Source organism: Symphalangus syndactylus, chromosome 19 (genome assembly GCF_028878055.3).
Source record: "Symphalangus syndactylus isolate Jambi chromosome 19, NHGRI_mSymSyn1-v2.1_pri, whole genome shotgun sequence".
In the NCBI taxonomy this organism is placed as follows: domain Eukaryota; kingdom Metazoa; phylum Chordata; class Mammalia; order Primates; family Hylobatidae; genus Symphalangus; species Symphalangus syndactylus.
Window position 1 is genome coordinate 7,871,063 of NC_072434.2, and position 288,358 is coordinate 8,159,420.

Sequence of the window (288,358 nt, forward strand, 5' to 3'; positions counted from 1 at the left end):
TCTTAGCGCTCAGAATGTCCAATTGCAGTTTCTACAGAAAGAGTGTTTCAGAACGGCTCAATCAAAAGTAAGGTTCAACTCTGTTAGTTGAATGCACAGAACAGAAAGAAGTTTCATACAATGCTTCTGTGTAGTTTATATTTGAACATATTCTTTTTTCCACTATTACCCACTGAGCGCTACGAATGTCCAGTTGCATTTTCTACAGACAGAGTGTTTCAAAACTGCTCAATCAAAAGTATGGTTTAACTCTGTTAGCTGAATGCTCAGATCAGAAAGAAGTTTCACAGAATGCTTCTGTGTAGTTTATACTTGAATATATTCCTTTTTCCACTACTACGCTCTTAGCGCTCCAAATGTCCAGTTGCATTTTCTACAGAAAGAGTGTTCAGATCTGCTCAATCAAAAGTATGGTTTAACTCTGTTAGCTGAATGCACAGATCAGAAAGAAGTTTCACCGAATGATTCTGTGTAGTTTATATTTGAAGACATTCCTTTTTCCACTATTACCCTCTTAGCGCTCCGAATCTCCACTTGCATTTTCTACAAAAAGAGTGTTTCATAACTGCTCAATCAAAAATATGTTTTATCTCTGTTAACTGAATTTACAGATCAGAAATAAGTTTCACAGAATGCATCTGTGTAGTTTTTATTTGAAGATATTCTTTTTCCCAAAGTAGGCCTCTTAGCGCTTAGCATGTCCAATTGCAGTTTCTACAGAAAGAGTGTTTCAGAACGGCTCAATCAAAAGTAAGGTTCAACTCTGTTAGTTGAATGCACAGAACAGAAAGAATTTTCACAGAATGCTACTGTGTAGTTTATATTTGAATATAGTCCTTTTTCCACTATTACCCTCTTAGCGCTCCGAATGTCCACTTGCATTTTCTACAGAAAGAGGGTTCAGCACTGCGCAATCAAAAGTATGGTTTAACTCTGTTAGCTTAATGAACATATCAGAAATAAGTTTCACACAATGCTTCTGTGTAGTTTTTATTTGAAGATATTATTTTTCCCAATAGAGGCCTCTTAGCGCTCAGAATGTCCAATTGCAGTTTCTACAGAAAGAGTGTTTCAGAAAGGCTCAATCAAAAGTAAGGTTGAACTCTGTTAGTTGAATGCGCAGAACAGAAAGAAGTTTCATACAATGCTTCTGTGTAGTTTATATTTGAACATATTCTTTTTTCCACTATTACCCACTTAGCGCTACGAATGTCCAGTTGCATTTTCTACAGACAGAGTGTTTCAAAACTGCTCAATCAAAAGTATGGTTTAACTCTGTTAGCTGAATGCTCAGATCAGAAAGAAGTTTCACAGAATGCTTCTGTATAGTTTATATTTGAATATATTCCTTTTTCCACTACTACTCTCTTAGCGCTCCAAATGTCCAGTTGCATTTTCTACGGAAAGAGTGTTCAGATCTGCTCAATCAAAAGTATGGTTTAACTCTGTTAGCTGAATGCACAGATCAGAAAGAAGTTTCACAGAATGATTCTGTGTAGTTTATATTTGGAGACATTCCTTTTTCCACTATTACCCTCTTAGCGCTCCGAATCTCCACTTGCATTTTCTACAGAAAGAGTGTTTCAGAACGGCTCAATCAAAACTAAGGTTCAACTCTTTTAGTTGAACAAAGAGAAGAGAAAGAAGTTTCACACAATTCTTCTGTGTAGTTTTTATTTGTAGACATTCTTTTTCCCAATATAGGCCTCTTAGCGCTCAGAATGTCCAATTGCAGTTTCTACAGAAAGAGTGTTTCAGAACGGCTCAATCAAAAGTAAGGTTGAACTCTGTTAGTTGAATGCACAGAACAGAAAGAAGTTTCATACAATGCTTCTGTGTAGTTTATATTTGAACATATTCTTTTTTCCACTATTACCCACTTAGCGCTACGAATGTCCAGTTGCATTTTCTACAGACAGAGTGTTTCAAAACTGCTCAATCAAAAGTATGGTTTCACTCTGTTAGCTGAATGCTCAGATCAGAAAGAAGTTTCACAGAATGCTTCTGTGTAGTTTATACTTGAATATATTCCTTTTTCCACTACTACGCTCTTATCGCTCCAAATGTCCAGTTGCATTTTCTACAGAAAGAGTGTTCAGATCTGCTCAATCAAAAGTATGGTTTAACTCTGTTAGCTGAATGCACAGATCAGAAAGAAGTTTCATCGAATGATTCTGTGTAGTTTATATTTGAAGACATTCCTTTTTCCACTATTACCCTCTTAGCGCTCCGAATCTCCACTTGTATTTTCTACAAAAAGAGTGTTTCATAACTGCTCAATCAAAAATATGTTTTATCTCTGTTAACTGAATTTACAGATCAGAAATAAGTTTCACACAATGCTTCTGTGTAGTTTTTATTTGAAGATATTCTTTTTCCCAAAGTAGGCCTCTTAGCGCTTAGCATGTCCAATTGCAGTTTCTACAGAAAGAGTGTTTCAGAACGGCTCAATCAAAAGTAAGGTTCAACTCTGTTAGTTGAATGCACAGAACAGAAAGTATTTTCACAGAATGCTACTGTGTAGTTTATATTTGAATATAGTCCTTTTTCCACTATTACCCTCTTAGCGCTCCGAATGTCCACTTGCATTTTCTACAGAAAGAGGGTTCAGCACTGCGCAATCAAAAGTATGGTTTAACTCTGTTAGCTTAATGAACATATCAGAAATAAGTTTCACACAATGCTTCCGTGTAGTTTTTATTTGAAGATATTATTTTTCCCAATAGAGGCCTCTTAGCGCTCAGAATGTCCAATTGCAGTTTCTACAGAAAGAGTGTTTCAGAAAGGCTCAATCAAAAGTAAGGTTCAACTCTGTTAGTTGAATGCACAGAACAGAAAGAAGTTTCATACAATGCTTCTGTGTAGTTTATATTTGAACATATTCTTTTTTCCACTATTACCCACTTAGCGCTACGAATGTCCAGTTGCATTTTCTACAGACAGAGTGTTTCAAAACTGCTCAATCAAAAGTATGGTTTAACTCTGTTAGCTGAATGCTCAGATCAGAAAGAAGTTTCACAGAATGCTTCTGTGTAGTTTATATTTGAATATATTCCTTTTTCCACTACTACTCTCTTAGCGCTCCAAATGTGCAGTTGCATTTTCTACAGAAAGAGTGTTCAGATCTGCTCAATCAAAAGTATGGTTTAACTCTGTTAGCTGAATGCACAGATCAGAAAGAAGTTTCACAGAATGATTCTGTGTAGTTTATATTTGAAGACATTCCTTTTTCCACTATTACCCTCTTAGCGCTCCGAATCTCCACTTGCATTTTCTACAGAAAGAGTGTTTCAGAACGGCTCAATCAAAACTAAGGTGCAACTCTTTTAGTTGAACAAACAGAACAGAAAGAAGTTTCACACAATTCTTCTGTGTAGTTTTTATTTGTAGACATTCTTTTTCCCAATATAGGCCTCTTAGCGCTCAGAATGTCCAATTGCAGTTTCTACAGAAAGAGTGTTTCAGAACGGCTCAATCAAAAGTAAGGTTGAACTCTGTTAGTTGAATGCACAGAACAGAAAGAAGTTTCATACAATGCTTCTGTGTAGTTTATATTTGAACATATTCTTTTTTCCACTATTACCCACTGAGCGCTACGAATGTCCAGTTGCATTTTCTACAGACAGAGTGTTTCAAAACTGCTCAATCAAAAGTATGGTTTAACTCTGTTAGCTGAATGCTCAGATCAGAAAGAAGTTTCACAGAATGCTTCTGTGTAGTTTATACTTGAATATATTCCTTTTTCCACTACTACGCTCTTAGAGCTCCAAATGTCCAGTTGCATTTTCTACAGAAAGAGTGTTCAGATCTGCTCAATCAAAAGTATGGTTTAACTCTGTTAGCTGAATGCACAGATCAGAAAGAAGTTTCACCGAATGATTCTGTGTAGTTTATATTTGAAGACATTCCTTTTTCCACTATTACCCTCTTAGCGCTCCGAATCTCCACTTGCATTTTCTACAAAAAGAGTGTTTCATAACTGCTCAATCAAAAATATGTTTTATCTCTGTTAACTGAATTTACAGATCAGAAATAAGTTTCACAGAATGCATCTGTGTAGTTTTTATTTGAAGATATTCTTTTTCCCAAAGTAGGCCTCTTAGCGCTTAGCATGTCCAATTGCAGTTTCTACAGAAAGAGTGTTTCAGAACGGCTCAATCAAAAGTAAGGTTCAACTCTGTTAGTTGAATGCACAGAACAGAAAGAATTTTCACAGAATGCTACTGTGTAGTTTATATTTGAATATAGTCCTTTTTCCACTATTACCCTCTTAGCGCTCCGAATGTCCACTTGCATTTTCTACAGAAAGAGGGTTCAGCACTGCGCAATCAAAAGTATGGTTTAACTCTGTTAGCTTAATGAACATATCAGAAATAAGTTTCACACAATGCTTCTGTGTAGTTTTTATTTGAAGATATTATTTTTCCCAATAGAGGCCTCTTAGCGCTCAGAATGTCCAATTGCAGTTTCTACAGAAAGAGTGTTTCAGAAAGGCTCAATCAAAAGTAAGGTTCAACTCTGTTAGTTGAATGCACAGAACAGAAAGAAGTTTCATACAATGCTTCTGTGTAGTTTATATTTGAACATATTCTTTTTTCCACTATTACCCACTTAGCGCTACGAATGTCCAGTTGCATTTTCTACAGACAGAGTGTTTCAAAACTGCTCAATCAAAAGTATGGTTTAACTCTGTTAGCTGAATGCTCAGATCAGAAAGAAGTTTCACAGAATGCTTCTGTATAGTTTATATTTGAATATATTCCTTTTTCCACTACTACTCTCTTAGCGCTCCAAATGTCCAGTTGCATTTTCTACGGAAAGAGTGTTCAGATCTGCTCAATCAAAAGTATGTTTTAACTCTGTTAGCTGAATGCACAGATCAGAAAGAAGTTTCACAGAATGATTCTGTGTAGTTTATATTTGGAGACATTCCTTTTTCCACTATTACCCTCTTAGCGCTCCGAATCTCCACTTGCATTTTCTACAGAAAGAGTGTTTCAGAACGGCTCAATCAAAACTAAGGTTCAACTCTTTTAGTTGAACAAAGAGAAGAGAAAGAAGTTTCACACAATTCTTCTGTGTAGTTTTTATTTGTAGACATTCTTTTTCCCAATATAGGCCTCTTAGCGCTCAGAATGTCCAATTGCAGTTTCTACAGAAAGAGTGTTTCAGAACGGCTCAATCAAAAGTAAGGTTGAACTCTGTTAGTTGAATGCACAGAACAGAAAGAAGTTTCATACAATGCTTCTGTGTAGTTTATATTTGAACATATTCTTTTTTCCACTATTACCCACTTAGCGCTACGAATGTCCAGTTGCATTTTCTACAGACAGAGTGTTTCAAAACTGCTCAATCAAAAGTATGGTTTCACTCTGTTAGCTGAATGCTCAGATCAGAAAGAAGTTTCACAGAATGCTTCTGTGTAGTTTATACTTGAATATATTCCTTTTTCCACTACTACGCTCTTATCGCTCCAAATGTCCAGTTGCATTTTCTACAGAAAGAGTGTTCAGATCTGCTCAATCAAAAGTATGGTTTAACTCTGTTAGCTGAATGCACAGATCAGAAAGAAGTTTCATCGAATGATTCTGTGTAGTTTATATTTGAAGACATTCCTTTTTCCACTATTACCCTCTTAGCGCTCCGAATCTCCACTTGTATTTTCTACAAAAAGAGTGTTTCATAACTGCTCAATCAAAAATATGTTTTATCTCTGTTAACTGAATTTACAGATCAGAAATAAGTTTCACACAATGCTTCTGTGTAGTTTTTATTTGAAGATATTCTTTTTCCCAAAGTAGGCCTCTTAGCGCTTAGCATGTCCAATTGCAGTTTCTACAGAATGAGTGTTTCAGAACGGCTCAATCAAAAGTAAGGTTCAACTCTGTTAGTTGAATGCACAGAACAGAAAGTATTTTCACAGAATGCTACTGTGTAGTTTATATTTGAATATAGTCCTTTTTCCACTATTACCCTCTTAGCGCTCCGAATGTCCACTTGCATTTTCTACAGAAAGAGGGTTCAGCACTGCGCAATCAAAAGTATGGTTTAACTCTGTTAGCTTAATGAACATATCAGAAATAAGTTTCACACAATGCTTCTGTGTAGTTTTTATTTGAAGATATTATTTTTCCCAATAGAGGCCTCTTAGCGCTCAGAATGTCCAATTGCAGTTTCTACAGAAAGAGTGTTTCAGAAAGGCTCAATCAAAAGTAAGGTTCAACTCTGTTAGTTGAATGCACAGAACAGAAAGAAGTTTCATACAATGCTTCTGTGTAGTTTATATTTGAACATATTCTTTTTTCCACTATTACCCACTTAGCGCTACGAATGTCCAGTTGCATTTTCTACAGACAGAGGGTTTCAAAACTGCTCAATCAAAAGTATGGTTTAACTCTGTTAGCTGAATGCTCAGATCAGAAAGAAGTTTCACAGAATGCTTCTGTGTAGTTTATATTTGAATATATTCCTTTTTCCACTACTACTCTCTTAGCGCTCCAAATGTGCAGTTGCATTTTCTACAGAAAGAGTGTTCAGATCTGCTCAATCAAAAGTATGGTTTAACTCTGTTAGCTGAATGCACAGATCAGAAAGAAGTTTCACAGAATGATTCTGTGTAGTTTATATTTGAAGACATTCCTTTTTCCACTATTACCCTCTTAGCGCTCCGAATCTCCACTTGCATTTTCTACAGAAAGAGTGTTTCAGAACGGCTCAATCAAAACTAAGGTGCAACTCTTTTAGTTGAACAAACAGAACAGAAAGAAGTTTCACACAATTCTTCTGTGTAGTTTTTATTTGTAGACATTCTTTTTCCCAATATAGGCCTCTTAGCGCTCAGAATGTCCAATTGCAGTTTCTACAGAAAGAGTGTTTCAGAACGGCTCAATCAAAAGTAAGGTTGAACTCTGTTAGTTGAATGCACAGAACAGAAAGAAGTTTCATACAATGCTTCTGTGTAGTTTATATTTGAACATATTCTTTTTTCCACTATTACCCACTGAGCGCTACGAATGTCCAGTTGCATTTTCTACAGACAGAGTGTTTCAAAACTGCTCAATCAAAAGTATGGTTTAACTCTGTTAGCTGAATGCTCAGATCAGAAAGAAGTTTCACAGAATGCTTCTGTGTAGTTTATACTTGAATATATTCCTTTTTCCACTACTACGCTCTTAGCGCTCCAAATGTCCAGTTGCATTTTCTACAGAAAGAGTGTTCAGATCTGCTCAATCAAAAGTATGGTTTAACTCTGTTAGCTGAATGCACAGATCAGAAAGAAGTTTCACCGAATGATTCTGTGTAGTTTATATTTGAAGACATTCCTTTTTCCACTATTACCCTCTTAGCGCTCCGAATCTCCACTTGCATTTTCTACAAAAAGAGTGTTTCATAACTGCTCAATCAAAAATATGTTTTATCTCTGTTAACTGAATTTACAGATCAGAAATAAGTTTCACAGAATGCATCTGTGTAGTTTTTATTTGAAGATATTCTTTTTCCCAAAGTAGGCCTCTTAGCGCTTAGCATGTCCAATTGCAGTTTCTACAGAAAGAGTGTTTCAGAACGGCTCAATCAAAAGTAAGGTTCAACTCTGTTAGTTGAATGCACAGAACAGAAAGAATTTTCACAGAATGCTACTGTGTAGTTTATATTTGAATATAGTCCTTTTTCCACTATTACCCTCTTAGCGCTCCGAATGTCCACTTGCATTTTCTACAGAAAGAGGGTTCAGCACTGCGCAATCAAAAGTATGGTTTAACTCTGTTAGCTTAATGAACATATCAGAAATAAGTTTCACACAATGCTTCTGTGTAGTTTTTATTTGAAGATATTATTTTTCCCAATAGAGGCCTCTTAGCGCTCAGAATGTCCAATTGCAGTTTCTACAGAAAGAGTGTTTCAGAAAGGCTCAATCAAAAGTAAGGTTGAACTCTGTTAGTTGAATGCGCAGAACAGAAAGAAGTTTCATACAATGCTTCTGTGTAGTTTATATTTGAACATATTCTTTTTTCCACTATTACCCACTTAGCGCTACGAATGTCCAGTTGCATTTTCTACAGACAGAGTGTTTCAAAACTGCTCAATCAAAAGTATGGTTTAACTCTGTTAGCTGAATGCTCAGATCAGAAAGAAGTTTCACAGAATGCTTCTGTATAGTTTATATTTGAATATATTCCTTTTTCCACTACTACTCTCTTAGCGCTCCAAATGTCCAGTTGCATTTTCTACGGAAAGAGTGTTCAGATCTGCTCAATCAAAAGTATGGTTTAACTCTGTTAGCTGAATGCACAGATCAGAAAGAAGTTTCACAGAATGATTCTGTGTAGTTTATATTTGGAGACATTCCTTTTTCCACTATTACCCTCTTAGCGCTCCGAATCTCCACTTGCATTTTCTACAGAAAGAGTGTTTCAGAACGGCTCAATCAAAACTAAGGTTCAACTCTTTTAGTTGAACAAAGAGAAGAGAAAGAAGTTTCACACAATTCTTCTGTGTAGTTTTTATTTGTAGACATTCTTTTTCCCAATATAGGCCTCTTAGCGCTCAGAATGTCCAATTGCAGTTTCTACAGAAAGAGTGTTTCAGAACGGCTCAATCAAAAGTAAGGTTGAACTCTGTTAGTTGAATGCACAGAACAGAAAGAAGTTTCATACAATGCTTCTGTGTAGTTTATATTTGAACATATTCTTTTTTCCACTATTACCCACTTAGCGCTACGAATGTCCAGTTGCATTTTCTACAGACAGAGTGTTTCAAAACTGCTCAATCAAAAGTATGGTTTCACTCTGTTAGCTGAATGCTCAGATCAGAAAGAAGTTTCACAGAATGCTTCTGTGTAGTTTATACTTGAATATATTCCTTTTTCCACTACTACGCTCTTATCGCTCCAAATGTCCAGTTGCATTTTCTACAGAAAGAGTGTTCAGATCTGCTCAATCAAAAGTATGGTTTAACTCTGTTAGCTGAATGCACAGATCAGAAAGAAGTTTCATCGAATGATTCTGTGTAGTTTATATTTGAAGACATTCCTTTTTCCACTATTACCCTCTTAGCGCTCCGAATCTCCACTTGTATTTTCTACAAAAAGAGTGTTTCATAACTGCTCAATCAAAAATATGTTTTATCTCTGTTAACTGAATTTACAGATCAGAAATAAGTTTCACACAATGCTTCTGTGTAGTTTTTATTTGAAGATATTCTTTTTCCCAAAGTAGGCCTCTTAGCGCTTAGCATGTCCAATTGCAGTTTCTACAGAAAGAGTGTTTCAGAACGGCTCAATCAAAAGTAAGGTTCAACTCTGTTAGTTGAATGCACAGAACAGAAAGTATTTTCACAGAATGCTACTGTGTAGTTTATATTTGAATATAGTCCTTTTTCCACTATTACCCTCTTAGCGCTCCGAATGTCCACTTGCATTTTCTACAGAAAGAGGGTTCAGCACTGCGCAATCAAAAGTATGGTTTAACTCTGTTAGCTTAATGAACATATCAGAAATAAGTTTCACACAATGCTTCCGTGTAGTTTTTATTTGAAGATATTATTTTTCCCAATAGAGGCCTCTTAGCGCTCAGAATGTCCAATTGCAGTTTCTACAGAAAGAGTGTTTCAGAAAGGCTCAATCAAAAGTAAGGTTCAACTCTGTTAGTTGAATGCACAGAACAGAAAGAAGTTTCATACAATGCTTCTGTGTAGTTTATATTTGAACATATTCTTTTTTCCACTATTACCCACTTAGCGCTACGAATGTCCAGTTGCATTTTCTACAGACAGAGTGTTTCAAAACTGCTCAATCAAAAGTATGGTTTAACTCTGTTAGCTGAATGCTCAGATCAGAAAGAAGTTTCACAGAATGCTTCTGTGTAGTTTATATTTGAATATATTCCTTTTTCCACTACTACTCTCTTAGCGCTCCAAATGTGCAGTTGCATTTTCTACAGAAAGAGTGTTCAGATCTGCTCAATCAAAAGTATGGTTTAACTCTGTTAGCTGAATGCACAGATCAGAAAGAAGTTTCACAGAATGATTCTGTGTAGTTTATATTTGAAGACATTCCTTTTTCCACTATTACCCTCTTAGCGCTCCGAATCTCCACTTGCATTTTCTACAGAAAGAGTGTTTCAGAACGGCTCAATCAAAACTAAGGTGCAACTCTTTTAGTTGAACAAACAGAACAGAAAGAAGTTTCACACAATTCTTCTGTGTAGTTTTTATTTGTAGACATTCTTTTTCCCAATATAGGCCTCTTAGCGCTCAGAATGTCCAATTGCAGTTTCTACAGAAAGAGTGTTTCAGAACGGCTCAATCAAAAGTAAGGTTGAACTCTGTTAGTTGAATGCACAGAACAGAAAGAAGTTTCATACAATGCTTCTGTGTAGTTTATATTTGAACATATTCTTTTTTCCACTATTACCCACTGAGCGCTACGAATGTCCAGTTGCATTTTCTACAGACAGAGTGTTTCAAAACTGCTCAATCAAAAGTATGGTTTAACTCTGTTAGCTGAATGCTCAGATCAGAAAGAAGTTTCACAGAATGCTTCTGTGTAGTTTATACTTGAATATATTCCTTTTTCCACTACTACGCTCTTAGCGCTCCAAATGTCCAGTTGCATTTTCTACAGAAAGAGTGTTCAGATCTGCTCAATCAAAAGTATGGTTTAACTCTGTTAGCTGAATGCACAGATCAGAAAGAAGTTTCACCGAATGATTCTGTGTAGTTTATATTTGAAGACATTCCTTTTTCCACTATTACCCTCTTAGCGCTCCGAATCTCCACTTGCATTTTCTACAAAAAGAGTGTTTCATAACTGCTCAATCAAAAATATGTTTTATCTCTGTTAACTGAATTTACAGATCAGAAATAAGTTTCACAGAATGCATCTGTGTAGTTTTTATTTGAAGATATTCTTTTTCCCAAAGTAGGCCTCTTAGCGCTTAGCATGTCCAATTGCAGTTTCTACAGAAAGAGTGTTTCAGAACGGCTCAATCAAAAGTAAGGTTCAACTCTGTTAGTTGAATGCACAGAACAGAAAGAATTTTCACAGAATGCTACTGTGTAGTTTATATTTGAATATAGTCCTTTTTCCACTATTACCCTCTTAGCGCTCCGAATGTCCACTTGCATTTTCTACAGAAAGAGGGTTCAGCACTGCGCAATCAAAAGTATGGTTTAACTCTGTTAGCTTAATGAACATATCAGAAATAAGTTTCACACAATGCTTCTGTGTAGTTTTTATTTGAAGATATTATTTTTCCCAATAGAGGCCTCTTAGCGCTCAGAATGTCCAATTGCAGTTTCTACAGAAAGAGTGTTTCAGAAAGGCTCAATCAAAAGTAAGGTTCAACTCTGTTAGTTGAATGCACAGAACAGAAAGAAGTTTCATACAATGCTTCTGTGTAGTTTATATTTGAACATATTCTTTTTTCCACTATTACCCACTTAGCGCTACGAATGTCCAGTTGCATTTTCTACAGACAGAGTGTTTCAAAACTGCTCAATCAAAAGTATGGTTTAACTCTGTTAGCTGAATGCTCAGATCAGAAAGAAGTTTCACAGAATGCTTCTGTATAGTTTATATTTGAATATATTCCTTTTTCCACTACTACTCTCTTAGCGCTCCAAATGTCCAGTTGCATTTTCTACGGAAAGAGTGTTCAGATCTGCTCAATCAAAAGTATGGTTTAACTCTGTTAGCTGAATGCACAGATCAGAAAGAAGTTTCACAGAATGATTCTGTGTAGTTTATATTTGGAGACATTCCTTTTTCCACTATTACCCTCTTAGCGCTCCGAATCTCCACTTGCATTTTCTACAGAAAGAGTGTTTCAGAACGGCTCAATCAAAACTAAGGTTCAACTCTTTTAGTTGAACAAAGAGAAGAGAAAGAAGTTTCACACAATTCTTCTGTGTAGTTTTTATTTGTAGACATTCTTTTTCCCAATATAGGCCTCTTAGCGCTCAGAATGTCCAATTGCAGTTTCTACAGAAAGAGTGTTTCAGAACGGCTCAATCAAAAGTAAGGTTGAACTCTGTTAGTTGAATGCACAGAACAGAAAGAAGTTTCATACAATGCTTCTGTGTAGTTTATATTTGAACATATTCTTTTTTCCACTATTACCCACTTAGCGCTACGAATGTCCAGTTGCATTTTCTACAGACAGAGTGTTTCAAAACTGCTCAATCAAAAGTATGGTTTCACTCTGTTAGCTGAATGCTCAGATCAGAAAGAAGTTTCACAGAATGCTTCTGTGTAGTTTATACTTGAATATATTCCTTTTTCCACTACTACGCTCTTATCGCTCCAAATGTCCAGTTGCATTTTCTACAGAAAGAGTGTTCAGATCTGCTCAATCAAAAGTATGGTTTAACTCTGTTAGCTGAATGCACAGATCAGAAAGAAGTTTCATCGAATGATTCTGTGTAGTTTATATTTGAAGACATTCCTTTTTCCACTATTACCCTCTTAGCGCTCCGAATCTCCACTTGTATTTTCTACAAAAAGAGTGTTTCATAACTGCTCAATCAAAAATATGTTTTATCTCTGTTAACTGAATTTACAGATCAGAAATAAGTTTCACACAATGCTTCTGTGTAGTTTTTATTTGAAGATATTCTTTTTCCCAAAGTAGGCCTCTTAGCGCTTAGCATGTCCAATTGCAGTTTCTACAGAATGAGTGTTTCAGAACGGCTCAATCAAAAGTAAGGTTCAACTCTGTTAGTTGAATGCACAGAACAGAAAGTATTTTCACAGAATGCTACTGTGTAGTTTATATTTGAATATAGTCCTTTTTCCACTATTACCCTCTTAGCGCTCCGAATGTCCACTTGCATTTTCTACAGAAAGAGGGTTCAGCACTGCGCAATCAAAAGTATGGTTTAACTCTGTTAGCTTAATGAACATATCAGAAATAAGTTTCACACAATGCTTCTGTGTAGTTTTTATTTGAAGATATTATTTTTCCCAATAGAGGCCTCTTAGCGCTCAGAATGTCCAATTGCAGTTTCTACAGAAAGAGTGTTTCAGAAAGGCTCAATCAAAAGTAAGGTTCAACTCTGTTAGTTGAATGCACAGAACAGAAAGAAGTTTCATACAATGCTTCTGTGTAGTTTATATTTGAACATATTCTTTTTTCCACTATTACCCACTTAGCGCTACGAATGTCCAGTTGCATTTTCTACAGACAGAGGGTTTCAAAACTGCTCAATCAAAAGTATGGTTTAACTCTGTTAGCTGAATGCTCAGATCAGAAAGAAGTTTCACAGAATGCTTCTGTGTAGTTTATATTTGAATATATTCCTTTTTCCACTACTACTCTCTTAGCGCTCCAAATGTGCAGTTGCATTTTCTACAGAAAGAGTGTTCAGATCTGCTCAATCAAAAGTATGGTTTAACTCTGTTAGCTGAATGCACAGATCAGAAAGAAGTTTCACAGAATGATTCTGTGTAGTTTATATTTGAAGACATTCCTTTTTCCACTATTACCCTCTTAGCGCTCCGAATCTCCACTTGCATTTTCTACAGAAAGAGTGTTTCAGAACGGCTCAATCAAAACTAAGGTGCAACTCTTTTAGTTGAACAAACAGAACAGAAAGAAGTTTCACACAATTCTTCTGTGTAGTTTTTATTTGTAGACATTCTTTTTCCCAATATAGGCCTCTTAGCGCTCAGAATGTCCAATTGCAGTTTCTACAGAAAGAGTGTTTCAGAACGGCTCAATCAAAAGTAAGGTTGAACTCTGTTAGTTGAATGCACAGAACAGAAAGAAGTTTCATACAATGCTTCTGTGTAGTTTATATTTGAACATATTCTTTTTTCCACTATTACCCACTGAGCGCTACGAATGTCCAGTTGCATTTTCTACAGACAGAGTGTTTCAAAACTGCTCAATCAAAAGTATGGTTTAACTCTGTTAGCTGAATGCTCAGATCAGAAAGAAGTTTCACAGAATGCTTCTGTGTAGTTTATACTTGAATATATTCCTTTTTCCACTACTACGCTCTTAGCGCTCCAAATGTCCAGTTGCATTTTCTACAGAAAGAGTGTTCAGATCTGCTCAATCAAAAGTATGGTTTAACTCTGTTAGCTGAATGCACAGATCAGAAAGAAGTTTCACCGAATGATTCTGTGTAGTTTATATTTGAAGACATTCCTTTTTCCACTATTACCCTCTTAGCGCTCCGAATCTCCACTTGCATTTTCTACAAAAAGAGTGTTTCATAACTGCTCAATCAAAAATATGTTTTATCTCTGTTAACTGAATTTACAGATCAGAAATAAGTTTCACAGAATGCATCTGTGTAGTTTTTATTTGAAGATATTCTTTTTCCCAAAGTAGGCCTCTTAGCGCTTAGCATGTCCAATTGCAGTTTCTACAGAAAGAGTGTTTCAGAACGGCTCAATCAAAAGTAAGGTTCAACTCTGTTAGTTGAATGCACAGAACAGAAAGAATTTTCACAGAATGCTACTGTGTAGTTTATATTTGAATATAGTCCTTTTTCCACTATTACCCTCTTAGCGCTCCGAATGTCCACTTGCATTTTCTACAGAAAGAGGGTTCAGCACTGCGCAATCAAAAGTATGGTTTAACTCTGTTAGCTTAATGAACATATCAGAAATAAGTTTCACACAATGCTTCTGTGTAGTTTTTATTTGAAGATATTATTTTTCCCAATAGAGGCCTCTTAGCGCTCAGAATGTCCAATTGCAGTTTCTACAGAAAGAGTGTTTCAGAAAGGCTCAATCAAAAGTAAGGTTGAACTCTGTTAGTTGAATGCGCAGAACAGAAAGAAGTTTCATACAATGCTTCTGTGTAGTTTATATTTGAACATATTCTTTTTTCCACTATTACCCACTTAGCGCTACGAATGTCCAGTTGCATTTTCTACAGACAGAGTGTTTCAAAACTGCTCAATCAAAAGTATGGTTTAACTCTGTTAGCTGAATGCTCAGATCAGAAAGAAGTTTCACAGAATGCTTCTGTATAGTTTATATTTGAATATATTCCTTTTTCCACTACTACTCTCTTAGCGCTCCAAATGTCCAGTTGCATTTTCTACGGAAAGAGTGTTCAGATCTGCTCAATCAAAAGTATGGTTTAACTCTGTTAGCTGAATGCACAGATCAGAAAGAAGTTTCACAGAATGATTCTGTGTAGTTTATATTTGGAGACATTCCTTTTTCCACTATTACCCTCTTAGCGCTCCGAATCTCCACTTGCATTTTCTACAGAAAGAGTGTTTCAGAACGGCTCAATCAAAACTAAGGTTCAACTCTTTTAGTTGAACAAAGAGAAGAGAAAGAAGTTTCACACAATTCTTCTGTGTAGTTTTTATTTGTAGACATTCTTTTTCCCAATATAGGCCTCTTAGCGCTCAGAATGTCCAATTGCAGTTTCTACAGAAAGAGTGTTTCAGAACGGCTCAATCAAAAGTAACGTTGAACTCTGTTAGTTGAATGCACAGAACAGAAAGAAGTTTCATACAATGCTTCTGTGTAGTTTATATTTGAACATATTCTTTTTTCCACTATTACCCACTTAGCGCTACGAATGTCCAGTTGCATTTTCTACAGACAGAGTGTTTCAAAACTGCTCAATCAAAAGTATGGTTTCACTCTGTTAGCTGAATGCTCAGATCAGAAAGAAGTTTCACAGAATGCTTCTGTGTAGTTTATACTTGAATATATTCCTTTTTCCACTACTACGCTCTTATCGCTCCAAATGTCCAGTTGCATTTTCTACAGAAAGAGTGTTCAGATCTGCTCAATCAAAAGTATGGTTTAACTCTGTTAGCTGAATGCACAGATCAGAAAGAAGTTTCATCGAATGATTCTGTGTAGTTTATATTTGAAGACATTCCTTTTTCCACTATTACCCTCTTAGCGCTCCGAATCTCCACTTGTATTTTCTACAAAAAGAGTGTTTCATAACTGCTCAATCAAAAATATGTTTTATCTCTGTTAACTGAATTTACAGATCAGAAATAAGTTTCACACAATGCTTCTGTGTAGTTTTTATTTGAAGATATTCTTTTTCCCAAAGTAGGCCTCTTAGCGCTTAGCATGTCCAATTGCAGTTTCTACAGAAAGAGTGTTTCAGAACGGCTCAATCAAAAGTAAGGTTCAACTCTGTTAGTTGAATGCACAGAACAGAAAGTATTTTCACAGAATGCTACTGTGTAGTTTATATTTGAATATAGTCCTTTTTCCACTATTACCCTCTTAGCGCTCCGAATGTCCACTTGCATTTTCTACAGAAAGAGGGTTCAGCACTGCGCAATCAAAAGTATGGTTTAACTCTGTTAGCTTAATGAACATATCAGAAATAAGTTTCACACAATGCTTCCGTGTAGTTTTTATTTGAAGATATTATTTTTCCCAATAGAGGCCTCTTAGCGCTCAGAATGTCCAATTGCAGTTTCTACAGAAAGAGTGTTTCAGAAAGGCTCAATCAAAAGTAAGGTTCAACTCTGTTAGTTGAATGCACAGAACAGAAAGAAGTTTCATACAATGCTTCTGTGTAGTTTATATTTGAACATATTCTTTTTTCCACTATTACCCACTTAGCGCTACGAATGTCCAGTTGCATTTTCTACAGACAGAGTGTTTCAAAACTGCTCAATCAAAAGTATGGTTTAACTCTGTTAGCTGAATGCTCAGATCAGAAAGAAGTTTCACAGAATGCTTCTGTGTAGTTTATATTTGAATATATTCCTTTTTCCACTACTACTCTCTTAGCGCTCCAAATGTGCAGTTGCATTTTCTACAGAAAGAGTGTTCAGATCTGCTCAATCAAAAGTATGGTTTAACTCTGTTAGCTGAATGCACAGATCAGAAAGAAGTTTCACAGAATGATTCTGTGTAGTTTATATTTGAAGACATTCCTTTTTCCACTATTACCCTCTTAGCGCTCCGAATCTCCACTTGCATTTTCTACAGAAAGAGTGTTTCAGAACGGCTCAATCAAAACTAAGGTGCAACTCTTTTAGTTGAACAAACAGAACAGAAAGAAGTTTCACACAATTCTTCTGTGTAGTTTTTATTTGTAGACATTCTTTTTCCCAATATAGGCCTCTTAGCGCTCAGAATGTCCAATTGCAGTTTCTACAGAAAGAGTGTTTCAGAACGGCTCAATCAAAAGTAAGGTTGAACTCTGTTAGTTGAATGCACAGAACAGAAAGAAGTTTCATACAATGCTTCTGTGTAGTTTATATTTGAACATATTCTTTTTTCCACTATTACCCACTGAGCGCTACGAATGTCCAGTTGCATTTTCTACAGACAGAGTGTTTCAAAACTGCTCAATCAAAAGTATGGTTTAACTCTGTTAGCTGAATGCTCAGATCAGAAAGAAGTTTCACAGAATGCTTCTGTGTAGTTTATACTTGAATATATTCCTTTTTCCACTACTACGCTCTTAGCGCTCCAAATGTCCAGTTGCATTTTCTACAGAAAGAGTGTTCAGATCTGCTCAATCAAAAGTATGGTTTAACTCTGTTAGCTGAATGCACAGATCAGAAAGAAGTTTCACCGAATGATTCTGTGTAGTTTATATTTGAAGACATTCCTTTTTCCACTATTACCCTCTTAGCGCTCCGAATCTCCACTTGCATTTTCTACAAAAAGAGTGTTTCATAACTGCTCAATCAAAAATATGTTTTATCTCTGTTAACTGAATTTACAGATCAGAAATAAGTTTCACAGAATGCATCTGTGTAGTTTTTATTTGAAGATATTCTTTTTCCCAAAGTAGGCCTCTTAGCGCTTAGCATGTCCAATTGCAGTTTCTACAGAAAGAGTGTTTCAGAACGGCTCAATCAAAAGTAAGGTTCAACTCTGTTAGTTGAATGCACAGAACAGAAAGAATTTTCACAGAATGCTACTGTGTAGTTTATATTTGAATATAGTCCTTTTTCCACTATTACCCTCTTAGCGCTCCGAATGTCCACTTGCATTTTCTACAGAAAGAGGGTTCAGCACTGCGCAATCAAAAGTATGGTTTAACTCTGTTAGCTTAATGAACATATCAGAAATAAGTTTCACACAATGCTTCTGTGTAGTTTTTATTTGAAGATATTATTTTTCCCAATAGAGGCCTCTTAGCGCTCAGAATGTCCAATTGCAGTTTCTACAGAAAGAGTGTTTCAGAAAGGCTCAATCAAAAGTAAGGTTCAACTCTGTTAGTTGAATGCACAGAACAGAAAGAAGTTTCATACAATGCTTCTGTGTAGTTTATATTTGAACATATTCTTTTTTCCACTATTACCCACTTAGCGCTACGAATGTCCAGTTGCATTTTCTACAGACAGAGGGTTTCAAAACTGCTCAATCAAAAGTATGGTTTAACTCTGTTAGCTGAATGCTCAGATCAGAAAGAAGTTTCACAGAATGCTTCTGTGTAGTTTATATTTGAATATATTCCTTTTTCCACTACTACTCTCTTAGCGCTCCAAATGTGCAGTTGCATTTTCTACAGAAAGAGTGTTCAGATCTGCTCAATCAAAAGTATGGTTTAACTCTGTTAGCTGAATGCACAGATCAGAAAGAAGTTTCACAGAATGATTCTGTGTAGTTTATATTTGAAGACATTCCTTTTTCCACTATTACCCTCTTAGCGCTCCGAATCTCCACTTGCATTTTCTACAGAAAGAGTGTTTCAGAACGGCTCAATCAAAACTAAGGTGCAACTCTTTTAGTTGAACAAACAGAACAGAAAGAAGTTTCACACAATTCTTCTGTGTAGTTTTTATTTGTAGACATTCTTTTTCCCAATATAGGCCTCTTAGCGCTCAGAATGTCCAATTGCAGTTTCTACAGAAAGAGTGTTTCAGAACGGCTCAATCAAAAGTAAGGTTGAACTCTGTTAGTTGAATGCACAGAACAGAAAGAAGTTTCATACAATGCTTCTGTGTAGTTTATATTTGAACATATTCTTTTTTCCACTATTACCCACTGAGCGCTACGAATGTCCAGTTGCATTTTCTACAGACAGAGTGTTTCAAAACTGCTCAATCAAAAGTATGGTTTAACTCTGTTAGCTGAATGCTCAGATCAGAAAGAAGTTTCACAGAATGCTTCTGTGTAGTTTATACTTGAATATATTCCTTTTTCCACTACTACGCTCTTAGCGCTCCAAATGTCCAGTTGCATTTTCTACAGAAAGAGTGTTCAGATCTGCTCAATCAAAAGTATGGTTTAACTCTGTTAGCTGAATGCACAGATCAGAAAGAAGTTTCACCGAATGATTCTGTGTAGTTTATATTTGAAGACATTCCTTTTTCCACTATTACCCTCTTAGCGCTCCGAATCTCCACTTGCATTTTCTACAAAAAGAGTGTTTCATAACTGCTCAATCAAAAATATGTTTTATCTCTGTTAACTGAATTTACAGATCAGAAATAAGTTTCACAGAATGCATCTGTGTAGTTTTTATTTGAAGATATTCTTTTTCCCAAAGTAGGCCTCTTAGCGCTTAGCATGTCCAATTGCAGTTTCTACAGAAAGAGTGTTTCAGAACGGCTCAATCAAAAGTAAGGTTCAACTCTGTTAGTTGAATGCACAGAACAGAAAGAATTTTCACAGAATGCTACTGTGTAGTTTATATTTGAATATAGTCCTTTTTCCACTATTACCCTCTTAGCGCTCCGAATGTCCACTTGCATTTTCTACAGAAAGAGGGTTCAGCACTGCGCAATCAAAAGTATGGTTTAACTCTGTTAGCTTAATGAACATATCAGAAATAAGTTTCACACAATGCTTCTGTGTAGTTTTTATTTGAAGATATTATTTTTCCCAATAGAGGCCTCTTAGCGCTCAGAATGTCCAATTGCAGTTTCTACAGAAAGAGTGTTTCAGAAAGGCTCAATCAAAAGTAAGGTTCAACTCTGTTAGTTGAATGCACAGAACAGAAAGAAGTTTCATACAATGCTTCTGTGTAGTTTATATTTGAACATATTCTTTTTTCCACTATTACCCACTTAGCGCTACGAATGTCCAGTTGCATTTTCTACAGACAGAGTGTTTCAAAACTGCTCAATCAAAAGTATGGTTTAACTCTGTTAGCTGAATGCTCAGATCAGAAAGAAGTTTCACAGAATGCTTCTGTATAGTTTATATTTGAATATATTCCTTTTTCCACTACTACTCTCTTAGCGCTCCAAATGTCCAGTTGCATTTTCTACGGAAAGAGTGTTCAGATCTGCTCAATCAAAAGTATGGTTTAACTCTGTTAGCTGAATGCACAGATCAGAAAGAAGTTTCACAGAATGATTCTGTGTAGTTTATATTTGGAGACATTCCTTTTTCCACTATTACCCTCTTAGCGCTCCGAATCTCCACTTGCATTTTCTACAGAAAGAGTGTTTCAGAACGGCTCAATCAAAACTAAGGTTCAACTCTTTTAGTTGAACAAAGAGAAGAGAAAGAAGTTTCACACAATTCTTCTGTGTAGTTTTTATTTGTAGACATTCTTTTTCCCAATATAGGCCTCTTAGCGCTCAGAATGTCCAATTGCAGTTTCTACAGAAAGAGTGTTTCAGAACGGCTCAATCAAAAGTAAGGTTGAACTCTGTTAGTTGAATGCACAGAACAGAAAGAAGTTTCATACAATGCTTCTGTGTAGTTTATATTTGAACATATTCTTTTTTCCACTATTACCCACTTAGCGCTACGAATGTCCAGTTGCATTTTCTACAGACAGAGTGTTTCAAAACTGCTCAATCAAAAGTATGGTTTCACTCTGTTAGCTGAATGCTCAGATCAGAAAGAAGTTTCACAGAATGCTTCTGTGTAGTTTATACTTGAATATATTCCTTTTTCCACTACTACGCTCTTATCGCTCCAAATGTCCAGTTGCATTTTCTACAGAAAGAGTGTTCAGATCTGCTCAATCAAAAGTATGGTTTAACTCTGTTAGCTGAATGCACAGATCAGAAAGAAGTTTCATCGAATGATTCTGTGTAGTTTATATTTGAAGACATTCCTTTTTCCACTATTACCCTCTTAGCGCTCCGAATCTCCACTTGTATTTTCTACAAAAAGAGTGTTTCATAACTGCTCAATCAAAAATATGTTTTATCTCTGTTAACTGAATTTACAGATCAGAAATAAGTTTCACACAATGCTTCTGTGTAGTTTTTATTTGAAGATATTCTTTTTCCCAAAGTAGGCCTCTTAGCGCTTAGCATGTCCAATTGCAGTTTCAACAGAAAGAGTGTTTCAGAACGGCTCAATCAAAAGTAAGGTTCAACTCTGTTAGTTGAATGCACAGAACAGAAAGTATTTTCACAGAATGCTACTGTGTAGTTTATATTTGAATATAGTCCTTTTTCCACTATTACCCTCTTAGCGCTCCGAATGTCCACTTGCATTTTCTACAGAAAGAGGGTTCAGCACTGCGCAATCAAAAGTATGGTTTAACTCTGTTAGCTTAATGAACATATCAGAAATAAGTTTCACACAATGCTTCCGTGTAGTTTTTATTTGAAGATATTATTTTTCCCAATAGAGGCCTCTTAGCGCTCAGAATGTCCAATTGCAGTTTCTACAGAAAGAGTGTTTCAGAAAGGCTCAATCAAAAGTAAGGTTCAACTCTGTTAGTTGAATGCACAGAACAGAAAGAAGTTTCATACAATGCTTCTGTGTAGTTTATATTTGAACATATTCTTTTTTCCACTATTACCCACTTAGCGCTACGAATGTCCAGTTGCATTTTCTACAGACAGAGTGTTTCAAAACTGCTCAATCAAAAGTATGGTTTAACTCTGTTAGCTGAATGCTCAGATCAGAAAGAAGTTTCACAGAATGCTTCTGTGTAGTTTATATTTGAATATATTCCTTTTTCCACTACTACTCTCTTAGCGCTCCAAATGTGCAGTTGCATTTTCTACAGAAAGAGTGTTCAGATCTGCTCAATCAAAAGTATGGTTTAACTCTGTTAGCTGAATGCACAGATCAGAAAGAAGTTTCACAGAATGATTCTGTGTAGTTTATATTTGAAGACATTCCTTTTTCCACTATTACCCTCTTAGCGCTCCGAATCTCCACTTGCATTTTCTACAGAAAGAGTGTTTCAGAACGGCTCAATCAAAACTAAGGTGCAACTCTTTTAGTTGAACAAACAGAACAGAAAGAAGTTTCACACAATTCTTCTGTGTAGTTTTTATTTGTAGACATTCTTTTTCCCAATATAGGCCTCTTAGCGCTCAGAATGTCCAATTGCAGTTTCTACAGAAAGAGTGTTTCAGAACGGCTCAATCAAAAGTAAGGTTGAACTCTGTTAGTTGAATGCACAGAACAGAAAGAAGTTTCATACAATGCTTCTGTGTAGTTTATATTTGAACATATTCTTTTTTCCACTATTACCCACTGAGCGCTACGAATGTCCAGTTGCATTTTCTACAGACAGAGTGTTTCAAAACTGCTCAATCAAAAGTATGGTTTAACTCTGTTAGCTGAATGCTCAGATCAGAAAGAAGTTTCACAGAATGCTTCTGTGTAGTTTATACTTGAATATATTCCTTTTTCCACTACTACGCTCTTAGCGCTCCAAATGTCCAGTTGCATTTTCTACAGAAAGAGTGTTCAGATCTGCTCAATCAAAAGTATGGTTTAACTCTGTTAGCTGAATGCACAGATCAGAAAGAAGTTTCACCGAATGATTCTGTGTAGTTTATATTTGAAGACATTCCTTTTTCCACTATTACCCTCTTAGCGCTCCGAATCTCCACTTGCATTTTCTACAAAAAGAGTGTTTCATAACTGCTCAATCAAAAATATGTTTTATCTCTGTTAACTGAATTTACAGATCAGAAATAAGTTTCACAGAATGCATCTGTGTAGTTTTTATTTGAAGATATTCTTTTTCCCAAAGTAGGCCTCTTAGCGCTTAGCATGTCCAATTGCAGTTTCTACAGAAAGAGTGTTTCAGAACGGCTCAATCAAAAGTAAGGTTCAACTCTGTTAGTTGAATGCACAGAACAGAAAGAATTTTCACAGAATGCTACTGTGTAGTTTATATTTGAATATAGTCCTTTTTCCACTATTACCCTCTTAGCGCTCCGAATGTCCACTTGCATTTTCTACAGAAAGAGGGTTCAGCACTGCGCAATCAAAAGTATGGTTTAACTCTGTTAGCTTAATGAACATATCAGAAATAAGTTTCACACAATGCTTCTGTGTAGTTTTTATTTGAAGATATTATTTTTCCCAATAGAGGCCTCTTAGCGCTCAGAATGTCCAATTGCAGTTTCTACAGAAAGAGTGTTTCAGAAAGGCTCAATCAAAAGTAAGGTTCAACTCTGTTAGTTGAATGCACAGAACAGAAAGAAGTTTCATACAATGCTTCTGTGTAGTTTATATTTGAACATATTCTTTTTTCCACTATTACCAACTTAGCGCTACGAATGTCCAGTTGCATTTTCTACAGACAGAGTGTTTCAAAACTGCTCAATCAAAAGTATGGTTTAACTCTGTTAGCTGAATGCTCAGATCAGAAAGAAGTTTCACAGAATGCTTCTGTATAGTTTATATTTGAATATATTCCTTTTTCCACTACTACTCTCTTAGCGCTCCAAATGTCCAGTTGCATTTTCTACGGAAAGAGTGTTCAGATCTGCTCAATCAAAAGTATGGTTTAACTCTGTTAGCTGAATGCACAGATCAGAAAGAAGTTTCACAGAATGATTCTGTGTAGTTTATATTTGGAGACATTCCTTTTTCCACTATTACCCTCTTAGCGCTCCGAATCTCCACTTGCATTTTCTACAGAAAGAGTGTTTCAGAACGGCTCAATCAAAACTAAGGTTCAACTCTTTTAGTTGAACAAAGAGAAGAGAAAGAAGTTTCACACAATTCTTCTGTGTAGTTTTTATTTGTAGACATTCTTTTTCCCAATATAGGCCTCTTAGCGCTCAGAATGTCCAATTGCAGTTTCTACAGAAAGAGTGTTTCAGAACGGCTCAATCAAAAGTAAGGTTGAACTCTGTTAGTTGAATGCACAGAACAGAAAGAAGTTTCATACAATGCTTCTGTGTAGTTTATATTTGAACATATTCTTTTTTCCACTATTACCCACTTAGCGCTACGAATGTCCAGTTGCATTTTCTACAGACAGAGTGTTTCAAAACTGCTCAATCAAAAGTATGGTTTCACTCTGTTAGCTGAATGCTCAGATCAGAAAGAAGTTTCACAGAATGCTTCTGTGTAGTTTATACTTGAATATATTCCTTTTTCCACTACTACGCTCTTATCGCTCCAAATGTCCAGTTGCATTTTCTACAGAAAGAGTGTTCAGATCTGCTCAATCAAAAGTATGGTTTAACTCTGTTAGCTGAATGCACAGATCAGAAAGAAGTTTCATCGAATGATTCTGTGTAGTTTATATTTGAAGACATTCCTTTTTCCACTATTACCCTCTTAGCGCTCCGAATCTCCACTTGTATTTTCTACAAAAAGAGTGTTTCATAACTGCTCAATCAAAAATATGTTTTATCTCTGTTAACTGAATTTACAGATCAGAAATAAGTTTCACACAATGCTTCTGTGTAGTTTTTATTTGAAGATATTCTTTTTCCCAAAGTAGGCCTCTTAGCGCTTAGCATGTCCAATTGCAGTTTCTACAGAAAGAGTGTTTCAGAACGGCTCAATCAAAAGTAAGGTTCAACTCTGTTAGTTGAATGCACAGAACAGAAAGTATTTTCACAGAATGCTACTGTGTAGTTTATATTTGAATATAGTCCTTTTTCCACTATTACCCTCTTAGCGCTCCGAATGTCCACTTGCATTTTCTACAGAAAGAGGGTTCAGCACTGCGCAATCAAAAGTATGGTTTAACTCTGTTAGCTTAATGAACATATCAGAAATAAGTTTCACACAATGCTTCTGTGTAGTTTTTATTTGAAGATATTATTTTTCCCAATAGAGGCCTCTTAGCGCTCAGAATGTCCAATTGCAGTTTCTACAGAAAGAGTGTTTCAGAAAGGCTCAATCAAAAGTAAGGTTCAACTCTGTTAGTTGAATGCACAGAACAGAAAGAAGTTTCATACAATGCTTCTGTGTAGTTTATATTTGAACATATTCTTTTTTCCACTATTACCCACTTAGCGCTACGAATGTCCAGTTGCATTTTCTACAGACAGAGTGTTTCAAAACTGCTCAATCAAAAGTATGGTTTAACTCTGTTAGCTGAATGCTCAGATCAGAAAGAAGTTTCACAGAATGCTTCTGTGTAGTTTATATTTGAATATATTCCTTTTTCCACTACTACTCTCTTAGCGCTCCAAATGTGCAGTTGCATTTTCTACAGAAAGAGTGTTCAGATCTGCTCAATCAAAAGTATGGTTTAACTCTGTTAGCTGAATGCACAGATCAGAAAGAAGTTTCACAGAATGATTCTGTGTAGTTTATATTTGAAGACATTCCTTTTTCCACTATTACCCTCTTAGCGCTCCGAATCTCCACTTGCATTTTCTACAGAAAGAGTGTTTCAGAACGGCTCAATCAAAACTAAGGTGCAACTCTTTTAGTTGAACAAACAGAACAGAAAGAAGTTTCACACAATTCTTCTGTGTAGTTTTTATTTGTAGACATTCTTTTTCCCAATATAGGCCTCTTAGCGCTCAGAATGTCCAATTGCAGTTTCTACAGAAAGAGTGTTTCAGAACGGCTCAATCAAAAGTAAGGTTGAACTCTGTTAGTTGAATGCACAGAACAGAAAGAAGTTTCATACAATGCTTCTGTGTAGTTTATATTTGAACATATTCTTTTTTCCACTATTACCCACTGAGCGCTACGAATGTCCAGTTGCATTTTCTACAGACAGAGTGTTTCAAAACTGCTCAATCAAAAGTATGGTTTAACTCTGTTAGCTGAATGCTCAGATCAGAAAGAAGTTTCACAGAATGCTTCTGTGTAGTTTATACTTGAATATATTCCTTTTTCCACTACTACGCTCTTAGCGCTCCAAATGTCCAGTTGCATTTTCTACAGAAAGAGTGTTCAGATCTGCTCAATCAAAAGTATGGTTTAACTCTGTTAGCTGAATGCACAGATCAGAAAGAAGTTTCACCGAATGATTCTGTGTAGTTTATATTTGAAGACATTCCTTTTTCCACTATTACCCTCTTAGCGCTCCGAATCTCCACTTGCATTTTCTACAAAAAGAGTGTTTCATAACTGCTCAATCAAAAATATGTTTTATCTCTGTTAACTGAATTTACAGATCAGAAATAAGTTTCACAGAATGCATCTGTGTAGTTTTTATTTGAAGATATTCTTTTTCCCAAAGTAGGCCTCTTAGCGCTTAGCATGTCCAATTGCAGTTTCTACAGAAAGAGTGTTTCAGAACGGCTCAATCAAAAGTAAGGTTCAACTCTGTTAGTTGAATGCACAGAACAGAAAGTATTTTCACAGAATGCTACTGTGTAGTTTATATTTGAATATAGTCCTTTTTCCACTATTACCCTCTTAGCGCTCCGAATGTCCACTTGCATTTTCTACAGAAAGAGGGTTCAGCACTGCGCAATCAAAAGTATGGTTTAACTCTGTTAGCTTAATGAACATATCAGAAATAAGTTTCACACAATGCTTCTGTGTAGTTTTTATTTGAAGATATTATTTTTCCCAATAGAGGCCTCTTAGCGCTCAGAATGTCCAATTGCAGTTTCTACAGAAAGAGTGTTTCAGAAAGGCTCAATCAAAAGTAAGGTTCAACTCTGTTAGTTGAATGCACAGAACAGAAAGAAGTTTCATACAATGCTTCTGTGTAGTTTATATTTGAACATATTCTTTTTTCCACTAATACCCACTTAGCGCTACGAATGTCCAGTTGCATTTTCTACAGACAGAGTGTTTCAAAACTGCTCAATCAAAAGTATGGTTTAACTCTGTTAGCTGAATGCTCAGATCAGAAAGAAGTTTCACAGAATGCTTCTGTGTAGTTTATACTTGAATATATTCCTTTTTCCACTACTACGCTCTTATCGCTCCAAATGTCCAGTTGCATTTTCTACAGAAAGAGTGTTCAGATCTGCTCAATCAAAAGTATGGTTTAACTCTGTTAGCTGAATGCACAGATCAGAAAGAAGTTTCATCGAATGATTCTGTGTAGTTTATATTTGAAGACATTCCTTTTTCCACTATTACCCTCTTAGCGCTCCGAATCTCCACTTGTATTTTCTACAAAAAGAGTGTTTCATAACTGCTCAATCAAAAATATGTTTTATCTCTGTTAACTGAATTTACAGATCAGAAATAAGTTTCACACAATGCTTCTGTGTAGTTTTTATTTGAAGATATTCTTTTTCCCAAAGTAGGCCTCTTAGCGCTTAGCATGTCCAATTGCAGTTTCTACAGAAAGAGTGTTTCAGAACGGCTCAATCAAAAGTAAGGTTCAACTCTGTTAGTTGAATGCACAGAACAGAAAGTATTTTCACAGAATGCTACTGTGTAGTTTATATTTGAATATAGTCCTTTTTCCACTATTACCCTCTTAGCGCTCCGAATGTCCACTTGCATTTTCTACAGAAAGAGGGTTCAGCACTGCGCAATCAAAAGTATGGTTTAACTCTGTTAGCTTAATGAACATATCAGAAATAAGTTTCACACAATGCTTCTGTGTAGTTTTTATTTGAAGATATTATTTTTCCCAATAGAGGCCTCTTAGCGCTCAGAATGTCCAATTGCAGTTTCTACAGAAAGAGTGTTTCAGAAAGGCTCAATCAAAAGTAAGGTTCAACTCTGTTAGTTGAATGCACAGAACAGAAAGAAGTTTCATACAATGCTTCTGTGTAGTTTATATTTGAACATATTCTTTTTTCCACTATTACCCACTTAGCGCTACGAATGTCCAGTTGCATTTTCTACAGACAGAGTGTTTCAAAACTGCTCAATCAAAAGTATGGTTTAACTCTGTTAGCTGAATGCTCAGATCAGAAAGAAGTTTCACAGAATGCTTCTGTGTAGTTTATATTTGAATATATTCCTTTTTCCACTACTACTCTCTTAGCGCTCCAAATGTGCAGTTGCATTTTCTACAGAAAGAGTGTTCAGATCTGCTCAATCAAAAGTATGGTTTAACTCTGTTAGCTGAATGCACAGATCAGAAAGAAGTTTCACAGAATGATTCTGTGTAGTTTATATTTGAAGACATTCCTTTTTCCACTATTACCCTCTTAGCGCTCCGAATCTCCACTTGCATTTTCTACAGAAAGAGTGTTTCAGAACGGCTCAATCAAAACTAAGGTGCAACTCTTTTAGTTGAACAAACAGAACAGAAAGAAGTTTCACACAATTCTTCTGTGTAGTTTTTATTTGTAGACATTCTTTTTCCCAATATAGGCCTCTTAGCGCTCAGAATGTCCAATTGCAGTTTCTACAGAAAGAGTGTTTCAGAACGGCTCAATCAAAAGTAAGGTTGAACTCTGTTAGTTGAATGCACAGAACAGAAAGAAGTTTCATACAATGCTTCTGTGTAGTTTATATTTGAACATATTCTTTTTTCCACTATTACCCACTGAGCGCTACGAATGTCCAGTTGCATTTTCTACAGACAGAGTGTTTCAAAACTGCTCAATCAAAAGTATGGTTTAACTCTGTTAGCTGAATGCTCAGATCAGAAAGAAGTTTCACAGAATGCTTCTGTGTAGTTTATACTTGAATATATTCCTTTTTCCACTACTACGCTCTTAGCGCTCCAAATGTCCAGTTGCATTTTCTACAGAAAGAGTGTTCAGATCTGCTCAATCAAAAGTATGGTTTAACTCTGTTAGCTGAATGCACAGATCAGAAAGAAGTTTCACCGAATGATTCTGTGTAGTTTATATTTGAAGACATTCCTTTTTCCACTATTACCCTCTTAGCGCTCCGAATCTCCACTTGCATTTTCTACAAAAAGAGTGTTTCATAACTGCTCAATCAAAAATATGTTTTATCTCTGTTAACTGAATTTACAGATCAGAAATAAGTTTCACAGAATGCATCTGTGTAGTTTTTATTTGAAGATATTCTTTTTCCCAAAGTAGGCCTCTTAGCGCTTAGCATGTCCAATTGCAGTTTCTACAGAAAGAGTGTTTCAGAACGGCTCAATCAAAAGTAAGGTTCAACTCTGTTAGTTGAATGCACAGAACAGAAAGTATTTTCACAGAATGCTACTGTGTAGTTTATATTTGAATATAGTCCTTTTTCCACTATTACCCTCTTAGCGCTCCGAATGTCCACTTGCATTTTCTACAGAAAGAGGGTTCAGCACTGCGCAATCAAAAGTATGGTTTAACTCTGTTAGCTTAATGAACATATCAGAAATAAGTTTCACACAATGCTTCTGTGTAGTTTTTATTTGAAGATATTATTTTTCCCAATAGAGGCCTCTTAGCGCTCAGAATGTCCAATTGCAGTTTCTACAGAAAGAGTGTTTCAGAAAGGCTCAATCAAAAGTAAGGTTCAACTCTGTTAGTTGAATGCACAGAACAGAAAGAAGTTTCATACAATGCTTCTGTGTAGTTTATATTTGAACATATTCTTTTTTCCACTAATACCCACTTAGCGCTACGAATGTCCAGTTGCATTTTCTACAGACAGAGTGTTTCAAAACTGCTCAATCAAAAGTATGGTTTAACTCTGTTAGCTGAATGCTCAGATCAGAAAGAAGTTTCACAGAATGCTTCTGTATAGTTTATATTTGAATATATTCCTTTTTCCACTACTACTCTCTTAGCGCTCCAAATGTCCAGTTGCATTTTCTACGGAAAGAGTGTTCAGATCTGCTCAATCAAAAGTATGGTTTAACTCTGTTAGCTGAATGCACAGATCAGAAAGAAGTTTCATCGAATGATTCTGTGTAGTTTATATTTGAAGACATTCCTTTTTCCACTATTACCCTCTTAGCGCTCCGAATCTCCACTTGTATTTTCTACAAAAAGAGTGTTTCATAACTGCTCAATCAAAAATATGTTTTATCTCTGTTAACTGAATTTACAGATCAGAAATAAGTTTCACACCATGCTTCTGTGTAGTTTTTATTTGAAGATATTCTTTTTCCCAAAGTAGGCCTCTTAGCGCTTAGCATGTCCAATTGCAGTTTCTACAGAAAGAGTGTTTCAGAACGGCTCAATCAAAAGTAAGGTTCAACTCTGTTAGTTGAATGCACAGAACAGAAAGTATTTTCACAGAATGCTACTGTGTAGTTTATATTTGAATATAGTCCTTTTTCCACTATTACTCTCTTAGCGCTCCGAATGTCCACTTGCATTTTCTACAGAAAGAGGGTTCAGCACTGCGCAATCAAAAGTATGGTTTAACTCTGTTAGCTTAATGAACATATCAGAAATAAGTTTCACACAATGCTTCTGTGTAGTTTTTATTTGAAGATATTATTTTTCCCAATAGAGGCCTCTTAGCGCTCAGAATGTCCAATTGCAGTTTCTACAGAAAGAGTGTTTCAGAAAGGCTCAATCAAAAGTAAGGTTCAACTCTGTTAGTTGAATGCACAGAACAGAAAGAAGTTTCATACAATGCTTCTGTGTAGTTTATATTTGAACATATTCTTTTTTCCACTATTACCCACTTAGCGCTACGAATGTCCAGTTGCATTTTCTACAGACAGAGTGTTTCAAAACTGCTCAATCAAAAGTATGGTTTAACTCTGTTAGCTGAATGCTCAGATCAGAAAGAAGTTTCACAGAATGCTTCTGTGTAGTTTATATTTGAATATATTCCTTTTTCCACTACTACTCTCTTAGCGCTCCAAATGTGCAGTTGCATTTTCTACAGAAAGAGTGTTCAGATCTGCTCAATCAAAAGTATGGTTTAACTCTGTTAGCTGAATGCACAGATCAGAAAGAAGTTTCACAGAATGATTCTGTGTAGTTTATATTTGAAGACATTCCTTTTTCCACTATTACCCTCTTAGCGCTCCGAATCTCCACTTGCATTTTCTACAGAAAGAGTGTTTCAGAACGGCTCAATCAAAACTAAGGTGCAACTCTTTTAGTTGAACAAACAGAACAGAAAGAAGTTTCACACAATTCTTCTGTGTAGTTTTTATTTGTAGACATTCTTTTTCCCAATATAGGCCTCTTAGCGCTCAGAATGTCCAATTGCAGTTTCTACAGAAAGAGTGTTTCAGAACGGCTCAATCAAAAGTAAGGTTGAACTCTGTTAGTTGAATGCACAGAACAGAAAGAAGTTTCATACAATGCTTCTGTGTAGTTTATATTTGAACATATTCTTTTTTCCACTATTACCCACTGAGCGCTACGAATGTCCAGTTGCATTTCCTACAGACAGAGTGTTTCAAAACTGCTCTATCAAAAGTATGGTTTAACTCTGTTAGCTGAATGCTCAGATCAGAAAGAAGTTTCACAGAATGCTTCTGTGTAGTTTATACTTGAATATATTCCTTTTTCCACTACTACGCTCTTAGCGCTCCAAATGTCCAGTTGCATTTTCTACAGAAAGAGTGTTCAGATCTGCTCAATCAAAAGTATGGTTTAACTCTGTTAGCTGAATGCACAGATCAGAAAGAAGTTTCACCGAATGATTCTGTGTAGTTTATATTTGAAGACATTCCTTTTTCCACTATTACCCTCTTAGCGCTCCGAATCTCCACTTGCATTTTCTACAAAAAGAGTGTTTCATAACTGCTCAATCAAAAATATGTTTTATCTCTGTTAACTGAATTTACAGATCAGAAATAAGTTTCACAGAATGCATCTGTGTAGTTTTTATTTGAAGATATTCTTTTTCCCAAAGTAGGCCTCTTAGCGCTTAGCATGTCCAATTGCAGTTTCTACAGAAAGAGTGTTTCAGAACGGCTCAATCAAAAGTAAGGTTCAACTCTGTTAGTTGAATGCACAGAACAGAAAGTATTTTCACAGAATGCTACTGTGTAGTTTATATTTGAATATAGTCCTTTTTCCACTATTACCCTCTTAGCGCTCCGAATGTCCACTTGCATTTTCTACAGAAAGAGGGTTCAGCACTGCGCAATCAAAAGTATGGTTTAACTCTGTTAGCTTAATGAACATATCAGAAATAAGTTTCACACAATGCTTCTGTGTAGTTTTTATTTGAAGATATTATTTTTCCCAATAGAGGCCTCTTAGCGCTCAGAATGTCCAATTGCAGTTTCTACAGAAAGAGTGTTTCAGAAAGGCTCAATCAAAAGTAAGGTTCAACTCTGTTAGTTGAATGCACAGAACAGAAAGAAGTTTCATACAATGCTTCTGTGTAGTTTATATTTGAACATATTCTTTTTTCCACTAATACCCACTTAGCGCTACGAATGTCCAGTTGCATTTTCTACAGACAGAGTGTTTCAAAACTGCTCAATCAAAGTATGGTTTAACTCTGTTAGCTGAATGCTCAGATCAGAAAGAAGTTTCACAGAATGCTTCTGTATAGTTTATATTTGAATATATTCCTTTTTCCACTACTACTCTCTTAGCGCTCCAAATGTCCAGTTGCATTTTCTACGGAAAGAGTGTTCAGATCTGCTCAATCAAAAGTATGGTTTAACTCTGTTAGCTGAATGCACAGATCAGAAAGAAGTTTCATCGAATGATTCTGTGTAGTTTATATTTGAAGACATTCCTTTTTCCACTATTACCCTCTTAGCGCTCCGAATCTCCACTTGTATTTTCTACAAAAAGAGTGTTTCATAACTGCTCAATCAAAAATATGTTTTATCTCTGTTAACTGAATTTACAGATCAGAAATAAGTTTCACACCATGCTTCTGTGTAGTTTTTATTTGAAGATATTCTTTTTCCCAAAGTAGGCCTCTTAGCGCTTAGCATGTCCAATTGCAGTTTCTACAGAAAGAGTGTTTCAGAACGGCTCAATCAAAAGTAAGGTTCAACTCTGTTAGTTGAATGCACAGAACAGAAAGTATTTTCACAGAATGCTACTGTGTAGTTTATATTTGAATATAGTCCTTTTTCCACTATTACTCTCTTAGCGCTCCGAATGTCCACTTGCATTTTCTACAGAAAGAGGGTTCAGCACTGCGCAATCAAAAGTATGGTTTAACTCTGTTAGCTTAATGAACATATCAGAAATAAGTTTCACACAATGCTTCTGTGTAGTTTTTATTTGAAGATATTATTTTTCCCAATAGAGGCCTCTTAGCGCTCAGAATGTCCAATTGCAGTTTCTACAGAAAGAGTGTTTCAGAAAGGCTCAATCAAAAGTAAGGTTCAACTCTGTTAGTTGAATGCACAGAACAGAAAGAAGTTTCATACAATGCTTCTGTGTAGTTTATATTTGAACATATTCTTTTTTCCACTAATACCCACTTAGCGCTACGAATGTCCAGTTGCATTTTCTACAGACAGAGTGTTTCAAAACTGCTCAATCAAAAGTATGGTTTAACTCTGTTAGCTGAATGCTCAGATCAGAAAGAAGTTTCACAGAATGCTTCTGTATAGTTTATATTTGAATATATTCCTTTTTCCACTACTACTCTCTTAGCGCTCCAAATGTCCAGTTGCATTTTCTACGGAAAGAGTGTTCAGATCTGCTCAATCAAAAGTATGGTTTAACTCTGTTAGCTGAATGCACAGATCAGAAAGAAGTTTCATCGAATGATTCTGTGTAGTTTATATTTGAAGACATTCCTTTTTCCACTATTACCCTCTTAGCGCTCCGAATCTCCACTTGTATTTTCTACAAAAAGAGTGTTTCATAACTGCTCAATCAAAAATATGTTTTATCTCTGTTAACTGAATTTACAGATCAGAAATAAGTTTCACACCATGCTTCTGTGTAGTTTTTATTTGAAGATATTCTTTTTCCCAAAGTAGGCCTCTTAGCGCTTAGCATGTCCAATTGCAGTTTCTACAGAAAGAGTGTTTCAGAACGGCTCAATCAAAAGTAAGGTTCAACTCTGTTAGTTGAATGCACAGAACAGAAAGTATTTTCACAGAATGCTACTGTGTAGTTTATATTTGAATATAGTCCTTTTTCCACTATTACTCTCTTAGCGCTCCGAATGTCCACTTGCATTTTCTACAGAAAGAGGGTTCAGCACTGCGCAATCAAAAGTATGGTTTAACTCTGTTAGCTTAATGAACATATCAGAAATAAGTTTCACACAATGCTTCTGTGTAGTTTTTATTTGAAGATATTATTTTTCCCAATAGAGGCCTCTTAGCGCTCAGAATGTCCAATTGCAGTTTCTACAGAAAGAGTGTTTCAGAAAGGCTCAATCAAAAGTAAGGTTCAACTCTGTTAGTTGAATGCACAGAACAGAAAGAAGTTTCATACAATGCTTCTGTGTAGTTTATATTTGAACATATTCTTTTTTCCACTATTACCCACTTAGCGCTACGAATGTCCAGTTGCATTTTCTACAGACAGAGTGTTTCAAAACTGCTCAATCAAAAGTATGGTTTAACTCTGTTAGCTGAATGCTCAGATCAGAAAGAAGTTTCACAGAATGCTTCTGTGTAGTTTATATTTGAATATATTCCTTTTTCCACTACTACTCTCTTAGCGCTCCAAATGTGCAGTTGCATTTTCTACAGAAAGAGTGTTCAGATCTGCTCAATCAAAAGTATGGTTTAACTCTGTTAGCTGAATGCACAGATCAGAAAGAAGTTTCACAGAATGATTCTGTGTAGTTTATATTTGAAGACATTCCTTTTTCCACTATTACCCTCTTAGCGCTCCGAATCTCCACTTGCATTTTCTACAGAAAGAGTGTTTCAGAACGGCTCAATCAAAACTAAGGTGCAACTCTTTTAGTTGAACAAACAGAACAGAAAGAAGTTTCACACAATTCTTCTGTGTAGTTTTTATTTGTAGACATTCTTTTTCCCAATATAGGCCTCTTAGCGCTCAGAATGTCCAATTGCAGTTTCTACAGAAAGAGTGTTTCAGAACGGCTCAATCAAAAGTAAGGTTGAACTCTGTTAGTTGAATGCACAGAACAGAAAGAAGTTTCATACAATGCTTCTGTGTAGTTTATATTTGAACATATTCTTTTTTCCACTATTACCCACTGAGCGCTACGAATGTCCAGTTGCATTTTCTACAGACAGAGTGTTTCAAAACTGCTCAATCAAAAGTATGGTTTAACTCTGTTAGCTGAATGCTCAGATCAGAAAGAAGTTTCACAGAATGCTTCTGTGTAGTTTATACTTGAATATATTCCTTTTTCCACTACTACGCTCTTAGCGCTCCAAATGTCCAGTTGCATTTTCTACAGAAAGAGTGTTCAGATCTGCTCAATCAAAAGTATGGTTTAACTCTGTTAGCTGAATGCAGAGATCAGAAAGAAGTTTCACCGAATGATTCTGTGTAGTTTATATTTGAAGACATTCCTTTTTCCACTATTACCCTCTTAGCGCTCCGAATCTCCACTTGCATTTTCTACAAAAAGAGTGTTTCATAACTGCTCAATCAAAAATATGTTTTATCTCTGTTAACTGAATTTACAGATCAGAAATAAGTTTCACAGAATGCATCTGTGTAGTTTTTATTTGAAGATATTCTTTTTCCCAAAGTAGGCCTCTTAGCGCTTAGCATGTCCAATTGCAGTTTCTACAGAAAGAGTGTTTCAGAACGGCTCAATCAAAAGTAAGGTTCAACTCTGTTAGTTGAATGCACAGAACAGAAAGTATTTTCACAGAATGCTACTGTGTAGTTTATATTTGAATATAGTCCTTTTTCCACTATTACCCTCTTAGCGCTCCGAATGTCCACTTGCATTTTCTACAGAAAGAGGGTTCAGCACTGCGCAATCAAAAGTATGGTTTAACTCTGTTAGCTTAATGAACATATCAGAAATAAGTTTCACACAATGCTTCTGTGTAGTTTTTATTTGAAGATATTATTTTTCCCAATAGAGGCCTCTTAGCGCTCAGAATGTCCAATTGCAGTTTCTACAGAAAGAGTGTTTCAGAAAGGCTCAATCAAAAGTAAGGTTCAACTCTGTTAGTTGAATGCACAGAACAGAAAGAAGTTTCATACAATGCTTCTGTGTAGTTTATATTTGAACATATTCTTTTTTCCACTATTACCCACTTAGCGCTACGAATGTCCAGTTGCATTTTCTACAGACAGAGTGTTTCAAAACTGCTCAATCAAAAGTATGGTTTAACTCTGTTAGCTGAATGCTCAGATCAGAAAGAAGTTTCACAGAATGCTTCTGTGTAGTTTATATTTGAATATATTCCTTTTTCCACTACTACTCTCTTAGCGCTCCAAATGTGCAGTTGCATTTTCTACAGAAAGAGTGTTTAGATCTGCTCAATCAAAAGTATGGTTTAACTCTGTTAGCTGAATGCACAGATCAGAAAGAAGTTTCACAGAATGATTCTGTGTAGTTTATATTTGAAGACATTCCTTTTTCCACTATTACCCTCTTAGCGCTCCGAATCTCCACTTGCATTTTCTACAGAAAGAGTGTTTCAGAACGGCTCAATCAAAACTTAGGTGCAACTCTTTTAGTTGAACAAACAGAACAGAAAGAAGTTTCACACAATTCTTCTGTGTAGTTTTTATTTGTAGACATTCTTTTTCCCAATATAGGCCTCTTAGCGCTCAGAATGTCCAATTGCAGTTTCTACAGAAAGAGTGTTTCAGAACGGCTCAATCAAAAGTAAGGTTGAACTCTGTTAGTTGAATGCACAGAACAGAAAGAAGTTTCATACAATGCTTCTGTGTAGTTTATATTTGAACATATTCTTTTTTCCACTATTACCCACTGAGCGCTACGAATGTCCAGTTGCATTTTCTACAGACAGAGTGTTTCAAAACTGCTCAATCAAAAGTATGGTTTAACTCTGTTAGCTGAATGCTCAGATCAGAAAGAAGTTTCACAGAATGCTTCTGTGTAGTTTATACTTGAATATATTCCTTTTTCCACTACTACGCTCTTAGCGCTCAAATGTCCAGTTGCATTTTCTACAGAAAGAGTGTTCAGATCTGCTCAATCAAAAGTATGGTTTAACTCTGTTAGCTGAATGCACAGATCAGAAAGAAGTTTCACCGAATGATTCTGTGTAGTTTATATTTGAAGACATTCCTTTTTCCACTATTACCCTCTTAGCGCTCCGAATCTCCACTTGCATTTTCTACAAAAAGAGTGTTTCATAACTGCTCAATCAAAAATATGTTTTATCTCTGTTAACTGAATTTACAGATCAGAAATAAGTTTCACAGAATGCATCTGTGTAGTTTTTATTTGAAGATATTCTTTTTCCCAAAGTAGGCCTCTTAGCGCTTAGCATGTCCAATTGCAGTTTCTACAGAAAGAGTGTTTCAGAACGGCTCAATCAAAAGTAAGGTTCAACTCTGTTAGTTGAATGCACAGAACAGAAAGAATTTTCACAGAATGCTACTGTGTAGTTTATATTTGAATATAGTCCTTTTTCCACTATTACCCTCTTAGCGCTCCGAATGTCCACTTGCATTTTCTACAGAAAGAGGGTTCAGCACTGCGCAATCAAAAGTATGGTTTAACTCTGTTAGCTTAATGAACATATCAGAAATAAGTTTCACACAATGCTTCTGTGTAGTTTTTATTTGAAGATATTATTTTTCCCAATAGAGGCCTCTTAGCGCTCAGAATGTCCAATTGCAGTTTCTACAGAAAGAGTGTTTCAGAAAGGCTCAATCAAAAGTAAGGTTCAACTCTGTTAGTTGAATGCACAGAACAGAAAGAAGTTTCATACAATGCTTCTGTGTAGTTTATATTTGAACATATTCTTTTTTCCACTATTACCCACTTAGCGCTACGAATGTCCAGTTGCATTTTCTACAGACAGAGTGTTTCAAAACTGCTCAATCAAAAGTATGGTTTAACTCTGTTAGCTGAATGCTCAGATCAGAAAGAAGTTTCACAGAATGCTTCTGTATAGTTTATATTTGAATATATTCCTTTTTCCACTACTACTCTCTTAGCGCTCCAAATGTCCAGTTGCATTTTCTACGGAAAGAGTGTTCAGATCTGCTCAATCAAAAGTATGGTTTAACTCTGTTAGCTGAATGCACAGATCAGAAAGAAGTTTCATCGAATGATTCTGTGTAGTTTATATTTGAAGACATTCCTTTTTCCACTATTACCCTCTTAGCGCTCCGAATCTCCACTTGTATTTTCTACAAAAAGAGTGTTTCATAACTGCTCAATCAAAAATATGTTTTATCTCTGTTAACTGAATTTACAGATCAGAAATAAGTTTCACACAATGCTTCTGTGTAGTTTTTATTTGAAGATATTCTTTTTCCCAAAGTAGGCCTCTTAGCGCTTAGCATGTCCAATTGCAGTTTCTACAGAAAGAGTGTTTCAGAACGGCTCAATCAAAAGTAAGGTTCAACTCTGTTAGTTGAATGCACAGAACAGAAAGTATTTTCACAGAATGCTACTGTGTAGTTTATATTTGAATATAGTCCTTTTTCCACTATTACTCTCTTAGCGCTCCGAATGTCCACTTGCATTTTCTACAGAAAGAGGGTTCAGCACTGCGCAATCAAAAGTATGGTTTAACTCTGTTAGCTTAATGAACATATCAGAAATAAGTTTCACACAATGCTTCTGTGTAGTTTTTATTTGAAGATATTATTTTTCCCAATAGAGGCCTCTTAGCGCTCAGAATGTCCAATTGCAGTTTCTACAGAAAGAGTGTTTCAGAAAGGCTCAATCAAAAGTAAGGTTCAACTCTGTTAGTTGAATGCACAGAACAGAAAGAAGTTTCATACAATGCTTCTGTGTAGTTTATATTTGAACATATTCTTTTTTCCACTATTACCCACTTAGCGCTACGAATGTCCAGTTGCATTTTCTACAGACAGAGTGTTTCAAAACTGCTCAATCAAAAGTATGGTTTAACTCTGTTAGCTGAATGCTCAGATCAGAAAGAAGTTTCACAGAATGCTTCTGTGTAGTTTATATTTGAATATATTCCTTTTTCCACTACTACTCTCTTAGCGCTCCAAATGTGCAGTTGCATTTTCTACAGAAAGAGTGTTCAGATCTGCTCAATCAAAAGTATGGTTTAACTCTGTTAGCTGAATGCACAGATCAGAAAGAAGTTTCACAGAATGATTCTGTGTAGTTTATATTTGAAGACATTCCTTTTTCCACTATTACCCTCTTAGCGCTCCGAATCTCCACTTGCATTTTCTACAGAAAGAGTGTTTCAGAACGGCTCAATCAAAACTAAGGTGCAACTCTTTTAGTTGAACAAACAGAACAGAAAGAAGTTTCACACAATTCTTCTGTGTAGTTTTTATTTGTAGACATTCTTTTTCCCAATATAGGCCTCTTAGCGCTCAGAATGTCCAATTGCAGTTTCTACAGAAAGAGTGTTTCAGAACGGCTCAATCAAAAGTAAGGTTGAACTCTGTTAGTTGAATGCACAGAACAGAAAGAAGTTTCATACAATGCTTCTGTGTAGTTTATATTTGAACATATTCTTTTTTCCACTATTACCCACTGAGCGCTACGAATGTCCAGTTGCATTTTCTACAGACAGAGTGTTTCAAAACTGCTCAATCAAAAGTATGGTTTAACTCTGTTAGCTGAATGCTCAGATCAGAAAGAAGTTTCACAGAATGCTTCTGTGTAGTTTATACTTGAATATATTCCTTTTTCCACTACTACGCTCTTAGCGCTCCAAATGTCCAGTTGCATTTTCTACAGAAAGAGTGTTCAGATCTGCTCAATCAAAAGTATGGTTTAACTCTGTTAGCTGAATGCACAGATCAGAAAGAAGTTTCACCGAATGATTCTGTGTAGTTTATATTTGAAGACATTCCTTTTTCCACTATTACCCTCTTAGCGCTCCGAATCTCCACTTGCATTTTCTACAAAAAGAGTGTTTCATAACTGCTCAATCAAAAATATGTTTTATCTCTGTTAACTGAATTTACAGATCAGAAATAAGTTTCACAGAATGCATCTGTGTAGTTTTTATTTGAAGATATTCTTTTTCCCAAAGTAGGCCTCTTAGCGCTTAGCATGTCCAATTGCAGTTTCTACAGAAAGAGTGTTTCAGAACGGCTCAATCAAAAGTAAGGTTCAACTCTGTTAGTTGAATGCACAGAACAGAAAGTATTTTCACAGAATGCTACTGTGTAGTTTATATTTGAATATAGTCCTTTTTCCACTATTACCCTCTTAGCGCTCCGAATGTCCACTTGCATTTTCTACAGAAAGAGGGTTCAGCACTGCGCAATCAAAAGTATGGTTTAACTCTGTTAGCTTAATGAACATATCAGAAATAAGTTTCACACAATGCTTCTGTGTAGTTTTTATTTGAAGATATTATTTTTCCCAATAGAGGCCTCTTAGCGCTCAGAATGTCCAATTGCAGTTTCTACAGAAAGAGTGTTTCAGAAAGGCTCAATCAAAAGTAAGGTTCAACTCTGTTAGTTGAATGCACAGAACAGAAAGAAGTTTCATACAATGCTTCTGTGTAGTTTATATTTGAACATATTCTTTTTTCCACTATTACCCACTTAGCGCTACGAATGTCCAGTTGCATTTTCTACAGACAGAGTGTTTCAAAACTGCTCAATCAAAAGTATGGTTTAACTCTGTTAGCTGAATGCTCAGATCAGAAAGAAGTTTCACAGAATGCTTCTGTGTAGTTTATATTTGAATATATTCCTTTTTCCACTACTACTCTCTTAGCGCTCCAAATGTGCAGTTGCATTTTCTACAGAAAGAGTGTTTAGATCTGCTCAATCAAAAGTATGGTTTAACTCTGTTAGCTGAATGCACAGATCAGAAAGAAGTTTCACAGAATGATTCTGTGTAGTTTATATTTGAAGACATTCCTTTTTCCACTATTACCCTCTTAGCGCTCCGAATCTCCACTTGCATTTTCTACAGAAAGAGTGTTTCAGAACGGCTCAATCAAAACTAAGGTGCAACTCTTTTAGTTGAACAAACAGAACAGAAAGAAGTTTCACACAATTCTTCTGTGTAGTTTTTATTTGTAGACATTCTTTTTCCCAATATAGGCCTCTTAGCGCTCAGAATGTCCAATTGCAGTTTCTACAGAAAGAGTGTTTCAGAACGGCTCAATCAAAAGTAAGGTTGAACTCTGTTAGTTGAATGCACAGAACAGAAAGAAGTTTCATACAATGCTTCTGTGTAGTTTATATTTGAACATATTCTTTTTTCCACTATTACCCACTGAGCGCTACGAATGTCCAGTTGCATTTTCTACAGACAGAGTGTTTCAAAACTGCTCAATCAAAAGTATGGTTTAACTCTGTTAGCTGAATGCTCAGATCAGAAAGAAGTTTCACAGAATGCTTCTGTGTAGTTTATACTTGAATATATTCCTTTTTCCACTACTACGCTCTTAGCGCTCCAAATGTCCAGTTGCATTTTCTACAGAAAGAGTGTTCAGATCTGCTCAATCAAAAGTATGGTTTAACTCTGTTAGCTGAATGCACAGATCAGAAAGAAGTTTCACCGAATGATTCTGTGTAGTTTATATTTGAAGACATTCCTTTTTCCACTATTACCCTCTTAGCGCTCCGAATCTCCACTTGCATTTTCTACAAAAAGAGTGTTTCATAACTGCTCAATCAAAAATATGTTTTATCTCTGTTAACTGAATTTACAGATCAGAAATAAGTTTCACAGAATGCATCTGTGTAGTTTTTATTTGAAGATATTCTTTTTCCCAAAGTAGGCCTCTTAGCGCTTAGCATGTCCAATTGCAGTTTCTACAGAAAGAGTGTTTCAGAACGGCTCAATCAAAAGTAAGGTTCAACTCTGTTAGTTGAATGCACAGAACAGAAAGAATTTTCACAGAATGCTACTGTGTAGTTTATATTTGAATATAGTCCTTTTTCCACTATTACCCTCTTAGCGCTCCGAATGTCCACTTGCATTTTCTACAGAAAGAGGGTTCAGCACTGCGCAATCAAAAGTATGGTTTAACTCTGTTAGCTTAATGAACATATCAGAAATAAGTTTCACACAATGCTTCTGTGTAGTTTTTATTTGAAGATATTATTTTTCCCAATAGAGGCCTCTTAGCGCTCAGAATGTCCAATTGCAGTTTCTACAGAAAGAGTGTTTCAGAAAGGCTCAATCAAAAGTAAGGTTCAACTCTGTTAGTTGAATGCACAGAACAGAAAGAAGTTTCATACAATGCTTCTGTGTAGTTTATATTTGAACATATTCTTTTTTCCACTATTACCCACTTAGCGCTACGAATGTCCAGTTGCATTTTCTACAGACAGAGTGTTTCAAAACTGCTCAATCAAAAGTATGGTTTAACTCTGTTAGCTGAATGCTCAGATCAGAAAGAAGTTTCACAGAATGCTTCTGTATAGTTTATATTTGAATATATTCCTTTTTCCACTACTACTCTCTTAGCGCTCCAAATGTCCAGTTGCATTTTCTACGGAAAGAGTGTTCAGATCTGCTCAATCAAAAGTATGGTTTAACTCTGTTAGCTGAATGCACAGATCAGAAAGAAGTTTCACAGAATGATTCTGTGTAGTTTATATTTGGAGACATTCCTTTTTCCACTATTACCCTCTTAGCGCTCCGAATCTCCACTTGCATTTTCTACAGAAAGAGTGTTTCAGAACGGCTCAATCAAAACTAAGGTTCAACTCTTTTAGTTGAACAAAGAGAAGAGAAAGAAGTTTCACAAAATTCTTCTGTGTAGTTTTTATTTGTAGACATTCTTTTTCCCAATATAGGCCTCTTAGCGCTCAGAATGTCCAATTGCAGTTTCTACAGAAAGAGTGTTTCAGAACGGCTCAATCAAAAGTAAGGTTGAACTCTGTTAGTTGAATGCACAGAACAGAAAGAAGTTTCATACAATGCTTCTGTGTAGTTTATATTTGAACATATTCTTTTTTCCACTATTACCCACTTAGCGCTACGAATGTCCAGTTGCATTTTCTACAGACAGAGTGTTTCAAAACTGCTCAATCAAAAGTATGGTTTAACTCTGTTAGCTGAATGCTCAGATCAGAAAGAAGTTTCACAGAATGCTTCTGTGTAGTTTATACTTGAATATATTCCTTTTTCCACTACTACGCTCTTAGCGCTCCAAATGTCCAGTTGCATTTTCTACAGAAAGAGTGTTCAGATCTGCTCAATCAAAAGTATGGTTTAACTCTGTTAGCTGAATGCACAGATCAGAAAGAAGTTTCACCGAATGATTCTGTGTAGTTTATATTTGAAGACATTCCTTTTTCCACTATTACCTTCTTAGCGCTCCGAATCTCCACTTGTATTTTCTACAAAAAGAGTGTTTCATAACTGCTCAATCAAAAATATGTTTTATCTCTGTTAACTGAATTTACAGATCAGAAATAAGTTTCACACAATGCTTCTGTGTAGTTTTTATTTGAAGATATTCTTTTTCCCAAAGTAGGCCTCTTAGCGCTTAGCATGTCCAATTGCAGTTTCTACAGAAAGAGTGTTTCAGAACGGCTCAATCAAAAGTAAGGTTCAACTCTGTTAGTTGAATGCACAGAACAGAAAGAATTTTCACAGAATGCTACTGTGTAGTTTATATTTGAATATAGTCCTTTTTCCACTATTACCCTCTTAGCGCTCCGAATGTCCACTTGCATTTTCTACAGAAAGAGGGTTCAGCACTGCGCAATCAAAAGTATGGTTTAACTCTGTTAGCTTAATGAACATATCAGAAATAAGTTTCACACAATGCTTCTGTGTAGTTTTTATTTGAAGATATTATTTTTCCCAATAGAGGCCTCTTAGCGCTCAGAATGTCCAATTGCAGTTTCTACAGAAAGAGTGTTTCAGAAAGGCTCAATCAAAAGTAAGGTTCAACTCTGTTAGTTGAATGCACAGAACAGAAAGAAGTTTCATACAATGCTTCTGTGTAGTTTATATTTGAACATATTCTTTTTTCCACTATTACCCTCTTAGCGCTACGAATGTCCAGTTGCATTTTCTACAGACAGAGTGTTTCAAAACTGCTCAATCAAAAGTATGGTTTAACTCTGTTAGCTGAATGCTCAGATCAGAAAAAAGTTTCACAGAATGCTTCTGTGTAGTTTATATTTGAATATATTCCTTTTTCCACTACTACTCTCTTAGCGCTCCAAATGTCCAGTTGCATTTTCTACGGAAAGAGTGTTCAGATCTGCTCAATCAAAAGTATGGTTTAACTCTGTTAGCTGAATGCACAGATCAGAAAGAAGTTTCACAGAATGATTCTGTGTAGTTTATATTTGGAGACATTCCTTTTTCCACTATTACCCTCTTAGCGCTCCGAATCTCCACTTGCATTTTCTACAGAAAGAGTGTTTCAGAACGGCTCAATCAAAACTAAGGTTCAACTCTTTTATTTGAACAAACAGAACAGAAAGAAGTTTCACACAATTCTTCTGTGTAGTTTTTATTTGTAGACATTCTTTTTCCCAATATAGGCCTCTTAGCGCTCAGAATGTCCAATTGCAGTTTCTACAGAAAGAGTGTTTCAGAACGGCTCAATCAAAAGTAAGGTTGAACTCTGTTAGTTGAATGCACAGAACAGAAAGAAGTTTCATACAATGCTTCTGTGTAGTTTATATTTGAACATATTCTTTTTTCCACTATTACCCACTTAGCGCTACGAATGTCCAGTTGCATTTTCTACAGACAGAGTGTTTCAAAACTGCTCAATCAAAAGTATGGTTTAACTCTGTTAGCTGAATGCTCAGATCAGAAAGAAGTTTCACAGAATGCTTCTGTGTAGTTTATACTTGAATATATTCCTTTTTCCACTACTACGCTCTTAGCGCTCCAAATGTCCAGTTGCATTTTCTACAGAAAGAGTGTTCAGATCTGCTCAATCAAAAGTATGGTTTAACTCTGTTAGCTGAATGCACAGATCAGAAAGAAGTTTCACCGAATGATTCTGTGTAGTTTATATTTGAAGACATTCCTTTTTCCACTATTACCCTCTTAGCGCTCCGAATCTCCACTTGCATTTTCTACAAAAAGAGTGTTTCATAACTGCTCAATCAAAAATATGTTTTATCTCTGTTAACTGAATTTACAGATCAGAAATAAGTTTCACAGAATGCATCTGTGTAGTTTTTATTTGAAGATATTCTTTTTCCCAAAGTAGGCCTCTTAGCGCTTAGCATGTCCAATTGCAGTTTTTACAGAAAGAGTGTTTCAGAACGGCTCAATCAAAAGTAAGGTTCAACTCTGTTAGTTGAATGCACAGAACAGAAAGAATTTTCACAGAATGCTACTGTGTAGTTTATATTTGAATATAGTCCTTTTTCCACTATTACCCTCTTAGCGCTCCGAATGTCCACTTGCATTTTCTACAGAAAGAGGTTTCAGCACTGCGCAATCAAAGGTATGGTTTAACTCTGTTAGCTTAATGAACATATCAGAAATAAGTTTCACACAATGCTTCTGTGTAGTTTTTATTTGAAGATATTATTTTTCCCAATAGAGGCCTCTTAGCGCTCAGAATGTCCAATTGCAGTTTCTACAGAAAGAGTGTTTCAGAAAGGCTCAATCAAAAGTAAGGTTCAACTCTGTTAGTTGAATGCACAGAACAGAAAGAAGTTTCATACAATGCTTCTGTGTAGTTTATATTTGAACATATTCTTTTTTCCACTATTACCCACTTAGCGCTACGAATGTCCAGTTGCATTTTCTACAGACAGAGTGTTTCAAAACTGCTCAATCAAAAGTATGGTTTAACTCTGTTAGCTGAATGCTCAGATCAGAAAGAAGTTTCACAGACTGCTTCTGTGTAGTTTATATTTGAATATATTCCTTTTTCCACTACTACTCTCTTAGCGCTCCAAATGTCCAGTTGCATTTTCTACAGAAAGAGTGTTCAGATCTGCTCAATCAAAAGTATGGTTTAACTCTGTTAGCTGAATGCACAGATCAGAAAGAAGTTTCACAGAATGATTCTGTGTAGTTTATATTTGGAGACATTCCTTTTTCCACTATTACCATCTTAGCGCTCCGAATCTCCACTTGCATTTTCTACAGAAAGAGTGTTTCAGAACGGCTCAATCAAAACTAAGGTTCAACTCTTTTAGTTGAACAAACAGAACAGAAAGAAGTTTCACACAATTCTTCTGTGTAGTTTTTATTTGTAGACATTCTTTTTCCCAATATAGGCCTCTTAGCGCTCAGAATGTCCAATTGCAGTTTCTACAGAAAGAGTGTTTCAGAACGGCTCAATCAAAAGTAAGGTTGAACTCTGTTAGTTGAATGCACAGAACAGAAAGAAGTTTCATACAATGCTTCTGTGTAGTTTATATTTGAACATATTCTTTTTTCCACTATTACCCACTTAGCGCTACGAATGTCCAGTTGCATTTTCTACAGACAGAGTGTTTCAAAACTGCTCAATCAAAAGTATGGTTTAACTCTGTTAGCTGAATGCTCAGATCAGAAAGAAGTTTCACAGAATGCTTCTGTGTAGTTTATACTTGAATATATTCCTTTTTCCACTACTACGCTCTTAGCGCTCCAAATGTCCAGTTGCATTTTCTACAGAAAGAGTGTTCAGATCTGCTCAATCAAAAGTATGGTTTAACTCTGTTAGCTGAATGCACAGATCAGAAAGAAGTTTCACCGAATGATTCTGTGTAGTTTATATTTGAAGACATTCCTTTTTCCACTATTACCCTCTTAGCGCTCCGAATCTCCACTTGCATTTTCTACAAAAAGAGTGTTTCATAACTGCTCAATCAAAAATATGTTTTATCTCTGTTAACTGAATTTACAGATCAGAAATAAGTTTCACAGAATGCATCTGTGTAGTTTTTATTTGAAGATATTCTTTTTCCCAAAGTAGGCCTCTTAGCGCTTAGCATGTCCAATTGCAGTTTTTACAGAAAGAGTGTTTCAGAACGGCTCAATCAAAAGTAAGGTTCAACTCTGTTAGTTGAATGCACAGAACAGAAAGAATTTTCACAGAATGCTACTGTGTAGTTTATATTTGAATATAGTCCTTTTTCCACTATTACCCTCTTAGCGCTCCGAATGTCCACTTGCATTTTCTACAGAAAGAGGTTTCAGCACTGCGCAATCAAAGGTATGGTTTAACTCTGTTAGCTTAATGAACATATCAGAAATAAGTTTCACACAATGCTTCTGTGTAGTTTTTATTTGAAGATATTATTTTTCCCAATAGAGGCCTCTTAGCGCTCAGAATGTCCAATTGCAGTTTCTACAGAAAGAGTGTTTCAGAAAGGCTCAATCAAAAGTAAGGTTCAACTCTGTTAGTTGAATGCACAGAACAGAAAGAAGTTTCATACAATGCTTCTGTGTAGTTTATATTTGAACATATTCTTTTTTCCACTATTACCCACTTAGCGCTACGAATGTCCAGTTGCATTTTCTACAGACAGAGTGTTTCAAAACTGCTCAATCAAAAGTATGGTTTAACTCTGTTAGCTGAATGCTCAGATCAGAAAGAAGTTTCACAGAATGCTTCTGTGTAGTTTATATTTGAATATATTCCTTTTTCCACTACTACTCTCTTAGCGCTCCAAATGTCCAGTTGCATTTTCTACAGAAAGAGTGTTCAGATCTGCTCAATCAAAAGTATGGTTTAACTCTGTTAGCTGAATGCACAGATCAGAAAGAAGTTTCACAGAATGATTCTGTGTAGTTTATATTTGGAGACATTCCTTTTTCCACTATTACCCTCTTAGCGCTCCGAATCTCCACTTGCATTTTCTACAGAAAGAGTGTTTCAGAACGGCTCAATCAAAACTAAGGTTCAACTCTTTTATTTGAACAAACAGAACAGAAAGAAGTTTCACACAATTCTTCTGTGTAGTTTTTATTTGTAGACATTCTTTTTCCCAATATAGGCCTCTTAGCGCTCAGAATGTCCAATTGCAGTTTCTACAGAAAGAGTGTTTCAGAACGGCTCAATCAAAAGTAAGGTTGAACTCTGTTAGTTGAATGCACAGAACAGAAAGAAGTTTCATACAATGCTTCTGTGTAGTTTATATTTGAACATATTCTTTTTTCCACTATTACCCACTTAGCGCTACGAATGTCCAGTTGCATTTTCTACAGACAGAGTGTTTCAAAACTGGTCAATCAAAAGTATGGTTTCACTCTGTTAGCTGAATGCTCAGATCAGAAAGAAGTTTCACAGAATGATTCTGTGTAGTTTATACTTGAATATATTCCTTTTTCCACTACTACGCTCTTAGCGCTCCAAATGTCCAGTTGCATTTTCTACAGAAAGAGTGTTCAGATCTGCTCAATCAAAAGTATGGTTTAACTCTGTTAGCTGAATGCACAGATCAGAAAGAAGTTTCACCGAATGATTCTGTGTAGTTTATATTTGAAGACATTCCTTTTTCCACTAATACCCTCTTAGCGCTCCGAATCTCCACTTGTATTTTCTACAAAAAGAGTGTTTCATAACTGCTCAATCAAAAATATGTTTTATCTCTGTTAACTGAATTTACAGATCAGAAATAAGTTTCACACAATGCTTCTGTGTAGTTTTTATTTGAAGATATTCTTTTTCCCAAAGTAGGCCTCTTAGCGCTTAGCATGTCCAATTGCAGTTTCTACAGAAAGAGTGTTTCAGAACGGCTCAATCAAAAGTAAGGATCAACTCTGTTAGTTGAATGCACAGAACAGAAAGTATTTTCACAGAATGCTACTGTGTAGTTTATATTTGAATATAGTCCTTTTTCCACTATTACCCTCTTAGCGCTCCGAATGTCCACTTGCATTTTCTACAGAAAGAGGGTTCAGCACTGCGCAATCAAAAGTATGGTTTAACTCTGTTAGCTTAATGAACATATCAGAAATAAGTTTCACACAATGCTTCTGTGTAGTTTTTATTTGAAGATATTATTTTTCCCAATAGAGGCCTCTTAGCGCTCAGAATGTCCAATTGCAGTTTCTACAGAAAGAGTGTTTCAGAAAGGCTCAATCAAAAGTAAGGTTCAACTCTGTTAGTTGAATGCACAGAACAGAAAGAAGTTTCATACAATGCTTCTGTGTAGTTTATATTTGAACATATTCTTTTTTCCACTATTACCCACTTAGCGCTACGAATGTCCAGTTGCATTTTCTACAGACAGAGTGTTTCAAAACTGCTCAATCAAAAGTATGGTTTAACTCTGTTAGCTGAATGCTCAGATCAGAAAGAAGTTTCACAGAATGCTTCTGTGTAGTTTATATTTGAATATATTCCTTTTTCCACTACTACTCTCTTAGCGCTCCAAATGTGCAGTTGCATTTTCTACATAAAGAGTGTTCAGATCTGCTCAATCAAAAGTATGGTTTAACTCTGTTAGCTGAATGCACAGATCAGAAAGAAGTTTCACAGAATGATTCTGTGTAGTTTATATTTGAAGACATTCCTTTTTCCACTATTACCCTCTTAGCGCTCCGAATCTCCACTTGCATTTTCTACAGAAAGAGTGTTTCAGAACGGCTCAATCAAAACTAAGGTGCAACTCTTTTAGTTGAACAAACAGAACAGAAAGAAGTTTCACACAATTCTTCTGTGTAGTTTTTATTTGTAGACATTCTTTTTCCCAATATAGGCCTCTTAGCGCTCAGAATGTCCAATTGCAGTTTCTACAGAAAGAGTGTTTCAGAACGGCTCAATCAAAAGTAAGGTTGAACTCTGTTAGTTGAATGCACAGAACAGAAAGAAGTTTCATACAATGCTTCTGTGTAGTTTATATTTGAACATATTCTTTTTTCCACTATTACCCACTTAGCGCTACGAATGTCCAGTTGCATTTTCTACAGACAGAGTGTTGAAAACTGCTCAATCAAAAGTATGGTTTAACTCTGTTAGCTGAATGCTCAGATCAGAAAGAAGTTTCACAGAATGCTTCTGTGTAGTTTATACTTGAATATATTCCTTTTTCCACTACTACGCTCTTAGCGCTCCAAATGTCCAGTTGCATTTTCTACAGAAAGAGTGTTCAGATCTGCTCAATCAAAAGTATGGTTTAACACTGTTAGCTGAATGCACAGATCAGAAAGAAGTTTCACCGAATGATTCTGTGTAGTTTATATTTGAAGACATTCCTTTTTCCACTATTACCCTCTTAGCGCTCCGAATCTCCACTTGCATTTTCTACAAAAAGAGTGTTTCATAACTGCTCAATCAAAAATATGTTTTATCTCTGTTAACTGAATTTACAGATCAGAAATAAGTTTCACAGAATACATCTGTGTAGTTTTTATTTGAAGATATTCTTTTTCCCAAAGTAGGCCTCTTAGCGCTTAGCATGTCCAATTGCAGTTTCTACAGAGAGAGTGTTTCAGAACGGCTCAATCAAAAGTAAGGTTCAACTCTGTTAGTTGAATGCACAGAACAGAAAGAATTTTCACAGAATGCTACTGTGTAGTTTATATTTGAATATAGTCCTTTTTCCACTATTACCCTCTTAGCGCTCCGAATGTCCACTTGCATTTTCTACAGAAAGAGGGTTCAGCACTGCGCAATCAAAAGTATGGTTTAACTCTGTTAGCTTAATGAACATATCAGAAATAAGTTTCACACAATGCTTCTGTGTAGTTTTTATTTGAAGATATTATTTTTCCCAATAGAGGCCTCTTAGCGCTCAGAATGTCCAATTGCAGTTTCTACAGAAAGAGTGTTTCAGAAAGGCTCAATCAAAAGTAAGGTTCAACTCTGTTAGTTGAATGCACAGAACAGAAAGAAGTTTCATACAATGCTTCTGTGTAGTTTATATTTGAACATATTCTTTTTTCCACTATTACCCACTTAGCGCTACGAATGTCCAGTTGCATTTTCTACAGACAGAGTGTTTCAAAACTGCTCAATCAAAAGTATGGTTTAACTCTGTTAGCTGAATGCTCAGATCAGAAAGAAGTTTCACAGAATGCTTCTGTGTAGTTTATATTTGAATATATTCCTTTTTCCACTACTACTCTCTTAGCGCTCCAAATGTCCAGTTGCATTTTCTACGGAAAGAGTGTTCAGATCTGCTCAATCAAAAGTATGGTTTAACTCTGTTAGCTGAATGCACAGATCAGAAAGAAGTTTCACAGAATGATTCTGTGTAGTTTATATTTGGAGACATTCCTTTTTCCACTATTACCCTCTTAGCGCTCCGAATCTCCACTTGCATTTTCTACAGAAAGAGTGTTTCAGAACGGCTCAATCAAAACTAAGGTTCAACTCTTTTAGTTGAACAAACAGAACAGAAAGAAGTTTCACACAATTCTTCTGTGTAGTTTTTATTTGTAGACATTCTTTTTCCCAATATAGGCCTCTTAGCGCTCAGAATGTCCAATTGCAGTTTCTACAGAAAGAGTGTTTCAGAACGGCTCAATCAAAAGTAAGGTTGAACTCTGTTAGTTGAATGCACAGAACAGAAAGAAGTTTCATACAATGCTTCTGTGTAGTTTATATTTGAACATATTCTTTTTTCCACTATTACCCACTTAGCGCTACGAATGTCCAGTTGCATTTTCTACAGACAGAGTGTTTCAAAACTGCTCAATCAAAAGTATGGTTTAACTCTGTTAGCTGAATGCTCAGATCAGAAAGAAGTTTCACAGAATGCTTCTGTGTAGTTTATACTTGAATATATTCCTTTTTCCACTACTACGCTCTTAGCGCTCCAAATGTCCAGTTGCATTTTCTACAGAAAGAGTGTTCAGATCTGCTCAATCAAAAGTATGGTTTAACTCTGTTAGCTGAATGCACAGATCAGAAAGAAGTTTCACCGAATGATTCTGTGTAGTTTATATTTGAAGACATTCCTTTTTCCACTATTACCCTCTTAGCGCTCCGAATCTCCACGTGTATTTTCTACAAAAAGAGTGTTTCATAACTGCTCAATCAAAAATATGTTTTTTCTCTGTTAACTGAATGTACAGATCAGAAATAATTTTCACAGAATGCATCTGTGTAGTTTTTATTTGAAGATATTCTTTTTCCCAAAGTAGGCCTCTTAGCGCTTAGCATGTCCAATTGCAGTTTCTACAGAAAGAGTGTTTCAGAACGGCTCAATCAAAAGTAAGGTGCAACTCTGTTAGTTGAATGCACAGAAGAGAAAGAATTTTCACAGAATGCTACTGTGTAGTTTATATTTGAATATAGTCCTTTTTCCACAATTACCCTCTTAGCGCTCCGAATGTCCACTTGCATTTTCTACAGAAAGAGGGTTCAGCACTGCGCAATCAAAAGTATGGTTTAACTCTGTTAGCTTAATGAACATATCAGAAATAAGTTTCACACAATGGTTCTGTGTAGTTTTTATTTGAAGATATTATTTTTCCCAATAGAGGCCTCTTAGCGCTCAGAATGTCCAATTGCAGTTTCTACAGAAAGAGTGTTTCAGAAAGGCTCAATCAAAAGTAAGGTTCAACTCTGTTAGTTGAATGCACAGAACAGAAAGAAGTTTCATACAATGCTTCTGTGTAGTTTATATTTGAACATATTCTTTTTTCCACTATTACCCACTTAGCGCTACGAATGTCCAGTTGCATTTTCTACAGACAGAGTGTTTCAAAACTGCTCAATCAAAAGTATGGTTTAACTCTGTTAGCTGAATGCTCAGATCAGAAAGAAGTTTCACAGAATGCTTCTGTGTAGTTTATATTTGAATATATTCCTTTTTCCACTACTACTCTCTTAGCGCTCCAAATGTCCAGTTGCATTTTCTACAGAAAGAGTGTTCAGATCTGCTCAATCAAAAGTATGGTTTAACTCTGTTAGCTGAATGCACAGATCAGAAAGAAGTTTCACAGAATGATTCTGTGTAGTTTATATTTGGAGACATTCCTTTTTCCACTATTAAACTCTTAGCGCTCCGAATCTCCACTTGCATTTTCTACAGAAAGAGTGTTTCAGAACGGCTCAATCAAAACTAAGGTTCAACACTTTTAGTTGAACAAACAGAACAGAAAAAGTTTCACACAATTCTTCTGTGTAGTTTTTATTTGTAGACATTCTTTTTCCCAATATAGGCCTCTTAGCGCTCAGAATGTCCAATTGCAGTTTCTACAGAAAGAGTGTTTCAGAACGGCTCAATCAAAAGTAAGGTTGAACTCTGTTAGTTGAATGCACAGAACAGAAAGAAGTTTCATACAATGCTTCTGTGTAGTTTATATTTGAACATATTCTTTTTTCCACTATTACCCACTTAGCGCTACGAATGTCCAGTTGCATTTTCTACAAACAGAGTGTTTCAAAACTGCTCAATCAAAAGTATGGTTTAACTCTGTTAGCTGAATGCTCAGATCAGAAAGAAGTTTCACAGAATGCTTCTGTGTAGTTTATACTTGAATATATTACTTTTTCCACTACTACGCTCTTAGCGCTCCAAATGTCCAGTTGCATTTTCTACAGAAAGAGTGTTCAGATCTGCTCAATCAAAAGTATGGTTTAACTCTGTTAGCTGAATGCACAGATCAGAAAGAAGTTTCACCGAATGATTCTGTGTAGTTTATATTTGAAGACATTCCTTTTTCCACTATTACCCTCTTAGCGCTCCGAATCTCCACTTGTATTTTCTACAAAAAGAGTGTTTCATAACTGCTCAATCAAAAATATGTTTTTTCTCTGTTAACTGAATTTACAGATCAGAAATAAGTTTCACAGAATGCATCTGTGTAGTTTTTATTTGAAGATATTCTTTTTCCCAAAGTAGGCCTCTTAGCGCTTAGCATGTCCAATTGCAGTTTCTACAGAAAGAGTGTTTCAGAACGGCTCAATCAAAAGTAAGGTTCAACTCTGTTAGTTGAATGCACAGAAGAGAAAGAATTTTCACAGAATGCTACTGTGTAGTTTATATTTGAATATAGTCCTTTTTCCACTATTACCCTCTTAGCGCTCCGAATGTCCACTTGCATTTTCTACAGAAAGAGGGTTCAGCACTGCGCAATCAAAAGTATGGTTTAACTCTGTTAGCTTAATGAACATATCAGAAATAAGTTTCACACAATGCTTCTGTGTAGTTTTTATTTGAAGATATTATTTTTCCCAATAGAGGCTTCTTTGCGCTCAGAATGTCCAATTGCAGTTTCTACAGAAAGAGTGTTTCAGAAAGGCTCAATCAAAAGTAAGGTTCAACTCTGTTAGTTGAATGCACAGAACAGAAAGAAGTTTCATACAATGCTTCTGTGTAGTTTATATTTGAACATATTCTTTTTTCCACTATTACCCACTTAGCGCTACGAATGTCCAGTTGCATTTTCTACAGACAGAGTGTTTCAAAACTGCTCAATCAAAAGTATGGTTTAACTCTGTTAGCTGAATGCTCAGATCAGAAAGAAGTTTCACAGAATGCTTCTGTGTAGTTTATATTTGAATATATTCCTTTTTCCACTACTACTCTCTTAGCGCTCCAAATGTCCAGTTGCATTTTCTACAGAAAGAGTGTTCAGATCTGCTCAATCAAAAGTATGGTTTAACTCTGTTAGCTGAATGCACAGATCAGAAAGAAGTTTCACAGAATGATTCTGTGTAGTTTATATTTGGAGACATTCCTTTTTCCACTATTACCCTCTTAGCGCTCCGAATTTCCACTTGCATTTTCTACAGAAAGAGTGTTTCAGAACGGCTCAATCAAAACTAAGGTTCAACTCTTTTAGTTGAACAAACAGAACAGAAAGAAGTTTCACACAATTCTTCTGTGTAGTTTTTATTTGTAGACATTCTTTTTCCCAATATAGGCCTCTTAGCGCTCAGAATGTCCAATTGCAGTTTCTACAGAAAGAGTGTTTCAGAACGGCTCAATCAAAAGTAAGGTTCAACTCTGTTAGTTGAATGCACAGAACAGAAAGAAGTTTCATACAATGCTTCTGTGTAGTTTATATGTGAACATATTCTTTTTTCCACTATTACCCACTTAGCGCTACGAATGTCCAGTTGCATTTTCTACAGACAGAGTGTTTCAAAACTGCTCAATCAAAAGTATGGTTTAACTCTGTTAGCTGAATGCTCAGATCAGAAAGAAGTTTCACAGAATGCTTCTGTGTAGTTTATATTTGAATATATTCCTTTTTCCACTACTACGCTCTTAGCGCTCCAAATGTCCAGTTGCATTTTCTACAGAAAGAGTGTTCAGATCTGCTCAATCAAAAGTATGGTTTAACTCTGTTAGCTGAATGCACAGATCAGAAAGAAGTTTCACCGAATGATTCTGTGTAGTTTATATTTGAAGACATTCCTTTTTCCACTATTATCCTCTTAGCGCTCGGAATCTCCACTTGCCTTTTCTACAAAAAGAGTGTTTCATAACTGCTCAATCAAAAATATGTTTTATCTCTGTTAACTGAATTTACAGATCAGAGATAAGTTTCACAGAATGCATCTGTGTAGTTTTTATTTGAAGATATTCTTTTTCCCAATGTAGGCCTCTTAGCGCTTAGCATGTCCAATTGCAGTTTCTACAGAAAGAGTGTTTCAGAACGGCTCAATCAAAAGTAAGGTTCAACTCTGTTAGTTGAATGCACAGAACAGAAAGAATTTTCACAGAATGCTACTGTGTAGTTTATATTTGAATATATTCCTTTCTCCACTATTACCCTCTTAGCGCTCCGAATGTCCACTTGCATTTTCTACAGAAAGAGTGTTCAGAACTGCGCAATCAAAAGTATGGTTTAACTCTGTTAGCTTAATGAACATATCAGAAATAAGTTTCACACAATGCTTCTGTGTAGTTTTTATTTGAAGATATTATTTTTCCCAATAGAGGCCTCTTAGCGCTCAGAATGTCCAATTGCAGTTTCTACAGAAAGAGTGTTTCAGAAAGGCTCAATCAAAAGTAAGGTTCAACTCTGTTAGTTGAATGCACAGAACAGAAAGGAGTTTCATACAATGCTTCTGTGTAGTTTATATTTGAACATATTCTTTTTTCCACTATTACCCACTTAGCGCTACGAATGTCCAGTTGCATTTTCTACAGACAGAGTGTTTCAAAACTGCTCAATCAAAAGTATGGTTTAACTCTGTTAGCTGAATGCTCAGATCAGAAAGAAGTTTCACAGAATGCTTCTGTGTAGTTTATATTTGAATATATTCCTTTTTCCACTACTACGCTCTTAGCGCTCCAAATGTCCAGTTGCATTTTCTACAGAAAGAGTGTTCAGATCTGCTCAATCAAAAGTATGGTTTAACTCTGTTAGCTGAATGCACAGATCAGAAAGAAGTTTCACCGAATGATTCTGTGTAGTTTATATTTGAAGACATTCCTTTTTCCACTATTACCCTCTTAGCGTGCGGAATCTCGACTTGCCTTTTCTACAAAAAGAGTGTTTCATAACTGCTCAATCAAAAATATGTTTTATCTCTGTTAACTGAATTTACAGATCAGAGATAAGTTTCACAGAATGCATCTGTGTAGTTTTTATTTGAAGAGATTCTTTTTCCCAATGTAGGCCTCTTAGCGCTTAGCATGTCCAATTGCAGTTTCTACAGAAAGAGTGTTTCAGAACGGCTCAATCAAAAGTAAGGTTCAACTCTGTTAGTTGAATGCACAGAACAGAAAGAATTTTCACAGAATGCTACTGTGTAGTTTATATTTGAATATATTCCTTTTTCCACTATTACCCTCTTAGCGCTCCGAATGTCCACTTGCATTTTCTACAGAAAGAGGGTTCTGCACTGCGCAATCAAAAGTATGGTTTAACTCTGTTAGCTTAATGAACATATCAGAAATAAGTTTCACAAAATGCTTCAGTGTAGTTTTTATTTGAAGATATTATTTTTCCCTATAGAGGCCTCTTAGCGGTCAGAATGTCCAATTGCAGTTTCTACAGAAAGAGTGTTTCAGAAAGGCTCAATCAAAAGTAAGGTTCAACTCTGTTAGTTGAATGCACAGAACAGAAAGAAGTTTCATACAATGCTTCTGTGCAGTTTATATTTGAATATATTCTTTTTTCCACTATTACCCACTTAGCCCTACGAATGTCCAGTTGCATTTTCTACAGACAGAGTGTTTCAAAACTGCTCAATCAAAAGTACGGTTTAACTCTGTTAGCTCAATGCTCAGATCAGAAAGAAGTTTCACAGAATGCTTCTGTGTAGTTTATATTTGAATATATTCCTTTTTCCACTACTACTCTCTTAGCGCTCCAAATGTACAGTTGCATTTTCTACAGAAAGAGTGTTCAGATCTGCTCAATCAAAAGTATGGTTTAACTCTGTTAGCTGAATGCACAGATCAGAAAGAAGTTTCACAGAATGATTCTGTGTAGTTTATATTTGGAAACATTCCTTTTTCCACTATTACCCTCTTAGCGCTCCGAATCTCCACTTGCATTTTCTACAGAAAGAGTGTTTCAGAACGGCTCAATCAAAACTAAGGTTCAACTCTTTTAGTTGAACAAACAGAACAGAAAGAAGTTTCACACAATTCTTCTGTGTAGTTTTTATTTGTAGACATTCTTTTTCCCAATATAGGCCTCTTAGCGCTCAGAATGTCCAATTGCAGTTTCTACAGAAAGAGTGTTTCAGAACGGCTCAATCAAAAGTAAGGTTGAACTCTGTTAGTTGAATGCACAGAACAGAAAGAAGTTTCATACAATGCTTCTGTGTAGTTTATATTTGAACATATTCTTTTTTCCACTATTACCCACTTAGCGCTACGAATGTCCAGTTGCATTTTCTACAGACAGAGTGTTTCAAAACTGGTCAATCAAAAGTATGGTTTCACTCTGTTAGCTGAATGCTCAGATCAGAAAGAAGTTTCACAGAATGATTCTGTGTAGTTTATACTTGAATATATTCCTTTTTCCACTACTACGCTCTTAGCGCTCCAAATGTCCAGTTGCATTTTCTACAGAAAGAGTGTTCAGATCTGCTCAATCAAAAGTATGGTTTAACTCTGTTAGCTGAATGCACAGATCAGAAAGAAGTTTCACCGAATGATTCTGTGTAGTTTATATTTGAAGACATTCCTTTTTCCACTATTATCCTCTTAGCGCTCGGAATCTCCACTTGCCTTTTCTACAAAAAGAGTGTTTCATAACTGCTCAATCAAAAATATGTTTTATCTCTGTTAACTGAATTTACAGATCAGAGATAAGTTTCACAGAATGCATCTGTGTAGTTTTTATTTGAAGATATTCTTTTTCCCAATGTAGGCCTCTTAGCGCTTAGCATGTCCAATTGCAGTTTCTACAGAAAGAGTGTTTCAGAACGGCTCAATCAAAAGTAAGGTTCAACTCTGTTAGTTGAATGCACAGAACAGAAAGAATTTTCACAGAATGCTACTGTGTAGTTTATATTTGAATATATTCCTTTTTCCACTATTACCCTCTTAGCGCTCCGAATGTCCACTTGCATTTTCTACAGAAAGAGTGTTCAGAACTGCGCAATCAAAAGTATGGTTTAACTCTGTTAGCTTAATGAACATATCAGAAATAAGTTTCACACAATGCTTCTGTGTAGTTTTTATTTGAAGATATTATTTTTACCAATAGAGGCCTCTTAGCGCTCAGAATGTCCAATTGCAGTTTCTACAGAAAGAGTGTTTCAGAAAGGCTCAATCAAAAGTAAGGTTCAACTCTGTTAGTTGAATGCACAGAACAGAAAGGAGTTTCATACAATGCTTCTGTGTAGTTTACATTTGAACATATTCTTTTTTCCACTATTACCCACTTAGCGCTACGAATGTCCAGTTGCATTTTCTACAGACAGAGTGTTTCAAAACTGCTCAATCAAAAGTATGGTTTAACTCTGTTAGCTGAATGCTCAGATCAGAAAGAAGTTTCACAGAATGCTTCTGTGTAGTTTATATTTGAATATATTCCTTTTTCCACTACTACTCTCTTAGCGCTCCAAATGTCCAGTTGCATTTTCTACGGAAAGAGTGTTCAGATCTGCTCAATCAAAAGTATGGTTTAACTCTGTTAGCTGAATGCACAGATCAGAAAGAAGTTTCACCGAATGATTCTGTGTAGTTTATATTTGAAGATATTCCTTTTTCCACTATTACCCTCTTAGCGTGCGGAATCTCGACTTGCCTTTTCTACAAAAAGAGTGTTTCATAACTGCTCAATCAAAAATATGTTTTATCTCTGTTAACTGAATTTACAGATCAGAGATAAGTTTCACAGAATGCATCTGTGTAGTTTTTATTTGAAGAGATTCTTTTTCCCAATGTAGGCCTCTTAGCGCTGAGCATGTCCAATTGCAGTTTCTACAGAAAGAGTGTTTCAGAACGGCTCAATCAAAAGTAAGGTTCAACTCTGTTAGTTGAATGCACAGAACAGAAAGAATTTTCACAGAATGCTACTGTGTAGTTTATATTTGAATATATTCCTTTTTCCACTATTACCCTCTTAGCGCTCCGAATGTCCACTTGCATTTTCTACAGAAAGAGGGTTCTGCACTGCGCAATCAAAAGTATGGTTTAACTCTGTTAGCTTAATGAACATATCAGAAATAAGTTTCACACAATGCTTCTGTGTAGTTTTTATTTGAAGATATTATTTTTCCCTATAGAGGCCTCTTAGCGGTCAGAATGTCCAATTGCAGTTTCTACAGAAAGAGTGTTTCAGAAAGGCTCAATCAAAAGTAAGGTTCAACTCTGTTAGTTGAATGCACAGAACAGAAAGAAGTTTCATACAATGCTTCTGTGCAGTTTATATTTGAATATATTCTTTTTTCCACTATTACCCACTTAGCCCTACGAATATCCAGTTGCATTTTCTAGAGACAGAGTGTTTCAAAACTGCTCAATCAAAAGTATGGTTTAACTCTGTTAGCTCAATGCTCAGATCAGAAAGAAGTTTCACAGAATGCTTCTGTGTAGTTTATATTTGAATATATTCCTTTTTCCACTACTACTCTCTTAGCGCTCCAAATGTACAGTTGCATTTTCTACAGAAAGAGTGTTCAGATCTGCTCAATCAAAAGTATGGTTTAACTCTGTTAGCTGAATGCACAGATCAGAAAGAAGTTTCACAGAATGATTCTGTGTAGTTTATATTTGGACACATTCCTTTTTCCACTATTACCCTCTTAGCGCTCCGAATCTCCACTTGCATTTTCTACAGAAAGAGTGTTTCAGAACGGCTCAATCAAAACTAAGGTTCAACTCTTTTAGTTGAACAAACAGCAGAGAAAGAAGTTTCACACAATTCTTCTGTGTAGTTTTTATTTGTAGACATTCTTTTTCCCAATATAGGCCTCTTAGCGCTCAGAGTGTCCAATTGCAGTTTCTACAGAAAGAGTGTTTCAGAACGGCTCAATCAAAAGTAAGGTTCAACTCTGTTAGTTGAATGCACAGAACAGAAAGAAGTTTCATACAATGCTTCTGTGTAGTTTATATTTGAACATATTCTTTTTTCCACTATTACCCACTTAGCGCTACGAATGTCCAGTTGCATTTTCTACAGACAGAGTGTTTCAAAACTGCTCAATCAAAAGTATGGTTTAACTCTGTTAGCTGAATGCTCAGATCAGAAAGAAGTTTCACAGAATGCTTCTGTGTAGTTTATATTTGAATATATTCCTTTTTCAACTACTACTCTCTTAGCGCTCCAAATGTCCAGTTGCATTTTCTACAGAAAGAGTGTTCAGATCTGCTCAATCAAAAGTATAGTTTAACTCTGTTAGCTGAATGCACAGATCAGAAAGAAGTTTCACAGAATGATTCTGTGTAGTTTATATTTGGAGACATTCCTTTTTCCACTATTACCCTCTTAGCGCTCCGAATCTCCACTTGCATTTTCTACAGAAAGAGTGTTTCAGAACGGCTCAATCAAAACTAAGGTTCAACTCTTTTAGTTGAACAAACAGAACAGAAAGAAGTTTCACACAATTCTTCTGTGTAGTTTTTATTTGTAGACATTCTTTTTCCCAATATAGGCCTCTTAGCGCTCAGAATGTCCAATTGCAGTTTCTACAGAAAGAGTGTTTCAGAACGGCTCAATCAAAAGTAAGGTTCAACTCTGTTAGTTGAATGCACAGAACAGAAAGAAGTTTCATACAATGCTTCTGTGTAGTTTATATGTGAACATAATCTTTTTTCCACTATTACCCACTTAGCGCTACGAATGTCCAGTTGCATTTTCTACAGACAGAGTGTTTCAAAACTGCTCAATCAAAAGTATGGTTTAACTCTGTTAGCTGAATGCTCAGATCAGAAAGAAGTTTCACAGAATGCTTCTGTGTAGTTTATATTTGAATATATTCCTTTTTCCACTACTACGCTCTTAGCGCTCCAAATGTCCAGTTGCATTTTCTACAGAAAGAGTGTTCAGATCTGCTCAATCAAAAGTATGGTTTAACTCTGTTAGCTGAATGCACAGATCAGAAAGAAGTTTCACCGAATGATTCTGTGTAGTTTATATTTGAAGACATTCCTTTTTCCACTATTATCCTCTTAGCGCTCGGAATCTCCACTTGCTTTTTCTACAAAAAGAGTGTTTCATAACTGCTCAATCAAAAATATATTTTATCTCTGTTAACTGAATTTACAGATCAGAGATAAGTTTCACAGAATGCATCTGTGTAGTTTTTATTTGAAGATATTCTTTTTCCCAATGTAGGCCTCTTAGCCCTTAGCATGTCCAATTGCAGTTTCTACAGAAAGAGTGTTTCAGAACGGCTCAATCAAAAGTAAGGTTCAACTCTGTTAGTTGAATGCACAGAACAGAAAGAATTTTCACAGAATGCTACTGTGTAGTTTATATTTGAATATATTCCTTTTTCCACTATTACCCTCTTAGCGCTCCGAATGTCCACTTGCATTTTCTACAGAAAGAGAGTTCAGTACTGCGCAATCAAAAGTATGGTTTAACTCTGTTAGCTTAATGAACATATCAGAAATAAGTTTCACACAATGCTTCTGTGTAGTTTTTATTTGAAGATATTATTTTTCCCAATAGAGGCCTCTTAGCGCTCAGAATGTCCAATTGCAGTTTCTACAGAAAGAGTGTTTCAGAAAGGCTCAATCAAAAGTAAGGTTCAACTCTGTTAGTTGAATGCACAGAACAGAAAGGAGTTTCATACAATGCTTCTGTGTAGTTTATATTTGAACATATTCTTTTTTCCACTATTACCCACTTAGCGCTACGAATGTCCAGTTGCATTTTCTACAGACAGAGTGTTTCAAAACTGCTCAATCAAAAGTATGGTTTAACTCTGTTAGCTGAATGCTCAGATCAGAAAGAAGTTTCACAGAATGCTTCTGTGTAGTTTATATTTGAATATATTCCTTTTTCCACTACTACGCTCTTAGCGCTCCAAATGTCCAGTTGCATTTTCTACAGAAAGAGTGTTCAGATCTGCTCAATCAAAAGTATGGTTTAACTCTGTTAGCTGAATGCACAGATCAGAAAGAAGTTTCACCGAATGATTCTGTGTAGTTTATATTTGAAGACATTCCTTTTTCCACTATTACCCTCTTAGCGTGCGGAATCTCGACTTGCCTTTTCTACAAAAAGAGTGTTTCATAACTGCTCAATCAAAAATATGTTTTATCTCTGTTAACTGAATTTACAGATCAGAGATAAGTTTCACAGAATGCATCTGTGTAGTTTTTATTTGAAGAGATTCTTTTTCCCAATGTAGGCCTCTTAGCGCTTAGCATGTCCAATTGCAGTTTCTACAGAAAGAGTGTTTCAGAACGGCTCAATCAAAAGTAAGGTTCAACTCTGTTAGTTGAATGCACAGAACAGAAAGAATTTTCACAGAATGCTACTGTGTAGTTTATATTTGAATATATTCCTTTTTCCACTATTACCCTCTTAGCGCTCCGAATGTCCACTTGCATTTTCTACAGAAAGAGGGTTCTGCACTGCGCAATCAAAAGTATGGTTTAACTCTGTTAGCTTAATGAACATATCAGAAATAAGTTTCACACAATGCTTCTGTGTAGTTTTTATTTGAAGATATTATTTTTCCCTATAGAGGCCTCTTAGCGGTCAGAATGTCCAATTGCAGTTTCTACAGAAAGAGTTTTTCAGAAAGGCTCAATCAAAAGTAAGGTTCAACTCTGTTAGTTGAATGCACAGAACAGAAAGAAGTTTCATACAATGCTTCTGTGCAGTTTATATTTGAATATATTCTTTTTTCCACTATTACCCACTTAGCCCTACGAATGTCCAGTTGCATTTTCTACAGACAGAGTGTTTCAAAACTGCTCAATCAAAAGTATGGTTTAACTCTGTTAGCTCCATGCTCAGATCAGAAAGAAGTTTCACAGAATGCTTCTGTGTAGTTTATATTTGAATATATTCCTTTTTCCACTACTACTCTCTTAGCGCTCCAAATGTCCAGTTGCATTTTCTACAGAAAGAGTGTTCAGATCTGCTCAATCGAAAGTATGGTTTAACTCTGTTAGCTGAATGCACAGATCAGAAAGAAGTTTCACAGAATGATTCTGTGTAGTTTATATTTGGAGACATTACTTTTTCCACTATTACCCTCTTAGCGCTCCGAATCTCCACTTGCATTTTCTACAGAAAGAGTGTTTCAGAACGGCTCAGTCAAAACTAAGGTTCAATTCTTTTAGTTGAACAAACAGAACAGAAAGAAGTTTCACACAATTCTTCTGTGTAGTTTTTATTTGTAGACATTCTTTTTCCCAATATAGGCCTCTTAGCGCTCAGAATGTCCAATTGCAGTTTCTACAGAAAGAGTGTTTCAGAACGGCTCAATCAAAAGTAAGGTTCAACTCTGTTAGTTGAATGCACAGAACAGAAAGAAGTTTCATACAATGCTTCTGTGTAGTTTATATGTGAACATATTCTCTTTTCCACTATTACCCACTTAGCGCTACGAATGTCCAGTTGCATTTTCTACAGACAGAGTGTTTCAAAACTGCTCAATCAAAAGTATGGTTTAACTCTGTTAGCTGAATGCTCAGATCAGAAAGAAGTTTCACAGAATGCTTCTGTGTAGTTTATATTTGAATATATTCCTTTTTCCACTACTACGCTCTTAGCGCTCCAAATGTCCAGTTGCATTTTCTACAGAAAGAGTGTTCAGATCTGCTCAATCAAAAGTATGGTTTAACTCTGTTAGCTGAATGCACAGATCAGAAAGAAGTTTCACCGAATGATTCTGTGTAGTTTATATTTGAAGACATTCCTTTTTCCACTATTATCCTCTTAGCGCTCGGAATCTCCACTTGCCTTTTCTACAAAAAGAGTGTTTCATAACTGCTCAATCAAAAATATGTTTTATCTCTGTTAACTGAATTTACAGATCAGAGATAAGTTTCACAGAATGCATCTGTGTAGTTTTTATTTGAAGATATTCTTTTTCCCAATGTAGGCCTCTTAGCGCTTAGCATGTCCAATTGCAGTTTCTACAGAAAGAGTGTTTCAGAACGGCTCAATCAAAAGTAAGGTTCAACTCTGTTAGTTGAATGCACAGAACAGAAAGAATTTTCACAGAATGCTACTGTGTAGTTTATATTTGAATATATTCCTTTTTCCACTATTACCCTCTTAGCGCTCCGAATGTCCACTTGCATTTTCCACAGAAAGAGGGTTCTGCACTGCGCAATCAAAAGTATGGTTTAACTCTGTTAGCTTAATGAACATATCAGAAATAAGTTTCACACAATGCTTCTGTGTAGTTTTTATTTGAAGATATTATTTTTCCCTATAGAGGCCTCTTAGCGGTCAGAATGTCCAATTGCAGTTTCTACAGAAAGAGTGTTTCAGAAAGGCTCAATCAAAAGTAAGGTTCAACTCTGTTAGTTGAATGCACAGAACAGAAAGAAGTTTCATACAATGCTTCTGTGTAGTTTATATTTGAACATATTCTTTTTTCCACTATTACCCATTTAGCGCTACGAATGTCTAGTTGCATTTTCTACAGACAGAGTGTTTCAAAACTGCTCAATCAAATGTATGGTTTAACTCTGTTAGCTGAATGCTCAGATCAGAAAGAAGTTTCACAGAATGCTTCTGTGTAGTTTATATTTGAATATATTCCCTTTTCCACTACTACGCTCTTAGCGCTCCAAATGTCCAGTTGCATTTTCTACAGAAAGAGTGGTCAGATCTGCTCAATCAAAAGTATGGTTTAACTCTGTTAGCTGAATGCACAGATCAGAAAGAAGTTTCACAGAATGATTCTGTGTAGTTTATATTTGGACACATTCCTTTTTCCACTATTACCCTCTTAGCGCTCCGAATCTCCACTTGCATTTTCTACAGAAAGAGTGTTTCAGAACGGCTCAATCAAAACTAAGGTTCAACTCTTTTAGTTGAACAAACAGAAGAGAAAGAAGTTTCACACAATTCTTCTGTGTAGTTTTTATTTGTAGACATTCTTTTTCCCAATATAGGCCTCTTAGCGCTCAGAATGTCCAATTGCAGTTTCTACAGAAAGAGTGTTTCAGAACGGCTCAATCAAAAGTAAGGTTCAACTCTGTTAGTTGAATGCACAGAACAGAAAGAAGTTTCATACAATGCTTCTGTGTAGTTTATATTTGAACATATTCTTTTTTCCACTATTACCGACTTAGCGCTACGAATGTCCAGTTGCATTTTCTACAGACAGAGTGTTTCAAAACTGCTCAATCAAAAGTATGGTTTAACTCTGTTAGCTGAATGCTCAGATCAGAAAGAAGTTTCACAGAATGCTTCTGTGTAGTTTATATTTGAATATATTCCTTTTTCCACTACTACGCTCTTAGCGCTCCAAATGTCCAGTTGCATTTTCAACAGAAAGAGTGTTCAGATCTCCTGAATCAAAAGTATGGTTTAACTCTGTTAGCTGAATGCACAGATCAGAAAGAAGTTTCACCGAATGATTCTGTGTAGTTTATATTTGAAGACATTCCTTTTTCCACTATTACCCTCTTAGCGCTCCGAATCTCCACTTGCATTTTCTACAAAAAGAGTGTTTCATAACTGCTCAATCAAAAATATGTTTTATCTCTGTTAACTGAATTTACAGATCAGAAATAAGTTTCACAGAGTGCATCTGTGTAGTTTTTATTTGAAGATATTCTTTTTCCCAATGTAGGCCTCTTAGCGCTTAGCATGTCCAATTGCAGTTTCTACAGAAAGAGTGTTTCAGAACGGCTCAATCAAAAGTAAGGTTCAACTCTGTTAGTTGAATGCACAGAACAGAAAGTATTTTCACAGAATGCTACTGTGTAGTTTATATTTGAATATATTCCTTTTTCCACTATTACCCTCTTAGGGCTCCGAATGTCCACTTGCATTTTCTACAGAAAGAGTGTTCAGAACTGCGCAATCAAAAGTATGGTTTAACTCTGTTAGCTTAATGAACATATCAGAAATATGTTTCACACAATGCTTCTGTGTAGTTTTTATTTGAAGATATTATTTTTCCCAATAGAGGCCTCTTAGCGCTCAGAATGTCCAATTGCAGTTTCTACAGAAAGAGTGTTTCAGAACGGCTCAATCAAAAGTAAGGTTCAACTCTGTTAGTTGAATGCACAGAACAGAAAGAAGTTTCATACAATGCTTCTGTGTAGTTTATATTTGAACATATTCTTTTTTCCACTATTACCCACTTAGCGCTACGAATGTCCAGTTGCATTTTCTACAGACAGAGTGTTTCAAAACTGCGCAATCAAAAGTATGGTTTAACTCTGTTAGCTGAATGCTCAGATCAGAAAGAAGTTTCACAGAATGCTTCTGTGTAGTTTATATTTGAATATATTCCTTTTTCCACTACTATGCTCTTAGCGCTCCAAATGTCCAGTTGCATTTTCTACAGAAAGAGTGTTCAGATCTGCTCAATCAAAAGTATGGTTTAAATCTGTTAGCTGAATGCACAGATCAGAAAGAAGTTTCACCGAATGATTCTGTGTAGTTTATATTTGAAGACATTCCTTTTTCCACTATTACCCTCTTAGCGCTCCGAATCTCCACTTGCATTTTCTACAAAAAGAGTATTTCATAACTGCTCAATCAAAAATATGTTTTATCTCTGTTAACTGAATTTACAGATCAGAAATAAGTTTCACAGAATGCATCTGTGTAGTTTTTATTTGAAGATATTCTTTTTCCCAATGTAGGCCTCTTAGCGCTTAGCATGTCCAATTGCAGTTTCTACAGAAAGAGTGTTTCAGAACGGCTCAATCAAAAGTAAGGTTCAACTCTGTTAGTTGAATGCACAGAACAGAAAGAATTTTCACAGAATGCTAATGTGTAGTTTATATTTGAATATATTCCTTTTTCCACTATTACCCTCTTAGCGCTCCGAATGTCCACTTGCATTTTCTACAGAAAGAGTGTTCAGAACTGCGCAATCAAAAGTATGGTTTAACTCTGTTAGCTTAATGAACATATCAGAAATAAGTTTCACAAAATTCTTCTGTGTAGTTTTTATTTGAAGATATTATTTTTCCCAATATAGGCCTCTTAGCGCTCAGAATGTCCAATTGCAGTTTCTACAGAAAGAGTGTTTCAGAAAGGCTCAATCAAAAGTAAGGTTCAACTCTGTTAGTTGAATGCACAGAACAGAAAGAAGTTTCATACCACGCTTCTGTGTAGTTTATATTTGAACATATTCTTTTTTCCACTATTACCCACTTAGCGCTACGAATGTCCAGTTGCATTTTCTACAGACAGAGTGTTTCAAAACTGCTCAATCAAAAGTATGGTTTAACTCTGTTAGCTGAATACTCAGATCAGAAAGAAGTTTCACAGAATGCTTCTGTGTAGTTTATATTTGAATATATTCCTTTTTCCACTACTACGCTCTTAGCGCTCCAAATGTCCAGTTGCATTTTCAACAGAAAGAGTGTTCAGATCTGCTCAATCAAAAGTATGGTTTAACTCTGTTAGCTGAATGCACAGATCAGAAAGAAGTTTCACCGAATGATTCTGTGTAGTTTATATTTGAAGACATTCCTTTTTCCACTATTACCCTCTTAGCGCTCCGAATCTCCACTTGCATTTTCTACAAAAAGAGTGTTTCATAACTGCTCAATCAAAAATAGGTTTTATCTCTGTTAACTGAATTTACAGATCAGAAATAAGTTTCACAGAATGCATCTGTGTAGTTTTTATTTGAAGATATTCTTTTTCCCAATGTAGGCCTCTTAGCGCTTAGCATGTCCAATTGCAGTTTCTACAGAAAGAGTGTTTCAGAACGGCTCAATCAAAAGTAAGGTTCAACTCTGTTAGTTGAATGCACAGAACAGAAAGAATTTTCACAGAATGCTACTGTGTAGTTTATATTTGAATATATTCCTTTTTCCACTATTACCCTCTTAGCGCTCCGAATGTCCACTTGCATTTTCTACAGAAAGAGTGTTCAGAACTGCGCAATCAAAAGTATGGTTTAACTCTGTTAGCTTAATGAACATATCAGAAATAAGTTTCACACAATGCTTCTGTGTAGTTTTTATTTGAAGATATTATTTTTCCCAATAGAGGCTTCTTAGCGCTCAGAATGTCCAATTGCAGTTTCTACAGAAAGAGTGTTTCAGAACGGCTCAATCAAATGTAAGGTTCAACTCTGTTAGTTGAATGCACAGAACAGAAAGTAGTTTCATACAATGCTTCTGTGTAGTTTATATTTGAACATATTCTTTTTTCCACTATTACCCACTTAGCGCTACAAATGTCCAGTTGCATTTTCTACAGACAGAGTGTTTCAAAACTGCTCAATCAAAAGTATGGTTTAACTCTGTTAGCTGAATGCTCAGATCAGAAAGAAGTTTCACAGAATGCTTCTGTGTAGTTTATATTTGAATATATTCCTTTTTCCACTACTACTCTCTTAGCGCTCCAAATGTCCGGTTGCATTTTCTACAGAAAGAGTGTTCAGATCTGCTCAAGCAAAAGTATGGTTTAACTCTGTTAGCTGAATGCACAGATCAGAAAAAAGTTTCACAGAATGATTCTGTGTAGTTTATATTTGGACACATTCCTTTTTCCACTATTACCCTCTTAGCGCTCCGAATCTCCACTTGCATTTCCTACAGAAAGAGTGTTTCAGAACGGCTCAATCAAAACTAAGGTTCAACTCTTTTAGTTGAACAAACAGAAGAGAAAGAAGTTTCACACAATTCTTCTGTGTAGTTTTTATTTGTAGACATTCTTTTTCCCAATATAGGCCTCTTAGCGCTCAGAATGTCCAATTGCAGTTTCTACAGAAAGAGTGTTTCAGAACGGCTCAATCAAAAGTAAGGTTCAACTCTGTTAGTTGAATGCACAGAACAGAAAGAAGTTTCATACAATGCTTCTGTGTAGTTTATATTTGAACATATTCTTTTTTCCACTATTACCCACTTAGCGCTACGAATGTCCAGTTGCATTTTCTACAGACAGAGTGTTTCAAAACTGCTCAATCAAAAGTATGGTTTAACTCTGTTAGCTGAATGCTCAGATCAGAAAGAAGTTTCACAGAATGCTTCTGTGTAGTTTATATTTGAATATATTCCTTTTTCCACTACTACGCTCTTAGCGCTCCAAATGTCCAGTTGCATTTTCAACAGAAAGAGTGTTCAGATCTGCTCAATCAAAAGTATGGTTTAACTCTGTTAGCTGAATGCACAGATCAGAAAGAAGTTTCACCGAATGATTCTGTGTAGTTTATATTTGAAGACATTCCTTTTTCCACTATTACCCTCTTAGCGCTCCGAATCTCCACTTGCATTTTCTACAAAAAGAGTGTTTCATAACTGCTCAATCAAAAATATGTTTTATCTCTGTTAACTGAATTTACAGATCAGAAATAAGTTTCACAGAGTGCATCTGTGTAGTTTTTATTTGAAGATATTCTTTTTCCCAATGTAGGCCTCTTAGCGCTTAGCATGTCCAATTGCAGTTTCTACAGAAAGAGTGTTTCAGAACGGCTCAATCAAAAGTAAGGTTCAACTCTGTTAGTTGAATGCACAGAACAGAAAGAATTTTCACAGAATGCTACTGTGTAGTTTATATTTGAATATATTCCTTTTTCCACTATTACCCTCTTAGGGCTCCGAATGTCCACTTGCATTTTCTACAGAAAGAGTGTTCAGAACTGCGCAATCAAAAGTATGGTTTAACTCTGTTAGCTTAATGAACATATCAGAAATATGTTTCACACAATGCTTCTGTGTAGTTTTTATTTGAAGATATTATTTTTCCCAATAGAGGCCTCTTAGCGCTCAGAATGTCCAATTGCAGTTTCTACAGAAAGAGTGTTTCAGAAAGGCTCAATCAAAAGTAAGGTTCAACTCTGTTAGTTGAATGCACAGAACAGAAAGAAGTTTCATACAATGCTTCTGTGTAGTTTATATTTGAACATATTCTTTTTTCCACTATTACCCACTTAGCGCTACGAATGTCCAGTTGCATTTTCTACAGACAGAGTGTTTCAAAACTGCTCAATCAAAATTATGGTTTAACTCTGTCAGCTGAATGCTCAGATCAGAAAGAAGTTTCACAGAATGCTTCTGTGTAGTTTATATTTGAATATATTCCTTTTTCCACTACTACTCTCTTAGCGCTCCAAATGTCCAGTTGCATTATCTACAGAAAGAGTGTTCAGATCTGCTCAATCAAAAGTATGGTTTAACTCTGTTAGCTGAATGCACAGATCAGAAAGAAGTTTCACAGAATGATTCTGTGTAGTTTATATTTGGAGACATTCCTTTTTCCACTATTACCCTCTTAGCGCTCCGAATCTCCACTTGCATTTTCTACAGAAAGAGTGTTTCAGAACGGCTCAATCAAAACTAAGGTTCAACTCCTTTAGTTGAACAAACAGAACAGAAAGAAGTTTCACACAATTCTTCTGTGTAGTTTTTATTTGTAGACATTCTTTTTCCCAATATAGGCCTCTTAGCGTTCAGAATGTCCAATTGCAGTTTCTACAGAAAGAGTGTTTCAGAACGGCTCAATCAAAAGTAAGGTTCAACTCTGTTAGTTGAATGCACAGAACAGAAAGAAGTTTCATACAATGCTTCTGTGTAGTTTATATTTGAACATATTCTTTTTTCCACTATTACCCACTTAGCGCTACGAATGTCCAGTTGCATTTTCTACAGACAGAGTGTTTCAAAACTGCTCAATCAAAAGTATGGTTTAACTCTGTTAGCTGAATGCTCAGATCAGAAAGAAGTTTCACAGAATGCTTCTGTGTAGTTTATATTTGAATATATTCCTTATTCCACTACTACGCTCTTAGTGCTCCAAATGTCCAGTTGCATTTTCTACAGAAAGAGTGTTCAGATCTGCTCAATCAAAAGTATGGTTTAACTCTGTTAGCTGAATGCACAGATCAGAAAGAAGTTTCACCGAATGATTCTGTGTAGTTTATATTTGAAGACATTCCTTTTTCCACTATTACCCTCTTAGCGCTCCGAATCTCCACTTGCATTTTCTACAAAAAGAGTGTTTCATAACTGCTCAATCAAAAATATGTTTTATCTCTGTTAACTGAATTTACAGATCAGAAATAAGTTTCACAGAGTGCATCTGTGTAGTTTTTAATTGAAGATATTCTTTTTCCCAATGTAGGCCTCTTAGCGCTTAGCATGTCCAATTGCAGTTTCTACACAAAGAGTGTTTCAGAACGGCTCAATCAAAAGTAAGGTTCAACTCTGTTAGTTGAATGCACAGAACAGAAAGAATTTTCACAGAATGCTGCTGTGTAGTTTATATTTGAATATATTCCTTTTTCCACTATTACCCTCTTAGCGCTCCGAATGTCCACTTGCATTTCCTACAGAAAGAGTGTTCAGAACTGCGCAATCAAAAGTATGGTTTAACTCTGTTAGCTTAATGAACATATCAGAAATAAGTTTCACACAATGCTTCTGTGTAGTTTTTATTTGAAGATATTATTTTTCCCAATAGAGGCCTCTTAGCGCTCAGAATGTCCAAATGCAGTTTCTACAGAAAGAGTGTTTCAGAAAGGCTCAATCAAAAGTAAGGTTCAACTCTGTTAGTTGAATGCACAGAACAGAAAGAAGTTTCATACAATGCTTCTGTGTAGTTTATATTTGAACATATTCTTTTTTCCACTATTACCCACTTAGCGCTACGAATGTCCAGTTGCATTTTCTACAGACAGAGTGTTTCAAAACTGCTCAATCAAAAGTATGGTTTAACTCTGTTAGCTGAATGCTCAGATCAGAAAGAAGTTTCACAGAATGCTTCTGTTTAGTTTATATTTGAATATATTCCTTTTTCCACTACTACTCTCTTAGCGCTCCAAATGTCCAGTTGCATTTTCTACAGAAAGAGTGTTCAGATCTGCTCAATCAAAAGTATGGTTTAACTCTGTTAGCTGAATGCACAGATCAGAAAGAAGTTTCACAGAATGATTCTGTGTAGTTTATATTTGGAGACATTCCTTTTTCCACTATTACCCTCTTAGCGCTCCGAATCTCCACTTGCATTTTCTACAGAAAGTGTGTTTCAGAACGGCTCAATCAAAACTAAGGTTCAACTCTTTTAGTTGAACAAACAGAACAGAAAGAAGTTTCACACAATTCTTCTGTGTAGTTTTTATTTGTAGACATTCTTTTTCCCAATATAGGCCTCTTAGCGCTCAGAATGTCCAATTGCAGTTTCTACAGAAAGAGTGTTTCAGAACGGCTCAATCAAAAGTAAGGTTCAACTCTGTTAGTTGAATGCACAGAACAGAAAGAATTTTCACAGAATGCTACTGTGTAGTTTATATTTGAATATATTCCTTTTTCCACTATTACCCTCTTAGCGCTCCGAATCTCCACTTGCATTTTCTACAGAAAGAGTGTTCAGAACTGCGCAATCAAAAGTATGGTTTAACTCTGTTAGCTTAATGAACATATCAGAAATAAGTTTCACACAATGCTTCTGTGTAGTTTTTATTTGAAGATATTATTTTTCCCAATAGAGGCCTCTTAGCGCTCAGAATGTCCAATTGCAGTTTCTACAGAAAGAGTGTTTCAGAAAGGCTCAATCAAAAGTAAGGTTCAACTCTGTTAGTTGAATGCACAGAACAGAAAGAAGTTTCATACAATGCTTCTGTGTAGTTTATATTTGAACATATTCTTTTTTCCACTATTACCCACTTAGCGCTACGAATGTCCAGTTGCATTTTCTACAGACAGAGTGTTTCAAAACTGCTCAATCAAAAGTATGGTTTAACTCTGTTAGCTGAATGCTCAGATCAGAAAGAAGTTTCACAGAATGCTTCTGTGTAGTTTATATTTGAATATATTCCTTTTTCCACTACTACTCTCTTAGCGCTCCAAATGTCCAGTTGCATTATCTACAGAAAGAGTGTTCAGATCTGCTCAATCAAAATTATGGTTTAACTCTGTTAGCTGAATGCACAGATCAGAAAGAAGTTTCACAGAATGATTCTGTGTAGTTTATATTTGGAGACATTCCTTTTTCCACTATTACCCTCTTAGCGCTCCGAATCTCCACTTGCATTTTCTACAGAAAGAGTGTTTCAGAACGGCTCAATCAAAACTAAGGTTCAACTCTTTTAGTTGAACAAACAGAACAGAAAGAAGTTTCACACAATTCTTCTGTGTAGTTTTTATTTGTAGACATTCTTTTTCCCAATATAGGCCTCTTAGCGCTCAGAATGTCCAATTGCAGTTTCTACAGAAAGAGTGTTTCAGAACGGCTCAATCAAAAGTAAGGTTCAACTCTGTTAGTTGAATGCACAGAACAGAAAGAAGTTTCATACAATGCTTCTGTGTAGTTTATATTTCAACATATTCTTTTTTCCACTATTACCCACTTAGCGCTACGAATGTCCAGTTGCATTTTCTACAGACAGAGTGTTTCAAAACTGCTCAATCAAAAGTATGGTTTAACTCTGTTAGCTGAATGCTCAGATCAGAAAGAAGTTTCACAGAATGCTTCTGTGTAGTTTATATTTGAATATATTCCTTTTTCCACTACTACGCTCTTAGCGCTCCAAATGTCCAGTTGCATTTTCTACAGAAAGAGTGTTCAGATCTGCTCAATCAAAAGTATGGTTTAACTCTGTTAGCTGAATGCACAGATCAGAAAGAAGTTTCACCGAATGATTCTGTGTAGTTTATATTTGAAGACATTCCTTTTTCCACTATTACCCTCTTAGCGCTCCGAATCTCCACTTGCCTTTTCTACAAAAAGAGTGTTTCATAACTGCTCAATCAAAAATATGTTTTATCTCTGTTAACTGAATTTACAGATCAGAAATAAGTTTCACAGAGTGCATCTGTGTAGTTTTTAATTGAAGATATTCTTTTTCCCAATGTAGGCCTCTTAGCGCTTAGCATGTCCAATTGCAGTTTCTACAGAAAGAGTGTTTCAGAACGGCTCAATCAAAAGTAAGGTTCAACTCTGTTAGTTGAATGCACAGAACAGAAAGAATTTTCACAGAATGCTACTGTGTAGTTTATATTTGAATATATTCCTTTTTCCACTATTACCCTCTTAGCGCTCCGAATGTCCACTTGCATTTCCTACAGAAAGAGTGTTCAGAACTGCGCAATCAAAAGTATGGTTTAACTCTGTTAGCTTAATGAACATATCAGAAATAAGTTTCACACAATGCTTCTGTGTAGTTTTTATTTGAAGATATTATTTTTCCCAATAGAGTCCTCTTAGCGCTCAGAATGTCCAATTGCAGTTTCTACAGAAAGAGTGTTTCAGAAAGGCTCAATAAAAAGTAAGGTTCAACTCTGTTAGTTGAATGCACAGAACAGAAAGAAGTTTCATACAATGCTTCTGTGTAGTTTATATTTGAACATATTCTTTTTTCCACTATTACCCACTTAGCGCTACGAATGTCCAGTTGCATTTTCTACAGACAGAGTGTTTCAAAACTGCTCAATCAATAGTATGGTTTAACTCTGTTAGCTGAATGCTCAGATCAGAAAGAAGTTTCACAGAATGCTTCTGTTTAGTTTATATTTGAATATATTCCTTTTTCCACTACTACTCTCTTAGCGCTCCAAATGTCCAGTTGCATTTTCTACAGAAAGAGTGTTCAGATCTGCTCAATCAAAAGTATGGTTTAACTCTGTTAGCTGAATGCACAGATCAGAAAGAAGTTTCACAGAATGATTCTGTGTAGTTTATATTTGGAGACATTCCTTTTTCCACTATTACCCTCTTAGCGCTCCGAATCTCCACTTGCATTTTCTACAGAAAGTGTGTTTCAGAACGGCTCAATCAAAACTAAGGTTCAACTCTTTTAGTTGAACAAACAGAACAAAAAGAAGTTTCACACAATTCTTCTGTGTAGTTTTTATTTGTAGACATTCTTTTTCCCAATATAGGCCTCTTAGCGCTCAGAATGTCCAATTGCAGTTTCTACAGAAAGAGTGTTTCAGAACGGCTCAATCAAAAGTAAGGTTCAACTCTGTTAGTTGAATGCACAGAACAGAAAGATGTTTCATACAATGCTTCTGTGTAGTTTATATTTGAACATATATTTTTTCCACTATTACCCACTTAGCGCTACGAATGTCCAGTTCCATTTTCTACAGACAGAGTGTTTCAAAACTGCTCAATCAAAAGTATGGTTTAACTCCGTTAGCTGAATGCTCAGATCAGAAAGAAGTTTCACAGAATGCCTCTGTGTAGTTTATATTTGAATATATTCCTATTTCCACTACTACGCTCTTAGCGCTCCAAATGTCCAGTTGCATTTTCAACAGAAAGAGTGTTCAGATCTGCTCAATCAAAAGTATGGTTTAACTCTGTTAGCTGAATGCTAAGATCAGAAAGAAGTTTCACAGAATGCTTCTGATTAGTTTATATTTGAATATATTCCTTTTTCCACTACTACTCTCTTAGCGCTCCAAATGTCCAGTTGCATTTTCTACAGAAAGAGTGTTCAGATCTGCTCAATCAAAAGTATGGTTTAACTCTGTTAGCTGAATGCACAGATCAGAAAGAAGTTTCACAGAATGATTCTGTGTAGTTTATATTTGGAGACATTCCTTTTTCCACTATTACCCTCTTAGCGCTCCGAATCTCCACTTGCATTTTCTACAGAAAGTGTGTTTCAGAACGGCTCAATCAAAACTAAGGTTCAACTCTTTTAGTTGAACAAACAGAACAGAAAGAAGTTTCACGCAATTCTTCTGTGTAGTTTTTATTTGTAGACATTCGTTTTCCCAATATAGGCCTCTTAGCGCTCAGAATGTCCAATTGCAGTTTCTACAGAAAGAGTGTTTCAGAACGGCTCAATCAAAAGTAAGGTTCAACTCTGTTAGTTGAATGCACAGAACAGAAATAATTTTCACAGAATGCTACTGTGTAGTTTATATTTGAATATATTCCTTTTTCCACTATTACCCTCTTAGCGCTCCGAATGTCCACTTGCATTTTCTACAGAAAGAGTGTTCAGAACTGCGCAATCAAAAGTATGGTTTAACTCTGTTAGCTTAATGAACATATCAGAAATAAGTTTCACACAATGCTTCTGTGTAGTTTTTATTTGAAGATATTATTTTTCCCAATAGAGGCCTCTTAGCGCTCAGAATGTCCAATTGCAGTTTCTACAGAAAGAGTGTTTCAGAAAGGCTCAATCAAAAGTAAGGTTCAACTCTGTTAGTTGAATGCACAGAACAGAAAGAAGTTTCATACAATGCTTCTGTGTAGTTTATATTTGAACATATTCTTTTTTCCACTATTACCCACTTAGCGCTACGAATGTATAGTTGCATTTTCTACAGACAGAGTGTTTCAAAACTGCTCAATCAAAAGTATGGTTTAACTCTGTTAGCTGAATGCTCAGATCAGGAAGAAGTTTCACAGAATGCTTCTGTTTAGTTTATATTTGAATATATTCCTTTTTCCACTACTACGCTCTTAGCGCTCCAAATGTCCAGTTTCATTTTCTACAGAAAGAGTGTTCAGATCTGCTCAATCAAAAGTATGGTTTAACTCTGTTAGCTGAATGCACAGATCAGAAAGAAGTTTCACCGAATGATTCTGTGTAGTTTATATTTGAAGACATTCCTTTTTCCACTATTACCCTCTTAGCGTGCGGAATCTCGACTTGCCTTTTCTACAAAAAGAGTGTTTCATAACTGCTCAATCAAAAATATGTTTTATCTCTGTTAACTGAATTTACAGATCAGAGATAAGTTTCACAGAATGCATCTGTGTAGTTTTTATTTGAAGAGATTCTTTTTCCCAATGTAGGCCTCTTAGCGCTTAGCATGTCCAATTGCAGTTTCTACAGAAAGAGTGTTTCAGAACGGCTCAATCAAAAGTAAGGTTCAACTCTGTTAGTTGAATGCACAGAACAGAAAGAATTTTCACAGAATGCTACTGTGTAGTTTATATTTGAATATAGTCCTTTTTCCACTCTTACCCTCTTAGCGCTCCGAATGTCCACTTGCATTTTCTACAGAAAGAGGGTTCAGCACTGCGCAATCAAAAGTATGGTTTAACTCTGTTAGCTTAATGAACATATCAGAAATAAGTTTCACACAATGCTTCTGTGTAGTTTTTATTTGAAGATATTATTTTTCCCAATAGAGGCCTCTTAGCGCTCAGAATTTCCAATTGCAGTTTCTACAGAAAGAGTGTTTCAGAAAGGCTCAATCAAAAGTAAGGTTCAACTCTGTTAGTTGAATGCACAGAACAGAAAGAAGTTTCATACATTGCTTCTGTGTAGTTTATATTTGAACATATTCTTTTTTCCACTATTACCCACTTAGCGCTACGAATGTCCAGTTGCATTTTCTACTGACAGAGTGTTTCAAAACTGCTCAATCAAAAGTATGGTTTAACTCTGTTAGCTGAATGCTCAGATCAGAAAGAAGTTTCACAGAATGCTTCTGTGTAGTTTATATTTGACTATATTCCTTTTTCCACTACTACTCTCTTAGCGCTCCAAATGTCCAGTTGCATTTTCTACAGAAAGAGTGTTCAGATCTGTTCAATCAAAAGTATGGTTTAACTCTGTTAGCTGAATGCACAGATCAGAAAGAAGTTTCACAGAATGTTTCTGTGTAGTTTATATTTGGAGACATTCCTTTTTCCACTATTACCCTCTTAGCGCTCCGAATCTCCACTTGCATTTTCTACAGAAAGAGTGTTTCAGAACGGCTCAATCAAAACTAAGGTTCAACTCTTTTAGTTGAACAAACAGAACAGAAAGAAGTTTCACACAATTCTTCTGTGTAGTTTTTATTTGTAGACATTCTTTTTCCCAATATAGGCCTCTTAGCGCTCAGAATGTCCAATTGCAGTTTCTACAGAAAGAGTGTTTCAGAACGGCTCAATCAAAAGTAAGGTTCAACTCTGTTAGTTGAATGCACTGAACAGAAAGAAGTTTCATACAATGCTTCTGTGTAGTTTATATTTGAACATATTCTTTTTTCCACTATTACCCACTTAGCGCTACGAATGTCCAGTTGCATTTTCTACAGACAGATTGTTTCAAAACTGCTCAATCAAAAGTATGGTTTAACTCTGTTAGCTGAATGCTCAGATCAGAAAGAAGTTTCACAGAATGCTTCTGTGTAGTTTATATTTGAATATATTCCTTTTTCCACTACTACGCTCTTAGCGCTCCAAATGTCCAGTTGCATTTTCTACAGAAAGAGTGTTCAGATCTGCTCAATCAAAAGTATGGTTTAACTCTGTTAGCTGAATGCACAGATCAGAAAGAAGTTTCACCGAATGATTCTGTGTAGTTTATATTTGAAGACATTCCTTTTTCCACTATTACCCTCTTAGCGCTCCGAATCTCCACTTGTATTTCCTACAAAAAGAGTGTTTCATAACTGCTCAATCAAAAATATGTTTTATCTCTGTTAACTGAATTTACAGATCAGAAATAAGTTTCACAGAATGCATCTGTGTAGTTTTTATTTGAAGATATTCTTTTTCCCAAAGTAGGCCTCTTAGCGCTTAGCATGTCCAATTGCAGTTTCTACAGAAAGAGTGTTTCAGAACGGCTCAATCAAAAGTAAGGTTCAACTCTGTTAGTTGAATGCACAGAACAGAAAGGATTTTCACAGAATGCTACTGTGTAGATTATATTTGAATATAGTCCTTTTTCCACTATTACCCTCTTAGCGCTCCGAATGTCCACTTGCATTTTCTACAGAAAGAGGGTTCAGAACTGCGCAATCAAAAGTATGGTTTAACTCTGTTAGCTTAATGAACATATCAGAAATAAGATTCACACAATGCTTCTGTGTAGTTTTTATTTGAAGATATTATTTTTCCCAATAGAGACCTCTTAGCGCTCAGAATTTCCAATTGCAGTTTCTACAGAAAGAGTGTTTCAGAAAGGCTCAATCAAAAGTAAGGTTCAACTCTGTTAGTTGAATGCACAGAACAGAAAGAAGTTTCATACAATGCTTCTGTGTAGTTTATATTTGAACATATTCTTTTTTCCACTATTACCCACTTAGCGCTACGAATGTCCAGTTGCATTTTCTACAGACAGAGTGTTTCAAAACTGCTCAATCAAAAGTATGGTTTAACTCTGTTAGCTGAATGCTCAAATCAGAAAGAAGTTTCACAGAATGGTTCTGTGTAGTTTATATTTGAATATATTCCTTTTTCCACTACTAATCTCTTAGCGCTCCAAATGTCCAGTTGCATTTTCTACAGAAAGAGTGTTCAGATCTGCTCAATCAAAAGTATGGTTTAACTCTGTTAGCTGAATGCACAGATCGGAAAGAAGTTTCACAGAATGATTCTGTGTAGTTTATATTTGGAGACATTCCTTTTTCCACTATTACCCTCTTAGCGCTCCGAATCTCCACTTGCATTTTGTACAGAAAGAGTGTTTCAGATCGGCTCAATCAAAACTAAGGATCAACTCTTTTAGTTGAACAAACAGAACAGAAAGAAGTTTCACACAATTCTTCTGTGTAGTTTTTATTTGTAGACATTCTTTTTCCCAATATAGGCCTCTTAGCGCTCAGAATGTCCAATTGCAGTTTCTACAGAAAGAGTGTTTCAGAACGGCTCAATCAAAAGTAAGGTTCAACTCTGTTAGTTGAATGCACAGAACAGAAAGAAGTTTCATACAATGCTTCTGTGTAGTTTATATTTGAACATATTCTTTTTTCCACTATTACCCACTTAGCGCTACGAATGTCCAGTTGCATTTTCTACAGACAGAGTGTTTCAAAACTGCTCAATCAAAAGTATGGTTTAACTCTGTTAGCTGAATGCTCAGATCAGAAAGAAGTTTCACAGAATGCTTCAGTGTAGTTTATATTTGAATATATTCCTTTCTCCACTACTACTCTCTTAGCGCTCCAAATGTCCAGTTGCATATTCTACAGAAAGAGTGTTCAGATCTGCTCAATCAAAAGTATGGTTTAACTCTGTTAGCTGAATGCACAGATCAGAAAGAAGTTTCACCGAATGATTCTGTGTAGTATATATTTGAAGACATTCCTTTTTCCACTATTACCCCCTTAGCGCTCGGAATCTCCACTTGCATTTTCTACAAAAAGAGTGTTTTATAACTGCTCAATCAAAAATATGTTTTATCTCTGTTAACTGAATTTACAGATCAGAAATAAGTTTCACAGAATGCATCTGTGTAGTTTTTATTTGAAGAGATTATTTTTCCCAATGTAGGCCTCTTAGCGCTTAGCATGTCCAATTGCAGTTTCTACAGAAAGAGTGTTTCAGAACGGCTCAATCAAAAGTAAGGTTCAACTCTGTTAGTTGAATGCACAGAAAAGAAAGAATTTTCACAGAATGCTACTGTGTAGTTTATATTTGAATATATTCCTTTTTCCACTATTACCCTCTTAGCGCTCCGAATGTCCACTTGCATTTTCTGCAGAAAGAGTGTTCAGAACTGCGCAATCAAAAGTATGGTTTAACTCTGTTAGCTTAATGAACATATCAGAAATAAGTTTCACACAATGCTTCTGTGTAGTTTTTATTTGAAGATATTGTTTTTCCCAATATAGGCCTCTTAGCGCTCAGAATGTCCAATTGCAGTTTCTACAGAAAGAGTGTTTCAGAAAGGCTCAATCAAAAGTAAGGTTCAACTCTGTTAGTTGAATGCACAGAATAGAAAGAAGTTTCATACAATGCTTTGTGTAGTTTATATTTGAACATATTCTTTTTTCCACTATTACCCACTTAGCGCTACGAATGTCCAGTTGCATTTTCTACAGACAGAGTGTTTCAAAACTGCTCAATCAAAAGTATGGTTTAACTCTGTTAGCTGAATGCTCAGATCAGAAAGAAGTTTCACAGCATGCTTCTGTGTAGTTTATATTTGAATATATTCCTTTTTCCACTACTACTCTCTTAGCGCTCCAAATGTCCAGTTGCATTTTCTACAGAAAGAGTGTTCAGATCTGCTCAATCAAAAGTATGTTTTAACTCTGTTAGCTGAATGCACAGATCAGAAAGAAGTTTCACCGAATGATTCTGTGTAGTTTATATTTGGAGACATTCCTTTTTCCACTATTACCCTCTTAGCGCTCCGAATATTCACTTGCATTTTCTACAGAAAGAGTGTTTCAGAACGGCTCAATCAAAACTAAGGTTCAACACTTTTAGTTGAACAAACAGAACAGAAAGAAGTTTCACACAATTCTTCTGTGTAGTTTTTATTTGTAGACATTCTTTTTCCCAATATAGGCCTCTTAGCGCTCAAAATGTCCAATTGCAGTTTCTACAGAAAGTGTGTTTCAGAACGGCTCAATCAAAAGTAAAGTTCAACTCTGTTAGTTGAATGCACAGAACAGAAAGAAGTTTCATACAATGCTTCTGTGTAGTTTATATTTGAACATATTCTTTTTTCCACTATTACCCACTTAGCGCTACGAATGTCCAGTTGCATTTTCTACAGACAGAGTGTTTCAAAACTGCTCAATCAAAAGTATGGTTTAACTCTGTTAGCTGAATGCTCAGATCAGAAAGAAGTTTCACAGAATGCTTCTGTGTAGTTTATATTTGAATATATTCCTTTTTCCACTACTACGCTCTTAGCGCTCCAAATGTCCAGTTGCATTTTCTACAGAAAGAGTGTTCAGATCTGCTCAATCAAAAGTATGGTTTAACTCTGTTAATTGAATGCACAGATCAGAAAGAAGTTTCACCGAATTATTCTGTGTAGTTTATATTTGAAGACATTCCTTTTTCCACTATTACCATCTTAGCGCTCCGAATCTCCACTTGCATTTTCTACAAAAAGAGTGTTTCATAACTGCTCAATCAAAAATATGTTTTATCTCTGTTAACTGAATTTACAGATCAGAAATAAGTTTCACAGAATGCATCTGTGTAATTTTTATTTGAAGATATTCTTTTTCCCAATGTAGGCCTCTTAGCGCTTAGCATGTCCAATTGCAGTTTCTACAGAAAGAGTGTTTCAGAACGGCTCAATCAAAAGTAAGGTTCAACTCTGTTAGTTGAATGCACAGAACAGAAAGAAGTTTCACAGAATGCTACTGTGTAGTTTATATTTGTATATATTTCTTTTTCCACTATTACCCTCTTAGCGCTCCGAATGTCCACTTGCATTTTCTGCAGAAAGAGTGTTCAGAACTGCGCAATCAAAAGTATGGTTTAACTCTGTTAGCTTAATGAACATATCAGAAATAAGTTTCCCACAATGCTTCTGTGTAGTTTTTATTTGAAGATATTGTTTTCCCCAATATAGACCTCTTAGCGCTCAGAATGTCCAATTGCAGTTTCTACAGAAAGAGTGTTTCAGAAAGGCTCAATCAAAAGTAAGGTTCAACTCTGTTAGTTGAATGCACAGAACAGAAAGAAGTTTCATACAATGCTTTTGTGTAGTTTATATTTGAACATATTCTTTTTTCCACTATTACCCAGTAAGCGCTACGAATGTCCAGTTGCATTTTCTACAGACAGAGTGTTTCAAAACTGCTCAATCAAATGTATGGTTTAACTCTGTTAGCTGAATGCTCAGATCAGAAAGAAGTTTCACAGAATGCTTCTGTGTAGTTTATATTTGAATATATTCCTTTTTCCACTACTACTCTCTTAGCGCTCCAAATGTCCAGTTGCATTTTCTACAGAAAGAGTGTTCAGATCTGTTCAATCAAAAGTATGGTTTAACTCTGTTAGCTGAATGCACAGATCAGAAAGAAGTTTCACCGAATGATTCTGTGTAGTTTATATTTGAAGACATTCCTTTTTCCACTATTACCCACTTAGCGCTCCGAATCTCCACTTGCATTTTCTACAAAAAGAGTGTTTCATAACTGCTCAATCAAAAATATGTTTTATCTCTGTTAACTGAATTTACAGATCAGAAATAAGTTTCAGGGAATGCATCTGTGTAGTTTTTATTTGAAGATATTTTTTTCCCAATGTAGGCCTCTTAGCGCTTAGCATGTCCAATTGCAGTTTCTACAGAAAGAGTGTTTCAGAACGGCTCAATCAAAAGTAAGGTTCAAATCTGTTAGTTGAATGCATAGAACAGAAAGAATTTTCACAGAATGCTACTGTGTAGTTTATATTTGAATATATTCCTTTTTCCACTATTACCCTCTTAGCGCTCCGAATGTCCACTTGCATTTTCTACAGAAAGAGTGTTCAGAACTGCGCAATCAAAAGTATGGTTTAACTCTGTTAGCTTAATGAACATATCAGAAATAAGTTTCACACAATGCTTCTGTGTAGTTTTTATTTGAAGATATTATTTTTCCCAATAGAGGCCTCTTAGCGCTCAGAATGTCCAATTGCAGTTTCTACAGAAAGAGTGTTTCAGAAAGGCTCAATCAAAAGTAATGTTCAACTCTGTTAGTTGAATGCACAGAACAGAAAGAAGTTTCATACAATGCTTCTGTGTAGTTTATATTTGAACATATTCTTTTTTCCACTATTACCCACTTAGCACTACGAATGTCCAGTTGCATTTTCTACAGACAGAGTGTTTCAAAACTGCTCAATCAAAAGTATGGTTTAACTCTGTCAGCTGAATGCTCAGATCAGAAAGAAGTTTCACAGAATGCTTCTGTGTAGTTTATATTTGAATATATTCCTTTTTCCACTACTACTCTCTTAGCGCTCCAAAAGTCCAGTTGCATTTTCTACAGAAAGAGTGTTCAGATCTGCTCAATCAAAATTATGGTTTAACTCTGTTAGCTGAATGCACAGATCAGAAAGAAGTTTCACAAAATGATTCTGTGTAGTTTATATTTGGAGACATTCCTTTCTCCACTATTACCCTCTTAGCGCTCCGAATCTCCACTTGCATTTTCTACAGAAAGAGTGTTTCAGAACGGCTCAATCAAAACTAAGGTTCAACTCTTTTAGTTGAACAAACAGAACAGAAAGAAGTTTCACACAATCCTTCTGTGTAGTTTTTATTTGTAGACATTCTTTTTCCCAATATAGGCCTCTTAGCGCTCAGAATATCCAATTGCCGTTTCTACAGAAAGAGTGTTTCAGAACGGCTCAATCAAAAGTAAGGTTCAACTCTGTTAGTTGAATGCACAGAACAGAAAGAAGTCTCATACAATGCTTCTGTGTAGTTTATATTTGAACATATTCTTTTTTCCACTATTACCCACTTAGCGCTACGAATGTCCAGTTGCATTTTCTACAGACAGAGTGTTTCAAAACTGCTCAATCAAAAGTATGGTTTTACTCTGTTAGCTGAATGCTCAGATCAGAAAGAAGTTTCACAGAATGCTTCTGTGTAGTTCATATTTGAATATATTCCTTTTTCCACTACTACGCTCTTAGCGCTCCAAATGTCCAGTTGCATTTTCTACAGAAAGAGTGTTCAGATCTGCTCAATCAAAAGTATGGTTTAACTCTGTTAGCTGAATGCACAGATCAGAAAGAAGTTTCACCGAATGATTCTGTGTAGTTTATATTTGAAGACATTCCTTTTTCCACTATTACCCTCTTAGCGCTCCGAATCTCCACTTGCATTTTCTACAAAAAGAGTGTTCCATAACTGCTCAATCAAAAATATGTTTTATCTCTGTTAACTGAATTTACAGATCAGAAATAACTTTCACAGAATGCATCTGTGTAGTTTTTATTTGAAGATATTCTTTTTCCCAATGTAGGCCTCTTAGCGCTTAGCATGTCCAATTGCAGTTTCTACAGAAAGAGTGTTTCAGAACGGCTCAATCAAAAGTAAGGTTCAACTCTGTTAGTTGAATGCACAGAAGAGAAAGAAGTTTCACAGAATGCTACTGTGTAGTTTATATTTGAATATATTCCTTTTTCCAATATTACCCTCTTAGCGCTCCGAATGTCCACTTGCATTTTCTGCAGAAAGAGTGTTTCAAAACTGCTCAATCAAAAGTATGGTTTAACTCTGTTAGCTGAATGCTCAGATCAGAAAGAAGTTTCACAGAATGCTTCTGTGTAGTTTATATTTGAATATATTCCTTTTTCCACTACTACTCTCTTAGCGCTCCAAATGTCCAGTTGCATTTTCTACAGAAAGAGTGTTCAGATCTGCTCAATCAAAAGTATGGTTTAACTCTGTTAGCTGAATGCACAGATCAGAAAGAAGTTTCACCGAATGATTCTGTGTAGTTTATATTTGAAGACATTCCTTTTTCCACTATTACCCTCTAGCGTTCCGAATCTCCACTTGTATTTTCTACAAAAAGAGTGTTTCATAACTGCTCAATCAAAAATATGTTTTATCTCTGTTAACTGAATTTACAGATCAGAAATAAGTTTCACAGAATGCATCTGTGTAGTTTTTATTTGAAGATATTCTTTTTCCCAATGTAGGCCTCTTAGCGCTTAGCATGTCCAATTGCAGTTTCTAGAGAAAGAGTGTTTCAGAACGGCTCAATCAAAAGTAAGGTTCAAATCTGTTAGTTGAATGCACAGAACAGAAAGAATTTTCACAGAATGCTACTGTGTAGTTTATATTTGAATATATTCCTTTTTCCACTATTACCATCTTAGCGCTCCGAATGTCCACTTGCATTTTCTGCAGAAAGAGTGTTCAGAACTGCGCAATCAAAAGTATGGTTTAACTCTGTTAGCTTAATGAACATATCAGAAATAAGTTTCACACAATGCTTCTGTGTAGTTTTTATTTGAAGATCTTGTTTTTCCCAATATAGGCCTCTTAGCGCTGAGAATGTCCAATTGCAGTTTCTACAGAAAGAGTGTTTCAGAAAGGCTCAATCAAAAGTAAGGTTCAACTCTGTTAGTTGAATGCACAGAACAGAAAGAAGTTTCATACAATGCTTCTGTGTAGTTTATATTTGAACATATTCTTTTTTCCACTATTACCCACTTAGCGCTACGAATGTCCAGTTGCATTTTCTACAGACAGAGTGTTTCAAAACTGCTCAATCAAAAGTATGGTTTAACTCTGTTAGCTGAATGCTCAGATCAGAAAGAAGTTTCACAGCATGCTTCTGTGTAGTTTATATTTGAATATATTCCTTTTTCCACTACTACTCTCTTAGCGCTCCAAATGTCCAGTTGCATTTTCTACAGAAAGAGTGTTCAGATCTGCTCAATCAGAAGTATGGTTTAACTCTGTTAGCTGAATGCACAGATCAGAAAGAAGTTTCACCGAATGATTCTGTGTAGTTTATATTTGAAGACATTCCTTTTTCCACTATTACCCTCTTAGCGCTCCGAATCTCCACTTGCATTTTCTACAAAAAGAGTGTTTCATAACTGCTCAATCAAAAATATGTTTTATCTCTGTTAACTGAATTTACAGATCAGAAATAAGTTTCAGAGAATGCATCTGTGTAGTTTTTATTTGAAGATATTATTTTCCCAATGTAGGCCTCTTAGCGCTTAGCATGTCCAATTGCAGTTTCTACAGAAAGAGTGTTTCAGAACGGCTCAATCAAAAGTAAGGTTCAACTCTGTTAGTTGAATGCACAGAAGAGAAAGAATTTTCACAGAATGCTACTGTGTAGTTTATATTTGAATATATTCCTTTTTCCACTATTACCCTCTTAGCGCTCCGAATGTCCACTTGCATTTTCTACAGAAAGAGTGTTCAGAACTGCGCAATCAAAAGTATTTTTTAACTCTGTTAGCTTAATGAACATATCAGAAATAAGTTTCACACAATGCTTCTGTGTAGTTTTTATTTGAAGATATTATTTTTCCCAATATAGGCCTCTTAGCGCTCAGAATGTCCAATTGCAGTTTCTACAGAAAGAGTGTTTCAGAAAGGCTCAATCAAAGTAAGGTTCAACTCTGTTAGTTGAATGCACAGAACAGAAAGAAGTTTCATACAATGCTTCTGTGTAGTTTATATTTGAACATATTATTTTTTCCACTATTACCCACTTAGCGCTACGAATGTCCAGTTGCATTTTCTACAGACAGAGTGTTTCAAAACTGCTCAATCAAAAGTATGGTTTAACTCTGTTAGCTGAATGCTCAGATCAGAAAGGAGTTTCACAGAATGCTTCTGTGTAGTTTATATTTGAATATATTCCTTTTTCCACTACTACTCTCTTAGCGCTCCAAATGTCCAGTTGCATTTTCTACAGAAAGAGTGTTCAGATCTGCTCAATCAAAAGTATGTTTTAACTCTGTTAGCTGAATGCACAGATCAGAAAGAAGTTTCACAGAATGATTCTGTGTAGTTTATATTTGGAGACATTCCTTTTTCCACTATTACCCTCTTAGCGCTCCGAATCTCCACTTGCATTTTCTACAGAAAGAGTGTTTCAGAACGGCTCAATCAAAGCTAAGGTTCAACTCTTTTAGTTGAACAAACAGAACAGAAAGAAGTTTCACACAATTCTTCTGTGTAGTTTTTATTTGTAGACATTCTTTTTCCCAATATAGGCCTCTTAGTGCTCAGAATGTCCAATTGCAGTTTCTACAGAAAGAGTGTTTCAGAACGGCTCAATCAAAAGTAAGGTTCAACTCTGTTAGTTGAATGCACAGAACAGAAAGAAGTTTCATACAATGCTTCTGTGTAGTTTATATTTGAACATATTATTTTTTCCACTATTACCCACTTAGCGCTACGAATGTCCAGTTGCATTTTCTACAGACAGAGTGTTTCAAAACTGCTCAATCAAAAGTATGGTTTAACTCTGTTAGCTGAATGCTCAGATCAGAAAGAAGTTTCACAGAATGCTTCTGTGTAGTTTATATTTGAATATATTCCTTTTTCCACTACTACTCTCTTAGCGCTCCAAATGTCCAGTTGCATTTTCTACAGAAAGAGTGTTCAGATCTGCTCAATCAAAAGTATGTTTTAACTCTGTTAGCTGAATGCACAGATCAGAAAGAAGTTTCACAGAATGATTCTGTGTAGTTTATATTTGGAGACATTCCTTTTTCCACTATTACCCTCTTAGCTCTCCGAATCTCCACTTGCATTTTCTACAGAAAGAGTGTTTCAGAACGGCTCAATCAAAACTAAGGTTCAACTCTTTTAGTTGAACAAACAGAACAGAAAGAAGTTTCACACAATTCTTCTGTGTAGTTTTTATTTGTAGACATTCTTTTTCCCAATATAGGCCTCTTAGCGCTCAGAATGTCCAATTGCAGTTTCTACAGAAAGAGTGTTTCAGAACGGCTCAATCAAAAGTAAGGTTCAACTCTGTTAGTTGAATGCACAGAACAGAAAGAAGTTTCATACAATGCTTCTGTGAAGTTTATATTTGAACATATTATTTTTCCACTATTACCCACTTAGCGCTACGAATGTCCAGTTGCATTTTCTACAGAGAGAGTGTTTCAAAACTGCTCAATCAAAAGTATGGTTTAACTCTGTTAGCTGAATGCTCAGATCCGAAAGAAGTTTCACAGAATGCTTCTGTGTAGTTTATATTTGAATATATTCCTTTTTCCACTACTACGCTCTTAGCGCTCCAAATGTCCAGTTGCATTTTCTACAGAAAGAGTGTTCAGATCTGCTCAATCAAAAGTATGGTTTAACTCTGTTAGCTGAATGCACAGATCAGAAAGAAGTTTCACCGAATGATTCTGTGTAGTTTATATTTGAAGACATTCCTTTTTCCACTATTACCCTCTTAGCGCTCCGAATCTCCACTTGCATTTTCTACAAAAAGAGTGTTTCGTAACTGCTCAATCAAAAATATGTTTTATCTCTGTTAACTGAATTTACAGATCAGAAATAAGTTTCACAGAATGCATCTGTGTAGTTTTTATTTGAAGATATTCTTTTTCCCAATGTAGGCCTCTTAGCGCTTAGCATGTCCAATTGCAGTTTCTACAGAAAGAGAGTTTCAGAACGGCTCAATCAAAAGTAAGGTTCAACTCTGTTAGTTGAATGCACAGAACAGAAAGAATTTTCACAGAATGCTACTGTGTAGTTTATATTTGAATATATTCCTTTTTCCACTATTACCCTCTCAGCGCTCCGAATGTCCACTTGTATTTTCTACAGAAAGAGTGTTCAGAACTGCGCAATCAAAAGTATGGTTTAACTCTGTTAGCTTAATGAACATATCAGAAATAAGTTTCACACAATGCTTCTGTGTAGTTTTTATTTGAAGATATTATTTTTCCCAATAGAGGCCTCTTAGCGCTCAGAATGTCCAATTGCAGTTTCTACAGAAAGAGTGTTTCAGAACGGCTCAATCAAAAGTAAGGTTCAACTCTGTTAGTTGAATGCACAGAACAGAAAGAAGTTTCATACAATGCTTCTGTGTAGTTTATATTTGAACATATTCTTTTTTCCACTATTACCCACTTAGCGCTACGAATGTCCAGTTGCATTTTCTACAGACAGAGTGTTTCAAAACTGCTCAATCAAAAGTATGGTTTAACTCTGTTAGCTGAATGCTCAGATCAGAAAGAAGTTTCACAGAATGCTTCTGTGTAGTTTATATTTGAATATAGTCCTTTTTCCACTAGTACTCTCTTAGCGCTCCAAATGTCCAGTTGCATTTTCTACAGAAAGAGTGTTCAGATCTGCTCAATCAAAAGTATGGTTTAACTCTGTTAGCTGAATGCACAGATCAGAAAGAAGCTTCACAGAATGATTCTGTGTAGTTTATATTTGGAGACATTCCTTTTTCCACTATTACCCTCTTAGCGCTCCGAATGTCCACTTGCATTTTCTACAGAAAGAGGGTTCAGAACTGCGCAATCAAAAGTATGGTTTAACTCTGTTAGCTTAATGAACATATCAGAAATAAGTTTCACACAATGCTTCTGTGTAGTTTTTATTTGAAGATATTATTTTTCCCAATATAGGCCTCTTAGCGCTCAGAATGTCCAATTGCAGTTTCTACAGAAAGAGTGTTTCAGAAAGGCTCAATCAAAAGTAAGGTTCAACTCTGTTAGTTGAATGCACAGAACTGAAAGAAGTTTCATACAATGCTTCTGTGTAGTTTATATTTGAACATATTCTTTTTTCCACTATTACCCACTTAGCGCTACGAATGTCCAGTTGCATTTTCTACAGACAGAGTGTTTCAAAACTGCTCAATCAAAAGTATGGTTTAACTCTGTTAGCTGAATGCTCAGATCAGAAAGAAGTTTCACAGAATGCTTCTCTGTAGTTTATATTTGAATATATTCCTTTTTCCACTACTACGCTCTTAGCGCTCCAAATGTCCAGTTGCATTTTCTACAGAAAGAATGTTCAGATCTGCTCAATCAAAAGTATGGTTTAACTCTGTTAGCTGAATGCACAGATCAGAAAGAAGTTTCACCGAATGATTCTGTGTAGTTTATATTTGAAGACATTCCTTTTTCCACTATTACCCTATTAGCGCTCCGAATCTCCACTTGCATTTTCTACAAAAAGAGTGTTTCATAACTGCTCAATCAAAAATATGTTTTATCTCTGTTAACTGAATTTACAGATCAGAAATAAGTTTCACAGAATGCATCTGTGTAGTTTTTATTTGAAGATATTCTTTTTCCCAATGTAGGCCTCTTAGCGCTTAGCATGTCCAATTGCAGTTTCTACAGAAAGAGTGTTTCAGAACGGCTCAATCAAAAGTAAGGTTCAACTCTGTTAGTTGAATGCACAGAACAGAAAGAAGTTTCACAGAATGCTACTGTGTAGTTTATATTTGTATATATTTCTTTTTCCACTATTACCCTCTTAGCGCTCCGAATGTCCACTTGCATTTTCTGCAGAAAGAGTGTTCAGAACTGCGCAATCAAAAGTATGGTTTAACTCTGTTAGCTTAATGAACATATCAGAAATAAGTTTCCCACAATGCTTCTGTGTAGTTTTTATTTGAAGATATTGTTTTCCCCAATATAGACCTCTTAGCGCTCAGAATGTCCAATTGCAGTTTCTACAGAAAGAGTGTTTCAGAAAGGCTCAATCAAAAGTAAGGTTCAACTCTGTTAGTTGAATGCACAGAACAGAAAGAAGTTTCATACAATGCTTTTGTGTAGTTTATATTTGAACATATTCTTTTTTCCACTATTACCCAGTAAGCGCTACGAATGTCCAGTTGCATTTTCTACAGACAGAGTGTTTCAAAACTGCTCAATCAAATGTATGGTTTAACTCTGTTAGCTGAATGCTCAGATCAGAAAGAAGTTTCACAGAATGCTTCTGTGTAGTTTATATTTGAATATATTCCTTTTTCCACTACTACTCTCTTAGCGCTCCAAATGTCCAGTTGCATTTTCTACAGAAAGAGTGTTCAGATCTGTTCAATCAAAAGTATGGTTTAACTCTGTTAGCTGAATGCACAGATCAGAAAGAAGTTTCACCGAATGATTCTGTGTAGTTTATATTTGAAGACATTCCTTTTTCCACTATTACCCACTTAGCGCTCCGAATCTCCACTTGCATTTTCTACAAAAAGAGTGTTTCATAACTGCTCAATCAAAAATATGTTTTATCTCTGTTAACTGAATTTACAGATCAGAAATAAGTTTCAGGGAATGCATCTGTGTAGTTTTTATTTGAAGATATTTTTTTCCCAATGTAGGCCTCTTAGCGCTTAGCATGTCCAATTGCAGTTTCTACAGAAAGAGTGTTTCAGAACGGCTCAATCAAAAGTAAGGTTCAAATCTGTTAGTTGAATGCATAGAACAGAAAGAATTTTCACAGAATGCTACTGTGTAGTTTATATTTGAATATATTCCTTTTTCCACTATTACCCTCTTAGCGCTCCGAATGTCCACTTGCATTTTCTACAGAAAGAGTGTTCAGAACTGCGCAATCAAAAGTATGGTTTAACTCTGTTAGCTTAATGAACATATCAGAAATAAGTTTCACACAATGCTTCTGTGTAGTTTTTATTTGAAGATATTATTTTTCCCAATAGAGGCCTCTTAGCGCTCAGAATGTCCAATTGCAGTTTCTACAGAAAGAGTGTTTCAGAAAGGCTCAATCAAAAGTAATGTTCAACTCTGTTAGTTGAATGCACAGAACAGAAAGAAGTTTCATACAATGCTTCTGTGTAGTTTATATTTGAACATATTCTTTTTTCCACTATTACCCACTTAGCACTACGAATGTCCAGTTGCATTTTCTACAGACAGAGTGTTTCAAAACTGCTCAATCAAAAGTATGGTTTAACTCTGTCAGCTGAATGCTCAGATCAGAAAGAAGTTTCACAGAATGCTTCTGTGTAGTTTATATTTGAATATATTCCTTTTTCCACTACTACTCTCTTAGCGCTCCAAAAGTCCAGTTGCATTTTCTACAGAAAGAGTGTTCAGATCTGCTCAATCAAAATTATGGTTTAACTCTGTTAGCTGAATGCACAGATCAGAAAGAAGTTTCACAAAATGATTCTGTGTAGTTTATATTTGGAGACATTCCTTTCTCCACTATTACCCTCTTAGCGCTCCGAATCTCCACTTGCATTTTCTACAGAAAGAGTGTTTCAGAACGGCTCAATCAAAACTAAGGTTCAACTCTTTTAGTTGAACAAACAGAACAGAAAGAAGTTTCACACAATCCTTCTGTGTAGTTTTTATTTGTAGACATTCTTTTTCCCAATATAGGCCTCTTAGCGCTCAGAATATCCAATTGCCGTTTCTACAGAAAGAGTGTTTCAGAACGGCTCAATCAAAAGTAAGGTTCAACTCTGTTAGTTGAATGCACAGAACAGAAAGAAGTCTCATACAATGCTTCTGTGTAGTTTATATTTGAACATATTCTTTTTTCCACTATTACCCACTTAGCGCTACGAATGTCCAGTTGCATTTTCTACAGACAGAGTGTTTCAAAACTGCTCAATCAAAAGTATGGTTTTACTCTGTTAGCTGAATGCTCAGATCAGAAAGAAGTTTCACAGAATGCTTCTGTGTAGTTCATATTTGAATATATTCCTTTTTCCACTACTACGCTCTTAGCGCTCCAAATGTCCAGTTGCATTTTCTACAGAAAGAGTGTTCAGATCTGCTCAATCAAAAGTATGGTTTAACTCTGTTAGCTGAATGCACAGATCAGAAAGAAGTTTCACCGAATGATTCTGTGTAGTTTATATTTGAAGACATTCCTTTTTCCACTATTACCCTCTTAGCGCTCCGAATCTCCACTTGCATTTTCTACAAAAAGAGTGTTCCATAACTGCTCAATCAAAAATATGTTTTATCTCTGTTAACTGAATTTACAGATCAGAAATAACTTTCACAGAATGCATCTGTGTAGTTTTTATTTGAAGATATTCTTTTTCCCAATGTAGGCCTCTTAGCGCTTAGCATGTCCAATTGCAGTTTCTACAGAAAGAGTGTTTCAGAACGGCTCAATCAAAAGTAAGGTTCAACTCTGTTAGTTGAATGCACAGAAGAGAAAGAAGTTTCACAGAATGCTACTGTGTAGTTTATATTTGAATATATTCCTTTTTCCAATATTACCCTCTTAGCGCTCCGAATGTCCACTTGCATTTTCTGCAGAAAGAGTGTTTCAAAACTGCTCAATCAAAAGTATGGTTTAACTCTGTTAGCTGAATGCTCAGATCAGAAAGAAGTTTCACAGAATGCTTCTGTGTAGTTTATATTTGAATATATTCCTTTTTCCACTACTACTCTCTTAGCGCTCCAAATGTCCAGTTGCATTTTCTACAGAAAGAGTGTTCAGATCTGCTCAATCAAAAGTATGGTTTAACTCTGTTAGCTGAATGCACAGATCAGAAAGAAGTTTCACCGAATGATTCTGTGTAGTTTATATTTGAAGACATTCCTTTTTCCACTATTACCCTCTAGCGTTCCGAATCTCCACTTGTATTTTCTACAAAAAGAGTGTTTCATAACTGCTCAATCAAAAATATGTTTTATCTCTGTTAACTGAATTTACAGATCAGAAATAAGTTTCACAGAATGCATCTGTGTAGTTTTTATTTGAAGATATTCTTTTTCCCAATGTAGGCCTCTTAGCGCTTAGCATGTCCAATTGCAGTTTCTACAGAAAGAGTGTTTCAGAACGGCTCAATCAAAAGTAAGGTTCAAATCTGTTAGTTGAATGCACAGAACAGAAAGAATTTTCACAGAATGCTACTGTGTAGTTTATATTTGAATATATTCCTTTTTCCACTATTACCATCTTAGCGCTCCGAATGTCCACTTGCATTTTCTGCAGAAAGAGTGTTCAGAACTGCGCAATCAAAAGTATGGTTTAACTCTGTTAGCTTAATGAACATATCAGAAATAAGTTTCACACAATGCTTCTGTGTAGTTTTTATTTGAAGATCTTGTTTTTCCCAATATAGGCCTCTTAGCGCTGAGAATGTCCAATTGCAGTTTCTACAGAAAGAGTGTTTCAGAAAGGCTCAATCAAAAGTAAGGTTCAACTCTGTTAGTTGAATGCACAGAACAGAAAGAAGTTTCATACAATGCTTCTGTGTAGTTTATATTTGAACATATTCTTTTTTCCACTATTACCCACTTAGCGCTACGAATGTCCAGTTGCATTTTCTACAGACAGAGTGTTTCAAAACTGCTCAATCAAAAGTATGGTTTAACTCTGTTAGCTGAATGCTCAGATCAGAAAGAAGTTTCACAGCATGCTTCTGTGTAGTTTATATTTGAATATATTCCTTTTTCCACTACTACTCTCTTAGCGCTCCAAATGTCCAGTTGCATTTTCTACAGAAAGAGTGTTCAGATCTGCTCAATCAGAAGTATGGTTTAACTCTGTTAGCTGAATGCACAGATCAGAAAGAAGTTTCACCGAATGATTCTGTGTAGTTTATATTTGAAGACATTCCTTTTTCCACTATTACCCTCTTAGCGCTCCGAATCTCCACTTGCATTTTCTACAAAAAGAGTGTTTCATAACTGCTCAATCAAAAATATGTTTTATCTCTGTTAACTGAATTTACAGATCAGAAATAAGTTTCAGAGAATGCATCTGTGTAGTTTTTATTTGAAGATATTATTTTCCCAATGTAGGCCTCTTAGCGCTTAGCATGTCCAATTGCAGTTTCTACAGAAAGAGTGTTTCAGAACGGCTCAATCAAAAGTAAGGTTCAACTCTGTTAGTTGAATGCACAGAAGAGAAAGAATTTTCACAGAATGCTACTGTGTAGTTTATATTTGAATATATTCCTTTTTCCACTATTACCCTCTTAGCGCTCCGAATGTCCACTTGCATTTTCTACAGAAAGAGTGTTCAGAACTGCGCAATCAAAAGTATTTTTTAACTCTGTTAGCTTAATGAACATATCAGAAATAAGTTTCACACAATGCTTCTGTGTAGTTTTTATTTGAAGATATTATTTTTCCCAATATAGGCCTCTTAGCGCTCAGAATGTCCAATTGCAGTTTCTACAGAAAGAGTGTTTCAGAAAGGCTCAATCAAAGTAAGGTTCAACTCTGTTAGTTGAATGCACAGAACAGAAAGAAGTTTCATACAATGCTTCTGTGTAGTTTATATTTGAACATATTATTTTTTCCACTATTACCCACTTAGCGCTACGAATGTCCAGTTGCATTTTCTACAGACAGAGTGTTTCAAAACTGCTCAATCAAAAGTATGGTTTAACTCTGTTAGCTGAATGCTCAGATCAGAAAGGAGTTTCACAGAATGCTTCTGTGTAGTTTATATTTGAATATATTCCTTTTTCCACTACTACTCTCTTAGCGCTCCAAATGTCCAGTTGCATTTTCTACAGAAAGAGTGTTCAGATCTGCTCAATCAAAAGTATGTTTTAACTCTGTTAGCTGAATGCACAGATCAGAAAGAAGTTTCACAGAATGATTCTGTGTAGTTTATATTTGGAGACATTCCTTTTTCCACTATTACCCTCTTAGCGCTCCGAATCTCCACTTGCATTTTCTACAGAAAGAGTGTTTCAGAACGGCTCAATCAAAGCTAAGGTTCAACTCTTTTAGTTGAACAAACAGAACAGAAAGAAGTTTCACACAATTCTTCTGTGTAGTTTTTATTTGTAGACATTCTTTTTCCCAATATAGGCCTCTTAGTGCTCAGAATGTCCAATTGCAGTCTCTACAGAAAGAGTGTTTCAGAACGGCTCAATCAAAAGTAAGGTTCAACTCTGTTAGTTGAATGCACAGAACAGAAAGAAGTTTCATACAATGCTTCTGTGTAGTTTATATTTGAACATATTATTTTTTCCACTATTACCCACTTAGCGCTACGAATGTCCAGTTGCATTTTCTACAGACAGAGTGTTTCAAAACTGCTCAATCAAAAGTATGGTTTAACTCTGTTAGCTGAATGCTCAGATCAGAAAGAAGTTTCACAGAATGCTTCTGTGTAGTTTATATTTGAATATATTCCTTTTTCCACTACTACTCTCTTAGCGCTCCAAATGTCCAGTTGCATTTTCTACAGAAAGAGTGTTCAGATCTGCTCAATCAAAAGTATGTTTTAACTCTGTTAGCTGAATGCACAGATCAGAAAGAAGTTTCACAGAATGATTCTGTGTAGTTTATATTTGGAGACATTCCTTTTTCCACTATTACCCTCTTAGCTCTCCGAATCTCCACTTGCATTTTCTACAGAAAGAGTGTTTCAGAACGGCTCAATCAAAACTAAGGTTCAACTCTTTTAGTTGAACAAACAGAACAGAAAGAAGTTTCACACAATTCTTCTGTGTAGTTTTTATTTGTAGACATTCTTTTTCCCAATATAGGCCTCTTAGCGCTCAGAATGTCCAATTGCAGTTTCTACAGAAAGAGTGTTTCAGAACGGCTCAATCAAAAGTAAGGTTCAACTCTGTTAGTTGAATGCACAGAACAGAAAGAAGTTTCATACAATGCTTCTGTGAAGTTTATATTTGAACATATTATTTTTCCACTATTACCCACTTAGCGCTACGAATGTCCAGTTGCATTTTCTACAGAGAGAGTGTTTCAAAACTGCTCAATCAAAAGTATGGTTTAACTCTGTTAGCTGAATGCTCAGATCCGAAAGAAGTTTCACAGAATGCTTCTGTGTAGTTTATATTTGAATATATTCCTTTTTCCACTACTACGCTCTTAGCGCTCCAAATGTCCAGTTGCATTTTCTACAGAAAGAGTGTTCAGATCTGCTCAATCAAAAGTATGGTTTAACTCTGTTAGCTGAATGCACAGATCAGAAAGAAGTTTCACCGAATGATTCTGTGTAGTTTATATTTGAAGACATTCCTTTTTCCACTATTACCCTCTTAGCGCTCCGAATCTCCACTTGCATTTTCTACAAAAAGAGTGTTTCGTAACTGCTCAATCAAAAATATGTTTTATCTCTGTTAACTGAATTTACAGATCAGAAATAAGTTTCACAGAATGCATCTGTGTAGTTTTTATTTGAAGATATTCTTTTTCCCAATGTAGGCCTCTTAGCGCTTAGCATGTCCAATTGCAGTTTCTACAGAAAGAGAGTTTCAGAACGGCTCAATCAAAAGTAAGGTTCAACTCTGTTAGTTGAATGCACAGAACAGAAAGAATTTTCACAGAATGCTACTGTGTAGTTTATATTTGAATATATTCCTTTTTCCACTATTACCCTCTCAGCGCTCCGAATGTCCACTTGTATTTTCTACAGAAAGAGTGTTCAGAACTGCGCAATCAAAAGTATGGTTTAACTCTGTTAGCTTAATGAACATATCAGAAATAAGTTTCACACAATGCTTCTGTGTAGTTTTTATTTGAAGATATTATTTTTCCCAATAGAGGCCTCTTAGCGCTCAGAATGTCCAATTGCAGTTTCTACAGAAAGAGTGTTTCAGAACGGCTCAATCAAAAGTAAGGTTCAACTCTGTTAGTTGAATGCACAGAACAGAAAGAAGTTTCATACAATGCTTCTGTGTAGTTTATATTTGAACATATTCTTTTTTCCACTATTACCCACTTAGCGCTACGAATGTCCAGTTGCATTTTCTACAGACAGAGTGTTTCAAAACTGCTCAATCAAAAGTATGGTTTAACTCTGTTAGCTGAATGCTCAGATCAGAAAGAAGTTTCACAGAATGCTTCTGTGTAGTTTATATTTGAATATAGTCCTTTTTCCACTAGTACTCTCTTAGCGCTCCAAATGTCCAGTTGCATTTTCTACAGAAAGAGTGTTCAGATCTGCTCAATCAAAAGTATGGTTTAACTCTGTTAGCTGAATGCACAGATCAGAAAGAAGCTTCACAGAATGATTCTGTGTAGTTTATATTTGGAGACATTCCTTTTTCCACTATTACCCTCTTAGCGCTCCGAATGTCCACTTGCATTTTCTACAGAAAGAGGGTTCAGAACTGCGCAATCAAAAGTATGGTTTAACTCTGTTAGCTTAATGAACATATCAGAAATAAGTTTCACACAATGCTTCTGTGTAGTTTTTATTTGAAGATATTATTTTTCCCAATATAGGCCTCTTAGCGCTCAGAATGTCCAATTGCAGTTTCTACAGAAAGAGTGTTTCAGAAAGGCTCAATCAAAAGTAAGGTTCAACTCTGTTAGTTGAATGCACAGAACTGAAAGAAGTTTCATACAATGCTTCTGTGTAGTTTATATTTGAACATATTCTTTTTTCCACTATTACCCACTTAGCGCTACGAATGTCCAGTTGCATTTTCTACAGACAGAGTGTTTCAAAACTGCTCAATCAAAAGTATGGTTTAACTCTGTTAGCTGAATGCTCAGATCAGAAAGAAGTTTCACAGAATGCTTCTCTGTAGTTTATATTTGAATATATTCCTTTTTCCACTACTACGCTCTTAGCGCTCCAAATGTCCAGTTGCATTTTCTACAGAAAGAATGTTCAGATCTGCTCAATCAAAAGTATGGTTTAACTCTGTTAGCTGAATGCACAGATCAGAAAGAAGTTTCACCGAATGATTCTGTGTAGTTTATATTTGAAGACATTCCTTTTTCCACTATTACCCTATTAGCGCTCCGAATCTCCACTTGCATTTTCTACAAAAAGAGTGTTTCATAACTGCTCAATCAAAAATATGTTTTATCTCTGTTAACTGAATTTACAGATCAGAAATAAGTTTCACAGAATGCATCTGTGTAGTTTTTATTTGAAGATATTCTTTTTCCCAATGTAGGCCTCTTAGCGCTTAGCATGTCCAATTGCAGTTTCTACAGAAAGAGTGTTTCAGAACGGCTCAATCAAAAGTAAGGTTCAACTCTGTTAGTTGAATGTACAGAACAGAAAGAATTTTCACAGAATGCTACTGTGTAGTTTATATTTGAATATATTCCTTTTTCCACAATTACCCTCTTAGCGCTCCGAATGTCCACTTGCATTTTCTACAGAAAGTGTGTTCAGAACTGCGCAATCAAAAGTATGGTTTAACTCTGTTAGCTTAATGAACATATCAGAAATAAGTTTCACAAAATGCTTCTGTGTAGTTTTTATTTGAAGATATTATTTTTCCCAATAGAGTCCTCTTAGCGCTCAGAATGTCCAATTGCAGTTTCTACAGAAAGAGTGTTTCAGAAAGGCTCAATCAAAAGTAAGGTTCAACTCTGTTAGTTGAATGCACAGAAAAGAAAGAAGTTTCATACAATGCTTCTGTGTAGTTTATATTTGAACATATTCTTTTTTCCACTATTACCCACTTAGCGCTACGAATGTCCAGTTGCATTTTCTACAGACAGAGTGTTTCAAAACTGCTCAATCATAAGTATGGTTTAACTCTGTTAGCTGAATGCACAGATCAGAAAGAAGTTTCACAGAATGATTCCGTGTAGTTTATATTTGGAGACATTCCTTTTTCCACTATTACCCTCTTAGCGCTCCGAATCTCCACTTGCATTTTCTACAGAAAGAGTGTTTCAGAACGGCTCAATCAAAACTAAGGTTCAACTCTTTTAGTTGAACAAACAGAACAGAAAGAAGTTTCACACAATTCTTCTGTGTAGTTTTTATTTGTAGACATTCTTTTTCCCAATATAGGCCTCCTAGCGCTCAGAATGTCCAATTGCAGTTTCTACAGAAAGAGTGTTTCAGAAAGGCTCAATCAAAAGTAAGGTTCAACTCTGTTATTTGAATGCACAGAACATAAAGTAGTTTCATACACTGCTTCTGTGTAGTTTATATTTGAACCTATTCTTTTTTCCACTATTACCCACTTAGCGCTACGAATGTCCAGTTGCATTTTCTACAGACAGAGTGTTTCAAAACTGCTCAATCAAAAGTATGGTTTAACTCTGTTAGCTGAATGCTCAGATCAGAAAGAAGTTTCACAGAATGCTTCTGTGTTGTTTATATTTGAATATATTCCTTTTTCCACTACTACGCTCTTAGCGCTCCAAATGTCCAGTTGCATTTTCTACAGAAAGAGTGTTCTGATCTGCTCAATCAAAAGTATGGTTTAACTCTGTTAGCTGAATGCACAGATCAGAAAGAAGTTTCACCGAATGATACTGTGTAGTTTATATTTGAAGACATTCCTTTTTCCACTATTACCCTCTTAGAGCTCCGAATCTCCACTTGCATTTTCTACAAAAAGAGTGTTTCATAACTGCTCAATCAAAAATATGTTTTATCTCTGTTAACTGAATTTACAGATCAGAAATAAGTTTCACAGAATGCATCTGTGTAGTTTTTATTTGAAGATATTCTTTTTCCCAATGTAGGCCTCTTAGCGCTTAGCATGTCCAATTGCAGTTTCTACAGAAAGAGTGTTTCAGAACGGCTCAATCAAAACTAAGGTTCAACTCTTTTAGTTGAACAAACAGAACAGAAAGAAGTTTCACACAATTCTTCTGTGTAGTTTTTATTTTTAGACATTCTTTTTCCCAATATAGGCCTCCTAGCGCTCAGAATGTCCAATTGCAGTTTCTACAGAAAGAGTGTTTCAGAAAGGCTCAATCAAAAGTAAGGTTCAACTCTGTTAGTTGAATGCACAGAACAGAAAGAAGTTTCATACAATGCTTCTGTGTAGTTTATATTTGAACATATTCTTTTTTCCACTATTACCCACTTAGCGCTACGAATGTCCAGTTGCATTTTCTACAGACAGAGTGTTTCAAAACTGCTCAATCAAAAGTATGGTTTAACTCTGTTAGCTGAATGCTCAGATCAGAAAGAAGTTTCACACAATGCTTCTGTGTTGTTTATATTTGAATATATTCCTTTTTCCACTACTACGCTCTTAGCGCTCCAAATGTCCAGTTGCATTTTCTAAAGAAAGAGTGTTCTGATCTGCTCAATCAAAAGTATGGTTTAACTCTGTTAGCTGAATGCACAGATCAGAAAGAAGTTTCACCGAATGATTCTGTCTAGTTTATATTTGAAGACATTCCTTTTTCCACTATTACCCTCTTAGCGCTCCGAATCTCCACTTGCATTTTCTACAAAAAGAACCTTTCATAACTGCTCAATCAAAAATATGTTTTATCTCTGTTAACTGAATTTACAGATCAGAAATAAGTTTCACAGAATGCATCTGTGTAGTTTTTATTTGAAGATATTCTTTTTCCCAATGTAGGCCTCTTAGCGCTTAGCATGTCCAATTGCAGTTTCTACAGAAAGAGTGTTTCAGAACGGCTCAATCAAAAGTAAGGTTCAATTCTGTTAGTTGAATGCACAGAACAGAAAGAATTTTCACAGAATGCTACTGTGTAGTTTATATTTTAATATATTCCTTTTTCCACTATTACCCTCTTAGCGCTCCGAATGTCCACTTGCATTTTCTACAGAAAGAGTGTTCAGAACTGGGCAATCAAAAGTATGGTTTAACTCTGTTAGCTTAATGAACATATCAGAAATAAGTTTCACACAATGCTTCTGTGTAGTTTTTATTTGAAGATATTATTTTTCCCAATATAGGCCTCTTAGCGCTCAGAATGTCCAATTGCAGTTTCTACAGAAAGAGTGTTTCAGAAAGGCTCAATCAAAAGTAAGGTTCAACTCTGTTAGTTGAATGTACAGAACAGAAAGAAGTTTCATACAATGCTTCTGTGTAGTTTATATTTGAACGTATTCTTTTTTCCACTATTACCCACTTAGCGCTACGAATGTCCAGTTGCATTTTCGACAGACAGAGTGTTTCAAAACTGCTCAATCAAAAGTATGGTTTAACTCTGTTAGCTGAATGCTCAGATCAGAAAGAAGTTTCACAGAATGCTTCTGTGTAGTTTATATTTGAATATATTCCTTTTTCCACTACTACGCTCTTAGCGCTCCAAATGTCCAGTTGCATTTTCTACAGAAAGAGTGTTCAGATCTGCTCAATCAAAAGTATGGTTTAACTCTGTTAGCTGAATGTACAGATCAGAAAGAAGTTTCACCGAATGATTCTGTGTAGTTTATATTTGAAGACATTCCTTTTTCCACTATTACCCTCTTAGCGCTCCGAATCTCCACTTGCATTTTCTACAAAAAGAGTGTTTCATAACTGCTCAATCAAAAATATGTTTTATCTCTGTTAACTGAATTTACAGATCAGAAATAAGTTTCACAGAATGCATCTGTGTAGTTTTTATTTGAAGATATTCTTTTTCCCAATGTAGGCCTCTTAGCGCTTAGCATGTCCAATTGCAGTTTCTACAGAAAGAGTGTTTCAGAACGGCTCAATCAAAAGTAAGGTTCAACTCTGTTAGTGGAATGCACAGAACAGAAAGAAGCTTCACAGAATGCTACTGTGTAGTTTATATTTGAATATATTCCTTTTTCCACTATTACCCTCTTAGCGCTCCGAATGTCCACTTGCATTTTCTGCAGAAAGAGTGTTCAGAACTGCGCAATCAAAAGTATGGTTTAACTCTGTTAGCTTAATGAACATATCAGAAATAAGTTTCACACAATGCTTCTGTGTAGTTTTTATTTGAAGATATTCTTTTTCCCAATAGAGGCCTCTTAGCGCTCAGAATGTCCAATTGCAGTTTCCACGGAAAGAGTGTTTCAGAACGGCTCAATCAAAAGTAAGGTTCAACTCTGTTAGTTGAATGCACAGAACAGAAAGAAGTTTCATACAATGCTTCTGTGTAGTTTATATTTGAACATATTCTTTTTTCCACTATTACCCACTTAGCGCTACGAATGTCCAGTTGCATTTTCTACAGACAGAGTGTTTCAAAACTGCTCAATCAAAAGTATGGTTTAACTCTGTTAGCTGAATGCTCAGATCAGAAAGAAGTTTCACAGAATGCTTCTGTGTAGTTTATATTTGAATATATTCCTTTTTCCACTAGTACTCTCTTAGCGCTCCAAATGTCCAGTTGCATTTTCTACAGAAAGAGTGTTCAGATCTGCTCAATCAAAAGTATGGTTTAACTCTGTTAGCTGAATGCACAGATCAGAAAGAAGCTTCACAGAATGATTCTGTGTAGTTTATATTTGGAGACATTCCTTTTTCCACTATTACCCTCTTAGCGCTCCGAATGTCCACTTCCATTTTCTACAGAAAGAGTGTTCAGAACTGCGCAATCAAAAGTATGGTTTAACTCTGTTAGCTTAATGAACATATCAGAAATAAGTTTCACACAATGCTTCTGTGTAGTTTTTATTTGAAGATATTATTTTTCCCAATATAGGCCTCTTAGCGCTCAGAATGTCCAATTGCAGTTTCTACAGAAAGAGTGTTTCAGAAAGGCTCAATCAAAAGTAAGGTTCAACTCTGTTAGTTGAATGCACAGAACTGAAAGAAGTTTCATACAATGCTTCTGTGTAGTTTATATTTGAACATATTCTTTTTTCCACTATTACCCACTTAGCACTACGAATGTCCAGTTGCATTTTCTACAGACAGAGTGTTTCAAAACTGCTCAATCAAAAGTATGTTTTAACTCTGTTAGCTGAATGCTCAGATCAGAAAGAAGTTTCACAGAATGCTTCTCTGTAGTTTATATTTGAATATATTCCTTTTTCCACTACTACGCTCTTAGCGCTCCAAATGTCCAGTTGCATTTTCTACAGAAAGAATGTTCAGATCTGCTCAATCAAAAGTATGGTTTAACTCTGTTAGCTGAATGCACAGATCAGAAAGAAGTTTCACCGAATGATTCTGTGTAGTTTATATTTGAAGACATTCCTTTTTCCACTATTACCCTCTTAGCGCTCCGAATCTCCAATTGCATTTTCTACAAAAAGAGTGTTTCATAACTGCTCAATCAAAAATATGTTTTATCTCTGTTAACCGAATTTACAGATCAGAAAGAAGTTTCACAGAATGCATCTGTGTAGTTTTTATTTGAAGATATTCTTTTTCCCAATGTAGGCCTCTTAGCGCTTAGCATGTCCAATTGCAGTTTCTACAGAAAGAGTGTTTCAGAACGGCTCAATCAAAACTAAGGTTCAACTCTGTTAGTTGAATGTACAGAACAGAAAGAATTTTCACAGAATGCTACTGTGTAGTTTATATTTGAATATATTCCTTTTTCCACAATTACCCTCTTAGCGCTCCGAATGTCCACTTGCATTTTCTACAGAAAGTGTGTTCAGAACTGCGCAATCAAAAGTATGGTTTAACTCTGTTAGCTTAATGAACATATCAGAAATAAGTTTCACAAAATGCTTCTGTGTAGTTTTTATTTGAAGATATTATTTTTCCCAATAGAGTCCTCTTAGCGCTCAGAATGTCCAATTGCAGTTTCTACAGAGTGTTTCAGAAAGGCTCAATCAAAAGTAAGGTTCAACTCTGTTAGTTGAATGCACAGAAAAGAAAGAAGTTTCATACAATGCTTCTGTGTAGTTTATATTTGAACATATTCTTTTTTCCACTATTACCCACTTAGCGCTACGAATGTCCAGTTGCATTTTCTACAGACAGAGTGTTTCAAAACTGCTCAATCAAAAGTATGGTTTAACTCTGTTAGCTGAATGCACAGATCAGAAAGAAGTTTCACAGAATGATTCCGTGTAGTTTATATTTGGAGACATTCCTTTTTCCACTATTACCCTCTTAGCGCTCCGAATCTCCACTTGCATTTTCTACAGAAAGAGTGTTTCAGAACGGCTCAATCAAAACTAAGGTTCAACTCTTTTAGTTGAACAAACAGAACAGAAAGACGTTTCACACAATTCTTCTGTGTAGTTTTTATTTGTAGACATTCTTTTTCCCAATATAGGCCTCCTAGCGCTCAGAATGTCCAATTGCAGTTTCTACAGAAAGAGTGTTTCAGAAAGGCTCAATCAAAAGTAAGGTTCAACTCTGTTATTTGAATGCACAGAACAGAAAGTAGTTTCATACAATGCTTCTGTGTAGTTTATATTTGAACATATTCTTTTTTCCACTATTACCCACTTAGCGCTACGAATGTCCAGTTGCATTTTCTACAGACAGAGTGTTTCAAAACTGCTCAATCAAAAGTATGGTTTAACTCTGTTAGCTGAATGCTCAGATCAGAAAGAAGTTTCACACAATGCTTCTGTGTTGTTTATATTTGAATATATTCCTTTTTCCACTACTACGCTCTTAGCGCTCCAAATGTCCAGTTGCATTTTCTACAGAAAGAGTGTTCTGATCTGCTCAATCAAAAGTATGGTTTAACTCTGTTAGCTGAATGCACAGATCAGAAAGAAGTTTCACCGAATGATTCTGTCTAGTTTATATTTGAAGACATTCCTTTTTCCACTATTACCCTCTTAGCGCTCCGAATCTCCACTTGCATTTTCTACAAAAAGAACCTTTCATAACTGCTCAATCAAAAATATGTTTTATCTCTGTTAACTGAATTTACAGATCAGAAATAAGTTTCACAGAATGCATCTGTGTAGTTTTTATTTGAAGATATTCTTTTTCCCAATGTAGGCCTCTTAGCGCTTAGCATGTCCAATTGCAGTTTCTACAGAAAGAGTGTTTCAGAACGGCTCAATCAAAAGTAAGGTTCAACTCTGTTAGTTGAATGCACAGAACAGAAAGAATTTTCACAGAATGCTACTGTGTAGTTTATATTTTAATATATTCCTTTTTCCACTATTACCCTCTTAGCGCTCCGAATGTCCACTTGCATTTTCTACAGAAAGAGTGTTCAGAACTGCGCAATCAAAAGTATGGTTTAACTCTGTTAGCTTAATGAACATATCAGAAATAAGTTTCACACAATGCTTCTGTGTAGTTTTTATTTGAAGATATTATTTTTCCCAATATAGGCCTCTTAGCGCTCAGAATGTCCAATTGCAGTTTCTACAGAAAGAGTGTTTCAGAAAGGCTCAATCAAAAGTAAGGTTCAACTCTGTTAGTTGAATGCACAGAACAGAAAGAAGTTTCATACAATGCTTCTGTGTAGTTTATATTTGAACGTATTCTTTTTTCCACTATTACCCACTTAGCGCTACGAATGTCCAGTTGCATTTTCTACAGACAGAGTGTTTCAAAACTGCTCAATCAAAAGTATGGTTTAACTCTGTTAGCTGAATGCTCAGATCAGAAAGAAGTTTCACACAATGCTTCTGTGTTGTTTATATTTGAATATATTCCTTTTTCCACTACTACGCTCTTAGCGCTCCAAATGTCCAGTTGCATTTTCTACAGAAAGAGTGTTCTGATCTGCTCAATCAAAAGTATGGTTTAACTCTGTTAGCTGAATGCACAGATCAGAAAGAAGTTTCACCGAATGATTCTGTCTAGTTTATATTTGAAGACATTCCTTTTTCCACTATTACCCTCTTAGCGCTCCGAATCTCCACTTGCATTTTCTACAAAAAGAACCTTTCATAACTGCTCAATCAAAAATATGTTTTATCTCTGTTAACTGAATTTACAGATCAGAAATAAGTTTCACAGAATGCATCTGTGTAGTTTTTATTTGAAGATATTCTTTTTCCCAATGTAGGCCTCTTAGCGCTTAGCATGTCCAATTGCAGTTTCTACAGATAGAGTGTTTCAGAACGGCTCAATCAAAAGTAAGGTTCAACTCTGTTAGTTGAATGCACAGAACAGAAAGAATTTTCACAGAATGCTACTGTGTAGTTTATATTTTAATATATTCCTTTTTCCACTATTACCCTCTTAGCGCTCCGAATGTCCACTTGCATTTTCTACAGAAAGAGTGTTCAGAACTGCGCAATCAAAAGTATGGTTTAACTCTGTTAGCTTAATGAACATATCAGAAATAAGTTTCACACAATGCTTCTGTGTAGTTTTTATTTGAAGATATTATTTTTCCCAATATAGGCCTCTTAGCGCTCAGAATGTCCAATTGCAGTTTCTACAGAAAGAGTGTTTCAGAAAGGCTCAATCAAAAGTAAGGTTCAACTCTGTTAGTTGAATGCACAGAACAGAAAGAAGTTTCATACAATGCTTCTGTGTAGTTTATATTTGAACGTATTCTTTTTTCCACTATTACCCACTTAGCGCTACGAATGTCCAGTTGCATTTTCGACAGACAGAGTGTTTCAAAACTGCTCAATCAAAAGTATGGTTTAACTCTGTTAGCTGAATGCTCAGATCAGAAAGAAGTTTCACAGAATGCTTCTGTGTAGTTTATATTTGAATATATTCCTTTTTCCACTAGTACTCTCTTAGCGCTCCAAATGTCCAGTTGCATTTTCTACAGAAAGAGTGTTCAGATCTCCTCAATCAAAAGTATGGTTTAACTCTGTTAGCTGAATGCACAGATCAGAAAGAAGTTTCACAGAATGACTCTGTGTAGTTTATATTTGGAGACATTCCTTTTTCCACTATTACCCTCTTAGCGCTCCGAAACTCCACTTGCATTTTCTACAGAAAGAGTGTTTCAGAACGGCTCAATCAAAACTAAGGTTCAACTCTTTTAGTTGAACAAACAGAACAGAAAGAAGTTTCACACAATTCTTCTGTGTAGTTTTTATTTGTAGACATTCTTTTTCCCAATATAGGCCTCCTAGCGCTCAGAATGTCCAATTGCAGTTTCTACAGAAAGAGTATTTCAGAACGGCTCAATCAAAAGTAAGGTTCAACTCTGTTAGTTGAATGCACAGAACAGAAAGAAGTTTCATACAATGCTTCTGTGTAGTTTATATTTCAACATATTCTTTTTTCCACTATTACCCACTTAGCGCTACGAATGTCCAGTTGCATTTTCTACAGACAGAGTGTTTCAAAAGTGCTCAATCAAAAGTATGGTTTAACTCTGTTAGCTGAATGCTCAGATCAGAAAGAAGTTTCACAGAATGCTTCTGTGTAGTTTATATTTGAATATATTCCTTTTTCCACTACTACGCTCTTAGCGCTCCAAATGTCCAGTTGCATTTTCTACAGAAAGAATGTTCAGATCTGGTCAATCAAAAGTATGGTTTAACTCTGTTAGCTGAATGCACAGATCAGAAAGAAGTTTCACCGAATGATTCTGTGTTGTTTATATTTGAAGACATTCCTTTTTCCACTATTACCCTCTTAGCGCTCCGAATCTCCACTTGCATTTTCTACAAAGGAACCTTTCATAACTGCTCAATCAAAAATATGTTTTATCTCTGTTAACTGAATTTACAGATCAGAAATAAGTTTCACAGAATGCATCTGTGTAGTTTTTATTTGAAGATATTCTTTTTCCCAATGTAGGCCTCTTAGCGCTTAGCATGTCCAATTGCAGTTTCTACAGAAAGAGTGTTTCAGAACGGCTCAATCAAAAGTAAGGTTCAACTCTGTTAGTTGAATGCACAGAACAGAAAGAATTTTCACAGAATGCTACTGTGTAGTTTATATTTTAATATATTCCTTTTTCCACTATTACCCTCTTAGCGCTCCGAATGTCCACTTGCATTTTCTACAGAAAGAGTGTTCAGAACTGCGCAATCAAAAGTATGGTTTAACTCTGTTAGCTTAATGAACATATCAGAAATAAGTTTCACACAATGCTTCTGTGTAGTTTTTATTTGAAGATATTATTTTTCCCAATATAGGCCTCTTAGCGCTCAGAATGTCCAATTGCAGTTTCTACAGAAAGAGTGTTTCAGAAAGGCTCAATCAAAAGTAAGGTTTAACTCTGTTAGTTGAATGCACAGAACAGAAAGAAGTTTCATACAATGCTTCTGTGTAGTTTATATTTGAACGTATTCTTTTTTCCACTATTACCCACTTAGCGCTACGAATGTCCAGTTGCATTTTCGACAGACAGAGTGTTTCAAAACTGCTCAATCAAAAGTATGGTTTAACTCTGTTAGCTGAATGCTCAGATCAGAAAGAAGTTTCACAGAATGCTTCTGTGTAGTTTATATTTGAATATATTCCTTTTTCAACTAGTACTCTCTTAGCGCTCCAAATGTCCAGTTGCATTTTCTACAGAAAGAGTGTTCAGATCTGCTCAATCAAAAGTATGGTTTAACTCTGTTAGCCGAATGCACAGATCAGAAAGAAGTTTCACAGAATGACTCTGTGTAGTTTATATTTGGAGACATTCCTTTTTCCACTATTACCCTCTTAGCGCTCCGAAACTCCACTTGCATTTTCTACAGAAAGAGTGTTTCAGAACGGCTCAATCAAAACTAAGGTTCAACTCTTTTAGTTGAACAAACAGAACAGAAAGAAGTTTCACACAATTCTTCTGTGTAGTTTTTATTTGTAGACATTCTTTTTCCCAATATAGGCCTCCTAGCGCTCAGAATGTCCAATTGCAGTTTCTACAGAAAGAGTATTTCAGAACGGCTCAATCAAAAGTAAGGTTCAACTCTGTTAGTTGAATGCACAGAACAGAAAGAAGTTTCATACAATGCTTCTGTGTAGTTTATATTTCAACATATTCTTTTTTCCACTATTACCCACTTAGCGCTACGAATGTCCAGTTGCATTTTCTACAGACAGAGTGTTTCAAAAGTGCTCAATCAAAAGTATGGTTTAACTCTGTTAGCTGAATGCTCAGATCAGAAAGAAGTTTCACAGAATGCTTCTGTGTAGTTTATATTTGAATATATTCCTTTTTCCACTACTACGCTCTTAGCGCTCCAAATGTCCAGTTGCATTTTCTACAGAAAGAATGTTCAGATCTGCTCAATCAAAAGTATGGTTTAACTCTGTTAGCTGAATGCACAGATCAGAAAGAAGTTTCACCGAATGATTCTGTGTTGTTTATATTTGAAGACATTCCTTTTTCCACTATTACCCTCTTAGCGCTCCGAATCTCCACTTGCATTTTCTACAAAAAGAGTGTTTCATAACTGCTCAATCAAAAATATGTTTTATCTCAGTTAACTGAATTTACAGATCAGAAATAAGTTTCACAGAATGCATCTGTGTAGTTTTTATGTGAAGATATTTTTTTTCCCAATGTAGGCCTCTTAGCGCTTAGCATGTCCAATTGCAGTTTCTACAGAAAGAGTGTTTCAGAACGGCTCAATCAAAAGTAAGGTTCAACTCTGTTAGTTGAATGCACAGAACAGAAAGAATTTTCACAGAATGCTACTGTGTAGTTTATATTTGAATATATTCCTTTTTCCACTATTACCCTCTTAGCGCTCCGAATGTCCACTTGCATTTTCTACAGAAAGAGTGTTCAGAACTGCGCAATCAAAAGTATGGTTTAACTCTGTTAGCTTAATGAAGATATCAGAAATAAGTTTCAGACAATGCTTCTGTGTAGTTTTTATTTGAAGATATTATTTTTCCCAATAGAGGCCTCTTAGCGCTCAGAATGTCCAATTGCAGTTTCTACAGAAAGAGTGTTTCAGAAAGGCTCAATCAAAAGTAAGGTTCAACTCTGTTAGTTGAATGCACAGAACAGAAAGAAGTTTCATACAATGCTTCTGTGTAGTTTATATTTGAACATATTCTTTTTTCCACTATTACCCACTTAGCGCTACGAATGTCCAGTTGCATTTTCTACAGACAGAGTGTTTCAAAACTGCTCAATCAAAAGTATGGTTTAACTGTGTTAGCTGAATGCTCAGATCAGAAAGAAGTTTCACAGAATGCTTCTGTGTAGTTTATATTTGAATATATTACTTTTTCCATTACTACGCTCTTAGCGCTCCAAATGTCCAGTTGCATTTTCTACAGAAAGAGTGTTCAGATCTGCTCAATCAAAAGTATGGTTTAACTCTGTTAGCTGAATGCACAGATCAGAAAGAAGTTTCACCGAATGATTCTGTGTAGTTTATATTTGAAGACATTCCTTTTTCCACTATTACCCTCTTAGCGCTCCGAATCTCCACTTGCATTTTCTACAAAAAGAGTGTTTCATAACTGCTCAATCAAAAATACGCTTTATCTCTGTTAACTGAATTTACAGATCAGAAATAAGTTTCACAGAATGCATCTGTGTAGTTTTTATTTGAAGATATTCTTTTTCAAAATGTAGGCCTCTTAGCGCTTAGCATGTCCAATTGCAGTTTCTACAGAAAGAGTGTTTCAGAATGGCTCAATCAAAAGTAAGTTTCAACTCTGTTAGTTGAATGCACAGAACAGAAAGAATTTTCACAGAATGCTACGGTGTAGTTTATATTTGAATATATTGCTTTTTCCACTATTACCCTCTTAGCGCTCCGAATGTCCACTTGCATTTTCTACAGAAAGAGTGTTCAGAACTGCGCAATCAAAAGTATGGTTTAACTCTGTTAGCTTAATGAACATATCAGAAATAAGTTTCACACAATGCTTCTGTGTAGTTTTTATTTGAAGATATGATTTTTCCCAATAGAGGCCTCTTAGCGCTCAGAATGTCCAATTGCAGTTTCTACGGAAAGAGTGTTTCAGAAAGGCTCAATCAAAAGTAAGGTTCAACTCTGTTAGTTGAATGCACAGAACAGAAAGAAGTTTCATACAATGCTTCTGTGTAGTTTATATTTGAACATATTCTTTTTTCCACTATTACCCACTTAGCGCTACGAATGTCCAGTTGCATTTTCTACAGACAGAGTGTTTCAAAACTGCTCAATCAAAAGTATGGTTTAACTCTGTTAGCTGAATGCTCAGATCAGAAAGAAGTTTCACAGAATGCTTCTGTGTAGTTTATATTTGAATATATTCCTTTTTCCACTATTACCCTCTTAGCGCTCCGAATGTCCACTTGCATTTTCTACAGAAAGAGTGTTCAGAACTGCGCAATCAAAAGTATGGTTTAACTCTGTTAGCTTAATGAACATATCAGAAATAAGATTCACACAATTCTTCTGTGTAGTTTTTATTTGAAGATATTATTTTTCCCAATATAGGCCTCCTAGCGCTCAGAATGTCCAATTGCAGTTTCTACAGAAAGAGTGTTTCAGAAAGGCTCAATCAAAAGTAAGGTTCAACTCTGTTAGTTGAATGCACAGAACAGAAAGAAGTTTCATACAATGCTTCTGTGTAGTTTATATTTGAACATATTATTTTTTCCACTATTACCCACTTAGCGCTACGAATATCCAGTTGCATTTTCTACAGACAGAGTGTTTCAAAACTGCTCAATCAAAAGTATGGTTTAACTCTGTTAGCTGAATGCTCAGATCAGAAAGAAGTTTCACAGAATGCTTCTGTGTTGTTTATATTTGAATATATTCCTTTTTCCACTACTACGCTCTTAGCGCTCCAAATGTCCAGTTGCATTTTCTACAGAAAGAGTGTTCTGATCTGCTCAATCAAAAGTATGGTTTAACTCTGTTAGCTGAATGCACAGATCAGAAAGAAGTTTCACCGAATGATTCTGTGTAGTTTATATTTGAAGACATTCCTTTTTCCACTATTACCCTCTTAGCGCTCCGAATCTCCACTTGCATTTTCTACAAAAAGAATCTTTCATAACTGCTCAATCAAAAATATGTTTTATCTCTGTTAACTGAATTTACAGATCAGAAATAAGTTTCACAGAATGCATCTGTGTAGTTTTTATTTGAAGATATTCTTTTTCCCAATGTAGGCCTCTTACCGCTTAGCATGTCCAATTGCAGTTTCTACAGAAAGAGTGTTTCAGAACGGCTCAATCAAAAGTAAGGTTCAACTCTGTTAGTTGAATGCACAGAACAGAAAGAATTTTCACAGAATGCTACTGTGTAGTTTATATTTGAATATATTCCTTTTTCCACTATTACCCTCTTAGCGCTCCGAATGTCCACTTGCATTTTCTACAGAAAGAGTGTTCAGAACTGCGCAATCAAAAGTATGGTTTAACTCTGTTAGCTTAATGAACATATCAGAAATAAGTTTCACACAATGCTTCTGTGTAGTTTTTATTTGAAGATATTATTTTTCCCAATAGAGGCCTCTTAGCGCTCAGAATGTCCAATTGCAGTTTCTACAGAAAGAGTGTTTCAGAAAGGCTCAATCAAAAGTAATTTTCAACTCTGTTAGTTGAATGCACAGAACAGAAAGAAGTTTCATACAATGCTTCTGTGTAGTTTATATTTGAACGTATTCTTTTTTCCACTATTACCCACTTAGCGCTACGAATGTCCAGTTGCATTTTCTACAGACAGAGTGTTTCAAAACTGCTCAATCAAAAGTATGGTTTAACTCTGTTAGCTGAATGCTCAGATCAGAAAGAAGTTTCACAGAATGCTTCTGTGTAGTTTATATTTGAATATATTCCTTTTTCCACTACTACTCTCTTAGCGCTCCAAATGTCCAGTTGCATTTTCTTCAGAAAGAGTGTTCAGATCTGCTCAATCAAAAGTATGGTTTAACTCTGTTAGCTGAATGCACAGATCAGAAAGAAGTTTCACAGAATGAATCTGTGTAGTTTATACTTGGAGACATTCCTTTTTCCACTATTACCCTCTTAGCGCTCCGAAACTCCACTTGCATTTTCTACAGAAAGAGTGTTTCAGAACGGCTCAATCAAAACTAAGGTTCAACTCTTTTAGTTGAACAAACAGAACAGAAAGAAGTTTCACACAATTCTTCTGTGTAGTTTTTATTTGTAGACATTCTTTTTCCCAATATAGGCCTCCTAGCGCTCAGAATGTCCAATTGCAGTTTCTACAGAAAGAGTATTTCAGAACGGCTCAATCAAAAGTAAGGTTCAACTCTGTTAGTTGAATGCACAGAACAGAAAGAAGTTTCATACAATGCTTCTGTGTAGTTTATATTTGAACATATTCATTTTTCCACTATTACCCACTTAGCGCTACGAATGTCCAGTTGCATTTTCTACAGACAGAGTGTTTCAAAAGTGCTCAATCAAAAGTATGGTTTAACTCTGTTAGCTGAATGCTCAGATCAGAAAGAAGTTTCACAGAATGCTTCTGTGTAGTTTATATTTGAATATATTCCTTTTTCCACTACTACGCTCTTAGCGCTCCAAATGTCCAGTTGCATTTTCTACAGAAAGAATGTTCAGATCTGCTCAATCAAAAGTATGGTTTAACTCTGTTAGCTGAATGCACAGATCAGAAAGAAGTTTCACCGAATGATTCTGTGTTGTTTATATTTGAAGACATTCCTTTTTCCACTATTACCCTCTTAGCGCTCCGAATCTCCACTTGCATTTTCTACAAAAAGAGTGTTTCATAACTGCTCAATCAAAAATATGTTTTATCTCTGTTAACTGAATTTACAGATCAGAAATAAGTTTCACAGAATGCATCTGTGTAGTTTTTATGTGAAGATATTCTTTTTCCCAATGTAGGCCTCTTAGCGCTTAGCATGTCCAATTGCAGTTTCTACAGAAAGAGTGTTTCAGAACGGCTGAATCAAAAGTAAGGTTCAACTCAGTTAGTTGAATGCACAGAACAGAAAGAATTTTCACAGAATGCTACTGTGTAGTTTATATTTGAATATATTCCTTTTTCCACTATTACCCTCTTAGCGCTCCGAATGTCCACTTGCATTTTCTACAGAAAGAGTGTTCAGAACTGCGCAATCAAAAGTATGGTTTAACTCTGTTAGCTTAATGAAGATATCAGAAATAAGTTTCAGACAATGCTTCTGTGTAGTTTTTATTTGAAGATATTATTTTTCCCAATAGAGGCCTCTTAGCGCTCAGAATGTCCAATTGCAGTTTCTACAGAAAGAGTGTTTCAGAAAGGCTCAATCAAAAGTAAGGTTCAACTCTGTTAGTTGAATGCACAGAACAGAAAGAAGTTTCATACAATGTTTCTGTGTAGTTTATATTTGAACATATTCTTTTTTCCACTATTACCCACTTAGCGCTACGAATGTCCAGTTGCATTTTCTACAGACAGAGTGTTTCAAAACTGCTCAATCAAAAGTATGGTTTAACTGTGTTAGCTGAATGCTCAGATCAGAAAGAAGTTTCACAGAATGCTTCTGTGTAGTTTATATTTGAATATATTCCTTTTTCCATTACTACGCTCTTAGCGCTCCAAATGTCCAGTTGCATTTTCTACAGAAAGAGTGTTCAGATCTGCTCAATCAAAAGTATGGTTTAACTCTGTTAGCTGAATGCACAGATCAGAAAGAAGTTTCACCAAATGATTCTGTGTAGTTTATATTTGAAGACATTCCTTTTTCCACTATTACCCTCTTAGCGCTCCGAATCTCCACTTGCATTTTCTACAAAAAGAGTGTTTCATAACTGCTCAATCAAAAATATGCTTTATCTCTGTTAACTGAATTTACAGATCAGAAATAAGTTTCACAGAATGCATCTGTTTAGTTTTTGTTTGAAGATATTCTTTTTCCCAATGTAGGCCTCTTAGCGCTTAGCATGTCCAATTGCAGTTTCTACAGAAAGAGTGTTTCAGAACGGCTCAATCAAAAGTAAGGTTCAAATCTGTTAGTTGAATGCACAGAACAGAAAGAATTTTCACAGAATGCTACTGTGTAGTTTATATTTGAATATATTCCTTTTTCCACTATTACCCTCTTAGCGCTCCGAATGTCCACTTGCATTTTCTACAGAAAGAGTGTTCAGAACTGCGCAATCAAAAGTATGGTTTAACTCTGTTAGCTTAATGAACATATCAGAAATAAGATTCACACAATTCTTCTGTGTAGTTTTTATTTGAAGATATTATTTTTCCCAATATAGGCCTCCTAGCGCTCAGAATGTCCAATTGCAGTTTCTACAGAAAGAGTGTTTCAGAAAGGCTCAATCAAAAGTAAGGTTCAACTCTGTTAGTTGAATGCACAGAACAGAAAGAAGTTTCATACAATGCTTCTGTGTAGTTTATATTTGAACATATTATTTTTTCCACTATTACCCACTTAGCGCTACGAATATCCAGTTGCATTTTCTACAGACAGAGTGTTTCAAAACTGCTCAATCAAAAGTATGGTTTAACTCTGTTAGCTGAATGCTCAGATCAGAAAGAAGTTTCACAGAATGCTTCTGTGTTGTTTATATTTGAATATATTACTTTTTCCACTACTACGCTCTTAGCGCTCCAAATGTCCAGTTGCATTTTCTACAGAAAGAGTGTTCTGATCTGCTCAATCAAAAGTATGGTTTAACTCTGTTAGCTGAATGCACAGATCAGAAAGAAGTTTCACCGAATGATTCTGTGTAGTTTATATTTGAAGACATTCCTTTTTCCACTATTACCCTCTTAGCGCTCCGAATCTCCACTTGCATTTTCTACAAAAAGAATCTTTCATAACTGCTCAATCAAAAATATGTTTTATCTCTGTTAACTGAATTTACAGATCAGAAATAAGTTTCACAGAATGCATCTGTGTAGTTTTTATTTGAAGATATTCTTTTTCCCAATGTAGGCCTCTTACCGCTTAGCATGTCCAATTGCAGTTTCTACAGAAAGAGTGTTTCAGAACGGCTCAATCAAAAGTAAGGTTCAACTCTGTTAGTTGAATGCACAGAACAGAAAGAATTTTCACAGAATGCTACTGTGTAGTTTATATTTGAATATATTCCTTTTTCCACTATTACCCTCTTAGCGCTCCGAATGTCCACTTGCATTTTCTACAGAAAGAGTGTTCAGAACTGCGCAATCAAAAGTATGGTTTAACTCTGTTAGCTTAATGAACATATCAGAAATAAGTTTCACACAATGCTTCTGTGTAGTTTTTATTTGAAGATATTATTTTTCCCAATAGAGGCCTCTTAGCGCTCAGAATGTCCAATTGCAGTTTCTACAGAAAGAGTGTTTCAGAAAGGCTCAATCAAAAGTAAGGTTCAACTCAGTTGAATGCACAGAACAGAAAGAAGTTTCATACAATGCTTCTGTGTAGTTTATATTTGAACGTATTCTTTTTTCCACTATTACCCACTTAGCGCTACGAATGTCCAGTTGCATTTTCTACAGACAGAGTGTTTCAAAACTGCTCAATCAAAAGTATGGTTTAACTCTGTTAGCTGAATGCTCAGATCAGAAAGAAGTTTCACAGAATGCTTCTGTGTAGTTTATATTTGAATATATTCCTTTTTCCACTACTACTCTCTTAGCGCTCCAAATGTCCAGTTGCATTTTCTACAGAAAGAGTGTTCAGATCTGCTCAATCAAAAGTATGGTTTAACTCTGTTAGCTGAATGCACAGATCAGAAAGAAGTTTCACAGAATGAATCTGTGTAGTTTATACTTGGAGACATTCCTTTTTCCACTATTACCCTCTTAGCGCTCCGAAACTCCACTTGCATTTTCTACAGAAAGAGTGTTTCAGAACGGCTCAATCAAAACTAAGGTTCAACTCTTTTAGTTGAACAAACAGAACAGAAAGAAGTTTCACACAATTCTTCTGTGTAGTTTTTATTTGTAGACATTCTTTTTCCCAATATAGGCCTCCTAGCGCTCAGAATGTCCAATTGCAGTTTCTACAGAAAGAGTATTTCAGAACGGCTCAATCAAAAGTAAGGTTCAACTCTGTTAGTTGAATGCACAGAACAGAAAGAAGTTTCATACAATGCTTCTGTGTAGTTTATATTTGAACATATTCATTTTTCCACTATTACCCACTTAGCGCTACGAATGTCCAGTTGCATTTTCTACAGACAGAGTGTTTCAAAAGTGCTCAATCAAAAGTATGGTTTAACTCTGTTAGCTGAATGCTCAGATCAGAAAGAAGTTTCACAGAATGCTTCTGTGTAGTTTATATTTGAATATATTCCTTTTTCCACTACTACGCTCTTAGCGCTCCAAATGTCCAGTTGCATTTTCTACAGAAAGAATGTTCAGATCTGCTCAATCAAAAGTATGGTTTAACTCTGTTAGCTGAATGCACAGATCAGAAAAAGTTTCACCGAATGATTCTGTGTTGTTTATATTTGAAGACATTCCTTTTTCCACTATTACCCTCTTAGCGCTCCGAATCTCCACTTGCATTTTCTACAAAAAGAGTGTTTCATAACTGCTCAATCAAAAATATGTTTTATCTCTGTTAACTGAATTTACAGATCAGAAATAAGTTTCACAGAATGCATCTGTGTAGTTTTTATGTGAAGATATTCTTTTTCCCAATGTAGGCCTCTTAGCGCTTAGCATGTCCAATTGCAGTTTCTACAGAAAGAGTGTTTCAGAACGGCTCAATCAAAAGTAAGGTTCAACTCAGTTAGTTGAATGCACAGAACAGAAAGAATTTTCACAGAATGCTACTGTGTAGTTTATATTTGAATATATTCCTTTTTCCACTATTACCCTCTTAGCGCTCCGAATGTCCACTTGCATTTTCTACAGAAAGAGTGTTCAGAACTGCGCAATCAAAAGTATGGTTTAACTCTGTTAGCTTAATGAAGATATCAGAAATAAGTTTCAGACAATGCTTCTGTGTAGTTTTTATTTGAAGATATTATTTTTCCCAATAGAGGCCTCTTAGCGCTCAGAATGTCCAATTGCAGTTTCTACAGAAAGAGTGTTTCAGAAAGGCTCAATCAAAAGTAAGGTTCAACTCTGTTAGTTGAATGCACAGAACAGAAAGAAGTTTCATACAATGTTTCTGTGTAGTTTATATTTGAACATATTCTTTTTTCCACTATTACCCACTTAGCGCTACGAATGTCCAGTTGCATTTTCTACAGACAGAGTGTTTCAAAACTGCTCAATCAAAAGTATGGTTTAACTGTGTTAGCTGAATGCTCAGATCAGAAAGAAGTTTCACAGAATGCTTCTGTGTAGTTTATATTTGAATATATTCCTTTTTCCATTACTACGCTCTTAGCGCTCCAAATGTCCAGTTGCATTTTCTACAGAAAGAGTGTTCAGATCTGCTCAATCAAAAGTATGGTTTAACTCTGTTAGCTGAATGCACAGATCAGAAAGAAGTTTCACCAAATGATTCTGTGTAGTTTATATTTGAAGACATTCCTTTTTCCACTATTACCCTCTTAGCGCTCCGAATCTCCACTTGCATTTTCTACAAAAAGTGTGTTTCATAACTGCTCAATCAAAAATATGCTTTATCTCTGTTAACTGAATTTACAGATCAGAAATAAGTTTCACAGAATGCATCTGTGTAGTTTTTATTTGAAGATATTCTTTTTCAAAATGTAGGCCTCTTAGCGCTTAGCATGTCCAATTGCAGTTTCTACAGAAAGAGTGTTTCAGAACGGCTCAATCAAAAGTAAGTTTCAACTCTGTTAGTTGAATGCACAGAACAGAAAGAATTTTCACAGAATGCTACTGTGTAGTTTATATTTGAATATATTGCTTTTTCCACTATTACCCTCTTAGCGCTCCGAATGTCCACTTGCATTTTCTACAGAAAGAGTGTTCAGAACTGCGCAATCAAAAGTATGGTTTAACTCTGTTAGCTTAATGAACATATCAGAAATAAGTTTCACACAATGCTTCTGTGTAGTTTTTATTTGAAGATATTATTTTTCCCAATAGAGGCCTCTTAGCGCTCAGAATGTCCAATTGCAGTTTCTACAGAAAGAGTGTTTCAGAAAGGCTCAATCAAAAGTAAGGTTCAACTCTGTTAGTTGAATGCACAGAACAGAAAGAAGTTTCATACAATGCTTCTGTGTAGTTTATATTTGAACATATTCTTTTTTCCACTATTACCCACTTAGCGCTACGAATGTCCAGTTGCATTTTCTACAGACAGAGTGTTTCAAAACTGCTCAATCAAAAGTATGGTTTAACTCTGTTAGCTGAATGCTCAGATCAGAAAGAAGTTTCACAGAATGCTTCTGTGTAGTTTATATTTGAATATATTCCTTTTTCCACTAGTAATCTCTTAGCGCTCCAAATGTCCATTTGCATTTTCTACAGAAAGAGTGTTCAGATCTGCTCAATCAAAAGTATGGTTTAACTCTGTTAGCTGAATGCACAGATCAGAAAGAAGTTTCACAGAATGATTCTGTGTAGTTTATATTTGGAGATATTCCTTTTTCCACTATTACCTCTTAGCGCTCCGAATCTCCACTTGCCTTTTCTACAGAAAGAGTGTTTCAGAACGGCTCAATCAAAACTAAGGTTCAACTCTTTTAGTTGAACAAACAGAACAGAAAGGAGTTTCACACAATTCTTCTGTGTAGTTTTTATTTGTAGACATTCTTTTTCCCAATATAGGCCTCCTAGCGCTCAGAATGTCCAATTGCAGTTTCTACAGAAAGAGTATTTCAGAACGGCTCAATCAAAAGTAAGGTTCAACTCTGTTAGTTGAATGCACAGAACAGAAAAAAGTTTCATACAATGCTTCTGTGTAGTTTATATTTGAATATATTCTTTTTTCCACTATTACCCACTTAGCGCTACGAATGTCCAGTTGCATTTTCTACAGACAGACTGTTTCAAAACTGCTCAATCAAAAGTATGGTTTAACTCTGTTAGCTGAATGCTCAGATCAGAAAGAAGTTTCACACAATGCTTCTGTGTAGTTTATATTTGAATATATTCCTTTTTCCACTACTACGCTCTTAGCGCTCCAAATGTCCAGTTGCATTTTCTACAGAAAGAGTGTTCAGATCTGCTCAATCAAAAGTATGGTTTAACTCTGTTAGCTGAATTTACAGATCAGAAAGAAGTTTCACCGAATGATTCTGTGTAGTTTGTATTTGAAGACATTCCTTTTTCCACTATTACCCTCTTAGCGCTCCGAATCTCCACTTGCATTTCCTACAAAAAGAGTGTTTCATCACTGCTCAATCAAAAATATGCTTTATCTCTGTTAACTGAATTTACAGATCAGAAATAAGTTTCACAGAATGCATCTGTGTAGTTTTTGTTTGAAGATATTCTTTTTCCCAATGTAGGCCTCTTAGCGCTTAGCATGTCCAATTGCAGTTTCTACAGAAAGAGTGTTTCAGAACGGCTCAATCAAAAGTAAGGTTCAAATCTGTTAGTTAAATGCACAGAACAGAAAGAATTTTCACAGAATGCTACTGTGTAGTTTATATTTGAATATATTCCTTTTTCCACTATTACCCTCTTAGCGCTCCGAATGTCCACTTGCATTTTCTACAGAAAGAGTGTTCAGAACTGCGCAATCAAAAGTATGGTTTAACTCTGTTAGCTTAATGAACATATCAGAAATAAGATTCACACAATTCTTCTGTGTAGTTTTTATTTGAAGATATTATTTTTCCCAATATAGGCCTCCTAGCGCTCAGAATGTCCAATTGCAGTTTCTACAGAAAGAGTGTTTCAGAAAGGCTCAATCAAAAGTAAGGTTCAACTCTGTTAGTTGAATGCACAGAACAGAAAGAAGTTTCATACAATGCTTCTGTGTAGTTTATATTTGAACATATTATTTTTTCCACTATTACCCACTTAGCGCTACGAATATCCAGTTGCATTTTCTACAGACAGAGTGTTTCAAAACTGCTCAATCAAAAGTATGGTTTAACTCTGTTAGCTGAATGCTCAGATCAGAAAGAAGTTTCACAGAATGCTTCTGTGTTGTTTATATTTGAATATATTCCTTTTTCCACTACTACGCTCTTAGCGCTCCAAATGTCCAGTTGCATTTTCTACAGAAAGAGTGTTCTGATCTGCTCAATCAAAAGTATGGTTTAACTCTGTTAGCTGAATGCACAGATCAGAAAGAAGTTTCACCGAATGATTCTGTGTAGTTTATATTTGAAGACATTCCTTTTTCCACTATTACCCTCTTAGCGCTCCGAATCTCCACTTGCATTTTCTACAAAAAGAATCTTTCATAACTGCTCAATCAAAAATATGTTTTATCTCTGTTAACTGAATTTACAGATCAGAAATAAGTTTCACAGAATGCATCTGTGTAGTTTTTATGTGAAGATATTCTTTTTCCCAATGTAGGCCTCTTAGCGCTTAGCATGTCCAATTGCAGTTTCTACAGAAAGAGTGTTTCAGAACGGCTGAATCAAAAGTAAGGTTCAACTCAGTTAGTTGAATGCACAGAACAGAAAGAATTTTCACAGAATGCTACTGTGTAGTTTATATTTGAATATATTCCTTTTTCCACTATTACCCTCTTAGCGCTCCGAATGTCCACTTGCATTTTCTACAGAAAGAGTGTTCAGAACTGCGCAATCAAAAGTATGGTTTAACTCTGTTAGCTTAATGAAGATATCAGAAATAAGTTTCAGACAATGCTTCTGTGTAGTTTTTATTTGAAGATATTATTTTTCCCAATAGAGGCCTCTTAGCGCTCAGAATGTCCAATTGCAGTTTCTACAGAAAGAGTGTTTCAGAAAGGCTCAATCAAAAGTAAGGTTCAACTCTGTTAGTTGAATGCACAGAACAGAAAGAAGTTTCATACAATGCTTCTGTGTAGTTTATATTTGAACGTATTCTTTTTTCCACTATTACCCACTTAGCGCTACGAATGTCCAGTTGCATTTTCTACAGACAGAGTGTTTCAAAACTGCTCAATCAAAAGTATGGTTTAACTCTGTTAGCTGAATGCTCAGATCAGAAAGAAGTTTCACAGAATGCTTCTGTGTAGTTTATATTTGAATATATTCCTTTTTCCACTACTACTCTCTTAGCGCTCCAAATGTCCAGTTGCATTTTCTACAGAAAGAGTGTTCAGATCTGCTCAATCAAAAGTATGGTTTAACTCTGTTAGCTGAATGCACAGATCAGAAAGAAGTTTCACAGAATGAATCTGTGTAGTTTATACTTGGAGACATTCCTTTTTCCACTATTACCCTCTTAGCGCTCCGAAACTCCACTTGCATTTTCTACAGAAAGAGTGTTTCAGAACGGCTCAATCAAAACTAAGGTTCAACTCTTTTAGTTGAACAAACAGAACAGAAAGAAGTTTCACACAATTCTTCTGTGTAGTTTTTATTTGTAGACATTCTTTTTCCCAATATAGGCCTCCTAGCGCTCAGAATGTCCAATTGCAGTTTCTACAGAAAGAGTATTTCAGAACGGCTCAATCAAAAGTAAGGTTCAACTCTGTTAGTTGAATGCACAGAACAGAAAGAAGTTTCATACAATGCTTCTGTGTAGTTTATATTTGAACATATTCATTTTTCCACTATTACCCACTTAGCGCTACGAATGTCCAGTTGCATTTTCTACAGACAGAGTGTTTCAAAAGTGCTCAATCAAAAGTATGGTTTAACTCTGTTAGCTGAATGCTCAGATCAGAAAGAAGTTTCACAGAATGCTTCTGTGTAGTTTATATTTGAATATATTCCTTTTTCCACTACTACGCTCTTAGCGCTCCAAATGTCCAGTTGCATTTTCTACAAAAAGAATGTTCAGATCTGCTCAATCAAAAGTATGGTTTAACTCTGTTAGCTGAATGCACAGATCAGAAAGAAGTTTCACCGAATGATTCTGTGTTGTTTATATTTGAAGACATTCCTTTTTCCACTATTACCCTCTTAGCGCTCTGAATCTCCACTTGCATTTTCTACAAAAAGAGTGTTTCATAACTGCTCAATCAAAAATATGTTTTATCTCTGTTAACTGAATTTACAGATCAGAAATAAGTTTCACAGAATGCATCTGTGTAGTTTTTATGTGAAGATATTCTTTTTCCCAATGTAGGCCTCTTAGCGCTTAGCATGTCCAATTGCAGTTTCTACAGAAAGAGTGTTTCAGAACGGCTCAATCAAAAGTAAGGTTCAACTCTGTTAGTTGAATGCACAGAACAGAAAGAATTTTCACAGAATGCTACTGTGTAGTTTATATTTGAATATATTCCTTTTTCCACTATTACACTCTTAGCGCTCCGAATGTCCACTTGCATTTTCTACAGAAAGAGTGTTCAGAACTGCGCAATCAAAAGTATGGTTTAACTCTGTTAGCTTAATGAAGATATCAGAAATAAGTTTCAGACAATGCTTCTGTGTAGTTTTTATTTGAAGATATTATTTTTCCCAATAGAGGCCTCTTAGCGCTCAGAATGTCCAATTGCAGTTTCTACAGAAAGAGTGTTTCAGAAAGGCTCAATCAAAAGTAAGGTTCAACTCTGTTAGTTGAATGCACAGAACAGAAAGAAGTTTCATACAATGCTTCTGTGTAGTTTATATTTGAACGTATTCTTTTTTCCACTATTACCCACTTAGCGCTACGAATGTCCAGTTGCATTTTCTACAGACAGAGTGTTTCAAAACTGCTCAATCAAAAGTATGGTTTAACTCTGTTAGCTGAATGCTCAGATCAGAAAGAAGTTTCACAGAATGCTTCTGTGTAGTTTATATTTGAATATATTCCTTTTTCCACTACTACTCTCTTAGCGCTCCAAATGTCCAGTTGCATTTTCTACAGAAAGAGTGTTCAGATCTGCTCAATCAAAAGTATGGTTTAACTCTGTTAGCTGAATGCACAGATCAGAAAGAAGTTTCACAGAATGAATCTGTGTAGTTTATACTTGGAGACATTCCTTTTTCCACTATTACCCTCTTAGCGCTCCGAAACTCCACTTGCATTTTCTACAGAAAGAGTGTTTCAGAACGGCTCAATCAAAACTAAGGTTCAACTCTTTTAGTTGAACAAACAGAACAGAAAGAAGTTTCACACAATTCTTCTGTGTAGTTTTTATTTGTAGACATTCTTTTTCCCAATATAGGCCTCCTAGCGCTCAGAATGTCCAATTGCAGTTTCTACAGAAAGAGTATTTCAGAACGGCTCAATCAAAAGTAAGGTTCAACTCTGTTAGTTGAATGCACAGAACAGAAAGAAGTTTCATACAATGCTTCTGTGTAGTTTATATTTGAACATATTCATTTTTCCACTATTACCCACTTAGCGCTACGAATGTCCAGTTGCATTTTCTACAGACAGAGTGTTTCAAAAGTGCTCAATCAAAAGTATGGTTTAACTCTGTTAGCTGAATGCTCAGATCAGAAAGAAGTTTCACAGAATGCTTCTGTGTAGTTTATATTTGAATATATTCCTTTTTCCACTACTACGCTCTTAGCGCTCCAAATGTCCAGTTGCATTTTCTACAGAAAGAATGTTCAGATCTGCTCAATCAAAAGTATGGTTTAACTCTGTTAGCTGAATGCACAGATCAGAAAGAAGTTTCACCGAATGATTCTGTGTTGTTTATATTTGAAGACATTCCTTTTTCCACTATTACCCTCTTAGCGCTCTGAATCTCCACTTGCATTTTCTACAAAAAGAGTGTTTCATAACTGCTCAATCAAAAATATGTTTTATCTCTGTTAACTGAATTTACAGATCAGAAATAAGTTTCACAGAATGCATCTGTGTAGTTTTTATGTGAAGATATTCTTTTTCCCAATGTAGGCCTCTTAGCGCTTAGCATGTCCAATTGCAGTTTCTACAGAAAGAGTGTTTCAGAACGGCTCAATCAAAAGTAAGGTTCAACTCTGTTAGTTGAATGCACAGAACAGAAAGAATTTTCACAGAATGCTACTGTGTAGTTTATATTTGAATATATTCCTTTTTCCACTATTACACTCTTAGCGCTCCGAATGTCCACTTGCATTTTCTACAGAAAGAGTGTTCAGAACTGCGCAATCAAAAGTATGGTTTAACTCTGTTAGCTTAATGAAGATATCAGAAATAAGTTTCAGACAATGCTTCTGTGTAGTTTTTATTTGAAGATATTATTTTTCCCAATAGAGGCCTCTTAGCGCTCAGAATGTCCAATTGCAGTTTCTACAGAAAGAGTGTTTCAGAACGGCTCAATCAAAACTAAGGTTCAACTCTTTTAGTTGAACAAACAGAACAGAAAGAAGTTTCACACAATTCTTCTGTGTAGTTTTTATTTGTAGACATTCTTTTTCCCAATATAGGCCTCCTAGCGCTCAGAATGTCCAATTGCAGTTTCTACAGAAAGAGTGTTTCAGAAAGGCTCAATCAAAAGTAAGGTTCAACTCTGTTAGTTGAATGCACAGAACAGAAAGAAGTTTCATACAATGCTTCTGTGTAGTTTATATTTGAACATATTCTTTTTTCCACTATTCCCCACTTAGCGCTACGAATGTCCAGTTGCATTTTCTACAGACAGAGTGTTTCAAAACTGCTCAATCAAAAGTATGGTTTAACTCTGTTAGCTGAATGCTCAGATCAGAAAGAAGTTTCACAGAATGCTTCTGTGTTGTTTATATTTGAATATATTCCTTTTTCCACTACTACGCTCTTAGCGCTCCAAAAGTCCAGTTGCATTTTCTATAGAAAGAGTGTTCTGATCTGCTCAATCAAAAGTATGGTTTAAATCTGTTAGCTGAATGCACAGATCAGAAAGAAGTTTCACCGAATGATTCTGTGTAGTTTATATTTGAAGACAATCCTTTTTCCACTATTACCCTCTTAGCGCTTCGAATCTCCACTTGCATTTTCTACAAAAAGAATCTTTCATAACTGCTCAATCAAAAATATGTTTTATCTCTGTTAACTGAATTTACAGATCAGAAATAAGTTTCACAGAATGCATCTGTGTAGTTTTTATTTGAAGATATTCTTTTTCCCAATGTAGGCCTCTTAGCGCTTAGCATGTCCAATTGCAGTTTCTACAGAAAGAGTGTTTCAGAACGGCTCAATCAAAAGTAAGGTTCAACTCTGTTAGTTGAATGCACAGAACAGAAAGAATTTTCACAGAATGCTACTGTGTAGTTTATATTTGAATATATTCCTTTTTCCACTATTACCCTCTTAGCGCTCCGAATGTCCACTTGCATTTTCTACAGAAATAGTGTTCAGAACTGCGCAATCAAAAGTATGGTTTAACTCTGTTAGCTTAATGAACATATCAGAAATAAGTTTCACACAATTCTTCTGTGTAGTTTTTATTTGTAGACATTCTTTTTCCCAATATAGGCCTCCTAGCGCTCAGAAAGTCCAATTGCAGTTTCTACAGAAAGAGTGTTTCAGAAAGGCTCAATCAAAAGTAAGGTTCAACTCTGTTAGTTGAATGCACAGAACAGAAAGAAGTTTCATACAATGCTTCTGTGTAGTTTATATTTGAACATATTCTTTTTTCCACTATTACCCACTTAGCGCTACGAATGTCCAGTTGCATTTTCTACAGACAGAGTGTTTCAAAACTGCTAAATCAAAAGTATGGTTTAACTCTGTTAGCTGAATGCTCAGATCAGAAAGAAGTTTCACAGAATGCTTCTGTGTAGTTTATATTTGAATATATTCCTTTTTCCACTAGTACTCTCTTAGCGCTCCAAATGTCCAGTTGCATTTTCTACAGAAAGAGTGTTCAGATCTGCTCAATCAAAAGTATGGTTTAAATCTGTTAGCTGAATGCACAGATCAGAAAGAAGCTTCACAGAATGATTCTGTGTAGTTTATATTTGGAGACATTCCTTTTTCCACTATTACCCTCTTAGCGCTCCGAAAGTCCACTTGCATTTTCTACAGAAAGAGTGTTCAGAACTGCGCAATCAAAAGTATGGTTTAACTCTGTTAGCTTAATGAACATATCAGAAATAAGTTTCACACAATGCTTCTGTGTAGTTTTTATTTGAAGATATTATTTTTCCCAATATAGGCCTCTTAGCGCTCAGAATGTCCAATTGCAGTTTCTACAGAAAGAGTGTTTCAGAAAGGCTCAATCAAAAGTAAGGTTCAACTCTGTTAGTTGAATGCACAGAACTGAAAGAAGTTTCATACAATGTTTCTGTGTAGTTTATATTTGAACATATTCTTTTTTCCAATATTACCCACTTAGCGCTACGAATGTCCAGTTGCATTTTCTACAGACAGAGTGTTTCAAAACTGCTCAATCAAAAGTATGGTTTAACTCTGTTAGCTGAATGCTCAGATCAGAAAGAAGTTTCACAGAATGCTTCTCTGTAGTTTATATTTGAATATATTCCTTTTTCCACTACTACGCTCTTAGCGCTCCAAATGTCCAGTTGTATTTTCTACAGAAAGAATGTTCAGATCTGCTCAATCAAAAGTATGGTTTAACTCTGTTAGCTGAATGCACAGATCAGAAAGAAGTTTCACCGAATGATTCTGTGTTGTTTATATTTGAAGACATTCCTTTTTCCACTATTAGCCTCTTAGCGCTCCGAATCTCCACTTGCATTTTCTACAAAAAGAGTGTTTCATAACTGCTCAATCAAAAATATGTTTTATCTCTGTTAACTGAATTTACAGATCAGAAATAAGTTTCACAGAATGCATCTGTGTAGTTTTTATTTGAAGATATTCTTTTTCCCAATGTAGGCCTCTTAGCGCTTAGCATGTCCAATTGCAGTTTCTACAGAAAGAGTGTTTCAGAACGGCTCAATCAAAAGTAAGGTTCAACTCTGTTAGTTGAATGTACAGAACAGAAAGAATTTTCACAGAATGCTACTGTGTAGTTTATATTTGAATATATTCCTTTTTCCACAATTACCCTCTTAGCGCTCCGAATGTCCACTTGCATTTTCTACAGAAAGTGTGTTCAGAACTGCGCAATCAAAAGTATGGTTTAACTCTGTTAGCTTAATGAACATATCAGAAATAAGTTTCACAAAATGCTTCTGTGTAGTTTTTATTTGAAGATATTATTTTTCCCAATAGAGTCCTCTTAGCGCTCAGAATGTCCAATTGCAGTTTCTACAGAAAGAGTGTTTCAGAAAGGCTCAATCAAAAGTAAGGTTCAACTCTGTTAGTTGAATGCACAGAAAAGAAAGAAGTTTCATACAATGATTCTGTGTAGTTTATATTTGAACATATTCTTTTTTCCACTATTACCCACTTAGCGCTACGAATGTCCAGTTGCATTTTCTACAGACAGAGTGTTTCAAAACTGCTCAATCAAAAGTATGGTTTAACTCTGTTAGCTGAATGCACAGATCAGAAAGAAGTTTCACAGAATGATTCCGTGTAGTTTATATTTGGAGACATTCCTTTTTCCACTATTACCCTCTTAGCGCTCCGAATCTCCACTTGCATTTTCTACAGAAAGAGTGTTTCAGAACGGCTCAATCAAAACTAAGGTTCAACTCTTTTAGTTGAACAAATAGAACAGAAAGAAGTTTCACACAATTCTTCTGTGTAGTTTTTATTTGTAGACATTCTTTTTCCCAATATAGGCCTCCTAGCGCTCAGAATGTCCAATTGCAGTTTCTACAGAAAGAGTGTTTCAGAAAGGCTCAATCAAAAGTAAGGTTCAACTCTGTTAGTTGAATGCACAGAACAGAAAGTAGTTTCATACAATGCTTCTGTGTAGTTTATATTTGAACATATTCTTTTTTCCACTATTACCCACTTAGCGCTACGAATGTCCAGTTGCATTTTCTACAGACAGAGTGTTTCAAAACTGCTCAATCAAAAGTATGGTTTAACTCTGTTAGCTGAATGCTCAGATCAGAAAGAAGTTTCTCAGAATGCTTCTGTGTTGTTTATATTTGAATATATTCCTTTTTCCACTACTACGCTCTTAGCGCTCCAAATGTCCAGTTGCATTTTCTACAGAAAGAGTGTTCTGATCTGCTCAATCAAAAGTATGGTTTAACTCTGTTAGCTGAATGCACAGATCAGAAAGAAGTTTCACCGAATGATACTGTGTAGTTTATATTTGAAGACATTCCTTTTTCCACTATTACCCTCTTAGCGCTCCGAATCTCCACTTGCATTTTCTACAAAAAGAATCTTTCATAACTGCTCAATCAAAAATATGTTTTATCTCTGTTAACTGAATTTACAGATCAGAAATAAGTTTCACAGAATGCATCTGTGTAGTTTTTATTTGAAGATATTCTTTTTCCCAATGTAGGCCTCTTAGCGCTTAGCATGTCCAATTGCAGTTTCTACAGAAAGAGTGTTTCAGAACGGCTCAATCAAAAGTAAGGTTCAACTCTGTTAGTTGAATGCACAGAACAGAAAGAATTTTCACAGAATGCTACTGTGTAGTTTATATTTTAATATATTCCTTTTTCCACTATTACCCTCTTAGCGCTCCGAATGTCCACTTGCATTTTCTACAGAAAGAGTGTTCAGAACTGCGCAATCAAAAGTATGGTTTAACTCTGTTAGCTTAATGAACATATCAGAAATAAGTTTCACACAATGCTTCTGTGTAGTTTTTATTTGAAGATATTATTTTTCCCAATATAGGCCTCTTAGCGCTCAGAATGTCCAATTGCAGTTTCTACAGAAAGAGTGTTTCAGAAAGGCTCAATCAAAAGTAAGGTTCAACTCTGTTAGTTGAATGCACAGAACAGAAAGAAGTTTCATACAATGCTTCTGTGTAGTTTATATTTGAACATATTCTTTTTTCCACTATTACCCACTTAGCGCTACGAATGTCCAGTTGCATTTTCTACAGACAGAGTGTTTCAAAACTGCTCAATCAAAAGTATGGTTTAACTCTGTTAGCTGAATGCTCAGATCAGAAAGAAGTTTCACAGAATGCTTCTCTGTAGTTTATATTTGAATATATTCCTTTTTCCACTACTACGCTCTTAGCGCTCCAAATGTCCAGTTGCATTTTCTACAGAAAGAATGTTCAGATCTGCTCAATCAAAAGTATGGTTTAACTCTGTTAGCTGAATGCACAGATCAGAAAGAAGTTTCACCGAATGATTCTGTGTTGTTTATATTTGAAGACATTCCTTTTTCCACTATTACCCTCTTAGAGCTCCGAATCTCCACTTGCATTTTCTACAAAAAGAGTGTTTCATAACTGCTCAATCAAAAATATGTTTTATCTCTGTTAACTGAATTTACAGATCAGAAATAAGTTTCACAGAATGCATCTGTGTAGTTTTTATTTGAAGATATTCTTTTTCCCAATGTAGGCCTCTTAGCGCTTAGCATGTCCAATTGCAGTTTCTACAGAAAGAGTGTTTCAGAACGGCTCAATCAAAAGTAAGGTTCAACTCTGTTAGTTGAATGTACAGAACAGAAAGAATTTTCACAGAATGCTACTGTGTAGTTTATATTTGAATATATTCCTTTTTCCACTATTACCCTCTTAGCGCTCCGAATGTCCACTTGCATTTTCTACCGAAAGTGTGTTCACAACTGCGCAATCAAAAGTATGGTTTAACTCTGTTAGCTTAATGAACATATCAGAAATAAGTTTCACACAATGCTTCTGTGTAGTTTTTATTTGAAGATATTATTTTTCCCAATAGAGTCCTCTTAGCGCTCAGAATGTCCAATTGCAGTTTCTACAGAAAGAGTGTTTCAGAAAGGCTCAATCAAAAGTATGGTTTAACTCTGTTAGCTGAATGCACAGATCAGAAAGAAGTTTCACAGAATGATTCTGTGTAGTTTATATTTGGATACATTCCTTTTTCCACTATTACCCTCTTAGCGCTCCGAATCTCCACTTGCATTTTCTACAGAAAGAGTGTTTCAGAACGGCTCAATCAAAACTAAGGTTCAACTCTTTTAGTTGAACAAACAGAACAGAAAGGAGTTTCACACAATTCTTCTGTGTAGTTTTTATTTGTAGACATTCTTTTTCCCAATATAGGCCTCCTAGCGCTCAGAATGTCCAATTGCAGTTTCTACAGAAAGAGTATTTCAGAACGGCTCAATCAAAAGTAAGGTTCAACTCTGTTAGTTGAATGCACAGAACAGAAAAAAGTTTCATACAATGCTACTGTGTAGTTTATATTTGAACGTATTCTTTTTTCCACTATTACCCACTTAGCGCTACGAATGTCCAGTTGCATTTTCTACAGACAGAGTGTTTCAAAACTGCTCAATCAAAAGTATGGTTTAACTCTGTTAGCTGAATGCTCAGATCAGAAAGAAGTTTCACAGAATGCTTCTGTGTAGTTTATATTTGAATATATTCCTTTTTCCACTACTACTCTCTTAGCGCTCCAAATGTCCAGTTGCATTTTCTACAGAAAGAGTGTTCAGATCTGCTCAATCAAAAGTATGGTTTAACTCTGTTAGCTGAATGCACAGATCAGAAAGAAGTTTCACAGAATGAATCTGTGTAGTTTATACTTGGAGACATTCCTTTTTCCACTATTACCCTCTTAGCGCTCCGAAACTCCACTTGCATTTTCTACAGAAAGAGTGTTTCAGAACGGCTCAATCAAAACTAAGGTTCAACTCTTTTAGTTGAACAAACAGAACAGAAAGAAGTTTCACACAATTCTTCTGTGTAGTTTTTATTTGTAGACATTCTTTTTCCCAATATAGGCCTCCTAGCGCTCAGAATGTCCAATTGCAGTTTCTACAGAAAGAGTATTTCAGAACGGCTCAATCAAAAGTAAGGTTCAACTCTGTTAGTTGAATGCACAGAACAGAAAGAAGTTTCATACAATGCTTCTGTGTAGTTTATATTTGAACATATTCATTTTTCCACTATTACCCACTTAGCGCTACGAATGTCCAGTTGCATTTTCTACAGACAGAGTGTTTCAAAAGTGCTCAATCAAAAGTATGGTTTAACTCTGTTAGCTGAATGCTCAGATCAGAAAGAAGTTTCACAGAATGCTTCTGTGTAGTTTATATTTGAATATATTCCTTTTTCCACTACTACGCTCTTAGCGCTCCAAATGTCCAGTTGCATTTTCTACAGAAAGAATGTTCAGATCTGCTCAATCAAAAGTATGGTTTAACTCTGTTAGCTGAATGCACAGATCAGAAAGAAGTTTCACCGAATGATTCTGTGTTGTTTATATTTGAAGACATTCCTTTTTCCACTATTACCCTCTTAGCGCTCTGAATCTCCACTTGCATTTTCTACAAAAAGAGTGTTTCATAACTGCTCAATCAAAAATATGTTTTATCTCTGTTAACTGAATTTACAGATCAGAAATAAGTTTCACAGAATGCATCTGTGTAGTTTTTATGTGAAGATATTCTTTTTCCCAATGTAGGCCTCTTAGCGCTTAGCATGTCCAATTGCAGTTTCTACAGAAAGAGTGTTTCAGAACGGCTCAATCAAAAGTAAGGTTCAACTCTGTTAGTTGAATGCACAGAACAGAAAGAATTTTCACAGAATGCTACTGTGTAGTTTATATTTGAATATATTCCTTTTTCCACTATTACCCTCTTAGCGCTCCGAATGTCCACTTGCATTTTCTACAGAAAGAGTGTTCAGAACTGCGCAATCAAAAGTATGGTTTAACTCTGTTAGCTTAATGAAGATATCAGAAATAAGTTTCAGACAATGCTTCTGTGTAGTTTTTATTTGAAGATATTATTTTTCCCAATAGAGGCCTCTTAGCGCTCAGAATGTACAATTGCAGTTTCTACAGAAAGAGTGTTTCAGAAAGGCTCAATCAAAAGTAAGGTTCAACTCTGTTAGTTGAATGCACAGAACAGAAAGAAGTTTCATACAATGTTTCTGTGTAGTTTATATTTGAACATATTCTTTTTTCCACTATTACCCACTTAGCGCTACGAATGTCCAGTTGCATTTTCTACAGACAGAGTGTTTCAAAACTGCTCAATCAAAAGTATGGTTTAACTGTGTTAGCTGAATGCTCAGATCAGAAAGAAGTTTCACAGAATGCTTCTGTGTAGTTTATATTTGAATATATTCCTTTTTCCATTACTACGCTCTTAGCGCTCCAAATGTCCAGTTGCATTTTCTACAGAAAGAGTGTTCAGATCTGCTCAATCAAAAGTATGGTTTAACTCTGTTAGCTGAATGCACAGATCAGAAAGAAGTTTCACCAAATGATTCTGTGTAGTTTATATTTGAAGACATTCCTTTTTCCACTATTACCCTCTTAGCGCTCCGAATCTCCACTTGCATTTTCTACAAAAAGTGTGTTTCATAACTGCTCAATCAAAAATATGCTTTATCTCTGTTAACTGAATTTACAGATCAGAAATAAGTTTCACAGAATGCATCTGTGTAGTTTTTATTTGAAGATATTCTTTTTCAAAATGTAGGCCTCTTAGCGCTTAGCATGTCCAATTGCAGTTTCTACAGAAAGAGTGTTTCAGAACGGCTCAATCAAAAGTAAGTTTCAACTCTGTTAGTTGAATGCACAGAACAGAAAGAATTTTCACAGAATGCTACTGTGTAGTTTATATTTGAATATATTGCTTTTTCCACTATTACCCTCTTAGCGCTCCGAATGTCCACTTGCATTTTCTACAGAAAGAGTGTTCAGAACTGCGCAATCAAAAGTATGGTTTAACTCTGTTAGCTTAATGAACATATCAGAAATAAGTTTCACACAATGCTTCTGTGTAGTTTTTATTTGAAGATATTATTTTTCCCAATAGAGGCCTCTTAGCGCTCAGAATGTCCAATTGCAGTTTCTACAGAAAGAGTGTTTCAGAAAGGCTCAATCAAAAGTAAGGTTCAACTCTGTTAGTTGAATGCACAGAACAGAAAGAAGTTTCATACAATGCTTCTGTGTAGTTTATATTTGAACATATTCTTTTTTCCACTATTACCCACTTAGCGCTACGAATGTCCAGTTGCATTTTCTACAGACAGAGTGTTTCAAAACTGCTCAATCAAAAGTATGGTTTAACTCTGTTAGCTGAATGCTCAGATCAGAAAGAAGTTTCACAGAATGCTTCTGTGTAGTTTATATTTGAATATATTCCTTTTTCCACTAGTAATCTCTTAGCGCTCCAAAGGTCCATTTGCATTTTCTACAGAAAGAGTGTTCAGATCTGCTCAATCAAAAGTATGGTTTAACTCTGTTAGCTGAATGCACAGATCAGAAATAAGTTTCACAGAATGATTCTGTGTAGTTTATATTTGGAGATATTCCTTTTTCCACTATTACCCTCTTAGCGCTCCGAATCTCCACTTGCCTTTTCTACAGAAAGAGTGTTTCAGAACGGCTCAATCAAAACTAAGGTTCAACTCTTTTAGTTGAACAAACAGAACAGAAAGGAGTTTCACACAATTCTTCTGTGTAGTTTTTATTTGTAGACATTCTTTTTCCCAATATAGGCTTCCTAGCGCTCAGAATGTCCAATTGCAGTTTCTACAGAAAGAGTATTTCAGAACGGCTCAATCAAAAGTAAGGTTCAACTCTGTTAGTTGAATGCACAGAACAGAAAAAAGTTTCATACAATGCTTCTGTGTAGTTTATATTTGAATATATTCTTTTTTCCACTATTACCCACTTAGCGCTACGAATGTCCAGTTGCGTTTTCTACAGACAGACTGTTTCAAAACTGCTCAATCAAAAGTATGGTTTAACTCTGTTAGCTGAATGCTCAGATCAGAAAGAAGTTTCACACAATGCTTCTGTGTAGTTTATATTTGAATATATTCCTTTTTCCACTACTACGCTCTTAGCGCTCCAAATGTCCAGTTGCATTTTCTACAGAAAGAGTGTTCAGATCTGCTCAATCAAAAGTATGGTTTAACTCTGTTAGCTGAATGCACAGATCAGAAAGAAGTTTCACCGAATGATTCTGTGTAGTTTGTATTTGAAGACATTCCTTTTTCCACTATTACCCTCTTAGCGCTCCGAATCTCCACTTGCATTTCCTACAAAAAGAGTGTTTCATAACTGCTCAATCAAAAATATGCTTTATCTCTGTTAACTGAATTTACAGATCAGAAATAAGTTTCACAGAATGCATCTGTGTAGTTTTTATTTGAAGATATTCTTTTTCCTAATGTAGGCCTCTTAGCGCTTAGCATGTCCAATTGCAGTTTCTACAGAAAGAGTGTTTCAGAACGGCTCAATCAAAAGTAAGGTTCAACTCAGTTAGTTGAATGCACAGAACAGAAAGAATTTTCACAGAATGCTACTGTGTAGTTTATATTTGAATATATTCCTTTTTCCAATATTACCCTCTTAGCGCTCCGAATGTCCACTTGCATTTTCTACAGAAAGAGTGTTCAGAACTGCGCAATCAAAAGTATGGTTTAACTCTGTTAACTTAATGAACATATCAGAAATAAGTTTCACACAATGCTTCTGTGTAGTTTTTATTTGAAGATATTATTTTTCCCAATAGAGGCCTCTTAGCGCTCAGAATGTCCAATTGCAGTTTCTACAGAAAGAGTGTTTCAGAAAGGCTCAATCAAAGTGAGGTTCAACTCTGTTAGTTGAATGCACAGAACAGAAAGAAGTTTCATACAATGCTTCTGTGTAGTTTATATTTGAACATATTATTTTTTCCACTATTACCCACTTAGCGCTACGAATGTCCAGTTGCATTTTCTACAGACAGAGTGTTTCAAAACTGCTCAATCAAAAGTATGGTTTAACTGTGTTAGCTGAATGCTCAGATCAGAAAGAAGTTTCACAGAATGCTTCTGTGTAGTTTATATTTGAATATATTCCTTTTTCCATTACTACGCTCTTAGCGCTCCAAATGTCCAGTTGCATTTTCTACAGAAAGAGTGTTCAGATCTGCTCAATCAAAAGTATGGTTTAACTCTGTTAGCTGAATGCACAGATCAGAAAGAAGTTTCACCGAATGATTCTGTGTAGTTTATATTTGAAGACATTCCTTTTTCCACTATTACCCTCTTAGCGCTCCGAATCTCCACTTGCATTTTCTACAAAAAGTGTGTTTCATAACTGCTCAATCAAAAATATGCTTTATCTCTGTTAACTGAATTTACAGATCAGAAATAAGTTTCACAGAATGCATCTGTGTAGTTTTTATTTGAAGATATTCTTTTTCAAAATGTAGGCCTCTTAGCGCTTAGCATGTCCAATTGCAGTTTCTACAGAAAGAGTGTTTCAGAACGGCTCAATCAAAAGTAAGTTTCAACTCTGTTAGTTGAATGCACAGAACAGAAAGAATTTTCACAGAATGCTACTGTGTAGTTTATATTTGAATATATTGCTTTTTCCACTATTACCCTCTTAGCGCTCCGAATGTCTACTTGCATTTTCTACAGAAAGAGTGTTCAGAACTGCGCAATCAAAAGTATGGTTTAACTCTGTTAGCTTAATGAACATATCAGAAATAAGTTTCACACAATGCTTCTGTGTAGTTTTTATTTGAAGATATTATTTTTCCCAATAGAGGCCTCTTAGCGCTCAGAATGTCCAATTGCAGTTTCTACAGAAAGAGTGTTTCAGAAAGGCTCAATCAAAAGTAAGGTTCAACTCTGTTAGTTGAATGCACAGAACAGAAAGAAGTTTCATACAATGCTTCTGTGTAGTTTATATTTGAACATATTCTTTTTTCCACTATTACCCACTTAGCGCTACGAATGTCCAGTTGCATTTTCTACAGACAGAGTGTTTCAAAACTGCTCAATCAAAAGTATGGTTTAACTCTGTTAGCTGAATGCTCAGATCAGAAAGAAGTTTCACAGAATGCTTCTGTGTAGTTTATATTTGAATATATTCCTTTTTCCACTAGTAATCTCTTAGCGCTCCAAATGTCCGTTTGCATTTTCTACAGAAAGAGTGTTCAGATCTGCTCAATCAAAAGTATGGTTTAACTCTGTTAGCTGAATGCACAGATCAGAAAGAAGTTTCACAGAATGATTCTGTGTAGTTTATATTTGGAGATATTCCTTTTTCCACTATTACCTCTTAGCGCTCCGAATCTCCACTTGCCTTTTCTACAGAAAGAGTGTTTCAGAACGGCTCAATCAAAACTAAGGTTCAACTCTTTTAGTTGAACAAACAGAACAGAAAGGAGTTTCACACAATTCTTCTGTGTAGTTTTTATTTGTAGACATTCTTTTTCCCAATATAGGCCTCCTAGCGCTCAGAATGTCCAATTGCAGTTTCTACAGAAAGAGTATTTCAGAACGGCTCAATCAAAAGTAAGGTTCAACTCTGTTAGTTGAATGCACAGAACAGAAAAAAGTTTCATACAATGCTTCTGTGTAGTTTATATTTGAATATATTCTTTTTTCCACTATTACCCACTTAGCGCTACGAATGTCCAGTTGCATTTTCTACAGACAGACTGTTTCAAAACTGCTCAATCAAAAGTATGGTTTAACTCTGTTAGCTGAATGCTCAGATCAGAAAGAAGTTTCACACAATGCTTCTGTGTAGTTTATATTTGAATATATTCCTTTTTCCACTACTACGCTCTTAGCGCTCCAAATGTCCAGTTGCATTTTCTACAGAAAGAGTGTTCAGATCTGCTCAATCAAAAGTATGGTTTAACTCTGTTAGCTGAATTTACAGATCAGAAAGAAGTTTCACCGAATGATTCTGTGTAGTTTGTATTTGAAGACATTCCTTTTTCCACTATTACCCTCTTAGCGCTCCGAATCTCCACTTGCATTTCCTACAAAAAGAGTGTTTCATCACTGCTCAATCAAAAATATGCTTTATCTCTGTTAACTGAATTTACAGATCAGAAATAAGTTTCACAGAATGCATCTGTGTAGTTTTTATTTGAAGATATTATTTTCCCAATGTAGGCCTCTTAGCGCTTAGCATGTCCAATTGCAGTTTCTACAGAAAGAGTGTTTCAGAACGGCTCAATCAAAAGTAAGGTTCAACTCAGTTAGTTGAATGCACAGAACAGAAAGAATTTTCACAGAATGCTACTGTGTAGTTTATATTTGAATATATTCCTTTTTCCACTATTACCCTCTTAGCGCTCCGAATGTCCACTTGCATTTTCTACAGAAAGAGTGTTCAGAACTGCGCAATCAAAAGTATGGTTTAACTCTGTTAACTTAATGAACATATCAGAAATAAGTTTCACACAATGCTTCTGTGTAGTTTTTATTTGAAGATATTATTTTTCCCAATAGAGGCCTCTTAGCGCTCAGAATGTCCAATTGCAGTTTCTACAGAAAGAGTGTTTCAGAAAGGCTCAATCAAAAGTGAGGTTCAACTCTGTTAGTTGAATGCACAGAACAGAAAGAAGTTTCATACAATGCTTCTGTGTAGTTTATATTTGAACATATTCTTTTTTCCACTATTACCCACTTAGCGCTACGAATGTGCAGTTGCATTTTCTACAGACAGAGTGTTTCAAAACCGCTCAATTAAAAGTATGGTTTAACTCTGTTAGCTGAATGCTCAGATCAGAAAGAAGTTTCACAGAATGCTTCTGTGTAGTTTATATTTGAATATATTCCTTTTTCCACTAGTACTCTCTTAGCGCTCCAAATGTCCAGTTGCATTTTCTACAGAAAGAGTGTTCAGATCTGCTCAATCAAAGGTATGGTTTAACTCTGTTAGCTGAATGCACAGATCAGAAAGAAGTTTCACAGAATGATTCCGTGTAGTTTATATTTGGAGACATTCCTTTTTCCACTATTACCCTCTTAGCGCTCCGAATCTCCACTTGCATTTTCTACAGAAAGAGTGTTTCAGAACGGCTCAATCAAAACTAAGGTTCAACTCTTTTAGTTGAACAAACAGAACAGAAAGAAGTTTCACACAATTCTTCTGTGTAGTTTTTATTTGTAGACATTCTTTTTCCCAATATAGGCCTCCTAGCGCTCAGAATGTCCAATTGCAGTTTCTACAGAAAGAGTGTTTCAGAAAGGCTCAATCAAAAGTAAGGTTCAACTCTGTTAGTTGAATGCACAGAACAGAAAGAAGTTTCATACAATGCTTCTGTGTAGTTTATATTTGAACATATTCTTTTTTCCACTATTCCCCACTTAGCGCTACGAATGTCCAGTTGCATTTTCTACAGACAGAGTGTTTCAAAACTGCTCAATCAAAAGTATGGTTTAACTCTGTTAGCTGAATGCTCAGATCAGAAAGAAGTTTCACAGAATGCTTCTGTGTTGTTTATATTTGAATATATTCCTTTTTCCACTACTACGCTCTTAGCGCTCCAAAAGTCCAGTTGCATTTTCTATAGAAAGAGTGTTCTGATCTGCTCAATCAAAAGTATGGTTTAAATCTGTTAGCTGAATGCACAGATCAGAAAGAAGTTTCACCGAATGATTCTGTGTAGTTTATATTTGAAGACAATCCTTTTTCCACTATTACCCTCTTAGCGCTTCGAATCTCCACTTGCATTTTCTACAAAAAGAATCTTTCATAACTGCTCAATCAAAAATATGTTTTATCTCTGTTAACTGAATTTACAGATCAGAAATAAGTTTCACAGAATGCATCTGTGTAGTTTTTATTTGAAGATATTCTTTTTCCCAATGTAGGCCTCTTAGCGCTTAGCATGTCCAATTGCAGTTTCTACAGAAAGAGTGTTTCAGAACGGCTCAATCAAAAGTAAGGTTCAACTCTGTTAGTTGAATGCACAGAACAGAAAGAATTTTCACAGAATGCTACTGTGTAGTTTATATTTGAATATATTCCTTTTTCCACTATTACCCTCTTAGCGCTCCGAATGTCCACTTGCATTTTCTACAGAAATAGTGTTCAGAACTGCGCAATCAAAAGTATGGTTTAACTCTGTTAGCTTAATGAACATATCAGAAATAAGTTTCACACAATGCTTCTGTGTAGTTTTTATTTGTAGACATTCTTTTTCCCAATATAGGCCTCCTAGCGCTCAGAAAGTCCAATTGCAGTTTCTACAGAAAGAGTGTTTCAGAAAGGCTCAATCAAAAGTAAGGTTCAACTCTGTTAGTTGAATGCACAGAACAGAAAGTAGTTTCATACAATGCTTCTGTGTAGTTTATATTTGAACATATTCTTTTTTCCACTATTACCCACTTAGCGCTACGAATGTCCAGTTGCATTTTCTACAGACAGAGTGTTTCAAAACTGCTAAATCAAAAGTATGGTTTAACTCTGTTAGCTGAATGCTCAGATCAGAAAGAAGTTTCACAGAATGCTTCTGTGTAGTTTATATTTGAATATATTCCTTTTTCCACTAGTACTCTCTTAGCGCTCCAAATGTCCAGTTGCATTTTCTACAGAAAGAGTGTTCAGATCTGCTCAATCAAAAGTATGGTTTAAATCTGTTAGCTGAATGCACAGATCAGAAAGAAGCTTCACAGAATGATTCTGTGTAGTTTATATTTGGAGACATTCCTTTTTCCACTATTACCCTCTTAGCGCTCCGAAAGTCCACTTGCATTTTCTACAGAAAGAGTGTTCAGAACTGCGCAATCAAAAGTATGGTTTAACTCTGTTAGCTTAATGAACATATCAGAAATAAGTTTCACACAATGCTTCTGTGTAGTTTTTATTTGAAGATATTATTTTTCCCAATATAGGCCTCTTAGCGCTCAGAATGTCCAATTGCAGTTTCTACAGAAAGAGTGTTTCAGAAAGGCTCAATCAAAAGTAAGGTTCAACTCTGTTAGTTGAATGCACAGAACTGAAAGAAGTTTCATACAATGCTTCTGTGTAGTTTATATTTGAACATATTCTTTTTTCCAATATTACCCACTTAGCGCTACGAATGTCCAGTTGCATTTTCTACAGACAGAGTGTTTCAAAACTGCTCAATCAAAAGTATGGTTTAACTCTGTTAGCTGAATGCTCAGATCAGAAAGAAGTTTCACAGAATGCTTCTCTGTAGTTTATATTTGAATATATTCCTTTTTCCACTACTACGCTCTTAGCGCTCCAAATGTCCAGTTGCATTTTCTACAGAAAGAATGTTCAGATCTGCTCAATCAAAAGTATGGTTTAACTCTGTTAGCTGAATGCACAGATCAGAAAGAAGTTTCACCGAATGATTCTGTGTTGTTTATATTTGAAGACATTCCTTTTTCCACTATTACCCTCTTAGCGCTCCGAATCTCCACTTGCATTTTCTACAAAAAGAGTGTTTCATAACTGCTCAATCAAAAATATGTTTTATCTCTGTTAACTGAATTTACAGATCAGAAATAAGTTTCACAGAATGCATCTGTGTAGTTTTTATTTGAAGATATTCTTTTTCCCAATGTAGGCCTCTTAGCGCTTAGCATGTCCAATTGCAGTTTCTACAGAAAGAGTGTTTCAGAACGGCTCAATCAAAAGTAAGGTTCAACTCTGTTAGTTGAATGTACAGAACAGAAAGAATTTTCACAGAATGCTACTGTGTAGTTTATATTTGAATATATTCCTTTTTCCACAATTACCCTCTTAGCGCTCCGAATGTCCACTTGCATTTTCTACAGAAAGTGTGTTCAGAACTGCGCAATCAAAAGTATGGTTTAACTCTGTTAGCTTAATGAACATATCAGAAATAAGTTTCACAAAATGCTTCTGTGTAGTTTTTATTTGAAGATATTATTTTTCCCAATAGAGTCCTCTTAGCGCTCAGAATGTCCAATTGCAGTTTCTACAGAAAGAGTGTTTCAGAAAGGCTCAATCAAAAGTAAGGTTCAACTCTGTTAGTTGAATGCACAGAAAAGGAAGAAGTTTCATACAATGATTCTGTGTAGTTTATATTTGAACATATTCTTTTTTCCACTATTACCCACTTAGCGCTACGAATGTCCAGTTGCATTTTCTACAGACAGAGTGTTTCAAAACTGCTCAATCAAAAGTATGGTTTAACTCTGTTAGCTGAATGCACAGATCAGAAAGTAGTTTCACAGAATGATTCCGTGTAGTTTATATTTGGAGACATTCCTTTTTCCACTATTACCCTCTTAGCGCTCCGAATCTCCACTTGCATTTTCTACAGAAAGAGTGTTTCAGAACGGCTCAATCAAAACTAAGGTTCAACTCTTTTAGTTGAACAAATAGAACAGAAAGAAGTTTCACACAATTCTTCTGTGTAGTTTTTATTTGTAGACATTCTTTTTCCCAATATAGGCCTCCTAGCGCTCAGAATGTCCAATTGCAGTTTCTACAGAAAGAGTGTTTCAGAAAGGCTCAATCAAAAGTAAGGTTCAACTCTGTTAGTTGAATGCACAGAACAGAAAGTAGTTTCATACAATGCTTCTGTGTAGTTTATATTTGAACATATTCTTTTTTCCACTATTACCCACTTAGCGCTACGAATGTCCAGTTGCATTTTCTACAGACAGAGTGTTTCAAAACTGCTCAATCAAAAGTATGGTTTAACTCTGTTAGCTGAATGCTCAGATCAGAAAGAAGTTTCTCAGAATGCTTCTGTGTTGTTTATATTTGAATATATTCCTTTTTCCACTACTACGGTCTTAGCGCTCCAAATGTCCAGTTGCATTTTCTACAGAAAGAGTGTTCTGATCTGCTCAATCAAAAGTATGGTTTAACTCTGTTAGCTGAATGCACAGATCAGAAAGAAGTTTCACCGAATGATACTGTGTAGTTTATATTTGAAGACATTCCTTTTTCCACTATTACCCTCTTAGCGCTCCGAATCTCCACTTGCATTTTCTACAAAAAGAATCTTTCATAACTGCTCAATCAAAAATATGTTTTATCTCTGTTAACTGAATTTACAAATCAGAAATAAGTTTCACAGAATGCATCTGTGTAGTTTTTATTTGAAGATATTCTTTTTCCCAATGTAGGCCTCTTAGCGCTTAGCATGTCCAATTGCAGTTTCTACAGAAAGAGTGTTTCAGAACGGCTCAATCAAAAGTAAGGTTCAACTCTGTTAGTTGAATGCACAGAACAGAAAGAATTTTCACAGAATGCTACTGTGTAGTTTATATTTTAATATATTCCTTTTTCCACTATTACCCTCTTAGCGCTCCGAATGTCCACTTGCATTTTCTACAGAAAGAGTGTTCAGAACTGCGCAATCAAAAGTATGGTTTAACTCTGTTAGCTTAATGAACATATCAGAAATAAGTTTCACACAATGCTTCTGTGTAGTTTTTATTTGAAGATATTATTTTTCCCAATATAGGCCTCTTAGCGCTCAGAATGTCCAATTGCAGTTTCTACAGAAAGAGTGTTTCAGAAAGGCTCAATCAAAAGTAAGGTTCAACTCTGTTAGTTGAATGCACAGAACAGAAAGAAGTTTCATACAATGCTTCTGTGTAGTTTATATTTGAACATATTCTTTTTTCCACTATTACCCACTTAGCGCTACGAATGTCCAGTTGCATTTTCTACAGACAGAGTGTTTCAAAACTGCTCAATCAAAAGTATGGTTTAACTCTGTTAGCTGAATGCTCAGATCAGAAAGAAGTTTCACAGAATGCTTCTCTGTAGTTTATATTTGAATATATTCCTTTTTCCACTACTACGCTCTTAGCGCTCCAAATGTCCAGTTGCATTTTCTACAGAAAGAATGTTCAGATCTGCTCAATCAAAAGTATGGTTTAACTCTGTTAGCTGAATGCACAGATCAGAAAGAAGTTTCACCGAATGATTCTGTGTTGTTTATATTTGAAGACATTCCTTTTTCCACTATTACCCTCTTAGAGCTCCGAATCTCCACTTGCATTTTCTACAAAAAGAGTGTTTCATAACTGCTCAATCAAAAATATGTTTTATCTCTGTTAACTGAATTTACAGATCAGAAATAAGTTTCACAGAATGCATCTGTGTAGTTTTTATTTGAAGATATTCTTTTTCCCAATGTAGGCCTCTTAGCGCTTAGCATGTCCAATTGCAGTTTCTACAGAAAGAGTGTTTCAGAACGGCTCAATCAAAAGTAAGGTTCAACTCTGTTAGTTGAATGTACAGAACAGAAAGAATTTTCACAGAATGCTACTGTGTAGTTTATATTTGAATATATTCCTTTTTCCACTATTACCCTCTTAGCGCTCCGAATGTCCACTTGCATTTTCTACCGAAAGTGTGTTCACAACTGCGCAATCAAAAGTATGGTTTAACTCTGTTAGCTTAATGAACATATCAGAAATAAGTTTCACACAATGCTTCTGTGTAGTTTTTATTTGAAGATATTATTTTTCCCAATAGAGTCCTCTTAGCGCTCAGAATGTCCAATTGCAGTTTCTACAGAAAGAGTGTTTCAGAAAGGCTCAATCAAAAGTATGGTTTAACTCTGTTAGCTGAATGCACAGATCAGAAAGAAGTTTCACAGAATGATTCTGTGTAGTTTATATTTGGATACATTACTTTTTCCACTATTACCCTCTTAGCGCTCCGAATCTCCACTTGCATTTTCTACAGAAAGAGTGTTTCAGAACGGCTCAATCAAAACTAAGGTTCAACTCTTTAGTTGAACAAACAGAACAGAAAGTAGTTTCACACAATTCTTCTGTGTAGTTTTTATTTGTAGACATTCTTTTTCCCAATATAGGCCTCCTAGCGCTCAGAATGTCCAATTGCAGTTTCTACAGAAAGAGTGTTTCAGAAAGGCTCAATCAAAAGTAAGGTTCAACTCTGTTAGTTGAATGCACAGAACAGAAAGAAGTTTCATACAATGCTTCTGTGTAGTTTATATTTGAACATATTCTTTTTTCCACTATTACCCACTTAGCGCTACGAATGTCCAGTTGCATTTTCTACAGACAGAGTGTTTCAAAACTGCTCAATCAAAAGTATGGTTTAACTCTGTTAGCTGAATGCTCAGATCAGAAAGAAATTTCACAGAATGCTTCTGTGTAGTTTATATTTGAATATATTCCTTTTTCCACTAGTTCTCTCTTAGCGCTCCAAATGTCCAGTTGCATTTTCTACAGAAAGAGTGTTCAGATCTGCTCAATCAAAAGTATGGTTTAACTCTGTTAGCTGAATGCACAGATCAGAAAGAAGTTTCACAGAATGATTCTGTGTAGTTTATATTTGGAGACATTCCTTTTTCCACTATTACCCTCTTAGCGCTCCGAATCTCCACTTGCATTTTCTACAGAAAGAGTGTTTCAGAACGGCTCAATCAAAACTAAGGTTCAACTCATTTAGTTGAACAAACAGAACAGAAAGAAGTTTCACACAATTCTTCTGTGTAGTTTTTATTTGTAGACATTCTTTTTCCCAATATAGGCCTCCTAGCGCTCAGAATGTCCAATTGCAGTTTCTACAGAAAGAGTATTTCAGAACGGCTCAATCAAAAGTAAGGTTCAACTCTGTTAGTTGAATGCACAGAACAGAAAGAAGTTTCATACAATGCTTCTGTGTAGTTTATATTTGAACATATTCTTTTTTCCACTATTACCCACTTAGCGCTACGAATGTCCAGTTGCATTTTCTACAGACAGACTGTTTCAAAACTGCTCAATCAAAAGTATGGTTTAACTCTGTTAGCTGAATGCTCAGATCAGAAAGAAGTTTCACAGAATGCTTCTGTGTAGTTTATATTTGAATATATTCCTTTTTCCACTACTACGCTCTTAGCGCTCCAAATGTCCAGTTGCATTTTCTACAGAAAGAGTGTTCAGATCTGCTCAATAAAAAGTATGGTTTAACTCTGTTAGCTGAATGCACAGATCAGAAAGAAGTTTCACCGAATGATTCTGTGTTGTTTATATTTGAAGACATTCCTTTTTCCACTATTACCCTCTTAGCGCTCCGAATCTCCACTTGCATATTCTACAAAAAGAGTGTTTCATAACTGCTCAATCAAAAATATGCTTTATCTCTGTTAACTGAATTTACAGATCAGAAATAAGTTTCACAGAATGCATCTGTGTAGTTTTTATTTGAAGATATTCTTTTTCCCAATGTAGGCCTCTTAGCGCTTAGCATGTCCAATTGCAGTTTCTACAGAAAGAGTGTTTCAGAACGGCTCAATCAAAAGTAAGGTTCAACTCTGTTAGTTGAATGCACAGAACAGAAAGTATTTTCACAGAATGCTACTGTGTAGTTTATATTTGAATATATTCCTTTTTCCACTATTACCCTCTTAGCGCTCCGAATGTCCACTTGCATTTTCTACAGAAAGAGTGTTCAGAACTGCGCAATCAAAAGTATGGTTTAACTCTGTTAGCTTAATGAACATATCAGAAATAACTTTCACACAATGCTTCTGTGTAGTTTTTATTTGAAGATATTATTTTTCCCAATAGAGGCCTCTTAGCGCTCAGAATTTCCAATTGCAGTTTCTACAGAAAGAGTGTTTCAGAAAGGCTCAATCAAAAGTAAGGTTCAACTCTGTTAGTTGAATGCACAGAAAAGAAAGAAGTTTCATACAATGATTCTGTGTAGTTTATATTTGAACATATTCTTTTTTCCACTATTACCCACTTAGCGCTACGAATGTCCAGTTGCATTTTCTACAGACAGAGTGTTTCAAAACTGCTCAATCAAAAGTATGGTTTAACTCTGTTAGCTGAATGCACAGATCAGAAAGAAGTTTCACAGAATGATTCCGTGTAGTTTATATTTGGAGACATTCCTTTTTCCACTATTACCCTCTTAGCGCTCCGAATCTCCACTTGCATTTTCTACAGAAAGAGTGTTTCAGAACGGCTCAATCAAAACTAAGGTTCAACTCTTTTAGTTGAACAAATAGAACAGAAAGAAGTTTCACACAATTCTTCTGTGTAGTTTTTATTTGTAGACATTCTTTTTCCCAATATAGGCCTCCTAGCGCTCAGAATGTCCAATTGCAGTTTCTACAGAAAGAGTGTTTCAGAAAGGCTCAATCAAAAGTAAGGTTCAACTCTGTTAGTTGAATGCACAGAACAGAAAGTAGTTTCATACAATGCTTCTGTGTAGTTTATATTTGAACATATTCTTTTTTCCACTATTACCCACTTAGCGCTACGAATGTCCAGTTGCATTTTCTACAGACAGAGTGTTTCAAAACTGCTCAATCAAAAGTATGGTTTAACTCTGTTAGCTGAATGCTCAGATCAGAAAGAAGTTTCTCAGAATGCTTCTGTGTTGTTTATATTTGAATATATTCCTTTTTCCACTACTACGCTCTTAGCGCTCCAAATGTCCAGTTGCATTTTCTACAGAAAGAGTGTTCTGATCTGCTCAATCAAAAGTATGGTTTAACTCTGTTAGCTGAATGCACAGATCAGAAAGAAGTTTCACCGAATGATACTGTGTAGTTTATATTTGAAGACATTCCTTTTTCCACTATTACCCTCTTAGCGCTCCGAATCTCCACTTGCATTTTCTACAAAAAGAATCTTTCATAACTGCTCAATCAAAAATATGTTTTATCTCTGTTAACTGAATTTACAGATCAGAAATAAGTTTCACAGAATGCATCTGTGTAGTTTTTATTTGAAGATATTCTTTTTCCCAATGTAGGCCTCTTAGCGCTTAGCATGTCCAATTGCAGTTTCTACAGAAAGAGTGTTTCAGAACGGCTCAATCAAAAGTAAGGTTCAACTCTGTTAGTTGAATGCACAGAACAGAAAGAATTTTCACAGAATGCTACTGTGTAGTTTATATTTTAATATATTCCTTTTTCCACTATTACCCTCTTAGCGCTCCGAATGTCCACTTGCATTTTCTACAGAAAGAGTGTTCAGAACTGCGCAATCAAAAGTATGGTTTAACTCTGTTAGCTTAATGAACATATCAGAAATAAGTTTCACACAATGCTTCTGTGTAGTTTTTATTTGAAGATATTATTTTTCCCAATATAGGCCTCTTAGCGCTCAGAATGTCCAATTGCAGTTTCTACAGAAAGAGTGTTTCAGAAAGGCTCAATCAAAAGTAAGGTTCAACTCTGTTAGTTGAATGCACAGAACAGAAAGAAGTTTCATACAATGCTTCTGTGTAGTTTATATTTGAACATATTCTTTTTTCCACTATTACCCACTTAGCGCTACGAATGTCCAGTTGCATTTTCTACAGACAGAGTGTTTCAAAACTGCTCAATCAAAAGTATGGTTTAACTCTGTTAGCTGAATGCTCAGATCAGAAAGAAGTTTCACAGAATGCTTCTCTGTAGTTTATATTTGAATATATTCCTTTTTCCACTACTACGCTCTTAGCGCTCCAAATGTCCAGTTGCATTTTCTACAGAAAGAATGTTCAGATCTGCTCAATCAAAAGTATGGTTTAACTCTGTTAGCTGAATGCACAGATCAGAAAGAAGTTTCACCGAATGATTCTGTGTTGTTTATATTTGAAGACATTCCTTTTTCCACTATTACCCTCTTAGAGCTCCGAATCTCCACTTGCATTTTCTACAAAAAGAGTGTTTCATAACTGCTCAATCAAAAATATGTTTTATCTCTGTTAACTGAATTTACAGATCAGAAATAAGTTTCACAGAATGCATCTGTGTAGTTTTTATTTGAAGATATTCTTTTTCCCAATGTAGGCCTCTTAGCGCTTAGCATGTCCAATTGCAGTTTCTACAGAAAGAGTGTTTCAGAACGGCTCAATCAAAAGTAAGGTTCAACTCTGTTAGTTGAATGTACAGAACAGAAAGAATTTTCACAGAATGCTACTGTGTAGTTTATATTTGAATATATTCCTTTTTCCACTATTACCCTCTTAGCGCTCCGAATGTCCACTTGCATTTTCTACCGAAAGTGTGTTCACAACTGCGCAATCAAAAGTATGGTTTAACTCTGTTAGCTTAATGAACATATCAGAAATAAGTTTCACACAATGCTTCTGTGTAGTTTTTATTTGAAGATATTATTTTTCCCAATAGAGTCCTCTTAGCGCTCAGAATGTCCAATTGCAGTTTCTACAGAAAGAGTGTTTCAGAAAGGCTCAATCAAAAGTATGGTTTAACTCTGTTAGCTGAATGCACAGATCAGAAAGAAGTTTCACAGAATGATTCTGTGTAGTTTATATTTGGATACATTACTTTTTCCACTATTACCCTCTTAGCGCTCCGAATCTCCACTTGCATTTTCTACAGAAAGAGTGTTTCAGAACGGCTCAATCAAAACTAAGGTTCAACTCTTTAGTTGAACAAACAGAACAGAAAGTAGTTTCACACAATTCTTCTGTGTAGTTTTTATTTGTAGACATTCTTTTTCCCAATATAGGCCTCCTAGCGCTCAGAATGTCCAATTGCAGTTTCTACAGAAAGAGTGTTTCAGAAAGGCTCAATCAAAAGTAAGGTTCAACTCTGTTAGTTGAATGCACAGAACAGAAGGAAGTTTCATACAATGCTTCTGTGTAGTTTATATTTGAACATATTCTTTTTTCCACTATTACCCACTTAGCGCTACGAATGTCCAGTTGCATTTTCTACAGACAGAGTGTTTCAAAACTGCTCAATCAAAAGTATGGTTTAACTCTGTTAGCTGAATGCTCAGATCAGAAAGAAGTTTCACAGAATGCTTCTGTGTTGTTTATATTTGAATATATTCCTTTTTCCACTACTACGCTCTTAGCGCTCCAAAAGTCCAGTTGCATTTTCTATAGAAAGTGTGTTCTGATCTGCTCAATCAAAAGTATGGTTTAAATCTGTTAGCTGAATGCACAGATCAGAAAGAAGTTTCACCGAATGATTCTGTGTAGTTTATATTTGAAGACAATCCTTTTTCCACTATTACCCTCTTAGCGCTTCGAATCTCCACTTGCATTTTCTACAAAAAGAATCTTTCATAACTGCTCAATCAAAAATATGTTTTATCTCTGTTAACTGAATTTACAGATCAGAAATAAGTTTCACAGAATGCATCTGTGTAGTTTTTATTTGAAGATATTCTTTTTCCCAATGTAGGCCTCTTAGCGCTTAGCATGTCCAATTGCAGTTTCTACAGAAAGAGTGTTTCAGAACGGCTCAATCAAAAGTAAGGTTCAACTCTGTTAGTTGAATGCACAGAACAGAAAGAATTTTCACAGAATGCTACTGTGTAGTTTATATTTGAATATATTCCTTTTTCCACTATTACCCTCTTAGCGCTCCGAATGTCCACTTGCATTTTCTACAGAAATAGTGTTCAGAACTGCGCAATCAAAAGTATGGTTTAACTCTGTTAGCTTAATGAACATATCAGAAATAAGTTTCACACAATGTTTCTGTGTAGTTTTTATTTGTAGACATTCTTTTTCCCAATATAGGCCTCCTAGTGCTCAGAAAGTCCAATTGCAGTTTCTACAGAAAGAGTGTTTCAGAAAGGCTCAATCAAAAGTAAGGTTCAACTCTGTTAGTTGAATGCACAGAACAGAAAGAAGTTTCATACAATGCTTCTGTGTAGTTTATATTTGAACATATTCTTTTTTCCACTATTACCCACTTAGCGCTACGAATGTCCAGTTGCATTTTCTACAGACAGAGTGTTTCAAAACTGCTAAATCAAAAGTATGGTTTAACTCTGTTAGCTGAATGCTCAGATCAGAAAGAAGTTTCACAGAATGCTTCTGTGTAGTTTATATTTGAATATATTCCTTTTTCCACTAGTACTCTCTTAGCGCTCCAAATGTCCAGTTGCATTTTCTACAGAAAGAGTGTTCAGATCTGCTCAATCAAAAGTATAGTTTAAATCTGTTAGCTGAATGCACAGATCAGAAAGAAGCTTCACAGAATGATTCTGTGTAGTTTATACTTGGAGACATTCCTTTTTCCACTATTACCATCTTAGCGCTCCGAAAGTCCACTTGCATTTTCTACAGAAAGAGTGTTCAGAACTGCGCAATCAAAAGTATGGTTTAACTCTGTTAGCTTAATGAACATATCAGAAATAAGTTTCACACAATGCTTCTGTGTAGTTTTTATTTGAAGATATTATTTTTCCCAATATAGGCCTCTTAGCGCTCAGAATGTCCAATTGCAGTTTCTACAGAAAGAGTGTTTCAGAAAGGCTCAATCAAAAGTAAGGTTCAACTCTGTTAGTTGAATGCACAGAACTGAAAGAAGTTTCATACAATGCTTCTGTGTAGTTTATATTTGAACATATTCTTTTTTCCAATATTACCCACTTAGCGCTACGAATGTCCAGTTGCATTTTCTACAGACAGAGTGTTTCAAAACTGCTCAATCAAAAGTATGGTTTAACTCTGTTAGCTGAATGCTCAGATCAGAAAGAAGTTTCACAGAATGCTTCTCTGTAGTTTATATTTGAATATATTCCTTTTTCCACTACTACGCACTTAGCGCTCCAAATGTCCAGTTGCATTTTCTACAGAAAGAATGTTCAGATCTGCTCAATCAAAAGTATGGTTTAACTCTGTTAGCTGAATGCACAGATCAGAAAGAAGTTTCACCGAATGATTCTGTGTTGTTTATATTTGAAGACATTCCTTTTTCCACTATTACCCTCTTAGCGCTCCGAATCTCCACTTGCATTTTCTACAAAAAGAGTGTTTCATAACTGCTCAATCAAAAATATGTTTTATCTCTGTTAACTGAATTTACAGATCAGAAATAAGTTTCACAGAATGCATCTGTGTAGTTTTTATTTGAAGATATTCTTTTTCCCAATGTAGGCCTCTTAGCGCTTAGCATGTCCAATTGCAGTTTCTACAGAAAGAGTGTTTCAGAACGGCTCAATCAAAAGTAAGGTTCAACTCTGTTAGTTGAATGTACAGAACAGAAAGAATTTTCACAGAATGCTACTGTGTAGTTTATATTTGAATATATTCCTTTTTCCACAATTACCCTCTTAGCGCTCCGAATGTCCACTTGCATTTTCTACAGAAAGTGTGTTCAGAACTGCGCAATCAAAAGTATGGTTTAACTCTGTTAGCTTAATGAACATATCAGAAATAAGTTTCACAAAATGCTTCTGTGTAGTTTTTATTTGAAGATATTATTTTTCCCAATAGAGTCCTCTTAGCGCTCAGAATGTCCAATTGCAGTTTCTACAGAAAGAGTGTTTCAGAAAGGCTCAATCAAAAGTAAGGTTCAACTCTGTTAGTTGAATGCACAGAAAAGGAAGAAGTTTCATACAATGATTCTGTGTAGTTTATATTTGAACATATTCTTTTTTCCACTATTACCCACTTAGCGCTACGAATGTCCAGTTGCATTTTCTACAGACAGAGTGTTTCAAAACTGCTCAATCAAAAGTATGGTTTAACTCTGTTAGCTGAATGCACAGATCAGAAAGAAGTTTCACAGAATGATTCCGTGTAGTTTATATTTGGAGACATTCCTTTTTCCACTATTACCCTCTTAGCGCTCCGAATCTCCACTTGCATTTTCTACAGAAAGAGTGTTTCAGAACGGCTCAATCAAAACTAAGGTTCAACTCTTTTAGTTGAACAAATAGAACAGAAAGAAGTTTCACACAATTCTTCTGTGTAGTTTTTATTTGTAGACATTCTTTTTCCCAATATAGGCCTCCTAGCGCTCAGAATGTCCAATTGCAGTTTCTACAGAAAGAGTGTTTCAGAAAGGCTCAATCAAAAGTAAGGTTCAACTCTGTTAGTTGAATGCACAGAACAGAAAGTAGTTTCATACAATGCTTCTGTGTAGTTTATATTTGAACATATTCTTTTTTCCACTATTACCCACTTAGCGCTACGAATGTCCAGTTGCATTTTCTACAGACAGAGTGTTTCAAAACTGCTCAATCAAAAGTATGGTTTAACTCTGTTAGCTGAATGCTCAGATCAGAAAGAAGTTTCTCAGAATGCTTCTGTGTTGTTTATATTTGAATATATTCCTTTTTCCACTACTACGCTCTTAGCGCTCCAAATGTCCAGTTGCATTTTCTACAGAAAGAGTGTTCTGATCTGCTCAATCAAAAGTATGGTTTAACTCTGTTAGCTGAATGCACAGATCAGAAAGAAGTTTCACCGAATGATACTGTGTAGTTTATATTTGAAGACATTCCTTTTTCCACTATTACCCTCTTAGCGCTCCGAATCTCCACTTGCATTTTCTACAAAAAGAATCTTTCATAACTGCTCAATCAAAAATATGTTTTATCTCTGTTAACTGAATTTACAGATCAGAAATAAGTTTCACAGAATGCATCTGTGTAGTTTTTATTTGAAGATATTCTTTTTCCCAATGTAGGCCTCTTAGCGCTTAGCATGTCCAATTGCAGTTTCTACAGAAAGAGTGTTTCAGAACGGCTCAATCAAAAGTAAGGTTCAACTCTGTTAGTTGAATGCACAGAACAGAAAGAATTTTCACAGAATGCTACTGTGTAGTTTATATTTTAATATATTCCTTTTTCCACTATTACCCTCTTAGCGCTCCGAATGTCCACTTGCATTTTCTACAGAAAGAGTGTTCAGAACTGCGCAATCAAAAGTATGGTTTAACTCTGTTAGCTTAATGAACATATCAGAAATAAGTTTCACACAATGCTTCTGTGTAGTTTTTATTTGAAGATATTATTTTTCCCAATATAGGCCTCTTAGCACTCAGAATGTCCAATTGCAGTTTCTACAGAAAGAGTGTTTCAGAAAGGCTCAATCAAAAGTAAGGTTCAACTCTGTTAGTTGAATGCACAGAACAGAAAGAAGTTTCATACAATGCTTCTGTGTAGTTTATATTTGAACATATTCTTTTTTCCACTATTACCCACTTAGCGCTACGAATGACCAGTTGCATTTTCTACAGACAGAGTGTTTCAAAACTGCTCAATCAAAAGTATGGTTTAACTCTGTTAGCTGAATGCTCAGATCAGAAAGAAGTTTCACAGAATGCTTCTCTGTAGTTTATATTTGAATATATTCCTTTTTCCACTACTACGCTCTTAGCGCTCCAAATGTCCAGTTGCATTTTCTACAGAAAGAATGTTCAGATCTGCTCAATCAAAAGTATGGTTTAACTCTGTTAGCTGAATGCACAGATCAGAAAGAAGTTTCACCGAATGATTCTGTGTTGTTTATATTTGAAGACATTCCTTTTTCCACTATTACCCTCTTAGAGCTCCGAATCTCCACTTGCATTTTCTACAAAAAGAGTGTTTCATAACTGCTCAATCAAAAATAAGTTTTATCTCTGTTAACTGAATTTACAGATCAGAAATAAGTTTCACAGAATGCATCTGTGTAGTTTTTATTTGAAGATATTCTTTTTCCCAATGTAGGCCTCTTAGCGCTTAGCATGTCCAATTGCAGTTTCTACAGAAAGAGTGTTTCAGAACGGCTCAATCAAAAGTAAGGTTCAACTCTGTTAGTTGAATGTACAGAACAGAAAGAATTTTCACAGAATGCTACTGTGTAGTTTATATTTGAATATATTCCTTTTTCCACTATTACCCTCATAGCGCTCCGAATGTCCACTTGCATTTTCTACCGAAAGTGTGTTCACAACTGCGCAATCAAAAGTATGGTTTAACTCTGTTAGCTTAATGAACATTTCAGAAATAAGTTTCACACAATGCTTCTGTGTAGTTTTTATTTGAAGATATTATTTTTCCCAATAGAGTCCTCTTAGCGCTCAGAATGTCCAATTGCAGTTTCTACAGAAAGAGTGTTTCAGAAAGGCTCAATCAAAAGTATGGTTTAACTCTGTTAGCTGAATGCACAGATCAGAAAGAAGTTTCACAGAATGATTCTGTGTAGTTTATATTTGGATACATTCCTTTCTCCACTATTACCCTCTTAGCGCTCCGAATCTCCACTTGCATTTTCTACAGAAAGAGTGTTTCAGAACGGCTCAATCAAAACTAAGGTTCAACTCTTTAGTTGAACAAACAGAACAGAAAGTAGTTTCACACAATTCTTCTGTGTAGTTTTTATTTGTAGACATTCTTTTTCCCAATATAGGCCTCCTAGCGCTCAGAATGTCCAATTGCAGTTTCTACAGAAAGAGTGTTTCAGAAAGGCTCAATCAAAAGTAAGGTTCAACTCTGTTAGTTGAATGCACAGAACAGAAAGAAGTTTCATACAATGCTTCTGTGTAGTTTATATTTGAACATATTCTTTTTTCCACTATTACCCACTTAGCGCTACGAATGTCCAGTTGCATTTTCTACAGACAGAGTGTTTCAAAACTGCTCAATCAAAAGTATGGTTTAACTCTGTTAGCTGAATGCTAAGATCAGAAAGAAATTTCACAGAATGCTTCTGTGTAGTTTATATTTGAATATATTCCTTTTTCCACTAGTTCTCTCTTAGCGCTCCAAATGTCCAGTTGCATTTTCTACAGAAAGAGTGTTCAGATCTGCTCAATCAAAAGTATGGTTTAACTCTGTTAGCTGAATGCACAGATCAGAAAGAAGTTTCACAGAATGATTCTGTGTAGTTTATATTTGGAGACATTCCTTTTTCCACTATTACCCTCTTAGCGCTCCGAATCTCCACTTGCATTTTCTACAGAAAGAGTGTTTCAGAACGGCTCAATCAAAACTAAGGTTCAACTCATTTAGTTGAACAAACAGAACAGAAAGAAGTTTCACACAATTCTTCTGTGTAGTTTTTATTTGTAGACATTCTTTTTCCCAATATAGGCCTCCTAGCGCTCAGAATGTCCAATTGCAGTTTCTACAGAAAGAGTATTTCAGAACGGCTCAATCAAAAGTAAGGTTCAACTCTGTTAGTTGAATGCACAGAACAGAAAGAAGTTTCATACAATGCTTCTGTGTAGTTTATATTTGAACATATTCTTTTTTCCACTATTACCCACTTAGCGCTACGAATGTCCAGTTGCATTTTCTACAGACAGACTGTTTCAAAACTGCTCAATCAAAAGTATGGTTTAACTCTGTTAGCTGAATGCTCAGATCAGAAAGAAGTTTCACAGAATGCTTCTGTGTAGTTTATATTTGAATATATTCCTTTTTCCACTACTACGCTCTTAGCGCTCCAAATGTCCAGTTGCATTTTCTACAGAAAGAGTGTTCAGATCTGCTCAATAAAAAGTATGGTTTAACTCTGTTAGCTGAATGCACAGATCAGAAAGAAGTTTCACCGAATGATTCTGTGTTGTTTATATTTGAAGACATTCCTTTTTCCACTATTACCCTCTTAGCGCTCCGAATCTCCACTTGCATATTCTACAAAAAGAGTGTTTCATAACTGCTCAATCAAAAATATGCTTTATCTCTGTTAACTGAATTTACAGATCAGAAATAAGTTTCACAGAATGCATCTGTGTAGTTTTTATTTGAAGATATTCTTTTTCCCAATGTAGGCCTCTTAGCGCTTAGCATGTCCAATTGCAGTTTCTACAGAAAGAGTGTTTCAGAACGGCTCAATCAAAAGTAAGGTTCAACTCTGTTAGTTGAATGCACAGAACAGAAAGTATTTTCACAGAATGCTACTGTGTAGTTTATATTTGAATATATTCCTTTTTCCACTATTACCCTCTTAGCGCTCCGAATGTCCACTTGCATTTTCTACAGAAAGAGTGTTCAGAACTGCGCAATCAAAAGTATGGTTTAACTCTGTTAGCTTAATGAACATATCAGAAATAACTTTCACACAATGCTTCTGTGTAGTTTTTATTTGAAGATATTATTTTTCCCAATAGAGGCCTCTTAGCGCTCAGAATGTCCAATTGCAGTTTCTACAGAAAGAGTGTTTCAGAAAGGCTCAATCAAAAGTAAGGTTCAACTCTGTTAGTTGAATGCACAGAACAGAAAGAAGTTTCATACAATGATTCTGTGTAGTTTATATTTGAACATATTCTTTTCTCCACTATTACCCACTTAGCGCTACGAATGTCCAGTTGCATTATCTACAGAAAGAGTGTTCAGATCTGCTCAATCAAAAGTATGGTTTAACTCTGTTAGCTGAATGCACAGATCAGAAAGAAGTTTCACAGAATGATTCTGTGTAGTTTATATTTGAAGACATTCCTTTTTCCACTATTAACCTCTTAGCGCTCCGAATCTCCACTTGCATTTTCTACAGAAAGAGTGTTTCAGAACGGCTCAATCAAAACTAAGGTTCAACTCCTTTAGTTGAATGAACAGAACAGAAAGAAGTTTCACAGAATGCTTCTGTGTAGTTTTCATTTGTAGATATTCTTTTTCCCAATAGAGGCCTCTTTGTGCTCAGAATGTCCAATTGCAGTTTCTACAGAAAGAGTGTTTCAGAACGGCTCAATCAAAAGTAAGGTTCAACCCTTGTAGTTGAATGCACAGAACAGAAAGAAGTTTCACAGAATGCTTCTGTGTAGTTTATATTTGAATATATTCCTTTTTCCACTATTACCCTCCTAGCGCTCCGAATGTCCACTTGCATTTTCTACAGAAATAGTGTTCTGAACTGCGCAATCAAAAGTATGGTTTAACTCTGTTAGCTGAATGCACATATCAGAAATAAGTTTCAAACAATGATTCTGTGTAGTTTTTATTTGAAGATATTATTTTTCCCAATATAGGCCTCTTAACGCCAAGAATGTCCAATTGCTGTTTCTACAGAAAGAGTGTTTCAGAACGGCTCAATCAAATGTAAGTTTCAACACTCTTAGTTGAATGCACAGAACAGAAAGGAGTTTCATACAATGCTTCTGTGTAGTTTATATTTGAACATATTCTTTTTTCCACTACTACCCTCTTAGCGCTACAAATGTCCAGTTGCATTTTCTACAGAAAGAGTGTTCAGATCTGCTCAATCAAAATTATGTTTTAACTCTGTTAGCTGAATGCACAGATCAGAAAAAAGTTTCACAGAATGATTCTGTGTAGTTTATATTTGAAGACATTCCTTTTTCCACTATTACCCTCTTAGCGCTCCAAATCTCCACTTGCATTTTCTACAGAAAGAGTGTTTCAGAATGGCTCAATCAAAACTAAGGTTCAACTCTTTTAGTTGAATGAACAGAACAGAAAGTAGTTTCACAGAATAGTTCTGTGTAGTTTTTATTTGTAGACATTCTTTTTCCCAATATAGGCCTCTTAGCGCTCAGAATGTCCAATTGCATTTTCTACAGAAAGAGTGTTTCAGAACGGCTCAATTAAAAGTAAGGTTCAACTCTGTTTGTTGAATGCAGAGAACAGAAAGAAGTTTCATACAATGCTTCTGTGTAGTTTATATTTGAACATATTCTTATTTCCACTATTACCCACTTAGCGCTACGAATGTCCAGTTGCATTTTCTACAGACAGAGTGTTTCAAAACTGCTCAATCAAAAGTATGGTTTAACTCTGTTAGCTGAATGCTAAGATCAGAAAGAAGTTTCACAGAATGCTTCTCTGTAGTTTATATTTGAATATATTCCTTTTTCCACTACTACGCTCTTAGCGCTCAAATTGTCCAGTTGCATTTTCTACAGAAAGAGTGTTCAGATCTGATCAATCAAAAGTATGGTTTAACTCTGTTAGCTGAATGCACAGATCAGAAAGAAGTTTCATAGAATGATTCTGTGTAGTTTATATTTGAAGACATTCCTTTTTCCACTATTACCCACTTAGCGCTCCGAATATCCACTTGCATTTTCTACAGAAAGAGTGTTTCAGAACGGCTCAATCAAAACTAAGGTTCAACTCTTTTAGTTGAATGAACTGAACAGAAAGGAGTTTCACAGAATGCTTCTGTGTAGTTTTTATTTGTAGATATTCTTTTTCCCAATATAGGCCTCTTAGCGCACAGAATGTCCAATTGCAGTTTCTACAGAAAGAGTGTTTCAGAACGGCTCAATCAAAAGTAAGGTTCAACCCTGGTAGTTGAATGCACAGAACAGAAAGAAGTTTCACAGAATGCTTCTGTGTAGTTTATATTTGAATATATTCCTTTTTCCACTATTACCCTCTTAGCGCTCCGAATGTCCACTTGCATTTTCTACAGAAAGAGTGTTCAGAACTGCGCAATCAAAAGTATGGTTTAACTCTGTTAGCTGAATGCACATATCAGAAATATGTTTCAAAAAATGCTTCTGTGTAGTTTTTATTTGAAGATATTATTTTTCCCAATATAGGCCTCTTAGGGCTCAGAATGTCCAATTGCAGTTTCTACAGAAAGAGTGTTTCAGAACGGCTCAATCAAATGTAAGGTTCAACTCTCTTAGTTGAATGCACAGAACAGAAAGAAGTTTCACAGAATGATTCTGTGTAGCATTTAGTTGAAGATACTCCTTTTTGGACTATTACCCACTTAGCGCTCCGAATATCCACTGGCAGTTTCTACACACAGAGTGTTTCAGAACTGCTCCTTCAAAAGTAAGGCTCAACTCTGTTAGTTGAATGCGGAGAACAGAAAGGTGTTTCAGAGAATGCTTCTCTGTAGTTTTTAATTGGAGATATTCTTTTTCCTCTATTACAATCTTAGCGCTCCGAATGTCCACTTGCATTTTCTACAAAAAGAGAGTTTCATAACTGCTCAATCAAAAATATGGTTTAGCTCTGTTAACTGAATTTACAGAACAGAAATAAGTTTCACAGAATGCATCTGTGTAGTTTTTATTTGAAGATATTCTTTTTCCCAATGTAGGCCTCTTAGCGCTTAGCATGTCCAATTGCAGCTTCTACAGAAAGAGTGTTTCAGAACGGCTCAATCAAAAGTAAGGTTCAACTCTGTTAGAAGAATGCACAGAACAGAAAGAAGTTTCACAGAATGCTACCGTGTAGTTTATATTTGAATATATTCCTTTTTCCGCTATTAACCTCTTAGCGCTCCGAATGTCCACTTGCCTTTTCTACGGAAAGAGTGTTCGGAACTGCGCAATCAAAAGAATGGTTTAACTCTGTAAGCTGAGTGCACATATCAGAAATAAGTTTCACACAATTCTTCTTTGTAGTTTTTATTTGAAGATATAATTTTTCCCAATATAGGCCTCTTAGCGCTCAGAATGTCCAATTGCAGTTTCTACAGAAAGACGGTTTCAGAATGGCTCAATCAAAAGTAAGGTTCAACTCTGTTAGTTGAATGCACAGAACAGAAAGAAGTTTCATACAATGCTTCTGTGTAGTTTATATTTGAACATATTCTTTTTTCCACTATTACCCACTTAGCGCTACGAATGTCAAGTTGCATTTTCTACAGACAGTGTGTTTCAAAACTGCTCAATCAAAAGTATAGTTTAACTCTGTTAGCTGAATGCTCAGATCAGAAAGAAGTTTCACAGAATGCTTCTGTGTAGTTTATATTTGAATATATTCCTTTTTCCACTACTACCCTCTTAGCGCTCCAAATGTCCAGTTGCATTATCTACAGAAAGAGTGTTCAGATCTGCTCAATCAAAAGTATGGTTTAACTCTGTTAGCTGAATGCACAGATCAGAAAGAAGTTTCACAGAATGATTCTGTGTAGTTTATATTTGAAGACATTCCTTTTTCCACTATTAACCTCTTAGCGCTCCGAATCTCCACTTGCATTTTCTACAGAAAGAGTGTTTCAGAACGGCTCAATCAAAACTAAGGTTCAACTCCTTTAGTTGAATGAACAGAACAGAAAGAAGTTTCACAGAATGCTTCTGTGTAGTTTTCATTTGTAGATATTCTTTTTCCCAATAGAGGCCTCTTAGTGCTCAGAATGTCCAATTGCAGTTTCTACAGAAAGAGTGTTTCAGAACGGCTCAATCAAAAGTAAGGTTCAACCCTCGTAGTTGAATGCACAGAACAGAAAGAAGTTTCACAGAATGCTTCTGTGTAGTTTATATTTGAATATATTCCTTTTTCCACTATTACCCTCCTAGCGCTCCGAATGTCCACTTGCATTTTCTACAGAAAGAGTGTTCTGAACTGCGCAATCAAAAGTATGGTTTAACTCTGTTAGCTGAATGCACATATCAGAAATAAGTTTCAAACAATGATTCTGTGTAGTTTTTATTTGAAGATATTATTTTTCCCAATATAGGCCTCTTAACGCCCAGAATGTCCAATTGCTGTTTCTACAGAAAGAGTGTTTCAGAACGGCTCAATCAAATGTAAGGTTCAACACTCTTAGTTGAATGCACAGAACAGAAAGAAGTTTCATACAATGCTTCTGTGTAGTTTATATTTGAACATATTCTTTTTTCCACTACTACCCTCTTAGCGCTCCAAATGTCCAGTTGCATTTTCTACAGAGAGAGTGTTCAGATCTGCTCAATCAAAATTATGTTTTAACTCTGTTAGCTGAATGCACAGATCAGAAAAAAGTTTCACAGAATGATTCTGTGTAGTTTATATTTGAAGACATTCCTTTTTCCACTATTACCCCCTTAGCGCTCCAAATCTCCACTTGCATTTTCTACAGAAAGAGTGTTTCAGAATGGCTCAATCAAAACTAAGGTTCAACTCTTTTAGTTGAATGAACAGAACAGAAAGTAGTTTCACAGAATTGTTCTGTGTAGTTTTTATTTGTAGACATTCTTTTTCCCAATATAGGCCTCTTAGCGCTCAGAATGTCCAATTGCATTTTCTACAGAAAGAGTGTTTCAGAACGGCTCAATCAAAAGTAAGGTTCAACTCTGTTTGTTGAATGCAGAGAACAGAAAGAAGTTTCATACAATGCTTCTGTGTAGTTTATATTTCAACATATTCTTTTTTCCACTATTACCCACTTAGCGCTACGAATGTCCAGTTGCATTTTCTACAGACAGAGTGTTTCAAAACTGCTCAATCAAAAGTATGGTTTAACTCTGTTAGCTGAATGCTAAGATCAGAAAGAAGTTTCACAGAATGCTTCTGTGTAGTTTATATTTGAATATATTCCTTTTTCCACTACTACGCTCTTAGCGCTCCAATTGTCCAGTTGCATTTTCTACAGAAAGAGTGTTCAGATCTGATCAATCAAAAGTATGGTTTAACTCTGTTAGCTGAATGCACAGATCAGAAAGAAGTTTCATAGAATGATTCTGTGTAGTTTATATTTGAAGACATTCCTTTTTCCACTCTTACCCACTTAGCGCTCCGAATATCCACTTGCATTTTCTACAGAAAGAGTGTTTCAGAACGGCTCAATCAAAACTAAGGTTCAACTCTTTTAGTTGAATGAACTTAACAGAAAGGAGTTTCACAGAATGCTTCTGTGTAGTTTTTATTTGTAGATATTCTTTTTCCCAATATAGGCCTCTTAGCGCTCAGAATGTCCAATTGCAGTTTCTACAGAAAGAGTGTTTCAGAACGGCTCAATCAAAAGTAAGGTTCAACCCTGGTAGTTGAATGCACAGAACAGAAAGAAGTTTCACAGAATGCTTCTGTGTAGTTTATATTTGAATATATTCCTTTTTCCACTATTACCCTCTTAGCGCTCCGAATGTCCACTTGCATTTTCTACAGAAAGAGTGTTCTGAACTGCGCAATCAAAAGTATGGTTTAACTCTGTTAGCTGAATGCACATATCAGAAATATGTTTCAAAAAATGCTTCTGTGTAGTTTTTATTTGAAGATATAATTTTTCCCAATATAGGCCTCTTAGCGCTCAGAATGTCCAATTGCAGTTTCTACAGAAAGAGTGTTTCAGAACGGCTCAATCAAATGTAAGGTTCAACTCTCTTAGTTGAATGCACAGAACAGAAAGAAGTTTCACAGAATGATTCTGTGTAGCATTTAGTTGAAGATACTCCTTTTTGGACTATTACCCACTTAGCGCTCCGAATATCCACTGGCAGTTTCTACACAAAGAGTGTTTCAGAACTGCTCCTTCAAAAGTAAGGCTCAACTCTGTTAGTTGAATGCGGAGAACAGAAAGGTGTTTCAGAGAATGCTTCTCTGTAGTTTTTAATTGGAGATATTCTTTTTCCTCTATTACAATCTTAGCGCTCCGAATGTCCACTTGCATTTTCTACAAAAAGAGAGTTTCATAACTGCTCAATCAAAAATATGGTTTTGCTCTGTTAACTGAATTTACAGATCAGAAATAAGTTTCACAGAATGCATCTGTGTAGTTTTTATTTGAAGATATTCTTTTTCCCAATGTAGGCCTCTTAGCGCTTAGCATGTCCAATTGCAGTTTCTACAGAAAGAGTGTTTCAGAACGGCTCAATCAAAAGTAAGGTTCAACTCTGTTAGATGAATGCACAGAACAGAAAGAAGTTTCACAGAATGCTACCGTGTAGTTTATATTTGAATATATTCCTTTTTCCACTATTAACCTCTTAGCGCTCCGAATGTCCACTTGCCTTTTCTACGGAAAGAGTGTTCGGAACTGCGCAATCAAAAGTATGGTTTAACTCTGTAAGCTGAATGCACATATCAGAAATAAGTTTCACACAATTCTTCTGTGTAGTTTTTATTTGAAGATATTATTTTTCCCAATATAGGCCTCTTAGCGCTCAGAATGTCCAATTGCAGTTTCTACAGAAAGACGGTTTCAGAACGGCTCAATCAAAAGTAAGGTTCAACTCTGTTAGTTGAATGCACAGAACAGAAAGAAGTTTCATACAATGCTTCTGTGTAGTTTATATTTGAACATATTCTTTTTTCCACTATTACCCACTTAGCGCTACGAATGTCCAGTTGCATTTTCTACAGACAGTGTGTTTCAAAACTGCTCAATCAAAAGTATGGTTTAACTCTGTTAGCTGAATGCTCAGATCAGAAAGAAGTTTCACAGAATGCTTCTGTGTAGTTTATATTTGAATATATTCCTTTTTCCACTACTACCCTCTTAGCGCTCCAAATGTCCAGTTGCATTATCTACAGAAAGAGTGTTCAGATCTGCTCAATCAAAAGTATGGTTTAACTCTGTTAGCTGAATGGACAGATCAGAAAGAAGTTTCACAGAATGATTCTGTGTAGTTTATATTTGAAGACATTCCTTTTTCCACTATTAACCTCGTAGCGCTCCGAATCTCCACTTGCATTTTCTACAGAAAGAGTGTTTCAGAACGGCTCAATCAAAACTAAGGTTCAACTCCTTTAGTTGAATGAACAGAACAGAAAGAAGTTTCACAGAATGCTTCTGTGTAGTTTTTATTTGTAGATATTCTTTTTCCCAATATAGGCCTCTTAGCGCTCAGAATGTCCAATTGCAGTTTCTACAGAAAGAGTGTTTCAGAACGGCTCAATCAAAAGTAAGGTTCAACCCTGGTAGTTGAATGCACAGAACAGAAAGAAGTTTCACAGAATGCTTCTGTGTAGTTTATATTTGAATATATTCCTTTTTCCACTATTACCCTCTTAGCGCTCCGAATGTCCACTTGCATTTTCTACAGAAAGAGTGTTCTGAACTGCACAATCAAAAGTATGGTTTAACTCTGTTAGCTGAATGCACATATCAGAAATATGTTTCAAAAAATGCTTCTGTGTAGTTTTTATTTGAAGATATTATTTTTCCCAATATAGGCCTCTTAGCGCTCAGAATGTCCAATTGCAGTTTCTACAGAAAGAGTGTTTCAGAACGGCTCAATCAAATGTAAGGTTCAACTCTCTTAGTTGAATGCACAGAACAGAAAGAAGTTTCACAGAATGATTCTGTGTAGCATTTAGTTGAAGATACTCCTTTTTGGACTATTACCCACTTAGCGCTCCGAATATCCACTGGCAGTTTCTACACAAAGAGTGTTTCAGAACTGCTCCTTCAAAAGTAAGGCTCAACTCTGTTAGTTGAATGCGGAGAACAGAAAGGTGTTTCAGAGAATGCTTCTCTGTAGTTTTTAATTGGAGATATTCTTTTTCCTCTATTACAATCTTAGCGCTCCGAATGTCCACTTGCATTTTCTACAAAAAGAGAGTTTCATAACTGCTCAATCAAAAATATGGTTTAGCTCTGTTAACTGAATTTACAGATCAGAAATAAGTTTCACAGAATGCATCTGTGTAGTTTTTATTTGAAGATATTCTTTTTCCCAATGTAGGCCTCTTAGCGCTTAGCATGTCCAATTGCAGTTTCTACAGAAAGAGTGTTTCAGAACGGCTCAATCAAAAGTAAGGTTCAACTCTGTTAGATGAATGCACAGAACAGAAAGAAGTTTCACAGAATGCTACCGTGTAGTTTATATTTGAATATATTCCTTTTTCCACAATTAACCTCTTAGCGCTCCGAATGTCCACTTGCCTTTTCTACGGAAAGAGTGTTCGGAACTGCGCAATCAAAAGTATGGTTTAACTCTGTAAGCTGAATGCACATATCAGAAATAAGTTTCACAAAATTCTTCTGTGTAGTTTTTATTTGAAGATATTATTTTTCCCAATATAGGCCTCTTAGCGCTCAGAATGTCCAATTGCAGTTTCTACAGAAAGACGGTTTCAGAACGGCTCAATCAAAAGTAAGGTTCAACTCTGTTAGTTGAATGCACAGAACAGAAAGAAGTTTCATACAATGCTTCTGTGTAGTTTATATTTGAACATATTCTTTTTTCCACTATTACCCACTTAGCGCTACGAATGTCCAGTTGCATTTTCTACAGACAGTGTGTTTCAAAACTGCTCAATCAAAAGTATGGTTTAACTCTGTTAGCTGAATGCTCAGATCAGAAAGAAGTTTCACAGAATGCTTCTGTGTAGTTTATATTTGAATATATTCCTTTTTCCACTACTACCCTCTTAGCAGTCCAAATGTCCAGTTGCATTATCTACAGAAAGAGTGTTCAGATCTGCTCAATCAAAAGTATGGTTTAACTCTGTTAGCTGAATGGACAGATCAGAAAGAAGTTTCACAGAATGATTCTGTGTAGTTTATATTTGAAGACATTCCTTTTTCCACTATTAACCTCTTAGCGCTCCGAATCTCCACTTGCATTTTCTACAGAAAGAGTGTTTCAGAACGGCTCAATCAAAACTAAGGTTCAACTCCTTTAGTTGAATGAACAGAACAGAAAGAAGTTTCACAGAATGCTTCTGTGTAGTTTTTATTTGTAGATATTCTTTTTCCCAATAGAGGCCTCTTAGTGCTCAGAATGTCCAATTGCAGTTTCTACAGAAAGAGTATTTCAGAAGGGCTCAATCAAAAGTAAGGTTCAAACCTCGTAGTTGAATGCACAGAACAGAAAGAAGTTTCACAGAATGCTTCTGTGTAGTTTATATTTGAATATATTCCTTTTTCCACTATTACCCTCCTAGCGCTCCGAATGTCCACTTGCATTTTCTACAGAAAGAGTGTTCTGAACTGCGCAATCAAAAGTATGGTTAAACTCTGTTAGCTGAATGCACATATCAGAAATAAGTTTCAAACAATGATTCTGTGTAGTTTTTATTTGAAGATATTATTTTTCCCAATATAGGCCTCTTAACGCCCAGAATGTCCAATTACTGTTTCTACAGAAAGAGTGTTTCAGAACGGCTCAATCAAATGTAAGGTTCAACACTCTTAGTTGAATGCACAGAACAGAAAGTAGTTTCATACAATGCTTCTGTGTAGTTTATATTTGAACATATTTTTTTTCCACTACTACCCTCTTAGCGCTCCAAATGTCCAGTTGCATTCTCTACAGAAAGAGTGTTCAGATCTACTCAATCAAAATTATGTTTTAACTCTGTTAGCTGAATGCACAGATCAGAAAAAAGTTTCACAGAATGATTCTGTGTAGTTTATATTTGAAGACATTCCTTTTTCCACTATTACCCTCTTAGCGCTCCAAATCTCCACTTGCATTTACTACAGAAAGAGTGTTTCAGAATGGCTCAATCAAAACTAAGGTTCAACCCTTTTAGTTGAATGAACAGAACAGAAAGTAGTTTCACAGAATAGTTCTGAGTAGTTTTTATTTGTAGACATTCTTTTTCCCAATATAGGCCTCTTAGCGCTCAGAATGTCCACTTGCATTTTCTACAGAAAGAGTGTTTCAGAACGGCTCAATCAAAAGTAAGGTTCAACTCTGTTTGTTGAATGCAGAGAACAGAAAGAAGTTTCATACAATGCTTCTGTGTAGTTTATATTTGAACATATTCTTTTTTCCACTATTACCCACTTAGTGCTACGAATGTCCAGTTGCATTTTCTACAGACAGAGTGTTTCAAAACTGCTCAATCAAAAGTATGGTTTAACTCTGTTAGCTGAATGCTAAGATCAGAAAGAAGTTTCACAGAATGCTTCTGTGTAGTTTATATTTGAATATATTCCTTTTTCCACTACTACGCTCTTAGCGCTCCAATTGTCCAGTTGCATTTTCTACAGAAAGAGTGTTCAGATCTGATCAATCAAAAGTATGGTTTAACTCTGTTAGCTGAATGCACAGATCAGAAAGAAGTTTCATAGAATGATTCTGTGTAGTTTATATTTGAAGACATTCCTTTTTCCACTATTACCCACTTAGCGCTCCGAATATCCACTTGCATTTTCTACAGAAAGAGTGTTTCAGAACGGCTCAATCAAAACTAAGGTTCAACTCTTTTAGTTGAATGAACTGAACAGAAAGGAGTTTCACAGAATGCTTCTGTGTAGTTTTTATTTGTAGATATTCTTTTTCCCAATATAGGCCTCTTAGCGCTCAGAATGTCCAATTGCAGTTTCTACAGAAAGAGTGTTTCAGAACGGCTCAATCAAAAGTAAGGTTCAACCCTGGTAGTTGAATGCACAGAACAGAAAGAAGTTTCACAGAATGCTTCTGTGTAGTTTATATTTGAATATATTCCTTTTTCCACTATTACCCTCTTAGCGCTCCGAATGTCCACTTGCATTTTCTACAGAAAGAGTGTTCTGAACTGCGCAATCAAAAGTATGGTTTAACTCTGTTAGCTGAATGCACATATCAGAAATATGTTTCAAAAAATGCTTCTGTGTAGTTTTTATTTGAAGATATAATTTTTCCCAATATAGGCCTCTTAGCGCTCAGAATGTCCAATTGCAGTTTCTACAGAAAGAGTGTTTCAGAACGGCTCAATCAAATGTAAGGTTCAACTCTCTTAGTTGAATGCACAGAACAGAAAGAAGTTTCACAGAATGATTCTGTGTAGCATTTAGTTGAAGATACTCCTTTTTGGACTATTACCCACTTAGCGCTCCGAATATCCACTGGCAGTTTCTACACAAAGAGTGTTTCAGAACTGCTCCTTCAAAAGTAAGGCTCAACTCTGTTAGTTGAATGCGGAGAACAGAAAGGTGTTTCAGAGAATGCTTCTCTGTAGTTTTTAATTGGAGATATTCTTTTTCCTCTATTACAATCTTAGCGCTCCGAATGTCCACTTGCATTTTCTACAAAAAGAGAGTTTCATAACTGCTCAATCAAAAATATGGTTTTGCTCTGTTAACTGAATTTACAGATCAGAAATAAGTTTCACAGAATGCATCTGTGTAGTTTTTATTTGAAGATATTCTTTTTCCCAATGTAGGCCTCTTAGCGCTTAGCATGTCCAATTGCAGTTTCTACAGAAAGAGTGTTTCAGAACGGCTCAATCAAAAGTAAGGTTCAACTCTGTTAGATGAATGCACAGAACAGAAAGAAGTTTCACAGAATGCTACCGTGTAGTTTATATTTGAATATATTCCTTTTTCCACTATTAACCTCTTAGCGCTCCGAATGTCCACTTGCCTTTTCTACGGAAAGAGTGTTCGGAACTGCGCAATCAAAAGTATGGTTTAACTCTGTAAGCTGAATGCACATATCAGAAATAAGTTTCACACAATTCTTCTGTGTAGTTTTTATTTGAAGATATTATTTTTCCCAATATAGGCCTCTTAGCGCTCAGAATGTCCAATTGCAGTTTCTACAGAAAGACGGTTTCAGAACGGCTCAATCAAAAGTAAGGTTCAACTCTGTTAGTTGAATGCACAGAACAGAAAGAAGTTTCATACAATGCTTCTGTGTAGTTTATATTTGAACATATTCTTTTTTCCACTATTACCCACTTAGCGCTACGAATGTCCAGTTGCATTTTCTACAGACAGTGTGTTTCAAAACTGCTCAATCAAAAGTATGGTTTAACTCTGTTAGCTGAATGCTCAGATCAGAAAGAAGTTTCACAGAATGCTTCTGTGTAGTTTATATTTGAATATATTCCTTTTTCCACTACTACCCTCTTAGCGCTCCAAATGTCCAGTTGCATTATCTACAGAAAGAGTGTTCAGATCTGCTCAATCAAAAGTATGGTTTAACTCTGTTAGCTGAATGGACAGATCAGAAAGAAGTTTCACAGAATGATTCTGTGTAGTTTATATTTGAAGACATTCCTTTTTCCACTATTAACCTCGTAGCGCTCCGAATCTCCACTTGCATTTTCTACAGAAAGAGTGTTTCAGAACGGCTCAATCAAAACTAAGGTTCAACTCCTTTAGTTGAATGAACAGAACAGAAAGAAGTTTCACAGAATGCTTCTGTGTAGTTTTTATTTGTAGATATTCTTTTTCCCAATATAGGCCTCTTAGCGCTCAGAATGTCCAATTGCAGTTTCTACAGAAAGAGTGTTTCAGAACGGCTCAATCAAAAGTAAGGTTCAACCCTGGTAGTTGAATGCACAGAACAGAAAGAAGTTTCACAGAATGCTTCTGTGTAGTTTATATTTGAATATATTCCTTTTTCCACTATTACCCTCTTAGCGCTCCGAATGTCCACTTGCATTTTCTACAGAAAGAGTGTTCTGAACTGCACAATCAAAAGTATGGTTTAACTCTGTTAGCTGAATGCACATATCAGAAATATGTTTCAAAAAATGCTTCTGTGTAGTTTTTATTTGAAGATATTATTTTTCCCAATATAGGCCTCTTAGCGCTCAGAATGTCCAATTGCAGTTTCTACAGAAAGAGTGTTTCAGAACGGCTCAATCAAATGTAAGGTTCAACTCTCTTAGTTGAATGCACAGAACAGAAAGAAGTTTCACAGAATGATTCTGTGTAGCATTTAGTTGAAGATACTCCTTTTTGGACTATTACCCACTTAGCGCTCCGAATATCCACTGGCAGTTTCTACACAAAGAGTGTTTCAGAACTGCTCCTTCAAAAGTAAGGCTCAACTCTGTTAGTTGAATGCGGAGAACAGAAAGGTGTTTCAGAGAATGCTTCTCTGTAGTTTTTAATTGGAGATATTCTTTTTCCTCTATTACAATCTTAGCGCTCCGAATGTCCACTTGCATTTTCTACAAAAAGAGAGTTTCATAACTGCTCAATCAAAAATATGGTTTAGCTCTGTTAACTGAATTTACAGATCAGAAATAAGTTTCACAGAATGCATCTGTGTAGTTTTTATTTGAAGATATTCTTTTTCCCAATGTAGGCCTCTTAGCGCTTAGCATGTCCAATTGCAGTTTCTACAGAAAGAGTGTTTCAGAACGGCTCAATCAAAAGTAAGGTTCAACTCTGTTAGATGAATGCACAGAACAGAAAGAAGTTTCACAGAATGCTACCGTGTAGTTTATATTTGAATATATTCCTTTTTCCACAATTAACCTCTTAGCGCTCCGAATGTCCACTTGCCTTTTCTACGGAAAGAGTGTTCGGAACTGCGCAATCAAAAGTATGGTTTAACTCTGTAAGCTGAATGCACATATCAGAAATAAGTTTCACAAAATTCTTCTGTGTAGTTTTTATTTGAAGATATTATTTTTCCCAATATAGGCCTCTTAGCGCTCAGAATGTCCAATTGCAGTTTCTACAGAAAGACGGTTTCAGAACGGCTCAATCAAAAGTAAGGTTCAACTCTGTTAGTTGAATGCACAGAACAGAAAGAAGTTTCATACAATGCTTCTGTGTAGTTTATATTTGAACATATTCTTTTTTCCACTATTACCCACTTAGCGCTACGAATGTCCAGTTGCATTTTCTACAGACAGTGTGTTTCAAAACTGCTCAATCAAAAGTATGGTTTAACTCTGTTAGCTGAATGCTCAGATCAGAAAGAAGTTTCACAGAATGCTTCTGTGTAGTTTATATTTGAATATATTCCTTTTTCCACTACTACCCTCTTAGCAGTCCAAATGTCCAGTTGCATTATCTACAGAAAGAGTGTTCAGATCTGCTCAATCAAAAGTATGGTTTAACTCTGTTAGCTGAATGGACAGATCAGAAAGAAGTTTCACAGAATGATTCTGTGTAGTTTATATTTGAAGACATTCCTTTTTCCACTATTAACCTCTTAGCGCTCCGAATCTCCACTTGCATTTTCTACAGAAAGAGTGTTTCAGAACGGCTCAATCAAAACTAAGGTTCAACTCCTTTAGTTGAATGAACAGAACAGAAAGAAGTTTCACAGAATGCTTCTGTGTAGTTTTTATTTGTAGATATTCTTTTTCCCAATAGAGGCCTCTTAGTGCTCAGAATGTCCAATTGCAGTTTCTACAGAAAGAGTATTTCAGAAGGGCTCAATCAAAAGTAAGGTTCAAACCTCGTAGTTGAATGCACAGAACAGAAAGAAGTTTCACAGAATGCTTCTGTGTAGTTTATATTTGAATATATTCCTTTTTCCACTATTACCCTCCTAGCGCTCCGAATGTCCACTTGCATTTTCTACAGAAAGAGTGTTCTGAACTGCGCAATCAAAAGTATGGTTAAACTCTGTTAGCTGAATGCACATATCAGAAATAAGTTTCAAACAATGATTCTGTGTAGTTTTTATTTGAAGATATTATTTTTCCCAATATAGGCCTCTTAACGCCCAGAATGTCCAATTACTGTTTCTACAGAAAGAGTGTTTCAGAACGGCTCAATCAAATGTAAGGTTCAACACTCTTAGTTGAATGCACAGAACAGAAAGTAGTTTCATACAATGCTTCTGTGTAGTTTATATTTGAACATATTTTTTTTCCACTACTACCCTCTTAGCGCTCCAAATGTCCAGTTGCATTCTCTACAGAAAGAGTGTTCAGATCTACTCAATCAAAATTATGTTTTAACTCTGTTAGCTGAATGCACAGATCAGAAAAAAGTTTCACAGAATGATTCTGTGTAGTTTATATTTGAAGACATTCCTTTTTCCACTATTACCCTCTTAGCGCTCCAAATCTCCACTTGCATTTACTACAGAAAGAGTGTTTCAGAATGGCTCAATCAAAACTAAGGTTCAACCCTTTTAGTTGAATGAACAGAACAGAAAGTAGTTTCACAGAATAGTTCTGAGTAGTTTTTATTTGTAGACATTCTTTTTCCCAATATAGGCCTCTTAGCGCTCAGAATGTCCACTTGCATTTTCTACAGAAAGAGTGTTTCAGAACGGCTCAATCAAAAGTAAGGTTCAACTCTGTTTGTTGAATGCAGAGAACAGAAAGAAGTTTCATACAATGCTTCTGTGTAGTTTATATTTGAACATATTCTTTTTTCCACTATTACCCACTTAGTGCTACGAATGTCCAGTTGCATTTTCTACAGACAGAGTGTTTCAAAACTGCTCAATCAAAAGTATGGTTTAACTCTGTTAGCTGAATGCTAAGATCAGAAAGAAGTTTCACAGAATGCTTCTGTGTAGTTTATATTTGAATATATTCCTTTTTCCACTACTACGCTCTTAGCGCTCCAATTGTCCAGTTGCATTTTCTACAGAAAGAGTGTTCAGATCTGATCAATCAAAAGTATGGTTTAACTCTGTTAGCTGAATGCACAGATCAGAAAGAAGTTTCATAGAATGATTCTGTGTAGTTTATATTTGAAGACATTCCTTTTTCCACTATTACCCACTTAGCGCTCCGAATATCCACTTGCATTTTCTACAGAAAGAGTGTTTCAGAACGGCTCAATCAAAACTAAGGTTCAACTCTTTTAGTTGAATGAACTGAACAGAAAGGAGTTTCACAGAATGCTTCTGTGTAGTTTTTATTTGTAGATATTCTTTTTCCCAATATAGGCCTCTTAGCGCTCAGAATGTCCAATTGCAGTTTCTACAGAAAGAGTGTTTCAGAACGGCTCAATCAAAAGTAAGGTTCAACCCTGGTAGTTGAATGCACAGAACAGAAAGAAGTTTCACAGAATGCTTCTGTGTAGTTTATATTCGAATATATTCCTTTTTCCACTATTACCCTCTTAGCGCTCCGAATGTCCACTTGCATTTTCTACAGAAAGAGAGTTCTGAACTGCGCAATCAAAAGTATGGTTTAACTCTGTTAGCTGAATGCACATATCAGAAATATGTTTCAAAAAATGCTTCTGTGTAGTTTTTATTTGTAGACATTCTTTTTCCCAATATAGGCCTCTTAGCGCTCAGAATGTCCAATTGCAGTTTCTACAGAAAGAGTGTTTCAGAACGGCTCAATCAAATGTAAGGTTCAACTCTCTTAGTTGAATGCACAGAACAGAAAGAAGTTTCACAGAATGATTCTGTGTAGCATTTAGTAGAAGATACTCCTTTTTGGACTATTACCCACTTAGCGCTCCGAATATCCACTGGCAGTTTCTACACAAAGAGTGTTTCAGATCTGCTCCTTCAAAAGTAAGGCTCAACTCTGTTAGTTGAATGCGGAGAACAGAAAGGTGTTTCAGAGAATGCTTCTCTGTAGTTTTTAATTGGAGATATTCTTTTTCCTCTATTACAATCTTAGCGCTCCGAATGTCCACTTGCATTTTCTACAAAAAGAGAGTTTCATAACTGCTCAATCAAAAATATGGTTTAGCTCTGTTAACTGAATTTACAGATCAGAAATAATTTTCACAGAATGCATCTGTGTAGTTTTTATTTGAAGATATTCTTTTTCCCAATGTAGGCCTCTTAGCGCTTAGCATGTCCAATTGCAGTTTCTACAGAAAGAGTGTTTCAGAACGGCTCAATCAAAAGTAAGGTTCAACTCTGTTAGATGAATGCACAGAACAGAAAGAAGTTTCACAGAATGCTACCGTGTAGTTTATATTTGAATATATTCCTTTTTCCACTATTAACCTCTTAGCGCTCCGAATGTCCACTTGCCTTTTCTACGGAAAGAGTGTTCGGAACTGCGCAATCAAAAGTATGGTTTAACTCTGTAAGCTGAATGCACATATCAGAAATAAGTTTCACACAATTCTTCTGTGTAGTTTTTATTTGAAGATATTATTTTTCCCAATATAGGCCTCTTAGCGCTCAGAATGTCCAATTGCAGTTTCTACAGAAAGGCGGTTTCAAAACGGCTCAATCAAAAGTAAGGTTCAACTCTGTTAGTTGAATGCACAGAACAGAAAGAAGTTTCATACAATGCTTCTGTGTAGTTTATATTTGAACATATTCTTTTTTCCACTATTACCCACTTAGCGCTACGAATGTCCAGTTGCATTTTCTACAGACAGTGTGTTTAAAAACTGCTCAATCAAAAGTATGGTTTAACTCTGTTAGCTGAATGCTCAGATCAGAAAGAAGTTTCACAGAATGCTTCTGTGTAGTTTATATTTGAATATATTCCTTTTTCCACTACTACCCTCTTAGCGCTCCAAATGTCCAGTTGCATTATCTACAGAAAGAGTGTTCAGATCTGCTCAATCAAAAGTATGGTTTAACTCTGTTAGCTGAATGCACAGATCAGAAAGAAGTTTCACAGAATGATTCTGTGTAGTTTATATTTGAAGACATTCCTTTTTCCACTATTAACCTCTTAGCGCTCCGAATCTCCACTTGCATTTTCTACAGAAAGAGTGTTTCAGAACGGCTCAATCAAAACTAAGGTTCAACTCCTTTAGTTGAATGAACAGAACAGAAAGAAGGTTCACAGAATGCTTCTGTGTAGTTTTTATTTGTAGATATTCTTTTTCCCAATAGAGGCCTCTTAGTGCTCAGAATGTCCAATTGCAGTTTCTACAGAAAGAGTGTTTCAGAACGGCTCAATCAAAAGTAAGGTTCAACCCTCGTAGTTGAATGCACAGAACAGAAAGAAGTTTCACAGAATGCTTCTGTGTAGTTTATATTTGAATATATTCCTTTTTCCACTATTACCCTCCTAGCGCTCCGAATGTCCACTTGCATTTTCTACAGAAAGAGTGTTCTGAACTGCGCAATCAAAAGTATGGTTTAACTCTGTTAGCTGAATGCACATATCAGAAATAAGTTTCAAACAATGATTCTGTGTAGTTTTTATTTGAAGATATTATTTTTCCCAATATATGCCTCTTAACGCTCAGAATGTCCAATTGCAGTTCCTAGAGATAGAGTGTTTCAGAACGGCTCAATCAAATGTAAGGTACAACTCTCTTAGTTGAATGCACAGAACAGAAAGAAGTTTCACAGAATGCTTCTGTGTAGTATTTAGTTGAAGATACTCCTTTTTGGACTATTACCCACTTAGCGCTCCGAATATCCACTGGCAGTCTCTACACAAAGAGTGTTTCAGAACTGCTCCTTCAAAAGTAAGGCTCAACACTGTTAGTTGAATGCTGAGAACAGAAAGGTGTTTCAGAGAATGCTTCTGTGTAGTTTTTAATTGGAGATATTACTTTTTCCTCTATTACAAGCTTAGCGCTCCGAATGTCCACTTGCATTTTCTACAAAAAGGGTTTCATAACTGCTCAATCAAAAATATGGTTTAGCTCTGTTTACTGAATTTACAGATCAGAAATAAGTTTCAGAGAATGCATCTGTGTAGCTTTTATTTGGAGATATTCTTTTTCACAATGTACGCCTCTTAGCGCTTAGAATGTCCAATTGCATTTTCTACAAAAAGAGTGTTTCAGAACGGCTCAATCAAAAGTAAGGTTCAACACTGTTAGTTGAATGCACAGAACAGAAAGAAGTTTCACAGAATGCTACTGTGTAGTTTATATTTGAATATATTCCTTTTTCCACTATTACCCTCTTAGCGCTCCGAATGTCCACTTGCATTTTCTACAGAAAGAGAGTTCGGAACTGCGCAATCAAAAGTATGGTTTAACTCTGTTAGCTGAATGCACATATCAGAAATAAGTTTCAAACAATGATTCTGTGTAGTTTTTATTTGAAGATATTATTTTTCCCAATATAGGCCTCTTAACGCCCAGAATGTCCAATTGCTGTTTCTACAGAAAGAGTGTTTCAGAACGGCTCAATCAAATGTAAGGTTCAACACTCTTAGTTGAATGCACAGAACAGAAAGGAGTTTCATACAATGCTTCTGTGTAGTTTATATTTGAACATATTCTTTTTTCCACTACTACCCTCTTAGCGCTCCAAATGTCCAGTTGCATTTTCTACAGAAAGAGTGTTCAGATCTGCTCAATCAAAATTATGTTTTAACTCTGTTAGCTGAATGCACAGATCAGAAAAAAGTTTCACAGAATGATTCTGTGTAGTTTATATTTGAAGACATTCCTTTTTCCACTATTACCCTCTTAGCGCTCCAAATCTCCACTTGCATTTACTACAGAAAGAGTGTTTCAGAATGGCTCAATCAAAACTAAGGTTCAACCCTTTTAGTTGAATGAACAGAACAGAAAGTAGTTTCACAGAATAGTTCTGAGTAGTTTTTATTTGTAGACAATCCTTTTCCCAATATAGGCCTCTTTGCGCTCAGAATGTCCAATTGCATTATCTACAGAAAGAGTGTTTCAGAACGGCTCAATCAAAAGTAAGGTTCAACTCTGTTTGTTCAATGCAGAGTACAGAAAGAAGTTTCATACAATGCTTCTGTGTAGTTTATATTTGAACATATTCTTTTTTCCACTGTTACCCACTTAGCGCTACGAATGTCCAGTTGCATTTTCTACAGACAGAGTGTTTCAAAACTGCTCAATCAAAAGTATGGTTTAACTCTGTTAGCTGAATGCTAAGATCAGAAAGAAGTTTCACAGAATGCTTCTGTGTAGTTTATATTTGAATATATTCCTTTTTCCACTACTACGCTCTTAGCACTCCAATTGTCCAGTTGCATTTTCTACAGAAAGAGTGTTCAGATCTGATCAATCAAAAGTATGGTTTAACTCTGTTAGCTGAATGCACAGATCAGAAAGAAGTTTCATAGAATGATTCTGTGTAGTTTATATTTGAAGACATTCCTTTTTCCACTGTTACCCACTTAGCGCTCCGAATCTCCACTTGCATTTTCTACAGAAAGAGTGTTTCAGAATGGCTCAATCAAAACTAAGGTTCAACTCTTTTAGTTGAATGAACTGAACAGAAAGGAGTTTCACAGAATGCTTCTGTGTAGTTTTTATTTGTAGATATTCTTTTTCCCAATATAGGCCTCTTAGCGCTCAGAATGTCCAATTGCAGTTTCTACAGAAAGAGTGTTTCAGAACGGCTCAATCAAAAGTAAGGTTCAATACTGGTAGTTGAATGCACAGAACAGAAAGAAGTTTCACAGAATGCTTCTGTGTAGTTTATATTCGAATATATTCCTTTTTCCACTATTACCCTCTTAGTGCTCCGAATGTCCACTTGCATTTTCTACAGAAAGAGAGTTCTGAACTGCGCAATCAAAAGTATGGTTTAACTCTGTTAGCTGAATGCACATATCAGAAATATGTTTCAAAAAATGCTTCTGTGTAGTTTTTATTTGAAGATATTATTTTTCCCAATATAGGCCTCTTAGCGCTCAGAATGTCCAATTGCAGTTTCTACAGAAACAGTGTTTCAGAACGGCTCAATCAAATGTAAGGTTCAACTCTCTTAGTTGAATGCACAGAACAGAAAGTAGTTTCACAGAATGATTCTGTGTAGCATTTAGTTGAAGATACTCCTTTTTGGACTATTACCCACTTAGCGCTCCGAATATCCACTGGCAGTTTCTACACAAAGAGTGTTTCAGATCTGCTCCTTCAAAAGTAAGGCTCAACTCTGTTAGTTGAATGCGGAGAACAGAAAGGTGTTTCAGAGAATGCTTCTCTGTAGTTTTTAATTGGAGATATTCTTTTTCCTCTATTACAATCTTAGCGCTCCGAATGTCCACTTGCATTTTCTACAAAAAGAGAGTTTCATAACTGCTCAATAAAAAATATGGTTTAGCTCTGTTAACTGAATTTACAGATCAGAAATAAGTTTCACAGAATGCATCTGTGTAGTTTTTATTTGAAGATATTCTTTTTCCCAATGTAGGCCTCTTAGCGCTTAGCATGTCCAATTGCAGTTTCTACAGAAAGAGTGTTTCAGAACGGCTCAATCAAAAGTAAGGTTCAACTCTGTTAGATGAATGCACAGAACAGAAAGAAGTTTCACAGAATGCTACCGTGTAGTTTATATTTGAATATATTCCTTTTTCCACTATTAACCTCTTAGCGCTCCGAATGTCCACTTGCCTTTTCTACGGAAAGAGTGTTCGGAACTGCGCAATCAAAAGTATGGTTTAACTCTGTAAGCTGAATGCACATATCAGAAATAAGTTTCACACAATTCTTCTGTGTAGTTTTTATTTGAAGATATTATTTTTCCCAATATAGGCCTCTTAGCGCTCAGAATGTCCAATTGCAGTTTCTACAGAAAGACGGTTTCAGAACGGCTCAATCAAAAGTAAGGTTCAACTCTGTTAGTTGAATGCACAGAACAGAAAGAAGTTTCATACAATGCTTCTGTGTAGTTTATATTTGAACATATTCTTTTTTCCACTATTACCCACTTAGCGCTACGAATGTCCAGTTGCATTTTCTACAGACAGTGTGTTTAAAAACTGCTCAATCAAAAGTATGGTTTAACTCTGTTAGCTGAATGCTCAGATCAGAAAGAAGTTTCACAGAATGCTTCTGTGTAGTTTATATTTGAATATATTCCTTTTTCCACTACTACCCTCTTAGCGCTCCAAATGTCCAGTTGCATTATCTACAGAAAGAGTGTTCAGATCTGCTCAATCAAAAGTATGGTTTAACTCTGTTAGCTGAATGCACAGATCAGAAAGAAGTTTCACAGAATGATTCTGTGTAGTTTATATTTGAAGACATTCCTTTTTCCACTATTAACCTCTTAGCGCTCCGAATCTCCACTTGCATTTTCTACAGAAAGAGTGTTTCAGAACGGCTCAATCAAAACTAAGGTTCAACTCCTTTAGTTGAATGAACAGAACAGAAAGAAGGTTCACAGAATGCTTCTGTGTAGTTTTTATTTGTAGATATTCTTTTTCCCAATAGAGGCCTCTTAGTGCTCAGAATGTCCAATTGCAGTTTCTACAGAAAGAGTGTTTCAGAACGGCTCAATCAAAAGTAAGGTTCAACCCTCGTAGTTGAATGCACAGAACAGAAAGAAGTTTCACAGAATGCTTCTGTGTAGTTTATATTTGAATATATTCCTTTTTCCACTATTACCCTCCTAGCGCTCCGAATGTCCACTTGCATTTTCTACAGAAAGAGTGTTCTGAACTGCGCAATCAAAAGTATGGTTTAACTCTGTTAGCTGAATGCACATATCAGAAATAAGTTTCAAACAATGATTCTGTGTAGTTTTTATTTGAAGATATTATTTTTCCCAATATATGCCTCTTAACGCTCAGAATGTCCAATTGCAGTTCCTAGAGATAGAGTGTTTCAGAACGGCTCAATCAAATGTAAGGTACAACTCTCTTAGTTGAATGCACAGAACAGAAAGAAGTTTCACAGAATGCTTCTGTGTAGTATTTAGTTGAAGATACTCCTTTTTGGACTATTACCCACTTAGCGCTCCGAATATCCACTGGCAGTCTCTACACAAAGAGTGTTTCAGAACTGCTCCTTCAAAAGTAAGGCTCAACACTGTTAGTTGAATGCTGAGAACAGAAAGGTGTTTCAGAGAATGCTTCTGTGTAGTTTTTAATTGGAGATATTACTTTTTCCTCTATTACAAACTTAGCGCTCCGAATGTCCACTTGCATTTTCTACAAAAAGGGTTTCATAACTGCTCAATCAAAAATATGGTTTAGCTCTGTTTACTGAATTTACAGATCAGAAATAAGTTTCACAGAATGCATCTGTGTAGCTTTTATTTGGAGATATTCTTTTTCACAATGTACGCCTCTTAGCGCTTAGAATGTCCAATTGCATTTTCTACAAAAAGAGTGTTTCAGAACGGCTCAATCAAAAGTAAGGTTCAACACTGTTAGTTGAATGCACAGAACAGAAAGAAGTTTCACAGAATGCTACTGTGTAGTTTATATTTGAATATATTCCTTTTTCCACTATTACCCTCTTAGCGCTCCGAATGTCCACTTGCATTTTCTACAGAAAGAGAGTTCGGAACTGCGCAATCAAAAGTATGGTTTAACTCTGTTCGCTGAATGCACATATCAGAAATAAGTTTCAAACAATGATTCTGTGTAGTTTTTATTTGAAGATATTATTTTTCCCAATATAGGCCTCTTAACGCCCAGAATGTCCAATTGCTGTTTATACAGAAAGAGTGTTTCAGAACGGCTCAATCAAATGTAAGGTTCAACACTCTTAGTTGAATGCACAGAACAGAAAGAAGTTTCATACAATGCTTCTGTGTAGTTTATATTTGAACATATTCTTTTTTCCACTACTACCCTCTTAGCGCTCCAAATGTCCAGTTGCATTTTCTACAGAAAGAGTGTTCAGATCTGCTCAATCAAAATTATGTTTTAACTCTGTTAGCTGAATGCACAGATCAGAAAAAAGTTTCACAGAATGATTCTGTGTAGTTTATATTTGAAGACATTCCTTGTTCCACTATTACCCTCTTAGCGCTCCAAATCTCCACTTGCATTTTCTACAGAAAGAGTGTTTCAGAATGGCTCAATCGAAACTAAGGTTCAACTCTTTTAGTTGAATGAACAGAACAGAAAATAGTTTCACAGAATAGTTCTGTGTAGTTTTTATTTGTAGACATTCTTTTACCCAATATAGGCCTCTTAGCGCTCAGAATGTCCAATTGCATTTTCTACAGAAAGAGTGTTTCAGAACGGCTCAATCAAAAGTAAGGTTCAACTCTGTTTGTTGAATGCAGAGAACAGAAAGAAGTTTCATACAATGCTTCTGTGTAGTTTATATTTGAACATATTCTTTTTTCCACTATTACCCACTTAGCGCTACGAATGTCCAGTTGCATTTTCTACAGACAGAGTGTTTAAAAACTGCTCAATCAAAAGTATGGTTTAACTCTGTTAGCTGAATGCTAACATCAGAAAGAAGTTTCACAGAATGCTTCTGTGTAGTTTATATTTGAATATATTCCTTTTTCCACTACTACGCTCTTAGCGCTCCAATTGTCCAGTTGCATTTTCTACAGAAAGAGTGTTCAGATCTGATCAATCAAAAGTATGGTTTAACTCTGTTAGCTGAATGCACAGATCAGAAAGAAGTTTCATAGAATGATTCTGTGTAGTTTATATTTGAAGACATTCCTTTTTCCACTATAACCCACTTAGCGCTCCGAATATCCACTTGCATTTTCTACAGAAAGAGTGTTTCAGAACGGCTCAATCAAAACTAAGGTTCAACTCTTTTAGTTGAATGAACTGAACAGAAAGGAGTTTCACAGAATGCTTCTGTGTAGTTTTTATTTGTAGATATTCTTTTTCCCAATATAGGCCTCTTAGCGCTCAGAATGTCCAATTGCAGTTTCTACAGAAAGAGTGTTTCAGAACGGCTCAATCAAAAGTAAGGTTCAACCCTGGTAGTTGAATGCACAGAACAGAAAGAAGTTTCACAGAATGCTTCTGTGTAGTTTATATTTGAATATATTCCTTTTTCCACTATTACCCTCTTAGCGCTCCGAATGTCCACTTGCATGTTCTACAGAAAGAGTGTTCTGAACTGCGCAATCAAAAGTATGGTTTAACTCTGTTAGCTGAATGCACATATCAGAAATATGTTTCAAAAAATGCTTCTGTGTAGTTTTTATTTGAAGATATTATTTTTCCCAATATAGGCCTCTTAGCGCTCAGAATGTCCAATTGCAGTATCTACAGAAAGAGTGTTTCAGAACGGCTCAATCAAATGTAAGTTTCAACTCTCTTAGTTGAATGCACAGAACAGAAAGAAGTTTCACAGAATGATTCTGTGTAGCATTTAGTTGAAGATACTCCTTTTTGGACTATTACCCACTTAGCGCTCCGAATATCCACTGGCAGTTTCTACACAAAGAGTGTTTCAGAACTGCTCCTTCAAAAGTAAGGCTCAACTCTGTTAGTTGAATGCGGAGAACAGAAAGGTGTTTCAGAGAATGCTTCTCTGTAGTTTTTAATTGGAGATATTCTTTTTCCTCTATTACAATCTTAGCGCTCCGAATGTCCACTTGCATTTTCTACAAAAAGAGAGTTTCATAACTGCTCAATCAAAAATATGGTTTAGCTCTGTTAACTGAATTTACAGATCAGAAATAAGTTTCACAGAATGCGTCTGTGTAATTTTTATTTGAAGATATTCTTTTTCCCAATGTAGGCCTCTTAGCGCTTAGCATGTCCAATTGCAGTTTCTACAGAAAGAGTGTTTCAGAACGGCTCAATCAAAAGTAAGGTTCAACTCTGTTAGATGAATGCACAGAACAGAAAGAAGTTTCACAGAATGCTACCGTGTAGTTTATTTTTGAATATATTCCTTTTTCCACTATTAACCTCTTAGCGCTCCGAATGTCCACTTGCCTTTTCTACGGAAAGAGTGTTCGGAACTGCGCAATCAAAAGTATGGTTTAACTCTGTAAGCTGAATGCACATATCAGAAATAAGTTTCACACAATTCTTCTGTGTAGTTTTTATTTGAAGATATTATTTTTCCCAATATAGGCCTCTTAGCGCTCAGAATGTCCAATTGCAGTTTCTACAGAAAGACGGTTTCAGAACGGCTCAATCAAAAGTAAGGTTCAACTCTGTTAGTTGAATGCACAGAACAGAAAGAAGTTTCATACAATGCTTCTGTGTAGTTTATAATTGAACATATTCTTTTTTCCACTATTACCCACTTAGCGCTACGAATGTCCAGTTGCATTTTCTACAGACAGTGTGTTTCAAAACTGCTCAATCAAAAGTATGGATTAACTCTGTTAGCTGAATGCTCAGATCAGAAAGAAGTTTCACAGAATGCTTCTGTGTAGTTTATATTTGAATATATTCCTTTTTCCACTACTACCCTCTTAGCGCTCCAAATGTCCAGTTGCATTATCTACAGAAAGAGTGTTCAGATCTGCTCAATCAAAAGTATGGTTTAACTCTGTTAGCTGAATGCACAGATCAGAAAGAAGTTTCACAGAATGATTCTGTGTAGTTTATATTTGAAGACATTCCTTTTTCCACTATTAACCTCTTAGCGCTCCGAATCTCCTCTTGCATTTTCTACAGAAAGAGTGTTTCAGAACGGCTCAATCAAAAGTAAGGTTCAACTCCTTTAGTTGAATGCACAGAACAGAAAGAAGTTTCACAGAATGCTTCTGTGTAGTTTATATTTCAATATATTCCTTTTTCCACTATTACCCTCCTAGCGCTCCGAATGTCCACTTGCATTTTCTACAGAAAGAGTGTTCTGAACTGCGCAATCAAAAGTATGGTTTAACTCTGTTAGCTGAATGCACATATCAGAAATAAGTTTCAAACAATGATTCTGTGTAGTTTTTATTTGAAGATATTATTTTTCCCAATATAAGCCTCTTAACGCCCAGAATGTCCAATTGCTGTTTCTACAGAAAGAGTGTTTCAGAACGGCTCATTCAAATGTAAGGTTCAACACTGTTAGTTGAATGCACAGAACAGAAAGAAGTTTCATACAATGCTTCTGTGTAGTTTATATTTGAACATATTCTTTTTTCCACTACTACCCTCTTAGCGCTCCAAATGTCCAGTTGCATTTTCTACAGAAAGAGTGTTCAGATCTGCTCAATCAAAATTATGTTTTAACTCTGTTAGCTGAATGCACAGATCAGAAAAAAGTTTCACAGAATGATTCTGTGTAGTTTATATTTGAAGACATTCCTTTTTCCACTATTACCCTCTTAGCGCTCCAAATCTCCACTTGCATTTTCTACAGAAAGAGTGTCTCAGAATGGCTCAATCAAAACTAAGGTTCAACTCTTTTAGTTGAATGAACAGAACAGAAAGTAGTTTCACAGAATAGTTCTGTGTAGTTTTTATTTGTAGACATTCTTTTTCCCAATATAGGCCTCTTAGCGCTCAGAATGTCCAATTGCATTTTCTACAGAAAGAGTGTTTCAGAACGGCTCAATCAAAAGTAAGGTTCAACTCTGTTTGTTGAATGCAGAGAACAGAAAGAAGTTTCATACAATGCTTCTGTGTAGTTTATATTTCAACATATTCTTTTTTCCACTATTACCCACTTAGCGCTACGAATGTCCAGTTGCATTTTCTACAGACAGAGTGTTTCAAAACTGCTCAATCAAAAGTATGGTTTAACTCTGTTAGCTGAATGCTAAGATCAGAAAGAAGTTTCACAGAATGCTTCTGTGTAGTTTATATTTGAATATATTCCTTTTTCCACTACTACGCTCTTAGCGCTCCAATTGTCCAGTTGCATTTTCTACAGAAAGAGTGTTCAGATCTGATCAATCAAAAGTATGGTTTAACTCTGTTAGCTGAATGCACAGATCAGAAAGAAGTTTCATAGAATGATTCTGTGTAGTTTATATTTGAAGACATTCCTTTTTCCACTATTACCCACTTAGCGCTCCGAATATCCACTTGCATTTTCTACAGAAAGAGTGTTTCAGAACGGATCAATCAAAACTAAGGTTCAACTCTTTTAGTTGAATGAACTGAACAGAAAGGAGTTTCACAGAATGCTTCTGTGTAGTTTTTATTTGTAGATATTCTTTTTCCCAATATAGGCCTCTTAGCGCTCAGAATGTCCAATTGCAGTTTCTACAGAAAGAGTGTTTCAGAACGGCTCAATCAAAAGTAAGGTTCAACCCTGGTAGTTGAATGCACAGAACAGAAAGAAGTTTCACAGAATGCTTCTGTGTAGTTTATATTTGAATATATTCCTTTTTCCACTATTACCCTCTTAGCGCTCCGAATGTCCACTTGCATTTTCTACAGAAAGAGTGTTCTGAACTGCGCAATCAAAAGTATGGTTTAACTCTGTTTGCTGAATGCACATATCAGAAATATGTTTCAAAAAATGCTTCTGTGTAGTTTTTATTTGAAGATATTATTTTTCCCAATATAGGCCTCTTAGCGCTCAGAATGTCCAATTGCAGTTTCTACAGAAACAGTGTTTCAGAACGGCTCAATCAAATGTAAGGTTCAACTCTCTTAGTTGAATGCACAGAACAGAAAGAAGTTTCACAGAATGATTCTGTGAAGCATTTAGTTGAAGATACTCCTTTTTGGACTATTACCCACTTAGCGCTCCGAATATCCACTGGCAGTTTCTACACAAAGAGTGTTTCAGAACTGCTCCTTCAAAAGTAAGGCTCAACTCTGTTAGTTGAATGCGGAGAACAGAAAGGTGTTTCAGAGAATGCTTCTCTGTAGTTTTTAATTGGAGATATACTTTTTCCTCTATTACAATCTTAGCGCTCCGAATGTCCACTTGCATTTTCTACAAAAAGAGAGTTTCATAACTGCTCAATCAAACATATGGTTTAGCTCTGTTAACTGAATTTACAGATCAGAAATAAGTTTCACAGAATGCATCTGTGTAGTTTTTATTTGAAGATATTCTTTTTCCCAATGTAGGCCTCTTAGCGCTTAGCATGTCCAATTGCAGTTTCTACAGAAAGAGTGTTTCAGAACGGCTCAATCAAAAGTAAGGTTCAACTCTGTTAGATGAATGCACAGAACAGAAAGTAGTTTCACAGAATGCTACCGTGTAGTTTATATTTGAATATATTCCTTTTTCCACTATTAACCTCTTAGCGCTCCGAATGTCCACTTGCCTTTTCTACGGAAAGAGTGTTCGGAACTGCGCAATCAAAAGTATGGTTTAACTCTGTAAGCTGAATGCACATATCAGAAATAAGTTTCACACAATTGTTCTGTGTAGTTTTTATTTGAAGATATTATTTTTCCCAATATAGGCCTCTTAGCGCTCAGAATGTCCAATTGCAGTTTCTACAGAAAGACGGTTTCAGAACGGCTCAATCAAAAGTAAGGTTCAACTCTGTTAGTTGAATGCACAGAACAGAAAGAAGTTTCATACAATGCTTCTGTGTAGTTTATAATTGAACATATTCTTTTTTCCACTATTACCCACTTAGCGCTACGAATGTCCAGTTGCATTTTCTACAGACAGTGTGTTTCAAAACTGCTCAATCAAAAGTATGGTTTAACTCTGTTAGCTGAATGCTCAGATCAGAAAGAAGTTTCACAGAATGCTTCTGTGTAGTTTATATTTGAATATATTCCTTTTTCCACTACTACCCTCTTAGCGCTCCAAATGTCCAGTTGCATTATCTACAGAAAGAGTGTTCAGATCTGCTCAATCAAAAGTATGGTTTAACTCTGTTAGCTGAATGCACAGATCAGAAAGAAGTTTCACAGAATGATTCTGTGTAGTTTATATTTGAAGACATTCCTTTTTCCACTATTAACCTCTTAGCGCTCCGAATCTCCACTTGCATTTTCTACAGAAAGAGTGTTTCAGAACGGCTCAATCAAAAGTAAGGTTCAACTCCTTTAGTTGAATGCACAGAACAGAAAGAAGTTTCACAGAATGCTTCTGTGTAGTTTTTATTTGTAGATATTCTTTTTCCCAATAGAGGCCTCTTAGTGCTCAGAATGTCCAATTGCAGTTTCTACAGAAAGAGTGTTTCAGAACGGCTCAATCAAAAGTAAGGTTCAACCCTCGTAGTTGAATGCACAGAACAGAAAGAAGTTTCACAGAATGCTTCTGTGTAGTTTATATTTCAATATATTCCTTTTTCCACTATTACCCTCCTAGCGCTCCGAATGTCCACTTGCATTTTCTACAGAAAGAGTGTTCTGAACTGCGCAATCAAAAGTATGGTTTAACTCTGTTAGCTGAATGCACATATCAGAAATAAGTTTCAAACAATGATTCTGTGTAGTTTTTATTTGAAGATATTATTTTTCCCAATATAGGCCTCTTAACGCCCAGAATGTCCAATTGCTGTTTCTACAGAAAGAGTGTTTCAGAACGGCTCATTCAAATGTAAGGTTCAACACTGTTAGTTGAATGCAAAGAACAGAAAGAAGTTTCATACAATGCTTCTGTGTAGTTTATATTTGAACATATTCTTTTTTCCACTACTACCCTCTTAGCGCTCCAAATGTCCAGTTGCATTTTCTGCAGAAAGAGTGTTCAGATCTGCTCAATCAAAATTATGTTTTAACTCTGTTAGCTGAATGCACAGATCAGAAAAAAGTTTCACAGAATGATTCTGTGTAGTTTATATTTGAAGACATTCCTTTTTCCACTATTACCCTCTTAGCGCTCCAAATCTCCACTTGCATTTTCTACAGAAAGAGTGTTTCAGAATGGCTCAATCAAAACTAAGGTTCAACTCTTTTAGTTGAATGAACAGAACAGAAAGTAGTTTCACAGAATAGTTCTGTGTAGTTTTTATTTCTAGACATTCTTTTTCCCAATGTAGGCCTCTTAGCGCTCAGAATGTCCAATTGCATTTTCTACAGAAAGAGTGTTTCAGAACGGCTCAATCAAAAGTAAGGTTCAACTCTGTTTGTTGAATGCAGAGAACAGAAAGAAGTTTCATACAATGCTTCTGTGTAGTTTATATTTCAACATATTCTTTTTTCCACTATTACCCACTTAGCGCTACGAATGTCCAGTTGCATTTTCTACAGACAGAGTGTTTCAAAACTGCTCAATCAAAAGTATGGTTTAACTCTGTTAGCTGAATGCTAAGATCAGAAAGAAGTTTCACAGAATGCTTCTGTGTAGTTTATATTTGAATATATTCCTTTTTCCACTACTACGCTCTTAGCGCTCCAATTGTCCAGTTGCATTTTCTACAGAAAGAGTGTTCAGATCTGATCAATCAAAAGTATGGTTTAACTCTGTTAGCTGAATGCACAGATCAGAAAGAAGTTTCATAGAATGATTCTGTGTAGTTTATATTTGAAGACATTCCTTTTTCCACTATTACCCACTTAGCGCTCCGAATATCCACTTGCATTTTCTACAGAAAGAGTGTTTCAGAACGGCTCAATCAAAACTAAGTTTCAACTCTTTTATTTGAATGAACTGAACAGAAAGGAGTTTCACAGAATGCTTCTGTGTAGTTTTTTTTGTAGATATTCTTTTTCCCAATATAGGCCTCTTAGCGCTCAGAATGTCCAATTGCAGTTTCTACAGAAAGAGTGTTTCAGAACGGCTCAATCAAAAGTAAGGTTCAACCCTGGTAGTTGAATGCACAGAACAGAAAGAAGTTTCACAGAATGCTTCTGTGTAGTTTATATTTGAATATATTCCTTTTTCCACTATTACCCTCTTAGCGCTCCGAATGTCCACTTGCATTTTCTACAGAAAGAGTGTTCTGAACTGCGCAATCAAAAGTATGGTTTAACTCTGTTAGCTGAATGCACATATCAGAAATATGTTTCAAAAAATGCTTCTGTGTAGTTTTTATTTGAAGATATTATTTTTCCCAATATAGGCCTCTTAGCGCTCAGAATGTCCAATTGCACTTTCTACAGAAACAGTGTTTCAGAACGGCTCAATCAAATGTAAGGTTCAACTCTCTTAGTTGAATGCACAGAACAGAAAGAAGTTTCGCAGAATGATTCTGTGTAGCATTTAGTTGAAGATACTCCTTTTTGGACTATTACCCACTTAGCGCTCCGAATATCCACTGGCAGTTTCTACACAAAGAGTGTTTCAGAACTGCTCCTTCAAAAGTAAGGCTCAACTCTGTTAGTTGAATGCGGAGAACAGAAAGGTGTTTCAGAGAATGCTTCTCTGTAGTTTTTAATTGGAGATATACTTTTTCCTCTATTACAATCTTAGCGCTCCGAATGTCCACTTGCATTTTCTACAAAAAGAGAGTTTCATAACTGCTCAATCAAACATATGGTTTAGCTCTGTTAACTGAATTTACAGATCAGAAATAAGTTTCACAGAATGCATCTTTGTAGTTTTTATTTGAAGATATTCTTTTTCCCAATGTAGGCCTCTTAGCGCTTAGCATGTCCAATTGCAGTTTCTACAGAAAGAGTGTTTCAGAACGGTTCAATCAAAAGTAAGGTTCAACTCTGTTAGATGAATGCACAGAACAGAAAGAAGTTTCACAGAATGCTACCGTGTAGTTTATATTTGAATATATTCCTTTTTCCACTATTAACCTCTTAGCGCTCCGAATGTCCACTTGCCTTTTCTACGGAAAGAGTGTTCGGAACTGCGCAATCAAAAGTATGGTTTAACTCTGTAAGCTGAATGCACATATCAGAAATAAGTTTCACACAATTCTTCTGTGTAGTTTTTATTTGAAGATATTATTTTTCCCAATATAGGCCTCTTAGCGCTCAGAATGTCCAATTGCAGTTTCTACAGAAAGACGGTTTCAGAACGGCTCAATCAAAAGTAAGGTTCAACTCTGTTAGTTGAATGCACAGAACAGAAAGAAGTTTCATACAATGCTTCTGTGTAGTTTATATTTGAACATATTCTTTTTTCCACTATTACCCACTTAGCGCTACGAATGTCCAGTTGCATTTTCTACAGACAGTGTGTTTCAAAACTGCTCAATCAAAAGTATGGTTTAACTCTGTTAGCTGAATGCTCAGATCAGAAAGAAGTTTCACAGAATGCTTCTGTGTAGTTTATATTTGAATATATTCCTTTTTCCACTACTACCCTCTTAGCGCTCCAAATGTCCAGTTGCATTATCTACAGAAAGAGTGTTAAAATCTGCTCAATCAAAAGTATGTTTTAACTCTGTTAGCTGAATGCACAGATCAGAAAGAAGTTTCACAGAATGATTCTGTGTAGTTTATATTTGAAGACATTCCTTTTTCCACTATTACCCTCTTAGCGCTCCGAATCTCCACTTGCATTTTCTACAGAAAGAGTGTTTCAGAACGGCTCAATCAAAACTAAGGTTCAAATCCTTTAGTTGAATGAACAGAACAGAAAGAAGTTTCACAGAATGCTTCTGTGTAGTTTTTATTTGTAGATATTCTTTTTCCCAATAGAGGCCTCTTAGTGCTCAGAATGTCCAATTGCAGTTTCTACAGAAAGAGTGTTTCAGAACGGCTCAATCAAAAGTAAGGTTCAACCCTCGTAGTTGAATGCACAGAACAGAAAGAAGTTTCACAGAATGCTTCTGTGTAGTTTATATTTGAATATATTCCTTTTTCCACTATTACCCTCCTAGCGCTCCGAATGTCCACTTACATTTTCTACAGAAAGAGTGTTCTGAACTGCGCAATCAAAAGTATGGTTTAACTCTGTTAGCTGAATGCACATATCAGAAATAAGTTTCAAACAATGATTCTGTGTAGTTTTTATTTGAAGATATTATTTTTCCCAATATAGGCCTCTTAACGCCCAGAATGTCCAATTGCTGTTTCTACAGAAAGAGTGTTTCAGAACGGCTCATTCAAATGTAAGGTTCAACACTGTTAGTTGAATGCACAGAACAGAAAGAAGTTTCATACAATGCTTCTGTGTAGTTTATATTTGAACATATTCTTTTTTCCACTACTACCCTCTTAGCGCTCCAAATGTCCAGTTGCATTTTCTACAGAAAGAGTGTTCAGATCTGCTCAATCAAAATTATGTTTTAACTCTGTTAGCTGAATGCACAGATCAGAAAAAAGTTTCACAGAATGATTCTGTGTAGTTTATATTTGAAGACATTCCTTTTTCCACTATTACCCTCTTAGCGCTCCAAATCTCCACTTGCATTTTCTACAGAAAGAGTGTTTCAGAATGGCTCAATCAAAACTAAGGTTCAACTCTTTTAGTTGAATGAACAGAACAGAAAGTAGTTTCACAGAATAGTTCTGTGTAGTTTTTATTTGTAGACATTCTTTTTCCCAATATAGGCCTCTTAGCGCTCAGAATGTCCAATTGCATTTTCTACAGAAAGAGTGTTTCAGAATGGCTCAATCAAAAGTAAGGTTCAACTCTGTTTGTTGAATGCAGAGAACAGAAAGAAGTTTCATACAATGCTTCTGTGTAGTTTATATTTCAACATATTCTTTTTTCCACTATTACCCACTTAGCGCTACGAATGTCCAGTTGCATTTTCTACAGACAGAGTGTTTCAAAACTGCTCAATCAAAAGTATGGTTTAACTCTGTTAGCTGAATGCTAAGATCAGAAAGAAGTTTCACAGAATGCTTCTGTGTAGTTTATATTTGAATATATTCCTTTTTCCACTACTACGCTCTTAGCGCTCCAATTGTCCAGTTGCATTTTCTACAGAAAGAGTGTTCAGATCTGCTCAATCAAAAGTATGGTTTAACTCTGTTAGCTGAATGCACAGATCAGAAAGAAGTTTCATAGAATGATTCTGTGTAGCTTATATTTGAAGACATTCCTTTTTCCACTCTTACCCACTTAGCGCTCCGAATATCCACTTGCATTTTCTACAGAAAGAGTGTTTCAGAACGGATCAATCAAAACTAAGGTTCAACTCTTTTAGTTGAATGAACTGAACAGAAAGGAGTTTCACAGAATGCTTCTGTGTAGTTTTTATTTGTAGATATTCTTTTTCCCAATATAGGCCTCTTAGCGCTCAGAATGTCCAATTGCAGTTTCTACAGAAAGAGTGTTTCAGAACGGCTCAATCAAAAGTAAGGTTCAACCCTGGTAGTTGAATGCACAGAACAGAAAGAAGTTTCACAGAATGCTTCTGTGTAGTTTATATTTGAATATATTCCTTTTTCCACTATTACCCTCTTAGCGCTCCGAATGTCCACTTGCATTTTCTACAGAAAGAGTGTTCTGAACTGCGCAATCAAAAGTATGGTTTAACTCTGTTAGCTGAATGCACATATCAGAAATATGTTTCAAAAAATGCTTCTGTGTAGTTTTTATTTGAAGATATTATTTTTCCCAATATAGGCCTCTTAGCGCTCAGAATGTCCAATTGCAGTTTCTACAGAAACAGTGTTTCAGAACGGCTCAATCAAATGTAAGGTTCAACTCTCTTAGTTGAATGCACAGAACAGAAAGAAGTTTCACAGAATGATTCTGTGTAGCATTTAGTTGAAGATACTCCTTTTTGGACTATTACCCACTTAGCGCTCCGAATATCCACTGGCAGTTTCTACACAAAGAGTGTTTCAGAACTGCTCCTTCAAAAGTAAGGCTCAACTCTGTTAGTTGAATGCGGAGAACAGAAAGGTGTTTCAGAGAATGCTTCTCTGTAGTTTTTAATTGGAGATATACTTTTTCCTCTATTACAATCTTAGCGCTCCGAATGTCCACTTGCATTTTCTACAAAAAGAGAGTTTCATAACTGCTCAATCAAACATATGGTTTAGCTCTGTTAACTGAATTTACAGATCAGAAATAAGTTTCACAGAATGCATCTGTGTAGTTTTTATTTGAAGATATTCTTTTTCCCAATGTAGGCCTCTTAGCGCTTAGCATGTCCAATTGCAGTTTCTACAGAAAGAGTGTTTCAGAACGGCTCAATCAAAAGTAAGGTTCAACTCTGTTAGATGAATGCACAGAACAGAAAGAAGTTTCACAGAATGCTACCGTGTAGTTTATATTTGAATATATTCCTTTTTCCACTATTAACCTCTTAGCGCTCCGAATGTCCACTTGCCTTTTCTACGGAAAGAGTGTTCGGAACTGCGCAATCAAAAGTATGGATTAACTCTGTAAGCTGAATGCACATATCAGAAATAAGTTTCACACAATTCTTCTGTGTAGTTTTTATTTGAAGATATTATTTTTCCCAATATAGGCCTCTTAGCGCTCAGAATGTCCAATTGCAGTTTCTACAGAAAGACGGTTTCAGAACGGCTCAATCAAAAGTAAGGTTCAACTCTGTTAGTTGAATGCACAGAACAGAAAGAAGTTTCATACAATGCTTCTGTGTAGTTTATATTTGAACATATTCTTTTTTCCACTATTACCCACTTAGCGCTACGAATGTCCAGTTGCATTTTCTACAGACAGGGTGTTTCAAAACTGCTCAATCAAAAGTATGGTTTAACTCTGTTAGCTGAATGCTCAGATCAGAAAGAAGTTTCACAAAATGCTTCTGTGTAGTTTATATTTGAATATATTCCTTTTTCCACTACTACCCTCTTAGCGCTCCAAATGTCCAGTTGCATTATCTACAGAAAGAGTGTTCAGATCTGCTCAATCAAAAGTATGATTTAACTCTGTTAGCTGAATGCACAGATCAGAAAGAAGTTTCACAGAATGATTCTGTGTAGTTTATATTTGAAGACATTCCTTTTTCCACTATTAACCTCTTAGCGCTCCGAATCTCCACTTGCATTTTCTACAGAAAGAGTGTTTCAGAACGGCTCAATCAAAACTAAGGTTCAACTCCTTTAGTTGAATGAACAGAACAGAAAGAAGTTTCACAGAATGCTTCTGTGTAGTTTTTATTTGTAGATATTCTTTTTCCCAATAGAGGCCTCTTAGTGCTCAGAATGTCCAATTGCAGTTTCTACAGAAAGAGTGTTTCAGAACGGCTCAATCAAAAGTAAGGTTCAACCCTCGTAGTTGAATGCACAGAACAGAAAGAAGTTTCACAGAATGCTTCTGTGTACTTTATATTTGAATATATTCCTTTTTCCACTATTACCCTCCTAGCGCTCCGAATGTCCACTTGCATTTTCTACAGAAAGAGTGTTCTGAACTGCGCAATCAAAAGTATGGTTTAACTCTGTTAGCTGAATGCACATATCAGAAATAAGTTTCAAACAATGATTCTGTGTAGTTTTTATTTGAAGATATTATTTTTCCCAATATAGGACTCTTAACGCCCAGAATGTCCAATTGCTGTTTCTACAGAAAGCGTGTTTCAGAATGGCTCAATCAAATGTAAGGTTCAACACTCTTAGTTGAATGCACAGAACAGAAAGAAGTTTCATACAATGCTTCTGTGTAGTTTATATTTGAACATATTCTTTTTTCCACTACTACCCTCTTAGCGCTCCAAATGTCCAGTTGCATTTTCTACAGAAAGAGTGTTCAGATCTGCTCAATCAAAATTATGTTTTAACTCTGTTAGCTGAATGCACAGATCAGAAAAAAGTTTCACAGAATGATTCTGTGTAGTTTATATTTGAAGACATTCCTTTTTCCACTATTACCCTCTTAGCGCTCCAAATCTCCACTTGCATTTTCTACAGAAAGAGTGTTTCAGAATGGCTCAATCAAAACTAAGGTTCAACTCTTTTAGTTGAATGTACAGAACAGAAAGTAGTTTCACAGAATAGTTCTGTGTAGTTTTTATTTGTAGACATTCTTTTTCCCAATATAGGCCTCTTAGCGCTCAGAATGTCCAATTGCATTTTCTACAGAAAGAGTGTTTCAGAACGGCTCAATCAAAAGTAAGGTTCAACTCTGTATGTTGAATGCAGAGAACAGAAAGAAGTTTCATACAATGCTTCTGTGTAGTTTATATTTCAACATATTCTTTTTTCCACTATTACCCACTTAGCGCTACGAATGTCCAGTTGCATTTTCTACAGACAGAGTGTTTCAAAACTGCTCAATCAAAAGTATGGTTTAACTCTGTTAGCTGAATGCTAAGATCAGAAAGAAGTTTCACAGAATGCTTCTGTGTAGTTTATATTTGAATATATTCCTTTTTCCACTACTACGCTCTTAGCGCTCCAATTGTCCAGTTGCATTTTCTACAGAAAGAGTGTTCAGATCTGATCAATCAAAAGTATGGTTTAACTCTGTTAGCTGAATGCACAGATCAGAAAGAAGTTTCATAGAATGATTCTGTGTAGTTTATATTTGAAGACATTCCTTTTTCCACTCTTACCCACTTAGCGCTCCGAATATCCACTTGCATTTTCTACAGAAAGAGTGTTTCAGAACGGCTCAATCAAAACTAAGGTTCAACTCTTTTAGTTGAATGAACTTAACAGAAAGGAGTTTCACAGAATGCTTCTGTGTAGTTTTTATTTGTAGATATTCTTTTTCCCAATATAGGCCTCTTAGCGCTCAGAATGTCCAATTGCAGTTTCTACAGAAAGAGTGTTTCAGAACGGCTCAATCAAAAGTAAGGTTCAACCCTGGTAGTTGAATGCACAGAACAGAAAGAAGTTTCACAGAATGCTTCTGTGTAGTTTATATTTGAATATATTCCTTTTTCCACTATTACCCTCTTAGCTCTCCGAATGTCCACTTGCATTTTCTACAGAAAGAGTGTTCTGAACTGCGCAATCAAAAGTATGGTTTAACTCTGTTAGCTGAATGCACATATCAGAAATATGTTTCAAAAAATGCTTCTGTGTAGTTTTTATTTGAAGATATTATTTTTCCCAATATAGGCCTCTTAGGGCTCAGAATGTCCAATTGCAGTTTCTACAGAAAGAGTGTTTCAGAACGGCTCAATCAAATGTAAGTTTCAACACTGTTAGTTGAATGCACAGAACAGAAAGAAGTTTCACAGAATGATTCTGTGTAGCATTTAGTTGAAGATACTCCTTTTTGGACTATTACCCACTTAGCGCTCCGAATATCCACTGGCAGTTTCTACACAAAGAGTGTTTCAGAACTGCTCCTTCAAAAGTAAGGCTCAACTCTGTTAGTTGAATGCGGAGAACAGAAAGGTGTTGCAGAGAATGCTTCTCTGTAGTTTTTAATTGGAGATATTCTTTTTCCTCTATTACAATCTTAGCGCTCCGAATGTCCACTTGCATTTTCTACAAAAAGAGAGTTTCATAACTGCTCAATCAAAAATATGGTTTAGCTCTGTTAACTGAATTTACAGGTCAGAAATAAGTTTCACAGAATGCATCTGTGTAGTTTTTATTTGAAGATATTCTTTTTCCCAATGTAGGCCTCTTAGCGCTTAGCATGTCCAATTGAAGTTTCTACAGAAAGAGTGTTTCAGAACGGCTCAATCAAAAGTAAGGTTCAACTCTGTTAGATGAATGCACAGAACAGAAAGAAGTTTCACAGAATGCTACCGTGTAGTTTATATTTGAATATATTCCTTTTTCCACTATTAACCTCTTAGCGCTCCGAATGTCCACTTGCCTTTTCTACGGAAAGAGTGTTCGGAACTGCGCAATCAAAAGTATGGTTTAACTCTGTAAGCTGAATGCACATATCAGAAATAAGTTTCACACAATTCTTCTGTGTAGTTTTTATTTGAAGATATTATTTTTCCCAATATAGGCCTCTTAGCGCTCAGAATGTCCAATTGCAGTTTCTACAGAAAGACGGTTTCAGAACGGCTCAATCAAAAGTAAGGTTCAACTCTGTTAGTTGAATGCACAGAACAGAAAGAAGTTTCATACAATGCTTCTGTGTAGTTTATATTTGAACATATTCTTTTTTCCACTATTACCCACTTAGCGCTACGAATGTCCAGTTGCATTTTCTACAGACAGTGTGTTTCAAAACTGCTCAATCAAAAGTATGGTTTAACTCTGTTAGCTGAATGCTCAGATCAGAAAGAAGTTTCACAGAATGCTTCTGTGTAGTTTATATTTGAATATATTCCTTTTTCCACTACTACCCTCTTAGCGCTCCAAATGTCCAGTTGCATTATCTACAGAAAGAGTGTTCAGATCTGCTCAATCAAAAGTATGGTTTAACTCTGTTAGCTGAATGCACAGATCAGAAAGAAGTTTCACAGAATGATTCTGTGTAGTTTATATTTGAAGACATTCCTTTTTCCACTATTAACCTCTTAGCGCTCCGAATCTCCACTTGCATTTTCTACAGAAAGAGTGTTTCAGAACGGCTCAATCAAAACTAAGGTTCAACTCCTTTAGTTGAATGAACAGAACAGAAAGAAGTTTCACAGAATGCTTCTGTGTAGTTTTTATTTGTAGATATTCTTTTTCCCAATAGAGGCCTCTTAGTGCTCAGAATGTCCAATTGCAGTTTCTACAGAAAGAGTGTTTCAGAACGGCTCAATCAAAAGTAAGGTTCAACCCTCGTAGTTGAATGCACAGAACAGAAAGAAGTTTCACAGAATGCTTCTGTGTAGTTTATATTTGAATATATTCCTTTTTCCACTATTACCCTCCTAGCGCTCCGAATGTCCACTTGCATTTTCTACAGAAAGAGTGTTCTGAACTGCGCAATCAAAAGTATGGTTTAACTCTGTTAGCTGAATGCACATATCAGAAATAAGTTTCAAACAATGATTCTGTGTAGTTTTTATTTGAAGATATTATTTTTCCCAATATAGGACTCTTAACGCCCAGAATGTCCAATTGCTGTTTCTACAGAAAGAGTGTTTCAGAATGGCTCAATCAAATGTAAGGTTCAACACTCTTAGTTGAATGCACAGAACAGAAAGAAGTTTCATACAATGCTTCTGTGTAGTTTATATTTGAACATATTCTTTTTTCCACTACTACCCTCTTAGCGCTCCAAATGTCCAGTTGCATTTTCTACAGAAAGAGTGTTCAGATCTGCTCAATCAAAATTATGTTTTAACTCTGTTAGCTGAATGCACAGATCAGAAAAAAGTTTCACAGAATGATTCTGTGTAGTTTATATTTGAAGACATTCCTTTTTCCACTATTACCCTCTTAGCGCTCCAAATCTCCACTTGCATTTTCTACAGAAAGAGTGTTTCAGAATGGCTCAATCAAAACTAAGGTTCAACTCTTTTAGTTGAATGAACAGAACAGAAAGTAGTTTCACAGAATAGTTCTGTGTAGTTTTTATTTGTAGACATTCTTTTTCCCAATATAGGCCTCTTAGCGCTCAGAATGTCCAATTGCATTTTCTACAGAAAGAGTGTTTCAGAACGGCTCAATCAAAAGTAAGGTTCAACTCTGTTTGTTGAATGCAGAGAACAGAAAGAAGTTTCATACAATGCTTCTGTGTAGTTTATATTTCAACATATTCTTTTTTCCACTATTACCCACTTAGCGCTACGAATGTCCAGTTGCATTTTCTACAGACAGAGTGTTTCAAAACTGCTCAATCAAAAGTATGGTTTAACTCTGTTAGCTGAATGCTAAGATCAGAAAGAAGTTTCACAGAATGCTTCTGTGTAGTTTATATTTGAATATATTCCTTTTTCCACTACTACGCTCTTAGCGCTCCAATTGTCCAGTTGCATTTTCTACAGAAAGAGTGTTCAGATCTGATCAATCAAAAGTATGGTTTAACTCTGTTAGCTGAATGCACAGATCAGAAAGAAGTTTCATAGAATGATTCTGTGTAGTTTATATTTGAAGACATTCCTTTTTCCACTCTTACCCACTTAGCGCTCCGAATATCCACTTGCATTTTCTACAGAAAGAGTGTTTCAGAACGGCTCAATCAAAACTAAGGTTCAACTCTTTTAGTTGAATGAACTGAACAGAAAGGAGTTTCACAGAATGCTTCTGTGTAGTTTTTATTTGTAGATATTCTTTTTCCCAATATAGGCCTCTTAGCGCTCAGAATGTCCAATTGCAGTTTCTACAGAAAGAGTGTTTCAGAACGGCTCAATCAAAAGTAAGGTTCAACCCTGGTAGTTGAATGCACAGAACAGAAAGAAGTTTCACAGAATGCTTCTGTGTAGTTTATATTTGAATATATTCCTTTTTCCACTATTACCCTCTTAGCGCTCCGAATGTCCACTTGCATTTTCTACAGAAAGAGTGTTCTGAACTGCGCAATCAAAAGTATGGTTTAACTCTGTTAGCTGAATGCACATATCAGAAATATGTTTCAAAAAATGCTTCTGTGTAGTTTTTATTTGAAGATATTATTTTTCCCAATATAGGCCTCTTAGGGCTCAGAATGTCCAATTGCAGTTTCTACAGAAAGAGTGTTTCAGAACGGCTCAATCAAATGTAAGTTTCAACTCTGTTAGTTGAATGCACAGAACAGAAAGAAGTTTCACAGAATGATTCTGTGTAGCATTTAGTTGAAGATACTCCTTTTTGGACTATTACCCACTTAGCGCTCCGAATATCCACTGGCAGTTTCTACACAAAGAGTGTTTCAGAACTGCTCCTTCAAAAGAAAGGCTCAACTCTGTTAGTTGAATGCGGAGAACAGAAAGGTGTTGCAGAGAATGCTTCTCTGTAGTTTTTAATTGGAGATATTCTTTTTCCTCTATTACAATCTTAGCGCTCCGAATGTCCACTTGCATTTTCTACAAAAAGAGAGTTTCATAACTGCTCAATCAAAAATATGGTTTAGCTCTGTTAACTGAATTTACAGGTCAGAAATAAGTTTCACAGAATGCATCTGTGTAGTTTTTATTTGAAGATATTCTTTTTCCCAATGTAGGCCTCTTAGCGCTTAGCATGTCCAATTGCAGTTTCTACAGAAAGAGTGTTTCAGAACGGCTCAATCAAAAGTAAGGTTCAACTCTGTTAGATGAATGCACAGAACAGAAAGAAGTTTCACAGAATGCTACCGTGTAGTTTATATTTGAATATATTCCTTTTTCCACTATTAACCTCTTAGCGCTCCGAATGTCCACTTGCCTTTTCTACGGAAAGAGTGTTCGGAACTGCGCAATCAAAAGTATGGTTTAACTCTGTAAGCTGAATGCACATATCAGAAATAAGTTTCACACAATTCTTCTGTGTAGTTTTTATTTGAAGATATTATTTTTCCCAATATAGGCCTCTTAGCGCTCAGAATGTCCAGTTGCAGTTTCTACAGAAAGACGGTTTCAGAACGGCTCAATCAAAAGTAAGGTTCAACTCTGTTAGTTGAATGCACAGAACAGAAAGAAGTTTCATACAATGCTTCTGTGTAGTTTATATTTGAACATATTCTTTTTTCCACTATTACCCACTTAGCGCTACGAATGTCCAGTTGCATTTTCTACAGACAGTGTGTTTCAAAACTGCTCAATCAAAAGTATGGTTTAACTCTGTTAGCTGAATGCTCAGATCATAAAGAAGTTTCACAGAATGCTTCTGTGTAGTTTATATTTGAATATATTCCTTTTTCCACTACTACCCTCTTAGCGCTCCAAATGTCCAGTTGCATTATCTACAGAAAGAGTGTTCAGATCTCCTCAATCAAAAGTATGGTTTAACTCTGTTAGCTGAATGCACAGATCAGAAAGAAGTTTCACAGAATGATTCTGTGTAGTTTATATTTGAAGACATTCCTTTTTCCACTATTACCCTCTTAGCGCTCCGAATCTCCACTTGCATTTTCTACAGAAAGAGTGTTTCAGAACGGCTCAATCAAAACTAAGGTTCAACTCCTTTAGTTGAATGAACAGAACAGAAAGAAGTTTCACAGAATGCTTCTGTGTAGTTTTTATTTGTAGATATTCTTTTTCCCAATAGAGGCCTCTTAGTGCTCAGAATGTCCAATTGCAGTTTCTACAGAAAGAGTGTTTCAGAACGGCTCAATCAAAAGTAAGGTTCAACCCTCGTAGTTGAATGCACAGAACAGAAAGAAGTTTCACAGAATGCTTCTGTGTAGTTTATATTTGAATATATTCCTTTTTCCACTATTACCCTCCTAGCGCTCCGAATGTCCACTTGCATTTTCTACAGAAAGAGTGTTCTGAACTGCGCAATCAAAAGTATGGTTTAACTCTGTTAGCTGAATGCACATATCAGAAATAAGTTTCAAACAATGATTCTGTGTAGTTTTTATTTGAAGATATTATTTTTCCCAATATATGCCTCTTAACGCTCAGAATGTCCAATTGCAGTTCCTAGAGATAGAGTGTTTCAGAACGGCTCAATCAAATGTAAGGTACAACTCTCTTAGTTGAATGCACAGAACAGAAAGGAGTTTCACAGAATGCTTCTGTGTAGTATTTAGTTGAAGATACCCCTTTTTGGACTATTACCCACTTAGCGCTCCGAATATCCACTGGCAGTTTCTACGCAAAGAGTGTTTCAGAACTGCTCCTTCAAAAGTAAGGCTCAACACTGTTAGTTGAATGCTGAGAACAGAAAGGTGTTTCAGAGAATGCTTCTGTGTAGTTTTTAATTGGAGATATTACTTTTTCCTCTATTACAAACTTAGCGCTCCGAATGTCCACTTGCATTTTCTATAAAAAGGGTTTCATAACTGCTCAATCAAAAATATGGTTTAGCTCTGTTTACTGAATTTACAGATCAGAAATAAGTTTCACAGAATGCATCTGTGTAGCTTTTATTTTGAGATATTCTTTTTCACAATGTAGGCCTCTTAACACTTAGAATGTCCAATTGCATTTTCTACAAAAAGAGTGTTTCAGAACGGCTCAAACAAAAGTAAGGTTCAACACTGTTAGTTGAATGCACAGAACAGAAAGAAGTTTCACAGAATGCTACTGTGTAGTTTATATTTGAATATATTCCTTTTTCCACTATTACCCTCTTAGCGCTCCGAATGTCCACTTGCATTTTCTACAGAAAGAGAGTTCGGAACTGCGCAATCAAAAGTATGGTTTAACTCTGTTAGCTGAATGCACATATCAGAAATAAGTTTCACACAGTGCTTCTGTGTACTTTTTATTTGAAGATATTATTTTTCCCAATATAGGCCTCTTAGCGCTCAGAATGTCCAATTGCAGTTTCTACAGAAAGAGTATTTCAGAACGGCTCAATCAAATGTAAGGTTCAACTCTCTTAGTTGAATGCACAGAACAGAAAGTTGTTTCACAGAATGCTTCTGTGTAGTTTTTATTTGTAGATATTCTTTTTCCCAATATAGGCCTCTTAGTGCTCAGAATGTCCAATTGCAGTTTCTCCAGAAAGAGTGTTTCAGAACTTCTCAATCAAAAGTAGGGTTCAACACTGGTAGTTGAATGCACAGAACAGAAAGAAGTTTCACAGAATGCTTCTGTGTATTTTATATTTGAATATATTCTTTTTTCCACTATTACCCTCTTAGCGCTCCGAATGTCCACTTGCCTTTTCTACGGAAAGAGTGTTCGCAACTGCGCAATCAAAAGTATGGTTTAACTCTGTTAGCTGAATGCACATATCAGAAATAAGTTTCACACAATGCTTCTGTGTAGTTTTTATTTGAAGATAATATTTTTCCCAATATAGGCCTCTTAGCGCTCAGAATGTCCAATTGCAGTTTCTACAGAAGGAGTGTTTCAGAACGGCTCAATCAAAAGTAAGGTTCAACTCTGTTAGTTGAATGCACAGAACAGAAAGAAGTTTCATACAGTGCTTCTGTGTAGTTTATATTTGAACATATTTTTTTCCACTATTACCCACTTAGCGCTACGAATGTCCAGTTGCATTTTCTACAGACAGAGTGTTTCAAATCTGCTCTATCAAAAGTATCGTTTAACTCTGTTAGCTGAATGCTCAGATCAGAAAGAAGTTTCACAGAATGGTTCTGTGTAGTTTGTATTTGAATATATTCCTTTTTCCACTACTATCCTCTTAGCGCTCCAAATGTCCAGTTACATTTTCTACAGAAAGAGTGTTCAGATCTGCTCAATCAAAAGTATGGTTTAACTCTGTTAGTTGAATGCACAGATCAGAAAGAAGTTTCACAGAATGATTCTGTGTAGTTGATATTTGAAGACATTCCTTTATCCACTATTACCCTCTTAGCGCTCCGAATCTCCACTTGCATTTTCTACAGAAAGAGTGTTTCAGAATGGCTCAGTCAAAACTAAGGTTCAACTCTTTTAGTTGAATGAACAGAACAGAAAGGAGTTTCACAGAATGCTTCTGTGTAGTTTTTATTTGTAGATATTCTTTTTCCCAATATAGGCCTCTTAGCGCTCAGAATGTCCAATTGCAGTTTCTTCACAAAGAGTGTTTCAGAACGGCTCAATCAAAAGTAAGTTTCAACCCGGGTAGTTGAATGCACAGAACAGAAAGAAGTTTCACAGTATGCTTCTGTGTAGTATTTAGTTGAAGATATTCCTTTTTGGACTATTATCCACATACCAATCCGAATATCCACTGGCAGTTTCTACACAAAGAGTGTTTCAGAACTGCACCTTCAAAAGTAAGGCTCAACTCTGTTAGTTGAATGCGGAGAACAGAAAGGGGTTTCAGAGAATGCTTCTGTGTAGTTTTTAATTGGAGATATTCCTTTTTCCTCTATTACAATCTTAGCGCTCCGAATGTCCACTTGCATTTTCTACAAAAAGCGTGTTTCATAACTGCTCAATCAAAAATATGGTTTAGCTCTGTTAACTGAATTTACAGATCAGAAATAAGTTTCACAGAATGCATCTGTGTAGTTTTTTTTGAAGATATTCTTTTTCCCAATGTAGGCCTCTTAGCGCTTAGAATGTCCAAATGCAGTTTCTACAGAAAGAGTGTTTCAGAACGGCTCAATCAAAAGTAAGGTTCAACTCTGTTAGTTGAATGCACAGAACAGAAAGTATTTTCACAGAATGGTAGTGTGTAGTTTATTTTTGAATATATTCCTTTTTCCACTATTACCTTCTTAGCGCTCCGAATGTCCACTTGCATTTTCTACAGAAAGAGTGTTCGGAACTGCGCAATCAAAAGTATGGTTTAATTCTGTTAGCTGAATGCACATATCAGAAATAAGTTTCACACAATGCTTCTGTGTAGTTTTTATTTGAAGATATTATTTTTCCCAATGTAGGCCTCTTAGCGCTCAGAATGTCCAATTGCAGTTTCTACAGAAAGAGCGTTTCAGAACGGCTCAATCAAAACTAAGGTTCAACTCTGTTAGTTGAATGCACAGAACAGAAAGATGTTTCATACAATGCTTCTGTGTAGTTTATATTTGAACATATTCTTTTTTCCACTATTACCCACTTAGCGCTACGAATGTCCAGTTGCATTTTCTACAGACAGAGTGTTTCAAAACTGCTCAATGAAATGTATGGTTTAACTCTGTTAGCTGAATGCTCAGATCAGAAAGAAGTTTCACAGAGTGCTTCTGTGTAGTTTGTATTTGAATATATTCCTTTTTCCACAACTACCCTCGGAGCGCTCCAAATGTCCACTTGCATTTTCTACAGAAAGAGTGTTCAGATCTGCTCAATCAAAAGTATGGTTTAACTCTGTTAGCTGAATGCACAGATCAGAAAGAAGTTTCACAGAATGATTCTGTGTAGTTTATATTTGGAGACATTCCTTTTTCCACAATTACCCTCTTAGCGCTCCGAATCTCCACTTGCATTTTCTACAGAAAGAGTGTTTCAGAATGGCTCAATCAAAACTAAGGTTCAACTCTTTTAGTTGAATGAACAGAACAGAAACAAGTTTCACAGAATGCTTCTGTGTAGTTTTTATTTGTAGATATTCTTTTTCCCAATATAGGCCTCTTAGCGCTCAGAATGTCCAATTGCAGTTTCTACAGAAAGAGTGTTTCAGAACGGCTCTATCAAAAGTAAGGTTCAACCCTGGTAGTTGAATGCACAGAACAGAAAGAAGTTTCACAGAATGCTTCTCTGTAGTATTTAGTTGAAGATACTCCTTTTTGGACTATTGCCCACTTAGTGCTCTGAATATCCACTGGCAGTCTCTACACGAAGAGTGTTTCAGAACTGCTCCTTCAAAAGTAAGGCTCAACTCTGTTAGTTGAATGCGGAGAACAGAAAGGTGTTTTAGAGAATGTTTCTCTGTAGTTTTTAATTGGAGATATTCCTTTTTCCTCTATTACAATCTTAGCGCTCCGAATGTCCACTTGCATTTTCTACAAAAAGAGAGTTTCATAACTGCTAAATCAAAAATATGGTTTAGCTCTGTTAACTGAACTTACAGATCAGAAATAAGTTTCACAGAATGCATCTGTGTAGCTTTTATTTGAAGATATTCTTTTTCCCAATGTGGGCCTCTTAGCGCTTAGAATATCCAATTGCAGTTTCCACAGAAAGAGTGTTTAAGAACGGCTCAATCAAAAGTAAGGTTCAACTCTGTTAGTTGAATGAACATATCAGAAAGATGTTTCACAGAATGCTACTGTGTATTTTATATTTGAATATATTCCTTTTTCCACTATTACCCTCTTAGCGCTCCGAATGTCCACTTGCATTTTCTACAGAAAGAGTGTTCGGAACTGCGCAATCAAAAGTATGGTTTAACTCTGTTAGCTGAATGCACATATCAGAAATAAGTTTCACACAATGCTTCAGTGTAGTTTTTATTTGAAGATATTATTTTTCCCAATATAGGCCTCTTAGCGCTCAGAATGTCCAATTGCAGTTTCTACAGAAAGACTGTTTCAGAACGGCTCAATCAAAAGTAAGGTTCAACTCTGTTAGTTGAATGCACAGAACAGAAAGAAGTTTCATACAATGCTTCTGTGTAGTTTATATTTGAACATATTCTTTTTTCCACTATTACCCACTTAGCGCTACGAATGTCCTGTTGCATTTTCTACAGACAGAGTGTTTCAAAACTGCTCAATCAAAAGTATGGTTTAACTCTGTTAGCTGAATGCTCAGATCAGAAAGAAGTTTCACAGAATGCTTCTGTGTAGTTTTTATTTGTAGATATTCTTTTTCCCAATATAGGCCTCAGCGCTCAGAATGTCCAATTGCAGTTTCTACAGAAAGAGTGTTTCAGAACGGCTCAATCAAAAGTAAGGTTCAACCCTGGTAGTTGAATGCACAGAACAGAAAGAAGTTTCACAGAATGCTTCTGTGTAGTATTTAGTTGAAGATACTACTTTTTGGACTATTGCCCACTTAGTGCTCTGAATATCCACTGGCAGTCTCTACACGAAGAGTGTTTCAGAACTGCTCCTTCAAAAGTAAGGCTCAACTCTGTTAGTTGAATGCGGAGAACAGAAAGGTGTTTTAGAGAATGCTTCTCTGTAGTTTTTAATTGGAGATATTCCTTTTTCCTCTATTACAATCTTAGCGCTCCGAATGTCCACTTGCATTTTCTACAAAAAGAGAGTTTCATAACTGCTCAATCAAAAATATGGTTTAGCTGTGTTAACTGAACTTACAGATCAGAAATAAGTTTCACAGAATGCATCTGTGTAGCTTTTATTTGAAGATATTCTTTTTCCCAATGTGGGCCTCTTAGCGCTTAGAATATCCAATTGCAGTTTCCACAGAAAAAGTGTTTCAGAACGGCTCAATCAAAAGTAAGGTTCAACTCTGTTAGTTGAATGAACATATCAGAAAGATGTTTCACAGAATGCTACTGTGTATTTTATATTTGAATATATTCCTTTTTCCACTATTACCCTCTTAGCGCTCCGAATGTCCACTTGCATTTTCTACGGAAAGAGTGTTCGGAACTGCGCAATCAAAAGTATGGTTTAACTCTGTTAGCTGAATGCACATATCAGAAATAAGTTTCACACAATGCTTCACTGTAGTTTTTATTTGAAGATATTATTTTTCCCAATATAGGCCTCTTAGCGCTCAGAATGTCCAATTGCAGTTTCTACAGAAAGACTGTTTCAGAACGGCTCAATCAAAAGTAAGGTTCAACTCTGTTAGTTGAATGCACAGAACAGAAAGAAGTTTCATACAATGCTTCTGTGTAGTTTATATTTGAACATATTCTTTTTTCCACTATTACCCACTTAGCGCTACGAATGTCCAGTTGCATTTTCTACAGACAGAGTGTTTCAAAACTGCTCAATCAAAAATATGGTTTAACTCTGTTAGCTGAATGCTCAGATCAGAAAGAAGTTTCACAGAATGCTTCTGTGTAGTTTTTATTTGTAGATATTCTTTTTCCCAATATAGGCCTCTTAGCGCTCAGAATGTCCAATTGCAGTTTCTACAGAAAGAGTGTTTCAGAACGGCTCAATCAAAAGTAAGGTTCAACCCTGGTAGTTGAATGCACAGAACAGAAAGAAGTTTCACAGAATGCTTCTGTGTAGTATTTAGTTGAAGATACTCCTTTTTGGACTATTGCCCACTTAGTGCTCTGAATATCCACTGGCAGTTTCTACACGAAGAGTGTTTCAGAACTGCTCCTTCAAAAGTAAGGCTCAACTCTGTTAGTTGAATGCGGAGAACAGAAAGGTGTTTCATAGAATGCTTCTCTGTAGTTTTTAATGGAGATATTCCTTTTTCCTCTATTACAATCTTAGCGCTCCGAATGTCCACTTGCATTTTCTACAAAAAGAGAGTTTCATAACTGCTCAATCAAAAATATGGTTTAGCTCTGTTAACTGAACTTACAGATCAGAAATAAGTTTCACAGAATGCATCTGTGTAGCTTTTATTTGAAGATATTCTTTTTCCCAATGTGGGCCTCTTAGCGCTTAGAATATCCAATTGCAGTTTCCACAGAAAGAGTGTTTCAGAACGGCTCAATCAAAAGTAAGGTTCAACTCTGTTAGTTGAATGAACATATCAGAAAGATGTTTCACAGAATGCTACTGTGTATTTTATATTTGAATATATTCCTTTTTCCACTATTACCCTCTTAGCTCTCCGAATGTCCACTTGCATTTTCTACGGAAAGAGTGTTCGGAACTGCGCAATCAAAAGTATGGTTTAACTCTGTTAGCTGAATGCACATATCAGAAATAAGTTTCACACAATGCTTCAGTGTAGTTTTTATTTGAAGATATTATTTTTCCCAATATAGGCCTCTTAGCGCTCAGAATGTCCAATTGCAGTTTCTACAGAAAGACTGTTTCAGAACGGCTCAATCAAAAGTAAGGTTCAACTCTGTTAGTTGAATGCACAGAACAGAAAGAAGTTTCATACAATGCTTCTGTGTAGTTTATATTTGAACATATTCTTTTTTCCACTATTACCCACTTAGCGCTACGAATGTCCAGTTGCATTTTCTACAGACAGAGTGTTTCAAAACTGCTCAATCAAAAGTATGGTTTAACTCTGTTAGCTGAATGCTCAGATCAGAAAGAAGTTTCACAGAATGCTTCTGTGTAGTTTTTATTTGTAGATATTCTTTTTCCCAATATAGGCCTCTTAGCGCTCAGAATGTCCAATTGCAGTTTCTACAGAAAGAGTGTTTCAGAACGGCTCAATCAAAAGTAAGGTTCAACCCTGGTAGTTGAAAGCACAGAACAGAAAGAAGTTTCACAGAATGCTTCTGTGTAGTATTTAGTTGAAGATACTCCTTTTTGGACTATTGCCCACTTAGTGCTCTGAATATCCACTGGCAGTTTCTACACGAAGAGTGTTTCAGAACTGCTCCTTCAAAAGTAAGGCTCAACTCTGTTAGTTGAATGCGGAGAACAGAAAGGTGTTTCAGAGAATGCTTCTCTGTAGTTTTTAATTGGAGATATTCCTTTTTCCTCTATTACAATCTTAGCGCTCCGAATGTCCACTTGCATTTTCTACAAAAAGAGAGTTTCATAACTGCTCAATCAAAAATATGGTTTAGCTCTGTTAACTGAACTTACAGATCAGAAATAAGTTTCACAGAATGCATCTGTGTAGTTTTATTTGAAGATATTCTTTTTCCCAATGTGGGCCTCTTAGCACTTAGAATATCCAATTGCAGTTTCCACAGAAAGAGTGTTTCAGAACGGCTCAATCAAAAGTAAGGTTCAACTCTGTTAGTTGAATGAACATATCAGAAAGATGTTTCACAGAATGCTACTGTGTATTTTATATTTGAATATATTCCTTTTTCCACTATTACCCTCTTAGCACTCGGAATGTCCACTTGCATTTTCTACGGAAAGAGTGTTCGGAACTGCGCAATCAAAAGTATGGTTTAACTCTGTTAGCTGAATGCACATATCAGAAATAAGTTTCACACAATGCTTCAGTGTAGTTTTTATTTGAAGATATTATTTTTCCCAATATATGCCTCTTAGCGCTCAGAACGTCCAATTGCAGTTTCTACAGAAAGACTGTTTCAGAACGGCTCAATCAAAAGTAAGGTTCAACTCTGTTAGTTGAATGCACAGAACAGAAAGAAGTTTCATGCAATGCTTCTGTGTAGTTTATATTTGAACATATTCTTTTTTCCACTATTACCCACTTAGCGCTACGAATCTCCAGTTGCATTTTCTACAGACAGAGTGTTTCAAAACTGCTCAATCAAAAGTATGGTTTAACTCTGTTAGCTGAATGCTCAGATCAGAAAGAAGTTTCACAGAATGCTTCTGTGTAGTTTATATTTGAATATATTCCTTTTTCCACTACTACTCTCTTAGCGCTCCAAATGTCCAGTTGCATTTTCTTCAGAAAGAGTGTTCAGATATGCTCAATCAAAAGTATGGTTTACCACTGTTAGCTGAATGCACAGAACAGGAAGAAGTTTCAGAGAATGATCCTGTGTAGTTTATATTTGAAGACATTCGTTTTTCCACTATTATCCTCTTAGCGCTCCGAATCTCCAATTGCATTTTCTACAGAAAGAGTGTTTCAGAACTGCTCAATCAAAACTAAGGTTCAAATCTTTTAGTTGAATGAACAGAAAAAAAAGAAGTTTCACAGAATGCTTCTGTGTAGTTTTTATTTGTAGATATTCTTTTTCCCAATATAGGCCTCTTAGCGCTCAGAATGTCCAATTGAAGGTTCTACAGAAAGAGTGTTTCAGAACGGATCAATCAAAAGTAAGGTTCAACCCTGGTAGTTGAATGCACAGAAGAGAAAGAAGTTTCACAGCATGATTCTTTGTAGTTTATATTTGAAGACATTCCTTTTTCCACTATTACCCTCTTAACGCTCTGAATCCCACTTGCATTTTCTACAGAAAGAGTGTTTCAGAACGGCTCAATAAAAACTAAGGTTCAACTCTATTAGTTGAACGAACACAACAGAAAGAAGTTTCACAGAATGCTTCTGTGTAGTTTTTATTTGTAGATATTCTTTTCCCAATACAGGCCTCTTAGCGCTCAGAATGTCCAATTGCAGTTTCTACAGAAAGAGTGTTTCAGAACGGCTCAATCAAAAGTAAGGTTCAACCCTGGTAATTGAATGCACAGAACGGAAAGGAGTTTCAAAGAATGCTTCTGTGTAGTTTATTTTTGAATATATTCCTTTTTCCACTACTACTCTCTTAGCGCTCCAAATGTCCAGTTTCATTTTCTACAGAAAGAAGGTTCAGATCTGCTCAATCAAAAGTATGGTTTAACTCTGTTACCTGAATGCACAGATCAGAAAGATGTTTCACAGTATGATTCTGTGTAGTTTATATTTGAAGACATTACTTTTTCCACTATTACCCTCTTAGCGCTCAGAATGTCCAATTGCAGTTTCTACAGAAAGAGTGTTTCAGAACGGCTCAATCAAATGTAAGGTTCAATCCTGGTAGTTGAATGCCCAGAACAGAAAGAAGTTTCACAGAATGCTTCTGTGTAGTTTATATTTGAATATATTCCTTTTTCCACTATTACCCTCTTAGCGCTCCGAAAGTCCACTTGCATTTTCTACAGAAAGAGTGTTCTGAACTGCGCAATCAAAAGTATGGTTTAACTCTGTTCGCTGAATGCACATATCAGAAATAAGTTTCAAACAATGCTTCTGTGTAGTTTTTATTTGAAGATATTATTTTTCCCAATATAGGCCTCTTAGCGCTCAGAATGTCCAATTGCAGTTTCTACAGAAAGAGTGTTTCAGAACGGCTCAATCAAATGTAAGGTTCAACTCTCTTAGCTGAATGCACATAACAGACAGAAGTTTCACAGAACGCTTCTGTGTAGTATTTAGTTGAAGATACTCCTTTTTGGACTATTACCCACTTAGCGCTCCGAATATCCACTGGCAGTTTCTACACAAATAGTGTTTCAGAACTGCTCTTTCAAAAGTAAGGCTCAACCCTGTTAGTTGAATGCGGAGAACAGAAAGTGGTTTCAGAGAATGCTTCTGTGTAGTTTTTAATTGGAGATATTCCTTTTTCCTCTATTACAATCTTAGCGCTACGAATGTCCACTTGCATTTTCTACAAAAAGTGTGTTTCTTAACTGCACAATCAAAAATATGATTTAGCTCTGTTAACTGAATTTATAGATCAGAAATAAGTTTCACAGAATGCATCTGTGTAGTTTTTATTTGAAGATATTCTTTTTCCCAATGTAGGCCTCTTAGCGCTTAGAATGTCCAATTGCAGTTTCTACAGAAAGAGTGTTTCAGAACAGCTCAATCAAAAGTAAGGTTCAACTCTGTTAGTTGAATGCACAGAACAGAAAGAAGTTTCATACAATGCTTCTGTGTAGTTTATATTTGAACATATTCTTTTTTCCACTATTACCCACTTAGCGCTACGAATGTCCAGTTGCATTTTCTACAGACAGAGTGTTTCAAATCTGCTCAATCAAAAGTATGGTTTAACTCTGTTAGCTGAATGCTCAGATCAGAAAGAAGTTTCACAGAATGCTTCTGTGTAGTTTATATTTGAATATATTCCTTTTTCCACGACTACCCTCTTAGCGCTCCAAATGTCCAGTTGCATTTTCTACAGAAAGAGTGTTCAGATCTGCTCAATCAAAAGTATGGTTTAACTCTGATAGCTGAATGCACAGATCAGAAAGAAGTTTCACAGAATGATTCTGTGTAGTTTATATTTGAAGACATTCCTTTTTCCACTATTATCCTCTTAGCGCTCTGAATCCAACTTGCATTTTCTACAGAAAGAGTGTTTCAGAACGGCTCAATCAAAACTAAGGTTCAACTCTGTTAGTTGAATGAACAGAACAGAAAGAAGTTTCACAGAATGCTTCTGTGTAGTTTTTATTTGTAGATATTCTTTTCCCAATATAGGCCTCTTAGCACTCAGAATGTCCAGTTGCAGTTTATACAGAAAGAGTGTTTCAGAACGGCTCAATCAAAAGTAAGGTTCAACCCTGGTAGTTGAATGCACAGAACAGAAAAAATTTTCGCAAAATGCTTCTGTGTAGTTTATATTTGAATATATTTCTTTTTCCACTATTACCCTCTTAGCGCTCCGAATGTCCACTTGCATTTTCTACAGAAAGTGTGTTCTGAACTGCGCAATCAAAAGTATGGTTTAACTCTGTTAGCTGAATGCACATATCAGAAATAAATTTCAAACAATGCTTCTGTGTAGTTTTTTTTGAAGATATTATTTTTCCCAATTTAGGCCTCTTAGCGCTCAGAATGTCCAATTGCAGTTTCTACAGAAAGAGTGTTTCAGAACGGCTCAATCAAATGTAAGGTTCAACTCTGTTAGTTGAATGCACAGAACAGACAGAAGTTTCACAGAATGCTTCTGTGTAGTATTTAGTTGAAGATACTCCTTTTTGCACTATTACCCAGTTAGCGCTCCGAATATCCACTGTCAGTTTCTACACAAAGAGTGTTTCAGAACTGCTCCTTCAAAAGTAAGGCTCAACTCTGTTAGTTGAATGCGGAGAACAGAAAGGGGTTTCAGAGAATGCTTCTGTGTAGTTTTTAATTGGAGATATTCCTTTTTCCTCTATTACAATCTTAGCGCTCCGAATGTCCACTTGCATTTTCTACAAAAAGAGTGTTTCATAACTGCACAATCAAAAATATGGTTTAGCTCTGTTAACTGAATTTACAGATCCGAAGTAAGTTTCACATAATGCATCTGTTTAGTTTTTATTTGAAGATATTCTTTTTCCCAATGTAGGCCTCTTAGCGCTTAGAATGTCCAATTGCAGTTTCTACAGAAAGAGTGTTTCAGAACGGCTCAATTAAAAGTAAGGTTCAACTCTGTTAGTTGAATGCACAGAACAGAAAGAAGTTTCACAGAATGCTACTGTGTAGTGTATATTTGAATATATTCCTTTTTCCAATATTACCCTCTTAGCGCTCCGAATGTCCACTTGCATTTTATACAGAAAGAGTGTTCGGAACTGCGCAATCAAAAGTATGGTTTAACTCTGTTAGCTGAATGCACATATCAGAAATATGTTTCACTCAATGCTTCTGTGTAGTTTTTATTTGAAGATATTATTTTTCCCAATATAGGCCTCTTAGCGCTCAGAATGTCCAATTGCAGTTTCTACAGAAAGAGTGTTTCAGAACGGCTCAATCAAAAGTAAGGTTCAACTCTGTTATTTGAATGCACAGAACAGAAAGAAGTTTCATACAATGCTTCTGTGTAGTTTATATATGAACATATTCTTGTTTCCACTATTACCCTCTTAGCGCTCCAAATGTCCAGTTGCATTTTCTACAGAAAGAGTGTTCAGATCTGCTCAATCAAAAGTATGGTTTAACTCTGTTAGCTGAATGCACAGATCAGAATTATGTTTCACAGTATGATTCTGTGTAGTTTATATTTGAAGACATTCCTTTTTCCACTATTACCCTCTTAGCGCTCCGAATCTCCACTTGCATTTTCTACAGAAAGAGTGTTTCAGAGCGGCTCAATCAAAACTAATGTTCAACTCTTTTAGTTGAATGAACAGAACAGAAAGAGGTTTCACAGAATGCTTCTGTGTAGTTTATATTTGAATATATTCCTTTTTCCACTATTACCCTCTTAGCGCTCAGAATGTCCACTTGCATTTTCTACAGAAATAGTGTTCTGAACTGCGCAATCAAAAGTATGGTTTAACTCTGTTAGCTGAATGCACATATCAGAAATAAGTTTCAAACAATGCTTCTGTGTAGTTTTTATTTGAAGATATTATTTTTCCCAATATAGGCCTCTTAGGGCTCAGAATGTCCAATTGCAGTTTCTACAGAAAGAGTGTTTCAGAACGGCTCAATCAAATGTAAGTTTCAACTCTGTTAGTTGAATGCACAGAACAGACAGAAGTTTCACAGAATGCTTCTGTGTAGTATTTAGTTGAAGATACTCCTTTTTGGACTATTACCCACTTAGCGCTCCGAATATCCACTGGCAGTTTCTACACAAAGAGTGTTTCAGAACTGCTCCTTCAAAAGTAAGGCTCAACTCTGTTAGTTGAATGCGGAGAACAGAAATGGCTTTCAGAGAATGCTTCTGTGTAGTTTTTAATTGGAGATATTCCTTTTTCCTCTATTACAATCTTAGCGCTCCGAATGTCCACTTGCATTTTCTACAAAAAGAGTGTTTCATAACTGCTCAATCAAAAATATGGTTTAGCTCTGTTAACTGAATTTACAGATCAGAAATAAGTTTCACAGAATGCATCTGTGTAGTTTTTATTTGAAGATATTCTTTTTCCCAATGTAGGCCTCTTAGCGCTTAGAATGTCCAATTGCAGTTTCTACAGAAAGAGTGTTTCAGAACGGCTCAATCAAAAGTAAGGTTCAACTCTGTTAGCTGAATGCACAGAACAGAAAGAAGTTTCACAGAATGCTACTGTGTAGTTTATATTTGAATATATTCCTTTTTCCACTATTACCCTCTTAGCGCTCCGAATGTCCAGTTGCATTTTCTACAGAAAGAGTGTTCGGAACTGCTCAATCAAAAGTATGGTTTAACTCTGTTAGCTGAATGCACATATCAGAAATAAGTTTCACACAATGCTTCTGTGTAGTTTTTATTTGAAGATATTATTTTTCCCAATATATGCCTCTTAGCACTCAGAATGTCCAATTGCAGTTTGTACAGAAAGAGTGTTTCAGAACTGCTCAATCAAAAGTAAGGTTCAACTCTGTTAGTTGAATGCACAGAACAGAATGTAGTTTCACAGATTGCTTCTGTGTAGTTTGTATTTGAAGATATTCCTTTTTCCACTGTTACCCTTTTTAGAGCTCAGAATGTCCACTTGCATTTTCTACAGAAAGTGTGTTCAGAACTGCTCTATCAAAAGTATGTTTTAACTCTTTAGGTCAATGCACAGATCAGAAATAAGTTTCACAGAATTTTTCTGTGTAGTTTATATTTGAAGATATTCCATTTTCCACTATTACCCACTTAGCGCTCCGAATGTCCAGTTGCATTTTCTACAGAAAGAGTGTTCTGAAAGGCTCAATCAAAAGTATGGTTTTACTCTGTTATTTGAATGCACATATCAGAAATAAGTTTCACAGAATCCTTCCGTGTAGTATTTTGTTGAAGATATTCCTTTTTCGACTATTAACCTCTTAGCTCTCCGAATGTCCAATTTCAGTTTCTAAAGAAAGAGTGTTTCAGAACTGCTCCTTCAAAAGTAGGGCTCAACTCTGTTAGTTGAATGCAGAGAACAGAAAGGAGTTTCACAGAATGCCCCTGTGTAGTTTATATTTGAATATATTCCCTTTTTCAGTATTACCCTCTTAGCGCTCCGAATGTCCACTTGCATTTTCTACACAAAGAGTGTTCAGAACTGCTCAATCCAAAGTATGGTTTAACTCTGTTAGCTGAATGCACAGATCAGAAAGAATTTTCACAGAATGCTTCTGTGTACTTTTTATTTGAAGATATTCCTTTCTCCAATATAGGAGTCTTAGCGCTCAGAATGTCCAATTGCAGTTTCTACAGAAAGAGTGTTTCAGAAAGGCTCAATCAAAAGTAAGGTTCAACTCTGTTAGTTGAATGCACAGAACAGAAAGTAGTTTCACAGAATGCTTCTGTGTAGTTTATATTTGAATATATTACTTTTTCCACTACTACCCTCTTAGCGCTCCAAATGTCCAGTTGCATTTTCTACAGAAAGAGTGTTCAGAACTGCTCAATCAAATGTATGATTTAACTCTCTTAGCTGAATGCACAGATTAGAAAGAAGTTGCACAGAATGCTTCTGTGTAGTTTTTATTTGAAGATATACTTTTTCCCAATATAGGCCTCTTAGTGCTCAGATTGTCCAATTGCAGTTTCTACAGAAAGAGTGTTTCAGAATGGCTCTTTCAAAAGTAAGGTTCAACTCTGCTATTTCAATGCACAGAACAGAAAGTAGTTTCACAGAATGCTTCTCTGTAGTTCATATTTGACGGTATTACTTTTTCCACTATTACCCTCTTAGAGCTCGGAATGTCCACTTGCATTTTCTACAGAAAGTGTGTTCAGAACTGCTCCATCAAAAGTATGGTTTAACTCTGTTAGTTGAATGCACAGATCAGAAAGAAGTTTCACAGAATTCTTCTGTGTAGTTTTTATTTGAAGATATTCCTTTTTCCAATATAGGTCTCTTAGCGCTCAGAATGTCCAATTGCAGTTTCTACAGAAAGACTGTTTCAGAACGGCTCAATCAAAAGTAAGGTTCAACCCTGGTAGTTGAATGCACAGAACAGAAAGGAGTTTCACACAATGCTTCTGTGTAGTTTATATTTGAATATATTCCTTTTTCCACTATTACCCTCTTAGCGCTCTGAATGTCCACTTGCATTTTCTACAGAAAGAGTGTTCTGAACTGCGCAATCAAAAGTATGGTTTAACTCCGTTAGCTGAATGCACATATCAGAAATAAGTTTCAAACAATGCTTCTGTGTAGTTTTTATTTGAAGATATTATTTTTCCCAATATAAGCCTCTTAGCGCTCAGAATGTCCAATTGCAGTTTCTACAGAAAGAGTGTTTCAGAACGGCTCAATCAAATGTAAGGTTCAACTCTCTTAGTTGAATGCACAGAACAGAAAGAAGTTTCACAGAATGCTTCTGTGTAGTATTTAGTTGAAGATACTCCTTTTTGGACTATTACCCACTTCGCGCTCCAAATATCCACTGGCAGTTTCTACACAAAGAGTGTTTCAGAACTGCTCCTTCAAATGTAGGGCTCAGCTCTGTTAGTTGAATGCGGAGAACAGAAAGTGGTTTCAGAGAATGCTTCTGTGTAGTTTTTAATTGGAGATATTCCTTTTTCCTCTATTACAATCTTAGCGCTCCGAATGTCCACTTGCATTTTCTACAAATGATTGTTTCATAACTGCTCAATCAAAAATATGGTTTAGCTCTGTTAACTGAATTTACAGATCGGAAATAAGTTTCACAGAATGCATCTGTGTAGTTTTTATTTGAAGATATTCTTTTTCCCAATGTAGGCCTCTTAGCGCTTAGAATGTCCAATTGCAGTTTCTACAGAAAGAGTGTTTCAGAACGGCTCAATCAAAAGTAAGGTTCAAATCTTTTAGTTGAATGCACAGAACAGAAAGAAGTTTCACAGAATGCTACTGTGTAGTTTATATGTGAATATATTCCTTTTTCCAATATTACCCTCTTAGCGCTCCGAATGTCCACTTGCATTTTCTACAGAAAGAGTGTTCGGAACTGCGCAATCAAAAGTATGGTTTAACTCTGTTTGCTGAATGCACATATCAGAAATAAGTTTCACACAATGCTTCTGTGTAGTTTTTATTTGATGATATTATTTTTCCCAATATAGGCCTCTTAGCGCTCAGAATGTCCAATTGCAGTTTCTACAGAAAGAGTGTTTCAGAACGACTCAATCAAAAGTATGGTTCAACTCTGTTAGTTGAATGCACAGAACAGAAAGAAGTTTCATACAATGCTTCTGTGTAGTTTATATTTGAACATATTCTTTTTTCCCTATTACCCACTTAGCGCTACGAATGTCCAGTTGCATTTCCTACAGACAGAGTGTTTCAAAACTGCTCAATCAAAAGTATGGTTTAAATCTGTTAGCTGAATGCTCAGATCAGAAAGAAGTTTCACAGAATGCTTCTGTGTAGTTTATATATGAATATATTCCTTTTTCCACTACTACCCTCTTAGCGCTCCAAATGTCCAGTTGCATTTTCTACAGAAAGAATGTTCAGATCTGCTCAATCAAAAGTATGGTTTAACACTGTTAGCTGAATGCACAGATCAGAAAGAAGTTTCACAGAATGATTCTGTGTAGTTTATATTTGAAGACATTCCTTTTTCCACTATTACCCTCTTAGCGCTCCGAATCTCCACTTGCATTTTCTACAGAAAGAGTGTTTCAGAACGGCTCAATCAAAACTAATGTTCAAATCTTTTAGTTGAATGAACAGAACATAAAGAAGTTTCACAGAATGCTTCTGTGTAGTTTTTATTTGTAGATATTCTTTTTCCCTATATAGGCCTCTTAGCGCTCAGAATGTCCAATTGCAGTTTCTACAGAATGAGTGTTTCAGAATGGCTCAATCAAAAGTAAGGTTCAACCCTGGTAGTTGAATGCACAGAACAGAAAGAAGTTTCACAGAATGCTTCTGTGTAGTTTATATTTGAATATATTCCTTTTTCCACTATTACCCTCTTAGCGCTCCGAATGTCCACTTGCACTTTCTACAGAAAGAGTGTTGTGATCTGCGCAATCAAAAGTATGGTTTAACTCTGTTAGCTGAATGCATATATCAGACATAAGTTTCAAACAATGCTTCTGTGTAGTTTTTATTTGAAGATATTATTTTCCCAATATAGGCCTCTTAGCGCTCAGAATGTCCAATTGCAGTTTCTACAGCAAGAGTGTTTCAGAACGGCTCAATCAAATGTAAGGTTCAACTTTCTTAGTTGAATGCACAGAACAGAAAGAAGTTTCACAGAATGCTTCTGTGTAGTATTTAGTTGAAGATACTCCTTTTTGGACTATTACCCACTTAGCGCTCCGAATATCCACTGGCAGTTTCTACACAAAGAGTGTTTCAGAACTGCTCCTTCAAAAATAAGGCTCAACTCTGTTAGTTGAATGCGGAGAACAGAAAGGGGTTTCAGAGAATGCTTCTGTGTAGTTTTTAATTGGAGATATTCCTTTTTCCTCTATTACAATCTTAGCGCTCCGAATGTCCACTTGCATTTTCTACAAAAAGAGTGTTTCATAACTGCTCAATCAAAAATATGGTTTAGCTCTGTTAACTGAATTTACAGATCAGAAATAAGTTTCACAGAATGCATCTGTGTAGTTTTTATTTGAAGATATTCTTTTTCCCAATATAGGCCTCTTAGCGCTTAGAATGTCCAATTGCAGTTTCTACAGATAGAGTGTTTCAGAACGGCTCAATCAAAAGTAAGGTTCAACTCTGTTAGCTGAATGCACAGAACAGAAAGAAGTTTCACAGAATGCTACTGTGTAGTTTATATTTGAATATATTCCTTTTTCCACTATTACCCTCTTAGCGCTCCGAATGTCCACTTGCATTTTCTACAGAAAGAGTGTTCGGAACTGCGCAATCAAAAGTATGGTTTAAATCTGTTAGCTGAATGCACATATCAGAAATAAGTTTCACACAATGCTTCTGTGTAGTTTTTATTTGAAGATATTATTTTTCCCAATATAGGCCTCTTAGCACTCAGAATGTCCAATTGCAGTTTATACAGAAAAAGTGTTTCAGAACGGCTCAATCAAAAGTAAGGTTCAACTCTGTTAGTTGAATGCACAGAACAGAAAGAAGTTTCATACAATGCTTCTGTGTAGTTTATATTTGAACATATTCTTTTTTCCACTATTACCCACTTAGCGCTACGAATGTCCAGTTGCATTTTCTACAGACAGAGTGTTTCAAAACTGCTCAATCAAAAGTATGGTTTAACTCTGTTAGCTGAATGCTCAGATCAGAAAGAAGTTTCACAGAATGCTTCTGTGTATTTTATATTTGAATATATTCCTTTTTCCACTACTACACTCTTAGCGCTCCAAATGTCCAGTTGCATTTTCTACAGAAAGAGTGTTCAGATCTGCTCAATCAAAAGTATGGTTTAACTCTGTTAGCTGAATGCACAGATCAGAAAGAAGTTTCACAGAATGATTCAGTGTAGTTTATATTTGAAGACATTCCTTTTTCCACTATTACCCTCTTAGCGCTCCAAATCTCCACTTGCATTTTCTACAGAAAGAGTGTTTCAGAACGTCTCAATCAAAACTAAGGTAAAAATCTCTTAGTTGAATGCACAGAACAGAATTTAGTTTCACAGATTGCTTCTGTGTAGTTTGTATTTGAAGATATTCCTTTTTCCACTGTTACCCTCTTAGAGCTCAGAATGTCCACTTGCATTTTCTACAGAAAGTGTGTTCAGAACTGCTCTATCAAAAGTATGTTTTAACTCTTTAGGTGAATGCACAGATCAGAAATAAGTTTCACAGAATTTTTCTGTGTAGTTTATATTTGAAGATATTCCATTTTCCACTATTACCCACTTAGCGCTCTGAATGTCCAGTTGCATTTTCTACAGAAAGAGTGTTTCAGAACTGCTCAATCAAAAGTATGGTTTAACTCTGTTAGCTGAATGCACAGATCAGAAAGAAGTTTCACAGAATGCTGCTGTGTAGTGTTTATATGAAGTTATTCTTTTTAGCAATATAGGCCTCTTAGCGCACAGAATGTCCAATTGCAGTTTCTACAGAGAGAGTGTTTCAGAAAGGCTCAATCAAAAGTAAGGTTCAACTCTTTTAGTTGAATGAACAGAACAGAAAGAAGTTTCAGAGAATTATTCTGTGTAGTTTATATTTGAAGATATTCCTTTTTCCACTATTACCTTCTAAGCTCTCCGAATGTCCACTTGCATTTTCTACAGAAAGAGTGTTTCCGAACTGCTCAATCAAAAGTATGGTTTAATTCTGTTAGCTGAATGCACAGATCAGTACGAAGTTTCACAGAATGTTTCTGTGTAGTTTTTATTTGAAGATAGTCCTTTCCCAAATATAGGCCTCTTAGGGCTCCGAATATCCAATTTTAGTTTCTACAGAAAAAGTGTTTCAGAACGCCTCAATGAAAAGTAGGGTTCAACTCTTTTAGTTGAATTCACAGAACGGAAAGAAGTTTCACAGAATGCTTCTGTGTAGTATTTATTTGAAGGTATTCCTTTTTCCACCAGTAACCTCTTAGCGCTCCAAAAGTCCAGTTGCATTTTCTACAGAAGGAGTGTTCAGAACTGCTCAATCATAAGTGTGGTTTAACCCTGTTAGGTGAATGCACAGATCAGAAAGAAGTTTCACAGAATTCTTCAGTGTAGTTTATATTTGAAGATATTCCATTTTCCACTATTACCCACTTAGCGCTCTGAATCTCCAGTTGCATTTTCTACAGAAAGAGTGTTTCAGAACTGCTCAGTCAAAAGAATGGTTTAACTCTGTTAGCTGAATGCACAGAACAGAAAGAAGTTTCACAGAATGCTGCGGTGTAATGTTTATATGAAGATATTCTTTTTACCAATATAGGCCTCTTAGCGCTCAGAATGTCCAATTGCAGTTTCTACAGAAAGAGTGTTTCAGAAAGGCTCAATCAAAAGTAAGGTTCAACCCTGTTAGTTGAATGCACAGAACAGAAAGTAGTTTCACAGAATGCTTCTGTGTAGTTTATATTTGAATATATTACTTTTTCCACTACTACCCTCTTAGCGCTCCAAATGTCCAGTTGCATTTTCTACAGAAAGAGTGTTCAGAACTGCTCAATCAAATGTATGATTTAACTCTCTTAGCTGAATGCACCGATTAGAAAGAAGTTGCACAGAATGCTTCTGTGTAGTTTTTATTTGAAGATATACTTTTTCCCAATATAGGCCTCTTAGTGCTCAGATTGTCCAATTGCAGTTTCTACAGAAAGAGTGTTTCAGAATGGCTCTTTCAATAGTAAGGTTCAACTCTGCTATTTCAATGCACAGAACAGAAAGTAGTTTCACAGAATGCTTCTCTGTAGTTCATATTTGACGATATTACTTTTTCCACTATTACCCTCTTAGAGCTCGGAATGTCCACTTGCATTTTCTACAGAAAGAGTGTTCAGAACTGCTCCATCAAAAGTATGGTTTAACTCTGTTAGTTGAATGCACAGATCAGAAAGAAGTTTCACAGAATTCTTCTGTGTAGTTTTTATTTGAAGATATTCCTTTTTCCAATATAGGTCTCTTAGCGCTCAGAATGTCCAATTGCAGTATCTACAGAAAGAGAGTTTCAGAACTGCTCAATCAAAAGTAAGGTTCAATACTGTTAGTTGAATGCACGGAACAGAAAGAAGTTTCAGAGAATGCTTCTGTGTAGTTTATATTTGAAGATATTCCTTTTTCCACTATTACCCTCTTAGCGCTCCGAATCACCACTTGCATTTTCTACAGAAAGAGTGTTTCAGAACGGCTCAATCAAAAGTAAGGTTGAACTCGTTTAGTTGAATGCACAGAACAGAAATAAGTTTCACAGAATGCTTCTGTGTAGTATTTAGTTATAGATATTCCTTTTTCGACTATTACCCTCTTAGCGTTCCGAATGTCCACTGGCAGTTTCTACACAAAGAGTGTTTCAGAACAGCTCCTTCAAAGTAAGGCTCAAATCTGTTAGTTGAATGCAGAGAACAGAAAGGAGTTTCAGAGAATGCTTCTGTGTAGTTTTAATTTGGGGATATTCCTTTTTCCACTAATACAATTTTAGCGCTCCGAATGTCCACTTGCGTTTTCTACAGAAAGAGTGTCTCATAACTTCTCAATCAAAAGTATGGTTTAACTCTGTTAGCTGAATGCACAGATCAGAAATAAGTTTCACAGAATGCTTCTGAGTAGTTTTTATTTGGAGATATTCTTTTTCCCAATATAGGCCACTTAGCGCTCAGAATGTCCAATTGCCGTTTCTACAAAATGAGTGTTTCAGAAGGCTCAATCAAAAGTAAGGTTCAACTCTGTTAGTTGAATGCACAGAACAGAAAGAAGTTTCACAGAATGCTTCTGTGTAGTTTATATTTGAATGTATTCCTTTTTCCACTATTACCATCTTAGCGCTCCGAATGTCCACTTGCATTTTCTACAGAAAGAGAGTTTCAGAAAGGCTCAATCAAAAGTAAGGTTCACCTCTGTTACTTGAATGCACAGAACAGCAAGAAGTTTCACAGAATGCTTCTGTGTAGTTTATATTTGAATATATTCCTTTTTCCAGTATTACCCTCTTAGTGCTCCGAATGTCCACTTGCATTTTCTACAGAAAGAGTGTTCTGAACGGCTCAATCAAAAGTATGGTTTTACTCTGTTATTTGAATGCACAGATCAGAAAGAATTTTCACAGAATGCTTCTGTGTACTTTTTATTTGAAGATATTCCTTTCTCCAATATAGGAGTCTTAGCGCTCAGAATGTCCAATTGCAGTATCTACAGAAAGAGTGTTTCTGAACTGCTTAATCAAATGTAAGGTTCAACTCTGTTAGTTGAGTGAACGGAACAGAAAGAAGTTTCATAGAATGCTTCTGTGTAGTTTATATTTGAAGATGTTCCTTTTTCCACTATTACCTTCTAAGCGCTCCGAATGTCCACTTGCATTTTCTACAGAATGAGTGTTTCCGAACTGCTCAATCAAAAGTATGGTTTAATTCTGTTAGCTGAATGCACAGATCAGTACGAAGTTTCACGGAATGCTTCTGTGTAGTTTTTATTTGAAGATAGTCCTTTTTCCAATATAGGCCTCTTAGCGCTCCGAATATCCAATTGCAGTTTCTACAGAAAGAGTGTTTCAGAATGGCTCAATCAAAAGTAGGGTTCAACTCATTTAGTTGAATGCACAGAACAGAGAGTAGTTTCACAGAATGCTTCTGTGTAGTATTTATTTGAAGATATTCCTTTTTCCACTATTACCCTCTTAGCGCTCCGAATGTCCACTTGCAGTTTCTACAGAAAGAGTGTTTCAGGACTGCTCCTTCAAAAATAAGGCTCAACCCTGTTAGTTGAAAGCAGAGAACAGAAACAAGTTTCAGAGAATGCCTCTTTGTAGTTTTTATTTGAAGATATTCCTTTTTCCACAATTACCATCTTAGCGCACCGAATGACCACTTGCATTTTCTACAGAAAGAGTGTTTCAGAACTGCTAAATCAAAAGTATCGTTTAACTCTGTTAGCTGAATGCACAGATAAGAAAGAAGTTTCACAGAATGCATCTGTGTAGTTTTTATTTGAAGATATTCCTTTTTCCACAATTACCAACTTAGCACACCGAATGTCCACTTGCATTTTCTACAGAAAGAGTGTTTCAGAACTGCTAAATCAAATGTATCGTTTAATTCAGTTAGCTGAATGCACAGAACAGAAAGAAGTTTCAGAGAATGCATCTCTGTAGTTTTTATTTGAAGATATTATTTTTCTCAATATAGGCCTCTTAGCGTTCAGAAATCCAATTACAGTTTCTACAGAAAGAGTGTTTCAGAACTGCTCAATCAAAATTAAGGTTCAACTCTGTTAGTTGAATGCACAGAACAGAATGTAGTTTCACAGATTGCTTCTGTGTAGTTTATATTTGAAAATATTCCTTTTTCCACTGTTACCCTCTTAGAGCTCAGAATGTCCACTTGCATTTTCTACAGAAAGTGTGTTCAGAACTGCTCTATCAAAAGTATGGTTTAACTCTGTTAGGTGAATGCACAGATCAGAAATAAGTTTCACAGAATTCTTCTGTGTAGTTTATATTTGAAGATATTCCATTTTCCACTATTACCCACTTAGCGCTCTGAATGTCCAGTTGCATTTTCTACAGAAAGAGTGTTTCAGAACTGCTCAATCAAAAGTATGGTTTAACTCTGTTAGCTGAATGCACAGATCAGAAAGAAGTTTCACAGAATGCTGCTGTTTAGTGTTTATATGAAGATATTCTTTTTACCAATATAGGCCTCTTAGCGCTCAGAATGTCCAATTGCAGTTTCTACAGAAAGAGTGTTTCAGAAAGGCTCAATCAAAAGTAAGGTTCAACTATGTTAGTTGAATGCACAGAACAGAAAGAAGTTTCACAGAATGCTTCTGTGTAGTTTATATTGGAATATATTCCTTTTTGCACTACTACCCTCTTAGTGCTCCAAATGTCCAGTTGCATTTTCTACAGAAAGAGTGTTCAGAACTGATCAATCAAATGTATGATTTAACTCTGTTAGCTGAATGCACAGATCAGAAAAAGTTTCACAGAATGCTTCTGTGTAGTTTTTATTTGAAGATATTCTTTTTCCCAATATAGGCCTCTTATCGCTCAGATTGTCCAATTGAATTTTCTACAGAAAGAGTGTTTCAGAATGGCTCTATCGTAAGTAAGGTTCAACTCTGTTATTTGAATGCACAGAACAGAAAGTAGTTTCACAGAATGCCTGTCTGTAGTTCTTATTTGACGATATTACTTTTTCCACTATTACCCTCTTAGAGCTCCGAATGTCCACTTGCATTTTCTACAGAAAGAGTGTTCAGAACTGCTCAATCAAAAGTATGGTTTAACTCTGTTAGTTGAATGCACAGATCAGAAAGAAGTTTCACAGAATTCTTCTGTGTAGTTTTTATTTGAACATATTCCTTTTTCCAATATAGGACTCTTAGCGCTCAGAATTTCCAATTGCAGTATCTACAGAAAGAGAGTTTCAGAACTGGTCAATCAAAAGTAAGGTTCAATATTGTTAGTTGAATGCAAGGAACAGAAAGAAGTTTTACAGAATGCTTCTGTGTAGTTTATATTTGAAGATACTCCTTTTTCCACTATTACCCTCTTAGCGCTCCGAATCACCACTTGCCTTTTCTACAGAAAGAGTGTTTCAGAACGGCTCAATCAAAAGTAAGGTTCAACTCTTTTAGTTGAATGCACAGAACAGAAAGAAGTTTCACAGAATGCTTCTGTTTAGTATTTAGTTGAAGATATTCCTTTTTCGACTATTACCCTCTTAGCGTTCCGCATATCCACTGGCAGTTTCTACACAAAGAGTGTTTCAGAACAGCACCTTCAAAAGTAAGGCTCAACTCTGTTAGTTTAATGCAGAGAACAGAAAGGAGTTTCAGAGAATGCTTCTGTGTAGTTTTTATTTGGGGATATTCCTTTTTCCACTATTACAATCTTAGCGCTCCTAATGTCCACTTGCATTTCCTACAGAAACAGTGTTTAATAACTGCTCAATCAAAAGTGTGGTTTAACTCTGTTAGCTGAATGCACAGATCAGAAATAAGTTTCACAGAATTCTTCTGAGTAGTTTTTATTTGGAGATATTCTTTTTCCCAATATAGGCCACTTAGCGCTCAGAATGTCCAATTGCAGTTTCTACAGAATGAGTGTTTCAGGACGGCTCAATCAAAAGTAAGGTTCAACTCTGTTAGTTGAATGCACAGAACAGAAAGTAGTTTCACAGAATGCCTGTCTGTAGTTCTTATTTGACGATATTACTTTTTCCACTATTACCCTCTTAGAGCTCCGAATGTCCACTTGCATTTTCTACAGAAAGAGTGTTCAGAACTGCTCAATCAAAAGTATGGTTTAACTCTGTTAGTTGAATGCACAAATCAGAAGGAAGTTTCACAGAATTCTTCTGTGTAGTTTTTATTTGTACATATTCCTTTTTCCAATATAGGACTCTTAGCGCTCAGAATTTCCAATTGCAGTATCTACAGAAAGAGAGTTTCAGAACTGGTCAATCAAAAGTAAGGTTCAATATTGTTAGTTGAATGCAAGGAACAGAAAGAAGTTTTACAGAATGCTTCTGTGTAGTTTATATTTGAAGATACTCCTTTTTCCACTATTACCCTCTTAGCGCTCCGAATCACCACTTGCATTTTCTACAGAAAGAGTGTTTCAGAACGGCTCAATCAAAAGTAAGGTTCAACTCTTTTAGTTGAATGCACAGAACAGAAAGAAGTTTCACAGAATGCTTCTGTTTAGTATTTAGTTGAAGATATTCCTTTTTCGACTATTACCCTCTTAGCGTTCCGCATATCCACTGGCAGTTTCTACACAAAGAGTGTTTCAGAACAGCACCTTCAAAAGTAAGGCTCAACTCTGTTATTTTAATGCAGAGAACAGAAAGGAGTTTCAGAGAATGCTTCTGTGTAGTTTTTATTTGGGGATATTCCTTTTTCCACTATTACAATCTTAGCGCTCCTAATGTCCACTTGCATTTCCTACAGAAACAGTGTTTAATAACTGCTCAATCAAAAGTGTGGTTTAACTCTGTTAGCTGAATGCACAGATCAGGAATAAGTTTCACAGAATTCTTCTGAGTAGTTTTTATTTGGAGATATTCTTTTTCCCAATATAGGCCACTTAGCGCTCAGAATGTCCAATTGCAGTTTCTACAGAATGAGTGTTTCAGGACGGCTCAATCAAAAGTAAAGTTCAACTCTGTTAGTTGAATGCACAGAACAGAAAGAAGTTTCACAGAATTCTTCTGTGTAGTTTATATTTGAATATATTCCTTTTTCCAGTATTACCTTGTTAGTGCTCCGAATGTCCACTTGCATTTTCTTCAGAAAGAGTGTTCATAACGGCTCAATCAAAAGTATGGTTTTACTCTGTTAGTTGAATTCACATATCAGAAATAAGTTTCACAGAATGCTTCTGTGTAGTATTTAGCTGAAGATATTCCTTTTTCGACTATTATCCTCTTAGCTCTCCGAATGTCCAATTTCAGTTTCTACACAAAGAGTGTTTCAGAACTGCTCCTTCAAAAGTAAGGCTCAACTCTGTTAGTTGAATGCAGAGAACAGAAAGAAGTTGCAGAGAACAGAAAGAAATTTCACAGAATGCTTCTGTGTACTTTATATTTGAATATATTCCTTTTTCCACTACTACCCTCTTAGCGCTCCAAATGTCTAGTTGCATTTTCTACAGAAAGAGTGTTCAGAACTGCTCAATCAAATGTACGGTTTAACTCTGTTAGCTGAATGCACAGATCAGAAAGAAGTTTCACAGAATGATTCTGTGTAGTTTATATTTGAAGATATTCCTTTCTGTTGTCTGCATTAAAATCAATCAAAAAATTATATTGAAATTGAAATACTGAATTTTATACTAAAGACAAGGCATCCAACTGAAAATGAAATTTTCCAGGTGAAAATTTCCAAATCATAAATATGTAGGGACAAAAAACTTTATTTATAAAGAAAAAGATAATTCTAATTAATTGATGATTCAAAGGTTTACAACTTTAAAAGTAAATATTATCTTTGAAGTAAAGTCCATTTAAATTATTTATGCCGCCAAAATTTTAGTAATTGTATATGTATATCATGTAAACTTTTTCGAGAATGATGGAATTGGAAATGTTAGGGTATTATGCGGAAAAAATCACCTAAAGAAAAAAATTATCTCCTCATGAAGGATTACTTTAGCCACTTTGACAGGTGTAGGTAAAAGAACACTTAATGCACATCAATATGATTAGGAGATGCGCGCTTAGATATACGTTATCATTGAAAAGAGAATTGTATTATCAGGTTTGCAGGGGCCCTTCTTATCCTTCGTATTTATGTAACTTTGTCATCTATAGAAAGATTATAGGAATTTTAAAAATAGCTGATAGTTAAGAAACATCACCATAACACTGTGCTGAATGCATAATAAAACATTTCCCTTCTCTCTAAAAGCCTTTTAAAATTATGTACCATAATCAGTATGGCCAGCAGAGGGTCATTTCCATGTTCAAGTTCCTCTGTTTCTCGAGGGTGAGAATCCTTCTATAGTCTTCTGAGGGTGACACTGTAGTGTTTTCTTAGCCTGATTATTTTTATCTATTTTTTCCGATGCTTTCCTTTGTATATTTACATTTTACATATTGAAAGTTATTTTTTCAAATATTTTATATGCAAGTTTACAAAGTACAACGACTGTACATTAAAATAACTTATTTATGCCATATGGAAGATTAAATATAATTTTACAATATCTAATATTGATTGTTTAGTTTCTAATCATTGATACTTGACATGATTTTTCCCAGCATACCTCAAAATATTCTTCAAAATCCTGCGAATTAATTCCTGTAACACTTCTGAGGTGTATTAATAAGCTAGAGATGTAAAGAAGATTTGCAGAGAAAATTAGGTTCCCAAATTAGAAATTTTGTCCCACTATCGACTAGAAACCTCTTGAAATGATCAAAAACAATAATAATGCATGTCATAGAGGAAAACCAATAAGGCTGCTGCAGCATGACTACCTCTGTGACCTCAGACAAGTTACGTGTGGGTCCCTACTTCTGTGACCTCAGACAAGTTACGTGTGGGTCCGCACTTATTTTCTTCATCTCTAATAAATATTCGACAAATCTCATTTTCAAAAGTCTTTTAAGGCCTATCCACCTTTCTTTTTCTGATGGAGTTTTGCTCTCATTGCCCAGGCTGCAGTGCAATGTCATGGTCTCGGCTCACACAACCTCCGACTCCCGGGTTCATGTGATTCTCCTGCCTCCACCTCCTGAGTAGCTGGGATTACAGGTGCGCAACACAACGCCCAGCTAATTTTTTGTATTTTTAGTAGAGATGGGGTTTCACCATGTTGGTCAGGCTGGTCTTGAACTCCCGACCTCAGGTGATCTGCACGCCTCGGCCTCTCAAAGTGCTGGGATTACAGTCATGAGCAACCGCGGCCTGTGAGGGCTTTCTACTTTTAAGATGTCAGGACGTATAGCCTGGGAGGTAAATGGTAGTATATATATACATATATATATGTATATATATATACACACACACACTGTATATATATACATATATACGGTATATTATACTATATATACATATATACTGAATATTATACTCTATATATACATATCTATTGTATATTATATATATATATATATACACATACACACATACACACATACACACATGAGACAGAGAGAAGAGATAGACAATTTCATGTGAAAATATAAACTGTTAACATAATATTTTGCTTCTCTGAGGAATATTTAGCATTGTTCTCAATCTTCTCTGCAGAATTTAAGCATTTTTCTCAGAACTCACCAGATAGAATGAGGGAGGGGCCATATGATACGAGCCAGAGATGAAGGGAGAACAATAGAGAGGGTGCTTTGGGAAAAATAGTACAGTAAGGCTAGGGAATACTTCTCTCCAACAAAAAGACCAAGGTCACAGCTGTATCTCTTCAGAAGCCAAACTTTCTTTTAAAATGTCAATTTCCATCTATTTCTTGCTTCACAGACATTCCATTCATTGCTGGATTTCAAATAAAGCCTTTCCATGTGCAACCTTTCTATAGAAAAAGAGAAATATGGGGGACAGTACAGTCTAAGAAGTGATTAAGAATATCTAGTGGACTTTCCCAGACTGTAAATCTTTACATATATCTGAGCCTAATGAGGTGATTTATTGTGCTATAATGCACAGTGAACTATACAGATGCTTCTTTTTGATCATGCTGCAGAATGGAACTAAATACTAAATACCAAATAGCACTCCCATGATTCTTATACATGTGGCATATTTATGCTTTTTTATATAGCAATTCTTATTCTTAGCTCTTAGGCAACTACGGAATCTATTTGTCATTTTAATAGTCATGCTCCATTTGAGTTATGCAAGGTAGAAATTCTAAGTAGAAAATCTTGTTTTTATTGAAAGTTTTTAGTAAACATTTTGGAAAAAGTCTGTTTTTTGATGCTACTTCTGCACGCTTTCTCAACATGGTATTACTTGGTATTGTCCTTATTAACCATAGTACACCATATTCTGCAAATGTTAGAGAGGGTTAAAAATCAGTCATGTATAAGTAAAGCTAATGAAATAGAAAGGAAACCATATTTAGGAAATGGAAGGCAGAAGCAAATGTATTAACCGTGAGTTAGAAACGGTTTAGTCTTTGGAATGAAGCAGCAAGAGTTTAAAAATCTGGTTTGTGATTCACTAGCTTTGTGACCTTGGAGAATTACCTCAGATTTCTGAGTATCAGTTTAGTAGGTGATATCAATTGCAACTTCGCAGAAATATCACAAGTATTAAATAAAGGACTTAGTATCTGGGAGAGCATAGAAAATTACTAATAGTTACATTTTTGTTAATATTACCGTTATTATTATCATACGTATAGTATTTTCTTTCACTGACAATGCATTTAGGACATAAGGAGAACTATAGAACAGTGCTTCTCCAACTTAAATGCAGAGCATGAATCACCTGGAGTTTTGTCAAAATGCGAATTCTGACTCAGTAGCCCTGCAAACTAAGGAAATCTTGGTAATGCTGGTGCTGCTAGTTCACCAACAGACCACACGTTTTGCAACAGCTATATAGAATGTCCTGTTTCTTTTTTTAATCACAAAACATGGCAAGCTCTAAAATAAAGCAGAATAACAGATTTAAATGTTAATACTCATGTCCTCAATTTATAATTTCTCCCTCCCTAACAATGGTATAATTCTGATTAAAAATTAGCAAAGAAAAAAATGGAAATTAATCTTCCTATGTTTATTCTTTTAACAAATTCTGTGTGATTACTACTGGGTTACTTGCTGTAGGAAATAGAAAAATTGCTTTGACATAGATCCTCAAGAATCTGTCCCACTACAAGCTTATTTTTGTAGGAAGCTAAAAGATTTATATAAATAACCGTAATTAAAGAGACAAATGAAGAAGTGCAATGAAAGACGTAGGGGAAGTGCTAGAGGAGTTCGGGGTGGAGGAAAATTATCCTCAAATAATATCTATGCGTAACATTATGCTATCTTCCCTAACCAGCGCTTGACCAGATTGTCACAGTGAACTTTGGTCCTTTCTTATATCTTAGTTTTGGTTCCCACATCCTTCTGTTTGGGGAAGTTCTTGTTTTCCTCATGTAATGACAACAACACTTAAACAATGTATACCAGATAAAAGGAACTATATTGCTTGCTTTATTTACATAGTTAATTTAATTTGTACAATGAACTATGAAGTAATCAGCATTATTTCCTTCATTTTACATATGAGAAAATGGAGAATCAGCGACATTGAATCATCTCAAGTTTCTAAAATATCCACTCTCACCAGGCTGTTTACCCTGTTTTTTGTCTGTATGCTGCTATAACAAAATGCCACAGATTGAGTAATTCATAAAAAACAGAAATGTATTTCTCACAGTTCTGGGGCTGAGAAGTCCGAAATCAAGGCAGCGGAGATTTGGCAGTTGGTCCCGAGGTGGCACCTTCTTGCTTCGTCTTCACGTGACAAAAGTGGGCAAAAACGGACAATGTGACGACATGGCAGAAGAGACTGAGGAGCCCGGCATTCCTCTAAAGCATCTTTTACGAGGACGTTTATCTCATTCATGAGGGTGGATCCTTCTTCACTTAATCACTTAACCAAAAGCCCCATCTCTTGATGTCATTGTCCTGGGATTTTAGTTTCAACATACAAACTTTGGATGGGCACATAGGTTCAAATCATAGCACCCTCCAAATTATAATGCCTCTCTCATGCCTGTTCTCCTTGAAGTACCCTCTGGTTTTGCTCTCTTCATTCTTGCCATCACAGTTAACCCTTCAGTTCCATTTCTTTAAGTAATCTCTAAATTTGTAAGATGGTTCCATCTTTTTTTTTTGTATATGGCAGTCTCTCAAACATATTTGTCATATGAACTAAGCAGGTAAATATGTAAATGCCAGCTAAATTTTAGTGAATGATATAATGGCCTAAAGTTGTATCTACCCTTCAGCCAAATATATTTACTTTTAGTAGCAATCTCCTGTCATATACAAAGTCACGACTCTAGGGGTAAACATTTTAGCCTGTGGGTAAGATGTAAAGCAGTGGTATGTTATAGTGACAACTCACTGTCATAGCACTGGGACATGCTCCTCTATCTGCTACAAATTGAATCAACAAAATATATATGATTTTGTCAGATTTAAATGTATGCTCCTGTTAGTAAAATAAAAGTATGGGAAAACTTTACGGAGTAGATTTAATAGAAATGTTTTCCTGAGTTATCTGCCTTCTTTATTTTTATGTTATGCTTTAAGTCTATGGTCAATGTATAGAGCTATGATTGATGTGCTTTTCCAATTCTGTTCAGATCAGACAGGTTAATTTTCTTCTTTTAAATCTTCTTGAATTTTGTCTAACACTTTTTGTTCCAATTTCTTACTAGATTATACTCCCTTCCCTAACTGCTTCATGATTACTTATACACAAACAATATTATGATATTGACACATTGAATTCATTTTAGGTGATGATTTTGGTCATAAACATGAGCAGGTTGTGAAGTGTTTCAGCCATCCCAGGGCATGGCTGTCAGTCCCTTGTCTAATGTTTCAAAAAAATCTTGAATTTGTGATGATGCTGTGATGGTCCCTCAGATATTCTTACACACATCTTTGCCCCTTGTTCCCTCTAACTTTCCTCTTCTGATAAAAAAGCAAACACTGCCAAGCTCAAATGGAATTACATTTGGATGCAAGTGTCACTATGCAATGGTTGCCAATAAAAGTACACAAGGAATTTTATTATGGTGAATTAAAGGCAAACAGACTTCAGAGAAATGAGCACGAACATGAAAATGGCGCATGGTACGCGGATCTCACTGGAAAGTCATTCTGTACACAATGTTTTCACTAGAAAAATCCATTAGCTTTAGCTAGAAATTGAAATTACTTTGTAGGAAATCAGAATAAAATATGTGAAAACATTATATTCTGTGCAAGATTAATACCACGCCTGGTGTTGAAAGGTTTGTGGTCTTGCTTCGACGATGCTAAAAGGTCAGAAACCACAAAGATGCATATGTGTTGTCGTTTGCACAGTTACTAATTTTTCTCATTATTTCCATAATGCGATGTGCTGTTTCAACAGAGAAACCCTCTGGAGAGTGGCTTGCACTGTTTTCAGGCAGCTCTTTTGCTTTCATGTTTTGGCCTTGGCCAGGGAATTCAGACAGACTTTTCAGTTATTTTCGACAAGAATGTATTCATTTATTGTTTTAAATAATAATAAATAGATTTTAAAATTACTGTACATTACTGCACTTTAAACGCCATGAGGTCAAGGACTCTAAAGTCTGGACATCATTGTATACCCTACATCTTGCACAAGGTTTAGAAAAAATGGCATGGACACCTATTTTTTGAATCAATAAATGAATACATAAAAGAATTCCAAACTCTAGTCCAAGGTTTTAGATTAATAATGTATTAAAATGCGTAAAATTTATAGACAAAACTCTTCTTATTTAGAAGTTTATTCTTTAATTGGAGAGATAAAATATATGCACATAAAAGCTTAAGGAAAAATAATAAGGGTTTTGAAGTACTTACTATGTGAAAAATTTAGCATAAATCTTACATCCATTTATTTAACACATTTTATACGTTGCATTATTTATATATAGTGCTGATTGGTAGAATTCATATGTGAACGGAACTATAAAAATTTTGAGGATAAGCACTAGAAACACAGAATAAATAGAGTGTTAACATGCAAAACACAGAAATACTTCAATTGACTAGGTGAAAGAAAAGATTTCTGGTTCCATGTACACTGATTATTGAGGGATGAGTATGACATTATTATGCCAGAATCAATAAATATTTTAAATAGGGAGAAAACTATAATTATATATCTTTGTGTTCAACAGGAGTAGCAGTACTGATAAAGTAGAAGTTTGTTATACCTTTTTTATAGTCTTTTAAAGTTGTTTATAAATAAAATCTACTCTTAGTTAATTAATGGTTGATGTTCATTGAAGTGTTTTCAAATTTTTGACCTCTGAATTGCCTTGTACATATGGAGAAATAAAGCTTGCCTAGCATAATTTCTTGAGTGGAGAATGAATGATCTGGATAGATTTGTTGACAATATGTCTGTACTTATTTTATTAATTCTTTAATCTTCATGAAGAAAAATATAAAAGTCATATTCTAGTGTTTTATACCATGGAAAAAATGTCTTATCCTTTTCCTAAGGAAAAATACATCATGACACAAAAGTAAAGTTAATTAAATTACTTACTTTATTAATTAACTGTCTATTATTTCTATGGGTTGAAGTAAATTTGATACTCAATGCTATTTAATCTAATTCTAAAAGCTTGAATGAGTAATGATTTTTTCATGTAAGGTTAGTTGAAATAAATTATCACTGATTTTCAGATTTAATATTAATTAGCTATTGCATATTCTTAATGGGATATAAGTGTTTAAAAAGCCCTTTTTGGTTGCGAAAAGACCACGCCCATTGTAGACTTCTTAGAATACATCACATCTGGCCTCCTTTTTAGAGTGGGGAATTCAACTCATAAGTGGCTGGACATTGATTCTGAACATTTTGAACATTATTTGCCTGTCTTCACTCATACTGGTTGCTGTTCTTTTATAAGTAATCACCATGTTTAGCATGCACTTGAACTATTGTTACTTAGGGTGCTTGACTATTTACAAGTCTCACTAGGATTCTAGGTATTCATTAGTCTCGTGGTGTGTATTTGCTGATGGTCCTATTATCTTTGTTGGTTCAGTTACACAGTACCATCCAAGATGCTGCAACACATTATACACAGGGTATGGGTTGTGGGAGCTGCAGATATCAGTTATTATTTAGGCTCAGAAACTTAGAATCTCTGCAAGGTTGGACATGATCCTTAGTCTTGTTTTAAGACCGTCTTGTTTTAAAAGTTAAACCCAAATTCTTAAAATATAGAATAGGGGTGCTAGTAGTGCTCACAGAATTGTAGTAAAGATCAGCTGGGAAAGAAGAGCCTATTAAACAGAGCCTGGTATTTAATAAGTATCAGCTGCCTTCAATTAGGAATCTGTGTTGTCATGATTAGAAGATTGCTGGTTTATTTTACAGATCTGTAAGTATAGCCAAAATATGTCAAAATAACCACCAGAAAGAATCATATACCGTCCCTTGAACATTTCATCCCTAGAATCTAGCCAGATTAGCATCTCTATACTGGCAATACTGTTAACACAGATTGTGCTCAAACCCCTCATTGACTTTTCAGCACCTGTAAATTACTGGAGATTTAGGAAGAAGTCTGGGGTTATGGCTTAGTTAAGCTGAGTGGCCAGAAAGTGTGAGATGCTGGATGCCTCCTCCAGTTCATTTCTCCAGCGGCCGCACCAGGCGTATCCATAGCTCCGCTCCCGGGAGCTCGTCTCCGGCGTGGGGCGTGTGCGCACCCCTGGCCGGGCGGAGCCTGGAGCCTGCTCATTAGCAGCGCGGGCAGCTCGTGCGCCCGCAGGAGGGAGGCGGAAGCACAGCCCTGAGCCGCCAGCAGGAGGAGGGAGCGCGGCGGCTGCAGGCAGGGGAGGGAGAGGAAAGAACGGAGGGACGGTTCCCGGACAGAGCGGGAGGAATCGGGGAGCGGCCAGTCCAGGGGGAGCTGCTCCGCTGCGCTGCGCTCGTTATTCACAGGACGCGGCGGCGCTTCCCGGGGCCGCTTCCCGGTCCCCTGGGTGGAGGCTGCCATCTAAACCTGACTCCAGGTGAGTTCCCCAAAGAGGCGAAGCGAGGGGTCTCGAACCAGAGACTTGGAACTGGCGAGGCTGCTCGGCTCCCCAAGCGCTGCTGCCTTGACATTTCCCGATTCACGGGAGGTTTTGGGGGCGGCTGCACAGGCTGGAGGGGCGGATGGGCGGTTGCGATCCTCAGCCGGCGTGGGGGCGTTCGGGAGGAATTAGCTTCAGTGAACGGGGTTTTAGGAGATGTCCGCAAGGCACGCGCTATGTACGCGTTTCTAGACGAGCTTTTGAGACAGAAATTTGGCTTCCCGGATGCCCGTTTTGGCCTTCTGTCCTTCCTTTTGCTTGCCTCATGCCCAATTTTCCAAGCCGAGGAAAGGACTGGAAGGGCGTGGAAGTAGGAGGTCTGGGCACAGCATTCGGCAGGGCAGCCCTGGTCTCCAAGTTTGGGGGTGGGGGGTGGGACTCTTTTCCTTTCAGCCTAATTTACCAGGGGAAAACCCGCAGAGCACCTTGAGGTGCCTTTGCTCCGCACCCTCCATAAGCTTATTAGAGGGAACTTGAGGCTCGCTAGACAACCTGTGACAGGTGACGGCAATTTAGCTTAAAAGCCATGTTGGTTCACTTCGTCTCCTCTTTATCCTTTGTTGCAAAATTGATACCTTTTTGGATTTCTTTAACAGCACAAAGTTTAAGTGGCCGGCTGACAGGAAATATTTCTTTTGAAAATGCTATGAGAAAAGTGATGAGTTAACGTTGAGAGAAAGGCAACTTTATTTTCTCGGAAGAACTTTGGGGAAAGAGATTGATAGGGAAATTCTGGGCATGAAATTATGGACATTTCCCACAGAACTTCCTTCATTTATTTATTTTTTTACATTTCCTTCATTTTTTTTTTTAATCGTGTGTGTGTGTATCAGAGAGACAAAATTCGTTGGAGGTATTAGGACTTTATTTGGTTTAGAAGTTTCTTTCTTACTAATAGCACTAATTTGTGATCTTCATGATTATAAGAATTTACTAAGTGTTTTGCTTTTAGGTGTTTTGGGTCTGTTTTTTAAAAAAATTCAATACTTACTTTGTGGGCCTTGCTGAATACCTCTCAATAAAATCGGTGGGCATACAGTTAGTGACATGACCCCTGTGGATTTAATAGCAGGTAAGTATACAAATGATAAGTTTAGGAAATAAATGTCAGAATCAACATTTAGGTGTGAAATTGAAATATCTTTCAAATATTTACCAAACTCTCTTATAGGATCCAATGTCATTTTATGGTCAAGAGAGCTTAAAGGTTTCTCAGATTGAGATATATGTATCTACTTTGTTAATCCAAATGTAATGTTTTATTTTGTTCTTTAATGACTGTTTGAATTCAACAAATAAAACTTGCATATTTAATGGAAGGTTCTTTCACATATATTACTTCTCCAATTTTTAATATAAATTTAAGGAGAAAAGCAATATTCCATTTTGTAGATGAAGAGACTGTGTCACAGAAGTATTACTTTACCTAGATTTCTGTAATTATTATGTTATAAACTTAGAAATTACATATTATTCTGGAACATATAAAATATATGAATGTTATAAACCATAAGAATTCAGACCTATGCTATTTAACTTCAAGTTTAGTTCTTTACCCAAACAATTGCATGACTACATTGAGACTACTGAAGTAATTATATATGAACACGCTATACGAAAAAATACTTAAAACATTTCTTATTTTTGTCGTTTCTCTTTGATATAAAATATACTATAATTTAATGGAGTTATATTCCATATTTAGATGCTCCTAACTTCCAAATAACACCTAAACTCCTAAAAACTGACCTGTGTCCTTCTTAATAGAAGTGGCTTGACCGGGAGACCCAATTTTTACTAAGAATATTCTTGGGATAATTTATGTCTTATAATCAAGATAAAGACAGGCCACATTTAGTTGTATTTTTAAACCACTTAGTGTGAAGTTGCAACGCAGACATAACTTGCTTTCAGGCTACACTGCCAGCTTTGCAGTGAATAGTCTTTAAGATTCCGTGGAAACATTGGCAGATATAGCTAATGTCTATCTGATGTAGGATTTATGAGAAAAGGAGAGGTAGAAACTGAATGCTCTTATATTTCATATGTGACCACATTCATAAAACTTTATTGATAAGTACTTTGTTGTCTGACACGGGCTGATACAAATAGGCTTCTTCAAGAGTTGAGGAAGAAAACTAAATCCCTATAATACAGCCTTTTTCCTCCTTTTCTTTCTTAAGCGGTAATAGTTGATCCTAGCTTTTGTGTGTCTATGCATGCTCAATACAGTTAGGGGTATAAGGAGAAGTTAAGCAAGAATATTGAATGCTAGCTAGGAAAGTTTTTGGAGTCTCAAATACTTTGGAACGATTTTTCACATTATATACATAAAATTCCTAGTTACATTTGGGAACTAAGTATATTATACACAACTTTGCATCTGATTACAGGATTCCCTGTACATTTATAGCTCAGGTATTCTGGAAAGAGTCAAGATAATTAGTTTTATGGCTCTTGCCCGTGTGACCTGTTTCTTTCTGGTCCTGATATTAAAAGGATGACTTAAATTTTCTGGAATGTCAAAATTTTCTCTTCCCTTGGATCCTACAAAATACTTCAAGCAGTGTATGTGTGATACTCGCTGTCATTCCAACATTTCCAATCCTCCTGAGAATGCTAAACAATGCCCTAGATTTCTTCCTTTGTAATTCTTTCAGATAGAGGGTTAGCTGAGTTAGGAAGAAAGGAGAGAGGGAGAGAAGAAGAGAGATGACATTTTATCCCTCAGGAAAGAACAAGACCAATTGTATTCCTAATTTAGAAATATTATTCTACAAACATTCCTGAACAAGAGGGCTTTGCATATACATTAAAGCAGAATACCTAGTCAACTTCTAGTTATGCCATGTAGTGAAATGGAAGTAAGATGAGCAGGCCGAGATCATTTTTGTTGGAGAACTGAGACCACATGAAATAGGTAACAGAGTTACCCCAACTGGGGGGCAAGAGGACTTGAAAGTTTCCTCCATAAATTTGCAGTTAGTACAGGGCTGCTCCAGTGATCAGAGTCATGAATGCCCTAGAGTGTCTGTATAACCCTGTACACAGGCTGAGACAGCTCTAACGGCCCAGAAAAGCCTCTGGACAGAATCACTGCACCCTTGGACATTGTCCGACCGCATGTATGAGAATAGTGAGTGCTGAGGAGTTGTGGGTAGCTCGGTACAACTCTTGCTAAAGGAGTGTCATCAACATTCATTGCTGAAAGTGAATTTTTTCATTCACATATGTGATGCCTATTAGGTCATGATTTCTTGGATACCAATTTGTACAAGATATGAATTAATTTTTGAACATCCTTTCTTAAAAGTACCATGTTCATATAGTTGCTCATTTTAATATGAGTAGTTCAGATGGGACATAATAGAGTAAGGAAATGATTGAACATCCTAAGATCTAGTGTATATACCTTTGTTCATGATGAGATTCATCCCCTGTCCCCCTTTGTAGTGACACTGATGGCATAAGGAGTATTAGATGAAATTTAATGCAGAAAACAATGGGATATATGAATGGTAGATATGGTTGACAACCACCATTTTCACTGAAGTTGTTTCAAAGCAAAGAAATTTGGGATAAATTCATTTTATTTGCTCCTGAAGGGTAATTAGGAATAAGTAGGAATTGTGAAGAGGCTGTAGTGTTGACATTAAGAGAAGTTTTTGATTCTTAAAATAGGATATATTACACAAGAGTGAACAAACAGAAGATACTGAACAAATATTCTGTCATAAGTAAGTGATGGATTATTCGGACTTGTTGAACTATGTTTTTAAATGTATTATTTAAATATTTAAATATTATTAAAACCTTAAATAATATTTAAATATTATAAAAGTTGTAGAAAATTATGTTTTCAATACAAATATACACTTATAAGCTATATTGTAGATATGGGAGTAAACAATGCAATTTTTTTTAACTGAGTGAAAAATTTAGTTTTTTAAAATTCCAAATGGAGCTAACAGCTTAGTGTGATACATATTTTGAATTTCAAAATTTGTAACCAAATAGGACAAATGTGTTGAACTGTACTTTTCTTGAAGAACCGTGATAAGAATGAGCGGTGAAAAAATTACAGCATACTTACCAGGGATCAAATACTTGCTTAGGGTTAATAAGAAAAATCTCAGCAAACGCTAGAAATGAGGTACACGATCTATCAGAGACCCATGATTAAAGTGGTATCTTGTTAGGTATATGAGCTTGAAAAGAAACGGCATAGCTTCACTTTACCCCAGTTGCTTCTTTTGTAAAACGGGGAGACTAAGAGTGTGGTAACTCAAAATCCTTTGTTAATGATTTTCTTCTTAGAACAGTGCCAGGTCCAATTAGGATTAGATTGCTATTTTTATTATTGATATTTGCCCTAGTTCTGCCTTTTATTGACTGTGTGACATTGGTGAAGATCCCTTTCTGAAGCTTTGTTTCTTACCTACAAGCTGGGAATAGAATACCTGCTATGAAGAGTGGTTGTTAGTACATTAGAAAGGCTGGATATTTGTTTATATAAGGGGCTCAGCGCATGGTAGAAATTTGATAGCATTTTTTGCTTGCCCTCCCATGTATTACTGTGGAGACATCCCACATATTATGTCCAAGTTTTTATTTTCCCCTCAAATGCAATGTCAAGCACAAAACATTCCCATCTCCCAATTCTCTTCTGATGTTCTACAACCATTAAAGTATAGAAAACTAGAATGAGTGTTTTTATAACTTTTGCTGTACTTAAGCATGTGGAGAGAAGAGCGCTAGATCGCAGGACACACTTTGATAGGAAAAGGGAAATATTTACACTGCAAACAACTTTCTCCTCATGCTTAACAGTTTTATGCTGTCATTCTGTCAGCACCAAGTGAGATTTTTCTATTTAAATAGTTTTCTATTTGTGGTATGATAATTCATGTATGGACTTCATGTAACTAACATAAATATAATGGATGGTTGAGAAGTGGTTTATTTTTACCAAGAGGAAAAAATGTGTACACGATTTTTTAAAATATTGCTTTGAAAATATTTAAAATTAATTTTGATTCAGTTGGTGGAAGATAGCGTCACAAACTCACTGCTAGTGGTATTCTTGAGAAGTAATGTTTGAATTTTCTAGGTATTGTCCCCAGACTGCCTTAAAAGAATTTAATTTTAGATGTAAATTTTCTGCTTAACATGGAAGATTTTCCCTGAAAATATTAGCTTCATCAGATACATAGTTGCTTAGGGGTAGCTGCATGGAATTATGGGAAGAGTGAAATAGAAAAAAATTTTCATGTCTAAGTTATACATACTGGTGTAATCATATTGATTGGATGATAATGATAATTACAGCAGTAATGTGATTGAAAGGGTAAGCAAGTAACATATACTACAGTTACTAATATAATCCTGTGATTGAGTTTACCACTTCATTTCTCTTTCCTGGAAACCCTTAAGTTTGTCACTATTGCACTTTATTTCCTTTGCTTATTGTAGTGGTGTATTAGTTGTATTACTGCTGCTATAACAAATTACGACACATTTACATAACTTAACACATATTTATTGTCTTGCAGTTTCAAAGGTCAGAAGTCCAAAATCACTTTAATTAGGCTAAGTCAATGTGTCTGCAGTGTGGGTTCCTTCTCGAGGTGCTGAGGGGAGAATCCATTCTCTTGCATTTTCTGCTTCTGGTGGCACCTGTCTTCATTGTCTTTTCCCCATTCCTCCATTTTCAAGGTGCGTTGCTTTTATTTCTGTTTCTGTCTCTGTGCTGTCTCCTCCTTTAACTTTGAGTCCTTCTCTCCACTTCATCTAAGGACTCCTGTGATTACTTTGGACTCACGTGGATGATCTGGGATAATCACCTTGTCTCCAGATCCTTAAATGAATCGTATCTACAAGTCCTTTGGCTGTGTAAGGCAGCACATTCCCAGGGCCGGGAGATTAGGTGAAGAACATCTTTTGGGACTATTATGCAGCCTATCACAAGTGGTAATATCACTTTTATGCCTTGAGACCCTGAAATTAATGTACTTGCTTACGCATGGAAAAACAATGTATCTGTGGGGGTAACAGTTTATTTTTGAACCATTAGAAGGTATTGATGGGGAAGTTTTCATCTGACAACAGATACTGATAAATTAAATACCCTTAGATTTGTCAAAACTAGCCTTAGTAAAATATAAGTAAAAGTATTTGCACTGCTAGGGTCAAAAATATTAATTAAACCCATTATTTATCAAGGCCAAGTCCTGGATTAGTTAGGTTTAAATTAACCTAGAACATTATCTTCCATAGTGCTTAATTGTGAAGCTTAGTTCTTGTTGACAAAAGCTCATCCATATAAGAAAGCATCGAAAGGTTGGTGTTTTTTTAACCTTTGCAGAATATAACTTTTCAAAGGGATGTTAGACAGTAGTTCCATCACAATTGATGCAGTTCACAGACATTCTTTGTGAATATTTTATCTCATGAGTTATATCTATGACACTAATCATAGACTTCTAGAAGAAATTTAGCAATGGTCATGTTAGCCTTTCAAATCTTTCTGTAACCTAGAAGAGGATCATTGCATAAGATAGATTCATTTTCCCCTTTATTCCATTGTTGCCAGAGAGAACTTGAAATGCCCTGTTCAAATTAATTTAATGCAAATGAATTCTTGCTGCCTCACAAGTAGTTTGTCCTTCATTTTTCTTAAAATTAGATTGAAAATGGATGTGACCTGCTTTACTGGTTGTTGTGCAGGAAGCGTTGTCCTTCCTGAAAGCTCCCTCCGTTGTCAAAATGAAGCCATTAAGAGTAAAGTAAATTATATTATCTGATCATAGTATCACAATTGACCTTAAAACAATAAATTTTATAATCAGTGCAAATTGCTGAATAGTGTTTGCAGTTGTAGAAATTTCAAAGGAAACCCTGGTTGAGATACAAAGCTGCTATAATCATTTTTAAAATCTTTGTTTTTCTTTTACTTTGGAACAGTAGTGCAGTAAGTACTTTTGCCTTATTGTTCTCTCTGCCTTCCAGAAACCCTCATTCAAATATTCTAAGTTTTTAAGTCTTTTTCATTTCTTTTAATATTGTAACATTTAACAATGTCAAAGAAAGTATAATTTTTCTGGAAATCAAGCTAAAAATAAAGAGAAGCCGATGTAAATGAACATCAAATTAACAAGATTGATTAGGAAAAGTAATTTTTGAAAAGGGCCCAAAATCCCTTTGCACATAAATGCAAAAGAATTTAGTGAAAGAAGGTGAAACTGGAGTAAAGAACTCTACGGATGCGTAAGTAACTCTTAATAAGAATGAGTAACGTACATGCGTATCTTTAGCTCCCAGTTTCAGAGATACAGTAGTTGTACAACAAATGGTCCTTTCCTGCTCTTAAGGAAGCCTCTCCTCCTCCAGCCATGCCATTCCTCAGAGCAAGCTCTTCCACTGAGTTTTCAGCAACCATAAGTAAGAAGGATGGTACGATAGGCTGCGTGTACATATGGCCCTCATTAGCAGGCCAACTGTTCCTTTTGCCCACCCACATCACTGGGGACATATGGCGTTACTTTGACTGTTGAAACAAGTGTGTGTGGACATATCTTGGTATGAGTAAAAGACTGTTGATTGTCTTTCTCTTGTCGCTCGTGCAACCGTCTCCTTGTGGAGATCGTATTATCCATAACACTAGATTTGAGGATGATAAATGACGTTGTTATTATTAACTGAATTTGCCTCTCTAGTTTGATCACAAAACCAGCGAATGTTTGCTTATGGAACATGTAAAGCTTATAGAAGACGGAAAGCTTACAGAAAGAAATGATGGCTTTTCTAAGCATAAGAGTCAGGTCTTTTTCAATCAAAAACTAACTCATTCAAAAATTCAAGAGTTCTGTAAAACCAGAACAGCAGAGGTTTCAGAAATGCTATTGAGATCATTTATTATAAAATAGCCATTAATGAAATGTAATAGTGAGTCTGTTGTTGTGACTATGTGGAGAAATGAATGAGAAAATATAAGATAGGCTGGAATGAAGAGAGTCATCGGATCCCAACATAATTCATTTTGTATAGTTCACAGTATTGTAGCTTTAAAAAAATTATGAATTTTTTCAGTACTGTGAATTCTGAATTTGCAATATGAGGCTTTTCAATCCTTGCAACAAGTGTGTATTTTTCAGTGGTTCTAGAATTATCGGGGCTTTCGAGCTGCTTCTGATAAGAAGGCAAGGCTAGAGGACTCGTGTTGAGGTGGCATTTGCACAGGACTTTAGATAACATACATCGATGATGTAGAGAGAAGAGCGGGTGATGTTGCTGTGGATTATAGTGGAAAGGCACCTTTTGCTCCCTCTGCTGACCTATTTGTGTATTCAGCTGTGTAGCATATTTCTTGTATAATTACATAGTAATTTCACACACTACATTAAGAAAATCTGAACAATTTTTACTAAACTCATGTTTTCTAAATATTAAGTAAATAAAACCAATATTTGGCTAGGTAACATTTATAAAAACAGGATTTCTAGATAGATGATGATAAATTTTCATCTATATCTATAGAGCTGATAAATTTTCAAAACCCTTTGAATATCACTTGTACTACAAAGTCTCGTTTCAGTTTCAGTGCCATGGCACATTGATTAATCACCACTAAAGCGGTACATGAAATATTTGGCAATATAGGTATTTGGTAATGGTGATTGATGCACAGAATACGGCACCGTTATTATGCACTGGCCTTGAGAACTTTAGTTTTCATCTTCGATCACCTGATAGAGAACAAACTAACAGCTTTTTTCTTTCACCTTGCTGGAGAATAAACTAACAACTTCAAATTATCTGATCCATCCAAAAACTTATTTCCGTGAAACTCACTGATTTATTTATTATTTCGTGGGGATCACTATTATTTGCTGTAGTAAAATATCAAATGATCGATGTTTTATACCAACATGGCAGCTCACATGGTAGGCAACAGAATGAAAACAAACAGGTTTACTACCAAGAATTATACTATATTGCTTTTATTGACAGAAAAAGCATACAGATAATTTTATTCAGAGATTTTATGTGAATTATTTTGATAAGTGTACACATATATTTATAACTGACCTTTCTTTGTCAAGTGTGTGCCCACACACGTATTCATACTAAATCAATCTTAGAGATCTTATCCAAAGATTGAATTTCTTAAAGTGACTGTTCCAAATATGTATAATTTATGGCAAAAAAGTCACAAAATGGCAATACAAGGAGGCATAAAAGTGAAGATAAAGGGGGAGATGATGGTTAAAAACACCTGTAAATGAATAATTGATTTTGATTTAAATTCTTTTTAGTTCTTAGCTGATGAAATGAATATAAATGAAATTATTATGCAAAACACCTCTATTTGTTGTATATGCATGTACATATATGTGTTACAAATACAAAACTGATAGGATATTATTTAACATATATTCACACTCATAATGTGCATATATGTACATAATGAAAATGAGTGCTTGTTTTATATGTATGTATACACACACATACACATATTGCATACTTTCATTTTTTAAAATTTTACTTTAAGTTCTGGGATACATGTGCTGAACATGCAGGTTTGTTACATAGGTATACTTGTGCCATGGTAATTTGCTGCACCCATCAACCCGTCATCTAGGTTTTAAGCTCCACATGCATTAGCTATTTGTCCTAATGCTCTCCCTCCCCTTTCCCCACACCCACCTACAGACCCCAGTGTGTGATGTTCCTCTCCCTGTGTCAACATGTTCTCATTGTTCAGCACCCACTTATGAGTGAGAACATGCAGTGTTTGGTTTTCTGTTCCTTTGTTAGTTTGCTGAGGATGATGGTTTCCAGCTTCATCCATATCCCCGCAAAGGACGTGAACTCATCCTTTTTTATGGCTGTGTAGTATTCCATGGTGAATATGTGCCACATTTTCTTCATCCAGTCTATCATTGATGGGCATTATGTTGGTTCCAAGTCTTTGCTATTGTAAATAGTCCCATGATAAACATATATGTACATGTGTCTTTAGAGTAGAATGATGTATAATCCTTTGGTATATACCCAGTAATGGGATTGCTGGGTCAAATGGTATTTCTGGTTTTATATCCTTGAGGAATCACCACATTGTATTCCACAATGGTTGAACTATTTTACAAGCCCACCAACAGTGTAAAAGTGTTCCTATTTCTCTGCATCTTCTCCAGCATCTGTTTCCAGAATTTTTAATGATCACCATTCTAACTGGTGTGAGATGGTATGTCATTGTGGTTTTGATTTGCATTTCTCTAATGAACAGTGATAATGAGCTTTTTTCATATGTTTATTGGCCACATACATATCTTCTTTTGAGGAGTGTCTGTTCATATCCTTTGCCCACTTTTTGATGGGGTTGTTTGTTTTTTTTTTCTTGTAAATTTGTTTAAGTTCCTTCTAGATTCTGGATATTAGACCTTTGTCAGATGGATAGATTGCAAAAATTTTCTCATATTTTGTAGGTTGCCTGTTCACTCTTGTGATAGTTTATTTTACTGAGCAGAAGCTCTTTAGTTTGATTAGATTCCATCTGTCAATTTTGGCTGTTGTTTCAAGTGCTGTTGGTGATTTAGTCATGAAGTCTTTGCCCACACCTATGTCCTGAATCATATTGCCTAGGTTTTCTTCTAGGGTTTTTATAGTTTTAGGTTTTACATTTATGTTTTTAATCCACCTTGAGTTAATTCTTTTATAAGGTATAATGAAGGGGTCTAGTTTCTCTTTTCTGCATATGGCTACCCAGTTTTCCCAGCGCCATTAATTACATAGGGAATCCTTTCCCCATTGCTTGCTTTTGTCAGGTTTGTTGAAGATCAGATTGTTGTAGATGTGTGGTGTTATTTCTGAGGCCTCTATTCTGTTTCATTGGTCTATATATCTGTTTTGGTATTAGCACCATGCTGTTTTGGTTACTTTAGCTTTGTAATATAGTTTGAAGTCAGGCAGCGTCATGCCTCCAGCTTTGTTCTTTTTGCTTAGGTTAGCCTTGGCTCCACAGGCTCTTTTTTGCTTCCATATGAAATTTAACATAGTTTTTTTCTAGTTCTGTGAAGAAAGTCAATGGTAGCTTGATGGGAATAGCATTGAATCTATAAATTACTTTGGGCAATATGGCCATTTTCATGATATTGAGTCTTCCTATCCATAAGGATGGAGTGTTTCTCTATATGTTTGTGTCCTGTCATTTCCTTGAGCTCTGGTTTGTAGTTTTCTTTGAAGAGGTCCTTCACATCCCTTGTAGGTTGTATTCCTAGGTATTTTGTTTTCTTTTTAGCAATTGTGAATGGGAGTTTACTAATGATTTGGCTCTCTGCTTGTCTGTTATTGGTATATAAGAATGATTGTGATTTTTGCACATTAATTTTATATCCTGAGACTTTGCCAAAGTTGCTTATCAGGTTAAGGAATTTTTGGGCTGAGGTGGTGGCGTTTTGTAAATATACAATCATGTCATCTGCAGACAGAGACAATTTGATTTCCTCTCTTCCTATTTGCATGCTTTTATTTCTTTCTCTTACTCGATTGCCCTGGCCAGAACTTCCAATACTATCTTGATAAGAGTGGGGAGAGAGGGCATCCTACTCTTGGGCCAGTTTTCAAAGGTAATGCTTCCAGCTTTTGGCCATTTAGCATGATATTAGCTATGCATTTGTCATAAATAGCTCTTATTTTTGTGAGATATGTTCCATCAATACCTAGTTTATTGAGAGTTTTTAGTATGAGGGGTGTTGAATTTTATTGAAGGCCTTTTCTGCATCTATTGAGATAATCATGTGGTTTTTGTCATTGGTTCTGTTTATGTGATGGATTATGTTTATTGATTTGCATATGTTGAACCAGCCTTGCATGCCAGGCATGAAGCCAACTTGATCGTGGTGGATAAGTTTTTGATGTGCTGCTGGATTCTCTTGCCGGTATTTTATTCAGGATTTTCGCATCGATGTTCATCAGTGATATTGGCCTGAAATTTTCTTTTTCTATTGGGTCTCTGCCAGGTTTTGGAATCAGAGTGATGCTGGCCTCATAAAATGATTTAGGGAGGAGTCTTTCTTTTTCTATTGTTCAGAATAGTTTCAGAAGGAATGGTACCAGCTCCTCTTTGTACCTCTGGTAGAACTCGGCTGTGAAGACATCTGGTCCTGGGCTTTTTTTGGTTGGTAGGCTAGTAATTACTGAGTCAATTTCAGAACTTGTTATTGGTCTATTCAGGGATTTGACTTCTTCCTGCTTTAGTCTTGGGAGGGTGTATGTGTCCAGGACTTTATCCATTTCTTCTAGATTTTCTAGTTTATTTGTGTAGAGGTGTTTACAGTATTCTCTAATAATAGTTTGTATTTCTGTGGGATCAGTGGTGATATACCCTTTATCGTTTTTTAATGTGTCTATTTGATCTTTCTCTCTTTTCTTCCTTGTTAGTCTGGCTACCGGTCTATCTATTTTGTTAATCTTTTCAAAAAACCCACTCCTAGATTCATTGATTTTTTTTTGAAGGTTTTTTTGTGTTTCTCTCCCATTCGGTTCTGCTGTGATCTTAGTTATTTCTTGTTTTATACTAGGTTTTTAATGTGTTTTCCATTGCTTCTTTTGATTGTGATGTTAGGGTGTCTATTTTAGATCTTTCCCACTTTCTAATGTGGACATTTAATGCTGTAAATTTCCCTCTAAACACTGTTTTAACTGTATCCCAGAAATTCTGATATGTTGTGTCTTTGTTCTCATTGGTTTCAAAGAACTTATTTATTTCTGCCTTAATTTTGCTATTTACCCAGTAGTCATTCATAAGCAGGTTGTTCAGTTTCCATGTAGTTGTGCAGTTTTGAGTGAGCTTCTTAATTCTGAGTTCTAATTTGATTACACTGTGGTGTGAGAGATTGTTTGTTATGATTTTCATTCTTTTGCATTTGCTGAGGAGTGTTTTACTTCCAATTATGTGGTTGATTTCAGAATAAGTGCTATGTGGTGCTGAGAAGAATGTATATTCTGTTGATTTGGGGTGGAGGGTTCTGTAGGTATCTATTAGGTCCACTTGGACCAGAGCTGAGTTCAAGTCTGAATATCCTTGTTAATTTCCTTTCTTGTTGATCTGTCTAATATTGATAGTGGGTTGTTAAAGTTTCCCACTATTATTGTGTGGGAGTCTAAGTCTCCTTGTAGGTCTCTAGGAACTCGTTTTATGAATCCTGGTGCTCCTGTATTTGGCATATATATATATTTAGGATACTCAGCTCTTCTTGTTGCATTGATCCCTTTACTACTATGTAATGCCCTTCTTTGTCCTTTTTTATCCTTGTTGGTTTAAAGTCTGTTTTATTAGAGACTAGGATTGCAACTCCTGCTTTTTTTTTCTTTCTTTCCATTTGCTTGGTAAATATTCCTCCATCCCTTTATTTTGAGCCTATGTGTGTCCTTGCAAGTGAGATGTGTCTCCTGAATACAGCACACCTGTGGGTATTGACTCTTTATCCAATTTGCCAGTGTATGTCTTTTAATTGGGGCATTTAGCTCATTTATATTTACCGTTAATATTGTTATGTGTGAATTTGGTCCTGTCATCATGATGTTAGCTGGTTATTCTGCACATTAGTTGAAGCAGTTTCTTCCTAGTTTCATTGGTTTATATATTTTGGTGTGTTTTTGCAGTGGCTGGTACTGGTTTTTCCTTTCCATGTTTAGTGCTTCCTTTAGGAGCTCTTGGAAGGCAGGTCTGATGGTGACTAAATCTGTCAGCATCTGCTTGTCTGTAAAGGATTTTATTTCTCATTCACTTATGAAGCTTAGTTTGGCTGGTTATGAAATTCCATATGTACATCATGGAAACGAGTGCATGTGATACACACACACACACACGCACACACATTGCATACTTTCATTTTTGTGTCCATTACTTTTCTGATTTTATCAGCAGCCAACTAAAGAAAATAGAAAAAAAAATTGGTAATTCGATCTTTCATGTTCTGCATCTTCCAGCTTCACAACTTATAGTTTTCTATTTTTATTGTTATTGTGATCAGAATGAAAATGTATACAATAGAATCAGAATCAGGTCAGAATCAACAAAAATACTATAATGTTTGTACATGCTTTCGATGCAGTTTGTCTCTGCAAAGGGTGTGTGTGTTTCTATGCACATGTGCATGTACACAAGTGTGTAAATAAGTGTTTTATTCATGATGGAGAAAGGCTGGTCAAAATGATTCTGAATGAGATAGCACCACTACAGCAGATAATTAGGTCTCTAGCAATAAAACAAGTCATTAAACATGTTTCTAAGCATCTACTCAGTATCTGGCACAATGTTAAGTAGTGTAAATATAATCATTAGCAAAATTCAGCTTCTACCCTCAATGGTATATGTGTAGAACAAATTGGTAAAGCTGGAGTACATTTCAGGACCAAAAACAGTTTCTGTGTAGTTCCCACTTCATCAAGACCATGTTGTATACCTCTCATACACTTAAGCCATAGGGAAGCAATTATTCCATCCATCCTTTTACAGGGTAGTGGTGGGGAAGAAGAGCTGACTGTCATGCTTGAATTCACATAATTTCATAATTAAATAATTTCATGTTACATAATCTCGATAAACCTAAAATCCAATATATGATAAAGATAGTGTTTCAAATCAGTGGATAAGTGATAAACAGTTCATAAAATGGTGTTCAGATAATTGGCTATATGTATTTTATAGTTGCACAAAGGTATAATATGTCATTAATAAATATTAATTCCATAGTGGATGTCAAATACACTTTTTCAAAATATAAAGAAAAAATACCATAGACAAATATCACTTGCAACATTACGGTTAAAATTAAATATCCAAACATAGCCCTAACCAATAACAGAAAATTTAAAAAAAAAATTATGGATTGGAATTTGTTAAAATATAAAACTTTTCTTTTTCAGAGGATACAATGAATATGTGTAAAAAGCAAATATCAAATCAGCAACAAGTGCTTGCAATTCACTTGACATATTTAAAATATGAGTAGTTCCAACAAATCATAAATAAATGATTAGTAGTCCAATAAAAAAAAGACAAAGTACATTGACAGGAAACTGTATGAAACTCATGAACACTAAATGTCTTAGATTCTCTATTGTTAAACAAAATGCAAAAACAATAGAGAACATTATGAATATGGAGTTAATATTTAACAAAATTATTTTATCCATGTTATAAGTAAATATTTACATCCAAAAACCCTTGTTTTCTCTGAAAGTTGTCACTTATGAGTCTATTTTGAAAATGTTTAAAGAATAGTAATTAATTAACTTTAATAAATAGGTACTCCTATTGAGGGAAAACAGACATTTCCATAATTTTTCTTCTGTTTCTAATCTAGTAGATGGTAGGAAAATAATGACAATTGCATGTTCATACCTGGAGAATATGCATTCCATTTCTTTTAAACTTTTGCATTCTCAAAACTATATTGATACCTCAAAGCATACCCTTTGCTGTTGAAAACAGCCTTTCAAGTATAAAGACACACACATCACTTTCCTTAAATCTTATATAAGGCAAGGGCCTAGATTCCTATCAGAAAATGTATTTCAAGAATGCTTTTTTAGTAGTTCCTGTGGCCTTATCTTATAGAGGAAGGTTTTTTTTTAAACATACACACAGTATTTGATGCACATTTTTATTGGAAAGAGCTTTTATTTCCTTAAATGTTTTGTTGTCTAAGTGTGAAAAGTATCCTGCAGTGGAATTCAGTGGCACAGATGCTTATTGTGATAGATGAGATGAACTTGCTTCCCTAAGCATGCATGGGCATGAAATGCATCTGGCTTCTGTACATAAAAGTCAGTTATGTTCCCAAATGTGTCTCTGCATTTACACAGACATTTAGGGGCAGACACCCTACTGTTCCCTCAAAAGGCGGCTCTGCTTAATTATGAAGTTCAAGTTAGACCAGAAGTTGGAAAATACTAAATTCCACATTGCAGACAGAGCCTGAGCAGGTGATGTCACCACTGCATTCTAAGGTGGCAAGTCCTCAGAGAAGTAACTTATCACCTTACCATGGAGAAAAATAACCGTGTCCAGAACACAAGAGGATGCTTTAAGGTAGCGTACAATCAAGTGTGCAAACCTGTGCAATACATACCAGATGAAATCCAGTTCAGAGGCTCAGGAAAACAAACAAATGAGGATATGCTTTAAAAAATAGGACTTAATATAAACAGTCGTGAGAGTAAAACTATTGCTAAGCACATAGGAAACATAAACCAGGCTTTCAGGAAGGAGTTTGGCACATGTGTGCACTGGTAGGAGGTGTAATGTGCAGAAATCCGGCCTTTTGTGGCATAGCAACTAAAGTTCCTTTTCTATTGTCCAGACAACCTTAAATATTCCTTTATGCAGTACTATTTTAAAAAGGCCATCTACTGTGCACAATGTGTTAGCATCAAGGACATGAAATTTATCTGGAATATACCAAAACTTTAATCAATAGACTAGGACCAAAGCTTTTAAAAACAGGTTTTCGTAGATAAATCATTATAAGTTATTATTTCCTCGCCATAGGTAAGGCATGATAGATAACTTTACTTTTTCTCAGTCACTTAGTGTGTAGGTAGAATAATGACCCTTAGCAGGATGACCTTTTGAATGTGTTGTTAGGCAGCATGGAAGCATTATGGTTAGAGGTGGAATTAAGATTGCTAATCACCTCACCTTAAACTGGAGCGATTATCCTGAATTATCTAGGTGGGCCCACTGTAGTCACAAAGAACCTTCAGACAGGAAGGCGGAGAGACCAGAGTGAGCAGAAGAGCTTGGGGAAACTGGAGCCGAGGCTGAAGTGATGTGCTGTGTCCAAGATGTGCAGAGGCCAAGAGCTCAGGGATACATGTGACCCCTCAAACCTGGTGAATTCTCTCCTGGAATCTCTAGACAAAATATACACTTGATGATACCTTGATTTTAGCACACTAAGACCCATTTTGGACTTCTGACCCCCAGAAGTATAAAGAAAAAAAATGTGTTGTTTTAAGCCTCTGAGTTTATGTTAATTTACTGTAACAGCAGTAAGAAACTAACACAGTAAGACGGCTTTTATTTTTATGTGATGTATAGAATTAAATTGGATATGCTAGGAAATATTGGAAATTTATTGATTTATTTTTTTGTCTGAGCTGGAGTCTGGCTCTGTCGCCCAGGCTGGAGTGCAGTGGCGCGATCTCGGCTCACTGCATGCTCTGCCTCCCAGGTTCCCGCCATTCTCCTGCCTCAGCCTCCCGAGTAGCTGGGACTACAGGCGCCGCCACCACGCCGGCTAATTTTCTGTATTTTTAGTAGAGACGGGGTTTCACCGTGGTCTCGATCTCCTGACCTTGTGATCCGCCCGCCTCGGCCTCCCAAAGTGCTGGGATTACAAGTGTGAGCCACCGCGCCCGGCCAGGAATTTATTTTCTTAATATAGTTCTTCATATTAGAATAATGAGAACCATCGAGTAATGAAGTGTTCTATTTTGTGAAGGATGATTATATAAACAGTACGAAGGTTAAAAACCGGGCGGGACCGGCTGGGCACAATGGCTCGTTCATGTAATCCCAGCACTTTGGGAGGCCGGGGCAGGTGGATCTCTTGAGCCCAGGAGTCTCAGATCAACCTGGGCAACATGTGAAACCCCATCTCCACAAAAATACAAAAACCAGGCAGACGTGGTGGCGGCGCCTGTGGTCCCAGCCACTCAGGAGGCTGCGGTGGAAGGATCGGAGCCCGGCAGGTGCAGGCTGCGGTGGACCGTGATTATGCCACTGCGCTCCAGTCTGGGTGACAGAGTAAGACCCTGTCTCCATTAAATAAATAGATAAATAAATATATATATAAGTAAAAGAGGAGGGTGTCTTTTGAAGGCTATTAAAGTCGTCTAAGTGTCCTCTGATTATATGAGGCTGGAATGGTGCATGGAATGTTGTGTTGAATAACCTGATACAGTCTCTGAAACTATAGAAGCATTAGTAATTTTAGCCTGAGAGTGCTATAATCTGGGATAATTTGGTCCAATACTTCCAGAGAGGGTTGAAGTTTTGAGATAGCTGGAGTTATTTCAGTTGAAGACCTGAATATGAGGCAACTGCATACTCAATTACAATTCAATTTCTACTCTTTATATAAGGTAGAAATGGGTAACATGTGGGACACTGTGTTAAAAGTAATGCAGCCATAGTGTAGTGGTAAAAGCAGATGAAAAGTACTATAATAGTCATATAGATGAGGTACTGGAAAGAAGCAGATTTGAAAAATTGGAGATAAATGTCAGTTTTCCGGAGCCATGGGATGAAAACCAAACCGGATTACAACAGATTCAATTCACTCAAGATGTCTAACTTGGTAATAGGTCAGAAAACTCAATTTGTCGTATTTTCTTAAAAGTACACAAAAATGTTCCTTTTGATAAAACACGTGTAGTGCACCTTCGGATTTGATTTTTCTTTATGTTCTGTAAACTGCTCACAGTAAAACAGAAAAAAAGTCTGACAAATATGATGGTCCTTAAATCTTGTAGGAGTATGATGCTTCTCCAAAGAATAGAGGTTTTCCTAGGAAGGCCCTAAGCAAGGAATCAAGTTTCCTTTTGCAAGAAATAAAATTCTCAAAAGTTCCCTGCACCTTGGAAAGGCTCTGGTTGAAATTAATAGCACAACGTTATTTATTTAAATTTTAACTTTTAAGTTCAGGGGTACAAGTGTAGGTTTGTTACAGAGGTAAGCTTATGCCATGGGATTGGTTGTACAGTTTATTTCATCACCCAGATATTAAGCCTAATATCCATTAGTTGTTTTTCCTGATCCTCATAGCAAATATTACCCCCATAAAGTTTTATGGTTACTTTTTTCTTATCTTCTGATTAATGCCATTAGATTCACCAATTGAAATTATTTTTCAGTAGTTTAATTCCCTCTAGAAGGTTTAAAAAATGTTTCCGAATTTCCTAAGTCTTCTTTCTTTGTTAGTCTTCTAAAAAGCTATATTCAATAGAATTCATGTGCTTAGGTACAGTTTCACTAAAAGCGTATCTTCAACATTTGATCTGTTTAAAAGTTCTTAAGGTGTTAAGGAACATTAGGTATCAGAGTTTATGGCATTTGATTAATCTGAATAAATCTTGGCATCAAATTGAATTCAGCAAAAGTAACAGTGATAAATCAGAGAGCAATATTTGAAATGTCTCCAGGAAACATTTTAAAACAATTTTTAAGTTCACTAATTTGAGTCATTACACTTGGCCCTAATATGGTAGATTTTAAGTGAAGCTCAGTCGAACCTGGCAGATATCATATACAAACTTTTAATAGTCCTAACAATTCCTGTACCTCATTTGGATAAAGATTATTTCCAGAGCATCAGTGCTTTGACCAGAAAGGCATTTATTATTCTGTAACACTTTTCTTGAGAAATTAGCATGATTCATCATTTGAGTACGCTCTCTCAGATAAGATTCTAATATTTGGGTGTGAATAAAACTTCAGGGCATTGAAAACAGCTGGAAGATAGACAATAGGGTGATCATCCTCTCTTGTCATTCTCTATCAAGGTCCTCTTTAATTATTGGCCTAAACAGCTATAACTTTATGGTGAAAACAAACCGCTCGGATATAGCGTTAAAGGTTGAAATAATGAATTATACATAAATCGATTTAGTTCAGTTATATTCTGTTGAATTGGGAGAACATCGAATTTTTAAATTTCTCTGCATTTCTTGAAGTTAGGAATAAAAGCTGGGGTGGGGTCTCCTGAAATAATGAGGTCTAGAATAATTTCTGTTAAATTTACTTTTTAGTAGGATAAGTCTACTAAAATCAATATGAATGGAACCTTCAATGTACCACTGAAGATAATTAATCTTTGAGAGGTTAAGTAACCATTACAAGGTAATTTACCTAATTAGCAACTAAACCAACCAAATTTTAGACTTCTTAACTTTAAGACTATTGCTCACATAGTCACGTAAAGTATATCTTCCACATAGTCACAGGCAATCACAAGCTAACACGAGCAGTTAGCACAAAATAGATGTTCCACATAGAATGCAGAACAAAAAAAGACACTTTAAAAATCCTTTTCCCTTTTCCAAATTCATATTTAAAAAGTTTCTTGTGGAATTTCCCAAATGCCAGCATGGCCACATATAATACAGATTGATACTCAGACCTCTAATGAGAAACAGTTAGAATTATGCTAAACAAGGAACATTCTATATTGATTTCACAAATTCTCCTCTTTCCACTTATAGTTTCTCATAAAATGTAACATGTTTGTCTTGTGTGGAGTCTGTATAGAAAAAGTGTGATAACTGAAGATATAGACACACAGGTGTATGTATGTCTGTGTGTTCCTGTGTATTATAGCCTTTCTTTAATGGTTTTCTCTTTATATATATATATACTTTAAGTTCTAGGACACATGTGCACAACGTGCAGGTTTGTTACATATGTATACATGTGCCATGTTGGTGTGCTGCACCCAGTAACTCATCATTTACATTAGGTATATCTCCAAATGCTGTCCCTCCCCCTCACCCCACCCCATGACAGGCCCCGGAGTGTGATGTTCCCCTTCCTGGGTCCATGTGTTCTCATTGTTCAATTCACACCTATGAGTGAGAACATGCAGCGTTTGGTTTTTTTTGTCCTTGTGATAGTTTGCTGAGAATTATGGTTTCCAGCTTCATCCATGTGTCTACAAAGGACATGAACTCATCCTTTTTTATGGCTGCATAGTATTCCATGGTGTATATGTGCCACATTTTCTTTTTTTTTTCTTTTTTTTATTATACTTTAGGTTTTAGGGTACATATGCACAATGTGCAGGTTTGTTACATATGTATCCAGCCACATTTTCTTAATCCAGTCTATCATCGTTGGACGTTTGGGTTGGTTCCAAGTCTTTGCTATTGTGAATAGTGCCACAATAAACATACGTGTGCATGTGTCTTTATAGCAGCATGACTTATAATCCTTTGGGTATATATACATATATATATAAAAAAATTATATATATATATTTTGGGGACGGAGTTTCGCTCTGTCACCCAGCTGGAGTGCAGTGGCACGATCTTGGCTCACTGCAAGCTCCGCCTCCCGGGTTCACACCATTCTCCTGCCTCAGCCTCCAGAGTAGGTGGGACTACAGGTGCCCGCCACCATGCCCGGCTAATTTTTTGCATTTTTACTACAGACGGGGTTTCACCGTGTTAGCCAGGATGGTCTCGATCTCCTGACCTCATGATCCACCCTCCTCGGCCTCCCAAAGTGCTGGGATTACAGGCATGAACCACCGCGCCTGGTCTCTATTTAAGTTAGCTCTGTCCAGGGCAAACCAGCATTTCAAAGATACAAACTGTTTTTGCAAAAAACAGGTATACACCTATCCATAGTGCAGACATTATGTCTACTTATTTCTCTCTAAATAGATCTTTCATTTTAACAAGTACTTCACCTTCACAAAATTTAGTTGAGTCAGTGAACTCTTATCCAGATGCTATATCTTGGCCAGATTATCAAGAATTAAGCCTCACAGATAGGCTGTTTCCATTTCCTTTAACAAAGTTTATCAGTCCTGAGTTACTTCTTGATTTCTTGCCAGTGGCATATAATGATGACTCAGCCAAGTCAGTTCCCAGAGTTGGACTCTTTTTTTTCTTATACACAGGAAACTTCTTTTCCAAGAATACTTGTTCCAGTTGCTCACAATCTTCATAGTTGATGATTATAGAATGATCTATGTACTTTCAGTGTACCTTCAAAAATGAGATCTGCAGCTGGATAAGACGTGTGTGTGTGTGTGTGTGTGTGTCTTAGTAGACTTAAACCGTTCATTGAATAAGAAGCCTAGTTGATAGTGTAAGGTGAGAGTTAGAAGAACAGGGAATTATTTGGTTTAAGGAATTGTGAAGAAATGTGCTATGCCATTAAAATTTTTCTCTACTTTTGTGTTAAATCTTAATTTTGTGCAGAATTTACTAAGCTGCAGGAAACTGTCAAAATTGACTCTTGCTAAGTTCCATATTGGTTTGTAATTATCTTAAAACAAAAGTTGGTTGATACTAAAGTGCAGTTTTTCCTCTAGCTTTCATAAATTGAGACAGGTCTTTTTCTCACCCTCCACATACCTATGGCTGGAAGCCGAGGTGGTTGTTCTTGGTTCCCGTTACAACTTCTAGACTGTTAATTTCTCCGCTCCTTGCAAATTAGACTGTTCCTTTGAAACTCAAACCCCTTGGAAATATCAGCCATGCCCCTTTGGTATTACCATCATCAACAGACCTCCCTCCTGGGCACTCTGGTCTTATTTTTTTTTTTTTTTGAGATGGAGTCTTGCTCTGTCACCCATGCTGGAGTGTAATGGTGTGATCTCGGCTCACTGCAAACTCCTCCTCCCGGTTTCAAGTGATTCTCCTGCCTCAGGTTCCTGAGTAACTGGGATTACAGGTGCATACCACCACACCCAGCTAATTTTTGTATTTTTGGTAGAGACGGGGTTTCGCCATGTTGGCCAGGCTGGTCTCGAACTCCTGACCTCAGGTGATATGCCTGCCTCAGCCCCCCAAAGTGCTGGGATTACAGGCATGATCCACTGCACCTGGCCTCTTGCCATTTATTTAAGGCTTTAGATCTTTTGCTCAATATCATCTTCAGGCAAGTTCAGCCATCATTTTAGTGGCTCAGCTTTCACGTGAAAGGACCAGTACAAACCTCGGTTCCCCGTTTTTTGACATCTTTATTTCCATTACTTTTTTTCTTTCCTCCACTTTATTGTCATCAAATCTGAAACATTTTCTATAAGGGTATGTACCACCAGGATCTAGATGCAAATATTCTGCCTCCTGGACATCACTCCTTGCCAGCTCGTTGGCCCAGATGTCCTCATTCCTACAACCCTTCATTTTCACTGAGACTCTCCTTAGGACACAGATGCTGCTGCTCCCTCACGATCCATCCGTACTCTCTTGCTTTCAGTTTCCACGTTTTCCTCCTCAAATGCCATAGTTCATTTTTAGCATTCCCTTGCAACTACCCTGAGCTTCATTTTCCCACAATTTATTTGTTTCTCTTTCTCTTCCCAAATTTTAAATGTTGATGTTTCTAAGGGTTCTGTCCTAATTGCTCTTCTTTTCTCTCCACACACATACTCTCTCTAAGCTCTAAACACTACTAAACAGCTCATAATTTCCAGTCTTAGAGTTTGGTCCAGACCTTTATTCTGGGAGTTGATGATTTACGTGACAATAGCACTCGAATAATTCAGAGGTAACATGTCCTGGTTTCCCACATGATAGTAAGTGGCACTGCCAGCCATGCTAGATGCTTATAAGTCATTTTTGGCCCTTCCTCAATATTCTGACAATATCCAATTCAACATTCATTTAAAGAATATTTTGGTTCCAAATACATCTGTAATTTCCTCCACCTATTTTGATTTCCAATGTCCCCAGCCTAGCCAGAGCCACATATTTTCTTACCTACGCTTATTTTCTTAGGTCATCCTTAGTCAACTTACTTTAATTCTTATCTCCGACACCCTGTTAGCTACAGAGAAACCAAAGTGATCTCTTAACATGTCTTTCAGTTTCCAACTCTCCCACTTTTCTGGTGTACTTGGACTAAGATTTATGTTCCTCATCATTACTAATGAAGACCTGTACTGTTTCACATATCCTTCTCTTTCAGCCACGTCTCACATTACTCTTTCTCCCTTCTGTACTTCATCCAGATTCCTACTTTTCAGTTTTTCATTTCATCCAATTCACAGGTTTCTTCTACATGCCAAGATCTTGCTCATATATTAGGGTCCTTGAACACTGGGGGTTTTTCCTATAAGACGAATCTTTCTGTATTGTATGAAAAGCTAACTCTTTTTATTCTCAGGTCTTAGCTTAAATATTCTCACTTGAAAGAAGTGGTTAGAGTCTGTATAATCCAAATTAATATTTCTTTTTTTCTTTTTCTTTTGAGACAGGGTCTTGCTGTGTCACCCAGGCTGGAGTGCAGTGCCACAATCTTGGCTCACGGAAACCTCTGCCTCCTGGGTTCAAGCAGTTTTCCTTTCTCAGCCTCCTGAGTAGCTGGGACTACAAGCGCACACCACTACACCCGGCTAACTTTTTTATTTTTAGTAGAGATGGGGTTTTGCCATGTTGATCACACTGGTCTCAAACTCCTGGACTCAAGTGATCCATCCGCCTTGGCCTCCCAAAATGCTGGCATTACAGGCATAAGCCACCACGCCCGGCCCAAATTAATATATCTATATATAAAAATTATATGTATGAATCTTATATAATGTGAATTAAGATTATATCTAATGTTCGCCCCAACACCCTTGTTGGATATTCAGTCCCTTGCTTCACTTTGCATGTGAACACATTTTGTAATAATCTCTTCACTTTGCTCAGTTGGATTTCTGTGCCTGTCTTCGTCTTCAGAATTGAAACCCTAGGAGTACAGGACTGTGGCTTTCTTATTCACCACTGCAGCTCCGTAACTAAGAGAGCATCTGATACATATGTGTGAAGGGAATTGGTTAAATATAGACCACTAGGTCCAGTGGAGTCCACAGCCTATTCACTTCATGTAGTTTCCAAGAAACAAATGCTTCTCAACATATATTAATGAATGAGATATGGGCCAGGGTATCTGGTCTGGCTGGAGATGGCTTAACTTTGAGTTCACTTGAGAGGGTATCAGTGTGAGCAGGAATGCTTTCACTCACTTCAAGAATTGCATGGTGTTGGCCGGGCGCGGTGGCTCTCGCTTGTAATCCCAGCACTTTGGGAGGCCGAGGCGGGCGGATCACGAGGGCAGAAGATCGAGACCACGGTGAAACCCCGTCTCCACTAAAAATACAAAAAAATTTAGCCAGTCGTGGTGTCGGGCGCCTGTAGTCCCAGCTACTTCGAGAGGCTGAGGCAGGAGAACGGCGTGAACACAGGAGGCGGAGCTTGCAGTGAGCCGAGATTGCACCACTGCACTCCAGCCTGGGTGACAGAGCGAGACTCCGTCTCAAAAAAAAAAAAAAAAGAAGAAGAATTGCATGGTGTTTAGGGGGAAGAATCACCCCGCTTCTCTGGGGAGACATGAGGGCTCTGTGGCTCCTGTGGGCTCTCAAACTGTTGGAAGATGATTGCTAAACCTGAGTTTTCAGGTCTCCTAGTTATATTCATTTAAACTTATACATGATTTGTCACTATTTTAAGTTGTTTTTCACTGAAAAGTCAGTCTGAATATAGAGCCTTATTTCATTCAGATCAGAAAAACTGGGTTTTGGTAAAATCTGTTTATCTATAATTTTTAAGTAAGTACAATTTTATAAACCAGTTATTCCTAACTTGAGAGGCCTGGAGGATTTATTACAATGTGTATTTCAGGGCCACATCTGCAGAAGTTTTGATACAACATTTCCTTACTAATACCCCTGACAGCACATTTTAGCAGGCATCCTGTGTTATTCAGAAGCAGAACGTTTATGCACTACACTTTGGGAGAGAGAAGTGCATGTTATGTTACCATTTAAAGATGCCTGGTTCTTGTGGGGCAAATTGGCAAATGATTTATCTGAACTAATGGCAGAGTGGAATTTTAATACTTTAGGGTTTTCAGGAATCTTAGAGCTGTTTTCATTTGTCTCACACATACAGCCTGAACCTTGAAGACATTAATGAATTTGTCACAGAAATTAAATTGGGCCAAAATTTACATTTGCAACCCATGTCTGTGCTCTTCATTCTAAAGCACAATGGCCTAGAGTCATATTTTAACCTCTAAGTTTCATCTTATTAAAAAATAAAGTAAAATAAATGTAAATACATGCATGTATTATACTATATATACAATTTATATACATTACAATATTAATTTGAATTACACATGACATCACTAGTAAAGGCCAGTTACAGTTTAGACTGAGATAAGCCCTGTGAGAATTTACTAAGGTCAAAAAGACTCCTTTTAATAGTGACTCAGTGGTACCTACTCTAAGGACAAAGGCTCCAGTATGTATCCTAATCTAAGTTATTACTGAATGTGAGTCCTGTGATAGCTTCTAATGAAAATTTTCCATTGAAAAAAATCAATGTTAATAACTGGAACTCGAGAGCTGTAATGGGTTCTGCTGTGTTTTTCGGGCTTAGACTGTGTGCTATAATATGCTAAGAAGAGGAGTTGATGACCTGTGAGCTCTGGTCACTTCCTGATCTCATTTGACTCTTTGGTCTTTAGTTTTAAAAGGGTGATCAGAGAGGTTGCTTTATAATGGAGAAGTTGAACAAAAGGACCATCAACCTGCAGGCTCACTGGCACAGCGCAAGTTTCACCAGATAAGCATTTCAGTAAAGAGGACTATTGCCAACAGCAATACTTGCAAGGAAGCTTTGTTACAGAGAGGATTTTTTTTTTTAAAGAAGCTGCTAGGAAAACTGACACTAGAAGCTAACTAGAGTCACTCTTTATAGATATCAATGAAATTGTAAGTCTGAAGACATTACTTACCTAGATACAGTAATGGACTTTATTTAAGAACCAACTTTATACATACCTAATATACCTAGGCTTGTTGATCAAGTTGGCTGGCTGGGGAAGAATAAAACCTTCTAGAAGATCCACATGATGAGAGAAAGCATTCGGGGAGGGCAGACAGAGACATGATGCTGGCCACAGATAGAACCCAGAGACGCTCTGTGATTGAAGTAGTTCTAATACCTGGAAGCTTCGATTTGCTCTTATAACGTGTCTAAAGCCATTTAATTCAAGACTACCCTTCCTAGTTGGTACCTGTAGATGTAATGCATCTCCTAAGGTATTAGTCTAGGCTCCACCGGACAGAACAACTACCTGGAGGTAGGTGGTGGAGCCTCCGGACTCCGCGACACATTTCACAATGCTGTTTACTCCAAAACACTGGCCTTATTGAACTAATCTAGCTATTGGGTAAGACGAGAAGTAATACACGAACATTCTTAAAGTCTGTTCTCTTTTGCCTTGTGACCTTAAACATTTCAAAGACCAACATGAACACTATTGAATAGAATTGTGTTTCCATCGTCATAACTAATCTGAAAGCCTAAGTTATACCTCTTTCACTGCACATCCAATCTATTTTATGGGCAGAAGAGCACAATGGGCTCAGCTATGCAGGCTTTAGGAGTTATTTTAACCTTTAAAGAACAATAGACACAAGTAAAAGTACATACATAAAGTAGGCATTTTATATTTAATTTTTATTTTCATATGCATGAAAAGTGTGTTCCAAAAAAAGATTAGAGAAATCCATGGCATGTCTTTCTGGTTAATGTTACTTTATTTTTTGGTTCATCTACGCTACTACTTACAAGTTACTTGTTTTTTTTTTCATGGAAAATTTTTTTTAAATGAATTGATTTTGCTTTTCATCAGCACAGTTGTTGACTAATACCAAAGTTAGTTAGAAGGTTATGATTTTTACATTTATAGAATGTCAGGGGCAGCATTTAGACAATACATCATAGTAACTTGGCATTTATGAAATATTAGTTTTCCATAAACATGAACTCAGAGAGGAAGGTTACATTTTTTTAAATTATAATAACATTTTGAAAACCATCTGTCCTTTAAAATGTTACTAAAATATATATTGGAACTGGTGTTTTAGATGCCAGTCCTTCCTGAAGAGTGTTTTGAGATTTTTTTCAAATACTGCCTCAGTTCTATATAAAATAGAAAATATTCTGCCTTGTAAAATGACTACTGGATGTAGGTAAGAAGAAGTTAAGGAAATATTACATAAAAGTAGATTTGTAAAGGTAATTTGCTGAAGGATTATTTACACTTTGATGAGTGGATCTGGATATTTTGATACTAAGTGAAAGTGGTTCCACTGGAATTAGAAGGGAATAGAGATCTGAAAGCAGGAGTGAAAAGAATGTGTGTAAGCCGGGCACGGTGGCTCATGCCTGACCTCAGGTGAGCCGCCCACCTCAGCCTCCCAAAGTGCTGGGATGACACGCTTGTTAAGTGGTACTCTAATTAATCAGTAACTTAAACCTCAAAAGAGATTCATTATGTACACAAAATTAATCTTGTGTAATCAAGTGTATAAGTAAAATTAATTGAAGAAATCAAAAAACGCAAGGTGGCTGACACCTGTAATCTCAGTGCTTTCGGAAGTCTAGGTGGGAGGATCCCTTGACTTAAGGAGGCTGAGACCAGTCAAGCAACACGGTGGGACCCCATCTCTGTAAAACAATTAGCCGGGGATGGTGGTGCGTGCCTGTAGTCCGAGCTACTTGAGAGGCTGAGGCAAAAGTATCGCTTGAGCCTAGGACTTGGAGTCTGCAGTGAGCTATGATCACACCACTGACTCCAGCCAGAGCAACAGAGGGAGACAATGAGAACACGTGGACACAGGAAGGGGAACATCACACTCTGGGGACTGTTGTGGGGTGGGGGGAGGGGGCAGGGACAGCATTAGGAGATACACCTAATGCTAAATGACGAGTTAATGGGTGCATCACACCAACATGGCACATGGATACATATGTAAGAATCCTGCACGTTGTGCACATGTACCCCAAAACTCAAAGTATAATAATAAATAAATAATAAACCACAAAACACTTGTAATTCCAAATCCAGATATATAAACCACAGGAATACTTAGATAAACACACGTTATACACACATATAGTATATGTATGATAAAATATACTTGTATGTTCAACTTGGGAAAGGTTGATGATTTTAGAAACTAATAATTCTATTGCCTTGTGCTCTAATGATTTTCAATTTGAAGATTTATTTGGGATCAAATATATGAGGCTCCATATACAAGACATCTTTCTTTCCCCTCTTCTCAGCACCATTTTTTGGCTGATTATTGGACTACAACTGGGAGATCTAGAACTAAATTCCTGCTTAGTGTTTACTTGTTCAGAGCATAGGCTTTGAAATCGTCCTGTTTTGCCTCAGTCTCCACAGTGGTACCTACTAACCTCATGACTAGGGGATCGTGTAGCATTTCTCTAAGCCTTGTTTTCTTAGCTGTGAAGTGGTAAATTTTGGAAGTGCTTTGTTCATAGGATTTCTGTGGAAACTGAATTGGGTAAAGAATGTAAGGCATTTAGCACAGTAAAATAACCTGGATTACAGTAACTTTTCAAGGAGTGTTTATTAGTACTTAAACTGCCATTGTCATCAAAATTCTGTTTTTACATATGAACTTAGAAATGCCATTGTAACCTTCTCAACTCATTTGGTCATTTAAAATAGAGAGGTTGAGTTAGGTGTTTCTTAAATTTCTCTTTAGCTCTGATACTATGTGTCTGACGTTAAGTAATGCAAAGTTGGTAATTAAATCTTCCCCTTTCGTGATGTAGGAGAAAGGCATAAAAAATTTCTGGGTGACTGGATTCCCTTGCAAGTTTATTAGAATTGTAATTACGTAGCATTTTGAATAAAGCGTTCATTCTGGAAATCATTAAGTTTATTTTTCTTAACTCCGTATTTTGTCAACTGTGGAAAAATTGGGATTTAGGAGTAACCTCTGATTTAAAATTCCACCTAGTAACCATCTAAATTGTAGTCTTGTAATTTCCTAACTTTGGTCTTGAAGGTGTTTATCATTCTTATGCGTTATCATACTGTATTATATATTTATGCAACATAAAATGTATAGTTTTAACTATTGCACATGTTTACATATGAAAGGTGTAGTTTTGAACTTATCATTATTAAATTTGCTAATTTTGCTTCACTATTCATTTTGGACACTTATCCATATTAGTACATGCAACTCAAGTTTATTCTTTTGAGCTACTGTATATCATTCAAATGTATGAATAAATAACCTTGCTTTGGTGGACATTTAAGTATTTTCATGTATCAGTATGAAAAACAGTTTCAAAATGAACATTCAAATATACATTGCATATATGTGTATAATATTTGTATATATGAAGGTTCCTGTGGGTCATATATCTGAAATCAAAATTACAAGTGTTTTGTACCTTCTATAATTAATTTTACTCTCAATTTTAAGTAAACAAGATTAGTTTTTGCACATGATGCATCTCTTTATTCAGTTAAAATTACTGACATAATTAGAATACCACTTAAAACTTGAGAATATTTTCAAGGGTATTTATGCAAAACTTACATAAATGTGTTGAAAAGTCCTTTTGTATATATGTAGAGATTACATGGTATGTTAAATTCATCAATTTGCCTAAATATCAAGTTATACTTAAGTAGTGTCCATACACCATGCTTTTGCTTGACTGAACTCCAATATGTATATCCGGAGTACTTTTTAACATTCATAGGTTAAGTGGCCTGTTTTGGAAAATGATATTAAAAATGTAATTCAGATGAATGCTTAAAGATTAAAAATGAATGAGCTTTCGTATTAATCATCAATATGACAACCCTAAAGGGAAGCATGATTTTCAAATATACCTCCTTGTAGGCAGGATAATTCAGAAATGCACAGTGCATATTAGATATGGGATTTGAGTCATAGTGTATTTCTCTAAGAATGTAATTTATTGTACTTTCACATCCACCCCACTGAATATGCAGAGTTTAAGATGCAATGGCCAGAAGACATGAGCGTGTCACTAGAAGGATGTGGACGTGGGCTCCGGGGCTGTTGATGATGACGGTGGTCTTTTGGGGTCATCTGGGGAATGGACAAGGCCAAGGTAAGTGCAAGGATTTTCTAATTCTTTGCGAGTTGGATGCGAATTTCACTTTGTGATGAAATTATGTTGAGTCTTTGGTTTGATGTTTAAGCAATTTTTTACAATCTTCCGTCAGGTTTTTGTTACAGGGTATTGTAATATCTCTGCACCAGTTAAATTGAAATAGAATTAGGTGTGAGTAAATGCATCAAAATTGAAGCCATCTTTCTGAAATTGGCTTTTCTCTGTTGTAATTGATGATATGTATATATATGTGAGGTTTTATGAAGCCATATATATGCGTGTGTCTCTGTTGTAGTTGGTGGTATGTATATATATGTGAGGTGTTACGAGGCCATAAATATGCGTGTGTGTGGGTTTTGGGTGGGTGGGTGTGCCTGTGAGTTTGTGTGTGTGGTATTTTACAAGAACACGTAGCATATAAAGTTGTCGTGATTTTGAAGAAAAGTTTTTGGACGTTTGTCTGTTTAGGGTTTTTATGTTTTTGGATGTTTGTCTCTTTAGGGTTTTTATGTTTTACATTTTAAAATTTCAAGAACCTATTCTTAAAGGATGCGATGTTCTTTAGAAATTAAATGAAAAATGTGACGTTTCTCATTCTTCTGCCAAGTGTATTTAGGGGAAATTAATGAGAGAGTGGAGCTGCAAGGTTGTGGCATCCTGAAATGTCTGTTGGAGCGTAGAAAAAGGCCATAGATTTTGTAATAAGGCTTTCAATACTGACTTCATCAATAGCTGTATGGAGTGGTTTGTGCCAAATCTAGTATCTGTGAATGTATTTTGTGATAAGTATTGTATTATTTTTGGAGGTGTGTTGCCTGCTCAGATACAAATTGCAATTCTGTATTTTATGTGATAAAACATCCTGACATCGCTGAAATTTTCTTTTCCTTTCCGGGCAAGTATATTCGGCATTGATTTCCTGCATTTTCAAGGCTTGAAATGAAATCTGTGAGCAGGAAGTTTACAGAGTTATTTCAAGGGATAGGTATATTTCTCCAGATAAAATTGAAAGTGTGCAGTGTTATTATATAATTGTGATGAAGTTGAGCTTTGCTAGTTTGAAGTATCTAATAAAGTTTAACACTTTTTAAAAGATCCTTCAAAAAAAGCAGTTTTCTTGCCATATGTAATATTGTTCAATGAAGTTTTGAAATGAAATAGATATTTTTCAAAACCACAAATGCATCTGTGCCTTTATATGAACAGTTGTATATACATGTAAGCAGATAATACATTTTGTTAATTAAGATCAGCTTTGATTTTAATTTTTCTTTCCTGTCATTCAGAATTTGTATTTGCATCTAATAGAATTCTCATTTTTCTTTTTTGTCATAAAACTAATGTAAAATATATTCAATACACATAGTAGTTTTTTTCACCAAAGGTCTAAAACAAGAATATGTAGACAGTAGCTACGTTGGATTTCTTTGGCTATAAGAGTTGTCTATTTCTCTGGTGATGTGTAGAATTACTAAAATGCAGCATGACAACTGTTTCTCTGTAATAGTGATCCAACATGACATGTAGTATTACACAGGGTTGCTAATACCTTCCTCTGACCATCATTTCCAGTAATTGTGGCTTGTTTTAGATGAGGAATAGGTTATTAGATATTTAAAATATTTGAGAAAAATAGGTATCTTCTCTCTTATTTACCCAAACCCTTTTATTTACTCAATATTGATGGCTCAAGTATTCTATCTTTCACTAGGGACCATCATTTATTAAAAAATGGCCTGAAATCAATTCCAAGTCTAGCTGTAGTGAAGCTTCTAGTGGGAAATGCAAATTAAGTAATTTGTTTTCTTTCTAAAAGGATAAATTAAAATAGACAATGATTCAAAGAACAAAACAACTTAATAGAAAACATAATGGAATGCTTTGATACTATGATTCAGGGAATTTTGCTTCCTTAGTGGTAGCTAGATTGAGTGAAGGAGATTGCTTAGGTATAATGAGCAAATCTTATAATTGCAAGTATAACCCAAGCTGCATATCATCATTTAGCTCAATAAGCCTCATTAAATATTGAATATTACCTTTTAACTTTTATGCAATTAAGCAGAATTTAAAAATAAAAGTTTTAAAAATTAAAGTTTTTATTACTAAGTATCTTTTAAAATACAAATCTCACAGCTCCTTATTGTCAAGAAAAGAACACATGAAAATTTATAAATAAGGTTTTCTCTCTATTAAATTTACAGTCTTGCATTAAATATTGGTTATTGGGACCCACCATGTCCATGATTATGATTAAGTATCAATGAAAGATGACTCTTGCAGCAAATATGCATGCAAATGTTTTAAGATTATTTTCACATTATTTCACATAATTTCTTAAGCATAATAGGATAAGTAAATTATACTTTCTACACAAGCTCTTCATATTTATGAATAGACCATGTTCTAAATTTTTCAATCATTGGGGAATCCCAATGTCATATTTATGAATGGACCATGTTCTAAATGTTTCAGTCATTGGGGAATCCCAATGTCATATTTATGAATGGACCATGTTCTAAAAGTTTCAGTCATTGGGGAATCCCAGTGTCGTATTTATGAATGGACCATGTTCTAAATGTTTCAGTCATTGGGGAATCCCAGTGTCGTATTTATGAGTGGACCATGTTCTAAATGTTTCAGTCATTGGGGAATCCCAGTGTCGTATTTATGAATCGACCATGTTCAAAATGTTTCAGTCACTGGGGAATCCCAGTGTCGTATTTATGAATCGACCATGTTCTAAATGTTTCAGTCATTGAGGAATCTTCCTAGAGAAACCGTGTGAGAAATTGTAGCTAAGCTCAAAAACGGAAGACAAAAATCGATTTAACGAGGAATGTAGATTAATGTCATAGTATTATCGCGACTGTGTGCAACCACTACTTATAAACAATGATATAAGAAATGCAATCTGAAATCTGAATTCTAAATAGGAATGTAGTGCCATTATCCCTCTGGGACCCTTAGGGTCAAAATAAGATAAAAGTGATGAATGGTGGGTTGGAAGTCAGTCAGTGATCCTTGTCAAATTTTTGTATCTGTCAAGAAAAGCATCTGCTTGAGGACATCCATTTTCCTACTTCTGAGTTACAGAATAATAGGTACTTATCCTGAATGTGACATTCCCTGACGTGGACTCTGTCTTTGCTGCTTAGGTGGTGTGTGCATGAGAAAGTGCTTAACATCTGAAAACGGAGACAATCCTTAGAGAAAGATATATATGAATTTTAAAAGGAAATATACCTACGATGGAAATAAAACAAATAGCATAAATATCTAGCTGTATTTGGTCTTTTTGGTAACTATTACAATATATACATTTTCAAACAACTAAGTTCAGCACTGACTTTGGGAGAATCTAGATAAAACTGAACTGACATATAATAAGCATTGGTGTAATTAATAGCACAGCGGGCAGAACCATGGGGGTATTTCCTGAGGAAGAGGGACTATAGAGAGGCAAAAGAAAACCCAGCTCATTCTGGGGAGTGCCAGGAGCAGTTATTATATTCAGAACTGAGAACTTATTTCTAACTCACCAACCCATAGTTCTGGCTGAAGTGCAGTGGTGCAGTCATAGCTCATTCTCAGCCCCAAACTCCTGGGTTCATATGGTCCTCTCATCTCAGCCTCCTGGTAGCTATGACCACAGGTGTGCACTACTTTGTCCAGCCAGTTTATTTTATATTTTATTTTCATTTCATTTGTAAAGACTGGGTCTTGCTATGTTGCCCAGGCAGGTCACAAACTCCTATCCTCAAGCAGTCCTCTAACCTAGGCCTCCCAAAGTACTGACATTACAGGCATGAGCCATTGCATCTGGCTCAAAAATATTTCTGTCCTAATGGCTTTAACAAAGAAGTGCCGTTTTGGGGATATATACAATGGTGTGCTGCTTGGGAGTGACAAAAAAATAATTATAAGAAGAATGGAACGAATATGTCAGTATGTTTTCAAAAGCAAGTTAGCCCAAGTTTTTAAACAAGCATAATTTTAGGGTTTTTGTAACTAACTTAGGGTTTAAATGTAGCAAAAATTTTAAACATTATCATGAATACACAGAAAATTTTAATCAATTTGGTTTCCATGATGAATTTACATGCTTAAATTCCTAATTTCAATTTGCTGCTAGATATGAGAAAGTTTGAGATTTTGAAGAAGCAAGTGGTTCTTACAAATGTAGCAAACTTAAATTTTGAGGACAATTTAATTTAACTTCCATTTTTATGACCAGATTTTGGGTCAGCTGTTAAGCATTCAAAAAATAAAATCTGATAATATCTGGCAATTCCAATTTTCAGTTTTATTGATCTTCACCATGAAATAATATATAAGGTAAGGGGCAAAATTTTGGAAAAGCAGATCACTTTGTTGTCCTATTTAGCAAGTTCTCAAATTATGCCATCTTGGAATCATTACAAGTAATTATACGAAGACAGTATCTTGTGTTTTGTATTTCATTGTTACACATCCAATTGTTCTCTAGAGATATCAGAGAAAACCCACTCAAGAAGGGAAGGTTAGATAAACAGCCCTCTCTCTCTCTCTCTCTGTCTTTGCCTCCATTTGGTTCCTTATGTTCATTTCTCAGTGCATTTCAGTTACTTTTATTGTTCCCTTCATTTTCTCTTTCATTCCAGAAGTTTAAGTGATTGCATAATTCTTTTGACAGCTGAAAGTAGTATCCGACTTTGAATGAAAGGTTTACAGCTACAGCTTTTCAATTAGAAAATCTCAGATCATGTGATCTATGAGTTTTAATATCTTAGGATCTCGACCAGTAAGGAATAATCACTTTGAAAAACCTTGATGCTACCTAGAGTTTGTGTTTTGTGAGGTTGCTTGGTAAATTATTTTCCTTTGATAATTGAATATTGCTTCAAGAGAGGTGAGCTCAGACGTTTGGCAATGAATATTGAATGTGTATTCCAAGAGACATGACCTTAAAATATCATCAAGCTAAGTAGTAGTGAAATTGAACTCTGCTGTATAATAGAAGTCAGTGTTTCTTACATCTTTGTGATATATAAATATTTTTACATTGTGGTAGATAATAATTTGTATGGGAACATTTAATTGAATTTAATTTATCCTATGGCAGAATTATGTTGCATAGGTCATTTTAGTTTTTGATTTAAGCATCTTAAAATTACAAATGCAAATATTCAACACGTAAAACCCACATGAATACACACTCCCAAACATTTGAAATCCTAACAGTCATTTCCAACAGCTTTTTCCTACAAAAGAAGTCAGCTCTTCTTAGAGAAGACATGCATTCCCATAGCTTGAGAGGTGCACACTATAAGGTAAACAGAGAAAGGATTACAGCAGTTTAAGTATACCAGCGGATTTACTTTATAGACAATAGACTTTTGAATTACTTGTCTTCAAAATTTGGTTTCTTGAGAAAATTATCTGTGTAGATTAATCATGCATTTCAGATACTTTCCAGACATCTGAATGTTGTTTTCTTAAAAGTAGCCAGCACGCCTTTTTATGCAGTCTGCATGGGAGATAGTAAGAGATGTGTATGCTGTATATCTACTAGTAGAGATTTGTTTATGAGTGCTTCCTTAAAAAATTATTTTTTCTGAAGAAAGGGATTTCTTTTTTATAATTTAGATTAGATGATTTTAAATGTTTTTAGGTTTTAACCTCTCTGATCATCAGGGTCATTGCCATGGAAAAAATGCAAGTTATAGCATATTTCATTTTTATAAGGAAAGAAGTTGATAATTTAGACTTTTTTCTTTTACTAAATTGAATTACATCACTCAATATTTGGATGGCATTAATTCACAATAGCAACAAAAAAATCTTACTATTCAACAAAATAAAGTATGATTTCCTTCACATTTAACTTAATTTGTTCTTTAAAACATCTCCTAACGAAGGTTTTCTCATCCTCTGAAGCTGAATTTATTTAGGAAAAAATATTTTAAACACCATCCCAAGTGATATAACTATTTTTATTGAGCTTTGATGTTCTATTTGAACATATTTGAAGACTGTACAAGCACTCAATTTAGAATTAAGATTTTATTTGGAGATTTTGGTTGTATTTGAAATCTGTTGTGGAATTAAACATGAAGAATACGTCAATTTACTAGATGTCATTGTCTATGACACATTTTAGTCTTATCTTTCTGCCTATATGTAAAGAGGAATAGAAATAATTGGTATAAACAGGAAAAAAGAAGTAAAGTGGTAGGATCAGATGTGAGAAATATATAAGCTAAGATACTCTTTTTTTGTTTGTTTGTTTTTTGTTTTTGTGAGACAGAGTCTTGCTCTGTTGCCCAGGCTGGAGTGCAGTGACACAATCTTGGCTCACTGCGGCCTCCACCTCCCAGGCTCAATGGTTCTCCTGCCTCAGCCTCCTGTGTAGCTGGGATTACAGGTACGCATCACCACACCCGGCTAATTTTTGGATTTTTAGTAGAGACTAGGTTTGACCATGTTGGCTAGGCTAGTCTCAAACTCCTGACTTCAGTTGATCCGCCCACTTCAGCCTCCCAAAATTCTGGGATTTCAAGTGTGAGCCACCAGGGCCAGCCTAAGCTAAGATATTCTAGAAGCTATTAATAGTAAAATATAATGTAAATTGTTTAAAATTAATCTGTATATGAAATTTTTTCTAGGACTTTCCTGCCAGAAAAGTAGGAATAGAATGGCAAAAGGAACGAGGTTCCTTCTACAAGTAGGCACACATCCTATTTCACTTTATCCTGTGATCAGTCTCATAACCATCTCCTGGTGTGAAGTGCTAAAACTGTGCTTTAAGAATAACTTAAGTCCTTTATGTACAAACTAAAGTATGAGAGCCTGAACCTTGGAAACCAAGAGATTCCAAAAAGCCTTATGTGTGAGACTGGGTGCCACAGATCTTTGCAGAAATTACTGCTTATTCTTAATTCTTATTGTTCCTTTCTAGCACTTCAATTTATAATGCCAATATCTACCTCAGCCTAAAGACAAGCTCTAGAATCACTTGTGTTACTTATTACATTTCTTTTAAAAAGCTCATGAATTACACATGAATTTCAAAGTTGCCAACTGAGATTCCAAGGACTTAGAAAAGAAAAAACGTGGCACCTTTCCATTATAAAGGCTGTACGCAGTCTTCATAGTGTTTGTCTTTAAGGGACAACATGCCTCATCCATCAGCAACTTTTCTTCCTTAAATCATCATATCTTGCCTAAAAAGGTTTTCTGAAAACTAAGATTTGCAGATTGTTATATCACATCTTAATCTACGTATCAACTTTAGCATTATCAAAGCATGAACTGTTCTGGGTTTTCATAGTTAATTATGTTTGTGGTAATAACTGGGATGCAATTGTTTTTCTTCTGATGATTTTGTACTTGCTTTTCTTATGGTAACTTCTGATGCTTGTTTGTAAGATCTTCCTCTCTTTTCTCCATCTGGTTATCTTCTTACCTTCTGTCCTTTAACTCAGATGTCACCCACACTGTGTGTCTTTCTGGATTGCTTCTTATTTAACTGTTGCTTCTCATAGTTTACATACCTCCTCCTGTACCACACTATCAACATTTCTCAAGCTGCACTATATGCTGGGTTGTGTCTTTATTTATTTATAAGTTCCTTGATAATTCGGACTATATATTAGTATATTCAAAAAATACTTATGAAGTGTTTACTTTGGGTCAGGAATTATTGAGTGAAGGAAATTGACCAAAACTCTGCCATCATGAAGCTCGCATTCTAACTTAGGGAGACAGATAACAGACAATGAGCCACATAAATATGCAAAGTATCGTAAGTTAGATGGTGAAAAGTAATCCTGGATGGGGATCAGATAATTTTGATAGGATAATTTTTAACTGGGTAGTCAAGAAAGGCCGCACAGAGAAGATGGCAATTGGAAGAACAAGGTGGTGAGAACTGCTGAGTCTGGAGCAAACACACAATTTGGAGCAGTAGAAGATTCCAGAAGTAACAGTATAGAGGCGAAGAAGTGGGAATTGTGTGGAGTCTTTTACTTGCTGTTGTAATGACCTTGGCTATGCTTTGAAGTGAGGTGGAAAGTTGGCAGGGACCTTAGTTTTCTTTTTAATAATTCACTATGAATTTTGAACGGTCACTATTATAGACTCAATAATTTTGCTTTATTACTCTTGCAATTGACTACAAAAGAGCGTATTGAAGAAATGTTAAATTCTAATTTAAACTGATTGAAATAGGTTTTTATCTTTTTATGTTTCTCATCACTGAATATCTCATTTTTAATTAGTTTGAAAGCATTCTAAGATAGTGAGCCAATGCAATTTAGCATAATGCATAACTTATTATTCATCAGATTTAGGTATTTAACCGAGGATGCTAATTAGGAAAGTAACTTGTTCTGTTGGATGATTTTGATAAAGCTACTTTCAAATGATTATCACATCCATTGATGTCATATTAAGTTGTGTTTCTGGAAACCAAATTTAGGCAGTGGTAATGAGTTAATATCTCTAAGTGGATACCTTTTATCTCTACAGTCAAGGATACTTGAAAGTGGAAAAACATACTGGCTTCAAGTCTTGGGAACTAGGACTTACCGGAAATGTGTGTGTTTTTTTTGTTTCCTGGTGGAATTGTCTTCTCGGAAAGATGGTGTTTCCTTTTCAATAGGAAAAAATTGATCCTATGCTGCTTTACTTTAATGCTTTGCTTTTGTCAAAATAGTGTTTTCTTAGGAAAATTAACCTATCATAATATAATGAAAAGAGAAATGCTGAAGACACAAAATGATGTCCATGTTAATATTGAGTAGGAAGCATCAAGGGACATGAGAAGAGGGAAGCGAAGAGAGGGAGAAGAGAAATTTATAGTGTAACAACAATTAGTAAAAAGGATTAGCATATACATGTAGTCAATAAGTCAATAAATGGCTGTTTATAGAAAGCCTACCAGGCACTAGGGGATATAGCAGTGAAGAAGGCAAAGACACAATTGGCTATACTGTAGTGAGGAGGGAAAGAGGAGGAAGACATACAAATACCTAAAAAAAGCAATGGTGTGAAGGGCTATAAAGTACACTACTACGAAGAAGATTACATGTGATAACATGGCTGAGTAAAACTGTCAAGGAGGAAGGCACTGATCTGGCTGTAGGTATTTCAGAGCATTTTTCTCTCTGAGGAGGTAATATTTCATTTGAGAGTTGAGTGAAGACAAAGAGGAAGGTACTTTGAAGATCTGGGGTGCTCTGAGCAGAAAGAAGGGCAGATATAAAGATTCTGTAATTTAAAAAGAGAGCTTGATAGTTTCTTACAAAGAAAAGAAGGCCGATTTGGCTGGAATGTCCATGAAGGAAGAGCATGGAGAGAGATTACATGAGTGTTCTCAGGGACCAAATCTAGATCTTATATCAAAATGTGAATATAAATTAACTACATTGAAAAGTGTATGATGGATGTGTGATACGATGAGGTTAGCTCTTAGGAGGGTGTACTATTGTGGAAGGGTACACTAGTGAAGGAAGGGGGTTCATTTAGCTGACTATTGCACCTGTCCAGTTGAAGGATGATGGTAGTTGGGATTATGAGTGTAGCAATAAAGTTGGAGAAAATCAGTTGAGATTGGAAGTTGATTTGAAGATGATTGAATTTACTGAGCAAGAATTATATCAAGGTATTTGGATGTAGGGACATGGGGGATTATGGTCACTTTTAGTGATATGGCAAAGTCTTGATGACATGAGGCAGTTTGCAAGTGACAGAGGTGTGGGTAGGTGCGTATGTGTGATTGATTTTACATTTTTTAATCTTAAATTAAGACGCTAGTTAGAATCCAAGTGGAGACATCAAGTAGGCACTGACAAGTTGACTTGGCTAGAGATGTGAGTTAGATCATCGTAGCCTATAGAGCATGCCTAAAGTCATGAATCTAGGTGAGGGGTTGGAAAACTATTATAGCCCATGAGCCAGATCTGGTCTGCCACCTATTTTTGTATGGCTCATGAGTTATAAGTACGTGTGGCATTTATAAGTCTAAAATGTAAAATACAGGGAAATTTTTCAGCAGGGAAAGTTCCATAAATTTGCCTCTTGGCAACACAAAGCCTGCAATATTTACTATCTGGCTCTTTGTCAAAAATGTTACTGACTCCTGATCTGGATGAAACCCTGTGAGGAGAGAGTGTTGACAGAAGAGAGAGAAGCATCACAGTGGAAATTAAAATTATGTCAACTGAAGTGTGTAGGGTAGAGAATTTAAGCCTGAGTATAACAGTAAGAGATTAAAATAACAGTAAATTCATTATCAGCGTGATCAATGAAACCTTTGGGGGCAAAGAGGAACTATCTTCGTCACACCTTTCACTCACTCATAGAAAGATCTTAGGCAGGAAATATAACTTGTTTGAAGATCTGAGATAAGGCTAATGTAGTTTGGACAAAGAAAGCCAATGGGAGGATGACATTACATCTGGCCAAAGATTTAGGGAAGAGCCAAATACTTCAGGCTTTTTAAAGTGATCTTTAGATAAAGAGGAGGTCATCAAGGCATTCCGAATTTGGAGGATCAAATCACATCTGATGGAAAAAATCTGGCTGTATGTGCATCTAGGATGTAAGGAAGCCAACATGGATGTGAAGTTAAAATTGTCCATTGCAAATAATAAAATGAAGGCCCCAGGTAGCCTTGGCAAGGGCAGATTTGGTATAAAATCCTTATTGGAATGGGCTTAAGCAGTAACGGGAATACGGATCTAGCTGTTGTGTTTAGTGGAATTTTATCAGTCTTTTTGTTGTGTATGATATATAGATGGTCAAAATAAGGAACTTCTACATTTTCGGTTTTTGTTTTATTTTAATTGAGATTTGAATTAAAAATAAGAAACTTTTATTTTGAAACTTGGAGACTGTGTTTAAAAAGTATAGAGTAGGGCAAGAAAAAAACCTAAAACTCTCCTGATGAGGAGAGTGCTAATCGTGACTCTAATAATAATAAAATACTTTTCTGATAATTTTTTGTGTGTTTCATTATTTATATATGTATGGGAAGTTGTACCCTAGCCACATGCCAATTCACCTGGTGAACTTGCTCTTCAACGTGGCACAAATATTTCCTTCTATCTTTAGCCTTCCGGGGTTTCTCACATGGACTATTGGCTCTTCCTACATGAACCTGCTGGTAGTACCCTGTAGGAGACATGCTACTCCATGACAACAGGCACCACGCTGTAGGGGAATTACCATACCTGTCAATCACTATCTCTAGAATGTGGCCTTTCATGAGCCCTGAGATTTCATACTGTTTCTCTGAGCTGTAACAATATTTATATTGAAAAAATAAACATGTTCTTCTATCTTTAATATTTTATATCTTATAATTTGAATATCCCATTTTCATTATACTACTTAGCTGCTAAGTTATGTTATAAAAACAAGTTTTAATTATCTGCAAACACCTTCAAATCTAATCCTTACCGGTGAAGACTGATGTCTGGTTAACATCTGTTAGGACATTTATTTCCATACAGTATTTATAGCGCCTTTTTGTTATTGATTGGTATGATAAATGTGTAACTCTTACACAAAGACAAAATTTTTAGATTTTTGTATTTAAAATACTGGTTATCAAAAGAAAAACCCAGATGTTATTTGTTTATGTTTCTGCTTGAGGTACTGAATCTATTTCAAGTCATATTTCTCAGTATTGATATACTTAATTTTGCTGAAATAATAACACACTAACTTTAGCTACTTTTTTTCTCAGTGTATCTCCTTGTCGCTCACCATTTCTGCCTCATTTCACTTCTCATCTTTATTTCTTTTTCTTTGGTCTTCTTTTACTTTAGGGATTCTTTCAATTTAGAAGTGTTCTTGTTTTCTGTTAATTACTATTCTTCTTGGATGTACACAGTTATCCTTTTCCATTTCATTTGTGAATTCATCTCAGAGGCATTTTGTATGTGCCTTTTACTCATAGCTTCTCAGAAGTCCCTTTCGAGGTTACCGATTTAACATGTCATGTACTATAAGGTTTGCATGGCATGGTGGCAGCTGACTTTGGTCTTTACAAGGATTGAAATGTTCACTCAACATGGATTGGTAGAATTTATTTTTTCATTAAACATTTCATCGCCTTGTAAACAAACAAAAGCAAACCCAAGACTCAAAACTGACATTACTATTGGTGCCCCTGGAAATAGCTACCTTCTCACTAAAGTAGATTTTGTCATCCAACTTTATGTGTTGTTGAACACACATGGTGCTGTATGAGCACTCACTCACTAGTCTAGAAAACATTGCTGTGACCAGTTACCAGAAAAATAAATTCAGATTGCTCTTCACCTTCCACAGATGACCCTTCTGAAAGCCATTTGAATTCATTATAAATTATAGTTATATTAGTGTGACTTTAATTCACTTGTAATCTGAACTTTATGTGCAATGCATTTTTTCCCGTGTTTAATCATTTTTGAATGCTAAATCATTTGCAAACAAATGGCTTGTCCTTGAGAAAGAATTTAAGGCTGAAAGTACATTAAGTGCCATCTGGGTATCTGTGTCAATGGTTTTGTCACTACAAATGTGTGTGTGTGTGTGCATATCACCTACTTTATCACATTTATTTGATAAAATTGATATGCAATCTCTAAATCATTGTGTCTCCAACTTGTGTTATGCCACAAATACAAATTTTTGTCCTAAAGTTGATGGTACCCTTTGTAAAACTAGAAGTTCTCATTTGTGCAAAGGAAGGAAAAATAAAACAAGAAACAAATTCAATAAAAAAATTAAAGGTCAGATTTCTTTTATAGCTGCTGAATTCCTTTCTTTCCTTTCCATCATCCTCACATTCCCAAATCTCAACAAAGTTAAGAAATTAAAACACACATCATGAGATCATATGTTCACCTTGTTCAGGAACTGAAGGATTACATATACAAGACTATACCTTAATAAGTAGAGGGAGAAATATGAAGATATGAATAGAATATGAAAATTTATTATAATGCAGTTGTATTCTAAAGTGTTTCCTAGGCAGGCTAAGAGTATGTTGCCAGGAAATTTTAAGAGACCCACTCCATTATATAGAAGAGGATGTGTGTAGATCTCTTAATTCTGAAATGTTTAGAACTGAGTACAACAGGTCTTTGAATAACGACGTTTCATTCAATGTCATTTCATTATGATGTTGATGAGAAAAAACAAATTGATTCCAATTGGGGTTCACTGTCTGTGTAGAGCTTATGTATTCTCCCCATGTCTGCATTGATATTCTCTGGATGCTCCAGTTTCCTCTCACTTCCCAAGGCTGTGCATGTGAGGTTGATTGACGTGTCTATGTGGTCCCAGTCTGAGTAACTGTGGGTATGTGTGAGTGCACCTGCAATGCGACGGCACCCTGTCCAGGGCTGGTTCCCACATTGCGTCCTGAGCTGACAGGATAGGCTGCGGTCAACTGCAACCCTAAACTGAAATAAGTAGGTAAATAATGATTTTACTAGCTTTTATTAATCTTAAACGTATGAATAGCTGAAATTTATTTCAGCATTTAATATTAGAAGTGTTTTGATCTTTATTTACAAGTTTGTTGACGTTTTAGTTACCAAAAGCCATAGAAGCTTAACTCTTTTGATGTCAACCTATGGTAAAATGGGTTTCGCTGACTGTATTTTTGTACCAATTAACCATCCCCAATTTATCCCTCCGTATGCGTGTATCAAAACATCACGTGACCATAAATATATATACCTATGACCAGTTTTCAAGCACCTGTCAATGATGTTAAGTGAAGACTTATTGTAGTCCTTTTTTGGCATAACGAAAATGTGTGTGTTTTGTTCAAGATTGGAAAAGTTCTTTGTGTAAAGAACTAGACAGTAAATATTATAGGCTTTGCTGGCCATATGTAGTCTCTGTCTCTCCTTCATCTACTCATTCTTCTTCTCCCCTTCCTTCTCCTTCTTTAAACACTTCCAAAATGCCAAAACAATTTTTAGCTCTCAGCCATATGAAGCAAGCCATTGATTAAATTTGGCTTGTAGGCCCATAAGGTGTGAATTCCTTTACATCATCAGAATGCCGCATATATATGAAATGTTATCTATGAGAAATTAATGGGGCTCCCAGCAGAGAGAAATTAGCCTAAGTTAAGTTTGGGCTTTGGAATTCAGGGGAATGCCATGCACAAAAATGCTCTGCTTTTAAAACTAGTTACTAACAGTCCATTTCTGATATCAGAAATACATGAAAACTACCAATTGAACGGACATTATTCACTACTTTAGTGCTGCTACTCCTGTGTGGTGGAAAAAGAATCCAGAAAGTTTTCCTTTCCATTTGAACATTCATGCAATAAAAATTTCCAAATCTTTTTTTGAACAAATTTTTTATCTTATAGCTCTCTTGTGTACTTTATAAGTACGTTTTGCTGCTTATTCTCAGTAACTGTATTGAAACAATCTGTTTTCCTTTATCAATCAAAATAAAATAAGAAATTTAGCTTAATACTAATATTAAGCTGAAGTGCAAGATATATGAAAAAGAGAGAAAAGAAGCAGGATAAACTGACCTTTTGATAACTGCAGAGGACAGCAGATCAAAGACTGGACTTTAACGTCTGACATTTTCAGAATCTATCACAGTAAGTCCACTGGGTCCAGAAATAGGTTTTAATCCTAGATTGAAATGACAATGCTGTCATGACATTGAGTTTGATGGAAAAAGTGAAGTTAAAGTTTTTCTCAATATTTTTTTAAAATCAATGATTGATTTAACTATAAAATGGACTGATTCTGAAGAACTCATTCTGACGTTGGAGGTGAAAATGCTTTTACTCTAATCATTAAAATCAATTTCTCTAGATATCTGACTTTATTCTGCTTTATAACATAAAGAATGAAACTATATTTATTAATGAAGTGTAATCTAGCAAAGTGGCATAAGCATAATTATGAGTCACTTACTAAAGTTGTGTGTTTTTTTCCATTGCATGAAAACCCTGCCTTGTTTTAATTTTTATTGACTCTTTAAAAGCAATTTTAGGTTTGTAGAAAGAAGTGAATAAGCATTCACACGTCATCCTCAGCCTCTACCCCAATTTCCCCGATTTTTAACATCTTGCAATAGTGTGGTACATTTGTTATAGTTGATGAGTCAATATTGGTACATTACTATTGACTAAAGTATGTAGTTTGTATTAGAGTTTACTCCTTGTCTTATGAATTCTGTAGGTTTTGTCAAATGTGTAATGACAAATAATCCTCATTACAGTGTCATACAGAATAATGGATTCACTCTCCTAAAATTCTTCCTTGCTCCATCCGTTCATCGTTTCCTCTACTAATTTATGTAGAAGATAAATTAGTAGATTGAGTTGATGGTTATAGCAGTTTAAAGCACAGATAGAAAACTAGATTGACCTGCCTACCCAGACTGTGCTTCTCACTCTCACTGTGCCCTTTCTTAACCTTTGGAAATGCTTTTATTCATATATAAAATAGGCTATAACTTCATATAGTTGTATTACAAAAAGTTAATGCACAGAAAAAGACTTGTGCTAGGTATATGGTTTCTTCTCAGTTAAATGGAAGCCATTGCGTGTGTTTGTCAATAGAATTCGTCATACTTTATCTCACATATCTTTACGTCATTGTTGGCACATGACATGTTTAGACTGCACAAATCTCCTCCAAATCCCTAATAGTCACTGATCTCTTTACTGTCTCCATAGTTTTGCTTTCTCCAGAAGGTCATGTAGTTGAATCATACGGTATGTAGACTTTTCAGACTGGCTTCTTTCACTTGGCAATATGCATTTAAAGGTTCCTGTGTGTCTTCTGTAGCTTGACAGAATACTATTCCATTGCCTGGATATACCACAGTTTATTTTTCCATTCACTTCCTGAAGGACATTTCGATTTTAGTGATCATGAATAAGGCTCCTGTAACATTCATGGGAAGAAGGCTTTTGTGTGCATGTAAGTTTTCAAATCCTTTAAGTAAATACCGGGAATGTAATTGCTGGGTTGTGTGGTAGGAGTATGTTTAGTTTTATAAGAAACTGCCAAACTGACTGCCAAAGTAGCTGTACTATTCTGCATTCTCACAAGCAATGAATAAAAGTTCCTGTTTCTCCTCACATTTGCCAGCTTTTGGTATCATCAGACTTTTGGATATTGGTCATTTTAATAGTCATGTAATAATATCTCACGGTTGCTGTGACTTGCAGTTCCCTAATGATACATGACTAGTAACTTCAAAATCCCCATTTGACAGCTGTATTTAGACCTTTGGACTATTTTTTAAATGAGTTGTTTTCTTTCTTATTTTCGAGTTCTCTGTATACTTTAAATACCAGTAATTTATCTGATATGTTTTGAAAATGTTTTGAATGTGTTTTGAAAAAATTTTCTCCCAACCTGTGGCTTTTGTTTTCATTCTAAGCACAGTTTTAATAACAAAAGTCTTTAATTTTAATGATGCTCAATTTCTCAATTTTTTCTTTGTCTAACCCAATAAATCAGAAAGCTTTTTATCATTTCACATGACTTAATATTCAGGCAAGGTCTATATAGGCCCCTTTCAAACAGTCATAAAGTTTAGAAGCTCTGACCTCACAAACAATAACAACGACAACATAGAAACAAAAATGACAGCTTTTGATGTTGTCTCAGTAATTTCTCAATTCAAGAACAGATTACTGAGCTTTATAAGCAATACGTATAGATATCAATTTCACAATAAAATACCTCATGATATTTATCAAATCACCTTAGTTTTGGTCACTTATTACTATTAGACTAAAATGTAATTTGTCAGACATGAGAAATCCTTTGGAGTATTTTTTAGAGAACCAAGTATTTGTTTTAGCCTTTTCAGTTCTTCTCTTGCTGTTTCTCCAGTATAGTCATTCCAATTGTCTCTATAGATGTATTAATACCAGGTACATAGTAAACACAATTATCTCCCACGTGTACCCCAACCCCCTTCCCTGTTCATGCAGTGAACATAAAGGAAGCAGGTCAAAAGGAAGCAGGTCATGTACCCTGTGATGTGCTGGGTTGTAAGGAAAGGTACACAATTAATGTACCATGTCTGAGTTTTCTTCTTCTCTGTATTTGTTCCATTTAATGCATGTATGTTTTTTATTCCTTAGGCCTCTCCAGTCCTAACACACTCAGGGATACTTGATACAGCTATAAGGCTGTGTCTTTATCAGGTACCTTTGGGTTACCCCCGGCCAGGGGTGGGAAATAGAGGAAGTGAATGTCTGTATCCTCATTAAGTATCACACAGAGCAGAAACATAAAGAAGCCTGTGCCATGAATGGGTCTCTTCTTTCTCCAAAAACCACCTACCCCTTCAACTCCCACTGTTTAAAGAGAAATCTTGTATTAGTCTCCCCATTTTCTCCTCAAACTTGCTTTAGCAAAGCAGTTCCTAAACCTCTGTTAATGTATGTCCCCACCCCTAACTCAACACACAGTCTCATGTCACATCACAGAAAAGAAGTTCAAAACAAAACAAAACAAAGCCACAGTCTTATAAGAAAAATAGGTAAGTTTTACAAAAGTTGTGTACTGTATCTCTGCTTTGAATTTTGTCATTGGCCAAGGATAGTAAAACTCTTGGAAAACTATAAAACAGGAACTTACGTAATATGTTTTACCCAAGATTTTTCAAACATTTTTGGAAGGATACTTATTAACATCTTGCAGAGGTAATGTTACATGAAAAACTTAGCATAAGACCAATCAGGTATTCTATGCAATAATGCAGATATATGAAAAAATAATATAATGAAATAAATGACTTTTCAAAAGGTATTGATCCTAGATCCACATTCTTTTTTTGGTTCAGGTGAGGCAATTAGAATGTGAAAAAAAGAAGCATAGAACAACTGTCTAATGAGAGGGACGAATGCTCCTGGGTGGAAAGTTATTAGAAGATAAATTAGTAGATTGACACTTTTGTGTAGTTTATATTTGGAGACATTCCTTTTTCCACTATTACCCTCTTAGCGCTCCGAATCTCCACTTGCATTTTCTACAGAAAGTGTGTTTCAGAACGGCTCAATCAAAACTAAGGTTCAAATCTTTTAGTTGAACAAACAGAACAGAAAGAAGTTTCACACAATTCTTCTGTGTAGTTTTTATTTGTAGACATTCTTTTTCCCAATATAGGCCTCTTAGCGCTCAGAATATCCAATTGCAGTTTCTACAGAAAGAGTGTTTCAGAACGGCTCAATCAAAAGTAAGGTTCAACTCTGTTAGTTGAATGCACAGAACAGAAAGAAGTTTCATACAATGCTTCTGTGTAGTTTATATTTGAACATATTCTTTTTTCCACTACTACCCACTTAGCGCTACGAATGTCCAGTTGCATTTTCTACAGACAGAGTGTTTCAAAACTGCTCAATCAAAAGTATGGTTTAACTCTGTTAGCTGAATGCTCAGATCAGAAAGAAGTTTCACAGAATGCTTCTGTGTAGTTTATATTTGAATATATTCCTTTTTCCACTACTACGCTCTTAGCGCTCCAAATGTCCAGTTGCATTTTCTACAGAAAGAGTGTTCAGATCTGCTCAATCAAAAGTATGGTTTAACTCTGTTAGCTGAATGCACAGATCAGAAACAAGTTTCACAGAATGATTCTGTGTAGTTTATATTTGGAGACATTCCTTTTTCCACTATTACCCTCTTAGCGCTCCGAATCTCCATTTGCATTTTCTACAAAAAGAGTGTTTCATAACTGCTCAATCAAAAATAAGTTTTATCTCTGTTAACTGAATTTACAGATCAGAAATAAGTTTCACAGAATGCATCTGTGTAGTTTTTATTTGAAGATATTCTTTTTCCCAATGTAGGCCTCTTAGCGCTTAGCATGTCCAATTGCAGTTTCTACAGAAAGAGTGTTTCAGAACGGCTCAATCAAAAGTAAGGTTCAACTCTGTTAGTTGAATGCACAGAACAGAAAGAATTTTCACAGAATGCTACTGTGTAGTTTATATTTGAATATATTCCTTTTTCCACTATTACCCTCTTAGCGCTCCGAATGTCCACTTGCATTTTCTACAGAAAGAGTTTTCTGAACTGCGCAATCAAAAGTATGGTTTAACTCTGTTAGCTTAATGAACATATCAGAAATAAGTTTCACACAATGCTTCTGTGTAGTATTTATTTGAAGATATTATTTTTCCCAATAGAGGCCTCTTAGCGCTCAGAATGTCCAATTGCAGTTTCTACAGAAAGAGTGTTTCAGAAAGGCTCAATCAAAAGTAAGGCTCAACTCTGTTAGTTGAATGCACAGAACAGAAAGAAGTTTCATACAATGCTTCTGTGTAGTTTATATTTGAACATATTCTTTTTTCCACTATTACCCACTTAGCGCTACGAATGTCCAGTTGCATTTTCTACAGACAGAGTGTTTCAAAACTGCTCAATCAAAAGTATGGTTTAACTCTGTTAGCTGAATGCTGAGATCAGAAAGAAGTTTCACAGAATGCTTCTGTGTAGTTTATATTTGAATATATTCCTTTTTCCACTACTAATCTCTTAGCGCTCCAAATGTCCAGTTGCATTTTCTACAGAAAGAGTGTTCAGATCTGCTCAATCAAAGGTATGGTTTAACTCTGTTAGCTGAATGCACAGATCAGAAAGAAGTTTCACAGAATGATTCTGTGTAGTTTATATTTGGAGACATTCCTTTTTCCACTATTACCCTCTTAGCGCTCCGAATCTCCACTTGCATTTTCTACAGAAAGAGTGTTTCAGAACGGCTCAATCAAAACTAAGGTTCAACTCTTTTAGTTGAACAAACAGAACAGAAAGAAGTTTCACACAATTCTTCTGTGTAGTTTTTATTTGTAGACATTCTTTTTCCCAATATAGGCCTCTTAGCGCTCAGAATGTCCAATTGCAGTTTCTACAAAAGAGTGTTTCAGATCGGCTCAATCAAAAGTAAGGTTCAACACTGTTAGTTGAATGCACAGAACAGAAAGAAGTTTCATACAATGCTTCTGTGTAGTTTATATTTGAACATATTCTTTTTTCCACTATTACCCACTTAGCGCTACGAATGTCCAGTTGCATTTTCTACAGACAGAGTGTTTCAAAACTGCTCAATCAAAAGTATGGTTTAACTCTGTTAGCTGAATGCTCAGATCAGAAAGAAGTTTCACAGAATGCTTCTGTGTAGTTTATATTTGAATATATTCCTTTTTCCACTACTACGCTCTTAGCGCTCCAAATGTCCAGTTGCATTTTCTACAGAAAGAGTGTTCAGATCTGCTCAATCAAAAGAATGGTTTAACTCTGTTAGCTGAATGCACAGATCAGAAAGAAGTTTCACCGAATGATTCTGTGTAGTTTATATTTGAAGACATTCCTTTTTCCACTATTAACCTCTTAGCGCTCCGAATCTCCACTTGCATTTTCTACAAAAAGAGTGTTTCATAACTGCTCAATCAAAAATATGTTTTATCTCTGTTAACTGAATTTACAGATCAGAAATAAGTTTCACAGAATGCATCTGTGTAGTTTTTATTAGAAGATATTCTTTTTCCCAATGTAGGCCTCTTAGCGCTTAGCATGTCCAATTACAGTTTCTACAGAAAGAGTGTTTCAGAACGGCTCAATCAAAAGTAAGGTTCAACTCTGTTAGTTGAATGCACAGAACAGAAAGAATTTTCACAGAATGCTACTGTGTAGTTTATATTTGAATATATTCCTTTTTCCACTATTACCCTCTTAGCGCTCCGAATGTCCACTTGCATTTTCTACAGAAAGAGTGTTCAGAACTGCGCAATCAAAAGTATGGTTTAACTCTGTTAGCTTAATGAACATATCAGAAATAAGTTTCACACAATGCTTCTGTGTAGTTTTTATTTGAAGATATTATTTTTCCCAATAGAGGCCTCTTAGCGCTCAGAATGTCCAATTGCAGTTTCTACAGAAAGAGTGTTTCAGAAAGGCTCAATCAAAAGTAAGGTTCAACTCTGTTAGTTGAATGCACAGAACAGAAAGAAGTTTCATACAATGCTTCTGTGTAGTTTATATTTGAACATATTCTTTTTTCCACTATTACCCACTTAGCGCTACGAATGTCCAGTTGCATTTTCTACAGACAGAGTGTTTCAAAACTACTCAATCAAAAGTATGGTTTAACTCTGTTAGCTGAATGCTCAGATCAGAAAGAAGTTTCACAGAATGCTTCTGTGTAGTTTATATTTGAATATATTCCTTTTTCCACTACTACTCTCTTAGCGCTCCAAATGTCCAGTTGCATTTTCTACAGAAAGAGTGTTCAGATCTGCTCAATCAAAGGTATGGTTTAACTCTGTTAGCTGAATGCACAGATCAGAAAGAAGTTTCACAGAATGATTCTGTGTAGTTTATATTTGGAGACATTCCTTTTTCCACTATTACCCTCTTAGCGCTCCGAATCTCCACTTGCATTTTCTACAGAAAGAGTGTTTCAGAACGGCTCAATCAAAACTAAGGTTCAACTCTTTTAGTTGAACAAACAGAACAGAAAGAAGTTTCACACAATTCTTCTGTGTAGTTTTTATTTGTAGACATTCTTTTTCCCAATATAGGCCTCTTAGCGCTCAGAATGTCCAATTGCAGTTTCTACAAAAGAGTGTTTCAGATCGGCTCAATCAAAAGTAAGATTCAACTCTGTTAGTTGAATGCACAGAACAGAAAGAAGTTTCATACAATGCTTCTGTGTAGTTTATATTTGAACATATTCTTTTTTCCACTATTACCCACTTAGCGCTACGAATGTCCAGTTGCATTTTCTACAGACAGAGTGTTTCAAAACTGCTCAATCAAA